Here is a 234,576-nt window from a genome sequence, read left to right as displayed (position 1 = left end):
CACCCATTGTGGGGCTTAAACTCACAACCGTGAGATTAAGAGCCACATACTCTGCTAGCTGAGCCATCAAGGCACTCTGAATTATATTACTTTTAAGTGAATTAAGAGACTCTCTCAGAGCTGGGGTTAGGACCTGTTTCCAAGACATCCATGGCTGCATAGAAGAGAGTTGGATCTCTAAACAGAATAGTATTGACAGGAAATAAAAGAAGAGAAAATGCAACTGAGTTTGACAATTAATAATAATTACTAAATACATCAAGCTTTGTGTTGCTTCTCTATACAAGAAGGAAAACTAAGGTACCATTAAAAGGATGTCTCATAGGAAGCAACACATATTTCTGTGTAGTGAGTGTGTCATGAGCCTGGGTGAGAGTGCAGATGAGAAACCAAAACTTGGAATTCACTAGAGCAGAGATCAACAAACTTTTTCTGTAAAGGATCAGATAGTAAATATTTTAGGTTTTGTGAACCTTAGGTCTCTGTCACAGCTTCTGCCTTTTTTTTCTTTTTTTAAGATTTTATTTATTTGAGAGACAGAGAGCGAGAGAGTGAGCACAAGTAGGGGGAGGGGCAAGGGGAGAGGGAGAAGCAGACTCCCTGCTGAACAGGAACACTCCCCCACCCCCACCGGCCCCAACTCAGGACTCTATTCCAGGACCCTGGGATCATGACCTGAGCTGAAGGCAGACACTTAACTGACTGAGCCACGCAGGCACCCCTTTGTAGTGTGACTCTACTTTTGTAGTGTGAAAGCAGCCATAGGCAAAAATAAATGAATGGGCATGACTTGTTCCAATAAAACCATTTTACAAACAAGCAGCTAGATCTGGCCTGAGGTTCATAGACTGCCACCTTTGTAGGAGACAAGCAACATGTGATACACGTAATTAGCTACCACCCAACATGCACATCTGTATTGTGCATTTCATGTAATTTTGGAGGGAGGAAAGCTGAGTGACTAGCAGTAACGGAGAGAAGCAGTAATACAGTATTGTACATTGGCTGCTACATGTACCCTGATATGGGAAGAAGATTTTTTTTTAAGATTTTAAGATTTTTAAAATTTATTAATGAGAAACACACACACACAGGGATCCCTGGGTGGCGCAGCGGTTTGGCGCCTGCCTTTGGCCCAGGGCGTGATCCTGGAGACCCGGGATCGAATCCCACATCAGGCTCCCGGTGCATGGAGCCTGCTTCTCCCTCTGCCTGTGTCTCTGCCTCTTCTCTCTCTCTCTGTGACTATCATAAATAAATAAAAAAAATTAAAAAAAAAAGAAAAAAACACACACACAGAGACAGAGAGACAGAGACAGGGAGAGAGAGAGAGAGAGACAGAGTGAGAGAGACAGAGACACAGGCTCCATGCAGGGAGCCTGATGCAGGACTCCATTGATCCCCGGTCTCCAGGATCACACCCTGGGCTGAAGGTGGCACTAAATCGCTGAGCCACCCGGGCTGCCCCTGAAGAAGGATGTCTTAATCGCTATTTGTTTTTCAAAGATAAACTTATAACTCTGTGCCTGATTTTCTTTACATAACCTGCTGAGAGGAATAAAGTTAGGTGCACTGCTTTCTGTAGAGAAGTACCATGTATCTTTGAGGGTTTCTCATTCTTAAACTTTCTTGGGAAGAATGCTGAGTTATCAACAATTATATTTCACTTGAGAAACAATCATCTTTTTGATCCATTGTGAATAATGCTCGATTACCCAGGATCAGGACCTGAGCCAAAGGCAGATGCTCAACCACTGAACCACTCAGGTGCCCCTGGTTATTACTTTTTAATTGTGTGTTGAGGTTAGAGGTGTCTCACCATATATTTTAATATTTAGTGCTTCAAAAGATCTTCTTATATCTAGCACTGGCTGTATATTCTGTGTTGTCCTCTTGGGAAGGAGACCCGAGTTACTAGCAAGGGTCTCTCACTTAGATTTTATATATGTATATATTATATATATTTTGTATATAATATATGTTATATAATGTATATATATAATATATAAATGGTGTGTTCATATTATTTGTTTTGGTGAAAAACAAAAATGCCTGAATTTTCAGTAATTATATCACACAGAGAAGGGAAATTCATCTCTGTGGACTCTATGTTTCCTGTAACCTGGTTGGATTGAAAAGCTGAATTACTAGTAGATTTATCTTTCCTAGAGACAAAAATTTTAAGTGTGTAAACCATACTTTTTCATATATTCTCCTTGAAGAAGTAAGTCAGTTGGGAAAGCATTTGGCTGCATTAAAAAAAAAACAAAAACAAAAACAAAAAAACACAACCAACTAGGGCAGATAGGCCAAAAGGTGTCCAGGAGAGGCAGTCTGTGGCTGGTGTAGTAACTAAAAACCATGCCCTTCTTTTTCTTCAGTCATGCCATTCTTACAATGTGATTGGCATTTTCATGCTTGCACCTCATGGTTACAAGTTGACTGATGCATCATTAGCCTCAAAACTGTGTTCCAAGGAGGGAAAAGTGAAAAGAACAAAAAACATTTCCCAACTGAGTTCATTCTTTTTTTTTAAATATATTTTTTTTAATTTTTATTTATTTATGATAGGCACACAGTGTGAGAGAGAGAGAGGCAGAGACACAGGCAGAGGGAGAAGCAGGCTCCATGCACCGGGAGCCCGACGTGGGATTCGATCCCGGGTCTCCAGGATCGCGCCCTGGGCCAAAGGCAGGCGCCAAACCACTGCGCCACCCAGAGATCCCTTTTTTTAAAAAAAAAATATATATATATTTTTAATTTTTATTTATTTATGATAGGCACACAGTGAGAGAGAGAGAGAGAGAGAGAGAGAGAGAGAGAGAGGCAGAGACACAGGAGTTCATTCTTTTTAATTAGGAAAACGGTGTTCTGAAAGCTCCACCCATAAGCACTGTATATTTATCTCTTAGTCCAGAACTGTGTCATATGGCTAGCTGCAGCTAAGAAAAAACTTGAGAAATCTGGGCACAGTGCTACCCTGAATAAAGATTTGGGTTGGTTGGTAAGGAAAATGATAATGGATACTTTATGGGCAACATGTATTGTTCACCATGATGTCCTTTCTAAAATGGTGATTGTTGGATCTAAAATCAGTGTATATAGTTCTGGTCTCTTTAGGTATGGTGTAATGGAAAAGGAGAAGATGTTGACAAGGACAATTTAAATCATGGAAAAGGAAGGGAAATGGGCTGCTGTAACCTGCAAAGGGCACTAGGTTTGGAGGTTGAAATTCTAGCCTTCTGATCTGATTCTTTTATTTTTAATAAAATATTTTATTTATTTATTCATGAGAGACACACACAGACAGGTAGAGACATAGGCAGAGAGAAGCAGGCTCCATGCAGGGAGCCCAACGTGGGGCTGGATCCCAGGACTCCAGGATCATGCCCTGGGCTAAAGGCAGATGCTCAATTGGTGAGCCACTCAGGTGTCTCCTGATCTGATTCTTTAACTTACAATCTGTGTGATATTGGTTGCATCAGCCTCTCTTAGCCTTTTTTCCCTGATGGTAAATTTGGAACAGAGTGTTAGAAAGAAAGGGAAAAATAGATACTGGGTGAGGAATTTTAAATAGTATTGGTGGTTGTATCTTGCATAGAAAAACAAGACATCTTTATGGCATATTCTTCATGTAATCTCTTTTTGAAGGGTGGTTAAATATGATTTACCAGGGGTTTCTATTTTCCAATGGGAAGTAACATTCACCTATTTAGAGTGTGTGCCTTGAGTAATATGGGGAAAGAAAGATGATTTTCCAGGTTTTTTTCCCAGTAGTTTTCCCTCTCCTGTAAGAAATATACATCTACATGGAGGAACTACTTCATGTAACATGTTGGAACATAAACTATAACCAGGTATCCTATCTCCTATGAGTCTAGTGATATTGAATATGAAACTCTTTGTCTTATGTTGTTGGTGTTCTTCAAAAATTTCATAGTTTTTTTGGTCTATTTATGTTTAGGGATGAAACTCTAGATAGATCAGGATCAGTATTCAAAGTGCCTTTCTCAGCTCAAGAAAGAATTCTGATTCTGGTGGTTTGGTCAGTCATTTATGAAGTATGTATTGAGTGCCTACTTTTTTAAAAAAGATTTTATTTATTCATGAGAGAGAGAGAGAGAGGCAGAGACACAGGCAGAGGGAGAAGCAGGCTCCATGCAGGGAGCCTGGTGTGGGACTCAATACCGGGACTCCGGGATCATGCCCTGGGCCAAAGGCAGACACTCAACCACTGAGCCATCCAGGTGTCCCATGGGTGCCTACTTCATGTCAGCTACTGTTCTGGATGTGGTTAGACAGTGTGAGTAAGAGAGAGAAGGTCCCTACCTTCATAAAGCTTATATTCTACTGAAGGAAACAGCAGATGTAGACTGAGGTGAGTAGATGGGAATATACCAACTAGATGGTCCTTCCTTTTGGATGTTCACAGACTTGAATTTATGACATTCACAATTTTCAATTTCTCAAAAATGCGAAGAGCCTGAACTTTACTTTTGTATTTTGATTAGTGGATTGGACAAATATTTACTGAGTATCTTCTCTGCCAGACACAGCTTAACACTGGGATATAATAATAACATGATATAATAATAGCTGCAGGTACTTGCATAGAGATGAACTGCATCCTTCATAGTTGCCCTTAGGTGGAATATGACCCATGTATATCTCCCTAATAATGAGCAAAAGTGGACAAGTGTGTGTATTTCAAGCCAGAATTACTCATACCAGTGAGTCTGGAGTGTAAACATTTTTTTTTAATTTTTATTTATTTATGATAGTCACAGAGAGAGAAAGAGAGAGAGGCAGAGACACAGGCAGAGGGAGAAGCAGGCTCCATGCACCGGGAGCCCGATGTGGGATTCGATCCAGGGTCTCCAGGATCGCGCTCTGGGCCAAAGGCAGGCGCCAAACCGCTGCGCCACCCAGGGATCCCTGGAGTGTAAACATTAATGAAGGTCAAGGATAGATTGGCATTGGGTCTTGGAAGAACCAGTATGACCTGAATGGCCAGGGTGTGGGGCAGTAGGTAGAAAGGAGGGAGAATATTCCAGAGGGGCAAGTCCTGGAAAAAAAAAAAAAAAAAAAAAAGATCCGGGGTCAGGAAGGGTCAAGAGATTTCAGGGGACCAATGGGGGAATTCACTTACGATACAGGAGAAAATGTGCATGCGAACAGAGTTAAGAGAGATTGCTGGGTGATGATGTCAGCATGTGGGGGCCTAGAACAGGAATTTGTCCATTATTCTTAGTAAATAGTGGATCATTCAAGATTCGTACTCAGGGTCTCCCTCTGCCTGTGTCTCTGCCTCTCTCTTTCTCTCTCTGCGTTTCTCGTGAATAAATGAATAAAATATTAAAAAAAAAAAAAAAGATTTTTACTCCGGGGCTATTTTTAGCAGGTGGACTACGCTAGGTGCCTCGCAGCGGCAGCCTCTTCCGAGTCCTACCCAGCACGCTCTCCAACACTAACGCCCCCCATCTACAGCTTTCCTGGGGGATGAAGCGGTCACCGTGCTCCGGGAAAAGGTGGTCTCTAATGGGACGTCATGCACTTGGCTGAGTTTAGAGAGAAACCAGGCCGGGATCGCCTTCTTCGGGGACCCCGGGAGCGAGACTCAGGCAGCGGAAGGCCTCGCGAGACGAGGCGCGCGGAGCCGCTGGTGACGCACTACCGGCCGCGCCACTGCTCTTCCGGCCTGGGGGCGGGGCGGTGAGCCGGTGTCCTGGGCCTGCGCGCACCTGTGGGACCGTAGTCGCCACCCCGCGGGGAGCCCCTGGACCTCACGGTGAGCGGGCGGGGCCTCGGGGAGGGGAGAGGAGTGGCTCCGGGCGCCTTCGCCTGGGGCCGCGGGCCGGAGGCTTTTGGAGGCAGCCTGCCCCCGGCCTCGTGCGGCCCCGAACTCCCAGCGGCCTCGGCACAGCGTCCGGCGCGGAGCAGGCGGCTGAGAGGACCGTGCGAATTCGCACGAGCGAATGAGCGATGACTGACTGATGGCTAGATGCATGGATGATCTAGAGCTAGGGCTCACGTTCGGAAACGAAGCCCCAGGGCTCAGAGTTCTCGGTCTGAATACCATCTCTCCCCCGTCCTCCCACCCCCTCCCCATTAATCCTGCCTGCAGCTCAGAGACCTTTTTTTTTTTTTTAGGGACCGTCATAGTAGGAACCGGCAGTAGTGTGAAGGTGGCGAGTCTCGAGTCTCTGAGTTGCAATTCCTGAGGATACAGAGGCTGTTTTCTCATCTCTAAAGTTGGACTGTCTACCGTGTCTAGTAGTCCTTGTCTTCCTTGCTTTGCAAGGCTCAGTTGACAGCATGTATGTGATAGCACGCACGGACACGTTCATGTCTTGCAACAAAATTTTACTGTGCGTTACTTGCCTAGTTGGACACAGAACCCAGGGACGGGGCTACAGAGTGAGAGACCTTGGACCTGGAACATGCTTACAGTCTAGTTAGTGCTGGGAGATATACATGTGAACAGGTTTTTGTGATTATCTAAAACATACTTAGTGCTAAGTAGGACTGTTCGAAGCAGCTGTGCTGATTGAACCTTCAGAACAACCCATTATCTGTAGTTTTTTTTTTTTTTAAGGTTTCATTTATTTATTCATAAGAGACACAAAGACAGGCAGAGGGAGAAGCAGGCACCCTGCAGGGAACCCGATGCGGGACTTGATTCTGGGACCTCAGGGTCATGCCCTGGGCTGAAGGCAGACGCTCAACCACTGAGCCACCCAGGCATCCCTTATGTGTAGTTTTTTTAATGAGGATATTGAGGTACGGAGAGAATAGGAGACGATGGAAGGACATATTGCTACTTAGTGACCCAAGGCTGCAGAAGAGAGAGATCCAGAATGCTGCTACAGCCTAGATGAGTATGTTACTTGTGGCCAACTGACAAACCCAAGAAGGGCTTCAGGGAGGAGTACATTTTGAGTGTGGTCTTATTGAAGGAATTGTTTCAAATTCTCAAAAAATCCCACCTGGCTTGCCCATAATCCTTTAGCTAATTATTGAGAGGTAAAGAGGTGGCAGGGAGGAAAAGCTTACAAAGTAAGGGGAGAGAGAGCCAGCTCCTTGTTACTTTGAACGGGATTAAGCTATTAAAAGCTCTCCTGGGACGCCTGGGTGGCCCAGGGTGTAATCCTGAAGTCCCCCGATCAAGTCCCATATCGGGCTCCCTGCCTGAAGCCTGCTTCTCCCTCTGCCTGTGTCTCTGCCTCTCTCTGTGTGTGTCTCTCATGAATAAATAAAATCTTTTTAAAAAAATTAAAAAATAAAAGCTTTCCTTTTTTTCCTTTTACCCTTCACCATAATACCCATCTCGCCCCTAACGTGGATTCTGACAGATCCTTTTATCTTCTTAAAATCACTGACAAAATCAGATTATTCTATACTAGGCATTGGTGGAAAAACCTGTACCTTCCTCTCCGGGAAATTTATAGACTAGGGGGTCAGTAAACTATGGCCTCTAGGCAAAATGTCTATCACCTGTTTTTGTTTAAAAAAAAAAAAAAAAAAGAAAAAAGTCTTACTGAAACGCAGCCAAGCTCATTTATATATTTTTATTTTTATTTATTTTTAAAGATTTTATTTATTCATGAGAGACACACACAGAGAGGCAGAGACACAGGCAGATGGAGAATCAGGTTCCTTGTAGGGAGCCCAATGTGGGACTCGATCCCCCAACTGGGATCACGCCCTGAGCTGAAGACAGACGCTCAAGCACTGAGCAATCCAGGAATCCCCCCCCCTTTTTTTTTTTTTTTACATATTATGTGTGTAGTTGTTTTCAAACTACAAAGTTGAATAGTTGTGACAGAGACCATATTGCCCCTGAAGCCTTAATTATTTATTTTCTAACCCATTACAGGAAAATTTGCAGTTTGACATAAATTGCTGACAGCTCAGATGATCCACAGTTGGAGGAGAGGGTTGTCAGCAAGATGTCTTTTCTTCTCCATAGATTTTAGTATCAAACATAATAATGCCTGACCCCTGTGGAATACTTGCCATGTGGCAGATGTCTTTATAAATGCTTTACGTGAATTAACTCGTTTGGTTAAGGATTCACAGAATGTTAAAACTGAAAGGACTCATAGATACTATCTTTTCGCCCCCATGGATATTATCTAATTTGTCAGCTTTTACAGGTAAGTAGCCTGTCATGTAGGCCCATCACATGGGCTGTGACAGAACAATTTCCTGATTTCCATTTCAATCCACTTTAATCTTACTCTGAATGAGAGGCCAATACCTTATTCACTGGATCTGGCATTTTGTTAGTTGTTACTCCTTTTGTTTCTGTTTTTTTTTTTTTTTTTTGATCATTGAAACCTGTGAGCAGGAACTACAGTTCAGTCATTTTTTTACATAATTATTTCTCTAACTTTAATACATATTTATTGTAGGGAAAGTGAAATATATAGAAGAGTATAAAGGACAAATGAAAGTAACCCATTAAATGACCTAAGGATCAGTGTGTTGACATTTTGGTGGATTTCTTCTGTCCTTTGTGCTTTTTTTTTTTTGTGTGTGTGTGTGTGTGTGTTTTGTATATGTCTGTGTATTAATAATAGTTCTTATTGAATGTTTACTTAGTACTGGTACATGTATGCATATTTTTATTTTACCATTTTGTATTCTCCAGTTTTAACATATTTTCTCATGGATATTCTTTGAAAACATGACGTTTTTAAAAGATTTTACTTATTTATTCATGAGAGACACAGAGAGAGAGGTAGAGACATAGCCATAGGGAGAAGTAGGCTTCCTGCAGGGAGCCTGATGTGGGACTCCATCCCAGGACCCCGGGATCATGACTTGAGCCCAAGGCAGATGCTCAACCACTGAGCCACCCAGGCATCCCAACATGAATTTTTTTTTAAGGGTAAGGAACTCCAAATCCTGAGAAGGAAAAAGTGTAATTCTTTCATAAAAAGGATGTCTAAAGAAGCAAATTCTCCCCTAAAACTACCTCTTGTATTAAGGGTGTGAAAGACTCAATTAAGGACATTCATTCTGTTACCTTTTTTTTTTTTTTTTAAGATTTTTTTATTTTATTTATTCATAGAGACACAGAAAGAGAGAGGCAGAGACACAGGCAGAGGGAGAATCAGGCTCCATGCAGGGAGCCTGATGTGGGACTCTATCCCAGGTCTCCAGGATCACGCCCTGGGCTGCAGGCAGCACTAAACTGCAGCGCCACCAGGGCTGCCCTCATTCTGTTACCTTAAGCTGCGAGGCTGAGGGTTAGTTTTTCAACTCACCAAAATAATCTTTTTAAGGTTTGTTCTTCCAGAACAGAGCTCTTATATTTAACAACCGTTACATCTACCTGTCACGACAAATTGTTCGAATTAGTCAGTGAAGTCCAGGTTCTTGAGACCTGTTAATATGTACGTGAGCTATTACTGTAGCAGAGTTAAAAGGTGTGCCTTTGGGAATCTTAGGTTGATACTATCAGTTTCACTTGTGAGCTAAGACAGGATCCCTGAGAATTATGTGCTGCATTTCTCTGCAGATTAATTCACTAGAAGGTTCTCCAGTGCTCATACACAAAATTTTATGAAGTTGTAAGATTCGTCTTCTTTGCCCCAGTCTCACCCTATTCCAGAGTAGTAATCATTGAGAAATAATCTTCCTCTGTAGTCATTGAGAACCAAACATTGTGATAGCATTGGGCATTTTTTTTTAAGATTTTATTTATTCATGAGAGATACACAGAGAGAGGCAGAGGGAGAAGCAGGCTCCCTGCAGAGAGCCCAATGTGGGACTTGATCTTGGGGCTCCAGAATCACGCCCTGAGCTGAAGGCAGACACTCAACCACTGAGCCACCCAGGTGCCCAGCTTTGGGCATTTTGTAGTGAACAAGACAGACAAGCCTCTTGACTTCATGACACCTAGACCAGCAGGGTGAATCTTAACCAGAATTTATATCAAAATCAAGCAGGAAGATCCATTGGGTGGCTCAGCGGTTTAGAGCCTCCCTTTGGCCCAGGCCATGATCCTGGAGTCCCGGCATTGAGTCCCACCTCAGGCTCCCTGCATGGAGCCTGCTTTTCCCTCTGCCTGTGTCTCTACCTTTCTCTCTCTGTGTCTCTTGTGAATAAATAAATAAAATATTAAAAAAAATAATCAAGCAGGCATTAAGTAATTTTTCCAAAATCAAATTTATGTAACTTTAATTTGTACCTTTTTAAAAAGCTTTTAATTTTAATTCTGGTATAGTTAACATAGTGTTATATTAGTTTCAGGTGCACAGTGTAATGATTCAACAATTCTCTACATTACCCAGTGATTACCACAAGTGTAGTCTTTAATCTCCATCACCTATTTCACCCATTTCCCAACCCCCCAGTAACCATCAGTTTGTTCTCTGTAGTTAAGAGTCTGTTTCTTGATTTATCTCTCTTTTTTTCTTTGCTTGTTTTGTTTCTTAAATTCCACATATGAGTGAAATAATATGGTATTTATCTTTCTTTGGCTTATTTCACTTAACATTATACTCACTAGCTCCATCCATGTTTTTTCAAATGGCAAGATTTCATTCTTTTTTATGGCTGAATAATATTTCATTGTGTATTTACACCACATCTACTTTATCCATTCATCTACTTACTGATGGACACAGGCTGTTTCCATAATTTTGGAATTTTGGTTATTGTAATGCTGCAATAAACATAGGGGTGCATGTATCCCTTTGGATTAGTGTATTTGAATTTTGGGGGTAAATACCCAGTAATGTGATTATCAGATGGTAGGGTAGTTCTATTTTCAATTTTTTGAGGAAACTCCACACTATTTTCTAAGTGACTATACCAGTTTGCATTCCTACCAACGGTGCTCAAGTGTTCCTTTTTCTCCACATCATCTTCAACAGTTGTTGTCTCTTATGTTTTTTATTTTGTATTATCCTGTTTTAACATACTGCATTTTCTAATGAATATTCTTTTTTCTAATGGATATTCTTTGAAAAAATGATTTTTAACAGTTACAAAATCTATCATATTAATATGCCATCAGTGTTTATTTGCTCGTTTTATAATTATAGTAACAGTAATTATAGTAATTATAGTATGTGATCTTTGTACATAAATTTCTGTGCCCATCTCTGATTGTATTTTTTCACTTTTTTTTTTTTCTCGGATTATAGAAGCTGTTTATTCCTGAAGGAAAACTTTGAAATGTTACACAAAGATACACAAAAGACCTTTTGTTACACAAAGGTCTTTTTTTTTTTTTTTTAAGATTTTATTTATTTATTCATGAGAGACACACAGAGAGGCGGAAAAACAGGCTCCATGCAGGAAGCCTGACAGGGGACTCGATCCCAGGTCTCTAGGACCACACCCCAGGCCGAAGGTGGCACTAAACCTTTGAGCCACCCAGGCTGCCCAAAGATAGGTCTTAACACAAAAGTTTACCATAATCCTGTCCTTTAGAGATGCTTATGGTTAACAATTTGATACATATTCTTAGGGATTAGAGTCTTTTTAAAAGAAAGCATATTTTAGCATACATATACAGTGTTCTGATGTACTTGAAATTTTAATATCCTGCATTTTTTTATTTATATAGAGCATAAGTATTTTTCCACATGATCACATATTTTGAAGGATTTTTATTATAGAAAGAGAGGGCACGAGCAGGGGGAGGGGCAGAATGAGAGGGAGAAGCAGACTCCTCACTGGACAGGGAGCCCTATGTAGGGCTCAATTCCAGGACCCTGAGGTCATGACCTGGGCTGAAGACAGACACTTAACTGATTGAGCCATAAGTGCCCCTCATGTTTTCTTAATTATCTTAATGTCTATATAATTTCCACCAAGTGGAAGTACTATAATTTGCTAAGCCGCAGTGTCCATTCATAGAAAGATTGTGTTTTCCAACAACATTGCAGGGTATTTTTAATTTTTTTTACAGGTAATAAAAGAATTCAGCTTTTTTCTTCTTTGGGAAGTTACTTCTTTTTTTTCTTTTTTCTTTTATTTTTTTAAGATTTTATTTATTCATGAGAGACAGAGAGAGAGAGAGAGAGAGAGAGAGAGAGGGGCAGAGACCCAGGCAGAGGAAGAAGCAGGCTCCATGAAGGGAGTCCAATGTGGTACTTGATCCCAGGTCTCTAGGATCACATCCTTGGCTGAAGGCAGCACTAAACCACTGAGCCACTGGGGCTGCCCTATATTTTCTTTTATTTTAAAATATTTTATTTATTTATTCATTAGAGACACACAGGGAGAGAGAGGCAGAGACATAGGCAGAGGGAGAATCTGGCTCCATGCAGGGAGCCTGATGTGGGACTCAGTTTTGGAACCCTGGGATCACACCCTGAGCTGAAGGCAGACACTCAGCCACTGAGCCACCCAGGTGTCCTTTTTCTTCTTCTTCTTCTTTTTTTTTTTTAATTTTATTTATTTGTTCATGAGAGACACAGAGAGAGAGACAGAGACAGAGAGGCAGAGACATAGGCAGAGGGAGAAGCAGGCTGAGAGAGAGAGAGAGGCAGAGACATAGGCAGAGGGAGAAGCAGGCTCCATGCAGGGAGCCCGACTTGGAACTCCATCCCAGATCTCCAGGATCAGGCCCTGGGCTGAAGGCGGCACTAAACCGCTGAGCTACCCGGGCTTCCCCCCCCCCCCCCGACTTTTTTAAAAAATAGGCTCCATACCCAGCACGGAGCCCAACTTGGGGCTTGAACTGAATAACCCTGAATTCAAGACCTGAGCTGAGATCAAAAGTTGGATGGTTAACCATCTGAGCCACCCAGGTGCTCTGGGAAGTTACTTATTTATGAGAAAGTTCTTCTTCTTCTTCTTTTTTTTTTTTTAAAGATATTATTTCTCCATGAGAGACAAGCAGAGAGAGAAGTAGGCTCCCTGTAGGGAGCCCAATGTGGGACTCGATCCCGGGACACCAGGATCACGCCCTGGGCTGAAGGTAGGTGCTAAACCGCTGAGCCACCCAGGGATCCCTGAGAAAGTTCTAATAGTAGAATTATAGGTCAAAGAATATAGGTATTTTATAGACATACTAATAACTTTGAGAGTCTTTTGAGACACATTGTAGGTATTGTATATACTTAGTATAATTTTCTGATTTCCTATACTCAAAAAAAGGATGATCCCAGTATTCCAAGTGCAATTCATCCTACAACTTTAAGACCTGATTGATATATATTGCCAAATTATTTCTAGAAGGATGGTACCATCTTATATTCCCACTGCTGGTGTATGAGAAGCTCTTTTCCCCCATACCTTTGCCAGTCTTGATTTGTGGCACTTTAAAGAAAATTTCCAGTTTAATATAAAAATAGATTCTTTATTGTTTTGTTTCCATTTTTTTATTACTACCAAGATGGAACTTTGTTTTGATATGGTTATTGGCCTTTTGTAATTCTTGCTCTATATGTTGTATACTTCTCATTTTTTATGAGTTCATCTTTTTTCCTTAATTATTAATAAGTCTTTTATTCATTAGGTCCATCTACTTACTCTTTGATGTGTAAATCAGAAATACTTTTTTTAGATTGATTATCATTTTATTTTATTTGTATTTTGGATATAGAATAGAGATTGTTGCTCTTCTGTGACCAGATTTATCCAGCTTTGTCCTTTTTGGTTTGTGTTGGGTATTTATTTATTTATTTATTTATTTATTTATTTATTTATTTTTGCATAATGCTTAGAAAAGTCTACCCTAACCCTTAAGTCAATTATTTCTTAATATTTTATTTTGTGGTTTCATTTTTTTATATTTAACCCTTTAACCAGATTAGATTTATTTTGGTATATGGTATAGGTAGGAATCTCAGTAAGTGTTTTTTCCAGGTAATTAAGCAACAGTTTCAACATAATTTATAAGTAATTTTTTATGACTAGAGATGCCAATTTTATCGTATATTAAAATCTTTTAGGGCAGCCTGGGTGGCTCAGCGGTTTAGTGCTGCCTTCAGCCCAGGGTGTGATCCTGGAGACCCAGGATTGAATCGGAGTTGGGCTTCCTGCATGGAGCCTCCTTCTTCCTCTGCCTGTGTCTCTGCCTCTCTCTCTTTCTGTTTCTCATTAATAAATAAATAAAATATTTTTTTTAATAAATAAAATCTTTAAACAAGCAAACAAAAATCTTTTATTTCTTTCTTTCAGGGCATTAGGAATCTCTAAAATCAAAAGTCAGGGGATTCCTGGGTGGCTCAGTGGTTTAGAGCCTGCCTTTGGCCCAGGGCGTGATCCTGGAGTCCTGGGATCAAGTCCCACGTCGGGCTACCTGCATGGAGCCTGCTTCTCCCTCTGCCTGTGCCAGCTACGTGCAGGGAGCTGGATGTGGGACTCCATCTTGGGACTCCAGGATCATGTCCTGGGCTGAAGGCAGACACTCAACCGCTGAGCCACCCAGGCATCCCTCTATTTGGATATTTAAAAACTGAATGTATCTTTATCCCCAAAGCAATGTTCCCATTCTCTAAAGGTGGCTGTCATCACTCAAGCTCCAAACCAGAAAATAATCTTGACTTCTCCCTCTCCCTCACACCATATTCATCCAGTCTCTTAGTTGATCCAGTCTCCCTAGAAGGCTGCTGAACAACCTCCCAAAGGGTCTTCCAGTCTTCACCTTACCTCTACACCTTCCACCATTCAAACACAGTTTCCTTCTTTGCTATTGCGCAGAGGAATGTGTTCCTTTTTTAAAAAAAAAAAAAAATATTTATTCATGAGAGACACAGAGAGAAAGAGGCAGAGACACAGGCAGAGGGAGAAGCAGGCTCCATGCAGGCAGCCCGATGTGGGACTCGATCCCAGGACTCCAGGATCATGCCCTGGGCTGAAGGCAGGTGCCCAACTGCTGAGCCACCCAGGGACCCTGTGTTTGTTGTTGTTGTTGTTGTTGTTGTTGTTTTTTAAACAGCAGATAGATATACTCATGTCACTTTTTCCCCAAAAAACATTTTCATATTTCTTTTGTGGATTTCTACTCACTTTAAGGTAAATTCCTTAAAATGGTCCTCAGGGTTGTATTTGATCTGGCTTTTGCTTGTCTCAGGCTTCATGTCTTACTTTTGGTGCTTAATACTTTGTCTTACTAGATCTCCTTCACTGAGCTTGATTCCTTTTGTATATTCTGTTTCATATCTCTGGTATATTCTTTTCTTTCTTCAGCTGTTTCATTCCTATTTCTCTCTTTTTCAGGGAGGCTTTTTTCTCAAACTACATTAGGTCCCCTCTGCTCTACATTACCACATCCCATATTTCCACTTTTGTAATTCCTGTAATTGTAACTACACTTTAATGTCTCTGTCCAGCTGTAATCTAAGTTCTAGTCAAGTGGGGGCATGTTTGACTGTTTATCTATAGTCTAACTCCAAGTCCACTGTAACCCCACTCTACTTCATGGTTCTCCATAGGATTGTGTAGTAGCTTCTTTCTGTGCCCCTCTTATAGAAGAGGATCAGGAAATCCCAGATAGGATCCTCTTTTTTTTTAGATAGGGGAGGAGCAGAGGGAGAGGGACAAAGAATTCTAAGCAGGCTCCACACTGGACTTGCTGTAGGGCTCGATCTCACAACCCTGAGATCATGACCTGAGCTGAAATCAAGAGTCAGATGCTTAACTGACTGAGCCTCCCAGGTGCACCCCCCCACCGGAGATAGGATCCTCTTATACCTTTAAAATTCAGCACAGAAGTGCAGATGTTGATGGGAAGTCCATAGTACCAGCATTATTATGTATTTCAGCAGACCCAGACCATTCTTAACATGCCTTCTTAGCTCTTGATTATAGGTAAAATCATCTGTCTGTCTTCTTTTTTCCTTGAAATAATGCTGCTGATTCTACCTCCCACTTTAGGCTTATATGGGGAGACATTTTTGGATGAACAGTTGCAATTTAACATATCAAGCACCAGAAACTCTTTGTACCATTTTTTGTAACTTTCTTGTAAGTAAAAAATTATTTTGCAATTTGTTTTTTATTGTTGCTTTTTTAAAAGTAAGCTCCACACCCAGTATGGACCCCAAAATGGGGGGGGGGGGCTTGAACTCATGACCTGAGATCAAACCTGAGCTGAGATCAACAATTGGATGCTTAACCAACCGAGCCATGCAGGTGCCCCCTTTTTTTTCTTTTTTAAACTGCAGCCTATAATCTTAATATTGAGCTGTGCCTGAAGAAAAACTGTTCAGTTGATCTGACATCTAGAAGAAAGGGCAAGCAGTGTATCTCTAAGTTGTACAAATAGAGCTCCCTAACTCCTGTCCAGCTCCTTGGCATATAGTGGAGATGGGTATATCAGATTTAATGTATTAGCCTTGCTATAAGGTCATTTCCCTATGCAACTTTTTTTTTTTTTTTTTAAGATTTCATGTATTTGAAAGAGAGTGCACCTGCGTGAGCAGGGGAGGAGCAGAGGGACAGGGACAAGCAGGTTCTGCACTGAGCATGGAGCCCAATGTGGGGCTCAATCCCAGGACCCCGAGATCATGACCTGAACTGAAACCAAGATGCTTAACCAACTGAGCCACCCTGGCATCCCTTCCTATCCCTTCCTATGCTACTTTTGATTCTATTAATTGGCCTTCATATAGATTGTTATATAAAGGCATGAATACTTCTGTCTACTTCATAGATATCTTTATTATTATAAATAATATTCTGATTTATCCACCAAGCGCTTTAGGATTTGCTAATGTATCGGTCTGGCTGTCACTTTTTACACAGCTGGCAAATGGAATTTGTGAAGCTACAAGGCTGGTAGCCAACCATGATTTTTGCTGATGCGGTCACATTGCTATCTAAATAGATTTTGTGTGAATTATTTGACAGTATCCCTGGGCAACAGTTCTTTGTCATTTTCCTGTTTCCTGGGACAGTGATATCCCCTTCCCCACCTTTTTTTCCCTCCTATGAGCAGGGCTCCCAGTTTTCCAACTCTGAAGTGTTTTTCAATCAAAACAGAAGATTTGTGGATGTTGAATATGCAAGGAGCTGAAGAGAGAGAGCTTGGAAGAAAGGTTTGTCCAGGTGAGTAGCAAGGAAAAACCAGTGGGAGAAACAGCAGCGCTTTGGAAGTTTACAAGAGAAACTGATTAAAGCTCAAGAAATAAAATTACCCTTTCTTTTAGGGATGTTGGGGACAGATGGTGGTGAGCATCTCTCGGGGCTAACTTTTTCCCAGTACTCATTTTGTCTCATTTCTAGCATTTGCTTTTACATTCTCCCACTGTCCGTTCTGAGTAGAAACCATCTATGTTTCCTCTCTTGACCTAATCTCAGCTTGCTATTGTTTGTCATTGTCCTTTTATTTCTACCATCTCTGGTCCCTGGCTTCCTAAGTTTCTGTAGGTGCCCATTAAATGGGATACCTTATGAATGGTGATCCCCTTACCCTCCTATAGGTCTTTTCCATGACTTGTAATTGAATGACTTTGCTCCACGTGATTTTATTGGCCCTTATTTAATTTTTTTAATTTTTTATTTATGATAGTCACACAGAATGAGAGAAAGAGGCAGAGACATAGGCAGAGGGAGAAGCAGGCTCGATGCACCGGGAGCCTGACGTGGGATTCGATCCTGGATCTCCAGGATCGCGCCCTGGGCCAAAGGCAGGCGCTAAACCGCTGCGCCACCCAGGGATCCCTATTGGCCCTTATTTATATGTCATTACTGAGACATGTCAGAATTAGGCCCCTATAACCTCACAGGCTTCCACTCTGTCCTGCACAAGAGATACTCACTCTGATGTTTTCTTTCAGATTTGATGAACAAGTCTGTTCCAGAGCAGGATGCCTTTGAAATTGATTCACCAAGGATAGGAGCAAAGAGATTACAAGAGGATGCATACCAGGATTCTATATTTGAAGAAAAACATGCATGTGGGAGCATGAAGGAAAACTCTTCTGGAGAGGTTCCTGGACCATGCCTTTTTCAAGAAGGAGGTTTTGGGGAAATAACTTTTATCCACAAGGAAGCATCTCCTGAAACAATTAGCCAAGAATATAATTTTGAGAGAAGCTTGCTTTTGACCTCTAGCTTTGTTACACATCTCAGGGTTTCTACAGAAGAGAGCCTACATCAGTGGGAGACAAGTAGCATAACTAATGAGATTTCAGACCAAAGTAAATATCCAACTCTCTCTACACAGAAAAAGTCTTGGGAATGTAACGAATGTGGAAAAACTTTTACTCAGAGCTCATCCCTTATCCAACACCAGAGGACTCATACTGGAGAGAGACCCTATGCATGTGAGGAATGTGGGAAAGCCTTTAGTCGTAGTTCCTTCCTTGTTCAGCATCAAAGAATTCACACTGGAGTAAAACCATATGGATGTGAGCAATGTGGGAAAACCTTTCGATGTCGATCATTTCTTACTCAGCATCAGAGGATACATACTGGAGAGAAACCTTATAAATGTAATGAATGTGGGAATTCCTTCCGCAATCATTCACATCTCACTGAACATCAGAGAATTCACACTGGAGAGAAACCTTATAAATGTAATAGATGTGGGAAGGCATTCAATCAGAACACACACCTCATTCATCATCAGAGGATTCACACTGGTGAGAAACCTTATTTATGCAATGAATGTGGCTCTTCTTTCCGCAAACACTCAAATCTTACACAACATCAGAGAATTCACACTGGGGAAAAGCCTCATAAATGTGATCAGTGTGGGAAAACTTTCCAAACAAAGGCAAACCTTTCTCAGCATCAGAGAATTCATACTGGAGAGAAACCCTATAAATGTAAGGAATGTGGCAAAGCCTTTTGTCAGAGCCCATCCCTTATTAAACACCAACGAATTCACACTGGAGAAAAACCCTATAAATGTAAGGAATGTGGCAAAGCTTTTACTCAAAGCACCCCACTCACTAAGCATCAGAGAATTCATACAGGGGAGAGACCCTACAAATGCAGTGAATGTGGTAAAGCCTTCATTCAGAGCATTTGCCTCATTCGGCATCAGAGAAGTCACACTGGAGAAAAACCCTATAAATGCAATGAATGTGGGAAGGGCTTTAATCAGAATACTTGCCTCACTCAGCATATGAGAATTCATACTGGAGAGAAGCCCTATAAATGTAAAGAATGTGGGAAAGCCTTTGCTCATAGCTCATCTCTTACTGAACATCATAGAACCCACACTGGTGAGAAGCTCTATAAATGTAGTGAATGTGAGAAAACTTTTCGCAAGTATGCACACCTTAGTGAACATTACAGAATTCACACTGGTGAGAAACCTTATGAATGCATTGAATGTGGAAAATTCTTCAGACATAGTTCAGTCCTTTTCAGACATCAGAAACTTCACAATGGTGAATAACCTTGGTGTTCAGGTTATGACAGCTTCTCTAGAAAGAGTGACCAGGAATCTGGCTGGGAGCAGTGGGGCAAGGAGAGTTCTTGGAGGGAAGGATGAAGGAACATCGACCATTACACTCAGAAAAATATTTCCAGTAGTGGAGGTAGGAGCTTGGAAAATGCAGAGCCTACTCCAGCTAGGCATCTGGGAATACAAGGTGGAAAGGAAATTCCTGCCTTATGGATAAATCCTTGCCACCTGCCACTCCTTTCTCTTGTGACTCTCATATCTTAAGGTACCATTTGTTAACACTAGTGTTGCCTTTACTATACTCCTGCCCCACCTTCCCAACTTGTGACCTGTGTTCTGTGGCCAGTTGGCTGGGGTATTTCCTAACATTCAGTGTGAAAGTTGCAGCGGTTCTGAGGTAGAGCTAAGCAGCCTTCAGACATCTGAGGCTGCTCTGAACATGTCATCTGTAGAAGTGTTCTCATGAAGGGGAGATGGAAATAAGGGAAAATAAAGAATCCTTATTCATTCATACAACAGATAAGGGGATATGTGGCAAGAACTGGGCTGATACATTTACAGATATGTTTGCGAAGAAGGCTTTTATCAGGGTAAGGGAGATCTTTCCTGATCCTTTCAAGCTGGAGGGCAATTTGTGGCTAAAAAGGAAGGAGAAGGTCAAGAAGAACTTCTCTTGAATGATGCTAGTTTGTGGAGTCAGATCTGCTTAGAGAGCCACAAAGAGGAAGGTCCAACCTTTGCCCAGGGGAACACACACCCAGGAGGGAAATGATGTGCTCTAGGCTGCTGGTGCTGAGGCCAGCACAGGAAGCCTGTGTTTGACCTTTCAGTTCACTTTCATATCCCAGCCCTGGACTAAGGTGTACACCTGTCTCTTACAAGTTTGGGTGGACCACTGGTTTGCAGGGTCCAGGGGAAAGAGACCCACCAGGGTTAACTATGTCCAAAAAATGTTAATTGGCGTTTAGGGAGGAGAAACCATTAGTGAAAAAAGAAGATGGCCTTTTAGGTTGGCTGGACTTGGGGCTGCTGGACCAGTCCTTAAGAGAGTATTGGTCGTTTTAGCAGGGAGAGCTGGATTTCATGTAATTATGCCATTGGTGACTATAAGCAGATTTATTACATTTCACATGTTTCTGTTTTTATCGGACTACCTTATTCTTGGATATTTACCCTTCCCTGCAGGTTAGGAGTATCTAGGGAAATACTCATGGGATAAATTTGGAAAGTGTATTAGATAGGACTACCTCTTTTTAAAATCCCTGAATAGTACAGTTTGCCACTATGATATTTTATTCTTTTTAAGAGAAAGGGCATTTCCCCCCTATTTATCTCCTTACTCTTTTTCATGTTGTTTACTGTAACTGAGAACTGAGAGATTATGTGAGGATTGCTTTTGACTATTTGTAATAATTTCAATGCCCTGAAGCTTATATAGTCTTTAAAATAATGACTGTTAAAAACAAAGTCAGTTGATTCTGGAATGGTCGGTTACTTAAAACTCAGTATTAGTTTTTTTTTTTTTTTCCCCAGAGCAGCTATCCTGTAAGCAGTGGTTTGAGATATTAATCACCATTAATGGGAGTGTGGCAGAAATATCACTCTCTTCCTCTCCAGCTATGAAGATTATATTCTCAAAACCTGCCATGGGGCAACTCATAATTGAGTAAATTAATTCCTTATGGACAAAAATAACCCTGTTAAAACTTTATGGTCATGAAAAATATTACTCAAAGAAAATATTGATGTATTTGTACTTCCTAAATGAAAATAACACTACAGAATTTATTGCTGGCACATAGTAAATGTTCAGTAAATATTTGTTGAGTTAATATATTTTAATCAAATTTTGCCCACCAGAAACTTTAGCAACTTCCTGATATGAAGATATTTATACACTACTGTCTATAAAGTCTTGAGATTAGAATTGGGAGAGTTCTTTTTGGGGGGTGGGGGAGAGTTTTCTTAAGGAAGAAATCGGAAATCTAAGGATGAAAGGTATCTTCAAGTTCTTGTTAGAGTTTCCAAAAATAAAAAAAAAATTTTAATCCTCAGGCTGAGAGTCTGATACCATTTTAACTTCCTGAGAAAACAGGAAGGAGGGATCCCTGGGTGGCACAGCGGTTTGGCGCCTGCCTTTGGCCCAGGGCGCGATCCTGGAGACCCGGGATTGAATCCCACATCGGGCTCCCGGTGCATGGAGCCTGCTTCTCCCTCTGCCTGTGTCTCTGCCTCTCTCTCTCTCTCTCTCTCTCTCTCTCTCTCTCTCTGTGACTATCATAAATTAAAAAAAAATAAAAAATAAAACAGGAAGGAAAGGAACTTGTCATCTTGTCACATGTTCTCTTATCACATGTTCTCACACTTGCAAGTATTTGCTCCTAGTTTCCTCCCAGTTGCTGGTCCAGTTGCTGGCCAGTCACATGCCCAGTCACTCCAGTCCCAAATCATGGAATTGCTCTTGGTCAGTCTTTTGCTCAGTCATCACATCCAAGCAACTACTGTATCCTGCTTCCATCTCCTAAATCTAGGAGCCATCTCCATTGCTATCACTTTAGTTCACTCCCCAGTCTATTTTCTAGACCATTTTCTTATTTTCACAATCAGTCTTACAGTTGCTTGCCCCACAAGGCTGTCTTTCACAAATTTTTCTGGATGGTATTTGTAAGACACAACTGGCAGCTCTACTGTTACCTCAAAATATCCAAGCCCCTTAAGAGATATCTGAAGCTCCTCCACTGGGCCATGCCTATGCTATCACACTCAGCTGCCTTCCCTGCATTGCATGCTGTTTCACAGTACAAATTCCTGTGATTCCACATCATTGCTGGACTCATCTTTGGCACCTTTTGCATATACTATTCCTATTGCCTCAATTTCCTTCCTTAATTCTGCTTGCCTGGAAAGCTTTTGTGTCACTTTTTTTTTTTAAAGATTTTATTTATTTATTCACGAGAGACAGAGAGAGAGGCACAGACACAGGTAGAGGGAGAAGCAGGCTCCACGTAGGGAGCCGGATGTCCAGGACCACACTCTGGGCTGAAGGCAGCAATAAAGTGGTGAGCGACCCAGGCTGCCTGATTTTGTGTCACTTGTGAATGTGCTCATGCAACATCTCCTTTGAAGCTGTCTCTGACCTCACATATTTTGTATTTCTGCATTTTGTATCTTCATTTTATTTATCATGTTGCATTGTAATGGCTTGTGTACAAACCTTTCTCTCCCCACTGAACTATCAGCTGTTAGAGCAGGAGCCATGTGATATTTGTTTATTCATCTTTGTATCCACAGTCTCTGGCACTTCCTTGCGATTAGTAAATATGTGTTGAGCTCAGTTAAAATATTGAGTCAGAGATTTCTCCATGCCTACCTGTAGGGTGTGACTTAGGTCCACAGTTGCCAGCAGAAAGGTGTGCAGAGTATGAGTATGCCACTGAAGTGTTTGCCAGGTGCAAGAATTCTGAATCTTTCCTAAAGATACAGATTGTGTCCTTATATTAAGCAGGGGGTCCCTTAAGAAAAAGTAATATTTTGTAGCAAGAAAAAAAAAAAACCCTTGTTATAAGGTTGTTTTGTTACAAATTAGCTATTTAAATGTTCCATCACAGTTTAGCAAAGTACTTACAGATATGTTGATGTCATGGTCTACAGGAAGAGGCAAATGCTTGCAGCTGTAGAAGTACAACTATGTCAGCTGGAATATCCCTGAAATAGGAAGTAGGAGTTGAATAGTGTTGCTGGTCTGGCAGGAGAGCTTTTGAGTTTAGCAATTCCAATGTGGAAGCATTTCCTGAGTTCATGGCTTTACCTGGCTCCAGATGATAAAGAACTGCAATGTGTTGCTTATTCTCAGTGTGCTGAAATTTATTCTGTGATTTCAGAAGAACATGGGATGAGGCTACATCATATCCTCAGAACAACAGTAGAGAAAACAGAAAGGTGGATGGTCTTGCCCAACGTCACATAGCTAGTAAGTGTCAAGTGGAATTTAAACTCCCATATCTTTTTTCACTTTTCCTTCAGATTTCTCTTTATTAGTCATACCTCTGTTCCATGATGCCTCTTTAGTTATAATTATTATAGAGCTGACCACATAGGACTTCAATTTTGGCCTGCTTGTGGGGATGGGAGGAGCTCATTTTAATATTTTGAAGTAATCTCTACACCAACATGGGGCTCAAACTCACAACCCAGAGATGACTAGTCACATGCTCTATCAACTGAGCCAGCCAGGCTCCCCTGGGAGCTCATTTTAGATCAAAAAGCTTTTTTTGCCTACAGACCTTCCTGTGTATAAGTGTGAGAAGTACATTGGTTTTACATTTTGATTTCACCTTTCTGCCTACATAATACAGAAGTCTAGCTTTTACCCCAGGTGGTTTTAATTTTCACTGCCCTTGAGCTCATGACCACTGCAAAGCTAAGGTCACTTTTGTGGAAAGTTTTTGGTAGCCACTCTTCCCCTGCCCACCCCCCACTCCATTTTCCACCTCATTGAAGGAAGCTTAGCCCAAATTGTATTAAGCCACAGATTCATGTTTCTGGTAAATTGCTCTATGGTACTCTACTCCAGAGTTAGTTTCTACACAGCAGAGTCTGCTGACTTAGATTCTTTGAAGCTTAAACGGGGCAAAAATGATTAGGCCTAGGCTTTCTGACCTGTGGGATGTTAGGGCTTGTGCAGGGGGCTGGGGGTGGGGGTGGCAGAGAACTTGCTATTTGATTCCAAAGAAGTGCTGAGAATGTGACACTTGGTAAAAAGTAAGATGAACTCAACATTATTGTTCCCTGGCATGTCAGCTGACAGTTCTACAAAGGATCCTCTTTTAGCTGAACAGGGTTAGTGATGGCCTTAGTCTGGGGCAGCCCAGTGATTAGGGCATCACTCCTCATTTCAGCCTCCTAAAGGTAAAACAGCCAGTCTGGAAATTTAAGCAGATAACTTCTCTATTGCATCTCATTCATTTTTTTCCAGTGTTTATTGAGTGCCCCCTATGGATTGTACAGTAGACAACTGTATTTCCCAGAGCTTGCACATCAGTAAGAATGTCTGTAAGTGTATCAGGTGCCCTGCCACCCATGCCTTCATCTCAGGAATACACTCAAGAGGAGCCTGTATGTGCAAGTATTTCCTGAGCAAGTCTCAGTAAGATATGAAGTTTTGCAGCAGAGGTGATGAGGGCCTTGAAGGCTGGCAAGGTCCCGTGAAGCCAATGCAGGTCAAAGAGGACGAGCTGGAATCTGTGGAACATGATAGGACAAACATTTTTTTTAAAAGATTATATTTATTCATGAGATACACAGAGAGAGGGAGAGAGAGGCAGAGGCACAAGCAGAAGGAGAAGCAGTCTCCATGCAGGAGCCAGACGTGGGACTCGATCCCTGGACTCCAGGATCACGCCCTGGGCTGAAGGCAGGCGCTAAACCGCTGAGCCACCCAGGGATCCCCTACTGAACTTTTTTTTAGTGCTGTAAGGTCTTAGTAGTTATATATATTAACCTCATTTAATCCTCATGGTAACCTGAAATGCGGTGTCATTATTATTTCTGTTCTATAAGTCAGGAAACAGCTACAGAGAAGTAAATAACTTGCCCAAGTTTGCACGCTGAAAATCAGGGACTTGACCTGAAAACAGAGCTCTAATGCTCTTAGGGCCAACTGTTGAACAAAGATCCTAAAGCAGAGGGAACTTGGGGTGCCTGTGAGGAGGCCAGTTTTCTGGCAGGTGAGAATGTAAGAAAAGTTGAAGCCAGCTTTGAGAAGCCCTCCAAAAGTCAGTGACACGGAAGAGTTTTTAGGAAGATAAGGCAAGTTGCAGAATGAACAGTAAAAGCGCCTTGTGGTCCAGGCCAGCAGTCTCTTTGGTTCGGTTTCCTTACTCTGGGAAGGAGCGCGGTGAGGTGGGTTTACGGCTGTTTCTGCAGCTGGGGCTCCGGTGTCGGGCTGAACCCCCAGCTCTGGGCCGGGCAGGAAGCACCGAGAGGGAGCCGCTCCCGCCTTCCTAGAGAGGAGCCCACAGGGGTCTGACCGCGGCGCGGACTGTTGACGTCACGCGGGCCCGGCGCGGCGGGCGCTGGCTGCAAGGCGCCGCCAGGTGTCGCAGGCAGCGCCGTGCGTGTCGAGTCGGCGGTGCCCAGCTGCTACGGTTTTGTCGTCGCCCCTCCCTCGGAGCCGGGGCCGGCCCGCCGCAGCGCCTCTTCCTCGCGCGGAGACCCTCGGAGGAGGGGTCGGGTGCCGCGGGGTCCTGAAGAGAGAAAGGCGAAGCCTGTTCGAGAGCCCTGTTCTGGGAATCGGGAGACCTGGGTACCGTTTGCATGTACTTCGGGGACGAAGCGAACTTCTGATTCCTCAGCTCTCTGATTTCCAGAAGCCAGTGCTGTTTCTTGCTGTGCCACTTGACAAAGTCGAGCGGGTTGAATGATTATATGCGAGAGTTATCAACTTCCTTTAAGCTTTTAATCTCCTCTCATAGCAACAAAATAGGTACCTGTGAGGACATATAGACCCGAGACTTTAACAGCAGGTACTATTGAAGGCTTTTTTCTAAAGGCTTCCCATGTATTAACTCATTCATGCATCATCACAACCCTATAAAGTCATTATTTAGTCCATATGACGTTTGAGAAATGACCTCGAAAAGGTTAAGCAACTTCCCACTATCATTTGCTCATATTTGGTAGAGCAGGATTCAAACCGAGTCCTGGCCCCGAAGTCCACGCCATACTTCGGGTTTAGCAGAGGAAGACAAATATAATCAGAGCATCAAAACAGTAGAAAGTGCTGCAGTAGAGGTATGTGAAATTCTTTGAGAACGTAAAGGAGAAAAGGCCTTGCAAAAAAAAAAATAATAATAATTACCCACCTATGAGAAGTGTAGTGGTTCACTTGTTCGTACAAGTTTAAAAAGTAGTAGTTTGTTCAGTGTCCGATAGGGGGTGCTAGTGGATTGGGATGGATTAGACTGGTCATCAGATCCCTGATTTTTTTTTTTTTTTTAATTTATGATAGTCACAGAGAGAGAGAGAGAGAGGGAGGGAGGGAGGCAGAGACACAGGCAGAGGGAGAAGCAGGCTCCATGCAGGGAGCCTGATGTGGGATTCGATCCCGGGTCTCCAGGATCACGCACTGGGCCAAACCGCTACGCCACCCAGGGATCCCAGATCCCTGACTTTTAATACACTGTTCTTTCCTCCCCATTCAGAGGGAGTTCTTAAAAGCTTTCTTCCCAGGAGGGGTCTTTAACATCTTCCAAAAGACTCCCCCTGTCCTTTCTTCTACATGCTGCCTAAATGCAGTCTTATTTTCCTGAAATTCCTCTACCTCTGATTCTGGTAAGATAACTGTAGGGGAGTTTCCTTGCTGTTGACTCAGCCTATTCTCTGACAGAGTACCTGTGCAGTTAGTATTTTTCAAATAAATGAATAACCAGCCTCAATCAAAGATGGACTGGACTTGAGGTTTTTGCTCTTTTCCCGTGTTTTTGGAATCAAGGGATTACAGAATGTTGGTACTAGTTTTCCACTTTCAATTCACAGATAAGACTGAGTGAGTGACTAGCTTTAGGTCACTGAACAAGTCAGTAGCAAAGCCCTGACTAGAATGCAGACTTCTTGACTCAGGCCAGCGTTTATTCTAATGCCCTCTACCATGGCCCCAGTTTTTGACTTTTGAAGTCAATGGCTTTTCCAGTAGGTTTGGGGAGGGGCCTTTGGATCCAACTTTCTCTTTTGTGGAGGTATTTTTACTTGAGGATAGTTCTTAGGAGGACCTGCCCCCTTTCTTTGTGCAGTGTCAGGTCTCTTGGAGGACTACCCACTTATTGATTTTGGTCATTGGTGATACTTTTTAAAAAAGACTTTTTAGGGATCCCTGGGTGGCGCAGCGGTTTGGCGCCTGCCTTTGGCCCAGGGCGCGATCCTGGAGACCCAGGATCGAATCCCACGTCGGGCTCCCGGTGCATGGAGCCTGCTTCTCCCTCTGCCTGTGTCTCTGCCTCTCTCTCTCTCTCACTGTGTGCCTATCATAAATAAAAAAAAAAAAAAATTTAAAAAAAAAAAAAAAAGACTTTTTAGAGAGTGAGCATGTGCATTTGCATGTAGGAGGAAGGGCAGAGGGAGAGGGATTGAGAGTCTTAAGGAGACTTCATGCTGAGCTTGGAACTCGATGTGGGGCTTGATTTCACCACTCTGAAATCATCACCTGAGCCAAAACCAAGAGTCAACCACTTACCCACCTGTACCACCCAGGTGCCGCATTGGTGATACTGTTCTGATTCTTCATTTAGACTTAAAATAGTTATTTGGCTAGGGATTGGCTATTCCTGGGTTCCTCTGAGTTCAGAATAGGAAGGAAGTAGGCTTACAATTTATGGGTGCTTTTTCCTCTCCCTCCATGCCTCAGATGCCTGCCCTCCCTCAAGAGAAGGCCCCAGAAGACAAACCAGTGTTGTTTGTGTTCCTAACGGCTTATCTCTGGGTAAGTGAAATCTAACTAGAGAGCCCAGGATGGGTGTGTTCATTCACAAGTGGTGGCAGAGCTATTGTGAGATGACCCACCAGTGACAACTACACCTAAACACTGCAGACTAAAAACACAGAACCACTCAGAAATGGCCCCATCTTATTAAAATCAGACTGATTATGGCCTGTTGTGGAAGCAGGCAATAGAGTAATTGTTTTGGACAGATCAGATAATATACTAATTTTATATCACATGTACTTAAACTGTAGCAAGAATAGCTAGTTACCTGGTAGCTACTCACTGAACTGGTAACTATCATGTCTTAATGGTGTAGCAGTCAGATATGGGAAAACTGGTAGTAAATTACTGGAAGACTCATCACAAAAGTGGTTTAAGTGTGTCCTCAAAGAATATGAATGGGCTCCTGACTCTGGAACAAGAGCCTAAGTAATAGCAACTTCCATTATTATGGGGCATCAGAAGGCAACATGGAGCTTGGGGATTTGTTAAATTCAGTAAGAACAGTATTGTATGAACTGGATTCTTAGGCTATAGGAACTCCATGAATAGACTGTCACTGTTTATGGCTGACGAACTCAGTTTAGTTTAATATGTAGGCATAATATATGTGTATGTGTTTGTGTACATGCATTGAGAGATGGCTAAAAGAAAAGGCTGTCAAAAAACCAAGTGTATTTTCACTAGGTGATAGGATTTCAAGTAATTTCCTTTGTGGACTGTTTTTTTAGAATGAGTATGCATTCTTTGTGTGGTAAAACAACAACAACAACACTTTCTGAGACAATAAAAATAAAGGAAATGAAAGTGTGGTTAGAGTTTTGGTTTTATGTTTAGCTGTTTAAACCACCTGGCATTAAATTTTATATACAATGTATCTGTACTGGAAGTACACAAAAAATAAAGATAGCTATGTTCAGGAAAAATATTCAATAAATTTAGCAACCAATGCAGTACAGTACTACCCAATCAGATCCGTCTCTGACTGTAAACAGTGCAGAGATACCAGTGTATACCAACTAACTCTTAGGGTAGACCCATATGTACTAACAAGAAATGATTTTGAAGACACATTCTTTAGTGTAAAAAGAAAAAAGCAATAGCACAATAGAACCTATAGAACAATTTTATCTATGTAGAGAGAATAAAATGTGTAGAAAAAAGACTGAAAGGGATGATTGGGTGACTCAATGGTTGAGCATCTGCCTTTGGCTCAGGGTGTGATCCCGGGATCTGGGATTGAGTCTCACATCGGGTTCCTTGCCGGGAGCTTGCTTCTCCCTCTGCCTGTGTCTTTGCCTCTCTTTCTGTGTGTTTCTCACGAATAGATAAAAATCTTAAAAAAAAAGACTGAAAGAATATACTCTAGAGTTAATGTTTCCTTCCTAATTAAGGAAGGAAATGGGTTGGGGCAGTCTTGGTGGCTCAGCAGTTTAGCGCCTTTGACCTGGGGCGTAATCCTGGAGACCCGGATTGAATCCTGCGTCGGGCTCCTTGCATGAAGCCTGCTTCTCCCTCTACCTGTCTCTGTGTCTCTCATGAATAAAAAAAAAAAAAATTAAAAAAAGGAAGGAAATGGGTTTGAGTAGGGTGGGATGGTGAGGAAAAAAATGACTATCCCACATCTTTCTGTATTACCTAAATATTTTAAAGTGAGGATATATTAATGTATAATTTATATTAAAAAACTAAAGTAAACAGGGGCCTTAGAGAATAAGAATGTGTCAGTGTCTCTGGCACTATTCAGGGAAGATGTTGCTGATGTGTGGCACCTAAGTATCTGCTCTCAGATTCTGTGTGCCCTTATTCAGAGCATCAGGGTTTCAAAGTCTGATGCCATTCAGATCATCTAAGTATTTCTTTTTCTCCAGTTCTAAGGAGTGTCCTCAATGACTTGTTTTTTTTTTTTTTATGATTTGGTTCTTATACAGTTTTTCTATAGTGGAGAGAATGTGTCAACCAGCTGGACATTGAGCGTATATATTTTTCACTGTAGATCAGCAAAGTGACTGTTTTCTACATCACCTTGTGAATATGATTAGTATACATCAGATTCTGAAGCATTTCATTAGTGTCAAAGGTGAGGGCCAGATTCTGGACCATCATGCTATAGTCAAGTTACTGTCCAATAGGAATCTCTTCCCCAAGGACCACCCCATCCTATTTTTCTTCAAACAAAACAATATTTTACTTTTAGTAAGCAGGGCTCTATTTTCAAACCTAAAGATCTTCCAGACGGGAGAGAGCTACAGATGCTGAATATTTTGGAGAGAGAGGTCCAAAAAGACACCCATTAAAGTGAGTGAATAGGAAGGATTAGTGTGATCGACCTAGTAGAAGTTACAACTTGGAAAGCCTTTTTTTTTTTTTTTTAATATTTAAGGGGGTACCTGGGTGACTCACTGGTTGAGCATCTGCCTTTGGCTCAAATTATGATCCTGAGATCCTGGGATTGAGTCTCACATCATGCTCCCTGTAGGGAGCCTGCTTCTTCCTCTACCTTTGTCTCTGGCTCTCCCTCCGTGTCTCTCATGAATAAATAAAATCTTTTAAAGAATTATTTATTTTTAGAAAGAGAAGGGGGGAGCAGCAGAGGAGAGGATGAGAGAGAATCTGAAGAAGACTCCCCACTGAGCACATAGAGCCCAACATGGGGCTCGATCCCAGGACCCTGAGATCATGACCTGAGCCAAAACCAAGAGTTGGATCCTTACTGAACTGAGCCATCCAGGCACACCTTTGAAATCTTAAAGAGAAATTGAGTGTCCCTAGACAATGATGTAAGCTTGTACTTTCTCAAATGGCATGAACAAGATATTGCTTACAGGCAACCTAAGAAAATATAATTACTTTTCACCTATTTTTTGAGGAGTAGAGACTGTAGGTAGGTAGTAATTTTCCCTAACATGAATTTACCCAAGATTAGTATGCTCATCCCTTTCACATCCTACTGTGTATCACTCTGGATAATCCTAAATTACCTGGATTCATTTTTTAGTATTTAAGTGTTCCACAATCACAATAGGGAATTTTATAGATTTCCCAAGACCTGTCACTACTTAATCTCTTCTCCCTAATATCTAATCTTTTCTCTAGGTCATTGTGATCCATCTCTATTATTGAGAAGAGGATAAAATCAAGATTCCACAATGCAGGTCCCTTGTTCTTCATACAGGACATTTTCCTTCATGATTTTTTTTTTTTTTCAGGCAAGAACACCAAGCCTGATGCAACAGTGTTAAATGACTTGTGGAAGCTGTGGAGTGTCAGAGAACCTGGTTGTCTGGGGTTTGCATTTGGAGAAGGTGAAGACACATGCTGAAGAAGGCGGAGGAGGCATATCCTGCAGGAATGCCCAAGAGGATAGTTCATGTACTCATATACCCAAAGCTTTCCCAGGACAGTGTTATTGTAACCATAATCATCTCTGAGAAAGCACTTTGGAAATATGATTTTGGGAGTTTCCTCTAAACCTGAAACTACTGGACAGACATTCCTTGTATTACAAGCAGCATGAGTTCCAGCCAGATTCCACTGCACATGAACCCTCAGAGTTGTAACATGTGGAAGAAACCTTCAAAGTGTAGTGAATGTGGGAAATTCTTTACTCAGAGATCATCTCTTACTCAGCATCAGAGGATTCACACGGGAGAGAAGCCCTACATATGTAGTGAGTGTGGAACTTGTTTCCGTAAACAGTCAAATCTTACTCAACATTTGAGAATTCACACAGGAGAGAAACCGTATAAATGTATCGAATGCGAGAAAGCCTTTCAAACAAAAGCAATCCTTGTTCAGCATCTGAGAATTCATACTGGAGAGAAACCCTATAAATGCATGGAATGTGGCAAAGCCTTTTGTCAGAGTCCATCCCTTATCAAACACCTGCGAATTCATACTGGAGAGAAACCGTATAAATGCATCGAATGTGGCAAAGCCTTTAGTCAAAGCATTTGCCTTACTCGTCACCAGAGAAGTCATTCTGGAGATAAACCTTATAAGTGTAACGAATGTGGGAAAGCCTTTAATCAGAGTACATGCCTCATGCAGCATCAGAGAATTCATTCAGGAGAGAAGCCTTACACATGTACTAAATGTGGTAAAGCCTTCACTCAGAACTCCTCCCTTGTTGAGCATGAGAGAACTCACACTGGAGAGAAACTTTACAAGTGTAGTGAGTGTGAAAAAACTTTCCGCAAACAAGCACACCTTAGTGAACATTACAGAATTCACACCGGAGAAAAACCTTATGAATGTGTTGAATGTGGGAAATCCTTCAGGCACAGCTCAGCGCTTGTTCGACACCAGAGACTTCATGCTGGAGAATAAAATTTGAGATATAACATTGTGGAAAGATTTGTATGAAAATGCCAATCTCCTCCCCCTCCCCAAATTCTTAGAACTTTAAGACTCAGTCTTCAGCAGGGATGAATGTTCTGTATGTTGAGCAAGACACAAAGCATCCTGAAAGTTAAGAAAACAGACTCAGAACTAGGTAGTCTTGAGTTTGATGCCTTCTCTACCACTTAATGGGTGTAAGACCAGATCCTCTCTGAGCCTGTTTTCCCTATCCTCCTCAAAAGTATAATGAGGGGAAAAAAGTATAATGTTATCTTGAGAATAAAATGGGTTGTATATAGTAAATAACTGCCATTAATTGGTTTTGAGTTATAGATGTTCCAGAAATTATATAAATCTGGCTACTGAAAACAAGCAAAGCTAAGCATTAGATTTTGGTTCTTAATGTATTTTCAAAAAAAACCATTCTTTTTATTTTTTTATTTTTTAAAGATTTATTTATTTATTCATGAGAGATACACAAAGAGAGGCAGAGACATAGGCAGAGGGAAAAGCAGGCTCTCTCTGGGGAGCCCGATGTAGGACTCAATCCCAGGACCCTGGGATCATGACCTGAGCCAAAGGCAGACAATCAACCACTGAGCCACCCAGACGTCCCCCATTTTTACTTATTATTTTTTAAAGATTTTATTTATACATGAGAGACACAGACACACAGAGAGGCAGAGACATAGGCAGAGGGAGAAGCAGGCTTCCTATGGGAAGCCCAATGTGGGACTCAATCCCAGGACCTCAGGATCACGGCTTGAGCCCAAAGTAGATGCTCAACCACTGAGCCACCCAGGTGTCCCCTGGTTTTATTTTATTATATATATATATATTTAAATATGGAACGCTTCACGAATTTGCATGTCATCCTTGCACAGGGGCCATGCTAATCTTCTCTGTATCATTCCAGTTTTAGTATATGTGCTGCCAAAGCAAGCACTGGTTTTATTTTTAAAAAACATTCTTGAAATTGGGCCATGATTTCATGCTTAATCTACAGAAACTTATTTAAACTATGTCCAGATTTAAAAAGAATACAATTTAAGACCAGTTTATTCTTGAGAAAATTCAGATTGAATTAGAGAAAAAAGGAAATTATTGGGATTTGAGCAGATCTTGTGAAGTATACTGCTGGGTACCCTGAAGAGCTTTTTTTTGATTTGATACCTCCCACTGTTGGACCTTATTTCACTTCAAGCTCTAGACCTCTCTTTCCCTGAAAAAGGAAGTCTTGGTGATACTAACTGAATAAAAACTCATGTTGCAGGACTTTTGTGTGTTGGGCAGGGGGTCAGTGAGGAGAAATTTTAGAATTATAAAGAGGGGTGGAAATAGAGGATACCATAAGCATGTTCATTAGCATGTGGCTGTACTTGCTTGGAAATTTGTGAAATGGAATAAAGAAAATGTCACTTAAAAATGGAGTTGGGAAGCCAGAGAGGGGAGTTCACATATATCACACCTTACAGCCCTTTGCAGAAACAACAGAGCCATACCTTGCATTCCTAACAAGAAGCCTACTTTACTAACCCCCAGCAGGAAGAAGGAAGGTTTTCTCCTTGCCTGGCAACAGCCTAGCCAATGAGACTGTCACAACTCAGCCAATGAAAAAGCATTCCACTTCAAGCTCCCAGTATACTCCAATGGACATTTTATCACAACTCCTCCAAATTCCTTCTTTCCTCAGTAAAAGGGCAATCCCCTCCTTGTTCTCCTGACTTGCCTATGGTTTTGTAGTAGCTTGTATATCCTGAATTGCAACTGTCTACTATTCTCAAACCCATGTTGCTGGTAAAATAACTGACTTTTATTTTTAAGGCTAATAAATTCTAGGAGCACAACACTAAAGAGGGCCTCTTAAGGGAAAAGGAGGGCAAGAGACATTGAATTCTCAAGTGTCAGCAAGTGGTACCACTGACCAACAACTTTTGGTTTATTCTTCTCATGGATCAAGTCCAGAATCCATAGCTGGTGCAGCAGCTTCTTGAGGCATGCTATCAGGATCCAAGTGCCTTGAGTCTTTCCACTGTACCACCCAGGAAAAGGGTCTGCCTTCCTTAGGGCAAAAAATGGCACCAGTACTCCTCTAAGTTTCATGTATGTGCTCTGGGATGTAGCAGGATGTAGCAAGGACAAAGTTTCATGCTTGCCAGACCTGCTTTCTTTTTCTTTTTTTTTTTTTCAGACCTGCTTTCTTATATCAAACACCTGGTAGCTTTGTTAAGCAGACTTCTATTTGTATCTCTTTTTGTTATCAACTACAATCACCATGTTATACATTAGATCCTTATTTCTATCAAGATCATTTGTATTAGATCCTCACTTGTACAAGTTCCACTTTTATCTCTAAAATTGCCAGAGCTGTTATATGGCTACCTTTAGCAGGAGCTGGGTAACTATTCTTAACTAGGCACATTATCATCCTCATTCAAAATGAGCTTCTGCTAATGTAGAAGATTCAGTAGGTGCTCTGTTTAATGACAAAATCCTCTGTAGCAATTACGTTAAGTTTCTGAATTACTGATCTGGAAAAATGCTCACACTATAATGTCATGTGAGAAGCAGGAGAGAAAACATATACAATATAATCTTAATTTTGTTTAAAAAATATAATTTACATTTACATACATACATACCCCACGTGTGGGAGTTCCAAAATGTTAATAGTAGCTATTATCTACAGAGTTAGAATCATGTCAAAGAAGTATTGATAGACAAAATTTTTATCATACTAAATTTTTTTCTGAATTCTCTGAACTTTCTATAATGAACCTTTATTATCTTTAAATAGAAAAAAAAGTCACTTTAAAAAACACCCCATAAGCTCTTGAAGACTAAGTTCAAAATATTTACACTTATGCAGTTTCATCTTCATTGTCAAAAGAAAGGAGGGAACTGTTTTTTATTTGCTTTTGTGAGTTCTTTTTAACCGAGTCCTGATTATTTATTTCATCTTCCTTTGCCTTCCTCTTTTTTGAGCTTGCTGTTAAACCTGAGTATTTTTCATCTGATGAACGCTTGACTGGTTTCCGATACATGATTCTTCCATCAACTGCAGCTGGTTCTTCATCTGCAGCAAAGACAAAGTTAAATAACTTTCTTCTCTCATTATTTTGTCTTTATTGGAGAGTCAAATGGCAAGAAAATCTCAGGTGGTTTTTATGGATGTCCTGAGTTAATTCAGTCTGGTCTTCTCCACTGCTTCTAGTTTATATACCCATAAAACATGCAGTCCTTTAATAAAAACTCACGTCCTGAAGTATTCCATCATATTGCCAGTCCCCAATTAATTACAATCAGGCTGTATTTTTAAGTATTATGAAAAGTGATTGTTTGGAACTCCAGCATTTTTACTTAAAGCAATGTAATAAATATCAGGAATAATGAAAACTATACCATGTAGCATACCACGGTTCAGGCACTGATTAAATACACTTCTGTTAGCTAATCTGTAAACCTAACCACCTTTTTTTTTTTTTTTATGATAGTCACAGAGAGAGAGAGAGAGAGGCAGAGACATAGGCAGAGGGAGAAGCAGGCTCCATGCACCGGGAGCCCGACGTGGGATTCGATCCCGTATCTCCAGGATCGCGCCCTGGGCCAAAGGCAGGCGCTAAACCGCTGCGCCACCCAGGGATCCCTTTTTTTTTTTTTTAAACAGGATGTTTTTATTTAGATTTGCACTCCTAACAACTCAGTAAGGTAGGTAACATAGTCCCCATTTTACTGATGAGTAAAATGATGAATTGCCAAGGCTCGGAGGTGAAATAACTTGTTCAAGATTACACATCTGGTGTGTGTTAAAGCCAATGTTTGAACCTAGGACTATCTCTTTCAAACATTCCATATTTATTACATAAGACAATTTCATATTCCAGGCTTCTTACATGGTTAGAAAAACCAGATTACTTCCAGACATACCTGCTTTGGCAGCTTTTATTTCTGCTTTAATTTTCATGACTTCTTCAACTGACAGGTCTCCCTTTTTTAAAACCACCACTTGGGGCTGTTCATCTTCTTTGTCACTGTGATCACCATCTTCATCTGGGAGCTGAAGCTGGGTGCTCTAGGGGAAAACACAAACACAATACGGAAGCTGCTAACCTCGAACCAAATATAACTGTTCTCTGTGAGACGCTGTGATTAATAAGTGACAAGGATAACTTTATTCACTAAATATATTTGGTAATGAATTTTCAAGTAACTCTTAAGGGCCTAACCTTGCCACATTAGGGAAGAAGTCTACTTTCCAGTTCTACTGGGCAGTGCCTGCCCGAAGGGATTAATTTCCATCTCAGCAGGACCCCAGCCTGCAGGTCCCAAAGTAGGGGGTAGGGGGCTCTGCTTCATGGACTGCCAGCATTCCCAGCCTCCTCAGGGCATGCTAAATCACACCAGTTCTCTCTGCTCTTCATCAACTGTTTTCACTTCCATCTCTTCTCAAAGTCTGACAAAAAATAAAAAATAAAAATAACACCAAAGTACAGAAAGCAGCAAGTAAAAGGCAGTCTTTATTCCACCTTTGATGACCTTTCTTCCCTTCTAATAGTTTCAGTTTGGTGGGCATCTTATCAGCTATTTTCTAATAGTATAAAAATATGGAGTATAGAAAACATTCGGTATATAAACAGGATATTGTACATATTACATCACTTGATTTCTTTTCTTTATAAAATTTCCCAAACATAAAGAAGTACAGAGAATACCAACAGAAACCATGTATTCACTATATACATGTAACAAGTGGTAACCTCTGGCCAGTTGATTCAGATTTTCAAAAAATGTCAGTTACTGGGATACCTGGGTGACTCAGTCGGTTAAGCCTCTACCTTAGGCTCCCTGTTCAGTGTGGAGTCTGCTTTTCCCTCTCCCTCTGCCCCTCCCCTCTGCTTCTGATCTCTCTCTCTCAAAAAAAAGTCAGATACCACACAAGCCCTTCTCCCTCAACTTTTTTACTCAAAAAAAAAAAAAATCTTTGTATAATACCTTCCATATTTATTAATATGGAATTATCTATTTTAAAAATCACTGCCTAGTATTTAATTGTGTATGTGGTCATCTCATGGCTTATTTGACCGGTACCCTGTAAATACAAATTTTAGTTGTTTCTAGTTTTTTCCCACTATGCTTTGTTTACTTTTTTCTACTATGCACTTGTTTTTGTTCACTTTTGTGAACTTATATGTAAGATAAATTCCTAGAAGTGGAAATGCTGGGTTGAAAGGAATGCATACCCACCACATGTTATTCAAGTAACTTTTACTCCACCTCTCAAGAGTCCTGTCTCCCCAAACAGGGCAACAAAGCCCTCATGATCTGGCCTACGAACACAGCATTATTCTGTACCACACCCACGGCCTCTGGACACCAGCCAGGTTGGAAGACTGCAGATCCACGAACATATTATATTAGCTCCTCTGCCTCCCATCTCTGAACAAGTTCCAAGTGCCTAGAAACCCCATGGCCCCTGGTCCACACCAACTTGAGCTGCCTTCTAGACTTAGATTTTTTAGAAGTACATTCCTAATGTTGCCTCATCTTCTTTCTCACACTGTGCATAGCTCATAGGGAGCATGTGCCAAACAGAGTTATCAATATTTTTCTATCTGCTCACCACTAGGTGAGCTCCTTTGAGAGACACAGAGCCTGACAAACAGCAGGGATGATACAAGGAGTATTTGTTGGTTTACTCATGAATGACTAATAAGATGAAAAATGATGAACTACCTAAAGCCCCGGTGGGGAAGTCATTTTGTCTATATCCCAAGTCTGCTCAATCATTTGACACAGTGCATTCTCTTTAATAATATCCATGTTAGTGCACAGATTACTCATTGGTTTTGCCTATTTTTTTTTCTGAAAGATTCCAATAAGTCATCACACACTAGTAAATAAGTATTTTTCACCATGGAAATGGGAAAATGAAATAAAATCATTCCTGGGGTGCCTGGCTGGCTTAGTTGATAGAGCATGTGACTCTTGATCTTGGGATTTTGAGTTCAAGCCCACAATGGGTGTAGACATTACTTAAAAATAAAATCTTAAAAGAAACAGTCAAAGAAACAGTGGCGCTCAAAGCCACTCTTGAATTAACTCTCAAGATGGTGAATAAGATAATTTAACTCAATTATGTAATTATTTCCCATGAAACTTATCTTTTTGCTAACAGATCACTAGAACAATGGTTATAATGCCAACCCAAGAGTACGGCTGGTTTCTCAACCACAGACATGGGGTATCCCTTTATGGAAAAGTCTCTTAACTAGGGAAGTCTAAATCATTGATATGAATTGGAAAGTGCCCCTCTCCCCAAGTTTGTTTGTTTGTTTATTTATTTTTTTATTTATTTATTATTTTTTAGACTTGGAGACTTGGCATTCCTTTTTTTTTTTTTTTAAAGATTTTATTTATTCATTCATGAGAGACACAGAGAGAGAGGCAGAGGCACAGGCAGAGGGAGAAGCAGGCTCCATGCAGGGAGCCTGACATGGGACTCGATCCCAGGTCTCCAGGATCATGCCCTGGGCCGAAGGCGGCGCTAAACCATTGAGCCACCCAGGCTGCCCTCTCCCCAAGTTTTAAAATAGCATTCCAAGCTAGAATCTTCAGGGTGTTAATTATTCACACATGATCATTACAAGAACCTCAAGCAAACCGTAAAATTAGGTCTCATATTCTCCCCATTGCTAAATCTATGTCTCTTTCCTCAAATCTCATCCTCTTTGTCATCATTATTGGTTTGGGTCCTGGGAAATCAGTCACTCTCTGATCATGTTATCTCTAACCAAAAACCGCTCCTTGTTGCTTACTGAATAGGCCATGTGGCCTCCCTTCAACCAGTTCCTCAATCATCTCTACACACAGTCCATGACTCACTTTTTAAAAAAATTTTATTTTTAAACAATCTCTACACCCAGTATAGGGCTCAAACCTACAACCCTGAGATCAAGAGTCACATCCTACACTGACTGAGCCAGCCAGGTGCCCCAGCGACTCACCATCTTTATACCTTTATCTACCCTTCCTTCCATCTCTACTTGCTGTCCTACCCATGCTCAAGATTCAATCTAACTATCCCTTCCTCTGTGAAGCCTTCCCTGACAATAGTCAATACAAATGGTCATCTACTACCTGGTGCCAGACACTGTGCCAGCTGCTGGGAAAACACAGAAAGATTAAGATACTAACTTGGAGAGTTTGATTTAGTGATGATGATACACAGGAGAGCAAGTCGTTGCAATGCAAAATGATGACTATAACAGATATGAACAACGTGAAGAGAAAAACAGGAAAAGCAATGCTTTGGAGGAGTTTTGAAGAGGTTCACAGAGGTAGTAACCTGTGAAGGCAGAGATGAGACAGGCAGGAAAGTTTTAAAAGAATATGGTATTTTGGAGATTCATTTCTCTGTCCTTTCAGAGCCCAGCACAATGCCTGGTCTTAGCACATACTCACTGGGTTGAGTAATTTCACATAAGTCGATCTTGTTTCCTTTACAAAGCTCTAAGTGACTTGAGGAGTGGGTATTCGTGAAAGCACTAGACACAGTGCTAAATGAATCCTCTATTTCGCCACACAACCCCTAAGCATAATAGTCTCTTCCTACTGAAAGCAGCAGGGGAGGTTCTGGTGTGAACCAATTAGCCCGAGAGCACTCAAAAGTTGATTCCCACGGATCCCCATCCCTAAACTATTCAGGTGTTTCTCTTTCCTGAAGCTCCTCTTCTATTTAGATCCAGAATATTCTTAAACATGCTTTGAGGGGTGGAGATGGGGGGGAAGCAGGCAGTAAACAACAAAGCATAAAAACAGATCCAGGGCATTCTTCCAAAGATGCTTCAGACTTTCAGGCCTAGGACATCAGGTCATTTGATCGAGTGGCTTCGGTTTCTTTTATCTGGAAAACGGGACTAAGCTACTACTCGTCTAGCGAACTCGTCTAGCGAAGGTTTTGGGATCAGCGAATAAGACAAGAGAGGAAAAGAATCTTTCTTAACCATCTACCAAGGACGAAGCGCTTTACCAGCATCAAGTCATTTTCAAGAATACAACAGCACTACGAAAAACGACAGACTCCTGGGCGTACGAGGCTGTAATTGAAGAAGACTAGCCTCGGGGCTGAGACCCACCCAGATTCGAGGCTGGGAGCAAGTGGGAGGAGGGACCTGTCAGCGCCTGGCCTCCAAGTCAAGACAGAACCCGGAAACGGCAGGGCGGCCCGGGTTTCTGAGGTCACGCGACTGGCCTGGGCTCACCTTGGTTTCCACAGTGGGCCCTTCCCTGTAGCCGACACGTTCCTTGAAGCGGGCCAGGAACGCCGGCTCGGCAGGACGCACGTACGAAACCTGGTTCCTCTTGCTCATGGCTGCTTCGGGGCAAACACAGGTTCCCGGCGCCGCCTGGAGATGGTACATTGGCGACGGCGCCTGCTTGTGACGTCACGTCGTCCCCGCCCCCGCCAGAGGCCGGGCAACATGGCGGCCTCCTTGCTGGCGTCAACGTCCGGCCCGAGCGCCAAATTCAAATTTGCGGCCATCTTGAGCGTGCAGAATCCCGGCGCGCTGCGCGGCTGAAGGTGGGATTATCCGCCGCGTTGGTCTTGGGATCAAGCTGTGAGGGCGCCATGGCGCCGGGCTGCAAAAGTAAGTAAGGCGCTCAGGCTTCCTGAGTCCCAAATATAGTAAAGGATGGGGCTCCCCGCCCGGGGTTTCCCCGCTGAGCGTGAGGGACAGCAGTGGACTGAGCGGCGCGGAGCGTCTGGGACCTCTCTCTGTCCCTCCTACAGACAGCTGTCTTTCCTTCTCTCCGTGTATTGGCCCCACAGCACGAGCCAGGCGCAGTTGTAGGCGCCTGGGCTGGGCAGTGACCCGGAGAGCCCTCCTCCAGGAGCCTGGCGCCCAGCCACCGCTGGTTTCGTCCTTCGGTCCTCCGTTCCGCCGTTTCGTCGCTGCCCTGTCCCCGCGTCCCGCCTGGGGCCGTCTGTGTGCCCTCGCCGGAGGTCCTCACCACCTTCGGCGTATTTCCACATCCCTGGCAGTCCTGAAGGGGAGAACGGATTCTGTCCCAAGCGCGTCTTCTCTAGCGGAGGAGGGCCTGCCGTAGAATCTCTTTAGATAAGCTCAGGATTAGCACAAATCCCTATTTTCTTCTCAAGGGACCTGTTCGTTTTCTTCTTGTTTTCTTGGAGAGGAGCACTGCCAATTTTCCCTTTTTTTTTTTTTTAAGATGTTATTTATTTATTCATGAGAGACACAGAGAGAGAGGCAGAGACACAGGCAGAGGGAGAAAGAAGCATGCTGTCTGCGGGAAGCCGAATGCGGGACTCGATCCAGGACGCCGGGATCACGACCTGAGAGGAAGGCAGACCCTCAACCACTGGGCCGCCCAGGCGTCCCCAATTTTTGCTTTTGATAAACCCTGTAATTTTCACTGGTTTCTTGGTCTTTTGCCTTTCCGTGTACGTGCCCCATCTCTTACATTGCCTAATCCTTTAAGGAGTCTTGTTCTTTAAAGCTGATTTTGAGCTAACACATGGATCTCCCTGAATGATACGAATGTTAATGAGGAGAGGCCTATGTTAGAAGATTGAAGAAACTGAATTTTGTTTGGGGCTTTGATGAGACTTCCAACAACGTCGGTGCTTCAAGCTGTCAGTTGTAATTGTCTTCTGATAATATATTTTTTCTTTCATTAACTTTCTAGGTCATCACATCATTCACTGCCTACTCACTGTGTTGTCTCTTTCTGTCTAAAGTGTTTCTCTCTCCCTCTCTCTCTCTTTAAATTTTATTTATTTATTCACGAGAGACACAGAGAGAGAGAGAGGCAGAGACACAGGCAGAGGGAGAAGCAGGCTCCACGCAGGGACCTCCATGTGGGACTCAATCCCTGGCCGCCAGGATCACACCCTGGGCTGAAGTCAGGCGCCCAACTGCTGAGCCACCCAGGGATCCCGGAAAGTGTTTCTCTTCTATCGCCATTTTCAGTATTCAGGGGATAGTAGCACACAAATTGGTATGTGTTTGGATTGAAATGTTCGCTAGGCTTTGTGCACAACCACAGTCTTTGTTTTGTAAATCTGGACTAAAGGAGAATTGAGGGATTGCTGGGTGGCTCAGTGGTTGAGCACCTACCTTCCCTGTGGTCCTGGGATCCAGTCCTGCATCAGGCTCCCTGCAGGGAGCCTGCTTCTCCCTCTGCCTGTGTCTTGGCCTCTCTCTGTGTCTCTCATGAATACATAAATAAAATCTTAAAAAAAAAATAAGATTTGATACCTGTGGTATAATTAGAGCATCTTGTTCACATAATGAAAAGTAACATTTATTTTATTTATTTATTTTTTTTTTACGATAGTCACACACAGAGAGAGAGAGAGGCAGAGACACAGGCAGAGGGAGAAGCAGGCTCCATGCACCGGGAGCCTGACGTGGGATTCGATCCCTGGTCTCCAGGATCGCGCCCTGGGCCAAAGGCAGGCGCCAAACCGCTGCGCCACCCAGGGATCCCGAAAGTAACATTTATATGTCGCTGTCTATTAAAATTTTTTTTTAATTTTTATTCATTTATGATAGAGAGGCAGAGACATAGGCAGAGGGAGAAGCAGGCTCCATGCACCGGGAGCCCGACGCGGGACTCGATCCCGGGTCTCCAGGATCGCGCCCTGGGCCAAAGGCAGGCGCTAAACCGCTGTGCCACCCAGGGATCCCTTTTTTTTTTGAGGATTAATATACATACAGCAAAGGCCATAAATCTTAAGATTACTATGCGATGAATTTTTACATATGAATACACTCTTGTCACTGCCACCAAGATCAAGAAATAGAATGGTTCCTATGCCCCAGAAAGTTCCTGTGTTCCTTCTTAGTTAACAACTACACTGATTTCTATCACCATTGACTAATTTTGCCTATTCTTGAACTTCATGTAAATGATAGAGTATTTATTCTTTTTGTTCTGGCTTTTTACTAAATATTATGTCTGAGCAGTTTTTTTTTTTTTTTTAATATTTATTTATTTATGAGAGAGAGAGAGGCAGAGACACAGGCAGAGGGAGAAGCAGGCTCCATGCCAGGAGCCTGACGTGGGACTCGATCCCGGGACTCCAGGATCGCACCCTGGGCCAAAGGCAGGCGTGAAACCTCTGAGCCACCCAGGGATCCCTGTCTGAGCAGTTTTATCTGTTGGCTGTAGCAGCAGTTAATTCTTTTTCATTGTTGTTTAGTGTTCCATCATGTCAGTGTGCCACAATTTGTTTATTCCTTTGATGTACATTTGGGTTTCTAGATGAGTTATTATGAATAAAGCTGCTGTAAATATTCATCATATTTTAAGGCTAGATGGATTGAGGACTTCAGAGCTAAAAGAATTTTACAGCAAATGCCTATCAAGGACCGTTGTGTCAACATTTTACAGCAGCTATGCGATAGATTTTTATACTCTTAAACCTTTGCTTAAGATACAGCATACTGAGGTGGTTAAGAGTGTGAGCTCTGGATCCTGAAGGTCTGGGTTCAAATGGCAGCATTTCTCAGTGATGGCATTGCCTCAGAACTCAACGAATCTTAATGCAGAACTATCTACCTCTGTGCAATTTTTTTGTTTTATTTCACTATTGGCTTACTAACTTAGCTTTTTTCCTTTCTTTATTAAACATTTCATTTTAGAGTAATTTTAGGTTTACAGAAAAGTTGTAACACATGTTCATCCAGTATCTTCTTAACTCGACCACCAGATGCTATATTGGATTCCCCTTCCCTGCCTTTCAGGCTTGAAACTCCAGGGAGTTGAGTTGGGGCAGTTGAAGCCACTCACTGCCTTTATTTCCCACTCACTTTACTGTGCTGTCTGTTGTTCATTGTCTGAAACTTGTTGTATGTGTTTTCCCAGTTTCCTAGTAACTTAAGACAGGCCAGTAAATGTAGTCCCTGTTACTCCATCATGGCCTTAAGTAGAAGTCTGGATCTATTTTTGGTTCATCCTTACCCCTAGGGTGTGGCCTTTCCATCTTCCCTTCGAAAGCATGGGCATTTATTAGGGCCCTGAACCCCAAATTTTGTTCCTCTCATCTGAGTCTATTCAAAACTCTGCCCAAAATCTCAGCCTCTTTGCTGCAGCTCGCAGAATCGTAATCTCTTTGAAGGAAGAAGCAGCCTCAGATGTTGTGCTCACACCTCTGGAATTGTGTTCTCTCTTGGGTTTTGGCTCTGTATTTGCTGACCGCCTTGGCAGGTCACCAGTACTGTCAGGCAGATAAGTTTTCTATACTTTTTCTGCTTTCCTGGGTGCTTACAGGCAGGAGGGTTGGCCTGAAGTAAACTCATCCTCTAGTTCTGGGCTGTCCCTAGTAAGGAAGGCCTTACTGTAATAAATTCAGTCTTATTCCAGGACAGAAAAAAAAAAAAATTTGTATCTGAGAAAGCATAAAAAATAGAAATAAGTTTAAAATATGTCTATTAGCATAAAGAAAGGTTAAAACTACAATTTAGTGTAATTTTTAAAAAATCTGCTATACTCCTGCTTAGCACCTCAACTCCTGATTTTATTACTAATGCTAACATGTGGTGGCTTGAACCTTTCAATTTTAAGTGGTTTTAAAAAAAAAAAAAGCTTATGTAAAAATGTGTTTTCTGCTGTCACCTTGAGGATTCATTGTTGTAGATGATAGTTGTCTTAGTCTGTTTGGGCTGCTCTAACAAAAATAACAAACTGGTAGCTTTTAAACAATGTTCATTTATTTCTCACAGTTCTGGAGTCTAAGAAGTCTAAGATGATGGTGGCTGCATATCCATGGATATGGTGTCTAAGTCTAAGATGATGGTGGCTGCATATCCACTTCTTCACTGAGGCTCTCTTTTTGCTATAATCTCACGTGGTGGAAGGGAAGAGCTACCTGGGGTGTCTTTTATAAGGAGCCTTATGTCAATCATGAGGGTCCTGCCTTCATGACCTAATCACTTTCCAGGCCCCCCCCCCCCATCTCCTAATACCACACCCTGAAAGTTAGGATTTCACCATACTAATTATAGGGAGATACAAACATACCATAGCAGTGATAAAGAGATTACTTAACATCATTTGTATAGAATTATTAAAGATTGGTTGACTGTTTTTAGCATGGTACATTGCCTTTTTTTTTTTACTTTTTATTTATTTTTTATTTTTGAAAGATTATTTATTTATTTGAGAGGGACAGAGAAAGAGCTGGGGCAGAGGGAAAGGGAGAAGCAGACTCCCCACTGAGCAGGGCGCCGCCTGACTCTGGGCTCTATCCAAGGACTCTGAGATCATGACCTGAGCCAAAGACAGACACTTAACAGACTGAGCCTCCCAGATGCCCAATAGTGCCCTCTTGATAAATTGAGGTGCAGGTTCCTGTTTGAACTGCCTCCTCCTAAAACTCCCAAAACCTTCTGAATATCTGCCTGACTCAAGCCTTTGTATTTTTTGCTTACATTTTCTGCTGTCTGGGTGTGTGACCCTAGCTCACATCATCTATTTTAATCTTTTTTCTCTTTCTCCAGCTCTTCGTAAGGATCAGACTTCAACTTTCCTAACAGGAAAGCCTTCCTTTTGTATTCTGGCATTCTCATTTGTTTTTATTTTTGCAGAAGATACAGAAGGACTGTTGCTTTGCTGCCAACTCTTGTAGAAACTGTGAAGAGCAGGTGGGGAATTGGGCAATCTGGTCTATTTCCCACTTCACAGACATTCATTTGCTTGAGGGAATAGCTGGAAAGGGTAGTTTCCAGAACACTTGTTCTGTGGTGAATATTTACTTTGAGCTTCTGTGCTGTGAAATGAATAGAAATAAACAATAGAAAGAATTGAAATTGTTTGTGGGGTGTTTTGTTTTTTGCTGATGTCTTAGTATTAATATATTCAAAGATATTTACTGTGTGTTCACTGTGTGTCAGGCACTGCTCTAGGCTATGTAAACAGTTAATTTGGAGGAGAAAGAGTAAACTAATATATATTATTATGGCAGTAAGTCCATAATAGGGCCAGGAAAGGGAGTTAGAGTGATAGGTGAGTAGGTGGTGAGATCAGCTGGTGTTTCCCATCATGTGAGGTTTTGGAATGCCTTATTGAGAAGACAATACTTGAGTAAATGGCCAAAGAAATGTTCCAGGGACCCTGGGTGGCTCAGTGGTTGGGTACCTACCTTCCACTCAAGTCGTGATTCTGGAATCAGGGATCGAGTCCCGCATCAGGCTCCCTGTGAGGAACCTGCTTCTCCCTCTGCCTATGTCTCTGTCTCTCTCTCTGTATCTCTCATTAATAAATAAAGTCTTGAAAGAAAGAAAGAAAGAAAGAAAGAAAGAAAGAAAGAAAGAAAGAAAGAAAGAAAGAAAGAAATATTCCAGGTAGAAGGTACAGCATGTGTAAAGGTACTGAAGTGTAACACGTTCTAGAAATTACAAGAAATCTAGTTTGGTTGTAGTGGAACAAGGAGTGTAATAGGAAATGAGTTGTGGAAGTGGTAATGGGGGGAGGCAGGGTCACTAGATCATGTAGGTTCCTATAAGCTGTTGTAAGAACTTTGCTTTTTACGCTGAGATGGACAACCACTGCAGAGTTTTGAACAGAGGAATGACTTGCTATGATACACACATATCCTTATTTATTTTAATAGCTTTTAATTTTGCTATAATTTAAATTTGCAGAAAAATTGTGAGAGTAGTACAAAGAATTCTTGTGTAATACTCTTCACTCATATTAACCACTTTCCAGTTTGCCACATATGCCGTATCCTTCTCTTTCCTTTCTCCCTCACCCTCCTGATTGTGTGTGTATACACATATTTTTTATGAACCATTTGAGAGTAAAATGGGGACATCATGTGCCTTTACCACGAAATATTTCAGTGAGTAATTTCTATGGATAGGTGTTTTCTGTTGGCTAATCACATTGCAGTGATTGAAATAAAAAATTTTTACATTGACATAGTACTGTTATCTAATACACAGTCTATATTTTACTTTTATCCAGTGTCTCAATGATTTATTTTAGTCTTTTTTCCCTAGAACCAGATTTCTCATTGCATTTAGTACTGATGTCTGACATGTTTTAACAGTTTGAATGAGATGTATGTCAGATACCATACCATCTGTATAAAGTGTAAAGTGGTTTTTAGTATATTCACAGATATGTGCAACTATCAGCATAGTCCATTAGAACATTTTCATCACCTCAAAAGAAATCTCATACCTGGGATCCCTGGGTGGCGCAGCGGTTTAGCGCCTGACTTTGGCCCAGGGCGCGATCCTGGGTCTCCAGGATCGAATCCCACGTCGGGCTCCCGGTGCATGGAGCCTGCTTCTCCCTCTGCCTGTGTCTCTGCCTCTCTCTCTCTCTCTCTCTGTGTGTGACTATCATGAATAAATAAATAAAATCTTTAAAAAAAAAAAAAAAGAAATCTCATACCTTCAGCTCTCCCCCTCCCCACCTCTCTTTCTTCCATCAGGCCTAAGTAACAACTACTCTCTCTTCTTATTCAAAGTGGGTTAGTGAAGTCTCCAGCTGTTATTGTTGAATTGTCTGTTTCTCTATACTTTTCTGTCCGTTTTCCCTTTGTATATTTTGGTGATATTGGGTGAATATATGTTTGTATCTGTATTATCATCCTGAAGGATTGACCTTCGTATCATTATAAAATGTCCCTCTTATTTATCTCTTTATCGACTTTTTTGTGTGGTTTTTAAGAATCTGTTTTGTCCAATATAGCTCCTGCAGCCTTCTTGTGGTTGCTATTTGGATGAGATGTCTTTTTCATCGTTTACTTTCAGTGTATTTTTATCTTTGAATCTAGAGTGAGTTTCCTGTAGGTAGTGTATAATTGGAGAATGTTTTCTCAAGTAGTCTGACAGTCTCTGTCTTTTAATTAGGTTATTTAATCCATTCACATGTTATTGATATAGTTGGATTTACATGTGCCGTTTTACTTTTTTTCCATGTGTCTCACAACTTTTATGTTCTGTTCTTCACTGCTTTACTGCTTTTTCTTTTTCAGATTTTTGTTTTTTTAAGCAGTTGCTCTAGGGTTTTAACATGCACATCTTATCAGAATCAGCATCAGATTTATACTAGTTTAATTCCAGTGATAATAAACATTACTCTTGGGCAGCTCCGGTGGCTCAGCGGTTTAGCGATGCCTTAAGCCTAGGGCGTGATCCTGGACACCTGGGATCGAGTCCCACGTCCAGCTCCCTGCATGGAGCCTGCTTCTCCCTCTGCCTGTGTCTCTGCCTCTCTCTCTCTCTCTGTGTCTCTCATGAATAAATAAAATCTTAAAAAGAAATAAATAAACATTACTCTTTTGTAGCTCTATTCCCTCTCACCCCCTTTATGTATTATTGTTAAACATACTGTATTTATTAATGTTATAAACCTAAGAATACATTACTGTAATTATTACTTTACCAACATTAGTCATTTCCTCAGGCCAGTATAGCTTTCCTCCTACTTACCTCGTATGTATATTTCATTCCTATATGTTGTAGACCCAACAATACATTATGTACATTTTATTTTATTTGGTTTCTTTTTTTTTAATTATTTATTTATTTATTCATGATAGTCACAGAGAGAGAGAGAGGCAGAGACACAGGCAGAGGGAGAAGCAGGCTCCATGCACCGGGAGCCCGACGTGGGACTCGATCCCGGGTCTCCAGGACCGCGCCCTGGGCCAAAGGCAGGCGCCAAACCGCTGCGCCACCCAGGGATCCCTTTTATTTGGTTTCTTAAAGCCTTTTTTTTTTTTTTTTTTAAGTAGTATCTACAACTGATGTGGGGCTAAAATTCACGACTCTGAGATCATTTCAAAGCTTTAAACGTCCATTAAAAGGGGGCGCCTCGGTGGCTCAGTTAAGCGTCTGTCTTCAGCTCAGGTCATGATCCTGGGGTCCTGGGATTGAGCCCTACATTGGACTCTCTGCTCAGTGGGGAGTCCACTACTCCCCCTCTCTCCACCCCTCCCCCTGCTCATTGTGCTTACTCCCTCATGCTGATGTTATCTGTCTCTCTCAAATAAATAAAATCTTAAAAAAATAAAAGTCAAGAGAAAAGAGGAGGAAAAAATAGGCATTTCTGTGTCTTTAATAATTGCATAATTACCTTTCCCTGGTGCTCTTTGATTTTTCATGTGGATTCAGATCACCATCTGAATGTCCCCTACTTTGAGACAGGACTCCCTTTACTACATTCTTGAAAGGTGGGTCTGCCAGCAGCAAATTCTCTCTCAGATTCCTTCTGGCTTCCTTTGTTTATGCTGAGAAGTCAGCTGTGAAGGTAAACAAAGATTTTTTTTTTCCCTTCTCTTCCATCTTCACCATGTTTACCATGATGTGTCACTTTGTGGATCTCTGTGTTTATCCTGTGTGGAATTCATTGAACTTCCTGGATGTGTACATTATTTTTCAGTGAATTTAGAAAGTTTTTGGTTATCATATCTCTGAATTTTTTTCTGCTGTTTATCTTTTCTCCTGGTCCTCCTCGTTACATGTATATTGGTGTGTTTAATGATGTCCCACCTTTTTCTGAGGCTTGCTTCACTTTCCTTTATTCTTTTTTCTGTCCTTTGGCTTATATAGTCTCTATTGATCTGTCTTGAAGCTTGTTTATTTTTTTTCTGCCAGTTCATATATACTGTTGAGTCCTTCTAGTGAATTTTTGTTTCAATTATTGTACTTTTTGAATTGTAGAGGTTCAATTTTTCAAATTAATGTCTATCTCTGTTCTCTGTTTGGTGGGACATTGTTATTATACCTTCCATTAATGCTTTAGTTAGGATTTCCTTCAGTTCTGTAAACATGTTTAAATGGTTACTTTGAGATCTCCCAACATCTGGATGTTATCATAGGCAGTTTTTGTTGCCAGCTTTTTTTTTCCTGCTTCATGGCTCATATTTTCTTGTTTCTTTGAATGCCTGGCATTTTTTTTGGTTCAATACTTAACATCTTAAAGGGTTTTTGTTTTTGTTTTGTTGTTGTTGTTTATTTATTCATGAGAGGCAGAGACACAGGCAGAGGGAAAAGCAGGCTCCATGCAGGGAGCCCAACGTGGGACTCCATCCCAGGTCTCCAGGATCACTCATGCTCTGGGCTGAAGGCGGTGCTAAACCGCTGAGCCACCTGGGCTCCTCTAGATAATAAATTATAGCAGCTTTGGATACTGATCTCTCTACCCTCTCAGGGTTGTTATTTGCTTGTTTGTTTGTTTGTTTGTTTATTTTAAGATTTTATTTATTTATTCATGAACCACGGGGCGGGGGGAGCAGAGACACAGAGGGAGAAGCAGGCTCCATGTAGGGAGCCCAACGTGGGACTCGATCCCTGGTCTCCAGGATTACGCCCTGACTGAAGGCCGTGCTAAACCACTGAGCCACCTGGGCTGCCCCTGCTTGTTTGTTTAATGACTGACTGGATCATTTTAGTGACCTCTCTTTCCCTCTCATGGCGTTAAGCCTCTGATGTTGCTCCTCAACTTTGGGTATGCTCACAGTCACCCTGATGACAGTGTTTTTGGTGGGGATCTCTCCCTGACTACACTTAGTTTTTAAACTTCAGGAATACTAGCTGATTGTGCTGTTTTGAACAGTGCCTAAAAATTGCCCTACAAATTAATCTAGTAGACTCTTCACACCCCTTTTTTGTGTAGAAAGGGGCAAAGAGAGGGAGAGAGAAAATCTTAAGCCAGCTCCATGCTCTGCTGGGGCCCTACGTGGGGCTCGGTCTCATGACCCTGAGATCATGACCTGAGCCGAAACCCAGAATTAGATGTTTAATTGACTGAGCCACCCAAGAGCCCCTGACTCTTGCCCCTTTGACAGAAGTTTCTGAGGTCTGGGTTTGATACTTGTGTTGACCCCAGTAAAGCTGCTCTCAGCTGTCTGATGCCCAGTTCTCTCCTGCAAATTAGTAGGCCAGTGGTGTTTTTTGTACCTCCTGATTGCCTCTCATACAACCTTCATTGTTCTTGAGTGTGTTATTAGGCTTGAACTTTTCTCCATGCTCTGTTGGAAATGAGGTCAGCTCCCGAGCTAAGCTAACTGCTTTGTGGTCTGTTTTCCCTGAGGCAAGATCTCTGATCCTCGGCTCTGGAGCTGGGGGTGGAGACAATGACAGTCTTCTTTCAGAGTGACACCTCTGCTCTGGTTGCTGAGTGTTTGTTGGGGAGTGAATGTGTGTGTGTATGTGCAGCCTGGCATTCCCTTGACTTACCTCTCCTAGTGGAGAACCACTTATTGCCTCATGAGCCTGACCAAGGGTAGATCAGAGTACCAGTGTTTTCAGTACACTATGTCCAAGGTACAGTCTCATTCTACAAGTGGAGGCTGGGTGGGAGAAGGGAATCCCCACCTCTCAACCATATTTTTTGGGATTTAGCTTCAGCAACAGGCAGCTGGCTGGAGGTGGAATGAGAAACTGATAACCTGTTCCTGGAAAGAAAACCCTCCAAATGGGAGCTGAGGGGAGGGGGGTTGAATGTCTGTGTTCCTGGCTGTGCTGTTTGGAGTAGTCACCAACTTGCTGAGCTGGAAAGGAGGGAGTGATCTTGGTTCAAGTACCATAGACTCTCACCTTTGTTGTGGAATTTTCATAGATCTTCTTGACTAGGTGTTTTTTCATTTGGCTGTTTACCTTTATGGCTGGTTCTAGAGAGCTTAAGTGTTTGTTGTTTTGTTTTGTTTTTTTATTTCACCAGTTTTCCTGGGCAGTGGGTCAATGGAGTTCCTCATGTGGTCATGCTGGAAGTTGATGTCTGAGTTCTTTTTTACCAAAATCATTCTCCCTTCTGGGTTGATAACAGGTGGGACTCTGGGGATGAGGGAGAGAGTAAGAGAAGCAGGGAGACTGTTGTCATAACTCAAATAAGGGGTGTTGCTGGCTTGATTCCATAGCAGTGGATTTGACCAGAAGTTGTAGGATTCTGGATGTGTTGAAGGTAGAGCCAAAGATTGGCTAACAGGTTGGATATGAAGTATGAGAAAGGGGTCAGAGCTGACTCCCAAAATTTTTGGCCTGAGCAACTAGAAGGATGGAGTTTTCTGGATGCCTGGGTGGCATGTCAGTTAAGTGTCCAGCTCTTGGTTTCAGCTCTTGGTCATGATCTTAGGGTCCTGAGATCGAGCCCTGTGTCAGGCTCCTTGGTCAGCAAGGAGTCTGTCTAAGACTTTCTCTCCCTCTCCCCTGTCCCTCCCTGCTGGTAGCTCACTCTTTCTCTCTCTCTTTCTCAAGTAAATAAATCTTAAAGAAAAAAGGAGAGAGAAAGAAAAAGAAAGATGGAATTCTCATTAATTGAGTTGGGGTGGGAGTAGGGTGATCAGGAGTTCAGTTTTGGACATTGAGACATTGACCATGGGGCATCCAATTGGAAATGTCAGGTAGGCAGTTAGGTATGAGGGTCTAGTGCTTAAAGTGGTCCAGGGAGGTTTAAATTTGAGACTCACCAACATATGCTTACATTTAAAACCATGAGCTTGGGTGTCATCACCAACCGAGTGGATGCAGATAGAATAGAAGGAAGATCGAGCCTGGGCCCTGGAGTGCCCTGATGTCAAGAGGTCAGGGAACTGAGGAGACAGGAGTTGTCAGCAACAGAAGATCAGGCTAGATAAGAATGAGATTTTTATAGTACAATTTTAAATGCCTACAGTAACTTCTTGTCTTTTTTTCTAGCTGAGTTACGCAACGTGACAAATTGTCAGTCTAACCAAACAAGGTAAGGAAAAATATCGTTGATGAGACCAAAAGAATTAGGGATATAGTATTCCTGAAACAACCATTTAGCATAGTAAGGGGTACTTGTTTCAGAATTAAGCTTGGTCCTCAGCTACCTGGAAATCTGGAAACCTCACACTTCCTCCCCAAAACTTCACCCATCCTCTCACCTTTGAGGCTAAAAGATGGAATTGGTAACCATTCTTCCTTAGGGGTGATTTATTACTGCTACTAAGAAGGAAATCAGACAAGCAGTGCCTGAAGCTCCATGGAATCAACTCCCTTTGAGCTGATTTCAAATAAAAGCTTATGAAGATGAGTATTATGAAACAAATCCGTAAAGGGTGTGAGTCATGTGAGACTCTTTTAGAAGAAGTAAATGTAAGTGGGTAGATTTGGGGCTTTGTTGGGGAAACTCAGTATGGAAACATGAGAGGCAATATGAAACTCAGATCCTTTTTTAGTTTTCCCCACTAAACTTAGGCTGGAACATTTTTTGTCTTTAGTAATGAAGGTGATGCCATCAAAGTTTTTGTGCGAATTCGTCCACTTACAGAAGGTTCTGGATCAGCTGATGGAGAGCAAAACTTATGCTTATCTGTGCTTTCCTCTACCACTCTCCGGCTACACTCCAACCCTGAGCCCAAGACCTTCACATTTGATCATGTTGCAGACATGCAAACCACTCAGGTATGATAATTTTGGAAACTCCATTTGGATAAGATTCTGTTATTTGTGAGGATTTCATTTCTGGTGTCTTTGGTTTGATTTCAGATAAGGACGCTCAAACATTTTATATAAATATTTAGATTTAATATATTTTAAAATATTTTAAACTTAATTTTATTATTTTTCTTCCTTCATCAAACTTTGTGCCAGAATGACAAACCTGCTCTTTTTTTTTTTTTTTTCCAACACTTCCTTTGCTCCTTTTCATTTGGCACCGCATCCAGGATAGGGGCAGTGAGGCCCAAAGCAAGGGCTTCTCCAGCTTCATGTCCCCCAGTCCCTGGTATGCACTGATAAAGGGCAGGGGTCCTGGAAGGCTCAGTGTCTTCATGAGTCATGCATCAGCTTTGGGACAAACTCGCTTTACTTTCATTCACCATTCAGTGATAGAGGTTAGTGGAGGTGTATTTTTCAGAGCCACTTGAATGATTGATAAGTATAGTTGAACTTCCTAGTTGAGGGGAGAGTATCTTAGTTGTGGCTGCTATAACAAAAATATGAAAAACTAAGTGGCTTAAACAGCAAACATTTATTTCTTACTGTTCTGGAGGTTGGGAATTCTAAGATCCAGGCTAGGGTACCCAGTGTCTGGTAAGGACCTGCTTCCTGGCTTGCCACAGTTACCTTCTCACTGTAGAGGGAGAGAGAAAACAAATTCTCTCTCGTCTCTTAGAATGTCAGAAAGGCACTACTCCCATCATGAGGGCTCTACCTTTTGACCTTATCTTCCAAAAGCCCCATCTCCAAATACTTTCACATTGGGGATTAGTGTTTCAACATACAAATTTTGGGAAGGACATAAATATTCAAAACATAGAAGAGAGTAACAGGTTTAAGATTACTATGATGTCAGTAGCTATTTCTAATTAAGAGCAATTTAGTTAAGATCTAGTTAGCACTATGTGTTAGAACTTTCTTTAATGAGGGAAATGTTCAGGGCAGCCCCGGTGGCGTAGCGGTTTAGCACCGCCTACAGCCTGGGGTGTGATCCTGGAGACCCGGGATCAAGTCCCACATCGGATTCCCTGCATGGAGCCTGCTTCTCCCTCTGCCTGTGTCTCTGCCTCTCTGCCTGCCTCTCTCTCTATCTCTCTGCCTCTGAATAAATAAGAAATTAAAAAAAAAATTTTTTTAAATCAGTTTAAAAAAAGGGAAATGTTCTATATCTGTGCTGTCCATTACAGTAGCCTCTAGTCACATGTGGCTACTTAAGTTTGAATTTATGAAGCTTAAATAAAATCTAAAATTTAGTTTTTCAGATACATTAACTGCATGTGGCTATTGAGCACTTGAAATGTGGCTACTGCATCTAAGGACCTGACTTTTACATTTTATTTAATTTTAATTTCTTTGAATTTAAATAGCCACATGATGGCTAATGGCTACTGTATTGGATATCATAGATCTTGATTATTCCCTTACACCCATGGGTATTTTTGGGTGAGATATCTAAATCTTTAGATCTTTTTTCGTTTAGGACATGGATGGTCAATGGAAGTATAAAGTTAGTCACATATAATTTAAAAATTTCTAGTAGGTCATCTGGGTGGCTCAGTTGGTTAAGCATCTGCCTTTGGCTCAGGTCATGATTCCAGGGTCTTGGGATCAAGAGTGCTACGTTGGGCTCTCAGCTCAGCAGGGAGCCTGATTCTCCCTCTCCCTCTCCCTACCTCTTCCGGCTATGTATTTGATACAAAGACGAGTATAATATTAGCATGCAACGTGCTGAACAAAATTCTGTGTAAATTGTAGATATAAGCTTTATTTTTTATTTCTAATTTTTTTTTAAGATTTTATTTATTTATTCATGAGAGACACAGAGAGAGAGGCAGAGACATAGGCAGAGGGAGAAGCAGGCTCCATGCAGGGAGCCTGATACGGGACTTGATCCTGGGACTCCAGGATGACGCCTTGAGCCAAAGGCAGACGTTTAACCGCTGAGCCACCCAGGTGTCCCTAGATATAAGCTTGAAATCTATAATTGTATATGAGCTTAGTGGACATAATTGTCTAATGTTTTTCATTTTAGGTATTTTAGCCTTTTTTCTATTGTGATTGTAATTTTCACATCACAAGCATTGAAAGATTTAAGCACTATTTTTATTCTGTTTTAGAATGTAGTTTAAGAAAAATGTTTTCATTTCTATGAAATGTTAAAATGGTTGGTGTTTACATTTGTAGGAGTCCGTGTTCTCAACTGTGGCCAAGGGCATTGTGGAATCTTGCATGAGCGGTTATAATGGTACCATCTTTGCATAGTAAGTTCCTGGCTATGTCCTTATACAAAGATACAATAGTAAGTGCTTCTGTTCATTTCCTATGGCTGTTGTAATCAATTACCACAAACTTAGTGGTTTGAAACAATACAAATTTATTATCTTTCAGTTCTGTATGCCTGAAGTCTGACATGAGTCTCCGGAGCTATAATAAAAGTGTTGGCAGGGCTGTGTCCCTTTCTGGAGGCTCTGGGGGAGAATTCCATTGCCTTGCCTTCTCCAGCTTTTAGAGGCAACTCAAATTGCTTGGCTACAGCTCTCTTTATCTTTGAAGCCAACAACATGCAACCCTCTGACTATTCTTCCTTAATCACTTCTCCCTCTGACAATGGCTGGGACATGTTCCCTTATTTAATTTTAATTAATTAATTAATTAATTAATTAATATTTTATTTATTCATGAGAGGCACAGAGAGAGAGAGAGGCAGAGACACAGGCAGAGGGAGAAGCAGGCTCCATGCTGGGAACCTGATGTGGTACTCAATTCTAGGTCTCCAGGATCACACCTTGGGCAGAAGGCGGCGCTGAACTGCTGAGCCACCGTGGTTGCCCATGTTCCCTAATTTTAGATATGTGTGATTAAATTGGCCCCACCTGGATAATCAAGATGGAGGGGAATTAATTAATTAATTAATTAATTAATTAATTAATTAATTAATTAATTTATGATAGTCACACAGAGAGAGAGAGAGAGGGGGGCAGAGACATAGGCAGAGGAGAAGCAGGCTCCATGCACCGGGAGCCCGACGTGGGATTCGATCCCGGGTCTCCAGGATCGCGCCCTGGGCCAAAGGCAGGTGCTAAACCACTGTGCCACCCAGGGATCCCTGATGGAGGGGATTTTAAACTCCACCTCCTGGAGAGAATTATTTGGAATTCTTCTGTGAAGAACATTTGTCTCTTCTCCCCCATTTATTTAATTCTACTTAGAGTTATAGTCCAATAAATTATTTTTATCTTATTGTTCATATTGCCTGGCCATTAGGAGCGATTTGAGGTTGGTTTCTGTGTCCCTTTGACATGTCACATGCTTTTGCTTGAGCACTTCTTTACTTTATGATGCTACAGGCTGCTCCTGGCTCATCTGTATTTTCCCTGCCCTAAGCCTAGACTCAGCCATTTTGCCAAGGAGCCCTGGTTCCTTTTTTTGGAGAATAGTATTTAGAAACTAAGATGTGGGCACTAGGTGTGTTTATTGATTGCTCATGGAGTGTCCTTACTTCTAGGTCTTCTCAGCAGACAGCTAGGTGTTATATGTGTATATACTAAGTCATATATACGGACATATCTGTAATGTTTCTGTATGCATCCATTTGTATACACATTAACATAACCATGAGTTCATGCTTATGTCTCTGACTCTAATCAGGGTTTAGAATCCACATGGGTTTGTTCTAACTTTTGTTTTTTATCTGTAACTTGCTGGCCATGAGAACCCTGGCTCCCACTTTCTATCATCCCTTTGCTTATTTGTTCAACCTCAATATACACATAAGGCACTTTCATAATTGTTATCTATATTTCCTGAGAAACAAATTTATAAACAAGTGTAGTGTTGGGACGCCTGGGTGGCTCAGCGGTTGGGCGTCTGCCTTCGGCTTGGAGCATGATCCTGGGGTCCAGGAATCAAGTCCCACATGGGGCTCCCTGCATGGAACCTGCTTCTCCCTCTGTCTGTGTCTCTGCCTCTCTCTCTCTCTGTGTCCCTCATGAATAAATAAATAAAATCTTTAAAAACAAACAAGTACAGTGTTAATGTACAGTTTGTGTGTGTTTTGCCTTACAAATTCCAGTCAAAACCTCCATTTCTAGAGTTACTTAGGTCAGCTCCTTTGCTGCCCACCACTTCAGTGCAGTTATGTCACACACTTGTAATGTAGTTAAGTGGGTTCCATCCTGGGACCGCCAACATCCTGTTTGATGTGGGTTTTTTTTTTTTTTTTAAAGACTTTATTTATTTTTTCATGAGAGACACAGAGAGATTGAGAGAAGCAGGCTCCATGCGGGGAGCCTGATGTTGGACTCAATCCTGGGACTCCAGGATCACGCCCTGGGACAAAGGCAGGTGCTCAACTGCTGAGCCATCCAGGCATCCTGTGTTTGATGTGTTTTGCTTATTTTTTAGTTTGCATTCCTGGAAGTTCACCCTTTGTGATACACAGTTAACATAGTATTTTGACAGATGCAGAGGGTCATATATTTACCACCCCAGCACTGAAGAGGACAGTTCCTTCACCTTAAAAGTTTCCCGTTTGTTCCGCTTATAACCAGCCATTCTCCTTTCGCCTAACCCCTGATATCTAGGGTACACTAATATATTTTCCATTCCTTTAGTTGTACCTTTTCCAGTGTCATAATGAAATCCTACAATATATACCCTTTTGGATCTGGCTTTTTTCTATTAGTGAAAATGCATTTAGGATGTGCCTGTGTTGTTGCATGCATCAATAACTTTTTTCCTTTTTTTATTTCTCTCAATAGTATTTTATTGTATGTATGTATCATGTCACGGTGAGATATTGGGAAAAGTTTTCAATTACCAATAATCACACCTCGGATAAACCTCATTGGCTATGATACTGCCACTGTGCAAAGCTGTATAGATGTATCATAATCTGTCTATCCATTTCCCTGTGAAAGGATATCTTAGTTGCTTCCGGGTTTTAGTGATTATGAATACATTTTTTTTTAAGATTTTATTTATACATGAGAGACATACAGAAAGAGAGGAGCAGAGACACAGGTAGAGGGAGAAGAGAAGAGAGAGAGGGGCAGAGACACAGGTAGAGGGAGAAGCAGGCTCCATGCAGGGAGCCTGACGTGGGACTTGATCCTGGGTCTCCAGGATTAGGCCCTGGGCTAAAGGTGACGCTAAACCTCTGAGCCACCCAGGCTGCCCGATTATGAATAAGTTGTTACAAATGTTTGATTATTGGTTTTTGTGTGAACATAAATTTTCAAATCGTTTGAGTAAGTGTGTAGGAATGCAATTGCTGGACCATATGGTAAGTCTGTGATTAGCCTTATGAGAAACTGCCAAATTGTTTTCCAAATGTATACTTAAAGTGAGTCATGATCCTGAATTTTTCTTTTCTTTTTTTTTTTTATCCTGAATTTCTAAATGTTGGCAGTCTTGAAATATTGCTATTGATTTAATGTTGGAATGTAACATGGAGGTCCAAAAAACATTGTGACCTTGCCGATTAATTATACAATGTGCATTTTAGTAGTATTTCAGATATATTTCACAAATAGGGATATAATTAGTGTAATTTTTTCTTTCTTAGCAGTAGCCTTTCAAATTTTATTTAGAACTAGAGCTTTTTAACAGAATGTAGTGAATTACATAAGACATTTAAGTGGCTAATCCTTTTTGTGTGCTCTTGTTGATAATTGGCTCAAGGCACAAGAAAATAAAAAACATTAAAAAGTGTAAACTTTAGGCTCATATTGCACATACATCCTTGAAAATTTGCCTTCACTTTTCAGTTCAGGGAAACTAAATATTTTCTCTTTAACGGTGAGGCAGATGCCCATTTTCTCATCTGTCTTCTCAAGAGAATAAAAGATTTTTTTCACAGAATATTTTGAGTGGTAAAGTTCAAAAATGAATTTGAAACAGCCACAGTTACCAGAGATTATATTATATTTACAACTGTTATCTTTGAAGGCTTTGCAGGCATCCTAATTATGTTTAATTTGTGACATATTCACTAAAAACTTAATGAAAGTTACTTTTGTCAGAAAAAGGTAGAAATGACAAATGCTTAGAGAGGAATGAGTGTTTGGATTATTGGTTGGGGAACGTACTTTCTGGTTTACCTAAGATAGTCCCAATTCTATGGCAATTATTGATAGTGTCCCTTTCACTCCCAAGTAGGAGACTCAAGAGTAACCATTTCTCTTTCTGAGTTACTAAAGACCTTTTTTCCTAGTTCTAAAGGGAAGAGGTATTAAATAAATAGATCAAACTAGGTGTTTTATTTGTTTTGTTTTATCTTTTGGGGCATTTAAATTTTTTTATTATTATTAATTTATGATAGAGAGAGAGAGAGGCAGAGACGCAGGCAGAGGGAGAAGCAGGCTCCATGCACCGGGAGCCTGAGTGGGATTCGATCCCAGGTCTCCAGGATCACGCCCTGGGCCAAAGGCAGGCGCCAAACCGCTGCGCCACCCAGGGATCCCTCTTTTGGGGCATTTAAACAAAAACTGAATTCAAAATTTTTTTGTGTTTGTGCTGTGAATCCAAGCTAAAGGCATTTCACACCCTGATGGACATCTATTTTTAACATAAGCATTTTTATTTTTAGTTGTTACTCTTGTTTCTTGGCATAATGGAGAAGATATGGCCTACATATAAAATCAGGCCTATAGCATGAGGAATTTTTAAATTGCTTTATTTTTTATTTTTATTTTTAAAGATTTTATTTATTTATTCATGAGAGAAACAGAGAGACACAGAGATACAGGCAGAGGAAGAAGCAGGCTCCATGCAGGGGGCCCGACTTGGGACTCATCCCAGGTCTCCAGGATCACGTCCTGGGCTGAAGGTGGTGCTAAACCGCTGAACCACCTGGGCTGCCCTGAATTGCTTTATTTTAATTTTAATTTTAACTATTTAAAGATTTTATACATTTATTCATGAGAGACACAGAGAGAGAAGCAGAGACACAGGCAGAGGGAAAAGCAGGCTCCATGCAGGGAGACTGACGTGGGACTTGATCCCGGGTCTCCAGGATCACACCCTGGACTGAAGGTGGTGCTAAACCGCTGAGCCATCTGGGGTGTCCTTGCTTTATTTTTAAACGAAGGCGTTTTAGTATCATTGTAGTATCTTTAATGGCAGAATTTAGGAAAGAAATTGGTAAATTATTTAGAATAAACTGGAAACAAAATTCAGTTGCTTCCGGTTAAATGAATTATACATGCATGGAATATAATGTATCTATTAAAAATAATGAGGTAGACTTCTATTTACTGGCTTAGAAAAATATCTGAGATAAAATTAAAGGACAAAACAGATTGCAGAGGAGTAATGAGGAGCATCATTTCAGTTTTGTAAATAAAAATGAAAACTCTGATGTCTGTGTTTGTATAATCCTGAAGCATTATGGCAGCCCGGGTGGCTCAGCAGTTTAGCGCCACCTTCAGCCCACGGCCTGATCCTGGAGACCTGGGATCGAGTCCCACGTCGGGCTCCCTGCATGGAGCCTGCTTCTCCCTCTGCCTGTGTCTCTGCTTCTCTCTCTCTCTCTCTCTCTCTCTCTCTCTCTCTCTCTGTCTCTCATGAATATATAAATAAAACCTTAAAAAAACTCCTGAAGCATTACCAGACAATTATTTTTAAAGATTTTATTTATTTAGGGATCTCTGGGTGGCGCAGCGGTTTGGCGCCTGCCTTTGGCCCAGGGCGTGATCCTGGAGACCCGGGATCGAATCCCACGTCGGGCTCCCGGTGCATGGAGCCTGCTTCTCTCTCTGCCTGTGTCTCTGCCTCTCTCTCTCTCTCTCTGTGTGTGTGACTATCGTAAATTAAAAAAAAAAAAGATTTTATCTATTTATTTGACTGCGAGTGCACAAGGAGGGGGAGTGGAAGAGGGAGAGGGAGTGGCAGGGAGATTGATGTGGGGCGTGATATCAGGACTCTGGGATCATGACCTGAGCCTAAGGTAGATGCGTAGCCCACTAAGCCACTCAGGTGCCCTGAATTACCAGATAATTAACAGTGTAGGAGAGAAAGAAAATGAATCATTCATTCACTTATGTAATATAATTTTAAAAATATTTTGTTTATTTGGGAGAGACAGAGTGAGCACAAGTAGAGAGGGAGAAGCAGACTCCCCACTAAGTGGGGACCCATGACCCAGCGTGATCCCAGAACACGGGACCATGACCTGAACCACTGTCAGATGCTTAATCAACTGAGCCACCCAAGTGCTCCATTTTTTTTTTTTTTAAGTAAGTTCTCTGCTCAACATGGGGGTTGAACTCATCACCCTGAGATCAAGAGTTGCATGCTCTACTGACAGGCAGGCTCCCCTACCTAATATAATTTTTAAAAAGAAAAATAAGATTTTTGTGGGAAAAATTTGTACACTGGTAGACCATATTAAAATAGGAGGGTAGCCTTTTAAGTTTCATGTGTAAAAATAATGTATAAAACATTTGTTTTTACAGTGGACAAACAGGCTCAGGGAAAACATTTACAATGATGGGTAAGTGAATGAAAGATTATTATTTCCTTAATTTTTTTTTTAAGATTTTATTTATTTATTCATGATAGAGAGAGAGAGAGACAGGCAGAGGAAGAAGCCTACTCCGTGCCTGGAGCCCGACACAGGACTCGATCCCGGGACTCCAGGATCACGCCTGGGCCAAAGGCAGGCGCTGAATCGCTGAGCCACCCAGGAATCCCCTTATTTCCTTAATTTACTCTTAATTTACTCTTTCTGCAATGATAGCACCTAGGCACCTAGTACATTTTGGGGGAAGGCATACTTTCTGTATACAATTCTGACCTCATAAAAGTAGGGGTATTTCCCAGGCTTCTGTTAGATTGTAAATTCTATGATAGCAAAGTCCATGTTTGCACCTATGTTCCCAGTCAATGCTCAGCACAGAGTAGATGCTCCATAGTTTTTGAATTGGATTTAATGACTTTTTATATATTTATAAATCTGTATCATTACCACCCAGATCAAGATTCCCAGTCAGTAACTACCTTACCTCCTTCCCCTGAAGTATATATTACTCTCACTTCTCTGTCATCATTAGTTTGCTTGTTTTTAAACTTCTACAAATGAGATTTTACTGTATATACTCTTTTATATCTGAGTTCTTCCTCTCAGCATTATCACCGGTGTTGTTGCATGTCATTTCTGTGTAATGTGTTATTGTATGGATATGCCACGTTTTCCACTCTAGTGCTGATAGACATTTGGACTATCTCCAGTTTTAGACCGTATGAATGAATAATGAGACCATGACCACTTTTTCTTGTATGTGTTTTGTAAAGTTCATTTCTGTTGGATACATATCCAGGAGTGGAATTGCTGAATCATAGATCCATGTGTATCAGCTTTAGTAGATAGTGTCATGATAGATATGGAAGTTCTCTGAACTCCCATCCTTTATAGGTGTTATTATCAGATGTTAAAATTTTAGCCATTCTGGAGTACGTGTAGTATTATCTTACTTTGTTTTTGTTTGCAGTTCCCTGATGTCTGTAGACAGCTGAGCACCTTTCATATATTTATTGGACATTTGAACAGCCTCTCTGTAAAAAGCCCATTCAAGCTTTTTTTCTCCCATTTAAAAAATTAGCTTGTCTTTTTCCTACTCACTTGTGGGGATTTTTTATAAAATAGGTTAACCTGTTAGCCCTTTCTGTTTATAGATAACAGATTTTTTTCTAGGTTTTTCATTTGTCTTTTCAGTTAAGGTTTTTTCTTTTGCCCAAGTTTTTTATTTTCTTGTGGTTGAATTTCGGTTGTCTTTTTTTTTTTTTTTTTTTTTATGATTTCTGAATTGTGAGTAGTAGTCAGAAAGAGTGTTACTGAGTGAAATGAGAAGGAACCGTGAGACTCTGATCTTCCAGGAAGTAGGCTCTGAGTTGGGAACATGCTCAAGAGTGTTCAAAGAACAACAACAAAAAAAAACCCATGGGACTAAAGGAGTTTCCAGAATAAGGGGCTAGTAGGGAGGGAAATTGCAGTTATACCTTGAGGCCAGGTCATGTAGGACATAGGAGATATTTGGGATTTTGTGAGTGGGATGTGAAGTCGTTGGAGTCTGGTTGTTTTTTAATTAATTAATTAATTAATTAATTTATGATAGTCACAGAGAGAGAGAGGCAGAGACACAGGCAGAGGGAGAAGCAGGCTCCATGCACCGGGAGCCCGATGTGGGATTCGATCCTGGGTCTCCAGGATCGCGCCCTGGGCCAAAGGCAGGCGCCAAACCGCTGCGCCACCCAGGGATCCCTGGTTGTTTTTTTTTTAAACTACAGGATGTGATGTATAATTAAAAGGATTACTCAAGCGGATGAATGGAATAGACTAGGAAGGGCTAGAATAGAAGTAGGATGAGGAGCTGAGGCATAGAGGAGACAGGAGATGATGAAGATAACTGTAAAGAATATGCTGAATATCTTTGTATATTATTTAATGGAAGATGTTATAAAATTATCTGCATACTCTTCTATTATTTGTCCTCTTTGTTTATTTACTTGTGGTTTTCCACCTCCTTTATATATGTATATTTTAGGTACCGTTTACAAGGGCCATTTTTTTAAAAGATTTATTTTAGAAAAAGAGTCAGTGCAGGGGTGTAGGGGAGGGGGAGAGACAAAGAATGGCAAACAGCCTTCTTGCTGAGCATGGAGCCCAATGCAGGGCTCGATCCCAGAACCCCGAGATTATGACCTGAGCTGAAACCAAGAGTCGGAGACTCATCTGACTGTGCCACCCAGATGCCCCTTCAAGTGCCATTTAAAATATTCCATGCTGTAGCACATCAAAACAGCTTTAGTGGCTTTTATGGGTCCTTCCTTCAGTCCCATTGATAGGCAAGTTCTGTTCCATTTCTCAGACTAAAATTTAACTTGTTTGGGGGTATAAAGAAGGAATTGTTTATACAATGTGTCATCTTCTGTATAAATTTCCTTTCAGTATTGCCATTTTGAAGGACTGTTATGGAATAAAGATGAATAGCTACATATGAATTTTTTTTCCTTTTCTTTAGGACCATCTGAATCTGATCATTTTTCTCATAACCTGAGAGGAGTAATCCCACGAAGTTTTGAATATTTGTTTTCCTTAATTGAGCGTGAAAAAGAGAAGGTAAAACTTGTCAAAAATTAAAGTGGTTCTGTGAAATTCTAGGTTTGAGCAGTTAGCTGCTAATAATTAGCTCATAACAGAGGGTTATAGATGATACCCTACAATGTGGATAGGCGAGTGTGGCATAGGAAAAACCTTCTCAGTTCTTAAAAAATGAAGGATTCTGAGGTTGTTGTTTTTTTGTTTGTTTTTTTAGGTATCAGATGCTCAACAGATTGAGCTATCCAGGTGCCCCATGGAATTTTTTTTTTTTTAAGGATTTTATTTATTCGTGAGAGACCCACAGAGAGAGGGAGAGAAGGAGAGAGGCAGAGACATAGGCAGAGGGAGAAGCAGGCTCTATGCCGGAAGCCTGATGTGGGACTCGATCCGGGAACTCCAGGATCACGCCCTGGGCCAAAGGCAGGTGCTAAACTGCTGAGCCATGCAGGTGTCCCAGGTTTTTAATTTTTACTAAAAATTTTTAGTTTCTAAACCTTGCATCCTCTGTGAACTCAGAATAAAAGAAGAATGTAGTACTTCTTAGGCTCTCAGATTTTTCAAGAGAGAAAGTATAAAGAAAATCTTAACTGAGGATAACAGATTCATTAAGCCCTGTCACCTACCTTCACATAGGTTCACAGTTGACTGCAGGTGTCCCTAGATCCTCAGGGTGCCCCATAGTGATAGGCCCATCCTTTGCCTCCTCAGTAGCACTTTCTACCACCTGACCATAATTTGCTTATTTCTTTTTTTTTGTTTGTTTAAATAGTGTGCTGGATTCTCTTTTTTTTAATTTTATTTTTAAAGATTTTATTTATTTATTCATGAGAGACACAGAGAGAGAGAAGCAGAGACACAGCCAGAGGGAGAAGCAGGCTCCATGAAGAGAGCCTGATGTGGGACTCGATCCTGGGACTCCAGGATCATGCCTTTGCATGCCCGAAGGCAGGCACTAAACCTCTAAGTCACCCAGGGTCCTCAATTTGCTTGTTTCATACATGGTATGACTCTGTCATCCTGGTGATGTGGGCTTCCCTCTTTTTTTTTTTTTTAAGATTTTTATTTATTTATTCATAGAGACACACAGAGAGAGAGGGAGAGACACAGGCAGAGGGAGAAAGCAGGCTCCATGCAGGGAGCCTGACATGGGACTCAATCCCGGGTCTCCAGGATCACACCCCGGGCTGCAGGCAGCGCCAAACCTCTCTGGCACTGGGGCCGCCCTTCCCTCTTTCTTTGGCTCTCAGGTTGGGCTTTCCTCATGATTGTGCTTATTTAGCTTGATGAATTCCATGTTTGCGAGCCCTTAGTGTAACATGGTCCATTCCCTGTGTACCAAGGAGAACGATATATAACATTGGCTCACCATTTGCTCCTTTGCAGAAAATATCCATCACCTTTGCTGTTAGACATGCACCTTGGGTACCAGTGAAAGTAGTTTAGCACCCTGCATTTCTGTGGTTAAAAATCCTAGAGAAAAAAAAAAAAATCCTAGAGAGCATTTTGAGATCAATATTTAGCCTTTTAAAGAATATAACCCTCGTTTCAAGTAAAACTTTCCAAGGAAGTATAGTATATGACAGATAAAAATGGAATTGCTCTTATCACAAGGAAAAAATTTGTAGCTGTACGGTGATAGGTGTTAACTAGGCGTATGGCAGTTCTTTCTCAGCATATGTATTGAATCAGTATGTTGTACACCTGAAACTAATATGATGTTGTATGTCAGTGATACCTCAGTTTAAGAAGGTGGAATTGCCCATCTCGACTGCCCACCTCCCTGTCTTGCTTCTAAGTCGCCTCTGGAGACCTAGGCCTCCTGGGATCAGTTTGGTGCTGCCTTAAGATGTAACAATGTTACATCCAGTTACCTAGAATTTTTTTTTTTTTTTTGTTACCTAGATTTTTTTTTTTTTTAAATCTTTTTTTATTTATTTATGATAGTCACAGAGAGAGAGAGAGAAAGAGAGGCAGGGACATAGGCAGAAAGAGAGCAGGCTCCATGCACCGGGAGCCCGACGTGGGATTCGATCCTGGGTCTCCAGGATCGCGCCCTGGGCCAAAGGCAGGCGCCAAACCGCTGCGCCACCCAGGGATCCCTGTTACCTAGATTTTTAACTGGCTTTTAGGTACCTTGTTTTTTGTTTTTGTTTTTGTCCCCCCCCCCCAGAGAGAGAGAGTGAGAGGCAGAGGGAGAAGCAGGCTCCATGCAGGAAGCCTGACGTGGGACTCAATCCCGGGTCTCTAGAATCACACCCTGGGCTGCAGGTGGCGCTAAACCGCTGCACCACCAGGACTGCCCAGGTACCTTGTATTGTGTAAGAGATAACGTTGTAGGAAATATACACCTTACTAGGCACATGAAAGGGTGATGCTCATAAAAGATAGGGATGAACTCATGAAAAGAGTGTGTCTAAACAAGCTTTTACTTTCCAGGCTGGAGCTGGAAAGAGTTTCCTTTGTAAATGCTCCTTTATTGAAATCTACAATGAGCAGATCTATGACCTACTGGACTCTGCATCAGCTGGTCTGTACTTACGGGAGCACATCAAGAAGGGAGTCTTTGTTGTTGGTGCAGTGGAGCAGGCAGTGACCTCAGCTGCTGAAGCCTATCAGGTACCCTACCCTGAGCAATTTGATCTATAACCAACATTGTATGCTGTGAAAAGCACCTTGATCTCAAAACAAGCAAGAATTGAACATTAAATATAATTTTACAAAGGCATGACATAGAATGTTCACGAGAAGAAAAAAGAATATGACTGTTTTATAGATTTTTCCTTAGTTAAAATAGAACTTTGAGCCTCTTGATTTTGCATTATTTTGGTGCCATTCATTCCAGTCAGGCACCCTGTAACTCACGGCTGGAGGGTAGGGACAGAGCACAGTTTGTTATTGTGGTATTTCTTCGATGGTTCTTCCTGGGAGCTGCCCCTTTGAGGAGCTTCTGGGATTGCTGCTTTTTAAACCAGCTGGCTGTTCTCTTTCATTTATTTTCTACCTTTGTTTACTTATTAGGTGTCGAAAGCCAACCTCTTTTGAGCACTCAGCTCAGAGCAAACAAACCTCTTGACAGGAATTTACGAAATACACCCATTTTATCTGGCCAGTTTTTTTTTTTTTAAAGATTTTATTTATTTATTCATGAAAGAAGCGGAGACATAGGCAGAGGGAGAAGCAGGCTCCCCGCAGGGAACCCAATTCGAGACTCGATCCCAAGATCCCAGGATCTTGACCCAAGCCAAATGCTCAAAGGCAAATGCTCAAACACTGAGCCACCCAGGTGCCCTAGCCAGTTGATTTTAAACAGTTTTTTATCATGTAATATTTGGTACATACCAAATACTGCCACATGCATTTAAATTACTAAGCTTTTTTTTTTTTTTTTTTTTTTTTTTAATTTTTATTTATTTCATGATAGTCACACACACACAGAGAGAGAGAGGCAGAGACATAGGCAGAGGGAGAAGCAGGCTCCATGCACCGGGAGCCCGATGTGGGACTCGATCCGGGGTCTCCAGAATCGCGCCCTGGGCCAAAGGCAGGCGCCAAACCGCTGCGCCACCCAGGGATCCCTAAATTACTAAGCTTAATGTTAAAATGAACTTGGACTATCTTAAGAGAACTCAAGACCCAGATGTCACCAGTACTATCCTGTGTGTCCTTCCCTACCTCATGTGGCTGGCTCCTTCCTAAATGTAAACACTATCCTGAATGTCCTGATCATTTCCTTCCACTTTTAAATCACATAACATTTGTTTTTCTGAAAATGTTGGTTTTGCCTGTTTTTGAGTTTTAATGAATTATGTGTGTTTAGCCTTCTATACCTTTTTTTTTTTAAGATTTTTATTTATTCATTCATGATAGACAGAGAGAGGCAGAGACACAGGCAGAGGGAGAAGCAGGCTCCATTCCCGGGAGCCTGATGTGGGACTCGATCCCTTTCTATATCTATCTGTCTATCTATCTATCTATCTATCTATCTATCTATCTATCTATCTATCTATCTATCTATTTAATTTATTATAGTCAGAGAGAGCGAGAGAGAGAGGCAGAGACACAGGCAGAGGGAGAAGCAAGCTCCGTGCACCGGGAGCCCGACGTGGGATTCGATCCCGGTTCTCCAGGACCGCACCCTGGGCCAAAGGCAGGCGCTAAACCGCTGTGCCACCCAGGGATCCCCCCCCCTTCTATAACCTTTTAAAACTCAACAATGTTTATGAAATTTATCCATGTTGCGTTTCACTTCATTGCTGTATAATTCATTGTATGAACATTTGTGTGTGTGTGTGTGTAAATACATATGTATATATCATAGTGTGTTTATTTAGTCTTCTAGCTTCAAACACATCTCCTGATTCAAACTTCTTAAACTGTGACTCTCATGTAAGATATAGGTTTTAGGGATCCCTGGGTGGCGCAGCGGTTTGGCGCCTGCCTTTGGCTCAGGGCGCGATCCTGGAGACCCGGGATCGAATCCCATATCGGGCTCCCGGTGCATGGAGCCTGCTTCTCCCTCTGCCTATGTCTCTGCCTCTCTCTCTGTCTCTGTGACTATCATAAATACATAAATTAAAAAAAAAAAGATATAGGTTTTACATGTGACCCAGTGTGTGTTGTGTGTGTATGTGTGTGTATGTGTACATGTGTACATACACATACTTAAATAATGTTGAGATTTTGATTGGAATTGCATTGCAGTTATAGACCAGTTTGGAGAGACTGGCATCTTTACAGTATTGAGTCTATACGTGAACATGGTATGTCTCTTCATTTATTTAGGTCTTTAATGTCTTGTAATCCAATAATTTTCACCATAAAAGTCTTACCTTTTTTTTTTTTGTTAGCTTTATTCCCAATATACCTTATATTTTTGCTCTTGTAGACGGTAATCTCTTATTTATTTATTTATCTTTATTTATTTAAAAAAATATTTATTTATTCATGAGAGACAGAGAGAGAGAGGCAGGGACACAGGCAGAGGGAGAAGTAGGCTCCATGCAAGGAGCCCGATGTGGGACTCGAACCTGGGAATCCGGGATCATGCCATGAGCCAAAGGCAGGCACTCAACTGCTGAGCCACTCAGGCGTCCCAGTAATCTCTTTTTTAAATTGTATTTTGTTTGGTGTGTATAGAAATGCAGTTAATATTTATGGAATACTTTTATATTCCACTACCTTTATGTCTAAATAAAAATCAAGAGTGTGTGTTAAATTTTTTCAGGTAATTTTTTCTACCTCAGTTGAGGCGATTGTGTGGTTTCCCTCATTTATCATGTTAACGTGATAAAATATTAGATTATATATTAGATTATATTTGTCAATATTTTATTTAGGATTTTTTGTCAGTATTTTTTTTTTAATTTTTTTTTTTTTATGATAGTTCACAGAGAGAGAGAGAGAGACAGAGAGAGAGAGAGGGAGAGGCACAGGCAGAGGGAGAAGCAGGCTCCATGCACCGGGAGCCTCACGTGGGATTCAATCCCGGGTCTCCAGGATTGCGCCCTGGGACAAAGGCAGGCGCTAAACCGCTGCGCCACCCAGGGATCCCGGATTTTTTGTCAGTATTAAAGATTGAGATCACCCTGTGATTCCGTTTTTCCTACTCTTTTTTTTTTTTTTTTTATTATCCCCTTTGTCTTTTCTGAAAGTCTGAATGATTGGAATGACTTGTTCTTAAAAATCATTCATTTCCTAAAATCATCTGGGCCTTGTGTTCTGTGAAAAGATTTCTAGCTACCAGTTAAAAATTCTGTATTAGAGTTGTGCAGGCATTTTACCTCTTCTTGGGTCAGAAGTTTCAGGAAGTTTTTAATTTTATTCCTAGAAAATTTTAGTTTCCTCTCAGTTTTCAAATATGTTGGCATTTTTTTAAAGATTTTATTTATTCATGACAGAGAGAGAGGCAGAGACATGTAGAGGGAGAAGCAGGCTCCATGCAGGGAGCCTGATGTGGGACTCGATCCTAGGACTCAAAGATCACACCCTGGGCCAAAGGCAGGCGCCAAACCACTGAGCTACCCAGGGATCCCTAAAGTTTATTTATCATGTTGATTCTTAATTGCCATGGTACCAGAATATGGCCTCATGCAATGTTCGGTCTTTAAGATTTATTGAAAAATGATTTATGAATTAATACAGTGGCCAGTTTTATAAGCATGTGCATGAGAAGAATGTATATCCTTGAATATAGGCTTTTACATTTTTACTAATTCTTTTTTTTTTGTCTATATAATCTATCAGCTTAAAATGGCTGTTGTGTCACTTGGAAGTTGTGGCAATTTTCCTTTTGCATAGGTGCTGTCTGGAGGATGGAGAAATAGACGTGTAGCATCAACATCAATGAATAGAGAGTCTTCTAGGTCTCATGCGGTCTTTACAATTACAGTAGAGTCAATGGAGAAAAGCAATGAAACTGTGAATATACGGACCTCCTTACTCAATCTGGTGGATTTAGCAGGATCTGAAAGGCAAAAAGACACCCATGCAGAAGGGATGAGGTTAAAGGTAAGAATGGAATTATGATCTTCAACTCGTGTGTAAGTTAGTTACTAGAAGTTAGTACCAAGGTAAGTGTGTGGCGGTTAGAAAGGAATGAGAAAATGCTCCCATTCTAAAGGTGTAGGAATTTTTGTTGCGGGATAAGGACATTAAACATACAATGGGATAGAACAAGTCTATCGGTAGCCAGAGTATTTGAATTCATGCCAGAAGAGATGATAGTACAAATATCTGCCAGAGTTAGAGGAAGAAGGGACTGGACTCCTTGGGGGAAGCATGGAAAAAAGTAGTTCTTGAGTTGAGTTCTCAAAGGGGGCAGGATTTGGATTGGTAGAGAGGAATAGGGACTACATGCCTGACAGGGGGGACATCTTAAGGGTCATTATGGATGCTGAGTGAGTATGACATTTGGCATTTCAGCATGGATCAATGGGATTGGGTTTGAGGTGCAAGCTGGCCCGGGTCACTGAGGACCAGGAGTGTCAGGCCAGGTTTGCACTCAACTCTCTAAACACTTGGAAACACTGAAAAGTTTTGAGTGATTTTACATAAAAGCCTTTTTTATAGAAGCTTATTCATCTGGCCCACCACTGCCAGATTCATGAGAGGAGAGCCTAGAGAAAAAGGGCAGCTGTGCTGGTTAATATTTTAGGGGGAGGGCAAGGATGTAGTCCTAGGCTAAGGGATTGGCAGTGGAACCTGAGGTTCTTGGAGTATGTATTTCTAGTGTGTATATATATACTAGCATATTATATATACATATATATGTATTGTGATCTGTGTTGTCAGTAAAATGTGTGGATACTATAGTTGAAGGTATATGAGGGCTAGGAGTAGAGTGTCGGAAACAAGGGAGGACAGTCTACTTTTTGCATGGAAAGTGAGGATTTAAGCCTCCTGATGTTTTAGGCAGTTTCAGGCAGTCTTAGGCCCATGTTTCTATTGAGACATGAAACAAAGAGAAATAACCAGTGCTTGTAATAGGACATGTGCTTGGCCAGTTCCTAGTGTTTCATGTGTATTAGCTCATTTAACCTTCCCAACATCTCTGGGAAGTAGGTACTGTTATCTTTTCTATCTTAGAGGAACAGGAGTGAAATTATCCAGGGGCACACACCTAGGAGTAGATCTGGAAGTCAAGCAGAAGTAGTCCACCTCTACAGACAGTGCTGCTTACACCTTTCTGATTTACTGACTGCTAAAATAGTGGCACTTGAATTCAGAGCATCTTGCTTGATAATATGCACTTTTTCTCTTTTTTTTTTCTGTACTCCTACCACTGCAGACTCAGTTATTGAAGTATGATAACTACAGTAAAAACGCAGTGTAACTTATTTAATCCCAATATTTTTCCCTCCCCAAACCACTTTTTTTTTTTTTTAATTTGGCAGAGTTATCCTTAATAATATTGTCCTTACTTGACTTTCTATTCAAAATTCACTGCTAGGCTTTTTTTAATTTAAAATACTAAAATGAAAGCAGTACACCTCAATTTTTGTTCTTTTTCCCCTTAGGAGGCAGGTAACATAAACCGGTCTTTGAGCTGCCTGGGCCAAGTGATTACTGCGCTTGTCGATGTGGGTAATGGGAAACAGAGGCACGTTTGCTACAGAGACTCCAAACTTACCTTCTTACTTCGGGTAAAGTAGATCATTGGCTTCCTGGGCCCTCTTTTTGGTTATGCTCACTATGGTTGGTAGTCCTGTAATCTCTCAGTCTTAGTGGTAAGAATATCCATTTTCTTTGCTTAACAAAGATCTTGTGGTTTCTCCCCTGAAAATGTGTATTATTCGTATCATTAAACAGGATTCCCTTGGAGGTAATGCCAAAACAGCCATAATCGCTAACATTCATCCTGGATCCAGGTGTTTTGGGGAAACCCTGTCAACGCTTAATTTTGCTCAAAGAGCCAAGCTGATTAAAAATAAGGTAAAATACTGAGTACAATTAAGTAAATTAGAAAAATACTCGTTTGCAGTGTCTCACTTTAATGATTGCTCTAATTATTAACACTAGCTTATATTTATTTCTCTGTGAAAACCTAACTCTAAGCAAGATTTCTGTTTCATCTTTTGTAGCTTTCTGTATTGCTCAAGTAGTTTGAGATTTAGATAAGGTCTTATTGTTGGTATTGTTTGGTTTATTTTTTCTTGAAGGCAGAGTTTTTCCTTTCTAAATTGGGTTGGAGACTAAATTTATTTACCTGTTAAACCATACTATCAGAGTTGTGTGTCTGTGTCTGTATGTGTGTGTGTGTGTGTGTGTGTGTGTGTGTGTGTGGTGGGCTTCACTATACAGTTTGATATTGACAAGCTTTGTCTTTTAAGTTGTTGATACCTCCAAGGATCCCTATTTTTCTTATATATAAGAAGCATCCTTGATATTTGTGTACACTAGTGGTCAGAAAAGTTCTTCTATAAAGGTAAATATTTGAGGCTTCTTGGACTGTATAGTGTCTGTCCTGGCTACTGAGCTCTGCCTTGGTGATGAGAAAGCAGCCGTCAACAATACGCAAACATAAGGACATGGCTGTGTTCCAGTACAGCTCTACTTATAAAAACAGATGGCAGATCATATTTGACCTATGAGCAAGAAGCTCTTTGCCAGCCCCTGGAGCAGACAGTCAGAACACCAGGGGGTCCCCTACTTCTTTTGAAAAGATTGGAGGCCACTTTGGTTCATACAAAAGAATCATAGCACCATGAATTGGCAGATTAATTTCCTCTTTCTTTCAAAGGAGTAGTTGGTCATTTCAACCCAAGTAGACTCCCCAATCATCTTAGCATTAAGAGGGAAGAGATCCATGTTGCCTCTTCTGGTTAAGTCAGAAGATTATAGATCTAGTTGTTCACTCGTTTTATTGGATTATGACCCTGTGGGTGGGGTATTAGTAATATGAGGAGGAAAAATCACTAGAACTTCTTGACCCTGTCTCTTGGGACTTACCAGAAATTTTTGGAGAGTGGAGAACTACAGGGATAATTAGTATTATGATGTCACTGACATGGCAATGATGTCAGAATGTACAGGAGTACCTTGTAATGAGACTGGCCATAAACATCAGAAGCAACTAGAAATGGGTTCTGAACACATCAAAAAGTAAAACCAGGAGGAGCCTTCTGCTAATTATTAGCAATGGTAAGCCGTTCTGCAGCCTATCAGTGGAACATGACTAGGATATCTGGGACTTGTTTAAAAATGTGCTATTTATATATCTTTCCTGATGGGAAGACCTGGCTTCAGACAAGAACCCAGGGACCTTGGGGCTGTGTCAGAGTTTTTTTCCCTCTCTAGGATTTGGGTATTTCACAACTGAATTTTTTTTTATCTGATTGGTAGTCAAATATTGGCTTTTATCACCATGTACGTTTTATGGGCCTTTTTGAACCTCTTAGAAATTGTCTTAAAGAAGTCATTTCTTTAAGATAATTTCTTCAAGGGATCCCTGGGTGGCGCAGCGGTTTGGCGCCTGCCTTTGGTCCAGGGCGCGATCCTGGAGACCCGGGATCGAATCCCACGTCGGGCTCCCGGTGCATGGAGCCTGCTTCTCCCTCTGCCTGTGTCTCTGCCTCTCTCTCTCTGTGTGACTATCATAAATAAATAAAAATTTAAAAAAAAAAAAAGATAATTTCTTCAAGAGACATGTAATTTTTAAAATTTTTATCTTTATTTTTTATTTTTTTTATTTTTTTAAATTTATTTATGATAGTCACAGAGAGAGAGAGAGAGAGAGAGAGAGACAGAGACATAGGCAGAGGGAGAAGCAGGCTCCATGCACCAGGAGCCCGACGTGGGATTTGATCCCGGGTCTCCAGGATCGCGCCCTGGGCCAAAGGCAGGCGCCAAACCGCTGCGCCACCCAGGGATCCCTTATCTTTATTTTTTAAAGATTTTATTTATTCATGAGAGACACGAAGAGAGAGGCAGAGACCTAGGTAGAGGGAGAAGCAGGCTCCATGCAGGGAGCCCAGTGTAGGACTTGATCCTGGGACTCCAGGATCACGCTCTGGGCGTGAAGGCAGACGCTCAAGCACTGAGCCACCCAGGCGTCCCAAGAGATATTTCTTTAAAATAACATCTAGTGTGGTAATAAAACAGAAATGGAGCTATCCAACCAACTCTCGTGTCCAGGAGGACTGTTAGAAAATATAGGGGTGGATTCTTTTGCAGAAGGTGTTTTCTGCTAAGCTGATGGAGCTCACGCCAGCTGTGTAGTTCTTCATACCCATACAGTGAGCCAACACGGAAGGGAAAGGATACTCCTTCCAGCCGGGAAGAGCTGTTTGCTCTTCTCCATGGGGCTAGGGCTGTCCCAAGAAGAAGGCAGTGTTAGGTGAATGTACCCAGATCCTGCTGACCCAGTGTTCCCAGACCTAAGTGGGAGCATACAAGAGGTGTGGTGAGGGGGGGAGTCCCTTGTTATAGGTAGAGAGACAGGTAAAAGAGGCTTCCTCCCTACTCTAGCACACTGTGATTCTAGGGGCCTTATGGACTGTTTGTGAGATGGTTTTGTTTAATGTTTGTCATTCCAGATCCTATAAACAAATATAAACACAAGATTGTATGACTTGAAAGTATTCTTTTAATGCTTTTTAAAAAATTCTTGAACAGGCAGTAGTAAATGAAGACACCCAAGGAAATGTGAGCCAGCTCCAAGCTGAAGTAAAGAGGCTCAAAGAACAGCTGGCTCAGCTTGCTTCAGGGCGGTTACTACCAGAAAGCTTTCTGACAAAAGGTAAGATGAATGGTGTCCTTTATCCTGAAGATGACCATGTGTGACCATGTGTGCCCTCTAATGAGGGCAGCCCGGGTGGCTCGGGTTTAGTGCCACCTTCAGCCCAGGGTGTGATCCTGAAGACCCAGGATCAAGTCCCACGTTGGGCTCCCTGTATGGAGCCTGCTCCTCCCTCTGCCTGTGTCTCTCTCTCTCTCTCTCTATCTCTATCTCTATCTCTCATAAATAAATAAATAAAAGCTTAAAAAAAAAAAAAGAACCCTCTGATGACAGGCACAATACCCACATTTCTGAACAAGTGTTTTTGTTTTATCTACGTAGGAATATGGTACAGGCATATATCAGAGATTCTGTAGGTTCAGTTCCAGATGAGTACGATAAAGCTAATAGTACAATAATGCCAGATTTTTGGTTTCCCAGTGCATATAAAAGTTATGTTTACACTATAGTGTAATACATTAAGTGTGCAGTAGCATTATGTCTAAAAACAACATGCATACTTAATTAAAAAATATTTAATTGCTAAAAATGGTAACCATCATCTGAACTTTCAGCAAATTGTAGTCTTTCTACTGGTGGAGAGTCTTGCTTCATGTTGATGGCTGCTGACTGATCGGGGTGGTGGTTGCTGAGAACTGGGTTGGCTGTAGCAGTGTCTTAAAATAAGACAACAGTAAAGTTTGCTGCATCAATTGGTTTTTCCTTTCATGAACAATTTCTCTGTAGCATGTGGTGGTGTTTTATGGCACTTTACCCATAGTAGAACGTCTTTTGAAATTAGGGTCAATCCTCTTGAATCCCGTCGCTGCTTTATCAAGTTACTTTATGTGATACCCTAAATCTTTTGTTGTTATTTCAATAATCTTCACAGCCTCTTCACCAGGAGTAGATTCTAACTTAAGAAACCGAGTTCTTTGCTCATCCATTAGAAGCAACTCCTCAGGCAGCCTAGGTGGCTCAGCGGTTTAGTGCCGCCTTCAGTCCAGGGCATGATCCTGGAGACCTGGGATCGAGTCCCACGTTGGGCTCCCTGCATGGAGCCTGCTTCTCCTCTGCCTGTGTCTCTGCCTCATTCTCTGTGTGTGTCTCTATGAATAAATAAATAAGTAAAAATCTTTTTAAAAAATAAATTATTAAAAAAAATAGAAGCAACCCCTCATCATTGGGGTGCCTGGGTGGCTCAGTCAGTTAAGCATCTGCCTTTGCTCAGGTCATGGTCCCGGGATCCTGGGATTCAGCCCTGAGTTTGGCTCTCTGCCTGACAGGAAGCCTGCTCCTCTTCCTTTTACCTACTGCTCTGCCTATTTATGTTCTCTCTCTCTCTCTCTCTCTCTGTGTCTGTCAAATAAAATATTAAAAACAAAACAAAACTCCTCATCCGTTCAAGTTTTATCATGAGATGGCAGCAATCCAGTTCCATCCTCAGGCTCCACTTTGGTTGTAGTTCTCGTGCTGTTTTCACCACACCTGCAGTTACTTCCTCTGCCGAAGTCTTGAACCCTTAACATCCTCCGTGAGGGTTGGAATCCACTTCTTCCAAACTCCTGTTCATGTTGACATTTTAGCCTCTTTCCATAAATCACTATTGTTCTTAATGGCATCTGAAATGGTAAATTGTTTCCAGATTTTAAGTTGACTTTGCCCAGATCCATCAGGAGAATAACCATCTATGCAGCTATAGCTTTATGAAATGTATTTCTTTTTATTTATTCCTGAGAGACACAGAGGCAGAGACATAGAGGGAGAAGCAAAGCTCCCTGTGGGGAGCCCTATGTGGGAACTCCATCCCAGGACTCTGGGATCACACCCTGAGCCAAAGGCAGATGCTCAATCACTGAGCCACCCAGGCGCCCCATGAAATATATTTCTTAAATAGTAAGAGTTGAAAGTCAAAATAACTCCCTTTCTTTCTTTTTTTAATTTTATCTATTCATTCATGAGAGACACGGAGAGAGAAAGAGGCAGAGACACAGGCAGAGGGAGAAGCAGGCTCCATATAGGGAGCCCTTTGTGGGACTCGATCCTGGGTCTCCAGGATCACACCCTGGGCTCAAGGAGGCTCTAAACCGCTGAGCCACCTGGGCTGCCCTCAGTTACATTTTTAATGAGCAGTAATATTTTGAAAGGAATCTTTTTCTGAGCAGTACATCTCAACAGTGGCCTTAAGATATTCAGTGAACCATGTTCAACAGATGTGCTATCATCCAGACTTTGTTGTTCCATTTCTTGGCCATAGGCAGAGCCGATTTAGCATAATTCTTTTTTTTAATTCAGTAGAATTATTTTTTTTTTAATTTAGCCTAATTATTAAGAGCCCTAGGATTTTCAGAATGGTAAATGAGTACTGGGTTCAATTTGTAGTCATCAGCTGCATTATCCCCCAACAAGAAAGTCAGCCTATCTTATGAAGCTTTGAAGCCAGGCATTGACTTCTCTCTAGCTATGAAAGTCTTGGAATGGCATCTCCCCCTATAGTATAACATGATTTCATCCACATTGAAAACCTGTTGTGTAGTGTGGCCACCTTCATGAATTATCTTCTGGATCCCTTGCTGTAGCTTCTTCATCAGCACTTGATGCTTAACCTTGTACTTTGGTGTTAGGGAGATGACTTCTTTCCTTTTTTAAATTTAAAAAAAAAGTAATTAACTAATTAATTAATTTGACTTGTTCCCTTAAACCTCATGAATCATCTTCTGCTGGCTTCAGACTTTGTTTCTGCAGCTTCCTCACCTCTCCGAGCCTTCAGAGAATTGAATAGAGTCAGGGGTCTGCTCTGGCCTAGGCTTTGGCTTAAAGGAATGTTGTGGCTGGTTTGATCTTCTATCCAGATCCTTAAAAGTTTCTCCATATCACCAATGAGTCTGTTTTGCTTTCTTATCTCATGTGCTCACTGGAATAGCACTTTTCATTTCCTTCAAGAACTTTTCCTTCACATTCACAACCTGGCTAGCTCTTTGGTGCAAGAGGCCTAGCTTTCAGCCTGTCAGGGTTTTTGGCATGTCTTCTTAACCAAGCTTAATCATTTCTAGCTTTTGGTTGAAAGTGAGAGATGTGCGATGGTTTCTTTCACTTGAACCCTTAGAAGGCTATTGTAGCTTTATCAAAGGGCCTAATTTCCATATTGCTGTGTCTCAGGGAATAGGGTGGTCTAGGAGAGGGAGAGAGATGGGAAGAGCCAGGCAGTAGAGTAATCAGAAAATACATTTATTATGTTCGCCATCTTATATGGGCGTGGTTTTGGTGCCCAAAATAATTAACGATGGAAACATCAAAGATCACTGACCATAGATTACCATAATATAATAATAATACTGAAAAAATTTGAAATGTTGCAAGAATTGCCAGAATATAACACAGAGTCACAAAGTAAACAAGTGCTATTAGGAAAATGATACCCATAGACTTGCTCAACTCAGGGTTGCTACGAACTTTCAACTGGTAAAGAAAGCAGTATTCGTAAAGCACAATAAAATGAGGGATGCCATAGTTTGTAATCAGATATGGATACCATATGTACATCATATCCCTATTTCTGTGGGATATGATAGGAAGGAGGAGTAGAAATAATTTTGAGTGATTCAATTCTCACAACTGCTAAAAAGAGATACTGTTTTCATTTAGATCCACTTCGGAGATTCTTTCATATGCAACATATGTATGTTTACCAAACAGGGTAAAAGAACTTACTTTTCTTAAAAGAATCGATAACGTAGATTGGATTGATTTGAAATATGTGATCTAGTGATGGTAGTCTGATTCTTTTTGATTGAGAGCAGTCAGAGGTTGTTTTATAGCTCAATTCTTAGTCCTAAAATTTGAGAGATAAACATTTTTTTTCTGTTTTCTTTCCTACCAAATCAATTACAGATAAGGATGAGACTAATTACATGAAGTATTTCCAAGAGGCAATGTTATTCTTTAAGAAATCCGAACAGGAAAAGAAGGTAGGAAACCAAGTTGGTATAAAGGGGATTCCAGATATTTTAGGCTTTTGCTCCATGGTGTCTTTCTGAGTGAAATGGCACAAGTAAATAAAGAGAACAAAGAAAAGCTATAGAAAATCTAATTTTGCCTTTGAGATGAAGTTTCAAGTTAGTGTTTATTGCTTGGTTTGTGGAAATTTAGGGAGGCAGAATTACTTTTCACATTTAACCAAATTGTGAATTTCTTAAGTCTCTGGTAGAAAAAGTTACTCAATTAGAAGACCTCACCCTCAAAAAAGAAAAATTTATTCAATCTAATAAAATGATTGTGAAATTCCGAGAGGATCAAATAATGCGCCTGGAGAAGCTCCACAAGGAATCCCGGGGAAGTTTTCTGCCTGCAGAGCAGGATCGCTTGTTGTCGGAATTAAGGGACGAGATCCAAACTCTTCGGGAACAAGTGAGTATATGACATTAGCAGTATTTCTAAGGAGGAGGGAGATCCGGGACACCTGGGTGGTTCAGCAGTTTAGCGCCTGCCTTTGCCCCAGGGCGTGATCCTGGAGACCTGGGATCGAGTCCCACATCAGGCTCCCTGTGTGGAGCCTGCTTCTCCCTCTACCTGTGTCTCTGCCTCTATGTCTTTCATGAATAAATAAATCTTTAAAAAAAAGGGAGATCCGAGGCATATATAAGCTTGTCACCAAATTCATGTGAGTTAATACAGCAGAAAGCATTTTGAATGAATTCAGCTGACCGTATGATTGCACAACTTCTTTGCCCCAAATGACGGGGGATGGGAGGAGCTGTGAGATACTGTATTAGCACTCCATCCCCCAAGCAAGTGTCCCTTGTCTGTTGTCCCAGTGGGCAATTGTGGTTGTCTGAATCAGCAATCTCTGTACATAGGGGCCCTTTGAATTCCTTGATGCTGGTTTTCCTTTTCCCTGGGGAAGATGAGTAGTTAATACAGGTACGTCATTAAAAAACACACAACACACACACACACACACACACACACACAAAGAAAACCTGTTTCTGGCTTTTGTAGCCTTCTGAGACGTTTTAATGCATTTTCAGTCTAATATGGATATTTTTACTTTTATTCGTTTTTAACACAAAAGACAACTTACCATACATACTTTTCTGCTGTTCTTCTTTTCACTTAATATATCTTGGAGGGTGTTTCAACCTGGTCAATAGAGCGTTTCATCATTTGTTACAGTGTGTTAATGTCAGCAGCCCCTGTTGCATGAAGAGGGTACACCTTTACACTTCTCTTTTTCGAACCCATGCCTAGGTGAAAGTTCTGAGGCACAGACCCAAACATGGGATAATGGCATCATAAGCTATGCACATACTGAGTGTGGTCAAAAATGCCAGGTTGTTTTCCACAGGCCTTGCAGCCGACCACTGCAACAGTGCATGCAGCATTCCTAATGTTTCCCAATGGCTTTGCAGAAAGACTGGTTATTATGGAAATGTCTGTAAGTCTTAATTCTTCTGTGTCACAGATTGAGCACCACCCCAGAGTTGCCAAGTATGCTATGGAAAACCATTCCCTTAGAGAGGAGAATAGAAGATTGAGATTATTAGAGCCTGTGAAAAGAGCCCAAGAAATGGATGCCCAGACCATTGCTGTACTAGAGAAAGCTTTCTCCGAACTATCTGGCACAGAGAAAAGAGGTAAGGGTAAGAAATGATTGTTGTCTGCATGCCTTCTAGGGGCAAGGGGTCTGTTTGAAAGGGCATTTATATTGCCTTGTAGGTAAGGTTTTGTTTTAGCCTCTAGACCTGGTGTGGTGCTAATTTCTTATATACATACTTACGCTTTTAAGTTAACAAAAGGCATTTTTTAAAAACTTTTTCTCATAAGTTTCGTAGTAGTGAATTGGGCTAATAGACATATCAACGAAATACCTCTTCTGGTTCTGTTCTGTTGATGAAAGATTGACTCAGGGCGCCCGCCATGGGGAATGGGGCTGCCGGCCGCGTAGGGGCCATGCCGGCCGGGCTCCGGGCCTGCCCAGCATCAACACCGGGATGGTGAACCTGGTGGCGATGGTGTGGTTGTGATGGTGTGGTGCCGGTTCCTCCAGAAGAGGTGGGTGCTCGCCCTGGTCTTTGGGCTCTCGCTTGTCTACTTCCTCCGCAGCACCTTCAAGCAGAAGAAAAGAGCAGTAAGAAATTGGAATCTCCTCCAGGTTCAAGACCACGACCAGCCCATTCTGTGGAAGGTGCATTTTCACCTGGGGAACAGCAGTCGGCCTGGCAACCAGTGCCGGAACTCCATTCAAGGGAAGCACCTCATCACAGATGAGCTAGGATACGTTTGTGAAAGGAAGGATTTGCTGGTGAACCGCTGCTGTAATGTCAACGCCCCTGGCATGAAGCAGTACCGCTGTGATGGCTGCTTGCCCCATGGCTGCTGTGGTGCCTATGACTACTGTGTGTCCTGCTGCCTGCAGCCCAGCAAGCGACTTCTCCTGGAGCGCTTCCTCAACCGCGCAGCTGTGGCATTCCAGAACCTCTTCATGGCTGTTGAAGATCACTTTGAATTGTGTCTGGCCAAATGCAGGACCTCATCCCAGAGCATGCAGCATGAGAATATCTATAGGGACCCCATAGCCAAGTACTGCTATGGAGAGAGCCCTCCTGAGCTCTTCCCCACGTGACAGGCACAGCAGACAACACACGGATGACCAGGTGCCACAGGAGAACTTGTGGCCTGAAGCCACCCTCCAGCGTTCTCTAGTCTGCATAGAAGAGATCCCTCACACAGAAGCCTTGGCTTTGACCGCTTCTTGTGCTGTACTCTTTGGCCTCAGTCACCACTGGGCTCTACCTTGTGGAACTATTCTGTGAAGGAGCTTGGAAACACTAATGCATCACATACAAGAACAAACTACAGGCGAGCCTGTGGAGTTGCTGGTGCTCTGGGGCACTTCTACCGTTGCAAACTCCTCGAGTCCTTCACTGTAAATTTACTTATTGGATTTCTTTGGAGTAGTAGGAGCATGATAATCATATAGAAAGATATCTTGCCTTAATAGTCAAATATATTCAAGGAAATTGTTGTTTTCTTGTGTTCCTGGGTTTCCTGAGTGAAGTCATCCCTTTACCCTGATAAAATGTTTGGCCTTTTTTGTTTTTTTTGGCCTTTTTGAACATGTATTCATGTTGTTTTGGGTTTTGTTTTAAAAGTTCCTTCAGGAGTGGGCCCTGGACACTATATTCTGACATCTAAAATTGTCAACACTCAAAGATACTATTCCATTCTTGCCCTCTACCAGCCACCTTGCAGGTGGCACCAGCTGCCCACAGGTTTTCTCATCATGGTATTTGTGCTTGCATTCCCTGTGTGTGAGCATCCTCTGAATCAGAAATTCCAACTCCCTGTTCCAGAAGATTTTCTCATTTCCAATGCCACTGTTGAAACGATTGTGGTCTGCTCAGCCATGGTACCCTGGGAGCCTCCTCCCTTCTGTCATGGAAACCTGCTGTTAGGGTAATTCCTAGGTGAAGAGACACCTAATAACTGGCTGTTATTTATATGGTTATTATAAATAACTGTTATGTTATTATTATGCTATTAGTCATCCTTCATTGCTTTCAGCTTTGAGACATAGAACAGGTTCAGACCTTCAGTTTCCTTATGACTTGTGAAGAAGGCGGCCCAATTTTCCGTCAAGGTGCTGCTGTAAGTGAGTCACTCCTACCCTCAGTGGGGCGAGCCCGTGAATGCTAGCTGGGCATGCCAGTTGTGGGTCCACATGTTCAACACTGAATCTCTCAGGCTCAAGGTCAAGAGTATTTGGTCCTCTGATCAAGACATTCTGCCCCTCAAGTACTATTTGCTTTCAGGAGACATGGACACACAGCTCTTTCCTGGAACAAGCCCCTTACTGGGGATCCCTGGGTGGTGCAGCGGTTTGGCGCCTGCCTTTGGCCCAGGGCGCGATCCTGGAGACCCGGGATCGAATCCCACGTCGGGCTCCCGGTGCATGGAGCCTGCTTCTCCCTCTGCCTATGTCTCTGCCTCTCTCTCTTTCTCTCTCTGTGACTATCATAAATAAATAAAAATTAAAAAAAAAAAAAAAAAAAACAAAAAACAAGCCCCTTACTAATCCTGGGATCAGGCCAGGTCTTTTTCATTTTTTTTTTTTAAATTTTTTTTTTAATTTTTATTTATTTATGATAGTCACACAGAGAGAGAGAGAGAGGCAGAGACACAGGCAGAGGGAGAAACAGGCTCCATGCACCAGGAGCCTGATGTGGGATTCGATCCCGGGTCTCCAGGATCGGGCCCTGGGCCAAAGGCAGGCGCCAAACCGCTGCGCCACCCAGGGATCCCCTCTTTTTCATTTTTTGATTGTTCAAGCTCTTGACCTTGGAACCGGGTACTAGTTTTACAATCCACTTTTGACATTTTTTTCAGTAGGGTTTTTTCTTTGAACCATGTTTGCCTTCCAGTATGTTTCTGCAGTATATAGCAGTAATTCCCCATGATTTTCTCCTATTACTTTTTAAATCTTTCTTCCCAAAGGTGTTTGTCTTCCTTAAATAAGCCTCCTTAGAGGGCTGTCTGGCAATTGTTTTTTTAATGTTTTTTTCCCAAAAAATCTATTTAGTTTGCATTGGACTTTTGGGATTCTATGTGCATTCACGGTGCTAAATCAAACTTCGTATGTGAAAGAAATGTGCGTGTCTGGATGTTTTACCATCTCATTCTTTTTGGTAATTTGAGTCTGGTGTGTGTCTGTCTCATGTGAGTTGTCACTGGTATCAGCCTCTCCTTGGAGCTTATTTGAACTTTTGAGCAATGTAACAGATTTAATGTGAAAATGGCTTTATTTAAAAAAAAAAAAAAAGATTGACTTAGATATTTTTAATTTTTATTTTTATTTCTTTTTTTTAAATTTTTATTTATTTATGATAGTCACACAGAGAGAGAGAGAGAAAGAGAGAGAGAGAGAGAGGCAGAGACATAGGCAGAGGGAGAAGCAGGCTCCATGCACTGGGAGCCTGACATGGGATTCGATCCCGGGTCTCCAAGATCGCGCCCTGGGCCAAAGGCAGGCGCTAAACCGCTGCGCCACCCAGGGATCCCTAATTTTTATTAAATGAAATTTTCCTATTTTAAGTATTTGTAATGAAAATGCTAGCCTAATCAACATGGATGAAGATGGAGATGTTTATCTGCTAGCAAAGTAAGGTTTGTTCAATGTGAGAGGCATCTGAAGGTCAGACTCCTGATCCCAGCTTGATACTTGCATCATGGAGTTGTGGGTGCCAGTTATACACTGGCCACCATACACTGTTAGTTCTGTGTTATTTCCATCTGCTTTTACTCTGTGAAAAGTGATTTAGTTGGTGCCGAATCTCACGTATAGGCTGGGCAGCTCCTGGTGTTAATGCTCTGGGATTTGGCAACAGAATCTATGTTCGCCCCACTCTCAGAGTGAATATTTTCATGGCCTGTTTTCTTCTCTCTTTTTAAGATTTTATTCATTCATTCATGAGAGACACAGGGAGAGAGAGAGAGGCAGAGACACAGGCAGAGGGAGAAGCAGGCCCCATGCAGGGAGCCTGATGTGGGACTCGATCCCAGGTCCCCAGGATCATGCCCTGGACTAAGGCGGCGCTAAACCACTGTGCCACCCGGGCTGCCCAATATTTTCATGGACTTTTATCAGATTTCTGTCTCAGCCTTTGTCATTTCAGATCGAAATTGAGAACATTCTAATCTCATTCTGCACTCGTAACGAAGCCTGTTTGTGTCTATTTTAAATTTTCATTTTGCAAGTCTTCTTCCATTCTGTTATGACTGATTAAAAGAATAAAACATGGGTTGTGGAGAGATTGATTTTAGATGCAAAGTTAAGATGAGGTTTGTGTATTATTTCAGCCATTTTTCACTACAGGGCTCTGTATTTTGTTGGCCATTTTGACCTCAAATAATTCCTTGACATACTACCTTTGAAAGATACTAATGGTCATTTCTTGATCCTACCATCTTCTAAATGAAGATCATTTTCTAAACAACTTTTATGTGATGTTTTCCCACAGTAGAACTCTCTCCTGTATATCCAGTTTTCTAAGCAATCCCTGAACATATTCCCCACCAGTTAGAGGATACCGATCTCTTTCAACCTGCTGCCTTTGCTGTTTGGTTCCTTTCCAGAGTAATTATTGACTGTTAACATTAGCTGTCAGCATGAATTTCGGCAGTATTCACCTGTTGACCGTTGCACCAGCATGATGTGTGTTGTACTCCATGGTTTGCTCTTTCTCCTGATGGAAAAGGTGTTGCCTTCAATATGCCCCTACATCCTGGGGCTTCCCCACTTCTCAGAAACAACTTCTGGCACTATCTGACACACTGTGTTGGGTCTTTCTTTGTGTCCTGTTGAGCCTCAGGTTCTTGATTTTTAGGGTCCACTCTCTAACCCATCTCTCATTTTTCCTTCTTTGCTTAAAAATTGATACCTGGCAGAGAACTTAGAAAATGTGTTCTGTTATTTCTTTCAAAGACCGAGTTGTTTCCTTCTTACCAGGTCAACAAGGATTTTCTCCTAAAACTCCAAAGGAGCCATGTTCGTTAGTGAACACTGAGAAGTTGAAAGCACAACTCTTGCAAATTCAGACAGAACTGAATAATTCAAAGCAAGAATATGAAGAATTCAAAGAACTAACAAGGTAAAGTGTAAATGCACATTCATGCTTTCCTGTTTGAGTAACTTTAGTGTTGATTCATTTTAGCATTTAACATCAATTTAATTGAGCATTTTCCATTAAATACTAATTCTCCTATAGCAACTAACTTGTTTTGACATGAAGAGAAAGCTCCTTAATAAATTTAATGAACCTAGATGATACAGATATTTTCACTGATAACCGGGCTGCCCTAGTTACCAAATTTAAATCAACGTTGTTAAGAATTAAATCAGGACAGCCCGGGTGGCTCAGTGGTTTAGCGCCACCTTCGGCCCAAAGCGTGATCCTGGGGACCCGGGATCGAGTCCCACGTCAGGCTCCCTGCATGGAGTCTGCTTCTCCGTCTGCCCGTGTCTCTGCCTCTCTCTCTGTATCTTTCATGAATAAATAAATAAATAAATAAATAAATAAATCTTTAAAAAAAAAAAGGAGTTAAATCAGGTGGGATGCCTGGGTTGCTCAGTGGTTTCAGGGTCTGCCTTTGGCTCAGGGCATGATCCCGGAGTCCTAGGGAGTCCTGCATTGGGCTCCCTGCATGGAACCTGCTTCTCCCTCTGCCTGTGTCTCTGCCTCCCTCTGTCTCTGTGTCTCTCATGAATAAATAAAATCTTAAAAAAAAAATAGTACTTTTAGGAATTACAGGTTTGTTAATATTATTTATGCTCCTTTTGTAGAAAAAAATATAAGCTTCATTCAGAGTATAACTAAGGTTAATGCTATCCTAAAGTATAAAAAAGTGTTTATTTTATTTATTTTAAAGAGAGGCAGAGAGCGCACATGAGAGTAAAGGGCACATGGGAGTTGGGGCAGAGGGAGCGGGAAAGAGAATCCCAAGCAGACTTCCTGCTGAGCGTGGAATCAGATGCAGGGCTCAACCTCATGACTCTGAGATCATGACCTGAGGTGAAACCAGCAGTCAGACACTAAACTGAGCCACCTAGGTGCCCTAAAAGTGTTTATTTTGAGACTAGTATATCAGGTGTGGTATCACATGAACTATTTGGGCTTTTGAGTTGGAGCTCTACCTTTTTTTTTTTTTTAATATTTTATTTGTTTATTCATGAGAGACAGAGAGAGAGGCAGAGACACAGGCAGAGGGAGAAGCAGGCTCCATGCAGGGAGTCTGACATGGGACTCGATCCCGGGTCCCCGGGATCAGGCCGTGGGCTGAAGGCAGCACTAAACCGCTGAGCCACCTGGGCTACCCAGAGCTCTACCATTTATTAGTCAACATAGCCATATTTTACCCAACTAGAAATTGAGGGTAATAATCTGAGAATATCTCAGATTTAGAGAGGTAAGTATCAAGTTATATAAGAATATAAACTGTACTTTACAAGGACATTACTTATTATCTGAAATACTCAATTTTTAAATATTGCTTAGGAAAAAGCAGCTAGAATTGGAATCAGAGCTTCAATCTCTGCAAAAAGCAAACCTTAATCTTGAAAACCTTTTGGAAGCAACAAAAGCCTGCAAGCGGCAAGAAGTTTCTCACCTAAATAAAATTCATGCTGAAACACTTAAGGTAGGTGGTCTGAAGCAATTCTTTAATCCTAATGAGTTTGATCTCATTTTCTTAATAATGGAGTGAGACTGCACAGATGATCCCCAGATATGCTAGACTCCTTTGCAAGACAATCAACCCCAGAGTGACTGATCCAGCTGTTCTGATGTCTGCCTCCAGTGGTCCAGTGGTGGGATGTTGTGGGAAAGAAAGCATTTGGAATCAGACCTGGGTTCAGATTTAACCTGTCACTATCCTTAGGCAGGGTTTCCTCATTTCTGAGCTTCATATTTATGGTCTCCAAAGTGGGGATGAGGAGGATGTGATTGTAAGTTTTTTAGAGCACTAAGTGAGATAATAGAGTGGTGGCACCTGGTGGATCTTGACAGCTGTTGATGTAATGTACCATGTGCTCCCAGTTAGTGGTGGAAGAATAGAAATCCTAAGGACAAAGACCACTAAAGGATCTAAGATAAAACTAGTAATAACAAGAGGGCTTTTATCCTAAACAACCATTGCCCTCATTTAAAAAAAAAAAAAAAAGTGTGAATATCTGAGAATGAGGAGAACCCAGGGAAAGCAAAAGATTAAGAAGGTGGTGTTGCTGATGCTGGTGATTGAGCTTTTGTACCAGATTCTGTGAAGGCTAAAAATATCTTTCCTTATACAGCTTAAACTTAATAATAGTTGTTTATTTCTAATGGTTATTTTTAGAAGTGATATTTTTGATGTCACTTAATAGGAGACCTTTTTTTTTTTTTTTTTTAAGATTTTATTTATTTAGGGCAGCCCGGTGGCTCAGCGGTTTGGCGCCGCCTGCAGCCCAGGGCATGATCCTGGAGACCCGGGATCGAGTCCCACATAGGGCTCCCTGAATGGAGCCTGCTTCTCCCTCTGCCTGTGTGTCTCTGCCAATCTCTCTCTCTCTCTCTCTCTCTCTCTCTCTCTCTCTCTCTCATGAATAAATAAATAAAATCTTTTTAAAAAATTTTTTAAAAAATCTCTCTTGCTCTCTCTGAATGAATAAATAAATAAATCTTTTAAAAAAAAAGATTTTATTTATTTATTCATGAGAGAGAGAGAGAGAGAGAGATTGGCAGAGACACACAGGCAGAGGGAGAAGCAGGCTCCATTCAGGGAGCCCTATGTGGGACTCGATCCCGGGTCTCCAGGATCATGCCCTGGGCTGCAGGCGGCGCCAAACCGCTGAGCCACCCGGGCTGCCCTAGGAGACCGTTTTTAAAAGAAATTTTATTCATTTGTTTGAGTAGACAACTCACATGATGGGAGTTTTTAAAGGTATAAAGAGTATACATTGACAAGTCTCTGTCCATCTTCTGTCCTTCCTGCCGACTAGCCAAGCCCCTTTTTGGAGACAGTCACTATCAGCAAGTCTTTTGGGGTTTTATTTTTCACCTTTTGATTTTTTCCTTTTTTTAAAATTTTTCATTGAAGTACGGTTGGTATACAATATTATTTTAGTTTCAGGTATACAATATAGTGATTAGATAGTTTTTTATATTATCCTATACATTATGCAGTGCTTACCCAATTAACTGTAGTCATCATCTGTCACCGTACAGGTTATTACAGTATTATTGACTCTAATCCCTATGCTGTATGTCACATCTCTGTGGCTTATTTATTTTATAACTTGGAGTTTGTGCCCCTTTACCCATCTCACCCATCCCCCCAACCTCTTCCCTTCTGGCAACCACCAGTTTGTTCTCTGTATTTATGAGGAGTCTGTTTCTGATTTGTTTTGTTTTTTAGATTCCACATATAAGTGAAATCATGTAGTGTTTGTCTTTTTCTGACTGATTTATTTCACGTAGCGAGCTACCCTCTGGGTCCATCCATGGTATCACCAATGGCAAGGTCTCATTCTTTTTTACGGCTGAGTAATATACAAGTGTATATACGTATGGGGATGTGTATGTGCATATATATATATATATATATCACATCTTTATGCATTTATCTATTGATGGACACTTGAGTTGCTTATATATCTTAGATATTGTAAATAATATTGCACAAAATGTAGGAGTGCATGTATCTCTTCAAATTAGTGTTTCCATTTTCTTTGGGTTAATACCCAGTAGAAGAATTTTGCTGGACCATATTATAGTTCTATTTTAATTTTTTTGAGGAACCTCCATATTGTTTTCCACACTAACTGTACCATTTACATTCTCACCAGTAGTGTAGAAGCGTTTCCTTTTCTCCACATCCTTGCCAACATTTACTGTTTCTTGTCTTTTTGATACTGGCCATTCTGATAGATGAGGTGGGGTGATATCTCATTGTGGTTTTGATTTGCATTTCTCCAATGATGAGGGATATTGAGCAATTTTCTCATGTGTCTATTAGGCATTTGGATGTCTTTAGAAAAATGTTCAGGTCCTCTGTGCCTTTTTTTCTTTTTTTTTAAATTTTTATTTATTTATGATAGTCACAGAGAGAGAGAGAGAGAGAGAGAGAGAGAGAGAGGCAGAGACACAGGCAGAGGAGAAGCAGGCTCCATGCACCGGGAGCCTGACGTGGGATTCGATTCTGGGTCTTCAGGATTGCGCCCTGGGCCAAAGGCAGGCGCCAAACTGCTGCGCCACCCAGGGATCCCTTTTTTTAAAGATTTTATTTATTTATTTGTGAGAGACAAAGAGAGGCAGAGGGAGAAACAGGCTCCATGCAGGAAGCCTAACGTGGGACTCAATCGTGGGTCTCCAGGACCACACCCTGGGCTGAAGGCGGCACTAAACCGCTGAGCAACCCAGGCTGCTCACCTCTGTGCCTTTTTAATTGGATTATTTGTGGTTTTTTAGCATTAACTTATATGAATTCTCTATATGTTTTAGATATTAAACTCTTATTAGATATATCATTACAGGTATCTTCTCCCATTCAGTAGGTTGCCTTTTTTATTTTGTTGATGGTTTCCTTATCTTTTTCTTTTTCTGGGTACAGCATACTTTAATTGATGGTACATGACAAGGTAGGACTCCCCAAGACCTTCTCCTTCAGGGAGTCTGGGGTGGAAACTGGGTAAAGTTCAGGAGATTCTCATTGTGTTGGGTGAGTTGGGGCAAGGACTCCCCAGTAGCTAAGGGCCTCTCTTTCTCTTGCTCTTCCTGGGGCTGGTGGTCTGGAGGGCTCTTCTTGGAGGCAGCATGGACTGTATGGTCCATCACTCAGTTGCTGTCGCTAAATTCATTGTCATAGCAGGAAACGAGCTTGACAAAGTGGTTATTGAGGGCAATGCCAGCCCCAGCATCAAAGATGGAAGAGTGGATGTCATTGTTAGAGTTGCTGGGCAAACCTGGTCCTCAGTAGGGCCTAGGATGCCTTTGAGTGGGCCTTCCTATGCCTATGTCACCACCACCTTCTTGATGTCATTTTATTTGGCAGCTTTCTCCAGGTAATTGGTCAGATCCATGACTGACACGTTGAGGGTGGGGACACAGAAGACCATGCTTGTGAGCTTCCCATTCAGCTTGGATGACTTTCCTACAGCCTTGGCAGCACCAGTAGAAGCTAGGATGATGTTCTAGGAAGCCCCTCAGCTGTCATTCATGCCACAGCTTGCTAGAAGGGCTGTCCACGGTAGTCTTGGTAGCCATGATTGCATAGACTATGGTCATGAATCCCTCCACCATGCCAAAGTTGTCATAGATGACCTTGGCCACAGGGGCCAAACAATTGGTGGTACAGGAGGCATTGCTGATAATTTTGAAGGAACTGCCATATTTCTCATGGTTCATGCCTGCCACAACATGGGGGCATCAGAAAGGGCAGAGATGATGACCAGCCCCCCTCTGCCCCACCCTTCAAGTGAGCCCTAGGCTTCTCTATGGTAAATGAAGACCCCAGTGGACTCCACAACATACTTAGCACCAGCATCATCTCATTTAATGTTGATAGGATCTTGCTCCTGGAAGTTGGAGATGGGCTTTCCATTGATGACAGTTTCCTGTTCCTTGGTTGTGCTGTGGAATTTGCTGTGGGTGGAATCATACTGTAGACCATGTTGTTGAGGTCAATGAAAGGGTCATTAATGGTGACATTGTCTACTTTCCCAGGGTTAAAAGCAGCCCTGGTGACCAGGCGCCCAGTACACCTAATCTGTTTAGTCTGACCTTCACCACCGTGTCTCTGGGATGTGGCTGGCACTACACCAGATGTGGCTGTCTGTCAAATGGGGAGGAACAGAGAGCCTCTTTTATGTACTTTTAAAGACCCAACCAACCTCAAGGTCATCAGCATATTCTACTTTTTTCACTACTTTTGTAATTTTCTCTTTACTTTGAGATGTTAAATCCATCTGCTATTTTATTTTTGAATGGTATTACATAGGGATTTAACTTTTTTTAAGTTTCTAAGGAATTTATTTTTTAATAAATTTATTTTTTATTGGTGTTCAATTTGTCAACATACAGAATAACACCCAGTGCTCATCCCGTCAAGTGCCCACCTCAGTCCCCGCCACCCAGTCACTCCCACCTCCCCTTTTACCACCCCTTGTTCGTTTCCCAGAGTTAGGAGTCTTTCATGTTCTGTCTCCCTTTCTGGTATGTCCCACTTATTTTTTCTCCTTTCCCCTTTATTCCCTTTCACTATTTTTCATATTCCCCAAATGAATGAGTCAGGGATTTAACTTTTATTAGTCCTTGTTTTTCTCACTAATTTGAACTTTACACATATAAATCATTGTTTTTCTATGTATTTTCTTCCTGTATTCTATTTGACTATTCATATGCTAACCACCGATTTAAGGACTATACCCTTATAATGTATTTTTATGTGGGTCAGGGAAGTCTTCCTAATTTGTTCTCTTTTTAATTGTCTTTCCTTACACTTATATTCTTTGTATGAAGTTTGGAATCGGCTTAACAAGTTTCAGTTTTAAAAATCTAACTAGAATTTTGCTTGAGACCACATTGAATTGATTTGTTTCTATTTAGGCATTTCTCACCTGCCTCTCAAGTATACTCTTTCTTTTGATGATTAGAATTTCAATTTTATCCTCTCTGTTCACACAGTAACTAAATACTTTTGCTATTTTGTTCATGCGTACTAATACTGTTTCATAATCACATTTTGCTGTAGATTATGACTACGCCAACCAAGGCTTATCAACTTTGGTCTCGAACAGTACCAAAATTAAGCCCTGAAGTGGGGAGCTTTGGCCCTATGTGCACTCAGAATTCAAGTGAGTTAGATGATAATATCTTGAATGAGCCAATTCCACCTGACATGAATGAACAAGCTTTTGAGGCCATTTCTGAAGAGCTTAGAATGGTGCAGGTAATGTTTGGTTTCAGAAAACACGAGTAATTAGACATTAAAAACAAACTTCCTTTACCGTTTTAACTCTGTAATGTATAGTGTTCAAACCTGTATACTATTAAAATTGTATTTCTTTAAATATGGATGTGTGAAAACTCCTCTGACTTTGAAATCCGCCTGCTTCTGCTCTTTTTGATTTGCTCTTCAGTATTTAGCAAGGCCCCCTCTGTAGTCTCCTGGGGCTTTGGTTCTCTCATATGTGAAGCAACTGGTCTCCTTGCCACCAGCTTCAAGTTCCAGGTCTGGTTTATGTGACACAGTACTATATCTGCTAAAGAAAATTAAAATGATTGAAAGAATCTTATTATAGATCAAATTTCAGGCAGTTTTTGGTATATTTGAAAGAACCTGTGAAATGTGCTTATCTCAGAATTCTGGTGATTTATTTTTTTTTTAATGTTTTTCTGCTGTCTAGTAAAATTTAGAGTGAGCCACACCACCCTCAAATTCCAGACTTTTGCCCTTTCCAAGGCATAGAGGCCATTCTGGTAAAGTCACTCACATGCGGCCCTGGGAAAACTTCTTAGAAGTCTCAAGATGGTTCTGTGATTGAATCCACTTAATTTTAACCACCTTTTCCCTTGTATTTCAAACTATTTAATTAAAAGGACCACAGGAGTAATTCTGAGACACCAGAAGTCATTAGTGTCGTCTTTTGAAATTGTTTTCTGGCTCCCAACTGGCCTCTGATATCTTTGTGCATATAAGGTTTTGAATTTTATTTTTTGTTTTTCTAATGCCGAAGAGACAGTGGAATGTTGAGGGTTCCATTAAAAAGAATTTTTGGCAACAGAAGTTTTTGTGTTGCTGTAGGAACAGATGAATGCCCTTCAAGTGAAGTTGGATGAAGAAGAGCATAAAAACCTCAGGCTTCAACAGCACATTGACAAACTGGAACATCACTCTATACAAACGCAGGAGGTAAGACCAGGAGTGTGGCCCCAGAAAATAACGTGAAACAAAGCCACAAAGTGAAAGGATTATGAGAAGAAAATACCTTCGCAAAGCCTCTGTCAAGGCTTATTTGAGTTGTATTTATTGTGTTACTTCACATACTGCTCTGATTGTGACACACACACCCCTAGTCTGAATTCTAGCACACTTTGTCGATAGTGCCAAGAGGTCTCTTGTGCTGTTAGTTCGGAACAAAGTAGGATGGATGGACAGTCCAGGTGCTTGCAGTGATCTTTCCCTTTGTTGAACATCCTCACTGTAGCTCATGGGAACAACCAATTTTATTCTCTCAGAGACCTTAAACTAGATGTTTAAAACAGAAACAAGGTACTAATTTATAGTATATCTTAGTACACCAATATTCCTTTTCCAATAAACTTATCTTTTTCTCAAAGCTTTTCTCATCAGAAAGAACTGACTGGACCAGACAGCAGCAAGAGCATCTCTCACAATTGAATGTCCTTGAAAAGCAGCTTCAGGACACTCAAACTAAGAATGACTGTGAGTTTGAACAACTGGGAGCTTTGTCATCTGAATACTGTTAACTCAGTGTCTTTTGACTCTTGTGAATAAATCTGCCCTATATTTTGGGTTTTTCAAAATTTTAAATTAGATGACCAAACTAGAGTCTGCACGACAGTGATAAGTAACAGTAATATGTCATAATTGGATAATTTGCTCCAGGACTGCTCACAAACAAGTGATTGAACTGTTTGCTGAAAGTTTTAATATGGCTTTGAAAACAAATTGTCTTTAAATCATATGATGAATAATGTTTTGATAGTGACAAAATAAAGCATAAATTAGGTATTTGTATATATCCATAGTTGGGAGTATCACTTAATTCCCAGTTTTTTTCAGTTTATTTCTCCTTTCATCAAAGTGTTTGCAGCAGTTTATAATAAAGCTAAAAGACAGCCATTGTGTTTTCTTTGACCAAAGAGTTACCTAATTTAGTTGTAGTTTCCTTAGAAGACCAGAAGCATTTAACCCATTTTGGAAAGTTCTGGTATATTACCAAGGAGTTTTCAATAAGTAAGATTAGATCGCTTAAAATGTGCTTAGTCTCTTGATTTCTGTCCCTTATATTAAATTTTCATGCACATGCTACAGGAGAAATGTAGAAGAGTCAAATGGCCTGCAGATCAGAGACAGATGTTAAGTCTCCTTTTTTTGTAGAAATACATCAAAAATCTTAAGCAAAGGGGAGGAAGAAAATAATCTGAGTGCCCCTAGGTACCAACCGGTTGGTTGTTTAACATTTTTTTTTTTGGTTGTTTATCATCTTAAAATTGTTATCTTTACTTTTTTGCTGTTTGTGTGAAGATATCCCTCAAACTTACTTTGTTAAAAAAAAAAATTTATATAAAGAAACCTGTTGAGAGTTTATTTTCTTTCTTTTTTAGTTTTGAAAAGTGAGGTGCATGACCTGCGTGTAGTTCTTCATTCTGCAGACAAGGAGCTGTCTTCCATGAAACTGGAGTATAGTTCGTTCAGAGAGAGTCAGGAGAAAGAACTGAGTAGCCTTTCTGATCGACATGCGCACACACAGCTTCAACTGGACAGTGTCAGGTAGAGTTGTTCTGTTATGACGTCCCGTTGCTCGTTGGCCTGCAGCCTGGGCCTGCTCGCTGTGCAAGTGCTATAAACCATACCCAAACTAGTTAAACAAAAAGGTAAATTATTGGCTCACAATACTGGGGAGACCTAGAGGTGATTTTGGTTTCAGGAACAAACTAGATTGAGTTTCAGAAGATATCATCAGTGCATGTTCTCTCTGTCTCTGTGTCTCTGCCTGTATCTGTCTGTCTTTCTGTGTCTCTCTCTCTGTCTCTCTCTCTCTGTCTCTCTAAGTCCCTGCTATTTTTCCCTCAGTATGTTGCCATTACTCTGTCCTACTTTTGAGAGCCTTCCTTTATGTGACAGGGAACAGATTGCCTCAGACAGCTCCATGTTCTGCCTCTTAGCATAACGATCCCTACAATGACCTCTCTCCCAGAAGCCGTGTATCAGTCCCAGGGAAAATCCAAATCAGCCTTTCGGGAGTCATCTGCTTACCTTTGGGCCAATTACTCATCAAGAGTTTGAGATGGCATGGGCCCAACATAGTACCTTTCCAGAGGAAAAGGTGTGCTCTTACTAGAAGGGACACACAGTATGAGACTGACCAAATCAGCAGTTGTCACTATTGTCCATGGTAACTCACCTGAAGCCGGTGGGAGTTAGTGCTAGTACTCTTGAAACAAAGGAATGATAGACAGAAGTTGTTTTTACTATTCTTGCTAATTTCAACCTGTTGTAAAACCATTTTGTGGTGTCAATGCCAACTTGTGGGTCCATGGCAATAACTTAATAATAGACATCTGGCATGTGATACGGTGAGTGTCAGAGACGTTGCAAAGGTTTAAATCTGCAATTTGTATGTGTTTTCCCCATATGTAAGGAATTAAAATAGAGGAAGAAAACCTGAGGTCTGCAGACCAAATCCATACAAACAGGTTTTTACTGGGCCTGCCCAGTATGATTTGAAAAAGCTTAGCAAAGCATTCTCAAAATTGAAAGCTTTCTTATAAAAATCTGTCTTTTAGCGTCCTCTGAAAATCCCATCTCTGCCATGTGAATGACTCTTTTCCCATGAGACAGGGGTGTGTGCAGAGTCCACATGCCCTCCACTGCCCCTACACACTGTCCCCAGCACCAAGGCTCCAGCCAGTTGCCATTTGTCATCCCTGGTGCGCTGTTGTTTTTTCTTACAGCTGGCATCTGTTTTCAACATCTTAGTCACTGATTAGAATCTTGGCTCTGTTGTAAATTAATTTTGTGTGATTTTTTTGAAAAGGTCACTTCAACTAATCTCATTGGGTTTTAACATCCTGATGTTCATGTCAGTTCAACTAGATCTAAAATGTTAAGAATCCCCACAATATTTGACTATATGCTTAATTAAATTCTGTCTTAGAAATAGCGAGCATATTTCCTTTTTTTTTTTTTAAAGATTAATTAATGTATTTATTCATGAGAGACACAGATGCAGAGACATAGACAGAGAGAGAAGCAGGCTCCATGCAGGGAGCCCCATGTGGAGCTCGATCCCGGGACTCCACGATCACACTCTGGGCATGAAGGCAGAAGCTCAACCGCTGAGCCACCCAGGTGTCCTTATTTCCTTGCTTTTTAAATTAGATACAACTTAATTTTTCTCAGTGTCTCAGGTTTAACACTGAGGGCATCACTCTCTGGGCTGCTTGTACTCCATGGCCTTCCAGGCAATGAAGAGGCCCCTGCATGAAATAGCACAACACTGCTGTGTGTTTCTTGAATCATTTGGCTACTTTATATATACAGTTTATATCATAAATACATCCCCCCTTGTTCCCGTCTCTTGTCTGTATGTCTGTCTTTAGCAGCTGATTTATACTGCTTTGAAATTTGCTGCTTCTGCCCTGCTTCAGTTAGTAAAGCAGATCAATCCCCATCTAATGACCTGTGTATAAGCTGGGACATCTGTTTTGGATGGTGCCAGAGTCAGGTTCATTGTTTATAAGTTCTTGGCCAAGCTCTGGATGTTTGGGTGTGTCATAAAATGTGTGGAGAGGAATGAGGGGATGAGAACCTAAAAAGCAGGAAATAATAATTATATGAATTATGAGATGGTTTTGTCTGAGGGAGTTTACTCTCTTGATCAAATTAAAGCCCCATTTGCCATCTTAAAACTTTCCTAGAGTTCAGAGAATATGTGATGATGAATGGATAGAGGTGAGCTACCACCAAAACTAAGTTAAGGCCAGTCCCTAACTTACATGAGAGAGGTTTAGGTCTGGCACCCCCTAAAACGAATCCATGACCCTAACTGCCCATCAGTTGCGCACATGCAGTTGAGACCATGGAAGGAAGAATGAGGAGGTAGGCGGCTATAGGCTTACATGCCCACCTTGTCTTTTCCATCCCTATCACACTGCTCTGTGGTCCAGTGTGTCTTCTATGTTTGTGCATTGTGGGCATTCCACACAAGTTCATGAGGAGCTTTATGTCAGTCAAGGCTTCTGTAAGTTGGGAATGGTCTGTATGTAGATGGGAGAAGTGGAACTGCCGATAATCTGACTAGCAGAACTACATTTAATGTTTATATTTACCATTGTAAAAATGTTTTCCTGATAAAGATTAGAAAAGGAAAAGCTTCTTGAGAGCAAAGCCTGCCTACAGGATTCCTATGACAACTTACAAGAAGTAATGAAGTTTGAAATTGACCAACTTTCAAAAAACCTACAAAACTGCAAAAAAGAAAATGAAACTCTGAAATCTGATCTGAATGTAAGTTAAGAAGGGTATTGCTTATTGATGAATTTGTCCTGGATGTGTGATTGTTCCCTGGAGCACAGGGCAAAGTCTGTTTTGACCTCTCCCTAACTTCCTGTATTGGCCCATCATGCCTGCTGACATAGAAGGTACTTGATGTGTTTGTTGATTACACGTTGCTAGTAACCATTACTTAAAATCTGATGTGACGTTGTCTTTTAGAATTTGGTGGAGCTTTTTGAGGCAGAAAAAGAACGCAATAACAAATTATTATTACAATTTGAAGAAGATAAAGAGAACAGTTCTAAGTGAGTGCTATTTATCTTTTCTGTTAGTTGACTAGAATATCATTTACTACCATATTAACTTGAGCTACTTTTTTATTGCTGATACCCTGTAAAGTTATTTTTTTTAAGCATTTTAAAATAAGTACCAGATTCTTTTCTGTAAGAATGTAGAGAAACTTAATTTTTCAAAAGCATTTGATAAGCAGCTGTGGTACTTTTGAAACAAATTGCAGTTGGTAGTGATCAGAACCCAGGGCATTCTCTAAATAAATCACAGTAATTTTATAACTGGAAGGTGGGGAACTGATTTTTATTTCTGTCTCTACTGTTCTTTTTCTAGCTGTTCTGTTTCTCTCTTGGTCTCTTCACATGAATGCCATTGTCTTTCTTCTTGCTCTCTCCAAATTCTTTCCCTTAGTGATCTCTGTCAGTCACTTGGCCTCAGCCAACAGGATGCTCATTACTCTAGTGAGAAGAAATTGTATTTATTTTTTTTTTAATTTTTTATTTATTTATGATAGGCACACAGAGAGAGAGAGAGGCAGAGACACAGGCAGAGGGAGAAGCAGGCTCCATGCACCGGGAGCCCGACGTGGGATTCGATCCGGGGTCTCCAGGATCGCGCCCTGGGCCAAAGGCAGGCGCTAAACCGCTGCGCCACCCAGGGATCCCAGTATTTATTTATTCAACAGATGCTTGTAGAGTTCTTAGTATGACTCAGATTGTCTTCTGGGCCTGGGGATACAGGGGTGAATACATCTAGTGGGCATACATCCTAGTTTGGAAGCAGTTAACATTTAGTCATTTGTTCATATACTAGGTGATATCCAACAAGCCAAGCACTATTCTGGTAAATGCCAGAACATTTATTTAGAAGTAAGACAGTGAACAAAATATCCCCATCCCCATGAGTTTCACATTCTAGCACACAGAGATAGGTAATAAACAAATGCTTATGTCAGCCAGTCCTAAGTGCTCTGAAGAAAAAGAAAGTCGTAGCCCAAAGATGGGATCTCCTTAAATAATTGTTGAAGAAACAGGTAGATATCGGACTCCTCCTGGAATGCAATGCCTGACACCATGTGTGTGCTGCACAGAGTTCTGTTGCAGTTCATTGACTCTTTTCTGTACAAACACACTTAATTCCTGTTTCTATTGGAAGAAGTTGTGAATAAAAAAATCATTCTTTTCTTCCAGAGAAATCTTAGAAGTTCTTGAGGTTGTGCGTCAGGAGAAACAGAAAGAGATGGCCAAGTGTGAGCAGCAGGTGAGTGACCTCTGCTCTAATTTTAGAGTTTGAGATCTGTAACTTCTGTTCCTGATGTTGGAATAGGTGTATTAGAAACACGGTTTTAGCAGTCAGGTGTCAGAAATTGGTAGTAAAAAGAAGGACTTGTTGGTTGGTTGTATTATTTTTGAACTCTTGCTTTCCTAACTCCTAGATGGCTAGTCATACTTTCTTGGTGGTCCCTTGTTGGAAACCCACAGCATCATCATTGCCTGTTAACCCAGCTTCTCCTTTTCAAGTTTTAAGCTAGAGAGCGTTGTGTAATGTGAAAAGCAGATTTCACCTCCCCCCTTTTTTTTCTATATGTGTGTGTGATTTAATTTTTTTCTCAAAATACTTCTTTTTCCCCATAGATGGCAAAAGTACTGAAACTGGAAGAGAGTTTATATGCTGCAGAAAAAGTAATCCATTCTCTGGAGAAGTCTAGAGATGCTGACAAGGTTGGTAGAGGCCAAAGCTGCATCCTTTGGCATTTTCTTTAGAAGTGATCCTTTAACGCTCTAGTTCCTGCTCCCACGGTGACTGGTAACTGATATTTCTAGAGATGCTTAAGCCTTGTTCATCTTCCGAGGTTGCCAGAGAAGGAGGTCTTCTTTTCTTTCTTTTTTTTTTTTTTAAAGGAGGTCTTCAATTTAAGTTAATACTCTATGTAACTACAGGGGCAAACTGTTGTCATTTCTGTTGGCATTGTTTCTAAAACATCCTGTCAGTTTAACTAGGATACTGTTAGTAGGACCTTTTCTTGTTGGCTCTGAATCCTGTAATACAAACTGTCAAAACCCTGCTATTGACTTTCACCAGAATAGTAAACAAAATATGTATGTCCAAGTGTAAAATTCAGTATAAATTCCTTAGGGGCAGCCCCAGTGGCTCAGCGGTTTGACACTGCCTTCAGCCCAGGGTATGATCTGGAGACCCGAGATCGAGTCCCACATCAGGCTCCCTGCATGGAGCCTGCTTCTCCCTCTGCCTGTGTCTCTGCCCCTCTCTCTCTCTCTCTCTCTCTCTCTCTCTCTCTCTCTCTGTCTCTCATGAATAAATAAATAAAATCTTAAAAAAAGAAAAAATTCTTTATATGCCTACCCCTAATTCATTCAGAAAAACCAAAACAGATGTTTCAATAAAAGAGTATAAAACCATTAAAATATAAATTGATAATAATGTGACATCTTTTGCTAAATAAAATTGACTTCTCTTACTGTCATTAGGAAAGACAAACTTTGTTGTTTAAAAGTGATCTCCTCCTAGGGCGCCTGGGTGGCTCAAGTCAGTTAAGCATATGTGTTCAGCTCAGGTCATGATTTCAGGGTCCTGGAATTGAGCCCTGTATTGGCCTCCCTGCTCAGTGGGGAATCTGCTTCTCTCTCTACTCCTCTCCCTGCTTTTTTTTTTTTCCCCTCCAATAAAATCTTAAAATTAAATAAAAATGATATCTTGCTTAATGCCATTGAATATGAAGATATTGTTTCTGTCCTTGTCAGGAAGTTGTAGCTGACCTCATGAGCCAGATCCAGGAGCTAAGAACATCAGTCTGTGAGAAAACAGAAACCATAGACACCCTGAAGCAAGAACTGAAGGACATAAGTGTAAGTTGTCACTGACAAGATAGCACATTTGAGCACAAGATGCACTTCACAGATTCCTCAAGAGTTTATTAACAAATGCTCCACCAGAAAAAAAGATTTCTGTGGTCATAACAGTATGCAAATATTAGTACCACAGGTTTCTGGATTTGCAGAACTTACAGAGAGCCTTGAATATGCTCATGTGCAGTGTGTGCCTCTGGGAGGTGGTATAGGCTGTGGCACTACTCAGACCACCTGGGCCTAGGAACAGTGTTCTGTGTTCACCCTTTGATCAGAAACGGACTGGTTGTGGTCTGTGATAGTAAAGGGTATGTAGTGTTCCTTAACTGCTTCAAGAAGAAACCTTGACAGATTTTGATTAAGTTCAGAGACATTTGTTACATAGTGAGTTTTTGCATTATTGGACTTCATGGTCCCAGTAACTACTTTCCCTTGTAAGTATCTAAGTGGAATGTTGGTGCTTCCTCCTCACCTCCGATCAGGGTGAAGGCTTTTGTCCACATTCCCCATTCCTCTGCTACAAAGGAAGCTTGCTGTTCTCCACATTTGTTGCTAAAGACATCTCCTGATAAAAGTGCGATAATATGGGATGCCTGGCGGGCTCCGTCAGTTGAGGGTATGACTCTTGATCTCATGGTCATGGTTCGAGCTCCACGCTGGGTGTAGGGATTACCAAAAAAAACAAAACCAGAAACCTTGATTGATATGTTTTCACTGGTACCTATGGGACTTTTTGACATCTCTTCACCATTTGGACATTTACTCTTTCATTCCTTCATCCAACAAATACTTACTAAAAGATTTGTGGTAATATCATCACCTCAGAGCTCAAACTCCTTGTTCTTTTGACCTAAAAATAAACATAGTAGGGGCACCTGGGGGGCTTAGTCCGTTAATCGTATGCCTTCGTTCAGGTCATGATCCCAGAGTCCCTGGGATCGAGTGCTGCATCCAGCTCTCTGCTCAATGGGGAGTCAGCTTGCCTCTCTTTCTGCTCCTCCCCCTGTTGTACTCTCTGTCTCTCCCTCAAATAAATAAGTAAAATTAAAAAAAAAAAAATTAAACACAGTAAAGGAGACCACGCTTATATCATAATTTTGTTTTCTGCAGTGCAAATACAACTCTGCTTTGGCTGACAAGGATGAGAGCAAAGTGTTGATTAAGCAACAGGAAGTGGAGATTCGGGATCTGAAAGAAGCCCTTAGACTGAGAATACTCTCTGAGGACATAGAGGTAGACTTTAACACATCCTGACACTTGTTTTTCCCCTTGTTGATGTTTATATGTGTATGTGTGTGGGGAGGTTATTAATGAAGAAATAGAGGGCTTTTTAAAGGAATAAGTCAAGGGCAGCCCCGGTGGCACAGCGGTTTAGTGCTGCCTGCAGCCAGGGGTATGATCCTGCAGACCCGGGATCGAGTCCTGCGTCGGGCTCCCTGCATGCTTCTCCCTCTGCCTGTCTGTCTCTTTCTCTGTCTCTATGAATGAATGAATGAATAAAAAAATAAATCTTTGAAAAAATAAAAGAATAAGTCATAGAGCCATTTTCCCTAGAATAGTTAGGCCATTAATAGGTAACATTAAAATTGTTATATTTTGGGATGCCTGAGTGCCTCAGCGGTTGAGTATCTGCTTTTGGCTCGGGGTGTGATCCTGGAGTCCTGGGATCAAGTCCCACATCGGCCTCCCTGCATGGAGCCTGATTCTCCCTCTGCCTGTGTGTGTCTCTCTCTGTCTCTCATGAATAAAGAAATAAAATCTTTAAAAAAGAAAAAAATTATTCTATTTTATCCAGTTGATTGATTTTCATTGTGCTAACACCTTGTAAGTTCCTATAACTGACCCTCTTCCTGAAAGGGACCAGAGTGGAAGCTGTGTTTACTTGGTAGAGTGAAGCAGGGAGCAAAGAAAGAGCAGGTTAACAGTTTAACCTCAGGGTTGCCTCTTGTGTCTTAGCTAATGTAGGTTTTCAGGTTTTTTGTTGTAAATTTATCTTTTTTAATATTTAAGGGTACTGTCACAAGGTTCAAATTATGTAAAGCAGTATACATTCCCTCATGTATCCTTTCAGAGATATTTTAGACAAATCTCATATACATTTTGTTTTCTTTTTCTCACACAGATGGTAAACACACTAACTATACTGCTCTGTGGTTGCTTTAGAAATAAAGTTTTCTTGCTAAACTATGCTACCCATGAAACAAACTCAGCAAATACCTATTGAGCCCGTCTACCATACATCCTTGCCTGACTTGGCATTTGTGAATGGAGGAATGATTGAAGCACTGTTACTTACCTCAAAATATGCCATCTAGCTTAAGAATTAGATGTATTTTGATGTAATCAATGGCCTGAGAGCACGGGAAGGGGAGGAAAAGATTGATTGAGGCTGGAGAATTCCAGAGTGCTTCCCAGAGGAGGTAGGATTTGTACAAGACTTTGATGGGGGAGGGAAGCTCGGCAGCTGTGGGTGTTTGGGGGGTGGAGCAGTCCCTATCAAGGCTGGAGCTGAGGGAGTCTGTGTCATGGAAGGTCTCGAGAAGCATTGGCTGTATCTTTCAGGAAGCCAGGGCAATAGAGACTTTAGCTCAGGCCAAAGATGATGAGGCCCAGTCCAAAAGTGCTGGTGGGGATATAGGACGAGCTAGAACTGAGCAGTGCATCCAAGTACCACTGACAGTTGCTGTTGTCTGTAGGATGTGTACTGTGGATGCAGGAGCAGTCAGAGTAGGCACCAAGGGCTCCAGCCATAATGACCACAGATGTTTCTGTGTACCCCTGAGATGGACAAATAGAGGTCTGGGGGAAAATTAGTGGAGTAACTTTTACACACACTAGTTTTGAGCTTTTGAGAACCTGTGGGGATAGATATCCAAGGCCCATATTACCCAGTAATTTGTATTTATATTCTCCTGTATCCCAGGAGGGACTTGAAGCTGTTAACATATATACTATGGAAGGAGATTAAAACAGACAAGTAAAATCCAGGTCAAAGGAAGATAAGACAAGTAGTAGGCTGTTAAGGGCACAGGCTGTGGAGTTGGACTGCTTGGGAGTCTGAGTCCTGGCTCTGTGACCCTGTGAAAGTTCTTTTTCCCTCTGTGCCTCATTTGTCACGTCTCTGGAGCAGAGATAATAATACTGCCTTGTGCGTAAGAGGAGAAGATGAAATGAGGTAGTACATGGAAAGTGCTTAAGACACTGCCTGGCACCTTGTAAGTGCTCAGTCCACGGGAGCTGGCAATATTTTTTGGAGGCTTGTTGAAAAGTTCTACACAGTGTCAACTAACTATACTCTGATTAAAAAAAAAAAAAAAAATATGGGTACCTGCTGTCTCCCTTAAGCATGTGCCTTTGGCTCAGGTCATGGTCTCCAGGTCCTGGAATTGACCAGGCGTCAGGCTCCCTGCTCAGTGGGAAGCCTGCTTCTCCTTCTTCTCCCTGCTGCTCCCCCTGCTTGTGTGCTCTTTCTGTGTCAAATAAATAAGTAAAATCTAGAAAAAAGGAATTAAAATGAAAAGTTAGCACACAAAAGCCACACCCTGAGGTCTTGTACAGAGTATAAAATAGGACTAAAAATTCAGCTGGGTGCTGCCTGTGGCCAGAGGGCAAAGGGAAGTCTCGCTGTGTGAGTGGGAGTGGCTGAAAGATCCATGTTCAATATAATTTTCCTAAAAGCTCTTCTTTACTCCCTTTGTCTCCTTATATCTTTCTTTCTCTTCCCTTCTTGAAAAAAAAAAGTATGACTCTGCATATTGAAGTATTTTAGATTCAAGTGGAATTCACCCCACAGTAGGTTCACATCCCCTTTTTCCTCATCTCTCAGATTTGTTAGCTAACGTATTTACAACTGAGGACAAAGGGGTCCTTGCCTTGTTCTGTACAAGAGCCCGGAAGACTCAAGAAAGACAGACACATCCTAGTGGTAATTGGACACAGGAAGGTACATGAGTAGCTCCCCCAGGGAGAATAGAGTGGCCCAAAAACCTTGCTAAAGTCAAAGAAACGCAAGTTAAAAATGGAGCTACTTCTTGATCTTATGGCTGGTAAATATTAAGATCCAAGGAAGATATTCAGAGAAGGATGATTACTCACACTTCTGGTGAAGTTTTAAGTCCAGCCTTTAGGGAGGTGGTCTGGCAATGTACGGCTTTCATTTTTTTGCATAAGCTTTGAGTTTGTACTTTTAGGAATTAGCCTAAGGAACTAATCTAGATGTGAGAATATAACACATATAATAATGAAAAATTCAAATCAGCCAAAATATTCAGTGATGGGTTAAATTGTAGTGCATTCATAAGATGAAATCAAGCCTACCCAATGAAAAATGATAGGGTAAAGGAAGGAATATGTGGAAAAGTGTGGTGCATCAAGCATGTCTATATGTGTGCATGTATCACATTTTTCCACAGTACTCTTACATATATTATTGTACGTGACATGTACATGTTACATATGCATAGTATTCTCTATAAAATACTGTACATATTAACTTATGTGTAGTTATAGAAGTTTACATATATATACACATACCTACGTGTATATACATATATACATACACATTTGGAAAGTTATGGTAAGCAGATTCTGCTCTAACTTGGTAGGGATCGCATGCTGTGTACATAGGAACTATGCAACCCATAGGACTCCTAATTCTTCTGCCACTCTCCAGCAAGCTACTTTGCTGAAACTCTGATGGCCTATGACACTGTAGCAGTGTCTAGTGACTGCCTGGCTCCTCCCCAAGCTGGCTGAGGGCCACTCATCTTTACAGCTGTTTACCTTCCAACATATAAAGGACTAGAGTCAGTTGGTCAGATAGCATCTAAGCTAGAAACCTGTGTCTAGAGTCCTCCTCAGGGAAGAGCAATCAACTTTGAGATCCTGGGGGTGAGGGGAAAGGTTCAATGTTAGGGGGAAAGGGGTGGAATGGAGTTAAACCGCAATAGGGATACCTGTATGAGTTTCCTGTGATGTTTCTTTTTTGACCTGTCCGCTTCAATATTAACTGCTTGGTTTGCTTTGGAATGAATTAGCACATTAGCAAAAAAATACATAAATTTTAAAAAATGAAAAGTAAAAGTTCTGCCTTAAAACATTCTTAACCTTTCAGGATGGCACATAGTGGTGATTTACAAATCCTTAGTGGAGTCCACAGTTAAGAGGAATCTTCCTTTTTGGGGGTTGTCTCCTGACAGAGGGATATGCTCTGCGAGGACCTGGCCCATGCCACTGAGCAGCTGAATATGCTCACCGAAGCGTCAAAGAAGCACTCAGAGCTGCTGCAGTCTGCCCAGGAGGAGATGACCAGGAAGGAGGCCCTGATCCAAGAGCTTAAGCATGAGGTGAGGTCCAGGGCCTTAGCTCATTCTCTCCGTATACAGAAAGAGGGGGCCATCGGGCACTTAGGTGGTCCCAGCAGCGCAGCGGGCTCTGAATGACTCGGTTGCTTATGTGGGTTCTGCTTTGCGTGGCTGCCTTTCTGCCAAGCCTTAGCACCCCCAACATGTGCCCTCAAGTCTGACCCCTGGGGCAAGGTTATGGCTGACTTTTATTCTCTTGTTGGCTGTTTTTGTTTTTTTTTGGTTTTTTTACATTTTATTTTTTTCAAATGACCCTTTGATGACCTGTGAAGCTTAAAAAAGTCTTCAAAAACCATAAATTAAGTCTGGGAAAGAGCGGGAGACAAGAGGGTCATAGCAGCAACCACAGTCCACAGACGTCAATGGCAGCTGCAGGGTTTACAGCCATAAACATTGCTATGGTTTAGGTTGGTTTTAATACCTTACTGCTTTTCAAATTATTAATGAAGTCTGAAAAAATGAAATCTTTATCTTCCTACCTTGGGCAGCTTGTCTGTTCTAACAGGACCATGGGTCCCATATGATTTTCTAACTTAACATTTTACCTCTGTTAACTTTCCCAGTTGAACCAGAAGAAGGAGGAAGTAGAACAGAAAAAGAATGAATATAACTTCAAAATGAGACAGCTCGAATATGTGATGGATTCTGCTGCCGAGTATCCCCAGGTACTTATCAGAAAGAGTGTATTGCAGGAAGACTGAAGTTTCGTGGGTGATAAAAGTTTGGAAATTACAAAGACCGTAGCTTCGTTTTTTTGTTTTGTTTTGTTTTTGTTTGTTTGTTTGTTTTCCTTAAGTACTGGTGTTTTATTTGTTTTTCTTGGACAGGAATTAGAACAACAAGCTAAACAGCTGAGTGTTTTGTGTGCTTGGCATATACATTTACAACGAAATCTTTATAAAATGTCACTTGAATATTTGGATGAAACCTAATTTTATTTTAGAGCCCTAAAACACCACCTCATTTTCAAACACATTTGGCAAAACTCCTGGAAACACAAGAACAAGAGATAGAAGATGGAAGAGCCTCTAAGATTTCTCTGCAACACCTTGTAACAAAGCTAAATGAAGACCGGGAAGTCAAAAATGCTGAAATCCTCAGAATAAAGGTAACTGGATGATTTTTTTTTCCATAAACTTAATCTTTTAAAATAAACAGTATCCAAAATAAATAAGTAAAATAATATCTTTCACGGTTACTGACAATACAAAAATTCAACAGATGGAACTAAAGGATACACAAGAAAGCCTTCCTCCCCCTGCTGACTCCAAACTACCTAGATGCCTGTCCCTGAAGGCCCCCACTGTAGCCAGTTTCCCATATAGCCAAATCTGTTAGCATTGGCTCCCCGCCTGTTTGCTTTTTATGATGGTATCATACCCGGGCTGTACCAGCTACTCTGATCACAGAGCTGCCTGTCTTAGACCATTGCCAGTTTCAGAGCTAAGGTATGGTCTCTCACTACAGTTTTAAGTTTGTATTTTCCTTATTAGGAATAAGGTAGAGCATCTTTGTTTTATCTGTTTCTCTGACCTATATCCTCTGCACATCTTTCTATTGTTGGACTTTTCCTTAAAGATTTGTAAGTATAAAAAAAAAAAAAAAGATTTGTAAGTATTCTTTAGATATTAGATCTGCTTCTGTCTGTGGTAGTTAAAAAATACTCTTCTCTTGTTTTCTGCTCCTTTAAACTTCTTCTGTTTTTTTGTTTTACCCAGTGACTTGGGGAGTACAGTGATTGTATGCAGGGAGTGTGTTTAGAGGAGTATTGAGGGCCAGGAGGTGTGGGGAGGAGTGCCTTGGTGGGTGGTGTGTTGGTGTGGAGGGGTGTGGGTGGAACAGATAGGATGCTTCCTGGAAAATTGCATTTAGCCTGTGAGATCACTGCTCTGTAGTGAATTTCTGTTTAGCAACAAAATTAGCTGACTGCAACTAAGTTACAGAAAGTACCTGAAGACAGCATCTCTCTTAAGCTTTGTTCCTCATGGAGATCATTCCTTATTTTTTTATTTAGGGCAGCTCTCAGTATGCCGCCATCCCAAGAATGTGGCTGTTACCCAGAGTTGGCATGATTTTAATACTCAGAAGAAATTGGGTCAGGTTAAAAGAAATCAAACAATGGAGACTCCTGGGTGGGTTCAGTGGTTAAGCTCCGGGCATGATCTTGGGATCCGGGATCGAGTCCTGCATCAAGCTCCCTGCATGGAGCTTGCTTCTCCCTCTATGTCTCTAGTGCTGTCTCTGTGTCTCATGAATAAATAAATAAACCTTTTTTTTTTTAAGATTTATTTATTCATGATAGAGACAGAGAGAGAGAGGCAAAGACACAAGCAGAGGGAGAAGCAGGCTCCATGCCGGGAGCCCGACACGGGACTCGATCCTGGGACTCCAGGATCGCGCCCTGGGCCAAAGGCAGGTGCCAAACCGCTGAGCCACCCAGGGATCCCAAAATAAATAAATCTTTAAAAAAAATAAAGATTTAAAAAAAAAAAAAGAAATCAAACAATGGACAAGTAGGAGTAAATGAGAAAGGACACTCCTTGCAGACAAGTATTTACTTCTTCCAGATAGTTTTAAATGTTCATGATTTTTGCATTAGAGTTCATGTAAGGATTTTGAATGATGGGCTATGACACATAAATTGTACACTGCATGCAACAGTGATTTGACAGTCCATCCATTATGCTCTCTGCTCACCACAAGGGTAGCTACCATTTGTCACCAACGTTATTACAGTGTTATTGACAGTATATTCCCTACATCAATTTTTTTATCATAATTTATTAAATAGAATCAAATAGAACATTTATCAAAGTAGAGACTTTTGAAAATCTTTTCTCATAAATGGACTTTAATGAATTATGTGATATCAATAAGAGACTTTTTTTTTTTTTACCATGCTGTGGATTTGAAAATAAGTGACAGTTTTAGACCCCCAAGCGCTTGTCATACTTTTTATCCAGTGATAACCAGTGCAGTGTTCTGTACATAGCAGGAGCTTAAGATATGAATGTGTGTCTCATTTGTGGCATTGGGGAGCAAAATAATGCCTACTACAACACGCCTCTTGAAAAGATATGATTCAATGTCTCATTAGGAGCAGTTGTGTGAAATGGATAACCTACGTAAGGAAGCTGAGCAGTTGAGAGAGAGAAACTGGCTCCTGCAAAGTCAGCTGGATGATATTGAAAGAAAAAAGGACAACAGGTAAGAAAGAGCGACCAGAACTCTGTGGGCTAAATCTTGGCCTGTCTGGGTGTAGTTAGATGAAAGCGGTTGAAATTGGTTTCACAGCATGCACAGTTTTTATTGCTAGTTCAGGGGATGCTCCGTCAGTTGCTTTTAAGTCAAGTCTGATGAGCGGGGGCTGCTTTTTCCAGAGTGCCAGAATAAGGCTTTCATGCTCTTGCCTACTCTGTTAACCTCTGTGTTGTTGTAGGCTATTGAAATGAATTTCAGACACGTAAAACATTTGCACCAAACTGTCTTACTGCTATTTTAAGAAAAGAGGCATGGGGTGGCAGAGCAAAGACCTCGATAAGACAAGGTTTGAGAGGTCCAACAAGAGAGGTCCAGCAGAAAAAGGGAGAATTTCCTACCAGTTGGTTTTGCTTCATGACCCACGGTCTAGGAAATGCTCTTGCGCAGGAAGGAGCCTTAAGAGAAGCGTTACCTTGCGTTGAAAGTCCTGTGATTTTGGACAGTTTTTAACTTCTAGTATTTCAGTTTCCTTAGCCATAAAATGAGGAGAATGATGGCTCTCTCACAAGGTGTTTTTTTTTTTTTTTTTTTTTAATTTATTTATGATAGTCACACAGAGAGAGAGAGAAAGGCAGAGACACAGGCAGAGGGAGAAGCAGGCTCCATGCACCAGGAGCCTGATGTGGGATTCGATCCCGGGTCTCCAGGATCAGGCCCTGGGCCAAAGGCAGGCGCCAAACCGCTGCGCCACCCAGGGATCCCCTCACAAGGTGTTTTAAAGACCAAAACTAACATGGATAAAATGTTGGTTATAGCACTTGGCCTGAGGGGTGTCACTCTCAACACATGGCAGATATTAGATATACAAGGTAGTTATGATCCTGCCCTTCTGTGAACTTTCTGAGTGAGGGATTTGAGATGAGGGTGGCCTGGAAAATTAGGTGGCAAACTGAACTGAAGCACAGGGGGTCTCCATTTAGGATAGAGGCCCTTACTGAACCCAACTTCCCAGAATAGGGGTACCTGCTGTTCCTATTGTTGCCAGCAGGTCTTGAGCAGATGCTCTCCCCTCCTGCAGCTCCCCTTCCCTGTCCAGAAGCAACCCTGAGATGCACTGTCCAAAACCTAACCAGTACAACAGATACTTGAAGATGGTAATGGTGGCTGTGCTCACAGCCTATTCTTAAATGCTTCAAGTTTCAGTCAGCACTAGAAATGCTCATCCTAGTAGCACTGCGCCTTCCAGCTGATTCCAATGTGGGTAGCCCGCAGTCTGCCCACCTACTTTCCACATGTTCCACCTTCATGTAAAGAAAAGCACTGTACTTGGAACACTTGTCTTTTATCAAGAGCTAGTTTGAGCGTGGAAAATAGAATGTTTCTAGCTCATTTGTAAAATCACAATGAAAAGTACTCTTTCATAGCCACATGTCCCTTATGAGGAGCCATACAGAACCTCCTTCCTAAAAGATCAGAGTGGGAGAAAGCTGTGACTCAGGGGTCAGATCCAGCCCACAGCATGTCTGGTGAAGAAAGTTTTACGGGAGCATAGTCACGTCCCTTATTTAAAGATTGCATTGGCATTATAGCAGCCAAGTGGACTAACTGTGACAGACACCCCATAGCTCCCAAAGCCTAAAATATTTTGTCTGGTTCTTATCAGAAAAAAACTTACCCACTTTTGGATTAGAACATAGAAAAAAAAAAAAAAGAACATAGAAAACACTTCTCTAATGGTTTCAAGCATTTTCCTCACTGAGGTCTCATTACCATTTCTGTCTAGGCTGCCAGATTCATTAAGTGAAAGAAACTACTGGAGCTTCTATTTTCCTTCAAGAAACGATCTTTTGCTCATCAGTGAGAGATATTTCTAGAGGAGCCTGTGGCATTCAGGCAGGTTCTGCTTGGGGGTTGTCCCCCTGGTGTAGGGGCTACCTACAGAAACTCAATTCAGGATCCTATCCTGGTCAAGCTCGCAGAGATAGACTCCCATTAATCAGATTTGTGATACTGAGGCATCATCCAGAATGTGATTTCCTTTATTTAGAGGAATGTTCCTTTGCCATGAAGAGTTTTATATCTGGTGCTCAAGCAATCCCTTTCCTGGTGTCAGCATACATGGGACAGCAGAGTGCCATCAGAAAATTGCCCGCTGACCCTGGATCCAAGCAGAGGGGGCATTGGGGCTCCATGTGTTAGGCTGGCCTAAGGAACCCTCCCCATTCCAGAGATGCCCCCTCCCAGCTGAGCACCAGGCTTCTGAACTGCCTGTGTCTCAGCACCCTTTTGCTCACATTTGATCTTCATATGGTACCACTCTTGGCTAAATTTCTACTTTATTTCCCACCAAGCCTTGACTGGATTTCCCAGCTCTGTTCATCTCATTTTTGTATGGGAGGCATCCTGAATTCAGGGGAGATGCCTGATTTCATCCCCTTATATCAGTCACATTTGTGAACTGTGCAAATTACTTTGATGACCTAATCACCAGAGTTAGCTTTTCATTGCCTAACTTGGCAATTGCTGCCTATGACACATAGGAAATTGATATTTGAATATGCCTAACTGAGTCTCCCCATTCTCCGTTTCGCATCTCTGTAGTGAACAGAATCATCCAGATCATCAACAGCTGAAGAATGAACAAGAAGAAATGATCAAAGAAAGACTTGCTAAAGTACATTTTTTTTTAATATAATAGTTGTGTTTCCTGTCTGAGAAATGCATTTGTGGTTATATGTTTTAGAAACCATTTGACTTTGGAAATTTCTGTCCCTTCTGTATCCCTACTATTAGTTTGATATTTACCATCAGTATTTAGACCTTGCTGGTAATTATAAGTGAATTTGTCTTCATGTTTCAGTGGTCACCCTTCTGCTGGCACCCTCACACAGAGTTGTCCATTTATTATTTTATTTTATTTTATTTTATTTTATTTTTTTAATTATTTATTTATTTATTCATGAGACACACAGAGAAAGGCAGAGACACAGGCAGAGGGAGAAGCAGGCTCCATGCAGGGAGCCCGACGTGGGACTCGATCCCGGGTCTCCAGGATCATGCCCTGGGCTGAAGGCGGCATTAAACCACTGAGCCACCCAGGGATCCCCAAGTTGTCCATTTAGAATAGAAGCAGGTAGGGGCAGCCCGGGTGGCTCAGCGGTTTAGCTCTGCCTTCAGCCCGGGGTGTGATCCTGGAGACTTGGGATTGAGTCCCATGTCGGGCTCCCTGCATGGAGCCTGCTTCTCCCCCTGCCTGTGTCTCTGCTTCTGTGTGTGTGTGTGTGTGTGTGTGTGTGTGTGTGATGAATAAATAAATAAAATATTAAAAATATAAAAAGAATAGAAGCAGGTATAGGTTGCCCATGGGAGCCCTCACAGGGCCTGGCATGTGAAGTCTTGAAGACAGGCACCCCCTTTAGGAGTGCACCATTGAAACTATGGAAGAGGATGTTGGTTTAATTGATCTCATTACCATGAGGGAGAATGGATTGCTGGCTCTTAATCTTTTTCTTAGCAGTGGCAAAAACTTAAGCCATCTTTTTCTTTTTATCTTATTACAGAATAAATTAGTTGAAGAAATGTTGAAAATGAAAGCAAAGTAAGTGCACTATTTTGTAATCCAAGTTCTTATAGGCCTTTTCTTTCTTCTCCTCTAAGGGAAGAAATACTATATCCACAAGGTAAGTTAACTCCTTTCCTTTCTCTGGTCTCTTCTGATTTAAAACCTTGAGGCCCACCTGAGACCCATAAATCAATACTCTTGATTGCCTCTGATATACACACACACAGACACACATATTTTGTGGAAGTTCGATTCAATTTGCCAACACACAGTATAACACCCAGTGCTCATCCCGTCAAGTGTCCTCCTCAGTGCCTGTCACCCAGTCACCCCATCCCCCCGCCCGCCTCCCCTTCCACTTCCCCTTGTTCGTTTCCCAGAGTTAGGAGTCTCTCATGTTTTGTCACCCTCTCTAATTTTTCCCACTCATTTTTCCTCCTTTCCTTTCACTATTTCTTATATTCCCTGTATGAGTGAAACCATATAATAATAGTCCCTCTCTGATTGAATGCCTCTGGTCTTGACTTGGGTCTCTTTACATGTGTTCTGTAAACAGGATTCTAATTCATTCATCTAGTTGTTTGTTTTTTTTTTTTCATCTTGTTTTCATATTAATTTGTATTAACTTACAAACTGCCTCATTCTTGGATGAGCAAGATATACTGTGTTTTCTCTCAGGTTCAAAATAAGCAAACTGGTTGGTATTAACAAATAAACATTAGAAAGATGGTGCACTCTGAATAGATATTCATCTGGAACAGAGGGTCCTCAAACATTTTCACTTGTTAATTCTGAAAAGACTTCTGAAACACCATAGACCCTCATGCACATTTTTGGAGTTGACTTTATGTCTAAAATTTCTCATTGAAATTTTACATTGAAGCAAAGAGTAGAAGTTCCCACATACTGAACGTATGCCATTTAGGAAGAAAGTTCTTGGTGTCAGGATGGCCAAATGGACTAAAGTACCAGACCTGAGTCTGCTTGTGGCTGGGATTTCCCTGCTTGTGGCTGGGATTTCTGGTCTCTGCATGGAGATGTGGGTTTGAATCCCACTTCTGACATATCCCCACTTTCGTTCTGGCAATTGTCTTCTGAAAACTCTCACCTTGAACTGGCCACTGAGATAAAGCTCTGGTGGTGTTCTCTTAAAAGTATCCAACTTACTTGATACTTTCTACCCATTGAACAATACAGGAACAAATTCCCACACCTAAAATTATACATTGTTCCTTTTGCCTTTCAAATTATGTTCCATACTTACACAGAATTATAACCTAATTTTATATATGTCTGGGAAATTTTTGCTGATTTGCCCTATCATGGAACTTGGCAACAAAAATATGTATACGAATGGGAAATAATTTGTAAAAGTTTCTTGTATCATAAAAGTAATTTGTATTCATATGGCTGGCTCTAGTGCTATATTTTTTCTGGATTGAGTTTTCATTACAGTGTCCTTGATTTATTATAAGTTTTTATAAATTATCATACATAGTAAAACTTAAGTGGAAATGCATCTCCCAGTGCATTTTATCTTAATGCTTTTGCTTCAATTACTCATTATTCTGTTATACTTAATTCTGGAATGAGACATTATTCAGTAGCACTTTTTTTCCTGCTTTTTGTTTTTATACCTATAAGTGCTGAGAAATCTTACTCACATAGTAAGTAAATGGCAACAGAAGGAATTTTGTTAGAGTCCTGTCATGCAGTTATTTGAACTCCATCCAAGTTAGTATGTCCAAAATTACATTGTGATCTGTCATCAAAAATTCTTTTTAATGACCAGCTGACGAAGATCACCTATCTTGTAAAAGATTTATTACCTGCTCATTTGCTTTATAGCATCAGAGTATAGATAGGGAACAGAGCTTGTTCCGTACTTTGATCTACAAACAAGCAGTTTAGGGACTGGCTCCTAGATAGGTGTCGTAGAGCTGGGATAAAAATGTGGATTACTTACAGGCTCTATGAGAATGCAGCTATCTGATTTTTGTTGAATTACAGCAATTTTAGAAATAATAGCCATTTTAAACTTTCTAACAAAAAGAATAAAAGCTAAGTTGGCATGTAATTTATTTCATAGTCTAGTAACCAAGAGTCTCCAGTGCTACTGTCCCTAGAAGATACAAGACCTCACACTGTGGGCAAGTGAAGCACACACAAGAAAGTGGCATACCCAGTTTTATTGGTTCCAACCTACAGCAGTGATTTTCACCATAATATTATCTATTTGTGTATGTGAAGATGCTTTTAAAAAGCAGGAGATGTTTAATTTCATATTACAAGAGGTCTGGAAGTGCATTGATGACTCAATGATGCCATCAGGGACCCATATCCTTCCCATTCTGCTTTAGGCAGTCTTGCTTGTGGCCTCTTGGCCATAAGATGGCTGCCATAGCCCCAAATGTCATAAATAAGAGGATCACAGTTTGTGGTGAGGTGAGTTCAAAAGGGCTTTTTCTTTTGTCAGGGGAAAAGAACTCCTAGTAGCCCCCAAGAATCAGCCTGTGCTTTGTGGCCAGAATTAACACACCTCTGGCAAGCTGAGGAAACCAGGATCTGGCAGCAAGGTGGAGAAATCATGCTTAGTATAGACTAGTTTTTTTTTGTTTTTGTTTTTGCTTTACCAACCCTCTAGAACTGGGTGTGCTTCTCCTTTTTGTCCTTTTCCCTCAAAATGAGTTTGTTTGTTTTTTTTTTCCAAAATGAGTTTTTATAAGCAGAAAAGCAGCAAGGGAATGGCTGTTGGATAAGCAGCAGCAAGGTTTGTCATGTCCCAGAACCTTTTCATCAAACTAAAGCAAAGTACCCAAGACAACAGAACAGCTCCAAATGAATTAGAACATCAGTGCCCTCCTCCCCACACTGTTCTGAGGTTCCATGGAATGTAGTCTGAAAACACTGCTCCTGAAATTAGTTTGCCTTAAGTGGTATATGAAATTCTGAGTATGGTGTCATTAAATAATCCTTCTATTCCAGATGCTGTAAAATATCTTTCTTAAATTACATTTGCTCCAAAGTTCCAATTCTCAATTTTTATTATTTAAAAAATGTTTTGACAGGTTTTCCAAAATGAAAGTCTTGGATAAAATAACAAAAGAAGCTTATCTGCATCCCTTGCTCTCTCCCTCTGCCGTCAGTAGGGGAGGGCTGAATACTAGTGACGCTTTCAAATCAAAATTCTGGGCTTGGGTAAAAAATGTCTCATTTGAATATTGTGGTAATTATGTTCCTTTGGAATTCCAGAAAGCGATATTTGTTGTTACAGCCTAGAAGAAGTCCAGAGTGCTCTTCAGAACCAAGAGATGGACTGCCTTAGGATGGCTGAGGAAGTTGAACGAACCAGAACTTTGGAATCCAAAGCGTTCCAAGAAAAGGAGCAACTGAGATCAAAGCTAGAAGAAGTGTATGAAGAAAAGGAGAGAATATTCCAGGTGCATTTGTGTGTTGGTTCTTTTGTCATGTACATAGGCCATGTCTGCGATTGGGTGTCCGGTGGTTCAGAGTTGCTCTGGCATGTACAGGGATGTATGGCCCCCAAAGCCAGGAGCCTGGGCTCTCTCACGCCCCATGCTCTTGGACGGGAGGAAATGATGTTATTGTAAAAGGAAAATTAAGAGCAACTCATTTTCCCCTCCCTGCACTGATTTGCCTGCAGGAGATGGAAATGTTAAGGAAGCAGGTGGAGTGTCTTGCTGAGGAAAATGGGAAGTTGGTCGGTCACCAGAACCTACACCAGAAGATTCAGTACGTGGTGCGGCTGAAGAAGGAGAACGTCCGGCTTGCTGAGGTAAGCTCTGGACCTAGTGTTCTAGGTAAACTCAGTCTGGTTTTAGAATGATTGTTTCATTAAAGTTTAATTATCGAGTCACTTAATGCTTTCTTCAGGGAACTCCTTACTGAATTAAAAAAAAAAAAAATCAGTCATCATTATTCCGAGCGTAATTCAGTCCTTTGTCATGCTTTTGTATAGCAGATTCTTGTTTAATGTTACACGTAGTTTACAAATTGAAAATTGTGGTCTTAATTTGAAATATAACTTAATGAGTACAGAGAATAACTTCCTGTAAGCATTAGAGCCTTAATATTTTTTTTTTATTTTTTATTTCTCAGGAGACAGAAAAGTTGCGTGCTGAAAATGTATTTTTAAAAGAAAAAAAAAAGGAATGAATCATAAAGATCTTGGTCATCACCTTTTTGGAGACTTTCTTTCCTCTTGCAAAAGTAAGCCCTACCCTGCGCATCTAATAGCTGAATTAAGGAGCATAAGTACTAACTCCATACGTGACACTGGGGGCTGAACCCCAAGTTTCTGATGAACGTTCTGAACCAAACTCACCCTGTAACAGTCGGCAGTCTACTATTTTGAAGTTACCACCCCACTTCAAAGCTTTAAATCAATTGTAAATACTGGGAAAACCTTTTGCCTTTTTAAAATAAAAGCCGGTAGCTAAGGTTGACAGTGGATGTTGGCCAGGTTATGTTTTTTCCTTAGATACTACCTACTATAATCTCCTTTGCGTCTTATGTCAGAAGCTCTAACAATATGAGGTGATTTCATAACATGACTGATTCCGTAGCACGTGCGAAAGGCACACATGTTAATATAGATTATTTTTGTATTCTTGCATTTTTCAAAATTAATAAAATTCCTTGAAAATAAAGTTTAATAAAGTGATTTAATTGTTCACTTGAGAGAGCCAAATGAAAGACTTGTTTATTCAGCATCCACTTCATGAGCACCTCTTACCAGTCATCTGTGAACAAAGAAAACAAAGCCTCCTGCCCTCAAGGAACTTCTCTGTGTTGACATTTTATTCCTTCTCTTTGTGAATCCTTTTCCTTTGTGTGGATGCGCCACATTTGAGGGCCATCTGAGCTATTGGCAATTTGGAGTTATTTTGAATAATGCTGCTGTAAACACTTGTGCACCAGTCTTGGGGACTGTGTTTCCTATGTCTTGAGTAGAAACCTAGGAGTAGAATTGCCAGTAAGCTTGTGTTTAACTCTTGAAGATCCTGCCTCACTTCCAGATGTGCTGTTGGGCTTCACCATCCCTGTTCCCCCCAGCAGGGGGTTCGGTTTCTCCAGATCCTCCTCAGCTCCTGTGACTGTCAGGTGTTTTACCGTAGCCATCCCCATAATGGCTTATCACTTACGTTCTCCTAATGCCTAAGGATACTGAGCATTGCTTACACATGACAGGACACTATACCTGGCAATCCGAAAGAGGCAAACTGACATGCTACGGTGTGGATGGACCTCCCTCAACACAGAAAATGAAAGAAGCCAGACCCCAAAGACCACATATTGTATGATTCCACATATGTGAAGTGTCCAGAAAGGGCAAAATTATGGAGAGATAGAAAGCAAATCATTGGTTGCTTGTGCCTGGGGGTGGGAGTGAGTGACCATATGGGTGTAATGGGAGCTTTTTAATGTGGTAGAAATGTTTTGGTTTGTGGTGTCCCTTACACACATTTAGCTCTATGAATTTACTAAAAACTAAAATGTATTCAAAATGGTTTCATTTGATGGATTGTAGATTATACCTCAAAAAAATAGAGGAAAGACAATTTTAAAAAGTAATGCAGGGTGGGGCACCTGGGTGGCTCAGTGGTTGAGCATCTGCCTTCGGCTCAGGGTGTGATCCTGGAGTCCTGGGATGGAGTCCTGCATCGGGCTCCCTGCAGGGAGCCTGCTTCTCTCTCTGCCTGTGTCTCTGCCTCTTGCTCTCTCTCTGTGTCTCTCATGAATAAATCAATAAAATCTTAAAAAAAAAAAAAGTAATGCAGAATTGAGTTCTCAAGGAGTAATAAATAAATCCCTAAGAGCCAGAAACAAAAAAGGAACTAAAAATCACACTCTAGGGGGCACCTGGCAGCCCTGATGGTGGAGTATGGGACTCTTGGTCCTGGGATCAAGTCCTGCATCCAGCTCCTCACAGCAACTCGGCTTCTCCCACTGCCTGTCTCTGCCTGAGGCTGGTACTAAAGAGACTGGGGTCTTACCCACCTGTGGGAGTGTCTGGGACCTGCCAGAACAAAGGACCATGAGCTGGGGAGGCTAGAGACATATTCTCTCACAGTTTCTGGAGGCTAGAAGTCCAGAATCAAGGTGTTGGCAAGGCCATTCTCTCTGAGGGCCCTGGGGAGCAACTGTTCGAGGTGTTTCTCTTAGCTTGCGGCACTGACAGCAGACCTTGGCGCTCCTTGGCTAAAGAGAGACACATACCTCCGTGGTCACACGGCCTCCTAGAAGGACACTAGTCGCGGTAGGGCTCACGCTAATCGTATCTGCAGTTGGCTCCCTTTCTGAGTAAGGTCACATTCACTGGTGTGGAGGATTAAGATAAATCTATCTTTTCTGGGGAGGACATAATTCAGCCTATAAAGAGCCGTTGTCAGGCTATCCATGCTTTAATTTGAGCCACGAAACCACCCTGTGAGAGAGGTCGTTAAGGAAGGACTTCAAAAACTTTCCAAATGGAAAGAAAATGCTGCTCGACAGTTCAGGGTGAAATCAAACTAAAAGAGAAAGACCCATACAGACCATGTAAACTACTTTCTAACGTGTGCTACATATAAAACTGCATAGACGGAAAGTACTCTAATAATGATTTTCCTGGAGAGTGGGAACAGTCCTTCATACACTCCCAGCACTAAACTTTGAAAGACGTGTACTGCGTTTTACAAAAAAATATTTTAAGCAAAAATAAATAAAATAAAATAGATTTTCAGCATTTAAGTGCATAGGAAATGAGAAGGAGCATGAGTCCTGGCCTTGGGAGCGGACTAAACCCTACCCGCCTCCTGGCTGAGCACAGAGGTCTCCGGCGCCCTCTGCTGGGGCGGCTTTCCCCTTCGCGGATCCCCAAACTGGAGGATGCAGGTGAATCCCCCGCCGGGCTTGTTGGAATGCAAGATTCTGATCAAGGGGTGTTGGGCAGAGTCTGGGCTTCGGCACTGCAAACAAACTCCCGGAGGAAAAGGATGCGGGGGCACACTCAGTGGCAAGGACTGCAACTGCCGAGTCCCGGGCAGTTTTAATTGTGCAGCGGCGACCACAGGGGCGCGGCCCCGGACTCACACGCCAGCCGCAGACGTCTCCCCGGGAAACCTAAGCCCCCCCGCCCCTCGGAGGCCCCGGAGCTCGGCCCCGCCCCTCGGAGGCCCTCGCCGCCCCCGGATTGGCCTCCCTGCTCACGTGGGCTCCGCGTCACGTGAGGCCGCCGCCCAATCGCGGCGCGCGCCCTGCCCTGCTGGTGGGGGGGGCGCCGCGCCCTGGAGAGACGGCGGCGGGCGCTATGGCCGAGAGGCCGCAGCCCCGGGGCGGTGCGGTGTGCCCCGCCGCCTACCCCGACGCCGCCGCGGAGTTCCCCCCGCACCTCCAGGCCGGCGCGATGCGGCGCCGCTTCTGGGGCGTGTTCAACTGCATGTGCGCCGGCGCGTTCGGGGCGCTGGCCGCCGCCTCCGCCAAGCTGGCCTTCGGCAGCGAGGTCGAGCCCGGGGCGCCGCTGCGGCCAGCGGGCGGGGGGGGGGGCGGAGGGGCGCTGCGGGCGGGGGCGGGGGCGGGGACGCAGGGCGAAGCCTCACGCCCGCAGGTCTGGTCGCCCCGGCCGCCGCGGTCAGCAGAGGCGGGCGGGCGTCCCTCCCTTGTAAGGCCCGCGAGTCGTCGCCCGGTGTAGGCGGCAGGAGACCCGAATCTCCTCCGACCGGGGCCTGCCGTCCGCCCTCGCGTCTGCCCTCCGTGGGGCTGGTCCGCTCCCCTACACCCACCCTGCCTCTCACTGTAAGCCCCTCTGCCCCAACCTTCCCCTCCACGTGACTCCAGGTGGGCAGCCTGGTGCCCATCTCTCTGCCCCCTAATTAACGAGGGTTTTGAGCGGCATACCCTGCTGCCGCATCGTTGGTGTTTTGGGGCACAGAGGCGGAAGAGAGGACGGGGAAGCACTGTGGGTATCTCCCCCGCGCCCCCACCGGCATCCTTGCTGAGGACTGAGCTGCCGCCGCGTCTGCTGCAGTGCACCGCTGCCCCTCTCCTCGCCAGTCCTAGGCCCGCGTCTGCACCTGCGCCCCGCGTTAGGTTTGACCTGGACCGTGGACAGACTGGGTCTTTGGGGGTCGCCTATTTAGGGCTGATCCAATGAGGACCGCCTTGCTTGACCTTAGTGCCCTGTTGGGTATAAACTCTTCAAGTGGTCCAAAGGAAGATGAGAGACTGAACCATGAGGTTTCCTAGTCTTCTTTTGTGCACCAGGCCTTCCTGACTATATAAGCAGGCTGCCATCGGTGCATGCAATGCCTTCGTGAAAATTCTACAAAGACACCCTTTAAGACACTACTCAACAGTTACAAGAAATGAGTATGAGGGGCTCCTGGTTGGCTCAGTCAGAGCATGCACCTCTTGGTCTCAGGGTTGTGACTTTGATCCCCACGTTGGGTGTAGAGATTACTTTAAAAATAAAATATTTATTCATGAGAGCCACAGAGAGAGAGAAAGAGAGGCAGAGATATAGGCAGAGGGAAAAGAGGCTCCTGTGGGGAGCCTGGTGCGGAACTCGATCCCAGGACCTGGGGATTGCGTCCTGAGTGGAAAGCAGACGCTCAACTCAACCACTGAGCCACCCAGGTGTCCCTAAAATAAATTAAAAAAAAAAAGAGTATGATATTTAGATGACCCCAAAGAAGGCAGCTATGTCTGCAGGCAGTTTTCTAATTCAAAACCAAGTAAGGGGTCTGCATATTCTTTGCGCAGGAGGCTTAAGATCCTCTTCTCTCCAGGCTTTCACTTTAAAAAAAAAAAAGAAAGAAAGAAAGAAAGAAAAAGGCTGCAAGTACTCTGATGTCTGGGATCACTAGCCAAGTAGAGGGTGTTTTCCCTAAGTAGTGCTGTGTCCTGGTTGAAAGCATGGAGTCACTGCCTGGGTTTGAATCCTGATGGCTCCCACCAGCTTTAGGCAAGTTACTAATGTCTTAGGTTCTTTTCTCTGTAAAGTGGAGTTAAGGGAATAAACGAGAATGCACTTAAAACACTTGGCACAGCACCTGGCACAGAGTTAAAGTCCAAGAATGCCTAGCAGCAGGCAGCCCCGGGGGGGCTCAACGGTTTAACGCCACCTTCAGCCCACAGCATGATCCTGGAGACCCCAGATCAAGTTCCCCATCGGGCTCCCTGCATGCAGCCTGCTTCTCCCTCTGCCTGTGTCTCTGCCTCTCTCTCTCTCTCTCTCTAATGAATAAATAAAATCTTTAAAAAAAGAAAAAGAAAAAAAGAATGCCTAGTGGGACTGGCCTGAGTGTCCTGTAGCCTGCACAGAATGGGGGAAGCACGGCCGGTTATGCTTTACCCCATCCCCAGAAGTGAGGGCTCCCCCCTTGGTTTACTTATGCTACGTACTAGCAACTGCTTGGCCCTCTGGCACTGATCTTGGACACCAGTGAGTGGTACTCAGAACTCAGTACTGGTTATGGATTAGCTTTTCACTCTGCCCAAGGGCACATGGACGCCTAAGTCTCAGTTTATTTCTGCTGTAAAAAGAGTGTGCAGAGCACAGAATTTAGTGAAGTCCTGTGCAGGAAAGCTCTGAGGACCGCCCACCCAGGCTGTGGTGGGATCCGGCTGCTGATCGGGACCCTCGGTGTGCTGGGAGGGGGGCTGCAGTGACACTTTCTTCCGCAGGTGAACGTGGGCTTCCGCATCTTAGGCATTATCGTGATGGCGACCACCAATTCTCTCATGTGGACGTTCTTTAGCCGCGGCCTCAGTTTCTCCATGTCTTCGGCCATTGCATCTGTCACGGTGACTTTTTCAAACATCCTCAGCTCGGTGAGTAACCTGAGGGTGCGGTCCCCCTGTCCCACACCTGGGTCCTGGGGGGAGGGCGGCTCTGGGGGAGTTAGGGAGCTCCCGCCCTCCCAGACAGGACTAAAGGCAGGAACTGAAGCAGAGATTGGGCTGTAGCTTGACCCCTGCAGGCTGCTCCTCTAATCTCAAAGTAGCTGGGAATGACATCCGGCTGTAAAAGTCTACATGCTTGCTGCCCTTCCAGGGTGCAGCTCTCATCCTGTGGTCTCTGCAGCCTCCGTGCAAGCTGACTCCTAGGGTGGACACCCTTTCCTCTGATAGCCTGATGTCAGCCCTGCCATTGAGGGAGGGAGGACCTGGCAGGCCGCTTTGGGTCAGCCAACACCAGGCACCAGCTGTGGGCTGGGCGTGAGGGCCCGGCCTCTGCTACTCTTCCCTGTGCCCTTTGCTTGGGGCCAGGGCTATGAGGAAGCCCCCCCCACACACACACACAGGTAAGTCGTAAATGAATAGTGACTTGCAGAAGGTGACAGCTGGGTTTCCAGCTCCAGTCCTTTCCCCCTGCCCCAGGATGGCAGGCAGCCCCCGGGGGAGTGAGGAGGTGCCTACTCGCTGAGGTCGAGTCCGGCGGGCACGTGTCTGCGTGGCCTCACAGTGGTCTCTGTCCACAGGCCTTCCTGGGCTTTGTGTTGTATGGAGAGTGCCAGAAGGTCCTGTGGTGGGGAGGCGTGTTCCTCATCCTCTGCGGCCTCAGCCTGATCCACAGGAAGCTGCCACCCAGCGAGAAGGCCCCTACACACAAGCAGCAGTAGCAACAGGGGCCCAACGACCCAATGGGAGAGAGTGTGGCCAGGTGCGTGGGGACCGCTTCCCAGGTGGTCTGGGTGCAGCCTCCTGACCATCGGCCAGAGGGAGATGCTCCTGAGGGAAACGGGCCTCTGACCTTGAGGGCGGCCAGCCATGGCTTCTGAGAGGAGAAAGGACAAGCGTGGTCAAGTCCTGCCTGAGGCCTTCTCGAGACACCTGCATGCTGCTTTGGATCCTCACACCCTGGGCCTGCCCTGTGGCCCTTGGCAGACGCTGGAGACCCTGGGCCTGGCGTGCTGGGTGTGTAGACTGGAGACCACACTACCTGTAGTCCCGTGGCCGAACAAAGGCCCGTCATGGGACATTGGGATCAGCTCTCAGTGGAGCCTTCTGACAACTCCTGACACCGATGTACAGGATACCTGTGTCTTGCTTCTGCAGTTTGGCAAGGGAAGGGAAACTGGATTAATAAATCCTTTTTTTTCTTCTTTTTTTAAAATAGCAGGTACAGCATCTTTATGCTTCCCTACTTTTTTTTTTTCCTTTCCTAATTTTTTGGAGTGAGAGGGAGCAGCCCAAGTGATCTGTAGTTCTTGGAATGGAGTTAATACCTGCCCTCACCCCTTCCCGCTCCCCAGGCCTGGGGCTCAGCTGCTCTCCTACCTCCCAAGCTCCAGCACATGGTTCTGTCCTGATGGCACCCAGGCTGGCGCTCTTCAGATTCAGCAGGGTCTGTCCATTTTCTTGGTACTCGAGGAGGAGAGCTTGACCTCACTGTGGGGACCTAGTTTTGTTTTACTCTTGAGGAAAGGAAAGCGGCCCAGGCTGCTCCCACCCCCTCATTTCCCCTGGAGGCCTGTCTGCCCTTGGGTTTTCTCAGATCTCTGTGACTTTTTTGTATCTTACACAGTGTGAATGTAATTCCTAGTTCAAAATGGTCTGTGTGCTGCCTGCCCGTTCCCTTGTGTGGAGCTTCAAGTGTGATGCTCACCTCCAGTTCTCTGAGGGGAGGGTGGGGGGCTCCCCTGGGTGTCTCAGTACCCGCTCAGCTCTCCCAAGGCTGACCGCCTCTGTGTCTTCTTCAGACATTCTATGCAATAGAGGAGAACTTGGCAACCAGTAGTCAGTGGAGCGGATGGTTGGGGCCGACGGGGTAGGGGGCCAGGGCCGTGTCCAGGGTGGCCCCTCCTCCCTGCCCTAAGTAGCACCTGCTCCTCTGTTACTCATGGCACAGCTGACAGATGAGCTTCTGAAAACTGTTCCATGGTTCCTACTGATTGGGATCTGGCCTTAGCTCACCTCCCCAGTTTCTCTCTTACTGCCTCCTTAATAGCCCCTCACCCACCATGCTGGAGTTACCCCAAACACCTGCATCTTAATAGTTCTCAAGTCTAGTATTTCCAGTCCTGCCTCTGTGCTTGGTGTACTTTTTGCAAGAATAGGAAAGCCCATCCTAAAATTCATGGGAATCCTCAAGGGGTGCCTGAAGAGCCATAACAGTCTTTAGAAAGAACAGTGTCAGAGGACTTACACATCCTGAGTCCAAAACTTACTGCAAAGATACATAGTGAAAACAGTATATAGTACTGACCTAGAGATATGAACCAGGGGTACGGCATAGAGAACCTAAGCCCTCTGAGAAGGGTGTCAAGACCATTCAGCAGGAAAGGGCAGTTCTTTTCAACAGTTGGTGCCAGAGAAACTGGATATATGTATCCAAAAGAATGAAGTTGGACCCTTACCTTTCACCATATAGAAAACAAACTTGGGACACCTGGGTGGCTCACTGGTTGAGTGTCTGCCTTCAGTTCAGGGCGTGATGCCGGGGTCCAGGGATCAAGTCGCACATCGGGCTCCGTGAGGGGAGCCTGCTTCTCCCTCTGCCTGGGTCTCTGCCTTTCTCCTTCTGTGTCTCTCATGAATAAATAAATAAAATCTTTAAAAAAAAAAAAAAAGACAAACTCAAAATCACAGACCTAAAATTTTAAGAACTGAAACTATGAGCTCTTAGAAGAAAACAGAGTAAAAGCTTCACAACATTGAATTTGGCAATGAGTTTTTGACATCTAAAGCACAGGCAGCAAAAGAGAAATAAATTGGATCTTATCAAAATTAAGAATTTTTGTGAATCAAAGGACACCATCAAGAGAGTACGGGACGCCTGGGTGTCTCAGTGGTTGAGCATCTATCTGCCTTTGGCTCAGGGCATGATCCTGTGGTCCCAGGTTGGAGTCCCAGGTCAGGCTCCCTGCATGGAGCCTGCTTCTCCCTCTGTCTGTGTCTCTCCCTCTTTCTCTGTCTCATGAATAAGTAAATAAAATCTTTAAAAAAAAAAAGTGAGTACCATAACCTAAGAATTGGAGATATTTGCAAATCATATATCTGAAAAAGGATTAATATCCAGAATATATAAAGAATTTCTACAATTCAACAACAAAAAATTCAACTTAAAAACAGGTAAAGGACACGAACAGACATTTCTCCGAAGAAGATATACAATGTGAAGAGAACATTAAGTAAGTATGTGAAAGATGCTCAGCATCACTAGTCATTAGGGAAATGCAAATCTAAACCACAGTGATGGGCGCCTGGTAGCTCAGTCGGTGAAGCATATGCCTTCAGTTAAGGTCATGACCTTGGGATCCTAGGATCGAGCCCCACTTGGGCTCTCTGCTCAGCAGGGAGCCTGCTTCTCTCTCTACCTCTGCTGCTTCCCCTGCATGTGCTCTCTCTGTGTCAAATAAATAAATAAAATATTTTTTTAAAAAAGCTCTGTGAGCTCCACAACAAGATAGCACCTCAAACCTATTAGGATGGTTACTATAAAAACAACAATGCAAAACAAACCACAGAAAATGACAAGTATTGGTGAGAGTGGAGAAACTGGAACCCTTGTGCATTGCTGGTTGGACTGTAAAATGGTACAGCCACTGGGGAAGATAGTTTGGCAGTTTCACAAAAAGCTGAATAATTATATGATTCTAGCAATTCCTGCTCTAGGTATATACCCCAAAGAATTGAAAGCAGAGACTCAAACAGATACTTGGATACCAGTGTTCATAGCAACATTATTTACAATAACCAGAAGGTGGAAACAAATGTCCCAACAGCAGAAGGATAGATAAACAACATGTAGCATATACATACAACAGATTATTCAGCCTTAAAAAGGAATGAAGATCTAACACACAGGCTACAAACAAAGATGAATCTTTTTTCTTTTTTTAAAGATTTTATTTCTTAGAGAGAAAGTGAGCACAGAGGGAGAAGCAGACTGAGCAGAGATCGATGCAGGGCTCGATCACAGGCCCGAGACTGAGACCTGCGCTGAAGGCAGATGCTTAACTGACTGGGCCACCCAGGCACCCCAAGAAAGAGGAACCTTGAAAACATTTTGCTTGGGGATCCCTGGGTGGCTCAGCGGTTTAGCGCCTGCCTTTGGCCTAGGGCATCCTCCTGGAGTCCTGGGATCGAGTCCCACATCTGGCTCCCTGCATGGAGCCTGCTTCTCCCTCTGCCTGTGTCTGCCTCTCATGAATAAATAAAATTTAAAAAAAAATAAAACTGGTCAATTTTATGTCATGTGTGTTCGTCCACAATTGAAAACAAAACAAAACAGAAAGGAGAGAATGGCAGGAAGAGGGATTGGACACAGTTAGTGGTGAAGACTCCTGCCACGAGTTTTTCTGTGAAGGGGCAATGGGTGGCAGAGAAGACAGGGACAAGAGAGGGTGTTTTGTTTTGTTTTATTTTGGGTTGTGAGAGAAGAAATAGCATATTTATGTAGGCTAACGGCAGTGAACTATCAGCAGAGATACAGAAGGTGCAAGGAAGGGGACTGTTTTGAGCACTGAGCATAAGCTGGAGCCCCTGAGCCACAGTCTGGTGCACAAGTGAGGGTCGGCTTTCGCCGGGGATGCAGACATCTAACTCTCACAGAGGTCAGGAGGTCCGTGTGTGCGCAGAGCCAGGTAAGGCAGCTGGATGTGGTGGGAGGGACTCATAGAAGTTCTTTTCTCAACATTCCTCAAACTTTAAATCATGAAGAAAAGACAGTACACCTCAAAAGAAAATTGGGAAAAGCACGCGAGTTGATCATTCAAAGAAGAAGAGGAAGCTCAAACAGCTCATGAACATTTAAAAAACTTCAGTTTCACCGTGATAGGGAAATGCGTATTAAGACCACAGTGAGGAGAGAAGCAGCAGGCCTGCCAACGGCTGAAAATACTTGCGCAACATCTGTCCGATAAAGAACGCGTCTCCAGAAGATGTCCCACCAGTGTTGGGGTGTTGGTGGGAGCAGGTTGGTGCTGCTGGGCTTGCCCAGGTGATATCACGGCTTGCCTTGCGGTGGCCTGGTGTGCTGTGCTGCTGATGCTGCATTCGCTTGAGCAGCACTGCATTTGTTTTCCCAGCACCTTTAGGGTGTCAGGACATTCCAAGGACCCAGGCCATGGTGGGTGGTGTGGTCAAAGGTTCACAGAAGAGAGATCGTGCAATTCACAATGTTGAGGCCCCTGGTTGGCACTTAGAGCAAAATAAAGGCGTGACATGGGTCCCTACGTCATGCCTTTTGTACCCAATAAATTCCAGAAAGGGCAGAGATGAAACTGTAAGGCAGAAAAGAAAATGGTGGCAGTGTGAAAAATAATCTTGGAGTGAAGATATTTCCCCTAGAAACAAAGGGAAAGATAGAAAAATTGACTACATAGAAGTTAAAAAATGTGTAGCAGGACTCGGAATGAATAAGCAGAAGCTGTTCTGAAGTATAAAATGAGTTCCTGTGGATCAGAAGAAAATGACCCACATCCCAAAAGATGAGTGGACAGTATTAGGTAGCTGAGAGTAGTCTAGGAAATGATGCTCAGTCTTCCTTGTAATGGGGGTGATAATGAAATAAAATCAAAACAGCAATGAGATTGCCCCCCCCCTTTTTTATTCTTATCAGACTCGCCATGATGAAAAGTTTAGTAAGCAGGGTTTTGTTGGCTGGTTGGCTGGTTTTTAAAGACTTCTTCCCATCTTTCTATATGAGTCACTGATGCAGTCTCTGGAAGGCTCTTTGGCAACACTTACTGAAACTCAAGATGCACATACCTTGTGACACAGCAGCTCGACTTTGGAAGATGTGTGTTCCAAATATCGTCACCCACAAATGCAAAGACATCAGTGCAAGGAAGTTTTGTAGCATACAAGAAGATTTGGAACAATCTCCACGCCCACTCAGAGGCAGTAGTGACCATTGAAAAGAAGAGAACTACTAGGGTGGTTAAGAAATAAATTCCAGGGTATGTTTTAGAGGGGGAAAGAAAAGAGCAAGGTACAGAATCAGTATGTTGAAAGCTCCGTGAGTAAGTAAATATGGTAGAGAAAACTGGAAAGATACTTCATAGTCGTTGTCTCTGGAGAGAGGGTCTGAGGGTCTGCGGTGGGAGAGTCGTAATTTTTACAGTGGGTATTTATTACTCTCCATCCCGTTTGGAATCTTACTGGTTTCCTAAATAAGAGAAGTCACGTCTTTCATCTATTCTGGAAAGTTCTCAGCATCATCACTTTGATGCAACTGTTCCCTTATGCTTGATTTTCTCCTCCCAGAAGTCCTATTGTATGTATTTTGGGCTTTTTTTTTTTTAAGATTTTATTTATTCATGAGAGACAAAGAGCAGGAGAGAGAGGCAGAGACACAGGCAGAGGAGAAGCAGGCTCCACGCAGGGAGCCCGACGTGGGACTCGATCCCGGGACTCCAGGATCACGCCCTGGGCCGAAGGCGGTGCGAAACTGCTGGGCCACCCGGGCTGCCCTGTTTTCGAGTTTTAAAAATAGAGCTTTACAGGAGGATGTATTTCGGCCCCGCCTGGGAGAGAGCCCCTTGGCTGCTTCTCCGACGGAGGTGTGGGGTCTCCTCACATGTGGCGGGGAGACTACAGTCCGAAGGCTCTCCATGCCCTCTGGCCTCGACGTAACCAGCACCTACTGGGTGCTGGCAGCCAGCTGCCGGGCACAGAGGGCCGGGACTCACTGCCCCTGACTGCAGGGCCTGCACAGCAGCCGGGGCACAGGCACCGTCCTCCCATAAGTATTTACTGAGCACCCAATATGTGACCTAGTGTCACGCACACGGCAAATACCTGTTGGGTCCCTACTGCATACGGGGAGCCACACAGGCTCCGGGCCCCTGCTCTCCTACACTGGCCTGTTCTAACGGGGGCAGCAGGAGCACGAGGTAATCTCAGACAGGGGCTCAGGGGCTCAAGAGCCCGGAGCCAGAGGGTCCCCTGGCCGGAGAGGCAGCAGCGGGTCAGGTGGGGCAGAGCAGTGGGGCCGGGAGGGCTTCCCTGGGGCCTGGCCTCCCTGCCGAGACCCCCGACCCAGGCAGTAGTCACCAGGTAAAGATGCCTGAGAGAGCAGGGCTCCTGGCCGGGGACACGGAGAGTGCAAGGGCCCCCAGGGAGGTGACGCCGGCCACCTGGCCTCCCGGTGGTGTCCTCTGAGGGCCAGAGACCTGGTCGTTGCTGGGGGATGTGGAAGGAGAGTGGGCCGGCTGGAGATGCCCCACGGAGGGCCACATGCAGGAAACAGAAAGGGGTTGGGTTTGATTCCAGGAGAAGCAGGGGGTCCCTTAAGTTGTGACATAACCTAATCAATAGTTTTCATTTCTTTGGTAAAGATTTTATTTTTAAGCAATCTCTCGAAATCACAACCCTGAGATCAAGAGTCACACGCTCAACCGACTGAGCTGGCCAGGGCCCAGAACCAGTGTTTCTTCTTCTTTCTTTTTTTTTTTTTAATATTTTATGTATCTATTCAGGAGAGACACAGAGAAAGAGGCAGAGACACAGGCAGAGGGAGAAGCAGGCTCCATCCAGGAAGCCTGATGTGGGACTCGATCCTGGGTCTCCAGGACCACGCCCTTGGCCAAAGGCGACGCTTAACTGCTGAGCCACCCAGGTGTCCCAGAACCAATGGTTTTAAACAGGGACTCCGAGGGGCGCTGGGTGGCTCAGTCGGTTAAGCCTCTGCCTTCGGCTCAGGTCATGATTCCAGGGTCCTGGGATCGAGCCCCATGTAGGGCTCTCCACTCAGTGGGGAGCCTGCTTCTCCCTCTGCACCCCCACCTTACTCATGTTCTCTCTTTCTCTCTCAAATAAATAAGTAAAACCCTTAAAAATTTGAAAAATAAGAAATAAATAAAAAGGGCCTCTAATAGCTGGCAGGGTTGGCAGTGGCGTCTGCCGCTTCCAGATGGGAGAAACAGGTGAAGCTGGTTGCCCCGGATTGCCTGGAAGACATCACAAGGCAGATGGGGACATGTGACATGCGTGGAGGCCTGCTTCCCTTGTGGGGGGACCGAGGAGGGCATGGAGAGCAGGGGGACGGGAGGTCTGCTGGCCCTGGAGCAGGAGGCAGCTGGCAGGGGAAAGGCTGCAGGGCTCGGGGGCTGGGCCTGGGGCCCCAGGAGCCAGGGGGCAGGTGAGGAGCCACACGATGCTGATGCTGCCTTGTACTCGCCCCCAGCGGCTCGGCGCATTTCAGGCTCTTTACCCGAGCCGGGCTCTGAACCACAGCGCTGTGCCGGGTCACCCCGTCACCCCGTCACCCCATCAAAGTCGTCAAGGAAACACACGTTTGCCCATAATTGTTCTGAGCGCAGGTTTTCAAGTCGGATCTGAGTTCCGAACCCAGCCTCTCCTGGACGCTTCCCGGCCCAGCCTCGGCCTCCGGGCTGCCAGTGGTCCCACGGTCCTCCTCCCCCCTGCCGCTGGGGCCTCGGGCTGGGTGAGCAGACAGTCCGCCCGGGGTGCTCCTGGGTGCAGGACTGGGGCCCTGTCCTCCCAGGAACTCCGCTTGCCCAGAGCAGAAAGTTCTCAGGCAGCTGGGTCTCAGGTCCCCTCTCCGCTCTTACAGGTTATTGGAGACCCCGGTCAGCCGGTGGTTAGGACGTTTCTATCTGCAAATGATTACCATTTCGGAAACTTGAACTGAGAAGTTTAAAAAATATTTATTTTATTCTGAATGAAGAATCCTACATTCTCCACACGTTACATAGATAACATATTTTTGTGGAAAAGAGCTATATTTTTGGAAGCCTAAAATGTGGGGAAGAGAGTGCCATTGTTTTGCATTTCTGTAAATCTCAATGTCTGCCTTAGTAGAAATCAGCCGGATTTCCCCAGTTGCTTCTGTATTCAATTGTTGAGATGCATTTTGTTGTTGTTGTTGTTGAAATAAATTAAGAAAATGTGCCTGCAGCCAGATACATAGATGAAAAAGGCAGGCATATTTCCTTTTTTTGTTTAAGATTTTATTTTAAAAAATATTTTATTTATTTATTCATGAGAGACACAGAGAGAAAGAGAGAGGTAGAGACACAGGCAGAGGGAGAAGCCGGCCCCATGCAGGGAACCCGACGTGGGACTCGATCCCGGGTCTCCAGGATCGCGCCCTGGGCCAAAGGCAGGCGCTGAACCGCTGAGCCACCCAGGGATCCCAATATTTCCCTAGGCTCTTCAGATGATGGTGGATGTCCTTGTTTGAGTCTATACTCGTGCGCTTCAAGTGGTAGTTTCTTCACGTTGACGGGAGTGTGGACTCTGAAACTGCATCACCGAGCTTGTCCTGGACCCTATGAGGGGATCACAGCAGAGAGGCGAAGAGCGTCTTGGGATTATCGTGCAGATACTTGCAGACCTCTGGACTCCCAGGGGCTCCCAGCCACACTGAGAACGCTGTCCCGGGGCCCACCCAGACTGTAGCCGTATGGTCGTGTTTGCACGTGGGTGGTAGGCAGACGTGTGTTCATCGCTGGGTAAGTCTGAAATGCTCCCTGTGCTGGGCGGCTCTGAGCGTGTGCCTGGCACACAGGGGACACTCTGTGAATGGCGGGGGGCTCCTGATCCCTCATGGCCCACCTGCTCATCCCAAGTTAGTGGCTGGTAGCATTACCACAGGGCCCCCACCCTGACCTCTGGGGTCCAGGCACAGAGCCCACCATGTCCATGGAAAAGCATGCCTGCTTCTTCCCCTTTGCCCCCATGCTGGCACCTTCTGGCCTGGGAGAAAGAAAGAAACACTGAGGAAGCCTGGGCCATGGGCAGACAGAGCCGGCGACCGGAGGCCCTGGTGCTCAGGGGTGCAGGTGGACTTGAATGCACCTGGCCACTTCCTTTCAAGCTCTGTGATTCTGGGCAAGACTCTGACCCCTCCGGGTTTCCATCGTCTCATTTTCAGGGGTTATTATGAGGATTCAGTAGCACATAACCAGTACCCAGTGCAATGCTTGGCACGGCCAGGGCCTGCTGGAAGGCTGTTCCCAGGGGAGTCTCGCTGGTGTTGGAGTTTGGGGCGCAGTGGGGGGAGCCACTGCCCATTCTGGAGATAAGGAAACCAGCCCAGAGAGATGGGGCCGGGAGCCCAAGGCTGCACAGTAATGTGGTGCAGTGCTCCCTCCTGACATCCACCAAGCTGTGAGCCAAGCAGGGGCAACCAGAACTCCCAGGTGTCGCAAGGGTCACATCCAAGTTTAGGTGATGAAAGATGAGGTCCCATGTTTGGGAATCTCAGAAACGCAGCTGGCTTTAGGAGGTCCTCCGCTGGAGGCCTGCGACCTTCCCCTCTCCGGCGCCCTGTTACTATTTCTCCTTCACCGCTAGAGATACGTGGCCCTCTGTGGGCCTGCTGGTCCACTAGGAATCCATGACCCCCGGGGGGGCTGCTGGCCAGGGCTGTCTAACTAGGGCTCCGACGTCGGGCAGGGAAACCTGATGGGGCAGTTAGAGTATTCGTTACCTGCTGCTGTGCCACATATTACCCCCCCACCACCATGCAGTGCTTTCAAACCACAACCGTGTGTCTGTGTCATCTGCAGCCAGGGCAGCCAGCTAGCATCACCCAGGGCAGAGGCCGCAGGCCCCTTGTAACCTCAGAGGTGACATCCCATCGCTTTTCCTCCATTCTTAATTTTATTTCTTAATATTTTATTTGTCTGAGAGAGTGAGAGAGAGAGAGAGAGAGCACAAGCAAGGGGAGCAGCAGGCAGAGGGAGAAGCAAGCTCCCTGCTAAGCAAGGAGCCTGATGCAGGACTTGATCCCAAGGCCCCGAGATCATGACCTGAGCCCAAGGCAGCCGCTCAACCAACTGAGCCTCCCAGGTGCCTCCTGCATTCTCTTTTTAGAAGCGAGTCACCAGGTCCGGCACACACTCTAGGAGAGGGGGTTCCACAAGGCACGAGGTGTGCATCACTGCCCAGCACACCTGGAAGAGGAATTTGCTTTGTTCCACAGGAATGAGAATCGTCCTTTGGGATTTTTGCAACTGTGAGTAGCCTTGGGGCTCGGCATCACTCCACCTTCCCTTTCCCGAATTACTCTATAGCCAGCATGGGTGGGTCCCGAAGGCACGAGGCACCAAAAGGCTGGGGCCACGAGGCAGGACAGGAGGACAGGAGGACAGGAGGACACTGCAGCCCGGAGCAGAGAGGCGGCAGGGCCCAGAGCTAAGAGTCTCTATGTCCCTCTTCAGCCAGACCCTTCGCCTCTTTTCCATGTATTTGCGTTCCTTCTGGCCGCTCCAGGGCCTGGGGGTGGCCTTTGCTCTCTCTGATGGATGAGGTCGCTAGAGGCCCGGGCCACACTGTCTTTTGCGACTCCTTATAAATTAAAACTGAACAGCGTCCAAAACAGGCCTTGGAAATCGTGACATATTGTAAAGCCCCAATCTAACATACTGCTGTCTTTACTGTTCAGGTTACAGGGGGTGTGACTGTCTTTCACCAGGCCTGATGGAGTTTGCAAAGAACCATCCTGTGCCAGCCAGGAGGGGGGGCGGGCTGGGGGTGGAACCCAGGCCACCGGTTCAGAGATTTGTGACAAGTGTCATCTTTATCCCGTACCTGCCTCTACAGCCTTTTATAGAAATCACATCAAAAGTCTAAATTAGGGCCCTTTGCTAATTTATTTTTACATGATTTACAAGCGCTTGTTGTAAGTGCTTTAAAAGAGGAATTTAAGGGGCTTTGCCCTTTCTCTGGTTTCAATAAAGTGGAAGGATTGTCCAGCTGGGGCTCGTCAGAGGTTGAGAGATGCAGGCCACTCCCAATTAATTCCAAAGCAGGAGATGCCCCAAACAGGCCTAAACATATCGTCTGCGAAACAACCCCAAAGGTAGGTGTTCTAACGCTCCCATTTCACAGAAGAGAAACAGAGGCCCAGACAGGTGGGCGTCCGTCCCAGGCCACATGGTGGGTAGGTGCCCTGGGCCCTCTGTGCTCCCTGCCTGTCTAGACAGGCCATGGCCTCCGTGTGTTCTGCTATGCACCGGGGATGTGGCCGGGCCGGGCTGGGCTGGCACCACCTTGTTCCACTGGGTGTGGACACGGATGCCTCCCCCTCCCCCCCTCCCGGTGCTACGTGTGTGTCAGATGAACGTGCAGGACGTGCTCGCTGGGAATTGGTCAGGGAGCTCCCAGAGGGGCAGGCCCAGACCTGCACCCCCCATCCCGTGCCGGGGCAGCCCCTCAGCCCGTGCTGGGTGTTCTCCAGGCCCCTGACCACAGGTAGGCAGGACACCAGGGATGAGAGGGGAAAGGCCCCCTGGCCCCCAGTCGCTGCTTGCCCCCCGCCCCCCACATCATTTCTGGGCCGAGAGCCTGGGGGAGCCCAGCACCCAGAGGCCACGATTCAGATGGTGACACGAGAACCTCAGCGAGGACGTGTGCCTGAGCGATGGGCGACACCAGAGACGCTGGGCTGGTAGGGGCAGCCTCCGCCCCCACCTCCCTCTCCCAGGAATCTTCTAGCAGGAGCCCAGTTGCCAGACCCCCCAACCCCAAGACTCCACAGTGGGGACTCTCCAACCTTTCAGAAACTGGTCCAAGCCGCAGGCAGGTGTCCATTGCTCCTGAAATCCAGTATTTTTCAAAACGTGGCCCTGGACCCTCTGCACTGGATTCAGCTGGGGGTGCGTGTAAAAGCAGTCCTGGACTGGCACCCTGGCCCCTAGCTAGGGGTGCCCCTAGGGCCATCTACATTTAGGGGCCACACCTCCCTCTGTAGGAAGGCCTCACTTGGGAACCACAGGGGATGGGACCCTTGGCTGGTTTATGAATTTGCTGGATCTGCTGCGTCAGTTCCGTCTTCTCCACCCCAGCTCTCGAGGCCAAGCAAGTCCCAGGTTCCCCAAGACCCTTCTGTCCTCTCCATCCCCTGCTCCCCAGCAATCAAGCTGCCTTTGGGGCTTCCTGACCAAGAGGCACCCCACTTGGAGCTCCGGCCCTCCCGCCTCGCCCAACACCTCATCTTGCCAGCGCTGGTGGCCCCAAGACACCCCAGGCCTGGAGACAGGCTCCTGGCAGGGACACAGGCTGCCCAGCTCGGGAGGGGTGGCTTCCCAGGCTCAGAAGCCTCAGGCAGGCCCAGGGGAGAGAGACCCTGCGGCCAGCAGCCCCCCTTCCCTCGAGGGGGGTCGGTTCCCCAGGAGGCCGTCTTCCGGAGGGGGTGCCTCCTCCTGGCAGCTCCTGGCGCTGAAAGCCCTGCTTTGTTAACTGAAGCCTCTGCTTCTGGTTCGGCCCTCCAGAGACTTGCTCAAATGATCAATATGCTTTTAATTAAACTCTGACTGCTTCGCGAGGACTGCGTGGTCCCCTGGGTCCTGTTTTTCTTTTTTAAAGCAGCTCCAGCGGCGGATCACGTGGGCCCTTGAGGAGCCATCTGATCCTCGGAACTTCCCAGGTCAAGGGCCTCTCCGGAGGGATCCGCTACCTCACTGGGCCTTGGGCCGCACTCAGGACGCTGGCGGGGGAGGGGAAGGAGGGCGGGGGGAGCTTCTCAAAGGCTTTAACCCCAGGGACGAGCTTTGGCAGAGGCCTGGGTTGAGTGGGCGTTATTCTAGGTGTGATTGGCATGACATTCAAGGGCAGTGGCCTGGCTTTAGTCAAAATCCTGGGCACCTGGGTGGCTCAGATGGTTAAGCATCTGCCTTTGGCTCAGGTCATGATCCCAGGATCTTGGGATCCAGTCCCGCCTCAGACTCCCTGCTCAGTAGGGAGCCTGCTTCCTCCCTCTGCCTCTCCCCTCTGCTCTTAGTCTGTCTCTCTCAAATAAAATTAAAAAGTCAACCCCCTCAATCCCGCCCCAAATGCCCACCTCCCTGGCCTGTGGAGGCCGAGAAAATTAAGGCCATTCCACTTTAAGTTCGGTGTTAGCACAAGTGCAGCCATCCCAGGCCCCTGGGAATAAGAGCTGAAATTTACATTACTTCAGTTACAGGAAGAAAACAGTTTACAGCTTAATGTCCTAGAAAGTCCCATATTAGAATGAGAACAGAGCTCAATGCCCTTGAAAGCCCCATATCAGAATGTAAACAGAACTTGAGAAATTCCTCCACCCCTTCTGAAAATCCCCTAGACCAGCCTATAAAAAAACCCAGCTTTGGGCAGCCCCGGTGGTGCAGCGGTTTAGCTGCTGCCTGCAGCCTGGGGTGTGATCCTGGAGACCCTGGATCGAGTCCCGCATCGGGCTCCCTGCATGGAGCCTACTTCTCCCTCTGCCTCTCTCTTCGCTCTCTCTGAATGAATAAATAAATCTTTAACAAAACCCAGCTTTAACCCACTTCGGGGTCCAAGTCCTGCTCCGCTGTGTCGGGTATACTGTAAATAACCCCTCGTGTGTTTGCATCGGTGTCGGCTCCTTGGTGGTTTCTCGGATACGTGATCTTGGGCGCAACAGGCCTACGGGAGGTGTGCAATAAGTGCTCTGATGAAGTGAAAGGTGAGTTTTCCATCTGCTGGAAACACCCGCTGGAGATGACCCGGAGAGGTCTGGTTAGTTACTCTCCACCCACATCCTGGACGTTGGCTTGTCCTTCTCCACCCGTGGGGACAGAGGTGCCCCTGAGGTGACTAAGCCCAAGGACCCTGCTGCCCAGGGGTCTGGACTGGGATTTCTTGCTGAAGACAGGAGACTCCAGCCACTGAAGTCAAGCAAAGAGCTTTTTATTCAGAGCCCGGAGGTGGAGTGTGCGCCCAGCCTCCCTCCCCGCAGCCCTCCTTGGGTTTTGACAGCGGTTACAGTCCAGTGTGAGGCAAGCACAGTGTTATGCTGTCGCCGTGCAGTGAGGACAGGAAGCTCAGGGTTGGACGGGGCCCCAGAACCCGGTGGGCTGCGCTGAGCTATGGTGCGAGATGAGCCTGCTGTGCGGGGGGCCCTGAGCAGGAGCGTCAGCCCCCCTCCGACCAGGGCCCGAAATCCATGGAGACGGACATTGCCAGTGGTGACCCTAACTCTACGTGTGCGGCCTCCTCGGGGCCTCCAGGGGCGACACTGCTTCCCCCCGCGTGTGGAGTCTTTGGTATTCGGTCGCCGTGCTGCACCCCTCTGAGCCCCCCTGCCTCCCGGCTGCCTCCTGGGTTAGGACAACAAACCACAGGCCTCTGTGATCAGAGAACGGCTCTCCCAGAGGGGCCAGTGGCCGCGTCCTGCCCAGACTGCGAGTCCACAGGCTCGGAGCCGACCAGCCCTCCTGCTCGTCATGAATAAATATTAAAGCTGATATAGGGACGCCTGGGTGGCTCAGCGGTTGAGTGTCTGCCTTTGGCCCAGGGCGTGATCCCAGTCCCGGGATCGAGTCCCACATGGGGTTCCCTGCATGGAGCCTGCTTCTCCCTCTGCCTGTGTCTCTGCCTCTCTCCTTCTCTTTCATGAATAGATAAATAAAATCTTAAAAAAAAAAAAAAAAGCTGATATGGACCAAGATGGGCCTATGGCCTGGCTGCTCTGTCCCTGTTAGAGCCTCACCATCAGCCCCTCGTGGGATGTCCTCCGGGGGCTCTGAGCAGGGCTTAGCACAGGTGGCTCTGTGAACACTGGCCCCGCTGAGTAGTTAACCCTGGGGTTCAACTAGCCTCATCCTGGCAGTGTGTGTGTGTGTATGTGTCTTTTTGGCTCGTCAATCTGTAGTCCCCGGCCACCACCCATCCTCTCAGAGAAACACAACAGGCCCTATCTTGTGAGAAGTGGCTTAAAACACAGGCCAGATTTCTGGTCGGTTCTACTGCCCACGTGGGTTGTGAGACTCTCTCCAGAGGGAAAGTTAATTAAGCTATGGGGTGGGGGCGGGGGGGTGCTCAGAAGGTCCCCAGCAGCTCTAAATAGGTCCTCTCCCCCATCCCTACCTGTGAATGGACAGACCTGGAGCCACCAGGCAGGACGGCTCCAAGCTCTCCGACTCAGTGACAGTTCTCGTATCCCTGGGACGGGATGGGAGCTCAGCTTTGGCACCACTGCCACGACACAGTTACGGTCATAACTCGCCTTTTGAGCCTGGGCACGTCCCGCATGTATGCGTGTGTCCAGCCCAGTGAAGGGCCTCCTCAAGCCAAGCCTGACCCTCAGGTCTGACCTTGCCGGTGGCTGTGGCAGCCGTGCCCCTGTCCTAGGTTAGACAAGCCTTCCCGGGGAGCAGCCAGGATCCTGAGACCTTTCCAGGCTGGTCTCTTCTGATGTCACTGTCCCAGCCCGGGGTCCCCGCAGCCAGCCCTGCTCTGTCCTTCCATCATAACATCATGGCCTTCGTTCTCCAAAGCCAGGAGCTAGGGCCCCAACCTCCCCAAGAGAAGACAGACATCCCAAGAAAGGCCAAAGGCAAGTTCTTTCCTGCCCCCGGGCTACCCCGTTTGGAGCTTCCTTTGCTGGCAAGGCTGTGCCAGATGCCGAGGACGCCCGGTCTTGGAGGGACGTCCAGGCCCGCTCTGGGCAGACCCTTCCTGATGGATTCCAAGTCTCGTCCTCTCGTCACCCCTAGTCCATCCCCCCAAGACCCGGCCCGACCCGGGGAGAGGACGAGGCGGTGCAGGGGATGGCAGTGGCAGCGGGCGGTCTGCGGGCGACAGTGGGGTGCAGGGGTGCGTCCAGGTTGCCTGCGGCTTTCGGGTGACGGGCTCCCCCCACGGCAGCCTCACTCATCTATCACCTCCACGGAGTCCTCGTCCTTCCTCTCCTCCGACTGCTCCTCCGTGGTCTCTGTGTTGTCCGTGTCGGACAGCGAGGCCGCCTGCCGCACCCAGGCCCTGTCACTGAGAGGCTCGGGGTCGCACGGTCCGGAGAAGGGGTTGAACCAGTTCGGGGAGAAGTCCCCGCCGAAGGTCTCCTTCACCGACTTCCAGCTGCCCCTGCGCTCCCTGGGCTGGTGCTTTCGTTTGAGGCGCTCGATGCCCTGGAGGGACAACGGGATGAAGAGGGTCAGTGGGGTTTGGGCTGCGCACCCCCTGGCACACCCCCAGCCGGCAGAGCTCGGGGCCCAGGGGGCGGGTGAGGTGAGGGGTGGGGGAGCCGGGACACAGCCAGCCTGGGCCAGGTCAGGGCTCCGGGGCCCCCGAGGGCTGGAGGGGCACAGTGGGGAGTGGCGGGGAGCGGCACAGCAAGCGGGGCCTTCATGGGGGTCTGGCCCGTGTCCCCCCCGCTGGGGACCCCAGGCCTCTGCCCTTTTCCCCTGCTGCTGCCGGGGTTCCCCAGCCTCACTAAGTCAGGCCAGGCTGCCAAGGGGTCCCGGGTTGGGGAGTAACATCGCAGCTGCCCTGAAAGCACTGAGAAGACGAACCCGCCCCCCTCCGGGCTTCTGGGTCATGCCCCCCAGCAGGTGCAGCAGACTTAGCACGAAGAAGGGGTGCGGGCGGTAGGGGGGAGCACGGGGTACAAACAACACCGGGGCCAAGGAAGCAGATCGCGTGCACAGCCAGTGCCAGCATGCGGCGGGCAGCCGGGGGCGCACAGGGTCGGGGAGGCCTGGGTGGGTGTCAGGCCCCGCTCGGGGGGGCAGACTGCCCTGTGGCTCCTCCCAAGCTGCCCACTCACCTGCCTCTGGGCGTCGGCCGCCAGGCCACAGAAAGGGTGTGGGAGGGGGAGAGGCCCACGGGAGTTAGAGGCACAGCCGGGTCAGCTCTCCAGGCCACAGCACCCTCCACAAAGGCTTTTAGCCCCACTGGGGCCTGTTCCGGAAGCCAAGGGACATTGCTGTGGGTTTGCCCGGCACGGGCACTGCTCATTCACACGACCCATTCCACCTCAGAACGATCTCTGAGGACCTTGTCCTAGGTTTTCTCTTCTTTTCCACACAAGAGCCTTACATAACTGGTATGATCCCTTCTGTTATGCAGAGAGAGAAACTGAGGCACACACACCAACTGAGGTCTGCCCCGTCCTCCGGGCCAGGTCGTCTCCAGCACTGTTTCTTCCCCCTCCATCTCAGAGATTTATGTTTCTTGGCTCTTGAAAAAATTGTAGGAGTCAAGAATCTGATCTCAAAGTACGTCCCTTGTGAGGTACTAATTACGAAGGGCAAACCAGCGTGGGAGCTTCGCAGGCATCGCCTTAGCCAGCTCGGAAGTAACATCGCCGATAATGAGATGCGTTAACATCGCACGACCTCAGGATATGACGCACCCAGGACACCACCTCAGTGGTTTTCCTGCCAGAAACGCGTAATCTAGGTCTAATTGCCAGAAAACAGCAAACGCAAATTGAAGGGTAGACACTCTACTGAATACCTGGCCTCTGATCTTCAAAAGGGTCAGAGTCTGATGAACACACTTTGGAACCGGACAGAGGTGGAGGTGGCACGGCCTTACGTCCGGACTCCATGCCACCGAACGGCACGCACCAAAGTGGTGGATTTTATGTTATGTAAATTTCAGCTCAATTCTTAAAAAAGATTTTATTTATTTATTCACGAGAGGCACACAGAGAGGCAGAGACATAAGCAGAGGGAGAAGCAGGCTCCTCACATGGAGCCTGATGCGGGACTCGATCCTAGCACCTTGGGATCATACCCTGAGCCAAAGGCAAATGCTCAACCGCTGAGCCACCCAGGTGCCCTTCATCTTACTTTATTTTTTTTTTAAAGGGGGTCAAATTCATGAAAGGCAAAGAAGGACTGGGCAGCACTGCAGATTGGAGCAGACTACAGAGACGTGACAAGCGACACAATGAGACAGAGGAGGGTCTCGGGGGGCAACCGGACAAGTCTGAATAAAGAAGGTAGACCCGTTAATGGTATCGTATTGATAAGTTCCCAGGTTATGTTTTGTGGCCATATAAAATGTTTACATTTAGAAAGACCGATGGAGGGGGGATATAGGAGCGCTCTGTGCTATTTTTGCCGCTTCTCTGTAAGTCAGAAGTTATTTCACAGTGAAAGATGAAAAAAATAATCTGAGACACAAAAATGTGAGCGATACGGTCTTGAACACCGAGTTACAAGGTGACAAGCTGGAAACAATCAAAATGCCCACAGTGACAGCTAAGTCAGCGATCCTACAAACCGAACCACAACACAGCTATGACAAATGGTGTCCACAGTTTTACACGGCACCGGAAAATCCTGTCCAACGGTGTCAAAGGAAGACAGCATAGTTAGTTGCACACGACATCATGGGACCCGAGATTACCTCTGGGGAGGGATTTGGGATGATTCGTATTTATATCTGTGGACTTCCCGTACGTTCCAAGCTTTCACCACTTTTGAGCGGGTGTTACTGTCGTAATCAGAACAGAGGAGCCGTTTCAGGAAACAGACCTTGCTGACAACTTTTGCGGGAGCCTCATGTACTTAGGTCAAGAGCACCGGATGCTGTGCTGCCCACAGACTGGCCCCTCGCCAGGCGCCCCCTACTTAGCAGAAGCAGCGGTGGCCAACTGAGGGGACTTGCTTTGGGGATCCTGCATTCCCTTCCTGGGCAACCCTTAGCAGCCTGTCAAGAGAGGCATTTTAAGAACATGATTTTGGGGAAGCAGGACATCATGAGGAGGCAGGACAGGCCACAGAGGGGACACCCAGAAATGGCAGACTGTATCCACATGGACAGGGCTCACTCAGAGCCATGATTGTGGGGTCCTCGCACCGCCCTGAGAGGAGGCGGGCGTTGGTACTGACACTTGGAAGATGAGAAAACAGAGGGTCTGAGAGGCCACTGCTGTAGCCAAAACTTGTCCTGCTGGTCGTCAGAACTGGGGCGAGAACCAGTGCCTCCCCTCTGCCCAGTGCGTTTTCAATCCTCCTACAAATTCTCCCTCTACCCGTGCGGATCACAAAGGCAGAGGGAAGCCAGAGCCTGCACGATTGCTGTGTCCATGCCAGTGGCGTGTGCCCAGTGAGCACTCTGGGCCTCTTCATCAACTTCTTCACCAAGCTCGTAAGAACATTCTGGAAGGAGCCCGTCCCGTTCACCAGATAAAGTTCCTGAGCAGAGAGGTGGACAAACATCCAGGTGTATCAACTCTGAGTCTGGACAGAAGCAAATGTTCCGAATGCATCTGAGGCATAAGAGAGGCCTGAGAGTCTGAACCCGCAGGTTCAGGAGGATCCAGTGGGGTTCGTTTCTCCTGGTAGGACTCAATTTTGAGTTTCGTGTGGATTTAAAGACGTGCTGAAGGCAACGTTCTTGAGCAGGAGGTTTGTGGCGGCAGCAGTAATACCCACTTCAGGCCCAGGCTAATGAGAATGGTTGATTCCTGGGTAGGGGGCAGTGGCTGGAACCAACGTCTCTTGTAGGGTGTGTGTGACGGGGGCTTTGGGGCCCCTGTGCCAGGGTGGCACAGGAGCTGTGATCTGCAAACGAACCCACCGAAGTCCCTAAATGAACATACTAGGACTAAGGTGTCCGAGGGAGCACAGGCTTTGTAAGGGCTCGGCTGAGACCCTCGGAGCAAGAGCTGATTGCCCCCATCCCCCCACTCCGCTCCCCACATCACTGGAGGGAGATTTGGAGAGGCTGCCACCCACGTCACCTGCCCTCCTCCTTAGAGGGCCAGAGAACACTCTCGTAGCTTTTTACTACAACCCACAAAGGGCGATACTTGTCTGTGCAAACTGGCACCGCCCCCCACAAAGTTCCATGAAACCATAGTTACTCTACAATTGCGGCGCATTTTTATTTATGTACTTTTTTAAAAAGGCCACATCATACCAACAAGCGTCTCACTAATCGTGAACTGTTGTGAGTGGTTTGGGAAGCAGAGGTCTAGCAGAGCTAAGTGGGCTGAAGCCACGCCGTGCGCCAGACGCCACCCTCACGCTGCCGGTCACGACGCCCCTTTAATCCTCGCTCAGCCTCGTGATTTAGATGAACCTCCCTGGTTTGACACATGAAGTCGTGGAGGCTTAAGTCAGCCGGGGCCCAAAGTCACACACACAACGAAGCAGCCGAGCAGGGACTTGAACCAGAGCCTGGGAGAAGCCAGGGCCTAAGTGCCGGGTCGCCGGGCTGTGTAACCTCAGCAGGAGGGGACTCAGGGCATCCTTGCGTCCGGAGTGGGTGCCACCCAGGGGCTTCTGCAAACTCCTGTGTGTGCGGATGGACCCGGGGCCACTCCGACTTCTAGGGTACCCACGGGGGGTCATGCCACCGAGGACTTCCTCCTGAGGGAGAAGGTGGGAAAATGAAGTCTCCGTGTGGGGAGGGCAGAGCGGCCAGCAGCTTGTATCCGTGTCACCGTGAAGCCTTTAATCCGGTGAACCCCTTGGTGCAGAGCCCAGGTGGACAGACTGAACTGTGCAGGCAGATGGACAGACAGACTAATGGTCCGGCTCCCCCTTCACACGAACAGACCTTTCTTGTTTGCTCAGCGTTCATTTGTTGGGGAGGCTGTGGGTTGTGGGGGAAGGGGGGCGCCCAGTCCACACACCGGCAGCACCATGTGGGAGACCCCTGCACACCCCGTGGGGCTCCAGGCCTTGAGAGACGGCGTGTCAGTCACCTGGGACTACTGGGCGCGCCCCGAGAGTTTGGGGTTGGGCTGGTCCGCCGTGGGCCCGAGGCCGGGCCTAACAAGTCCCTCGGTGATGCTGACGCTGCTGCTCCGGGGACCCCTCGGAGGGGCGCTGCCTCTGGGGGAGAGGGATTCCAGCAGAACCGTCCTCTCTTCACACTTCTTTGGTATTTAAGGGCCCCTCCTACGTTGAGACCCCTGGCTGCTCACCCTTTGGGCGATGCACCTATAAGCCACGAGGGGGGAGGAGCTGAAGGGCCATTGCCCGGCTGGGGGAGCCCAACGCAGCCTCCCCAAGCCCAGGGTTTCTGCGCGATGCCCCCCTGACACAGGTGGTCCAGAAACACTTCCTAATCCGCCTCATCTGAAAGATCCCTGAAACAGGACGGTGGACGGGGCCTTTCTCAGCAGCCGAGGCACGGTGAATGGAAGCTGGTCACTCCAGGTGGCTCACTTGGTTCTCCAGAAACAAAGTATTTCAGAGAGGGATCAGTGTGACTAGCAGGAGACGGGAACACGCAATGCTACCCACGCTCACTCTGTGGGGCATGAGGTCCCCAAGCCCGGGCACATGGGCAGAGGTTTGCTGGGATGGGGGCCTTTTGCATGTTCAGCACAGTTGCTGGGAGCCCCTGCCTGAGGCCGACAGGCCGGCAGGCCGGCAGGAGTCACCTGATCCAGCTCCCTGTGTCACCTTCCTTTTTAAAAATTTTTTTTGTCACCTTCCTCTTTATCCCCCCTCCCCCCACTCTCCAGGGACCCATCTTTGGAAGACGGAGGCCGCTGTAGGCTCACTTCCCAGGCGCACACCTTCAGGGCTGCAGACAAAAGCTGGGGCCGCCCCGGTGCAGAGACACGTCCTCTCTCCCCAGCTCTCCCCAGCTGTGTATGAAGCCGGTTTCTTCCCGTGTGGACGCCAGGCCTGGAACCAATCACTTTACTGCAAAGACAGCCACATCCCTAGTCACTGAACTCCAGGCAAAATGCTTTCCATTTCAATGGAAGTGATCTAGGAAAGCCTCGGGGATCTTGGGGTATTCCTATCTTCCGAGGGCCTGAAGAGCTGGGGAGCATGCCTCCTTTCAGCCAAAGGGCTCCCTGAAAGCCCAGAGGTGGAATCACGCAGGAGGTCGAGAGCAACCTTTTTTCTCTGGGAAGGATATGCATAGTATGCGCGGGTTTACACGATGAGTTTCTATTTTTAGGACTTACCCAAAAAAGAAATCAATACATTTTCAAAACTCTCTACTGCACTCCTCAGAAATTCCACGGGAAAAAGAACCAAACTGGGTCACTTAAAAAAAAAACAAAACACAAAACCTTGGAGTGTTTGGAGGGCATCCAAATACTTAAAAAATATTCCCCTGGCAGGACCAGAGGGCAGCGCTGCCTCCCAAGGGATGGATCCCTGACGGGCGGGAGCGGGCCAGAGCCTGCGAAAACTGTTCTAAAGTCACTGTACGGCCACTGTGGCCTTTACATACCTCAGTGAACTGTTAAAAAGGAAAACAAAAACCAAAAAACCTATGGGAAACACACAGTATTAAAAAAATAAACCAACACTTCGGGGGTGCCTGGGTGGTTCAGTCGGTTAAGCGCCTGCCTTCAGCTCAGGTTGGGATCCCGGGGTCCTGGGATCGAGCCCACATGGGGCTCCCGGCTCAGCAGGGGGTGTTTCTCCCTCTGCCCCCTGCTCGTGCTGCCTCTCAGATAAATAAAAATACAATCTTAAAAAAGTAAAAACCACTTGAGGTCTCAGGCTAGACTTAGGGCATGAAGAGCCCGGTCTCAAGAGGCGAGGCGAGCCTCAGGAAGGGTTGTGGAGTTTTCTGGTTACACGGGAGGGATGAGAAGGAGCGCCTCAAAGCACTGGAACGTTCTAGCGACTTCCTCTGGCTCCACGCGGCTTTCTGCTGGGTGGGGAGAGGGAAAGGGACCCCCCCCCCGTGGCCGGTGCTAGAGTCCACGCTGCGGACTTGAAGGCTTTTCTGTAGCCCAGAGCTCCCGAGGGGGTTTCAGGCAGCAGAATCCCTGAAGCAGAGGCGGGGGTGGGGGGCAGGCTCGGTCGAGGGCATGTGGCTGATGCGTCCTTTAAAATCAACACAACTGGGAATCCCTGGGTGGCTCAGCGGTTTGGCGCCTGCCTTTGGCCCAGGGTGTGATACTGGGGTCGTGGGATCAAGTCCCACATCGGGCTCCCTGCATGGAGCCTGCTTCTACCTCTGCCTGTCTCTGCCTCTCTCTGCGTGTCTTTCATGAATAAATAAAAAATAAATAAATAAAATCAACACAACTGACGCCTCGGTCAAGAGGAGGAACGGAAATAAATGTCCTTTAAGGGCAGCGGAGCAAGGGCCCTACCACCACACGCTCGCCTCGCCCGGACCCTCGGCTCTCCCCGAGGGTAGTGCTGTGAGAGAGCACGGCTCAAGGACAGGTTTTGGAAAAGTTTTATTGCATTTTGTTTCCATGTGGAAGCACGGACAGAATCGAAAAGAGGCAGCATGTTCCACGTACTGTTCATGGAGAATCACATGGCTAGATGAATTTCCTCCATCCTGCACTGAGCTTCACAAACCTTCCCCACCCACCCGCAGCACAAGCTAAAAAAGGAGGTTTGTGGTGATCATTTAAAAAACTCAAATCCACGTGTACAAATTCACAGATGCTCAGCACTCCGAGGTCTGTGATGTCTGCATCCCTGTCCGTCTCCTCATCTCCCCACTCTCTTCAGGCCTCGTGCCTCCAAATGGCAAGGCCACTCAGTCCCCACGCTGCCCATTCCCGTGAGCGGGACGGCCACCTGCCAGCTTGCAGAGGCCTGCGGGCCGCGATGTCCACCTTACATCCCGGTCAGCCCTGGGCCAGATGACGGCCTCCCAGGTTAAAATACAGATAAGACATGGCTACGTGCACATTTAGGTGTCTAAAACATCAGAAAGGGCACCCACTTTGGAGATTTACAAAATGGGGCAGAGGGGGGTGATGATGGGCTGTGCGCCTTGGGGGCTGTGGTTGTGTCACTCAGCATTAATGCAGCTGACTGGCCACCTTACTGGGAGAGGGAGAGAGAGGGGGAGTGAGGGGGGGGAGAGGGCAGGAGGAGATGGAGGGGGAGGGGTGCTAAGAGTAAGCAGACAAAGAAAACCTGAAATAGCGTGTTTTTTTTTTTTTTTCTCCTTTTGACTGTGTAAGGCATTTTGAGCTGGAAAAACTCTCTCCTTCATACTGTTCCAAATAATCAGCGGGAATATAACTGGTGATTCAGAATACAAATAAGACCCCTTTGATCCCACCCCACCCTCCAGAAGTCACTCTACACACCCAAGCCCATGGAGTACAAGGAGGCAAACTGTGTCCACATGGGGGATGAGGCCACTTAGGGCTCTGGCCCTGGTCCCGTCCCTCTTGGTCACAAGGTGGTAAGCATCTGTCTTCGGTGACGCTTTAAGTCCCATTGGGGCGCCTGCCACTGCCTCCTGGGCAGCGGGAGGTCACGGCCCCCCTGCCTCTCCCAGGCATCCCTAACCAGGCGTCCAGGCCGGTCCATCCACGCACCGGCCAACGGCTCCCTGTTAGTAGAGGCGGGCCGGGAGACAGCACCCTCCACGTTAGTCAGGCCAGACAGACAGCAGAGAGGAAATCAGAGGCCAGAGGAGTGATTTTAAAAAAGGAAAAAAAAGAAGAGCAGCTTCGGTCACCAAAAAATAGATAGGATGATCTTTTAAAAATAAAACATGGGGACATTTTTTTTTTCTCTGCAATGCTCAGCCATTTTACTGGAGACATTAAAAAAAAAAGTTTTAGAGTAGTTGGTTTGCTTTTTCTCGATTTAAACATTCGTGAGAACGGACAGGACGGTAGTGCTGTGATGTGGTTTGTGTCTGAGTGGCAATGCTGGTCAGGGTCCTTCAGACCACATACTGGTACGGGTCTGCCTTCCCTTGGTCTGGCGTGGCAAAGGGGCTGGCCCAGCCTAGAGAGAAGGGGTGGCCAAAAACGGCTTTCATGTTCATCCATTTTGTTTTTTTAGCCCATCTTCTCTCTTCCTTTTTCAATTGTTCTATTCCCTGAAAACAAGAACAATCATACTTTCAGTCAAGCACTTTATTGCTGTGGATTTTGGGGACGAATGTCCGTTAGCTTGAGATGAATGGAGTAAATGCTTCCTTGTCAAGCCACAGAGCTACCTATATGATACATGTTTCTTCTCTTTCTCTCATAAAAAGTGTCAAAGGAAAAAAAAGCGTGGTTTTTTGTTTTGTTTTGTTTTTGTTTTTTGGTGGTAGTAGCGGTGGGGTGGGCACATATTTACAGGTCCCTCCAGGGAGGGAAAAGTGAGCAAATCCACAGGCTGCAGAGCCAGGATTCCTGGGCATGCTGATCCAGTGTGTTTCACTAAGTGGAGGAGCACGTCTACCCAGACTGGGCTCTGCGGAGGCGCTTCCGGCCTGGTGCTGGGCCCGGCTGTGTGCAGGAATGCTGTGAAGGCTTGGATGCAAGAAGCCTCAGGGCTGGCAGGGGCTCGTGATCATGACAGCTAATGTTGGCCTTCGATTTGGGTTGGTTCAAGTCTGGCACTACTATGACCACTTTGCAGACAAAAAAAAAAAAGGAACAAATCAAATGACTGCTCTGGCATTGTTAGTCTTACCAGTCCGGGAGGTCAAAGAAGCACCCTGCTTAGCGGGGCTGGCGAGGCCAACCTGAGGAGGCCAGACAGGAGTAGGAGACCGTGGGTGAGGGGAGAAGCCACCACAGAGGAGGAAGGAAAGGGATTAGTATAGGTTAGAGGGGCTGCCTGGACAGACAGCCAGCCCCAGGCATGGCAAAGGGTCTTCCGGTGCTCCTCAGGGAAGAAGCAGGAGCAGAGGCCATCTTGGTAGTTGTCCACAGGCTGGACTACTCCCCCACTAAGCCTCACGGGAAAAGTAAGCTAGGGAGGAAGCCAGTTCCCTCCCTTCGCCCCTCTTCTGATGGAGCTGGTCAGTGGGCAGGGCCTGAGGATGTGGTGCTGCCCAGAGGAACAGGAGGGAAGCAGCCTGGCAGGAGCCTGGCTGAGGATCTGTCTGCCGTGGTCTCTGGTGAGGAGGAGGAGGAGCAGGGAGGAGCCGGAGGGGCCAGCCTAAATGGAGTCTCTGTTCACGGAGAGGGAGCGGGGAGGGTCCAGGCGGAGGGTCCATGCGCTTTCCCAAGACAAGCCCTTCCTTCTTTTCTGCTTTCCTTTCCAACACAATTCCCTTTAGGAATGGCCTTGAAGGGGGAGGACAGCTAGGACAGGGCTGTGTGAGTTTTCCTTCTGGCTCCCTGAGCCCAAGGCCTGTGTGGCCTGGCCGTATGCAACAGTGGGCGGGGCCAGACGGTCACCCATGGGTTCCCTGCGGGTCTTAGGCAGAGAAGCTGGTCACATTTACCACTTGGGCACATAGCCAGATCTACACCATTGGCTACTATTGTTACAGAAACTCTTACAATGATGTTACTTCTTAAAAAAGGTATAAAAGTTGCTGAGAGCCCCCCCAACATTCGAAACCATCGGGAATTTCCCTGGATCCAAAAGATGGCGCCTTGCTGCTGAGAAGCGCCAAACCCCTGATTTTCCACACCCCCAGGGAAGGGCCTGGGGGGCAGTGGCAAGGAGTCTGTCTTCCTACGAGCCTCCATCTGAGACTAAGTAATCTGCAGGCCCGAAGCCGTCCCACAGAGCCCCTGGATGACTGAGATTTGCCACCTGAGGGGGACCTTGGGAAGCCAGGACCTCATGCCTCTGCTCCCCAAACTAAGTGCTACCTCTTCCTCTTGGGGCTCCTCACCTGGAACCCAAAGCCAAAAAGAAGAAATGCCCACATCACAGCAATGGATTGACCACCTTGAGGCTTTTGGACACTTAGGGCAGCCAGACAATGGTGGTGGCAGTGGCACCAGGGGAGTGGGCTCCAGTCCTCCCAGCCAGCAGCCTCGAAGTCTACAGAGAAGGAATTGTGGGTATGGGTAAGGGTGGGGGTGGGGGGAAGGCAATGGATGAGAACCAGAGCTGGGCCAAGCGGAGGGATCTAGTGGCCAGGTGAGGGCTTGATGCCCACAGCTCGGGGCTGCCTCCTGATTCTGCCCTCTGGACCTACTCATGCGGCCACCTCCTTTAGGACGTTGACCCTGCCCATTTCAGCTGGATTAAGGCACCCTTTGTTCATCATCCTCTCTCCAGGCCTCTAGTCCTTGGAGGGGAAGGGAAGGGTGTCCCTGTGCCCGGTAGAGTGCCTAACATGGCAGTGCGCAGAAGATAGAACCATAATGGGAGGATGGAAGGACTTTTGGCAAAGGGCACCCTTCACCAAGGCTGCTAGGCCCCATTCCTGCTGTGACCTGCTGGGCCTGCCCCAAGGGAAGACTCAAGTATGTGCGTGGGTGTGGGCCTGTGTGTGTGTGTGTGTGTGTGTGTGTAAGATCCAGTGTCACTATAATGGAGGCCTGCGCCCTGCACACCTCACACCTGGCCCTGGTCACAGGTCTGGCCTGCACACACCCCTCCCAGCAACACCTGCCCCAGGGCCTCCCCCCAAGCCCAGGAGTGGATGGGGTGGGCAGGCTGCCCACGTACCGTTTCATCTGTACAGATGGAGTGCACTTGGGTCCCAAACATCACTGATGTGAAAATGAGGAAGAGCAGCCCCTCGAAGCACAGGAGGATGAGGAGGATCACTGTGGTAGGTGGCGAGAACGAGCTGCACTCTGAAAGGAAAGGGACACGTGAGACTTGGGGCTGCTGGCCGCTGCCCACTGCATGCCACTCAATGCCCCCAGCCCCGCATGGCCTGGCACCTCCCGGGTGCCACACGTGTCTGGTGTCTAGGCCCAGACGGCCACTGTCCTGCCCCACACCTGGTTGCACAGCTTGCCCTCGGGCAGGTTCTCCAAGGGCCAGGCCCCTCCTGGGGCTTCCCCTCCTCACACCTGTTATCCCTTGCTCTTTTCTCAGCCAGCATCTGTATCCTGGTGCCAAGCACAGTGTCAGGCACATGGAAGGCCCCAGAAAGGCCTCAGGTCTGAGGCATGAAGACAGGGAGACCCTCCTCTCCACAAAGAGCACAACATGGTTGCACAGGTAGAGGTGCCTCGGTGTGGTTCTGGTTTGGCCATGAATTTTCTGGACATTCCTACACCTCTGTCTGCTTCTGGGTGACAGGAAGGGGCCAGGTCCAGAGAATCGCTCAGGGGTTTTGGGATTCGAAGTTTATGAGGGGGCAGTTCAGCTGCTGGCCTTGGGCCTGAGCTGGGGGTGAAATAAGCCCCAGGGGAAATGCCCTTCCCAGGAACATTTGGATCACAAGATGGTCAGTCCAACCGGAGAGCTGTAGGACCCAGAGCAGGTGCTCTCCCTCTCCTGGCCTCTCTGGGCCCAGGCTGCCGGGGGTGTGACCTGATACAAGTCCCTGTCCACGCCCAGGCCTCTGCCCCCTCCTCAGTAGAGCAGGGAGGCTGGACGAAATGGGTGGTTCTGTTTTAAGCAGCAGAAACCTCCGTCTGGGCCAAGTCTAAATCAGAAGCACCTCCAAATGGAGAGCAAAGCAGAGGTGCTGTGGGTGATGGTGGGGGAGGGCAGAGGGACTGCCTGGGGGAATGTGGACAACACTGGGAGATGGGGGTCCCAGCTGATGATACTCACTACCCTAGGACCCTGGACCCCACTGATGGCCACCTCGACCCATTAGTCCGGTTGTGCATGTTTCTCATTGCCCCAGTTCTCGGGCCCCTTGCCCTGGTTGGAGGGGTCTGATTGGGGGGGGGGGGGTTGGGCTTCACTGGGCTTTGGGAACTTGGAACCTGGGGGTTCAGTGCTCTCCTGAGCAGCCCTACATGGGGGGTGGTGGTGAGGACAATCTCATCCAAATGCCTTTATCACCTCACGCCTCCCTTGGGACTTAATGCCTGTAAATGCCTTCCCTTCTGGGTTCCTTGCTGGCAGGGCCTGGTGGGGCCAGCTCGGGAGGTTCTGGGTATGGCAGCTGCCTTCCTGGGTGCTGGGCAGGGTGGGCAGGATGAGGGTTCCACAGTCAGGCAGCCACAGCAGGGTGAGGATCCTGGAGCCAACTCCCCACCATGGGCTCTTGCTAAGAAGCCCCCACTAATATTGTCTCGCCCCTGCATCCTTCCCACCCCACACGCCATGGAATCGCATTTGTTCCCGTCCTTGCGTGCTGACTGCCTTGCTCACCACACCTCCAGCCCCAGAAGGCCGGGACTTTGGCTCCCTGCTGGACTATCAGACTTGGAGTAGTGCCTGGTAACAAAGGAATGTGGGCACAAGGCCGGGGCTCTCTGAACTTTAGTTCTCCCTTACGTTGGGTGGCATGGTTGAGAACACGCGAGAACATCTGCACAGGTCATCCCGGGGCCCCGCATGTGCACATGGCAGGTGCCCACTGGAAAGAGGCGCCTTGCTCCTTCTGTCCTCACCTTGGCTGCCCCGGGGCCGGGCAGGAGGCGGAGCCCAGCACCATGGCGTGCTCTCCACCCTCACACAGCTACACATACCCTTCTCCTCCTCGACTGGCCCTGGGAACTATGTAAATGGAGTTGGGGAGGCAGGAGCCAGAGCCCAGGAGTGTAGAACTACCCCTCTACCCTTCTTCAAACCTCAAGTCAAAGTGCCCTGATTCTGGGGACACCCCCTCCCCTTCTTACACAAGCTGGATGTGAGGCTGAGCAGTGATGGTGGTTAACTGTCACAATGGGCCAACCTCAGGCTTCCACCTTGGGGACTGTCCTGGCCTAGCTGCTACAGGAACTGGGTGCCTCATGCCTCTTCCATCAGGAATCCCAACTGATGACAATCAAGAGCATTCAGGGAGGAGCCTGGGCACTGGGGTCATCCAGGCAGGGCTGGAAAAGCTGGCTCCAGACTAGGGCTTGAATAACAGCCCTCTTCTTAGATATGTAAGCTTGGGGACTTGTTAGACCCCTGGGACCCCCAGCTTTTGTCATCTACTAAGTGGGAGCATCCCTCCTGCCCCCCACAGACTTGTTGTAAGGTTGAAATAAGGAACTGCTCAAAAAGCCCTGTGCACTGCAGCTGGCTCTTAATGGGCATGAATGAAATGGTCCCTGCTGGCCATGCTCTGAAGACAAGAGACACTCCGCCTCATAGATGGTCCAGGTCACTCTTATCACTGTTAACCTGACAGTGGCAGGTGGGGGGAATGATGGGGTTGATAAAATGTCCTTGTCAGACTCCACTGTTAAGTTGCCAAGGCCACATCTGGAGTTGGAGCGGAGCGCCTAGCGGGATGCATGTACCTTGAGAATGTTCACCAAGGAATGTGCTGGTGCCCTGCCCAGTTATGCAGAATGGTCTGGGCCAGACCCTCCTGCCCCCTACTCTTCTCCATACTATCCGCCTACTAGAGTTTCCTCCTCTGGCTGGTTCTAGAACTGCAGGAGTCACAAAAACTGGGAGACACGGTGACACAGGCTGAACTGCTGTCACCCGCAAAATTCATATGTGGAAGACCCAACCCCCAGGTGATTTTATATGGAGATGGGGCCTTTGGGAGGTAGTGAGGATTAGGTTGAGGTCAGGAGGATGGGGCCCCCAGGATGGGATTAGTGCCTAAACAAGAAGACGCCCCAGAGAGCTTGCTTTTGTTCTCTGCCATGTGAGCACACGAGGGGAAGGTGGCTGTCTGCCAGCCAGGCAGAGAGTCTACCCAAGGAACAAAATCTCCTGGCACCGTGATCGTGGACCTCCCAGTCTCCAGAACTGTGAGAGATTGGAATGCCAGCCACCTAGCCTGTGGCACTTTGTCATGGCAGCCCAAGCTGAGACTCATGGGGTTCAATTCCCCCCGCCCACCCCCCCCAGGTGAGGCCAGGCCAGACGGGCCAGGGGACGGGGCCAGCCTCTTCACATCCAGAGGGGAGCTAAAGATCCCGTCCTTCCCACGGGCTCACCAGTTCTGGAGGACAAGAACAGCAAGATAGTGCCCAAGAAGACAGTACATATAGGAAGGGCACAATTCTAAAAGATGGTGAAATGAAAAAGAGTGATTTTCATTCAAAGCCTGATGCTTCCGCTCCAGGCGTTTGTCTCACAGACTGTGTGTGTCAGAGATCTTGCCCAGCATGTGGCCTCTCAATTCCTCCAGCATCTACTTCTCTCTTATTTTTATTCTTGTTTAAAATCATAAAACTGCATTCATTTTTCACAGCAGCTATTTTTTTCCCCTCAGGATTTGTGTGGCCTTCTGGTTGGGGTTCCTTGCTCAGTGCCTGTGCACTGAAATGGATACCACTACAGCAGGGAGAGCTGCTCTATCACCTTAATGTAGATCGGTAATTAAGCAGTTAAGAAACCATCACACACACACAAAAATCAAAAGTTCAGAATGGATTTCTGTGAGACTGGAATGAAATGACTTTTGATTAAAGTGCCTCTTCTTTTTTTTTTTCCTTCTAAAGTAGATTCCACACCCAGCATGGAGCACAATGTGGGGCTTGAATTCATGACACCTGAGCTGAGATCAAGAGATGCCCAACCGACTAAGCCACCCAGGTGCCCCTAAAGTGCCTCTTCCTAAAGACAAGGAGACAAAGGTTCTCTCCATGGCAGGGCTCCCGTGCCCTGGGACGTGCTTCCTGTGGGGGCCTGCATTTCCCCTGGGGACCCTCAGGCTAGAGGGTCTGTCCCACTCACTACTTTACCTGTGGAACTGACTTTAAGGGGCTGCTTTTTTTCATGAAGAGAGAGTCGGGCCTCTGCTGTCCCTTCCCTGGTCAGTCCGTAGGCTTGCAGCAGATCTAATAAAATGGGGTTGGCCCCTGGCACCATGACACAAACCAAGAGCCCGCCCTGCTTGGGTCGCACACCGCCCCTTGGAGCAGGGAGGCAGGCTCCGGCACATACTCACTTGTCCAGTCTTCTTCAAAGCAATGCAGAAAATGGAATCCCACCATGATGAGGGCGTGCAAGGAAATGAGAGCTATGTACATCTGAAACAGGAAAGCAGTGCAGACGCCATTGTTGTGAGAACCTTCTGACCGTACAGGCTCCCGGGACAGGGGCGCTCAGAACCTCCCGTTCCGGAACACTCTGGCTGAGGGCTGACCAGGAGAGAGCCAGAGAGGCACCTGGTGATTCCTCTACTGGTCTCCCATCCCAGTTCTGGGACTGGGGTGAGCAGCACTTACTAGTAGTATGTGGAATAAGATAGAAGCCAGCGCCTGTCGCCAGGCGTGACCTGGGCCCTAGGTGGGCCAGGGTGCTCCAGGCCTGTGGCTTCCCTTCACTTGAAAAGTCTGGGTGCTGACTGCCAAGGGCTCTTGCAGCCCTTGTGCTAAATATTCTCTTTATCTACTCACAGGGAGGGCTTGCAATCACCACCCAAATGGGCTTCTGTAGCTACTTAGACTGGACTCTTGGGAGGGGAGCCCAGTACAAGGCCCTTGCTTATAACCAATCAACTTGAGCCAGTTTTCTAGAAGCTCAAGTGGAGGGCATAGGAACAGGCAGGAGTGCTCTGGGAGGAAGGCAGAGGAAGGCCAGGCTATATTCCGCACAGCAGCAAAAAACACTGTGAGTGCCGAGAATTTCCAAAGGACCACAGCACCCCATGGCTCCGCGGAGGTGGGGCGCGATTCGGAAGCTGACTTACTGTAAACAGGACGAAGTACTTCTGGTTGTTCTCGCCAACACAGTTATTGACCCACGGACAGTGGTGGTCCATCTTCCGAATACACCGCTTGCAAACGCTGAAAGGGCCCACAAGGCAGACCTTTAGGGGTGTCCTCACAGCAGCAGGGGCCCGAGGAGAGCAGAGAACCCACCCCCTAGCTCTACTCCGTGCACGGGGCCTCCTGGGCACTACCTGCTGTCCCACTGGGCGTGTTGCAAGGGGCCTGGAAGGTGGGTCAGGACCCCCATGGTCACACTTATTCCAAACAGGGGATAGTCCTATGTCAACGAGGCCCCTTCACGTTTAACATGAAACAGGGTGGAACTGAGGGGCTGAGCAAGAGGCTGCTCTCCGGTGCTAACGGAGAGCTGTGAATCCGGTTTACTGACAGGATGGAGCGAAGAAGCAGTTTCCACAACGTGACAGTCCGAGATAGGATACAGAAAACAGTTGCTCCCAACATCCCCCGAAGACCCAAAACCCAAGGGCTGGGCACTAGCAGGGAGGGTGTGGCTGACCGCAGAGGGCGCCGGAATAGGCAAAGCAGAAGGCAAAGCGGGCTCAAGTGCAGGATGTCTAGGTCGACGGGAAGTGCCCCTCAAGAACCTTCCAGCTCTAAGATAACAACCTCTTAGCTGCAGAAGCAGAATATATTTGAGCGTAAGTGTTGATCAGAAATGCCATTAATTTGCAAATTACTAACTTGTAATTGGGCTCATATTGGGACTGAGACTGTTTCAAGTTTATTGGTTACCAAACACCCTCCTCGCCCCTTTTTTGGAAGAAATAATCTGAAACAGGAATACAGGCTCACAGGGCCTTGAAAGCACCTACCCCCAAAACTCAGGTTTAGAAACACTCCTTTGCCAATAGATGGGCTCGCCAGAAATTGGTCCTTTCTCAATTTGCTAACATAGGCTCCTTGACATTATTTTGAGGTTGTTATCTGCTCAGAACAGTTTAAAATACTATAAATAGAAGCTTGGAAAGAATACAATTAGGAACTTTTCTTTTTTGGAAGCCCCTTAGTTCACACTAGCTTTTCTTTCCATCCGTTTCCACAACTAACTTTACTTTGGGTTCTTAATTTTTTAAAAAAATATTTTATTTATTTATTAGAGACACACACACAGAGAGAGGGGCAGAGACAGGCAGAAGGAGAAGCAGACTCCGTGTGGGGAGCCTGATGTGGGACTCGATCCCGGGTCTCCAGGATCACATCACGTCCTGGGCTGAAGGCGGCGCTAAACCACTGAGCCACCAGGGCTGCCCTACCTTGGGTTCTTAATTAAGTGCACTGTGGGCCATGACAGGTGGATGCTGGTGGAAGGACTATGTCGCATTCACACGTGGTGAGCTCACACTCACTGAGCTCTGGCGACTGTCAGGGCAGGGAAAGCACAGGAGGAGCTCTTCTGGGAATGGAGTTTAGGTGCTCCCCAGACTGCAGGCCAGGAAGCACAGACCACTCTGAATGAGAGCCCCATGGCGAGGCCATGGCTGACTTGGGGCTGTGGGCTCATCCACACCCCAAGGAGGACCTGTGACCTTTTCTGAGCATGGCGTGAGCTTTGGTGGCAAGGTAGGCTTGGGTCTGAGCTACCTTGGTCAGACTGACCAAACTTGGAGCTTCAAGTTCCCCACTCACAGGAACTAAGTGTTGGAAGCACAAGGTGAGAACTGATCACGGGGGCCTGGCCAATCTTCACCTCGTTCTTCTCCACAACTTCGAAGGTCCTCACTAGCATAGGGGGAACGAGCACATCTTAGAGATGCTGGCCCAGCTCTATAATCTTCCTGGGAGCCAGAAGGACAGGGGAAGAAAGAGGCATGAAAGGGACACGGAGGGATATAAAGAGAAAGTCAGGTACCCATCTCTCTCTGTATGCATGTTACCAATTAAAACTACATATGAATATGCATACTACAGATTTCAGTTGATAACACTTGTTCCCAGGATAGAATTTTAAGAGTACAGACAAGTAGACAGTGAAGACTGAGCTGCTCCCTCCACCAGGCCCCACATTCCCTCTGCAGAGTCACCTTGCATGTCCTTTCTCAGCTCTGGGGTCTTAGCTCCCTCCCAATCTAGGGACCATACTCCAAGGGTCACTCCTTTCCTGCTCTGGGCTCCTGACTGGTTTCTCTTCCACCTGTGCTTCTTCCTGCAAGGGGGTTCTAAGTGGGTGCTCTAAAGCAGTGTTTGGTCAGCAGCACAGATGTGCCAAGTGGCCTGACATCCTCTAAAGGCTGCCCAAGTTTCAACAAGCTCTTAAGCAAATCCATCCTGTGCTCTCCTCTCAGCCTCTAAAGAGACCCAGTGGGCACCCCAGGAAGTGAGTTTCACAATGGGCTACGTGTCACTGGGCGGCCATGCCAGAACACTCCTCTTCCTCCTCCAAGGAGCAGCAGGGACAAGCAAGCACAGCTGCTGAGAGCTGTAGAAGCCGGCTCAGAGTGCCAGGCTCTGAGCTACCGGCCTGCAAAGACATGGAACGCCCAGGTGGTCCTCCCCGCAGCGTGTGGAGCTGTTCAGAAGCAGGCTGTGGGGTCAGGCGAGGGTGCATGTGGGTGGGGGGTCCATCCATGAACGTGGCGAGAGGTCCTGACCAGGGGCTGTCTCGCCTACGGCTTACAAAACGACCAGCTGCAACGGTTCTGCATTTGAGACCTGGAGTACACCAGAGGTGAGGCCAGCCCCGCAGCCCATCCAGCTGCCTCACCTTGGGCACCAACGGTCACGAGGAAGAAAAGCTGTGGGCCTCCCACGACCCCCAGATACCCTGGTGGGGAATCCGTCACCTCAGAGCCAGCCCTTTTCCTGTTCCACGCGACTACGTGGGCAGGATGGCTCTGCGGTCCCCTCCCCAGACACAGGAGCTGAGGGCGCTTTCCCCACTCTTGCCACTGGGGAGAACCTCTCCTCTCTGACCTCCTTCCGCTCCTTCCTGAGTGCGCTGGCCCTCTTCTGGGACTCTTCTCGGGCACCACTTGCTGCCCCTCGTGTGAGAGCTGTGGGCTGGTAAGCTCCTGGGGCCACGGGCACCGGGGGCCTGGTAGTATGTCCTAAGCCTGCGGGAACAGTCGCTGCACAGCCCTAAGGTCTTCAATGTAGGCGTCTGTTGATGTCCCTGACTTTGGGGTTTCCCAAACCCTTTCTGTGTTTTTTAATCAATGTTCTAGAAGAGGGCAGTGCCTCTCCTTCCCTCTTCCTCCAGGTTCCCTGCCATTTTTCAGGCCCGGAAGCACTTCCTTCAAAAGCTTGGTGGATTCCAACAAGCTCATCGGCTCACAGGCGCTTGGGCCTGTGGCTCTTAGCCCCCAAAGGAGCTGGCTGAGGCCCTGGGCCAAGCCGGGGTGATGGCCCACCACGGAAACATAGCTGTATCTGTGAGGGCCTGTGTATCTCCTTACAGAGCACTTACCAAACAGTATCAGGGTGGGAAAGTGCATTGGCCCCACCTGAGTGGGAAGCTCCAGGGTCAGGGCCATGTCTAATCCACCACTACAGCCCAGGGCCAAGCCCAGGACCTCCTTTGCAGAGAAAGAGGCAGCCTGGGAAGTGGCTCCACCACATCAGATTGGGAGGCCCAGCAGGGCAAGAGAAAAAGGCACAGCAAGAGGACACCAAGTGGACCATACTCTGTACACAGATTTTCATCCCACACCTCCTTCACTGTGATTAACAAATTATAAGCAAAAAAGCACCTACCACATCTTGGTCCCAGCTCAGCAACAATTCTGGGTAAGGAAGTCCAGTGTAGCAGTAAGAACACTGCTCTTAGATCCCCATGTTGGGCCCTGGGCAGAGAAACTTAGCTTCTCTGAATCGCTCTCTGCAGAATTAGTCCTGATCTCTCAAGGTTAGAGATGATGCAGGTGAAATGCTTTAAAAATACTGCTAGCGCTATATAAATTTTATCGGTGGTAACAACCATGAGAGAGACAAAGTGAGAATCTAGCAGGGACCCTAAGCACCCCATGACCATCTCAGCCTCAGTGTGTATGTGTGTGTGAGGGGTGGGGAGTGTGGAGGGGTGTGAGGCTTTTCCAGGGTCATGGTTTCCACCTCCTTGTGCAAGAGGAACCTAGTGCATAAGCCTTGCTGTCTTAATTAGCAAGAATAGCTCCCTCTACAGGGTTTCCACATTCCTCCATGGTTCTCAATGCCAGGACAAAAGCAGCCCGGAGTTCCAGAGTGTCTCTTGGTGGAAAGAGGATCCATCCACACACCAACCACCAGGCTGGAAAGAACATCTACCCATCCAGGGTCAACATCTACCCATCCAGGGTCAGGGAGTGTCTGTGGTACCCATCAGAACTCAGGGAATGGGGATAGTTTTAAATTCCATGGGACTCTGTTGGGAGGACAAGATCCAAAGAGAAAAAAAAAAAAAAAAAAAAAAAAGATCCAAAGAGCCAGGTGCGTGCTCATGCACGCAGACATGCACCTTCGCCCCAGAAGGGAGACAGACACTGACGCTCTCAAGCCTGGCAGCAGGCCCCTTGGCTCCAGCAGTCACAAACCTAGCTCTGTTTGGCATGCTGGGGATCGGCTTATCCCAAACCATGGGTTCCCAGATGGCCTGGGTCGCCACGAGCCCTCACAGAGGAGCAGTTGTCAGCACACACTTCCTGATGCAGGAGCAGGCGACACACAGACATCCTCACTCAACTGCATCTGAATCAGCAGCTCTTGTTTTGCTGAAGCTGATTTGTTTACTAGCATTCAAGAATACCTCCCTCGGATCATCCTGGGGAGAGAGGCGAGGAGGAGGCGGTGAGCAAAATGCCAGGCAGTGGAGGCAGCCCGGGGTTCAGGGAGGAAAGAGAAAGAACCACTGTGGTGACCAGAAAGTTGTTTCCTGCAAAGCTCGCACCTCCCTGTTGCTGATCCAGCCTATAAACCCATCTCGCCCTGCCACATGCACACACTTCTACAAACCAGTGGCTTCTGCTGGGGGAGCCAGCTGACTCATATAGTTATTCATGTCTAACCCTCACAACAAGCTGCCAAGCAACAACTCCCTTCGCAGAGGACAGCGCAGAGCTCAGAGGGAGCCTGCTCCACGTCTCACAGCGTGGTGGGAGCACTGGTGGACTCTGAGCGCTGACCTCTCCAACTCTGAGTGAAGTGGGAGCCTGCTCCACCACACTGGGCTGCCCGGAGTTGGGGCCTCTTTACTCAGGGGATGACAACGTCTCGGGTGGCAGAAAAGGCAAGACAGGTGCCTCCACCTCAGGCACAAGCAAGCCTTGAGTTTGTCTGTAACACAGATCTCAGAGGTAAACTGACCCCATGGTGGGCTCTGTGCAGAGAAACTCCGCTTCTCCAAACTGCTGGACACCTCATGGGAGACAGCAATCAGCACAGGCTCTGTCCAAGCTGCTCAGCCCTCACTCTCACTAGAGGCCAACAAGTTGAGGGGGTCACCACCTTTCTCTCTCTCTCTCTCTCTCTCTGATAGCAAGACATACATATAATTACATCAGGCCACACAGGTCACCCCCAAACTGGAGTTCTAGTGGGAAGAGCCCTGGAAAGGAGCACACACACTGGGCCCCAAGTCTGTCTGTGGAAATCACTAGCTGTGAGCTCCTCCCACTACCCACTCCCCCACCAGCCTGAGAGAAGGACCAAGTAACATGTTTGTCTTTCTGTAATGTAGCGTTTAAAATTCCCTTGTAATAAAATGCAGTTTTTAGCTAGATGTCTTCTTGTTGAGAAGACTCACAACAATGAAGAAATCTGAAAACCAAAGGGAAAAACCACCACAGATGAGATGAGGAAATGGCTTTTTTTGGCCGGACTCTACAACTGTCACAACCTCCAGTTTTGTTTTAAAGAAACATCTTCATTCAGGCACAGTCCCTTCATTTCCCTCTGAAAGTTAAGGGAATAGGGCCCACCTCTTAAATGGGTCAAGTACTGAACACTCTGAACGATTTTCCAAAGCTCTCTTGTGACCTAAAGTAATAAAACTGTGAGGCAGAAAGAGCAGGAACCCCCTTAATTTTACAGATATGGAAAAAGAGCCGGAGACAATCAAGGGCCTGGCAGGGTCCTTCGTCAGGTGTGGGAGATTCAAGTCTTAGGACAGGTGTCCTGAGCCGGAACCAAATGCCCTCTCCAATCTAAGTGAGCTCCCCGGGGGTCGGGATGGGGGGATAGTCACAGCAGCCACTCCGTGCCCAGAACAGGGGAAATTCAGAAGTCCTGTTGCTGATGGCACCCGAGTGAGAAGCAGGTGCGGGAGCATGTGAGAGGTGAGAGAAGGGAGGAAGCAAGCTGGGGGTACATGTGGGGGGCGATGAGGAGTGGGGACACATGTGTACCTGCAGTGGTGGGCTCGGTCGGGCTTGATGCTGCAGCATTTGGGACACTTGTACACCACCTGTCCAGGCTTCAGCTGTAAACTCTCGATGAATTCTTTAGTGGCATTTCCTTTGGGTACTGCCCCCTGTCAGAAAGAAGAAAGGTGTCAGGGCGGGGCAAGGAGTTCCAGCAGTTCTGACACTGCAGTAGAGACGGTCACTTGGAAGCAGTAACTGTACACATGGCCAGGACATTTTCACCCCAACAACGTATGTGTTCTGAATTATGCCAATACTGATGGACACTTAATGACAGAATTTTCCTGAAGAAAGTAAATGATTTTTCTGAAGTGAACAGTTACATTGTTCCTGATGATTTTTTAGAAGATTATTTATTTGAGAGAGTGAGAGAAAGACAGGGAGAGACCACGAGTGGGGGTAGGGGCAGAAGGAGAAGCAGGCTCCCTGATGAGTTGGGGAGCCCGACTCAGGGCTTGATCCCAGGACCCTGGGATCATGACCTGAGCTGATGGCAGATGCTTAGTCAACTGAGCCACCCAGGCACCCCATGTTCCTGATGATTTGCTAGCTAGTCAAATAGTTTTCATTGAGTCCATTCTTTGCTATGTAAATACTACAGTGAGGATTTGACTCACAGATTACTTTTTGGTTTGCATTAAAATTTCCCAGTAATAGGGATCCCTGGGTGGCGCAGCGGTTTGGCGCCTGCCTTTGGCCCAGGGCACGATCCTGGAGACCCGGGATCGAATCCCACATCGGGCTCCCGGTGCATGGAGCCTGCTTCTCCCTCTGCCTGTGTCTCTGCCTCTCTCTCTCTCTCTGTAACTATCATAAATAAAAAAATTAAAAAAAAAAAGGTTTTAAAAAAATTTCCCAGTAATAGCTTTGGCCTTTTCGAATTATTTTTTGGCAGGCATCACACCCAACAGTTCAGTTTTCCCAGGTCAAACTTTGCAGCTCTCAATGTTAGTGGCTACTGTTTAAACTAGAATCGAGTTTTATTTACGTTTTTTTTTTTTTTTAACCAATCCTATTGTTATGAAGCATTGGTAATCTATATTCGGTTCTCATAAATCCAAAAGCAACTGGGAGGGACACTGGGTGGCTCGGTGGTTGAGCATCTGCCTTTGGCTCAGGTAGTGATCCTAGGGTCCTGGGATCGAGTCCCGCATCAGGCTCCCCTCGGGGATCCTGCTTCTTCCTCTGCCTACATCTTTGCCTCTCTCTCTCTGTGTCTCTAATGAATAAATAAAGAAAATCTTAAAAAAAAAAAAACCCAAAAAAACAAGTGACTGGATACTGCTGCCCTCAGATTTGACTTGCCTCTCGACTAGAACTCCAACTCGCTATCCCATCCTTTTCTTATGCTTGTGGATACTTTTGTGATTTGTTTTATCTGTCAACACCTTTGGGTGGCAGACCCAAAGTGCCACCAGAGTCTACTGGGGCTGTGTGCCCGTCTGAGCAGAAGGAAAACAGGCCATGCTCAGGCCTAAGCCAGGTCCCAATAATTGATCTTCAGCAGGCGCCTACTGGGTACTTAGCCTGTGCTCTGGTGCACACTGCTATGGATTCAGGAACCAAATGAGGTCTCTGTCTCAGGAGGCTCCTGGTCTTTTGGAGGCTAACAACAATTCTAGAAGACAACTGTGTTGCAGGAGCACAGAAGAGCCACTGCCAACTAGCCAGGGGAACCAGAGAAGTTTCAAGAGGTTAGGGTTGTTTTTGTGTTTTTAAAGTAGGCTCCATGCTCAGTGTGGAGCCCAATGTGGGGCTTGAACTCAAGACCCCAAGATCAAGACCTGAGCTGAGACCAAGAGTCAGATGCTTAACTGACTGAGCCTCTCAGGTGCCCCTGAAGAGGTGAGGTTTACAGGTGGTCCTGAGGCATGCAGAGAGGTTTGCAAGGTGGACCTGAGAGAGAAAAGTGATTCTGGCCAGCAGAGGGGCATAGGTAGAGACATAAAAGTGAGAGTGAGCACAGGACATCTGGGGCACGGTGAGAAAATCAGCATGGCAGAGCCCAGGGTATGCAGTGTCAGCAGAAACGCTGGATAGAAGGGCAGGGGCCAGCTTGAGAGAAAATGCCTAAAGGCTGGGACAGGATTTTTCTTCATAGGCCACCCAGAGCCATCAGGTAACATCTTTAGGATGAGAACTCAGTTGCCTGTATGTGTGGATCAGATCAGAAGTGGGAGAGAAGAGAAGCCAAAGACCAGTGAGGAGGTTACTGCCGATGGCCCAGTAAGCAAACAATCAGCTAATGAGGCTGAAGGAGAAGTGGGGAGGAAATTCAGATCTAAACTAAAGGTGTAGGGAACCAGATTTATCCTGTGGTAGTAGAGAGGGTATGAGACGGGAGGAGATGAACAAGCTCCACGTAGAGCAGCTGGTCAATGGCAGCATCTTTCACCACTTAAGAGCACAGGAGAAGCAAGGTCTGGGGAAGAGCTGATAGGCTCACTATTGGATACGGGAAGTCTGAAGCGCCTGGGGGACCCCCAGGAGAAGGCATTCAGGAAGGAGGTTGGGAATATGGGCCCAAGAAACAGGAGAGAAGAATGGTCAGTGGCATAGCAGTAAGGGCTAAGAGGCTGGCTTGAAAGTTGGCTGGCCCTGCTTTAAATCTGGGTTCTACATTTGTGGGGTTTTGTTTTTTTGGTCTTTTTAAAAAGATTTCATTTATTTGAGAGAGAGAAAGAGAGAGAGAACAAGCAGGCAGAGAGGGGGAAGCAGATGCCCCACCAAGTTGGGAGCCTGATGTAGGGCTGGATCCTAGGACCCCGCCCTGGGATCATGACCCATGCCGAAGGCAGATGCTTAATTGGTTGAGCCACCCAGGAGCCCCTGGGTTCTACGTTGGTAAGTGGAGTGCCCATTGAAAAGTTGCCTCTCTGTATCTTACTTAGTTCCCTAACCGGTGAGCCAGGACCCATTTTATCCAGTTCTCAGCATCACTGTGAGGATTAAACTAGACATAGATGCAGACAACTCATAGAAAGGGCTCAGATGATGCTCCCCACAGAGACAGTGCTCAGCACACGGCAGTGCAGCAAACTGAATGTTTCGTCTCCCCCAAATTCATAGGCTGAGGTCCTAACCCACCGTGTGTGGTATTCAGAGGTGGGGGCCTCTGTGAGGTGATTAGGTTATGGGGTTAGCACCTTACAACAAGCCCTCAGAGAGCTCCCTTACCCTTTCTACCATGTGAGGACACAACGAGAAAATGCCCATCTATGAACTAGGAAGTGAGCCCTCCCCAGACACTGAAGCTACCAGGACGCTGATCTCGGACGTCCCAGACTCCACAGCCAGGCTGTACCCTTGGTCATGCGCAGGAGGCAACAGAGCAGCTTTAACAAGCTACGGATGGGGATCCCTGGGTGGCACAGCGGTTTGGCACCTGCCTTTGGCCCAGGGCGCGATCCTGGAGACCCGGGATCGAATCCCACGTCGGGCTCCCGGTGCATGGAGCCTGCTTCTCCCTCTGCCTGTGTCTCTGCCTCTCTCTCTCTCTCTCTGTGACTATCATAAAAAAAAAAAAAAAAAAAAAAAAAAAACAACAAAAAAAAAACAAGCTACGGATGCCTAGACTCTGATGTGGTGCTGCTACCATGCAAGAACCATCAGTGGTGGGGCCCAGATACCTGCATTAAAAAAAAACAAAACAAAAAACAAAACTCTCAGCAGGGCTGAGAACTTCTATATTATTGGACCAGGAGCTCCGTGACTAGGTCTACCTTGTTCAGCACCAGAGCCCCTGGCCTGGAAAAGGTTTATTGGTTTCCAGCACGGGGTGAAAAGCGCAGTGAAAGCAAGTGGAACAAGCAAGAAGGGAGGAGAGTGTGCCAGCCTGGGGGCTTCCAGCAGCATGGCCCGGCTCCCTATCAAGAACTGGGCCAACACTGAGTCAAATCATATTATGGGATGGGCCTGCTCCACGCCCTCCATCCAAGGTCTGGGCGACTCCAGGCCCCACTCATCGGTGGGTAGCCACAAGATGCCACCATCAGGGAAACTGATGTAACGGCTGAATAACAGAAGCTGGGACACGCCCAAGTCCCGGAGGGGCCTGAGGTGAGGGACTGTGGTCTACTAGGGTGGGTAAAAGGGGGAGTTCAGGGCTGACAGAGCATTCCTGGTCTCCTTAGAGCAGGGGTCATGGCTTCTAGCAGGCCAAGGGAGGGGGTCCCAGGGTAGAAGGGGTGAAAACTGGGTGTCAGAACCCTTCTCACAAAGGAGAAATTCTAGGATGCAAAGAGCTACTGAAGAAATAGTAAGAATTTGAAATGCCACAACCGGACATCACTCTTGTCTCACGTACAAAGGAAAAACCCTGAGGAACACCACTGTCCCAAGGAGATAAAGCAATGGGGCTGACTTTTCCTAAATGAAGGCCCCGGTTGTTTTTCACCCTCTACATCCGTTTTTAAGGTCCCAGCCACCAGAGCTTGCTGGAAACCTAGGAAGGCCCCACATAAAGGGCTACAAGAGGGAACCCCAATAGTGCCAAGGGCATCGGAGCTCTCATTTGGTACCCTCATTATCACCTGCTATTCCAGACCACGAGGGGAACCTAACAGTGCGGCCTTTTAAAAGTCTGTCCCTCCAGCAGCACCGCATGTACATAAACCCCAGGAAAGGCTCATTTCCTTCCCAGCGAGTCTCCATCTGCCTAGGGAGTCCATCTCGCAGAGCCAGAGACCAGCCGGGCCAGTCCCTGAGACTGACCAGCCTGTGACACAGGCCCTTCCCAAGCCTCTGGCTCAGAGGTCTCTTGTCTCTTTCTTTTTTTTAAAAAAAGAATATTCTCTTCTGTGCTTATCTCCACAGATTTCAGAATTTCCTGTTATTAGTTCATGGTAAGGAGTTTTGTTCTGTACAATTCTGGACAGACGGCAGGGAGTCGGAAGGCCTGCTGAGACATTTCTGCCAGTGTTGTCACACTGGCGTTAACTGAGAACCGCCTACTCCTCATTCTTACACATCTCACAGGGATGTCTTGAAGCTTCCATGCTACTGCAGCCCGGGAGACCACAGCGTACCGATTATTTTTTTCTCATTTCCACAATAATACTTGTTCATGATTTAAAAAAATAGAGAGAGAGAGAGAGAGAGAGAGAGGAGAAAATTGAAAAGGAAAACCCACCCTTTGATTTCACCACCCATAGATCTGTACAATTAACATTTCGGTGTATATCCTTCCAGTCTTTTCTCTGTGCACTTGGCAAGCTAAAAACACTGAAGAATTTATAGGTCCGTCATGCTCATATGTTTCTAAAATATGTATTTGGCCCTGTAGTGGCATCTGTTTAAATCTGGAGTAGGGAGGTGTGATACGTTTCTATCAACCATTCCCCTCAGGGGTTAGCCCAAACTTCCAGTACCTTCCTTGACCCCTACCCACTTCCTTTCCTATTTCAGAAAAAACTGAGGCTGCCAGGATGGGCCACCAGCTTGGAGGATGAGGATCCCAGCTAATCCTGGTCTTCAGGGGCTGCAGACTTTTACATCAAAGCTTCTCCCCTGTGTTGTGCCCACACTCCAGGCTCTCCCTTGCAGCGAAGGTTCTCAAGTTTGTGCGTACTTCTGTCTCTGCTACCTCTCTCTTACCCTAGAGTTCACTGCTCTCTGGCACCCAACGTCCACACCAGGAACACCTCTCACCAGGTCACTGTACAACTTCCTGTGACCAAACCCGAAGATTGATTCTATGCCCTCATCTCCCTCGAATCTCCTGTGACCACCAGTCCCTCCTGTCACTCTCTCCTGAGGCTGCTCTGCTCCCTCTGGGTGTCCTCCTGCCTCTGGGGCTGGGCCACTTGCCCTCCCTTAGGGTGCTGCCCACCCAGGGCCCTAGGGTTTCTCAGGGATCCCCATACTGGTCCTCTCTCCTCATTCTGCTTCTCCCTACCCCTGCCAGTCCTCCCTGTCACACCCAGTGGTGATGCTCAATTGGCAGCTCCAACTCAGAACTCTTTTCGAGCTGTAGACATCTCCACCTGGTTGTTCAAGACGCATTAAAGCCAAAGAAAACCAGACCCCCAAATTCACCATGCTAGAACTGAATCTGTTCCTTTTGCCAGTCTACCCCTCCCATTCTCCCATTCTCCCTTCTCTGGCCTGTGGTTCATCCGTTTACTGTGCATTCAGGGTAGAAATCCGGCAGTCATCCCCAGCACTCTGAACCCTCTACCCCACATACTGGCTCCAAACTGTGCCTCAAATCCCACGTTCTCCCCTCCATGCTGCCATCATGGCCTTCATTCTGGTCCATCCTCACCTCCCCCAGATGTTAGAGCATCTCCTGCCTCTGCCCATCCTCCTTAACTATTTCCCAGAGTAAACTTTCTAAAACGGAATCTGGCCATATTATTCTCCCTGTCTGGATGCCTTCACAGGCTTTGCAGAGCCTTCACAAGGCCCAGCATCCAAGCGTCCACACAGGGCTACCACAACCCAGGCCTGGACCATTGATCCAGTGCCCCCTGGTATCCCACCGCCAGCAGTCCCACTCTGTGGACTACCTGCAGTTTCCAAAGGCACTGTGCTTTCCAAGTCTTCCTCTTGTGCTTCTAGGGACCCTGCGTCGGCACGTCCGTCCAGCCTGTCAGATACCTGCTTGCCTCTTGCCCTGGAACCAAACCCACTCAGAGGGATCACCTCCTCTGCCTTCTTCCTCACAGCCCCCAGGCGGCACCCAAGGCAGAAGCCATCACTTGGCCTTTGCTGCCCCGGCCTGTTTTTATTTGTCTTAGAACACCTATCATTTAAGTACATGGCTATAAATTTCTGGAGGACAGCAACAATGTCTTTCAACCTGCATTGCCCAGGGCCTGGCACAGAGCATGTATTCAATAAACCCAAGCTGAAGGATAATGATGATACAACAGACATTTATTGAGTGCTCCTATGCCAGGCACAATTCCAAGAGCTTTACTGTATTTTCTCAGTTAATTCTACCAATGAACCTGTGAGGTGGAGACTCTATTGTTCCCCATTTTACAGATGAGGTAACTAAAGCAGAGAAATCAGGCAATGTCCCAAGATTATATGGCTAACAGGAAGCAGAACCAGGATTCGGACCCTGGCAGTTTGAGTCCAGAACTCTTGTCTCTACCAGAAGGCAACTTAAGTATTTACCAGATGTTGCTGTTAAGTGACTTGAAGAGGCTTTTTAAAATTGCCTTGATGCTATAATATCATTATCCTGCCAACAACTGCACACGAACATTAAGACTGAGACAGGCCTGTTTCAATAAGTACTTAGGATAACAACAGTGTAAAAAGGACACAATGGAAAAGCACCAGAGAAGTTTCCGGAGAAATACCAACAAGTCCAAGGACTCAACATCCCCATGCATTTTAAGCAACAAGGATGAAACCTGTTTAAAGTGTTTCAGGGGCCCTGGGATTGAGGCATGAGTGCACCTGATGTCCAGGCAGAAACTCTCCCTCGATTAGTTCTGCCAGGAACAGACTAGCCCCAGGCCTGTATCACAGGCCACCTGTCTCCTCCACAAAAAGGTGGGAGGTAGGTAATCCCCAAATGGGTCACTTTCCTCTCTCTGGAGCCAGAAGGATTTTTCAGTCAGAGTTTCTAAGTTGTTTAGTAGCAGGTACGAGAAGTTGCCTGGCATGAAGAAGGTAGCAGCCTGCTCAAATGACCCTCGAGGAAACTGACCTGACCTGGGGAATGGGTCAGTACTTCTGGCTGCACCCAGCACTGGCTTATTAACCAGCATGGTGTGAGAGGGCCCAGTAGAACTGCCGTCATGCTGCCATGCTACTGGCCCAAATGCTGCCATGCTACTGGCACCTACTCTGTACACAGTGTGTAATCAATAAGGTCACTGAGAGAGGCTCCAGAAGGGAATAGCAAGTGAACATGGATGAGTTTTGGCAGCTGAAACTGAAATCAGTGGCCTCCAATGGTCTAGGACATCATGTGAAGTCTCTTTATAGTGAGGTGTTCACAAGATGGGACTCAAAAAGAGGGAGGAGCAGGCTGACAGATGTAAATTCTTTTCCTTGGGGATCCCTGGGTGGCGCAGCGGTTTGGCGCCTGCCTTTGGCCCAAGGCGCGATCCTGGAGACCCGGGATCGAATTCCACGTCGGGCTCCCAGTGCATGGAGCCTGCTTCTCCCTCTGCCTGTGTCTCTGCCTCTCTCTCTGTATGACTATCGTAAATAAATAAATAAAAAAAATTAAAAAAAAAATAAATTCTTTTCCTTAACAATGTGGTTAAATTGATTTATATGCCTCCTGTCAAATATCAGATTTGGGATCATTTACCATGAGGTTATTAATTGATTAGTTAATAAATGATCAGAAGGGTTTACAGATTATTGCAATTGTGCACCACTTGGCTTTGAGATTCCTGGCAGCCAGGGCAAAAAGAGACAAACTATGCCTCTTAGCTTAAGAGGCTTCCAAGAGACATACATTGTTCCAGATCCAAAATTTCTCTTATTTATTTATTTTTTAAAAGATTTTACTTATTTATTTGACAGAGAGAGCACAAGCAAGGGGAGCAGCAGGCAGAGGGAGAGGGAGAAGGAAGCTTCCTGCTACACAAGGGGCCTGATGTGGGGCTTGATCCCAGGACTCTGGAATCATGACCTGAGCCGAAGGCAGACGCTTAACCCACTGAGCCACCCAGGTGTCTCCCAGACCTAATTTTAAAGGGACTCCTTCAGGATTCCTGAGGAAGCCCACAGGATGAAGAATTAAAATGTGTCTGCAAAGGGAAAGGAAAAAATGGCGATGCTGGGGGTGGGGTGGGGAGGGAGACATGTACCAAGATAAGAGTCTCCAATTCTGGTTTGTTTTCAAGAGGCTGCCTCCTCCGGGCTCTCAGAGCCCCTCTAGATCTCTGAAGTGTTTCAGGAACACAGAAAGCTCCTTGATACCACACACCGTCAGAGTGAGTGAGGAGAGGGCGCCTAAGACCAAATACTGGTCTGACTTGGGGTGCTGCCCGTGCCATGCTGCCTCTAGGCCAGGCCCCTGGTCAAGTGAGGCCCCTTTGGCCTCTTTCTCACTCCTTCTAGGCCTATCTCCCTCCTTCACACCACTTCCTACGGGAGCTTCACCTCCAACAGGGCTCCTCACACATTTTTGAGCGATTTCCCTCTTCCCTTTTCTGCTTGAGCTCTGCATGGACCCGTTTCCTACGGGACAGGAACGAGAGGAGGAACGGGGTTCCTATGGGACCAGTTGGAGGAGATGACTACTAACTGGTCCAGAAAGCTTTGGGCGGTCGCAATTGTTCCAATTGTACAACCGAGGTAAGAATTTCGACACTCGAAGTGGTCTATAATGGTTTGGGGCAGACTAAGAGATACTTTTTTTTTAATATAACCTAGTAATACTAACAAACTCAAATGATAAACAATGCCTACATTGTTATACATTGTTTATAACCTGTGGAGATAGTTTTTTTCTGAAGAGCTATATAAGCAAAGTGAAAGACCAAGATACAAAACATTATAATCCTGTTAAGGAGCTCCTTAGGGCCGTGCAGTGACCCCTTTCTAAAAACACACTGCATTGTTAATAAGGAGCCCCTAATTGATGTGTTTTCAGTGTGAGATAGAGGCTGCCTATGCTGCCCCGGGGCCTCCCACCCCTCTCTAGACACACTGCATTTTGCAGGAGATGTCATGTGCAGGGAGAGAGGAGAAAGGCAGGTGGCTGAAGAGCCTAAGGTGGGTCATGCCTTCGGGATATGTTTGAAATGCTTCCCTTATTAATGGTAGATGTTAGGTTTTGGGGCCCAGTTTTCTTTGGGGCCACCAGCAAAACACTGATGAAAAGCTGACTGGCGTGTGGGGTATGGTCTACAGTTCTTACTCATTTGGGAGTAGAAGCCATGAGAATCATTGGCTCCTGCATCCAAGTGCAAGGGGCTAGCCTGAGGAGATCCCCAGAGAGGAGGCCACAGGAGTCATGTGGGATAAAAGGACGCATACATGTGAGAGCAGCTGGAATGCCAGGCCAAAAACCCTCCTGCCGCCCTCCTCTCAACATGCAGTTCCCTGACTCATGTGCCTTCTAGACACCGGTGACCTCACCTGAAGCTGTCTGATCCTGACCCTCCACCAGCCCTAAACCTGGCTATCTCCTGCCCACCTGGCATTTCTGCTTACATGTGATATAGACACACCTGTCCAGAACAGAAGCCTTGATTTCTCTCCAAAATCTGTTCTCCTTGATTCTCCCATTTAATAAATGGCATCAGCAATCCCCTGGAGGCTCCAGCTAAACACTCTGGAAGGCATACTCTCTAGTCCCTCTCCATTCTGTCCACCCTTCTGAAGAGTGGTTCTTCACCCCGATACCCAGGGCTCTATCCCAAACCAATCAGAGCAGAACCTCTGGGGGTGGGGCCAAGGCACTCCTACTTCTTCATAGCTCTCTAAGGGGTTCTCATGTGCAGCTAGGTTTGAGAATTAGTGGCTTAAAATGTACTTCTGGCTATCCAGTTTCTCTGCTCCCACTTTGGTCTAAACCACCAACCATGTCATGTGTGGGCCACTGTCATCCCTCTAGTACTCCCAGGTCTCTGCCCCACCTTGAACCCCCCCATTACAAGCACAAGGCACTATGGTTTCCCACAGCATTAGAGTAAAGAGCAAAGTTCTTGTGAGGCCCCTAGGGCCCTGCACAATCTGGCTTCTGAGGTCCTATTTACATCTCCCAGCTCCTCTTGCCCTTACTCACCACACAGCCATCACTCTGGTTTTAGTCCTTTCCTCAAACACACCAAACACATGCCTCCCTGTGGGCCTTTGCACCTATTCTCTCCTCTTCCTGGAAGGCTCTGCCCTCAGGGCTTCATTTGCCTGACTCATAGCTACGTGCCATTTAGGTCTCAGCTCAAATGCACCACTCAGAGGCCTTCTTAGACTCCCTGGAGCTGAAGCTTGCCCCCTGCCCCCCCAAAAAATCACCACTACATCATCCTGATTGCACTCTTTCATTGTCTTTAAAACACTCATCAGTGTTCACCTTCTGTGCTCACGTATTCACTGCCTGACCCCCTCTCTACATGAGGATGTGAGCTCCAAGAAGGCGGGAATTTTTGGTCTGTCTTGATCATGGCTGTATCCATTGTTCAGAAAGGACCTCCCACATAGTAGGCACTCAATGAGCAAGTCCTTTACTTTATTCCATTCATCAGTGCCCGCAGGGCCCTTCCTCCTTGCTGCCAGGGTGATTCCTATAAAATGACAACTAGATCTTGCCATTCTTTATTCAAAATCCCCAGGGGCTCTCCACAGCCCCTTGTCATCCAACTGCTCCTCTGCTACGTTGGCACTCTGCCCACACCGCCAACCCAAACCCACTCTCCTCCTAAGTTCCCACCGTCCCACAGGGCTCCTGGGTGCCTCAAGGAGACACATGCCTGCATTCCTGTGCCTTCGTGCACGCTGCCCTCTTCCTGGCACGCCGTCAGTGTCTTCCTGCCCTACCACTCTACGCTTCTCTTTCAAGAATTGGCCGGAGTGCCACCGAGCAGCAGCCATCATTCTCTAGCCTGGTTAGCGTCCCCCTTGTTTTTCCACAGCAACCCGTGTTTCCTCTGCCAAAGGCTTTTGTCGCATGGGGCTGGCCTCCTCTGTCTCCTCTGGGCAGAGGGCACTTCGCCTGTAACCGTGTACAGGTTTCCACTGCTTTCCTTTTTTTATTTTTTTATTTTATTTTATTTTATTTTATTTATTTTATTATTTTATTTTATTTTATTTTATATTTTATTATTTTATTTTATTTTATATTTTATTTTATTATTTTATTTTATTTCATTTTATTTTATTTAGTCACACACACAGAGAGAGAGAGAGAGGCAGAGACACAGGCAGAGGGACAAACAGGCTCCATGCACCGGGAGCCCGATGTGGGATTCGATCCTGCGTCTCCAGGATCGCGCCCTGGGCCAAAGGCAGGCGCTAAACCGCTGCGCCACCCAGGGATCCCTCCACTGCTTTCCTGAGTTTGTGTTCTGTCACTTTGCTTTTTTCAAATTTTTCAAAAATTTAAAAAAGATTTTATTTATCCATTCATGAGAGAGACAGAGAGACAGAGAGACAGAGACACAGGCAGAGGGAGGAGCAGGCTCCATGTAGGGAGCCCGATGTGGGACTGGATCCCAGGTCCCCAGGATCACGCTCCGGGACAAAGGCAGGTGCTAAACTGCTGAGTCACCCAGGGATCCCTGTCACTTTGCTTTTTATGAAAGACCTGCTTAGTACCTGTTTTTGCCAACTGAGAGAAATCAGAAGAGGAAGTTTGCTTTTACAAAATGGTAACTGCTTCCATGCTTTATGCCATTTCACGGAAGGTTTCACAGGAACACCACTTTCAGATGGTGGGGTAGACCCATGCGGCACATCCCTCAGGTGCCAGCTGGTCCATGACCCTGTCAATGGTGCTAGCACGTGCAGAAGAGGTGCTATCCGGACTTGCTGCTGATGTGTGACTGAGCCGGGAAAGGGGCTCTCCCTGGGGCGGTTAATGATCCACCGCTGGAACTAGTGGAAGTGGAGGCCCTGGAGGAGGCAACCTAGCCCAGGACCCAGAGTCTCTATCTGGCTTTCCCTGGGGCTCTGTTTTGCTGTGTGGCCAGTGTCAATGCCAGCAGCAGAGCTTTCCCCTTTCTTAATTTAAACACACTTGTCCTACGCACTCAAACAATCAAGCTGCAGGAGGTCTTTATCGAATCATGCACTCTCACTTTTCCCATACGAGATAATGAACAGGAAGGAGGATTTAATGCCAGGGTACACGACATTCAACAGCCACTTGTACAGCTTGGTATATTTAGCTAAGTCATTGGCTAGAACGCCACTGCTTTACCCGCAGATATTCACCAAAGGGCACTTGCTGCCGCCTGAAACAGGCTTGTCCAGCTTTTCAGGAAAAGATGAGCCTCGCCCAAACAAAGTGAAGGTCATTTCCGTGTAGGTTCCTGGAATTGGATATGGCTTAAATTTCAAGAGCACCTAGCTGCAGTCCTGTATCCACTGGGAAGCCCTGCCCTGACCCAAGCCTCCAGCATGCTTTCCACTCTGATGATCTGTCCCCCATCTCCATGGTTGCCTGACCCTGCCTTTCTAACTAGAGGCTAGGTTTCCCCCAAACCAAACTCTTCCTGTAGTAGGCTCTGTTAACATATACGCCAATGTATGTATAGACTCATTCAACCAAGATAGACAGTGTCTCCTCGGGAGGGGTAGGGGGGTGGGGAGGGAGGCGAGTTCCTTTTCCACCCCAGCCCTGGCCCTCCTGTTCTCCATGCTCCCAAGGTCTGGGGGAACATGCAGGCTGTGGCCATGCCAGGGCCAGAGGAGGAGAGTGTGGGCTGGTTAAAACGAGCCCAGACATACTCACGGGGTCCGTCAGCATGGCCCGGCAGTGAGAAGCCAGGGCCAAGAAGGCCAGCAGGTTGAACACGATTCCGTTGATGATGCTGTACACATAGTCTCGGGATGGAATCAGCATGACAAAGAGGACCACAAATTCCGCATAGAGGACCAGAAACCAGGTGACAATGGCACAGGCAATGCCACAGCCGTCACGGATAAACCACATGGTTCCCACAGGACTGGGGTGGGGTGGTGGGACACACTTCTCCGGCTGGAGGTATTCTGGCTTCCGCTCAATGTCTCGGAAGTGGTGGGTGGGGATAAGCATCATAAGCTATTCTGTCCATACTGGCATCTGGAAGAAAGAAGAAAGGACCCAGGAAATTGGTGGTGTCTTGTTATCAAGGAGACTTGACAAAATTACCTTTCTAAAGTGAGCCATGAGTATCTATGTGTGAACTTCCTGCAGAAAAGCTGCCTAAACCTTCTGTTCCTTTAAAATGTGAGTTCTTGGGGTACCTGTGTGGCTCGGCCCATAGGTGTCTGCCTTCGGCTTAGGTCGTGATCTTGAGGTCCTGAGATGGAGCCTCACGGGCTCCCTGCTCAGTGAGGAGTCTGCTTCTCCCTATCCTTCTGCCCACCTCCGCCTCCTGCTTGTGCCTGCTGTCCCAATAAATAAAAAATATCTTTCAAAAAATGAAGTAATATAAAATGTGAGTTCTTGGGACACCTGGCTCGGTCAGTTGGTAGAGCACGTGACCCTTGATCCTGAGGTCATGAGTTCAAGCCCCACGATGGGTACAGAGTTTACTTAAAAAACAAACAAACAAACAAAAAAAACAGGTTTGTTAATTCTGTGGCTAAAACAGTAGATTTTCTAGGAATCAGACTCCCTCTGTACTGCCCTCTTTGTGGGCGATGGGGTCAAGTGGAGAATGTTGGATGATGTGTCCAAAGATGTTTTTGCACCACCTGGCTGTGGGGCTTCGTGAACCTTCGTGTCCTCACCTGAGGAGACACCCCCCTTTCAGCCCCAGCCTCCTCCTCCCAGAGTTGGTGAGGCTCGAGGGAGTCAGAGGTGCTTGTGATGAACGCTGTAGACTGTAACAGCCCACACACCATGGACTCCAGACTCATTCTCTCTAGGAAAGACATCCATTCCTTCTGAAACAAGTACTGAGCAACATGCCCCTTCTTCCTAACAGCTGCAGCCCGTATCTCTGGAGACCGCAATGAAATAACTCAGGATCGATAATAAAGTCTATCTGTCCACAGCACGTTCCACAAGATGCAGAAAGTACAGATTCCCCTCCTCTGATTCCCCTTATCTTACTCAGCGGCCTGTTGCATCACCAGACCAGATTCTCAGTCAGAAACAGTGCCGGCGCAGGCTAGCTCCAGATGGAGGTACCATGGAGAGACCACCAAAGCAGTCTACAGCACAGCCAGTGACATCTCAGGCTTCTGAGAGCTTCAGTCACTTTGTAGCAGAGGAAATTATTCCTAAGCACCACTGGCTATGCATGTTTTCTGAAGACGGGCTCTAAAGGGCACGGGCAAACCTTCAATGGTTGTGTTGGGCTTTCCTTACCCTTTTGCCTTCTTCCTCCCCTCCAACAGAGAAAGAGCATCTGAACTGAATATGCTATAGTCATGACAAGTAAGGACATGTCCAAAAAGCTGAATGGGCAGAGCAGTAACAGCTACTCAAAATGACAGACATTCTAGAGTCAAGAGTTGCAAAGGCTAATGATGGAAGAATAAGGCCAGGGGCTCCCCTTCCCAGGGTGGCAGATAATTAATAGCTGAAAGGCAGTTAGATGCATACCATGTACTTGTCCAGAGAAATGTTGACTCAATAAATAGAGTGACTATCACATGCTGGGTACACTGTGCTGGGAGCTGAGGGACGGGAAGTCATGGCGTATGGAATAACCATCCCAAGTAGAGTAAAAGCAGTAGTTCCCGACAGGCCATCAGCCAGAATCTTGGCATAAAGCAACCTTGTGCTCTCCACAAGACAATGGTAATCGGTGCTGCCAGTTACAACCTACAGGCATTAAAGATGCAAGGATACCCTCTGAGGCAGTCCTTTCTTAGAATGGAATATTTTGTAAAAATTAAAAATTATATTGGGGAAGAATATTTAATCATATTGAAGTATATTTATTATATATTATCAAATAATGAAAGCAAATTAAAGACAAAATGTAAAATATCCTATGTTGATGGGGGAAAAAGTATATGTGCGCCTAAAATAAAAAAGAGGGGGAAGCCAAAAAAAAAAAAAAAAAAAGAAGAAAAGCTCACCATTTTGACAAGCATTCTCTTGATTCTTCCTGCTGCCATACAGATTTGTAGGTACTTAGGCTCTAAATGCATAAGGTTTTACTGGACCACAGCCATGCCACTCGAATACATATTGTCTGTCTGCTTTTATGTTACGATGGCACAGCTGAGAGGTTGTGATGAGGCTGTACGACCAGCAAGCCTAAAGTACGTATGCTTTTTTTTTAAGATTTTATTTTATTATTTATTTATTTATTTATTTATTTATTTATTTATTTATTTATTTATTTATTTACAATAGTCATACAGAGAGAGAGAGAGGCAGAGACACAGGCAGAGGGAGAAGCAGGCTCCATGCACCGGGAGCCTGACGTGGGACCCGATCCCGTGTCTCCAGGATTGCGCCCTGGGCCAAAGGCAGGCGCCAAACCACTGCGCCACCCAGGGATCCCGTCCCACTCATTATTGATTGTACACATGGTAACAACTTGGCTAGAGTGATGCTTTGCATATGTGGTTTGCGGAGGAATAGACCCTTCCGTGTAAGTAAATTTCCCAGTAACTGTGACTTGTTCTTGAGCAGATACACATTTTAACCATTAAGATGGTTAAGATGGAAAAGAAAAATAAAAAATGGAAGTGAAATAAAAACCAGACCAAAAAAAAGAGACTATAGCTGTTTCTGTCTTAAGTACAATAACCATCCATTTCTTTGGAATGATGCACAGTTATTACTGGGAACGTCAGTTACTGGAGTGTGTCAGGTCATGATGTCCTCGGAGGTCATGGGGATTCACTGGGCTCTCGGCCTCACACCAACTGGCTTGTTGAGACTACTAGAATTCTAATTCCAATATTTCCTTTGTATGGTTGTCTTTCTCTTCCGTTCCTGGCTACTGTCATTTTAGTGTCTACAGTTACCAATTTCCCCGACAAATTCTCCATTTATGACTGCTAATTGGCTGTAGGCTGGAAAACAAATAAATCTACATCATGTTAGGTTTATTTGTAAAAGAAGGGTATTTATTTTAGATTATAGGCCTTTAGGGACCAGCTGCTATGCTCTCCTGCCATACAGTTCTGCAGGTTGGAAGCCCTGTCTTTTATTAGCCCAGGGCCTGGCATGTAGTAGCCGCTGACGGTGTGTGTTCATTACACAAATGCTTGAGTTTAGTAAAATGCCCGAGCTTTGTGACCCCAGGTCCCCCTCTGGAGGCCCTGTCTGCTTCCTTTCAGGGGTGTGGCCATATCCTAGATGGTGGATGATGTACCAAGTAGGACTCTGAAGTAAGTGGACTGTGACTCTTATTTAAGTAACCAGAATATTCCATCCCTCAAACAATGTTGGACGGAAGAGTGTATAGAGGAGCTCTGTTTTCCCACTGCCCCTCACTGGTGAGGGAGAATCTATGATCTGGGCAAGCACTCAGACAAGGCATACCTGGCAAGATTCAGACACCAAGTACTGAACTGAAGTTCACATTCCACCCCACACTTTAGAGTTTCAAAATACCCTGTTCAAAACCAATCAAGGCATACCACTATTTCAAATTTATTTAAGCCCAAGGCCCGAGCAATGGAAGTAGCTTTCCAATAAGGATTTGTTCCTTAAATTAGCCACCTGGAAATCTGAGAAATATGAGGAAAACTCCACCTCGAACAAATTATGCACATTCCCTTCACACTGCCCCTAATGACAACAACAGCAGGAAAGGCAAATGTTGACCTCTTTTCCTTTCCTATTTTGAATTAGAGAAACTCCAATCCTTGGGGTTGAGGAGTGGCTCTTTGCCCATGACCTACTCCGCACGAGTCCTTGCTCGTGACCACTGGGCAGAACTGCTTGCTTAGGCCAAGCTGTGTACATAAGGAAGCTGGTGGGTCCCAGGGCCTTTATTCCTGCCCACCAGCTCATACCCTCAGAGGGGTGGTCTCCTCTAGTCCTCCTCCACCACATCTCTTTCATTCCATTCTTTTGCCCTATCGATCCTCTCAATTCTCCTGCCCCCCCCCTTTTTTTAAAGATTTTATTTATATATTCATGAGAGGCACACAGAGAGAGGCAGAAACACAGGCAGAAGGAGAAGCAGGTTCCAGGCAGGGAGCCCGATGTGGGACTGGATGCGGGGCCTCCAGGATCATGCCCTGGGCTGAAGGTGGCACTAAATTGCTGAGCCACTGGGGCTGCCCAATTATCCTGCATTTAATTCAATTCAAAAAACATATTGACGGAGCAGCCATTAAATATAAGGAACTGTGTAGGGGGTTCACACACAAGGGATCATGAGGACAATAATTTGTGTGTGCTGCCCAGTTCGGGTCCTGCCATTCCCCTCTCCCAGTTCCCAATCTGCTAAGACTAGCTTTGTTCTACTAACCTGCAAGTCCTATTTTGTTTAGCGTTGGAACCAGGTACCTGGCATGAATATATGCTCAGATCGTTATTTCTTGAGTGGATGGATGCAGAGACTGATCTACCTCACGATGACCCTAACACATAGGTTTCTAATGAACAGCACAACGGAGAAGCAAATCGTACCTGCTCCCTGCAAATAAACAAAGCCCAGAAGTGGGATAAATAGACTTTTTCATGGCCAGGGAATCCAAAGGGAGGGGATCTGAGCAGGGCGTGGAGCCAGGTGAAGTGTTCTGCTCTGAAAAAGGCAAGGACAGTGGTGATGCAGGTTGTGGGGCTGGATGTCCTGGGCTGTGTGCCTGCGTGTGTGCATACGTGGGCTGTGTTGGGCATAGGAGGTGGGGGCGCTAAGTGGAAATGAAGCTTTAAAGGTAGGGTTGTTACGTAGGCTATGTTTTACAAGGCCTTGAGCTTTAAGATGAGTTGGGAGTTCACCCTGGAGGTATTGGTGAGGCACCCCAGGCTCTAAGGAAAGCTATAAGGAATGTATTCGTGCTATAACAATGCTGCTCTGGCACTGACAGGCAAGACAAGATGAGGCAGACAGGAGGGCTCGGGGTCTATCAGAGGCCAATGAGCCCAGAGAGGCACTGAGGGAACAGGTCAGAGTTCCAGTTGGGTGGAATAGGATTTTCTGCTCCTCTTCCATCTTGTTTCCAAAGAAAGATCAAAAACAATGATCATTTGGCAATTTTAATCATAGTAACCTGTGTTGTATTTTTTTGGCCAATGGTTCTGGAACATTAAAAAGAGTTGGCTTTTCCATATGTTAATAATCCATGCCCAAAATAATTATTCTTCTACCTGGCAAAGGAGCACTCTGATGCCCGGAAAGGTGAAAGGACTAAGCCTTGGGGGTAAGGAAGTCGTAGGAGGATTCACAGTGCCAGAGTAGTTCTGGAGCTCCCAGGAGTGAGTGATCCAGATGATAAGGAAGACGCAGAGTCATGTCAGAATGACCTTCTGAGCTCTGTGATATCTGAGTATGTGGGAATTCTAAGGAAATCATCTAGTCTTCCTTCTTAAGAGTTTCAGAAGCAAAAAACTGAGAAATGACTGAAAGGAGTGATAATTTTCTAAAACAAAAGCAAAACCAAAAACCCCCTACATCTGGCCCAGAGAACTGCCTCCAGATCTATAACTCACATGCTTCATTATACCTGACCACAAATGGGTCCTTCCACTAACCCAGAGAGGCAGACACAAATATATTTAGTGAAATGCAGTCTGGGGCTCTACAAACCCCAGAGTTTGGGGTACAGGGTTGGCTCTGGGGTATGAACTCATGACTCAATTTCCATGCTGCCTATCCATGGCTGAGCAACACAAATGGGTTTGAAGGGTGATGCTACGGCCAAGATCACAGGTCCCATATCAAATTGTGGCCTATCTACATGCTGGCCAGGCTGGATGCCTAGCCAAGTGTTGACAATTAGTGATGGCAAGAGTCCAGATATAGTGCCTGTAGTTATCATTTGTTGAATGAGGGGGAAATCCTCATAAATCCATCACCTGCCCTAAGAAAACTGACCCAAAGCCCAGGCTTTATGCGCAAATGTCAAAGCCACGACCTTCACATAAAACATATAAGTTCTGTATTGGATATACTGGAGCCCCCACTGCCTTCTCTATCCGGCAAGTGTCCTCAGGAACCGCAGATCCTCTCAGATTGCCAACTTCACCAGCTTTCATGAGATAAGATCCTGCCCCAAGTCACGGATTAGTTCAGCTAGATCTAAAATCCTTAGAAGCATCTCAAAGTACTTTGTGAAGATTACTTTCCTAAGACACCACACCCACTCACATTCTCACATCCACACATGCATTCATGCACAGCACAGAAGGTTTTGGGGACTGTACAGATTAAAGTAGCATTAACACATCCAACCACTAAGGCCTGTATGAAATACATAGACTGGCTGAATAAACTCAAATCAGATGTAATTATTTACCCTTGGCTTAGAGACAAAGGTCATCCAAATACTCAAAAAAAATTTTTTTAAGGACTAAACTTTCTGGCTCCCTACTAGTAGGAACTATGCAGTTGACACTCCATTTCATCAACTCCTTAGCTAACGTCACGAACATCAGCAAGGCAGTAGAAACCCTTAAATCAGAGGCGTTTAACTTAGGTCAACATTTGTTTCAGATGATAGTTAACATTTTAATAATTCTAGTATTCTGCCGAATTGTTGTTGCGGGGGTGGGGGAGAGGGGCTAGTCTGGTATCCTCTTGAACTTGCCCTAAACACTGAATTCTCACCTAAACGAAATTTTACTACATTAAAGAACTCAATCTATCCCTACAAAATCACTTAGAAGGTCCCTGAAAGAAGGCAGCATTTTTTCTGGTACTTCTATCATCTTTCTCAATTGAAATTCATCTTAACGAGTACATCAATAACCTTCGATGGTTTAAATCCTCCTGTCTCAAGAATATGGTGTTTGCCTCTTTTAGAACTTCTCATATTTCAGAGTGATAGGACTTAAAAGCATTCAAAAGCCAGCCCTACAACTTCAAAGATGAATGAATGGTCCAGGTCCTAGACACTTTAGAAAGGTATCTGAGGAAGTAGAAAACTAAGTTATCTAAGCTACAATTCTCTTAATTTGTGAAGGATCTAAAAGGCTTGTTAATTTTATACCCATTTTTAGATGGCTCTCAGAAAAACAAAGAATGAACCATGAATTCCTATGTTTGGAATTTCATTAAAAAAACCAGAATGAGGGCAGCCCCAGGTGGCTCAGCGGTTTAGTGCTGCCTTCAGCCCACGGCGTGATCCTGGAGACCCAGGATCGAGTCCCACATCAGGCTCCCTGCATGGAGCCTGCTTCTCCCTCTGCCTGTGTCTCTGCCTCTCTCTCTCTCTCTTTCTCTCTGTCTCTCATGAATAAATAAATAAAATCTTTAAAAAAAAAACAAAAAACAAAAAACAGAATGAGTCACTAAACTTTTTTTCCCAAAAGGTAAGGGTGTGGTTCAAAAGAAAGGTGCCTTATCACCTGCATCACAACCTGCCAGCCAAGGAAAGCGTAGAGGCAGGCAGAACGCCCTGGCCTGTTCTGGAAGATCGTCACCAACAAGTCTACATGATTTCTCCCTCTGCAGGAGATCTGCTTCTCCAACTCTGCCTGTGTCTCTGCGCCTCTCTCTCTCTCTGTGTATCTCATGAATAAATAAATAAAATCTTAAAAAAAATAAAATAAAACATCACATTCCCAAACTGAACCCTATAGGTGTTGAAGTTGACCGAGAAAATCAGGGAGGGGTTGGTAAGTTTAATTTACCTTCTTGCCTCCTAACTGGTCACCTTCTTATAAAACAGACTCATGTGCACACTCAGATTTCTAACAGTAGGCTTTCATTTCAGAACAAAGTCTGGGATTTGGACAGCTCACGGACCCTAACACTTCTCTCACTTACCACAATGGACTATTGTACTACACCTGGCCAGGTCACCTCCTGACTTCTAAATCCACCGAAGAAAATACATACCCACATAGAGGATGCCATAATTTATGTCATAAACAACTGGAGATTAGTAGAAACTATGTTCATCTGGGTAACACGGTCTACTCCCCCCCCTTTTTTAAAGGATTTATTTATTTATTTATTAGAGAGAGAGAGAGAGAGAGAGAGAGAGAGGCAGAGACACAGGAGGAGGGAGAAGCAGGCTCCACCCCAGGAGTCTGACGCGGGACTGGATCCCGGGACTCAAGGATCGCGCCCTGGGCCAAAGGTAGGTGCTAAACCGCTGAGCCACCCAGGGATCCCCTACTTTCCCCTTTTATAGGTGTGCTTTATGATATGTTATAACAAGAAGGAAAATGAATGAGACTTTAAAACAAGACCGTGCATTAAGATTCACTGGTTAAAAAAAAAAAAAAAAGGTTCATTGGTTAAAAAAAAAAAAAGATCGGGATCCCTGGGTGGCGCAGCGGTTTGGCGCCTGCCTTTGGCCCAGGGCACGATCCTGGAGACCTGGGATCGAATCCCACATCAGGCTCCCGGTGCATGGAGCCTGCTTCTCCCTCTGCCTGTGTCTCTGCCTCTCTCTCTCTCTCCCTGTGTGACTATCATAAATAAATAAAAAAAAATTAAAAAAAAAAAAGATCACAATGTGAGTCAGAATTTTGGAGCTGGAAGGAGCCTTAAAGACCACCTATTAGGGACGCCTTGGTAGCTCAGCGGTTGAGCACCTGCCTTCGGCCCAGGGCATGATCCTGGAGTCCTGGGATCGAGTCCCACATCGGGCTCCCTGCATGGAGCCTGCTTCTCTCTCTGCCTGTGTCTCTGCCTCTCTCTCTTCTCTCTCTCCTTCTGCGTGTCTCTCATGAATAAATAAATAAAATCTTAAAAAGAAAAAAAGACCACCTCACCTATTAGATTTTAGCCAAACTCCCTCTTTTTCATAGATGAGGACATCAAAGTCCATTTGAGATTTTGTCTAAAACAGAAGTTTTAGGGCACCGACATGAACCAAATGCCTAGGATGATTGAGGACTTAGCTGAAGCACCTCGTTGTAACTCTTACAACAACCCAGCACCTTAACCTCCTTATACCTCAACTCGATGAGGTACATTAGTCTTGGGTGATATTCCCAAGGTCATACAAAGTGAGGGAGTGGTAAGGCCAGGATTCAAAACCAGCTCTGCCTGCAACCATAGCCTGAGCACAGCACATGACTTTCTTTTCTTTCTTTCCCAGAGGGGGGAGGAGAGGGATGACCAAGCAGGAAACACGAGTTCTTCTTCCTACTCCCTTACATACTTGATGGGACCTGAGGAAAAGTCACTTTAACTTCACTTTGATGGCTTCATCTCTAAAGTGAGTGGGAAGGACTCAATCTCTAAGCTTTGTGACTCCTCTTGAAAAAATCCAAGAAATGGACTCTAAACAGACTTTGCTTCTACTAACTCCCGGAAGCCTACTGTACCCATTCTTTAAATAAAAAAAATAATAAATAAATAAATAAATAAATAAATATATATATATATATATATATATATATATATATATATATATACTTTTTCTTTCTCCTCTGAGCCGTTGGACTGAGTTCTAGCAGCTGTCTCTCCAGCTCTTCAACAGATCATGACACCCAACAGACCACCTTACACATGCTGGCCCTTGAACACATGGCCTTTCAGAGAGACACTGCAAGGATGACCTGACCTCTTCCAAACTCTCGTCCAGCTTGTTCTATAGAGGAGTAAAGAAATGAAACCCAAGGAATGAGCTGCGGTTCCATAGAATGTTGAGAGAGGTGACTAACTTCCCCTCTCGGTTTAATGGATCCTATTTGCCACTGGCTCCTGCTGCCATCACTTTGCATGAACTCTTCCTTCCAGAAGTCTGACACCCAGCAACAAAAATCCTTCCAAAGGCAATAATGGATCACCAACCCAGCTACCTTCAATACTGCTTGTATGTGAACCCTTGCTAATCAGGGGCTCTGGTCTCATCTGACACTGAACTGCCTTCTGGCCTCTGTCAGGGTAGGTTCCATCTGGGCATTCCTTCCGGGATGTCTATTACCTGCTAGGCACTGGGGCTGCACGCTAGACGCATCTCATTCTGTACGATCTTCACATCTACTCTACTGTGTAGATATAAATGCTGGCTTTCCCGTCCCTTTTGAGAGGAAATTGATGCATGGAGAGATTTGCCTAAATTCATACTTCTGAGAAGCAGTGGGACAGGGTTACACTCCCCAGCCTACTCTCATTACAGGGCCTGCTTTTTATTCTTCACTACAACCATTAATTTTGCCCAGTAACTAGAAAAAAAGGGAATGGTGTGCTGGTGCTTCCACCATGATCTTGGGTTACTTACCATTTGGCTCTCATGCCCACACATGGTTATATGGAGATGGCACTAGTGGATGGGCCACATGTGGTGGTGTTCACAGGCCACAGGCCTGACCTTAAGCATTCTGTCCTCTAAGGTGGGGCCCTGGCTGAACACCAGCCAACATTTGATCTTGTCTTAACCTAGGAAGCAGGAGGGATGTGAAGCTTCGGCTAGGACAGTCACCCTAGGACTGAATGCCTAAAATCTGCCTCTGTTGGGGAATGCTTCTTGTAGGGCTGAGTTCTAGCGTGCTGCTTTTTCGCAGAGAAAGCCCACCCATGCTAGGCAGAAGACCAGCCAGCAAAGTGTCCCACCTGAGAGTGCTGAAAATGGCACTTGACCCCACATTGTGCCATGTGCAGACATGCAGCCACTGTGACATCACCCAGGCAAGAGTTGAACTTTTTTAGGGACTAAGAGCAAAAGCCCTTGGAGGGATCTGAGAGAAGAGCAAGGGGAAAGAAAGAGAACCAGTTCCTCCAAAGGTACCAGGCATAAGAAGGGAAGCCATTTAGCTTCAGATTCCTGCTGATGCCACTTATCCCTGGCACCAGTAAGTGCCACGCAAGAGTGGAGCTTTGGAAAGAGCTTGGGACCAAGGAACTAGGCTGTCCATGTCCACAGCCCCGCCTACCAGGCAACAGGCTCTCTGAAATCTATTTGAGGACTTTGAAGACAGATGGGAGCCTAGTGCTAAGTGAATGCAGACTGGGTTTGGAGTCAGGAGGCCACAGTTATACTCCTACTCCTGTGGCTCACTACTTCCTGATTTCTGGCAAGACAGTTGCCCTCCCTGGGCCTCAGTGTCCTCATCTATAAAACGGAGGACTGAGCTGAATGCTAAGATCCCTTGCAGGGTTGAGATTCTGCTTCTTTTGTTCTCATGAACAAATTCAGTATTTTCTTTGTTAATTTCTTGGATTTTTTATATGTTTACCAAAAGTGTCCCTTAACTTCCTTTCCCCGTTCTTTGTTCATATACAGGAGGAAATCCTCCAATAATGTTAGCCATTTTCCTGAGCATGCTCAGTGTTTCAATCAATTACCATTTCCTTTTGTTAATTCACTTAATTTTTTTTTTCAGAGTGAAAAAAACCACTATGAAGATGCATCAAATATTACAAAGTGGTAAAAAAGAGACATCTTTAAAGTGAAGCAGGACCATTTTTTATTGTTTAAATATATGTATATCCACATCGGTTCTGAGCTTTACCATCTGGTAAGATATATGTTTTGGGTAAAATGAGGCTCAGAACGTTTAACTGACTTGCTCAAAATTGCAAAAAATGATCTGTGGCTAAGCCCAGATTGCTGGAATAGACACCTAGTAGTCTTTGCACCAATAGATCATTATCTTCCTAATCATCTTGCCTTTCTAGATTTTCTGCTGCTACTTCTTGGTTTAGAAATGTACACTTTGTAGCAAAGTCAAAAGTTATTGCAACAGAACTGTGGCTAGAATTGCATTTGTCCCACTAGGCTTATTTTTCTTTTTTTTTTAATTTTTTTAAATTTTTATTTATTTATTTATGATAGTCACACACAGAGAGAGGAAGAGGCAGAGACACAGGCAGAGGGAGAAGCAGGCTCCATGCACCGGGAGCCCGATGTGGGATTCAATCCCGGGTCTCCAGGATCGCGCCCTGGGCCAAAGGCAGGCGCCAAACCGCTGCGCCACCCAGGGATCCCCTAGGCTTATTTTTCTAAGGTGAGGTATCTATCTCATCCAAAGGGATTCTGTCCCCACAGACCCTGACCAGGAGAAATTCATGTCTCAGGTAACCTAGAAAAATCAGAGTTCAACTGCCAAATTTCTACATACCAGGAAGGTTACAATTTGGAGGAGATTATGAAAAGATGGGAGTCTTCCTGGTATTCTCTGGCATTTCTTGGATGGATAATTGAATTAGGTGGGGCATGGAACTGGAGCCTTCTTACCTTTACAGTCAAGAGCCAGGAATAACCTGGTCATTTGTCTCTGGAAATCTGCTTCCAAAGAGGAAAGCAAAGGATTAAAAACATGCAAAAACAGAAAGAAACTCGAGGGTGCATGGCCTCTGCTTCTTTTTTTCTCCCCCAGCAGGTCAATATCCAGACTTCGCTCTTCCATTTCTATTTGGATTTCTGTGGCTGTGAGCATGTGTATGTGTGTTTAACTATTTCCAGATTTGCCAATCAGAATCAGTGACCCCCCTTTGTTCACACATGCCCTAGTGAAGAGACATGAGCACCCTGCTACCCTTTCAAAATGAAACACACATGAAAACCGTTCCTCTAAATGCGAATAAGCTTAACCCGCATAGTTCTATCAATTTTTCTACCACTGTAATTACAAGTTGTAATTTCTAGAAAAGCAAGACAGCCACAGACCTGCCGGCCTGACTGGACAGGTTATTTATACCGAGTCTTTCTTCAAACAAGGCACAGGGAGGACAAGTCAAAATATTTAAAGGAAACAGATCTGTAGGGAAAACAGTCGTTTGCTTCTGCTTTTCTGCCGTGCTGGGCTAATTGTGAAAATGCAAAGGTAAAGGCCTAGCACTTGGCTATCTCTCTGAGACTGGAAAGATGTTCCCTGGCTGGGCTTTTAAGAGCTCTCTGCCAACTTCAGCACCACGGACTCAGCATTGCCCCAAGCTCTTTTCTAACCAGCTTTTATTGCTTTAATTAACCAAGGTTAGGTGGCACACGGTTTACTCCACCTCTGTAATGTCATTGTTGCCTGCTAGTGGCTGGCGGCAGCTCCTTACCTCTCGCCCTTGATGCCTGGCCTGCACAATTAGCACCTTATTATAGGTTGGCCTCCCGTCTAATTACCACACTGGCTCAATTGGGCACTTTATTCCTTGTCTTGTTTATGCGCTAGTTTGAGTGCCTGGGCTCCCCAGCTACAGTAAATCCTCAACTCCTTTTAGGTAGGTGTGCTTTCAGCTTCCCATCTCTGGGTCCACAAGAACACGAGACACTCACAGGCATTCAAACAAATACTTCCGGTTTGAAGAGCTTCTAGATATCTATTCTGGGAGTAAGACATAGCTGGAATCTGGATCTCTGTGCCTAGGTCCACCATCCGTTCCAGATCCATTGGCCTTCTCTGTTGCTGAGGGCTCTTCTTAGCTACTCTGAGTCAGGTTCTATTTGGCCTACATGTAATCTTTTCCCTTATCTAAAAGGGTTGGCTGAAACAGACATAGGAGCATCCCCTCAGCACCACGTTCAACACTCCTTTAGAGTAAGGATTCAAGAGATGTGAATTTATGCTTGAATAGACTCCCTGCTTTGGGAATAAAAAACGAACTACAGCTTACAGGGCAGCTACCAATTCCATAACAAAGACTTCCTTCACCAAATACTCTGGCAAATGAAGTGGAGTCTGGTGAGGAGTCTGCACAAAGGGACTTTAGGAGTGCAAGTATGGGAGCTAGATTGCCTGGTCTTAAATCCCAGCTCTGGCACTTTCTTTCTAGTCTGTGACCTGTGACCTTGACAATCAACCTCTCCACCTCAGTTTCCCAATCTGTAAAATACGAATAACAGTACTTGCCTCATGGGCTCTTGTGAGGACTAAATCAATTAAGCTTTGGAAAGTGCTTTAGAACAGAGCTTGGCCTGTAATGAGCACATGTCAGTCAGTGTTAAATAAAATTAATAAAGTACAGAGATTCAGAATGGATGTACCTACAAAACAATATGCTTCCCCACCCCATGAAGACCCTCACAGTGATGGAAAAATATGCTGGTTTTATAGACTAAGGTGTTGTCCTTGGCTTTTTGATTTTTCTGGCTAACATGCATTCTTTGACTTGCTTCAATAAACCAAAAAAGAACTCTGAATTTATGAGTTTTAAAAATGTCTAATGCATTACCACAAAAACATGATAAAAAATATTCCACCAGTTTTGAAATATAATGGTTAAGGTGTCATTGTTTTAGTAGAGAATCTAAAATAAACATTCTGCTGTTTACACCTCTCAGACCCACTTTGCCTAACATATCAGACATCATTCACAATAGTATTTCACAGTATTATTTAACAAATATACCAACTTTTCTCCAGCAAGGAACCTTTAGTCAATTGATCAATAGTCAATTGTCAGGGGAATGGTTCAAATTTTCGTTCCATATTTTGAAGACACATTGAAAGATTTTCATGAAAGATGATTCTGTGGTATCCAACTCAGACTCTTCTGTCTTTTCTGATCTGTCCATTTGCTGCCACTTTTTAAATCCTCAATCCTCTTACATATCCTAGCCGCTAAAATTCCATGTTCAGGGTCTCCACTTTCTGGGCAATCTCTAGAACAAAATATCGTTTCTAACATCAGCAGTCCCTTGTTGTCTCATCATAAAGCTCCTCACACAGAAACCAGGTGCCCAACCACACAAAGATGCCTATGTGCCACAACAGGTGGGGCACCTGTGCTGTTATTCAGAAGGAAACCCTTCTGGCTTCATCTCTCAGTTTCCCTGGAGGGCAAAGTCTAACCCTGTAGGCTGTCAGGTGACCTATAAGAGAACTATGTAGAGATACACAAAACAACTGATGTCCAGTCTACTAAGAAGCGATCATTTATTTTGGAACTCAGCAGTTCACAGCTTAAGAATATAGGCAGGTACTTCTCTCCTGTACCCCCCTCTGATCCACCTTCCCCATTCCACTGTGCTCGTGGGTGCCATCATTGTAGTTCTTAACCGTGTTCTGCGGTTATGTTGACCCTAGAGCCTTACCCTCTGCCTGGAGAGCTTCTCTGGGCAGAAGTTGTGTTTTATTTGTTCTAGCATTTCAAAGCTGGCGCAAAGCCATCCACAGTAAGCTCTCAATAGTTACCTGCGAAACGGTATTGAAGCTACAAGCTGGGAAATACATTCTTTAGAGGATCGAGCTCTCAAGGGTTACTGCATTTTCACTTTTAAGAACAGGGAGGCTCCTTAAAAAGAGGGACATTTGGAAGAGTCATCAGATCCCCTTGCCTCAATCACTCAGGGTTAACCTTCCCTCATTTATCACATGGCCTCTTTAAAATCCGTACCATACCCTACCTTGCCTCACCTTAATGGGCTCCTTCAGTGACCCTATATTCACCTTGCAGGTATCCCTTCTGGATACCCAAGGCCCATACTCCCACTTGGCCACCGCCAGGACTGGCTTCCTTCTTTTCGGGGCAGCTGTCTACAGCTCCCAGCGACCACACTCTCAAGCGGAAGCTTCCAGCCATCACCGGGAAGCGCTGGCGATGCCTGGGTACTGTGCCCCTCACCGGTGCCAGTTGCCAAGACTCGAACCCCCGTCCTCTCTTTGAGACAATCAATGCTCCAGCGACCACCTGGGGCAAGGGGATCCTGCAAGGTTTGGGGTCAGCGTCTGGTCAGCCCCGGGGAGAGGCGGCAGGGGTGGAATCCTTGGAGGGGAGTGAGGACGCTTCGGGGCTAGTGGGCACTCACTGCCAGCCCGGACCCTTCCTACCGAGAACGAAGTAAAGAGGGCTTCATCACCTCTTCTTTTCAATCACCCTGGGGACTAGGGAAATGCAAGACGGAGGGCGGGGGGGAGAGCAAGGAGACAGCCCCTCAGGCCAATCACGACGTCCGCCTCCCCTCGCTCGGGGTCGGTCTCTCTTTCAGGTCTCTCTCTGTCTCTGTCTCTTTCTTTCGCGCGCGCACACGCACACGCACACACACACTCTGCTACTTCAACTCCAGCTCTGAGCAAACTGCGACGCGCGCCTCTCCCGCTGCAAGTCCTAAGCTCCGGCCCCGGCCCGCGCCTCTGGCCTCACCCCAGCCTTTTCACTCAACCCCGGTCCTCCCTCTCTCAACTGACCGTGAAGCCGGAGGCAGTTCCCCAGTCCCGGGCCCCCGGTGGGGCTCCAGCCGCCGCCGCCGTCGCCTCCCCCTGCAGCCCCCGACCCGGGACCCGGCCTCGGGCTGCAGCGATGGCTCCCCGGCACGAGGCGCCGCGGCTTCCTGGACTCGTCCAGACACGGGGCGGCGCGCAGGAGAAGCCCATCGAGCTGCCGGCGGTGGCGGCAGCAGCAGCGGCGGCTGCAGGAGCGGCCGTGGCGCAGGCTGATGACACACGGGCGCGCGGGGCGGGGGGGGGGCGTGGTCGGCGCGGGGGCGACGCGGGCCGATGACGTGTGGCGAGCGGGGCGGCTCGGCAGCATGGCGTCGGTAGCGCTGAGCGAGGCGGAGAAGGTGTACATCGTGCACGGCGTCCAGGTAGCTACGCCACGGCGCCGACCACCGCGTCCCCCAGGCGCTGCGGGTGGCGCTGCGGGTGGCGCCGCGGGTGGCGCCGCGCCCTAGGCCCGCTCGGAAGGAGGCGGCCGGGCGGCGTTTCCCGTGTGGCCGCACAGCACGGCGGCCGGCGTTCGCAGCCCGAAGCCGGCGACGCGGGCGTGAATAGGACCCCACGGCGCGGGGCAGCCCTCGACTGTGCGCGCCTGCAGCGACCCGCGGCTACAGGGTTCCGAACCTGGGTGGGGCGGCGCGCCCCGGGGCCTGTGTTAGCGAGGGAGCCCGGCCCCTGGGGCCGCCTCTTCAGCCTTCGCGCGTCGCCTCGCTGGGCTGAGCCTCGCTTTTCCGTGCTGGGGAACGGGGGTTGGCGGTGGGCTGGTGGCCCGCTGTTCCCTACCTCGTGGTTGGGAACCGCAGGGAGAGAGGACACTGATGTGAGGGCGCTTTGAAAATGCACATTTCCTTACAAATAAAGGGAAAAGATCCGTAGAAAGCGGCCCTATACCGGTGGCACTTAGTTCTACGGTGCAGAAGTAAAGATTCAGAGGCAGCTGTAACTGTTCAGATCTCCCGTGGTCTTCAGCCCCTAGACTTGACCACACCGGAGCAAGACTTGGAGGATGTCGGGTCGTAATGAACTCCCAAGGGAAGCCGTGTGTGTGTCCTTGTCTGTACTCTACCCAGGTTAGAGACCGTCCCAGACCTCTTGGTGAAGTCTAACCGGCATTCTGTTCTTGCCCTTAGAAACCTAATCATTTTGTGTCTTTCTTTCGCTTTTATTTATTTTTATTTTTTAAGAAGATGTTATTTGTTTGTTCGTGAGAGGCAGAGACACAGGCAGAGGGAGAAGCAGGCTCCTCGCAGGGAGCCGGATGCGGGACTCGATCCCAGGACCCCAGAATCACACCCTGAGCCAAAGGCAGACGCTCAACCCACTGAGCCACCCAGGTGCCCCTCTTTTCTTTCGCTTTTGGTCCAGTATGGTCAAATTCAGCTTCCCTTTCCATCAGCCGTTTATTCTTTTATTATTTCAAAGATGAATAAGTACTAGAAAAGGCAAAGTAACATATATGCAAAGGGAGTGGTAGAGTTAGTAGAAGTCAAAGGAGTTCTACAATATTGGGGCCTGTGATGCTCTGAAGGCTTCCCTAAGAGGTGGAATTGCTCCCTTTAATCCATGTCACGTCTCCCTCCTGTATGTTTTCAGGACTCTGTGTTCATTCATTCAACCTAGAATTAAGCTGGACTCACAGATAGGAAGGAGCCTGCCTACTTATATGGAGCTCCCATGCTAGAAGGAAGAGACAGAAATTACAGATCTGTATATGTGTTTGTATGTAAAATTGTACTGATAGCTGTGAAGGAGAAAAATCAGGGACCTGATCTAGTCCAGTAAGTCAGGGGAGACTTCCCTAGGGAAGTAGCATTTGAGATGAGCTCTCAGCGTACTTAAGAACTAGGTAGGCTTGAGCCTTCCTGGAGGCAGAGATGCTGAATCCACAGGCTCTCAGGTGGAGGAAGTGTGGAGCCACAGGGGTGGGCTGGGGGTAGTGGTGGGAGATCAGGTTGCAGAGGTGGAAGCCATCAGGATGAAGATCCTTCATCATGGATCTTGGGAGGTAATTGTTATTTGGTACCTTTAAAACCTAGCCAGTGTCCAGCACTTAGTAGGTACTCAATGACATTGATTAAGGTAGGTCTTAAAAGGGAGGTGACTTGGACACTTTTCATTTTTAAAGCTAAACCTCTGTTTTACCAGTACCATGAACATATTAGGGCCACAGTGTTGGTAAATGCTCTGCTCTGTGTATCATGGAGCCATGCAGAGTAACTGACTTGAAATAAATCTCTTCGTAAGGACTATTAATGTTGACCACAAATTTGCTCTATTTATGGAGGAGGGAAATAGGATTTACACTCTCTGAATGAAGGTCAGAATGCAGGTGATTGAGCTTCCCATGGGATCTCCACTAACTCCGTTCTAAAATCACTTCAACCTTTGTTGTTGGTCTTCGAGTGCCGGCATGTCACCTTATGTAGTACCTACCCATAGGTTTAGGGCATCCTGTTCTTGCCTGTATGTATAGACCTACTTGTGTTTTTTTTGGTTTGTTTTACTTTTCACCTTTTGTCCAGTCTGGTCAGTTTTAGCTTCTGTCATCCCTTCCCTTTCAGCCTTTGGTTTCTTTATTATTTCAGGGGTATTTCAGCTTGGTTTGGTGGTAGGTAGAAGCAGTTGATATTAACCTCATAATATGTGTTGAGGACTCAGTTGCTGGTAATGGAAACCAACAAACTGGCTCAAGCAAAAAAAGTATGTGTTAGAAGGTTACAAGTGTTACTCTAGGAGTTCAGGATCATCTTCAGGCTTTCCCTTGCTCATTGCTGCTGCTTTTTACACCTTTGCTTATTCCTTTTTTTTTTTTTTAAGATTTTATTTGTTTACTCATGAGAGACACACAGAGAGAGGCACAGACATAGGCAGATGGAAAAGTAGGCTCCCTGTGGGGAGCCTGATGCAGGACTCAATCCGCGGACCCCAGGACCAGGACCTGAGCCAAAGGCAGACGCTCAACCACTGAGCCACCCAGACGTCACACACCTTTGCTTGTTTTTGCCTCTCTTCTCACCTTCTGTTTCTCAGGCCATGTGGTAGGAACAATGTAGTTACCTCTCAGCTCCTGGGATTACAGTTCTGTAAAAGAAGCCATCCCTTCTAGTTCAAACAGCATGTTTCCAGGGAGAAAAATCTCTTTGCTTCAACTTGAGTCAGGTGAAAGGATGGACAGAATCATTAGGCTCAAAAATGGCCCCTGGGAGGATGGGACACACTTGAAAGAAAGGCATTTATGAACAAGAAGGGTGAATCATATCAAGTCCTGGCAGACTATGGGATCCCATTCAGATAATTCAAAAGACTTTTATCATGCAACTTTTTAGAGTGGTATGGGTGAGTGTCAGGGAACCAACAGGAGATACTGAGAAGCCCAAAGACTGGCAACCATGGGGAGTAGTTAGCCCTAGGCTGAAGGGGCCAAAGGAGGCAGCGGTATTACCAGATGCCAATGATAGCTAGAACTGTGGAGAAAGAGCTGCTCAACAGAAATTGTAGGCTTGGGCAGATGAAAGCAGTGTCAGAAATGTGACCCCAGTTAGGAATGGTAGGGCTGGGTAACGGGGGAGCAGTGTCTCATCTCCTTTTGGACCTTTCTCATTGGCCAAACCCAACCACAAGCCAGTAAAGGGAGCCCAGGCGATGCATTTTGGAAGGAGTTAACCTGACTCACCGATGAAGCCAGAGAAGGATAGAGAATGGATCTGAGGCAGCCCGGGTGGCTCAGAGGTTTAGGGCCGCCTTCAGCCTCTGAGGCAGCCCGGGTGGCTCAGAGGTTTAGGGCCACCTTCAGCCCAGGGCATGATCCTGGAGTCCCGGGATCAAGTCCCACGTCAGGTTCCCTGCATGGAGCTTGCTTCTCCCTCTGCCTGTGTCTCTGCCTCTCTCTCTTTCTCTCTGTGTGTCTCTCATGAATAAATAAATAAAATCTTTATTTTGTTTTAAATAAAATCTTTAAAAGAAAAAAAAAGAGAATGGATCTGAGGGAGTGGGACAGGATAAATGGAAAGGTTGATCAATCAGAATTCTTAGTATATGATTGGATTGGTTTCCCTGTCACCCTTAGAAGGCTGAGATGTCCCACTCTTGTTAGGTATATATTATATTATAATTTTTATGTCATTGAATCTTTGAAACTGGCTTGAAGGTAAACATTATTATCTCTACATTGCAGACAAAGAACTGAGCTCAGACAGGGTAAGTCACTTGTCCAAGGTCACACAGAGAGTGCGTAATGGAGCGGGGACAGAAATCCAAATCTGTCTGATTGCAGAGCCCGTCCTCGACTTTCATGCTGCTTTCCTACTGCAGTGAAAGCCATTGTCTTATGGTCCTTAAATAGAGATCCCAAAGCAAAGGCCAAAGAGAATCCCCTTTTCTACTTCTCTTTCTTTCTCTTTCCATCTGGAAGCCTATGAGCAAATAGGAAAGAGGAAGGGAAATTCTGGATACCACCACCATCACCACCACTGCCCCCCTTCCTCCCCAAACCATTTTCGAGACTTTATTTTTTTATTTTTTATTTTTCATTTTCGAGACTTTAAATAGTGCATGGTATATACTGTATTGTTAACCCAGGGATTGGAGCCTGGGAATGGACATTTTCATAAAGTGTTGGGAGATTTTTTTTTTTTTTAAGATTTTATTTATTTATTCATGAGAGACATACACAGAGAGTGGCAGAAACACAGGCAGAAGGAGAAGCAGGCTCCATGCAGGGAGCTCAATGTGCGACTCGATCCTGGGCCCCCAGGATCACACCCTGGGCTGAAGGCGGCGCTAAACCGCTGGGCCACTGGGACTGCCCAGTGTTGGGAGATTTTGATGCCACCAGCAGACGCTGGCTTACGGGCAGACCACTGGCCTGGCCCAGCTGAGAGTCTGCTTTGGAGTCTCTGCTTCTGCCTACTTGGGGTCCTATGGTCTCCCACTGTGAACCAGACTGAGCTCCTTTCCCAGCTACACCATTCACTGTGAGGGATTTTACCTGAGTTTCCCATCTAGCTCTCTCTGGTAAAATGAGACTGTATCCATCTGGGGGGCAGAATGGGCTCGTGAGGAATGACATAATGAGGAAATATAGAGCACTTGGCATGTGATCAACCCTAAAGAGATGTTGTCTCCTTGTCAAGTTTGTTTTTTCCATCAGAAGTATGGCTTTGTGCTGAACCATGCATATTATATTCCCAGCCTTCACAAGTGACCGCCAACAGCCTGTGGCTGTTGAGGACCAGAGATTATTAAATTATCTCAAGAAAAAGGGGATTTGTGGCAAGGGCTAGAAAGTCCCAAGGCTGCTCCAGGGTATTGCATCTCATGGGCTCCGCAGTGAATCACGTGGTTTGTGTGACTGCTTGTCTTTCTGTCTATGGTGACACATCCACTTCTCCTGAAGTATATCTCTTTGCAGCGTTTGCCACCCAACTTCCCTTCATCTTGGTAAATCTGTCTCCACTGCTTGCCCCCCACCAACCCCCATACCTTTCTTCTATGTGGCCTCTCCAGCCTCCCTCCAACCTGACCGGTCAGTTCTTCTTTCACTTCCTTCTCTAGTATTTTCCAGGTCAGAGATCAGATTCCAAGGAGAAAGGCAGTTTCATGCCAGAGAAGCTGGTTGCTCTCTGGATTGTATGCTTGGGCTTGTGTACCTACCACTGGCTCTGGCTGTTGGAGGTAGGCAGTGACTGAGTCATGTGGCTTCAGTGGAGCTGGACGCGCACTAGGCTTTCCAGAGGTCTGCTTAATGGTGCTGTGGCCATGACCTGGATATTAAACTGGCCTTCATAAGTTCAGCTCAGACCCTGGCAGTGGATTAGCCCCACCAAGAGGCTTCCCCCTTGAGGCCTTATCAAAGCCATTTTATGGAATTTTTCCTGGCAATTGAAGGGAGGGTAGCTGAGCTCACAGTTTCGGTTTCTTTTCTGTGGCTCTAGCTTTCATCGTAAGCTCTGTTAGCAGAACAGTGCAAAAGAGCGGGAATGGGGCTGAGATTGGAGTTGTAGCTATAAAACCAAGTAGTCTATACTCAGCCGTTCAACCTGGCCATGCAGAGCTGGAGTGAGCCCCCAGGACTCTTGATTTTGAGCCCTGTGCCCTTTCCATTTGCAAGCCCATGGCACAAATAGCCTGCACCCCAGCAGTTTGCAAGGTGAACAGAATCACATCCTTGAAAGGAAATGCAGACACTTGGAAGATGAATGAGGATTGACATCTGGTTTTCCCTTCTGTGACTTGGGCCAGGGTCTGTAGAACTTTATTTGATGTGGTCCTTCTCCTAACTGGAGTTGCATTCTAGTAGGTGAAGCATCCTAGTCTACGTTCTGTAGCAGGTGTGAGGTGTTGGACACATCAGAGAGAGGTAATGGAGGGTTAGCATCACTGCCAAGGCCAGGGTCTAAATTCTCCCAAGTGTGTTATGTTAATAGAGCCAACTTGTTAGCTTCCTTTAATGAGTGATAGGACTGGGTTACTTCCACTCTGCCACAGGCACCTCAGTGACCTACCTCATTGATAAGCTCTCTGTAGGGTTGTTTTCGAGGATTCAGTGAGCTGATCCTAGCCCCAGAAGCAGAAAGAAACTGTGCAGGGGGTACTTCTGTGTGCTGCACTGTGCTGAGGGTCCCCTAAATGATTCCTGGCTTTTGGATTCTTCTATATTTCTATGAGGTGGAGTGATTCCTGCTTTCTAGACAAAGAGATGGACTCCAAGCTGTTGAGAAACTAACTTGCACAAGGGCACAAAGCTGGTATGTGACAGGAGAGATTTATGTAGAGGATGGGGGCACCTGGGTGGCTCAGTCGGTTGAGCGTCCAAATCTTGGTTTTGGCTCAGGTTGTGATCTTGGGGTTGTGAGATGGAGCCCCACATCAGGCTCCATGCTCAGGGGGGAGTCTGCTTGGGATTCTCTCTCTCTTCCTCTGCCCCTCTCACAAGCATGCTCTCTCTCTCTTAAATAAATAAATCTTAAAAAAAAAAAAAAAGATTGCATTCGCAATGCATGGTGTTGTCCATCACTTGTTGACATCTCTTGATTTTTTGGATGGAGCTTTCACTGCAGGGCAGCCCCTGTTTAAATGTTCACACATGGATTCATTCCTTTGCTTCTGAGTACTACTGGTAAATAAACATTTTGGTAGGATGTCTGGCTCTGAGCCAGACCAAGCAGGTTTGGGTAATTTTTAAGCCTTTTATGAGGAAAGCTGGATTGAAAAAAAAAAATTCTGAGTGCAGTGATTCATGGACTAATTTGTTGTGTTTTTTGTTTTGTTTTGATTTTGGTTTTGGTTTTCCTCCCATTCTCTTGGGTGCTTTTTTTCTATGAAAAAAAAAATACATACTCTGCATCCTTGGAAAGGGAAATTTGTAGATTTTTCTCTCTTACTTGTCACCTGAGGCTTTCCCAGTGAGCCTTTGCCAGGGAGCAGAGAGTGATTTTAATGGCCTGTTTTTTTTTTTTTTTTTTTTTTACCCCTCCCAGCCCCCTCTTGGAACAAGGGGGTTATCACTACAAAGGGTTGTGACTAGATCTTTCCAGATAAGTGGTATTTTAAAGCTGTGGTCGGAAGCCCTGTTACCTCATGGCCTCCTTGCATTCAGAATTGTTTTCTCCATCATTAGGACCAACTGGTGGAGCCAGCCGTTCACCCTTTGAGGGAGGCCTGCACTGTCTCCTGTTGCACAGTGAGAATGCAGGGAACCATGTGGAATTCTGGCTTGGAATTAAAGTGCTCCTTACTGGCTATGTGACCTGAGCCCAGACATTTAGAGTCTTTCAACCTCTTTCCTCATTTGTAAAGAGGAACAACAACAACAACAAAAAGCTATCTTACAGGGTTATTTTGAGAGTAAATGTGTCAACTGTGTAGCATTCCTAGCACATTATCCCAAGTAAAGTAATTGCAGGTTAGACAGTAGCTGCTATTTGTTTTTGCAAATAATTGTGGCTGTTGTAACTTATAGATCTGTAGAATTAGAAAAGTACCTTTAAGGCCTTCTAATTCAACGTCCATCTTTCAACAAAGGAGGAAACTAGTCTGAGCATTTTGTCCTCGGTCAAGCAGCTAGGTATGGCAGGACCAGGCCTGGAGCCCATGACTAATACTCCTAGTGATTGCTCACACATACACCTGACCTGCGACTCAGGCAGGAGGTCTTTGTAAATGCTATTTCTGGGCCCTGTTTTCACATTCCTCACAGGGCACTACTGGGGGATGGGGCATCAGAGATTGACCTAGGAAGAAGCCTTTCCTATTCTATGGGTGAGTTGTTAAAGAGATAGTTACATAGTTTGGGGATCCTCCAGTGAAGAGAGATCACTTTATGGAGTTCGCCCTTGGAGTTCATTTCCTAGACTTGAAATTCTGTTGCTTTTCAAGTACAGATCTCCCCAGACTCAAGATGGGGACTGCCTTCAGGGAGGGGATGGCCTGGGGATTGGATGAGCGGAAAAGAGACTTCAAGCTGATTTGTAATGTTTATTTTCTCTGCATTAACAGGAGTTGGGATGGGGAAGAGTAGGAACAGAGGAGAAGGTTGGAGCTGGGCAAATGATGTGCTTTGCTGGATTTCAGTATCTCAAAATCAAAAGTCAGTCATATATGCAGTGAGCCAGGCAGTTTAAAGATACATTTGTGACACATAGCTTAGAACTGTGTTTTTAAACATTTTGAGGAGCATTAACCCCTTTGAGAATCTGATGAAGCTGAGTCTTTTTCTGAAAGAAAAAAATGCTTTGAAAAAATGTTTACAAAGAATGAGGAAGATCTCCATGAGCTGATGTGTAGTGATTTCCTGCATATGTATTCTTAAGTGTTAAAAAAAAAAAAAAGGCAGAAGTAGTAGCAAAGTATAAAACAGTATCTCTAGTATGCTTCTCTTCATGTAAGAAAGAAGTGGGTATAAAAAATATTCACATATCTGCTCAGTTATGCAAAGGAAGTACGGGAACGATGAACCAGCAATTAAACAGACTGCCTGGGGTGGCTGGGAAAGAGCTAGAAAGAAAGAGGGCATGTAAATAGGGCTGTGGGAAGAGTGGCCTTTCCCTGAGCACACCTTTTCTGATAACTTTGACCAAGAGTCATGGCGATAAGTCCACATACCCAAAAAGTAAATAAATGATTAAAAGTAGCCACACTGGAGCACTGACAGCACTAGAACCTCACAGGGGTGCAGAGGAATAGAAGAGCCAAACTGAAGATTGGGGAAGACACCAGGAAACAGGGTTCCAGATGGGACTGTAAGGCTAAAGACAAAAGAACTGGACCCAAGTACTGTCCTCCATTAGTAAATTTGTTTCTCAAGATTTCACAAATACATAAATACATTGTGGATAATGAGAGCCAGGTTTCTCCCTTTCTGAGAAAGAAGTTACAAATAGGAGGAGGAAGGTTAGAACCAACTTAACAGTGTGAACACATGGCCTTGTAATAGTTATGGGGATATAATAGGTGCGTAGATATAATTGTTACGTGGATGGACATAGAAAGAAGTACAGCTGTGTGGGTTAGCGTACATCAGTGTTACCTAGTTCCCTTTGCAGAGAAGTTCTGGAAGCAATGATATCCCAGTGGCAATGAACTTACTTAGCAATCAGATCCTGGATTTTAAAGCACTGTTCTTCAATGAAAGGAATCATGACTCCTCAGAAGAAGGGCTAATCCCAGGGCTGGGGCAGGGAAAAATTCAAGAGGCTGGAACATCTTGTCAGAAGTAAAGATGTTCTCAAAAAAGGTTGCGGGCATGTCAAAAGAATGTAGGAACCAACCCAAAGGAACTCCCAGTGGCCAGATCTGGAACACTTTGAGCAGCAGGATAAATAATGACAGTATTGGATTATAACTATAGCATAAAACAGAGATCTGTGAGTTATATTGGTATAAGTAACTAATGGAAGAAGTAAATAAAAGGGGACAAGGGATACGCAGCATCGTAGACCACTCTGAAATCTATCTTCTGCAGCAGGAGTGACAAACTTTTCCGTGAAGGGCTAGATAAGATTTGGGGCTTTCAGGTTATAAGATCTGCGTCACAATCATTCAACTCTGCCGTTGAGTGTGAAAGCAGCTAGATTGCCTCAAGGAACAGGCGTGGCTGTGTTCCAGGAAAACATTTCAGAGAAGCAGGTGGCCCTCGGGCCTAAGTGTGCTGTCCCTATTCTAGAGAATGCCTGGCTTAGAAGATAATGGCTAGTTATTTTTGTCCGCAGAGTGGATTTTGTTGAGTTTGGGGGGCAGGAGGGCTACAGCTGAGACAGTTGTACCCGTAACTCTGACAATACATACTTCCTGGTGCAATTTTGGAATGGCAGATTTGGAAAGAGGCAGCTTATTTTGTCTCTTGTTCAGATTTTGTCTGTTTTGTGTGCCTTTTCGGTATAGGGGGGATGTAGTATGGACTTTGCACTTTGCCATGCCTGGGTGGAAGCCCACCTTTGGTCTCACCAGCTGTGGGACCTCAGATACACTGCTTTACATTTCTGAGTCTTCATTTCCTCCTGTGTAAAATAGTAATGTTGTTCCTAGCTACAAGGATAGAATTTTGCATGATTCACTGAGAACGGGATGCTATAATGCCTAGTTCTCCTGGGAGAAATGGCATGAATGAGTTTAGTAATCTGTTGGTGGTTTGGTTGTGGTTGTATTACAGTTGTGGTTCTTGCACTTTAGGAAGACCTCCGTGTGGATGGCCGTGGCTGTGAGGACTACCGATGTGTTGAAGTAGAAACTGATGTGGTGTCTAACACCAGTGGGTCAGCCAGGGTCAAACTAGTAAGTACTGTGGCTATAGTTCATGCCCATGGGGAGGATCGGCAGGCCCTAGAGAGCCAGCTGCAGGCTCCTCTGGGCTTTGGGAGGCATATTTTTCTAGGGAACCCAAGACCCAAGCCAAACTCTGGGAGGGTGTCTGTCTAGGTCTGAAGGACCCTTTACCTTTTCAAAGGGCCACTTCCCAAGTTCCTTTGCGCTGCTCCTAAAATGGTCCCCCGGGGGCATAGTCTGTGAGAGAAGGGAGGTGGTTGGGTATCTGGCTACTTGCCCTGAGTGAGGACCCTTCTTGCGTGTCTCTGCAGGGTCACACAGACATCTTGGTGGGAGTGAAAGCAGAAATGGGGACGCCAAAGCTGGAGAAACCAAATGAAGGCTACTTGGAGTTCTTTGTTGACTGGTCAGTACTATGTATATATGTATGTTTGTTTTTTAAGTAGGCTCCACACTGGGTGTGGAGCTCAACATGAGGTTTGAACTCATGACCCTGAGATCAAGACCTGAGCTGATGGGATCCCTGGGTGGCGCAGTGGTTTGGCGCCTGCCTGCCTTTGGCCCAGGGCGTGATCCTGGAGACCCGGGATCGAATCCCACATCGGGCTCCCAGTGCATGGAGCCTGCTTCTCCCTCTGCCTGTGTCTCTGCCTCTCTCTCTCTCTCACTGTGTGCCTATCCTAAATAAATAAAAATTAAAAAAAAAAAAAAAAGACCTGAGCTGAGACCAAGAGTTGGACACTTTTTTTTTTCCATTTGCAACTATTTATTTCTGAAACACATTATGATAGTCACCATTAATTAATTGCCTACCACATAGCAGGCAATGTGATGAATGTTTTACATACATTATTTTTAATAAGAGTTGGACGCTTAACTGAGCCACCCAGGTGCCCCTATGCATATGCTTTTAAAGAAAAATGATTTATTTTATTTTTTAAAAAGATTTTTTTGTTATTTGAGAGAGGGAGAGAGCACAAACATGAGCCAGGGGTGGGGAGGGAGAGAGAGAATGCTCAAGCAGATGCCCCACTGAATGTGGAGCTTGTTACAGAGCCTGAGTTCTGCGGGGAGTCTGCTTGATTTCACCTCCTGCAGCTCTGAGATCATGACCTGAGCCGAAATCAAGAGTCAGATGTATAACCAGCTGAGCCACCTAGGTGCTCCTAAAGAAAAACAATTTGAAAGAAGATTGAGAGACTGGACCTCTGGTTTCCTGTTGAGCCCATTTTTATTTTGTATTCAGTCATCATTCCTGCAGCCAGTAGGTATTTCCTGCATTCCTTCTAGGTGTTGGGCACTGGGATATGTGGAAGAAAGCCTTGGCTCAAGTCCTGCCCTTGTGTAGTCACCTAGCCTATGCTGGGCCTCATTGTCCTTGTCAGAGAGGAGGGCATTGCCGGGCATCCCAGCACATGGTGGTCCTGAGAGTAGCAAAATGGTGGTTTTTGTGGTGCTTCAAAAAATATAAAATGTAGATAATAAGGGTCATTTGGTCTAAATGCCATGTTTCTCTTCCTGCTCTAGTTTTGCAGAAAACTTTTCATGACTTGCTTGGCAAAGAAAGGATAAGGGCCAGCCAAACCACCCAACAGATGGAGGGAGTGGCAGTGAGGCAGGCAGTGTGGGTGCTGGGAAGAGCCAGGACTCTGCACTTTCTGCAGCCAGCCAGTCTTCTCTGGCCAGCTATGTGACCTCAGGCTAGTTACTTAGTCTCTCTGTGCCTGAATTTCTTTATCTAAAAAATAGGATAATGATACTGTTGCAATGATGAAGAAAGGAAATGAGGAAGACAGAGTGAGCACCACCACAATAACTGGCTCCCAGCGGGTTTAAAGGAAGCACCCCCAGCCCTTGCCTCCCCTTTTTCAGGCTCAGGGCTCTTTCCTGGGTTGCTGGCCCAGTCCCATCTTCTGTCTATAACTTTGCTTCTAACTAGGTGGTGACAGCAGGCTTTCTTAAGGTGGGTAAGGATCTCTATTAGCTCATGCTAGGTGCAGCTATATAATACTGATTCTGTATGGGAGTCCCCAAGACCCCCATATTTGGAGATTTGCTAGAGGGACCCACAGGACTCAGCATATAGTTGTACTCATGGCTGAGATTTATTATAGCAACGGAAATGCAGCAACATGCGTGTGATGATTCTGTCCAAGAAAGCCCATTAGAGAGTTGGCACCTGAGATTTTTATTGGGGCTGGTCACATGGGCACCCTCTCCTTAACACATACCAAATTCCAGAATCTTAGAAAGAAAGCACATATTCACCTTACCATATTATTTGCACAAATAGTCTAGTCACAATGGACCACAGTTCACTGTTGACTGGGAACGCTCTGATTGTCAAGTTCCCAGATGTTACCTGAGGGCCCACCTTACAAGCAGGCCCTTCAGAGGTAGCAGCCTTGGGCCTGCTGTGTGCACCTTTTCAGGATAGGTGCTAACCCCCGTTTATATAGTGAGTTAGAGTCTTTCAGACTCAAAGTTTGGTCCTTGGAGTGCCTGGGTCGCTCAGTTAGTTAAATGTCGACTCTTGATTTCAGTTCAGGTCGTGATCTCAGGGTCGTGGGATTGAGTGACATGTTGGGCTCCATAGTGGGTATGAGCCTGCTTAAGATCTTGTCACCCACTCTACACACATGCCCACTCAATAAATAAAATAAAAAGAAGTTGGTCCTCACAACATTGCTATGAGAGAGACGACCAGTGGAGTTGAGGGTGGGTAGGTGAAATTCCCCAGGGTCATAGAGCTGGAAATGCCAGCTTAGGCTTCTTCCTGTCTAAGTCTTTGCTTGTTCTACTTCATGCAGTCTGCAGAAGCCAGCTTTCCAGGGGTATTGTGCTCAGAGTTCTGAGAATGTATCTGCATTTAGCTTTCCCGCCAGTTTCCTTCCAGCACATTCCTACAGCCTGCCCTGCAAGACGCCCCCAGGCAATCTCCTCTCCTGGTTGGACCTGGCTGCTCTCACCAGTCTGAGTCATCCAATGGGACTGGCCCATCCTTTAAGTTTCTGTGACCTTGTTCAGGCCTCCAACTTATCCCATTGCTCTTGGTGGCAGAAAAATGCCTCTTTTGGCCTTGATCTGCCTAATTCAGTGCAGTAAATGGTCACTGAGGGACAGGCAAAGAACTGTAATTTGTTTTCCTTTTTCACCTCTTTGTTATCTTCTACCTCCTTCACTTAGGCAAACCACAGATAGCCCAACCACACCTAAGGGAAGGTGTTGCCCTCAGATGCTTGGTATAGGGGACACAGTTCATTGTGGCTCTGTGTCTGAACATGACTCCAGTTAGCCTGCTGCTCTTGTTCCTTTCTTATCCCAGCTGTAAAGGGAGGGTGTTTCCAGGATGGGAGGAGGCCAAGATCTGGCTTCTAGGAGTAGCCCTCCTGGCCATACACGGCTGCCTGCTCCTCTCTTTTGTCCCTTTTTAAGTCTCAGGAGACCTCCAGCAGGCCCAGAAGCTCCAGTTCCCAAGGAGTTCTGACTCTTTCAAAATGGATAATCGTAAGGTGGCATGCCTTAGTGTCTTCAAGTGGCTCGGTTAATGTGATCAGTCTAGCAGGTAGAACTGATGTAGTTTTTGAATATGTATAGGGGAGGTTTGGTGGGGTGAGATCTGGAGCTGATGGCCAAGAAAGAATTCTTAAGATGTCTTTCGTACAGAATGGTGGTTTTATTAATGCCGGGGGACAGGACCCATGGGCAGAAAGAGCTGCTGCTGCTGCCAGCTGCCCTCTGCTGCCCCTGGATTGTGATTCATTATATACTTTGAGGTTGGGGAAAGTAAAGATAAGGGAAATTCCAAGAGGATCTTCATATGCTAAAGAAGATTCACCAAATACTGGAGGCCTTGCTATTGTCAAACTAAGGTTGCTTTTCCCACTAGCAAGGCATTAACATTAAGACATTTAGGAGCTTCCTGGAGGAACCTTATACTCTGCCTTCCTCAAATATTTGTCAATGGGCTGTGGGTTGTATGGACATTTAATTTTATCTTTGTCTACATTTCCTTCTGCCTTTGTTTACCACATCGGAATCACCATGAGAGATTCACAGAATCTTGTATTCCTACAGAGGAGGGAGATGTTGATTTACCAGGCACTGCTGGCTGCCACCTTTATTGGAACCTCATCTGAGTCTTCAAAGAGCAACTCTGAATTGCACAAACAAACCCTTTTATTCTCATCCAGTGAACAGGAAGGGCTTCTGGACCTTTATGGCTATGCCCAGCACTAAGGGGGCTACCTTCCAACCCCTCTGCTAGAGAACCCAACGCAATCACCCACCCATAGGCTGAAGCAGAGGTGGTATTCAGCTGGAGGACAGTAGTCGGGTGGTGTGGGGTTGTCAGTTTGAGCCCAATGTGACTTAGCAGTAACTTCCAGAGTTTAATCATTTACATTCCCAGTGATTAGAGAGGTCTCAGAAAATGAACTGCTTTTCTGCTAACTCATTCTACTTCACTGTCTCTAGGAATAATACTTGTCACCTGAGCTAGACGTTGCCTCCCACCCCTATAATATTCCCTGTGTCTTGGGAGTGCTGCTCTTTGGGGCAGGTACCCAGCTGCGCTGACCCTGGCCCCGATTCCGGTGGAGTAGTAAAGACTTGGGGTTCCTGAGCACTGCCCCAGAGATGCCTGGCAGCACACACAACTCAAACTGGGAACAAACTGGGACCTTCTAATTCCTGTCTCCTGTCTTTGGTTTGTTAGCTGTAACTTGAGAACAGGCTGTTTTAAATAAGAACTTTGAAACTTTGGGAAAATATGGTTTCCATCTGAGGCCCAGAGGAGGGTTAAGAATTTAGGGAGCTGGTATGTCACTCTGGGCTACCACTAGGTGGCGGTCCATCTAGTCTCTTTGTAGCTCAGACACCATGTTGATGGGGGGTATCAGGAGGAATGGTTTAGCCTCTTCTAGAGGCTTCGGGGCTTTTCATTGGGGCAGTTGAGAACATTTTTCATTCATAGACTTTTCACTGTGCCCAGCAGTTGCCACTTCCCTGTGGGATCTTAACTACTTTTCATTGTAATCACTCGTATTTATCACTCATATTGAACTAGAAGCTTCCAGCCCTGAATTGATAAATGGAGCCATTTGATCTCTGTTCCTCACTGCTTAGTGCTGCTTAAAGGGGATACTGTTAGTGCCTAGTGGGCTGGGGTGGTGGGGGATAAAGCAACAAGCAACCTGCAAAAGTCAGTTGAAGCTAGCTATACTCTGGAAGTCTTCAGAACTAATTAACTCTTACAGAAATTTCAATCAAGGGCTTACAATGAAAAGCTCAAAGTGTGCGACTGTCCCTGTTCCCACTCAGAGGGAAGCTTTTGCAGGTTCAGGAATGAGCACCTGTACACCTAGGGGAATGGGAAGAATTGGGGCATGCTGCAGGGCTAGATGACTGACCAGTGGTCTGGTAAGGCCCAGAGTTAGCCTGCCCCACAGACCCACTGAGTCATTTTTTTCTGCCATAGTCCTGACCTGATTTGGCTGTAAGACTCCAAGGATTTGCAGGCTAGATTGATCACAGAGGAAACAATGGGTCTAGTGTGTGAAGTCCTGTCCCAGGTAGACATGGCCTTGATCTCACCCTATCCTAGTTAAACCGGAGAAGTCCCAAGCCGGGAGGAGCAGAGTAGAGGTGATGAGTCAGGAGGGGTGGAGAACTGGGAGGGGCAGCGTTCCCAGGATTTTTACTAGTTTATCTGCTCAGTAAGCAGTTTCCCCACAGCCCCAGAAGAGGGGTTGGGTCATACTTTATGAGGGATCTGAATTGGTTTTGGCAGTTGTAGATACAGAAAGAACTTGGTTTTATGTCCCCAGTGTATACTCTGCTACTGAAAGAATGTACTGTGATATCTCTGAGCAGGGGCCAGGTTTTATCATCCTGTGTGCACGTTCTCTCTTTCTAAACTTTGCACTTAATAGAGAAGCTTTTTATGTAGGACTCCTTTGGTCTGCATTCTTGACTACAGTATTTGTGGTCTAGTAAGAAGTCCCAGGACCAGAGCATCCATTCATTACCTTGACTCACATTAGGCTATATAAGCCAGACATGCCACATAACACATTCGGTGAGAGTCCACTGCTGCCTAACAGGTAAGGGCCGGGCTGCCTGGGTTGGAATTTTAGCTCCGCAGTCACTAATTGTGTGAGCTTGGACAAATTATATAACCTTCCTGAGACTCAGTTCCGTTTTCTCTAAAATGGGCTCAGAAATAGTGCCTACCTCAGAGGGTTGTTGTGAGTATTGAGTGAGCTAGTATATTTAAGATGCTAAAAGTGGCTTCAAGCACATAGTAAACATTCAAAAGAGCTGTTAAAGTTTTTCTCCTTGTAAAATGAGAAAGTTGGACCATGTGAAGTCTCCTCGTTCTCCCCTAGGTCAGAACCCACTTGTGAGATATTTCACTAACAGTTTGTTTTCAGATGTGAGTTAATAAAATGCCTTTAGATGGGCTAGAAAGTTTGTCAGAGTCCCCATCACTGCCTGTTAATCACTGGTAGCTCTTTGTTCAGAGCATGTGCTTATCTGGCTGGGCCCCTGTGGGCGTTTGGTTTCTTGTCCTCCGACATGGTCTCTGAGGTCCTTTTCCAGGTCTGCATCTCTCTCTCCACCTCTACCAAGAAGTGTCCTTGTGGTAGGAGCATCCCTAGTGATGGGTGGGGGGGAACCCTCAGTTCTCTATCCCAACCCTACTCTTCATCCTTTGTTAGAATATGGGGTCTCTGACTTTTTTCATGTTACCTGAAGTTTTGTGCCCCTACCCCCTCCCAGCCCTGACAATTTCCTTCCATTTTTCCAGCCTCCTCCCCAGAGACACTCCAAGGCTTAGGCACCATCCAGAAACAAGACCTTTACACGGTCTCATGAACCTCTAAACCTCCCTCTCTGCCTGGCTACCAGCTATGCTGAAAAAATAGTGTGTTTAAAGAGAAAACCTTTAGAATAGGAAAAATTCCCACTTTAAATTAGTTCAGTGTCAAAAAACCCCCAGTGGGGCATGGTTTTGTGCGTAGATTAATTTAGGCAGTTGGACCTGAGAAGTTCTATAAGCCATCCCCTAGGGCTGTAAAAGAGCAAATATATCATCCCCGAGTAATTAATTAGTGCCCCCCCCAGGAGGGTGTGGCCCGCAGCAGTCAGGAAAAAGTACACTTTGTAAGCATAAGCACCTCTGGCTGGATTTGTCTACTCAGATCTATATAGATGTGTTTTTAAACACTTAAAAGATCTTAATATTGATTACTTAGTGCATAAATTATAAACAGCTTTTGTTTTGCTGGCTGTGCAAAATTATTGATCCTTGGTAACTTGATTATTTCACCACAAATGAGCTGCTTTTCATGGCTCAGTGCCTGAGTCCCACAGAAGCAGTGAGGGAACACTGAGGCTGCTGTAGGGGTGAAGTTTCTCTTAGGGATTTTAAGTTGGGGCTCTTCTGGCTCATAGTGCTAAGGGAAGGCTATATAACTAGAGAAGCAAAGTTACTATATAGTGGACACTCTTGATTATCTCAGGGGCCATCCTTATACCTATGGTAGGATGACATAAGGGGTATTTAAATATATTAGGTGAGATTTCTTTCAGCATTACACAGGGGTGGGCATAGCCTAGAGCCTTCCCATGGGTTTTGCTTTGCGTGGAATCCCCCTACCTGTCTGCAGCCTGACCGACATGTGCTCACATTTGGGTTTGAGGTTTCCTGCAACCCCCAGCACTGGTTGACATCCTCCCCAGCCCCACTGCTGCTGTTTAATCCCTGTCATGAAGTTCTCCCTGATTTTGGGACATTGCCAACTTAGGGCCTTCATCTGCCTTTTGCTCAGGTTCTCCATCTCCAGTGCCTAGTGTAGAGCTGGTACCTTCTGGGTGGGTGAGTGCATGGACCAGAAAGCTTCAGTATGTGATTTTGTAGAGAACATTGTGAAACAGCTGGTGTCTTACCTTTCTGGACCTTATTCATTACAGTAACATGATTACTGGACTGTTAACTTATGTCAGATGTATTGAGGGTTTTTATTAAGCCAAAATCCTCAAGAATTTCCCATTAAATGGGAATGTTGTGGGATCCCTGGGTGGCTTAGCGGTTTGGCGCCTGCCTTTGGCCCAGGGTGTGATCCTGGAGTCCCAGGATTGAGTCCCAGGATCGAGTTCTGCGTCGGGCTCCTTGTGTAAAGTCTACTTCTCCCTCTGCCTGTGTCTCTGCCTCTCTCTCTCTCTGTGTGTCTCTCATGAATAAATAAATAAAATCTTAAAATAAATAAATAAATAAATAAATAAATAAATAAATAAATAAATAAATAGGAATGTTGCTTAGGGCAGCAAATGTTGATAACTGTTCCTTCTTTGTTGAGATAATTGGGCATAAGATTCAAGAAGCCAGGGGTACCTGCCTTTGGCTTGGGTTGTGATACTGGGGTCCACATTGCATTAGGCTCCCTGCTCAGTGGGGAGCCTGCTCTCCCCCCACCCCGTCTCTCCCCCTGCTTATGCTCTTTCAAATAAATAAATAAAATAAAAAAAAAAAGATTCAAGAGGCCAAATGGAAAAGGTTTTCCTCTTGAAAAAACAGCAAATAAAGTAAAAGAAATAATCTGATATTTAATCAGCCAGTAGCTTTTCTCTCTCATTTCACTTTCCTGCTATTCAGTACAGTGATAGCTAAAGTGTGTAATAGAACTAGCATACCGTCATACAGATCTTCTAAATCATTCTGGGAAGGTCACTGTGCTTACGGTGTGGTTTTGGTTTTGAGAGTTTCGGGGTGCATTTTAAGGCTATGCAAACCCAGGATGGTGTACATAATTTGATCCCTTTATAACCAGACTGCTTGACTCCCTAGGCCTCCTGACTTCCTGGGCCCGCCCGAGGGAAGTATTCCACTCTCCAGAGAGTTCGTTATTGCTGCCAAGGTTCGCTTAACTATTGTTCTCTTGTTTCTCTTTGGATAAAGATGGCTTCTGTTAGAAGTGGGGGGTGGGGGAACCCCCATCATGTACACTGACAAATCCAGGGCACAGTGCTTACTGATCTGGCTCACTGCGCGTGTCTGGAGGGTGGACGAGTAGCATCCTTGCCTACTGCAGTGACTTTCCCTATAGCACTGACCCTTCCATCTTTCCACAGGGAGACTGGAACAAAGCCTTGTGCCTTCACTCTTTGTATTTGAAAAGACTCACTCACCTTATCTGTTGCCTCTCTATGTAGTTCAGCCAATGCTACCCCTGAGTTTGAAGGCCGAGGAGGTGATGACCTTGGCACAGAGATTGCTAACACCCTCTACCGGATATTTAACAACAAGAGCAGCGTTGACCTGAAGTCCCTCTGCATTAGTCCCCGGGAGCATTGCTGGATTCTCTATGTGGACGTGCTGGTACGTATCACGTTGCTGTACTGGCCACACTGTCTGCCTCTGCTGGAGGCCAGTTGGCCTACTTTCCTGCTGGTGCTTTTTCCCTCTTCAAGTGGATGAAGTTCCTTCAACTTTCAGCTTCCAGGGGAAGATTAGACTGAAAAAACATGATGTCCTATAATAAATTTTTATTTATTTTTATTTTTATTTTTTTTCTATAATAAATTTTTTAAAATTAAATACAATGCACATACCATAGCATACATATAATACCGTCCTATAGCAAAAATCACAAAACAGTCCTATCATGGTAGCACCTAAAATTACCCACTGGGTTTGTCAGGGAAGGAAAGAAAAATAAAAAACAAGAGATGCTCTCAAGATGGTATCAGATGGAGGTGACGGGCAGAAGTTAGACAAGTTGGTGTATTCTACTTGGAATGCGGATGAGCTTTTTTTTAAAAAAAAAGATTTATTTATTTGAGAGAAAAAGTGCACACGGTGTGCAGTGGGGAGGGGCAGAGGAAGAAGGAGAGAGAAACTAGCCGACTCCATGCTGAGTCCCGAGCCCTCTGTGGACTCAGATCTCACAGAAGCATGACCTGAGATCATGACCTGTGCTAAAACCGAGAGTCGGAGGCTTAACTGACTACACCCCAAGGATGAACTCTTTATTTATTTATTTTTTTTACTTTATTTTTTTTATTTTTTATTTATTTATGATAGGCACACAGTGAGAGAGAGAGGCAGAGACATAGGCAGAGGGAGAAGCAGGCTCCATGCACCGGGAGCCCGACATGGGATTCGATCCTGGGTCTCCAGGATCGCGCCCTGGGCCAAAGGCAGGCGCTAAACCGCTACGCCACCCAGGGATCCCAGATGAACTCTGTATATGCATTTTCATGTAGACCCTTTGGCTCTTTCATGAGCAGGCACTGCTATCTTCCCCACTTACAGGTGAGGGAACTGAGGCTCGGAGAGGTACAGTGACCAGCCCAAGAAGTCTCAGCTTATGAGTAGTGGTATCGGGGTCAAAGCTGCGTCTGTTTAATGCCAGTGCCTGCTCTTGATCTCAGTAAGCCATCGTCCTTTGAAAGCACGCTGTAGCCCACCCGCTTTGTGTCCCTGGCTTCCTGGGGGAGGACTCTGAGACCCTGCCTCCTCCTCTGATTCTGCTCCTACAGGAGTCTCTCTGGTCCAGTCTGCCATTTCCTTCCTGGTGTCTTCCCTCCCAGATGCTCTGCAGCCTGCTTCTGGGCACTGGACAGTAATTTCTCATACTGCTGGCACTAAATTCGCCACTTGTTCATGTAAGGACAGACTCTTGTTGGATCTATTTTATTCCTTTTAGTTAAGTTTTATGAACCTGGAGATTAGTGACTACATCTTCTACTTTAGATTGAAGTCACAAGGCTAAACCATTGACCTAACAGATCCTTTAATGATTCTAAAGATAAAGCAGATTTTGTGGACTGAGAGTGAACTTGGTTATGAGGAGCAACCTGGCTTGTCTCTAAATGTTGGCCCTGTATTAAACAGGGCAGGACTTTCCAGATCCTTTTTCTTTTTCTTTTTTTTAAGATTTATTTATTTGACAGAGAGACATACAGAGAGAGAGAAAGAGAGAGAGTGCACAAGCAGGGAGAGCAGCAGGCAGAGGGAGAAGCAGACTCCCTGATGAGCAGGGAATCCGACATGGGGCTCAATCCCAGGACCCCGGGATCACAACCCGAGCCGAAGGCAGACCCTAACCGACTAAGCCACCCGGGTGCCCCTCCAGATCCTTTTAAATTAATTTGATAATGGATGAAGTACAACTAGCCAAAAGATAGCAGTGGTGATCATTGTCCAGCAGGTCAGGGTTGTTAGCAGTGGTGATCATTGTCCAGCAGGTCAGGGTTGTTCTGGATGCTGGCCCTAGTGGGTAAAAATAATGAAATGACAAAGTCCGTTTGCTTTTCCTCACCTCCAATAAGTGGGATGTACCTTTTCATGCAGTTCTACCAAGCAGTTAATTTTTTAAGTCCTGGTTTTGAGGAGGCAGGAACTGGCAACCTGCAATCCCTACTGAATAAGAGGCAGGTTTCTTAGCTACCTGGGGATGTACAGCCCCACTGTGTGAATTGTAAGGTTCTACCCTGTGTCTGAAGAACATTGTATCTTTTCCTTTCTCCCAAAAAAGCTGAAGACACAAGGGTTGTCGTGCATGGCACTTGTCCTCTGGTGATCCTGCTTTTGTTTCCTTGTCTGTATTTGTGCACACTCGTGGTTTTGTAGGAGGCTGGCCCAGTGAGGGTCCTGATGTGTGGTTTAGTCAAGAGGCCTGTTCTCTCAGTGTAGGCTTTTATAAAAAGGCTGAAGATTGGGACGTTGTCTCAGCTTAGCACCAGTGCCCTCCCTCCATGGGCAGAAGACAGATGGTAAGCAGGTGTCTGAATGGTACACTGTGTCCCTGTCATCTGCAGACCTTTCTTTTAAGACTCCTTGCATTTGGATTTCTTCTCTAGTATTTTTTCCTCAAGGCTCTATTTGTTTTGGAAATAAGACATAAACTTTTGGAATGTTGTCATCCTCAGAAAAGTTTTCTGAGGGCTACTTGGGTGGCTCAGTGGTTGAGCGTCTCTTTGGCTAAGGTCGTGATCCTGGGGTCTTGGGATTGAGTCCTACATTGGACTCCCTGCATGGAATCTGCTTCTTCCTCTGTCTCTACCTCTCTCTGTGTGTCTCTCATGAACAAATAAAATCTTTTTAAAAAAAGAAAAAAGTTTTCTAAAAGCCAGTGTTTGTTTTCAGCCTTGATGGGGATGTGCTTTGTGCATGCAAGTTGGAGGTTTTGTTTTGGGACTAAGTTTTTATCTTACATCTAAAAATATATGGAATACATTGAGTCCATGTTTGAAGCAAGATGGTAGATATCCAGTCTTGTTACAGGAATTAAAAAAAAAAAAAAAAGAATGAATCTCAGTTTATTTTTTACCAGCTGGTCTGGATAGTCCTTAAGCAGAGCACATCTTTCAAACAAATAGTCACTGGGCAACTGTCCTTGTTTTCATGCTTTTATTATAGGTACATTTACTATTCTAGTCAGATGTTCCCCCTATTTCCAGTATTATTATTATTATTTTTTTTTTTACCTCATTTGGCTTATTTTATGAGAGTAGAAATGTAACTTCCTGGAAATGTCACCCTTCTTTGCTCTTCGTACTTCTTTTTCTTTTAATATTTTATTTATTTATTCATGAGAGACACAGAGAGAGAGAGGCAGACGCAGGCAGAAGGAGAAGCAGGCTCCATGCAGGGAGCCCGATGTGGGACTTGATCCTGGAACCCGGATCACACCCTGGACCAAAGGCGGGCGCCAAATGGCTGAGCCACCCAGGTGTCCCGCTCTTCATACTTTAGTGTCATGGTTTTTACTCTGTGTGGGATACCTGTTAGGACTTTGTCACACTGACAGTGTGTAGGCGACCTTTGGTGGGGAGATCAGTCATAAGGCTGTCATGTGATGATCCCTGGGAGTAGTGATGAGGGACTGGCACATGGTCCATGGAGCTGGGCCTGGGGAGGACAGAGAGAGTGGGGGAGTGACTGCAGCACCTGGCAGCTGGCTGTGTGTTGTGCCAGGAGGCACCCAGCCTGAGTGTCTGAGAGGATGGTGAGAGGAAGTCCGGGAGAGCAGGTGTTTTGTGGGGAGACATGTTTTCTCCTTGTGCTTCCTAGCAGTGTGTTTTGGAGGTTTGCCTTATGAAAAGAAAGCCCTCATCCCCAGAAGGCCAACAGAATAAGTTGTGTTGTTCCCCTAAAAGAACATTCTAGGGGATCCCTGGGTGGCTCAGTGCTTGCCTTTGGCCCAGGACATGGTCTTGGGGTCCCGGGATTGGGTCCCGCGTCAGGCTCCTTGCACAGGGCCTGCTTCTCCCTCTCCCTGTGTCTCTGCCTCTCTCTCTCTCTCTCTCTCTCTCTCTCTCTCTGTGTGTGTGTCTCCTGAATAAATAAATAGAATTTAAAAACAACAACAACAAAAAACCAACATTCTAGAATCTGTGCACCTGACAGGGAACAGTGTGTTTATGATTGTGTGTATCCTTCTCTTCTCCAGTTCTCCTCCTTTCCCACCTATGTTACAGGAGGGATTTTTGCCCTGGAGAGGGCAGACACCCATGTCCTGCTCCAGGACCACAGCCCAGGCCCTCTGTAACACAAGTCATCCCGCACCTCCTGTTCTCCCCTGGCTTGTCTGGGCCTATTCTCAGATGCGCTCAGGCTGCTTTGGGTGTCCACGTTGCACCCACTGTCCCCTGCTTCCTGGTTGTACCACTGTGTATAGCAGGAAGATTCCTGCTAGGCTGCACCTGCTTGGCAGCAAGAGAGGAGACTAGGGTCTTTGAGCCCATTAAGTGCTGGGAATGGTGAGGACATGATCTCATTTAGTCCTTGCAGTCATCCCATAGAGAAGCAAAGCTTTGCTCTACTGAGGGAGAACCTGAAGCTCAGAGGGCACATGGCCAGCAAGTGGCAGACCCACACTGCCGGACCTGGGTTACCCCATTGTATGGCGCACCAAGAGGAGCCTGAGTGGGCACATCTGAGGCCTGGAGTGAGCTCGTCCTTTGCACCCCAGGGAGGAAGGTAGGCCAGCTGGCACCTGCCCTTTGGGCAGATCGGGTTTAGCATTCTGCCCTCTTGATTTCCTCTCTTGCTGATAAGCCAGAATGTTGAAAATCAAACTTTGTAGCAGGCCACCGTGTCATGAGCAGGAGGGCTTCTGTGCCCCTAGCTGCCAAGAAAGGGGGGGGGGTGATGTGTTCTCCAGGGTCCCTTCCTGCAGGGAGACCAGACCCCCAGCTGCTAGAGCAGATGTCAGCATTTCCCTTGGACCTTCTTTGCATGAAGCAGGCACTGTGGGACAGCAAAGTGTGAGACAGTGGTCTTCAGCCCTGGCTAATCATCAGGACCATCTCAAGTCTGGAGTAAAATGCACACACCAGAATGTCACTGTGCATGTTTCATAAGCTCCCCAGGTGATTCTGATGCACAGCCAGGGTTAGAGACCTCAGCTGTCAGCGATGCAGATGGAAAACGTGCAGCACACTTCCTCAGAAAGTCTGTGAAGATGGCAACGGGGAAACGAAGGCACAAGCCAGTATTCTTTAGAAGCACTCAGCTCATGCTTACTGTGTGCTAGACACACTTCTAAGGGCTTTACATATATGAACTCATTCAGCCCATGTAACAATTCTGTGAGATGGTTGTGATTTTTACCCTCTGTGAGGCAGAGAGAGGTCAAGTAGCAGCCAGCTGACCAGCAAAGACAGAAATCCTAGCAGTCTGACTCAGGAGTCCAGCCGGAGCTCTTTGCTGTGTGGCAGTCTGTGTCTGAATCACGTGGAGAAGAGGTAGTCCCCTGCTAGGCCAGTGAGCTGCAGTTACAAAGTCGGGTGGTAACATGGGCTGGGGGTGCAGGTGGGGGTGGGGGTGTCCTGTTTTAATGAGCATAATTCTGCCGTGCTGTGGGAACAGCGGCGTCTGCATAAAGAGCAGTTAGAGATGAATGTGATGTGTGAAGGACACACCAGGTATGATTGTCAATTCTGAGTGGAATTTGGAAGGCCCAGGCTTAGGCTGCCTGCTTTCTGTAAGTACCCACAAGGCTGTTTCTTCATGGCAGTCCTTCTGCTGGGCCCTGACGAGAAAGGACTGGACAAACTTGACAGGGTCCAGCCCTCAGGAGAGGAGATAGACTCTAAGCAAAAGCATAAGAGACTAACTACATGACTTTTCTTTCTACATGTGACTGATTCTCCTTCCTTTCTTGGGGTCACCTAGTTGGCTTTGTTCCATAGCCTCAGATCAAGGCATCACTGAAATGAGGACAGAAGGATGTGTCACCTTCCACTTAGTATCAGGCTCTGACCTTTCCTGCTGAATGAGCATGCATAAGCACAGTCCATGCTATTGCTCATGGGCAAGAACTTGGTTTTTAGTCTACCGAACGTGCAGCATGGTGTTTGGTCCATGTTCGAGCATTGGCTATGCGTTGTTAATTACAAATAGGAGGTAACCACAGTCATAACTGTGAGCCTGGTTGCAGCTGCAGCATCAGTGGCCACCCTGACTTAACCTGTTTGGAGGCCAAGTTTATGTCAGCACAGGGGAGAGTCATGCTTGCGGTGCAGTAAGGAGCCATCTGGGACCAAATAAACATGATCATTTCCTCCTTGAATGCAGATCCAACTGGCTAGGGGGCCAGTTAGAGGTCACCCACCACAGGTGGGGGCCTGAGTGGTAGACCCATAGCCCGGACCAGTGGTGACCTCACTTGTGGCGCCTAGGCCAGCACAGCTGCCAAGGTGTCTCTTGCAATGAGGGTGAATGCACCAAGCGTCCTCCAGGACAGCTTCCACATGTTCTTCTCTTTGTTTTGTGAGCACTTTGTCAGTGTTTCGTAGGAACCGGTATCCTTTAACTGAGATGGTACTTAGAGCAAGAAGTGACGTTTGCTTTTCCTCCCTGCTTCACTTCCTGCCTCCCTTAGCTGCTGGAATGTGGTGGGAATTTGTTCGACACCATCTGCATTGCCGTGAAGGCTGCTCTCTTCAACACAAGGTAAGTCTTCCTGGGAACAGCCCCGCACAGAGCCTGAGCAGACACTTATGATGAAACACTTGGGACAGGTGAAGCTCTCAGCACGGGAAGGTAATGAGGGGCTTTAGCATGAAACATGGTGGCACTTCATGGTAAGCTCCAGGTGCGTATATTTCTCTATTTGTTCTTTATGTTATTTTCATAAGTAACCATGTCTCATGTAGAAAAATACTAGGGAACCACAGAGAAGCAAAAAGAGTGGAAAGCAACCACAGATTAACTGTGAGATTATTGGATAAAACTGCTCAGGAGCATGAGTTTTGCCTGTTGTGTAGCCTGCTAGATCCCCAGCACCGTGAGCAATGCCTGACATGTAGTAAATGCTCACATATTCCTTGACTGGACACAGGAATGTTCTGAAAGCAGGACAGCAGCCTACTCTTGGGTTTAAGAGCAGGAAATGGTTCTGCCACTGTGGTTCAGCTTCCCAGCCAGCTGTGTGCAAGGGACATGGCATTAAGCAGTTTAGGAGCTGGCATTTCCTCTGACTGATCATACAGACTTCTCCTCTTCCTTTTTTTTTTTTTTTTTTTTAAGATTTTATTTATTTATTCATGAGAGACAGAGAGAGAGAGGCAGAGAAGCAGGCTCCATGCGGGGAGTCTGACGTGGGACTTGATCCCAGGTCTCCAGGATCACACCCTGGGCTGAAGGCGGCACTAAACTGCTGAGCCACTCGGGCTGCCCGACATCTCCTCTTCCATGCACCAACTTCTTGAAAGAAAGTTGGCAGCATTTGAAAATAAATATGTGGGGCAGTCTGGATGGCTCAGCGGTTTAGCACCGCCGTCAGCCCAGGGCATGATCCTGGGGACCCAAGATCGAGTTCTGTGTCAGGCTTCCTGCATGGAGCCTGCTTCTCCCTCTGCCTGTGTCTCTGCCTCTCTCTCTCTCTCTGTCTCTCATGAATAAATACATTAAAAAAATATTTTAGGGCAGCCCCGGTGGCGCAGCGGTTTAGCGCCGCCTGCAGCCCAGGGTGTGATCCTGGAGACCCTGGATCGAGTCCCACGTCAGGCTCTCTGCATGGAGCCTGCTTCTCCCTCTGCCTGTGTCTCTGCCTCTCATTCTCTCTCTGTGTCTCTCTCTTTTTTTTTTTTTTTAATTTTTATTTATTTATGATAGAGAGAGAGAGAGAGGCAGAGACATAGGCAGAGGGAGAAGCAGGCTCCATGCACCGGGAGCCTGACGTGGGATTCGATCCGGGTCTCCAGGATTGCGCCCTGGGCCAAAGGCAGGCGCCAAACCGCTGTGCCTCCCAGGGCTCCCTTTCTCTGTGTCTCTATGAATAAATAAATAAAATCTTAAAAAAAAAAAATCTTTTAAAAAAAGAAAAAAAATATGTGGGCCAGGGTTTTCATGCCATAAGAGAGCTTACATTAAGGGAATGGGGGTCCTAGAGTATAGAACATGAAAATTAGAGACTTCTAGGGCATAGTCTAAGGAATTAATTGGATAAATGAGCAAGGGTATTATTCTAGGGTGTTCATTGCAGCTTCTTTGTAATGGTAAGAAGTTAGGAACAGCCTGAGTATCCTAACACAGGGGATTGAACTCTGCCCAGCAGCCTATTTAGGGGTTTGTTAATACAGAAAACCAGACACTAACCATGATCCTCTCATCTCATTTGTTTTGTTATATTTTACTTTCGGCAGTTCTTATGAATATGTCTGGATGGTTGGATAGATAGATATGTATATCCCCAAATGGGCATTGCGATGATTTTCTAGTGCTCCTATTATAGGTGACTTAATATTTATCTATATTTTAGAGGTCTTATATGGTAAATTTAGACTACCTGTGTTATTCAAAGGGAAGTTAAATAAATTTAAGTCCGACATTGCAGGATGGAATATTTGCTGAGAATGAAAGCTGTATAAGTCCCCCACCCTGAGCAATGCCACTAGACTTGGGGCTGAGATCAGTCAGGAGGTGGGCCTAGCACTCGTGTCCACAGTGGGGCCCAAGCACCTATGCCATTGCAGCAGCCTGTGCTGGGGTTCTATTGGAGAAGAAAGGAAGTTGCCATCTGTTGTGCCTTGAGCTTCAGAAATCACTACCCATCTGCCAGCTGGTTTCCATGGGCACTAGGAAAAGGAAAGAGTAGAACCAGAAGGCTGTTTAGCTGTGGGGGAAGTGTTGGGCAAACTGTACATCAGGATAGTGAAACCCAGCTGCTCAGGTTGGGGAGGACACCTGTTGTAGGCATAGCCATAAGTCTCCTCCCCAGAACAAGAACAGCCCTACTGTAGCAAGGGATGTGGCTATGTGAGGTATTGGGTCCTGGTACATGGAAAGACGTTTTGGAGAATCCATGTTATTTAGAAGAGGAAAGGCCATTCTCAGTCCTTCAGCTGAACCAGGTTGGGGCCAAAGTATTAGGAAGATGTGTGTCTGTGTGTGTGTGTGTGTGTTTGCACACACTCATTTTTTAACGTACCAATCAGAATTCAAACTGGTTACCTGACTTGCTCAAATAGAATGTTACTTGATACTTAACACCTTAGGTGCCCCTGACATGGAGGCTTTGAGCTAGGGCAGACCCTAGCAGGACCCCTTGGTTCCTGCAGACATTCCCTGGCTGCAGCTCATCTGCTGTGGATGTGGCCTTGTGTAGGGACAGCCAGCAGGGCTAGACTCATAGAGGGCTTTTGTTAGAGGAGCAAGGCAAAGCACCAACACTGTTTCCATTACGTAGCTGAAAGGACCATCTCTTCCTTCCTGACTCCTGTATCCCAGATGGGGATGGACGGACTCTACGGGTTAAATGTGTTTTCCAGAACCCAGCTCAAGAAACAGAATGTTGCCAGCCCTACCCCCCCAGAAGCACTCTCACCATCCACCCCCATGCAATCATTACAGCCACTGAGGATAACCATTGTCCAACAGTAGAATGGTTTTGTACTTGATATAAATGAAATTACACAGTGAGTTCTCTTTTGTGTCTGCTTCATTCACTGAGCATTATGTTTTGAGACATCTGTATTGTGGCCTGTAGTCATAGTTTGATTTATGCTGCATGGTGGCCCATTGTGTGACTGTGCCACAATTTATCCATTCTACTGTGGATGAGCATCTGGGTAGTTTCCAGGTTTTGGCTGTTCCAAACATGAACATTTTTGTATTTTTCTTGCGCATATTTACCCACTTCTGCTGGATACGAGTGAAAATTTTGGATCATGAGACATGGCTATGTTTGGTTTTAGTAGGTACTGCAAAACAGTTTTCTAAAGTGCTTTTACTAGATGGTACTCTCACCAGCATTGTATAAGCGTTCCGGGTTGCTTCACATCTTTGCCAACTCAAGTTTTTTTGGGGGGCAGAAGGGGGTTTATCTTTTTAGTATCTGCCATTTTGGCATATGTCCTAGTATCATATTGTAGTTTTAATTTGTATTTCCTTGATGAATTTTTAAGTTGAATACCTCTTTGTGTGTTTGTTGGCTACTTGAGTAGCCTCTTTTATGAAGTCTCTGTTCAAGTCTGTCTTTTTGCCTATTTTTCTGTTAGGTTGTTAGTCTTTTATATTTGGTAGGAATTTTTTTTTTTTTTTACCTGCAGTAGGAATTTTTTACATAATATGTCAGCTCCTATGTATGCACACATACACACACACACACGCACATTTGCAAATATTTCTCCATTCTGGAATATCTTTTCAACTTTTTTTTTTCTTTTTTAGATTTTTTATTTATTCATTTGAGGGAGACAGAGCAAGTGAGAGCATGAGCAGGGAGCCCAACATGGGGCTCAGTCCCAGGACCCTGAGATCATGACCTGAGCCAAAGACAGAGGCTTAACCAACCAAGCCACCCAGGCACCCCATCTTTTTAACTTCTAAATGATGTCTTTTGACAAACAGAAGTTCATATATATTTTTTTTTTATTTCAAAACATTGTATAGAAAGAGGGCCATTGAGAAAATGATTTATTCTGCCTAGAGGTGATTATGCTCTTCTGAAAGTAGTACATCAGCCTGAGGTGGAAAGATTGTTTTCATTTCTAATATCCATTTAATCCAGATGAAAAACAATAAGTGCAGCTTGTGTTCAGAGGGTCTGGCCAGTGAAATGACACAGATCATGTTTATCCCTTTTAGACCACACTGGAGAAGTCCCCAAGGGGGAACTTCTCCACTAGCTTATATAGCTCTTTCCAGAATAAAGAAACGTTAGCTATTAATGTTTTCTTAGGCCTCAGGCTTTTTCATCAGTCTTCAGCAGCACTTTCTAATACCTTCCAGAACGTGGTCTTCACTTACATGAGTCTAAATATGTTAATTTTGACAAATGTGTATCTAAATATGGAGCAGATGGACACATTGATGGTATTTATGGGCAGAGAGTTCTCAGCGGTTGCCTTATGGTGACCCATGCTTTATTTTCATCATTGCTTTATCTTCATCATCTGTTCACCTGCCAGCATGTTGAAAGTGGAAAGGTTGGTCAATCTCAGAGAAAATACAAACACACCTACATTATTCTTCTTTGGTTTTCTAGTTTCTCTGCCCTTGCATAGGCAGGTGCTATTATGCTAGCCATGGTGTGGAGCAAACGCTGCTGTGGGGGCTAGAAGGCCTGCATTTAGTCTTGGTTCTAACTATCATTAGTGCTATGACCTTGAACAAATAATTAAATCTCATTCATTAAATGAGTCCCTCCTTGTGTAAGATAGTGTGTTAGACTCTAAGGATGGGGAAATGAGTACAATATTGACCATAATTTCATTTGTCTTATTCTGTCTTTGGGGGAACATAACTGAATAACAGACAATTAAAATGTCCAGCTCTATTTCATTCCTTTTTTTTTTCTTCAGTGAAATAATAAACACAAAAGTATCCCAGTAAACTCTAGAGGATTTTCCAAATATATGATGTTATTTTATTGTAGCTTATTCTATAGGCACACATAATTTTCTGTATTCAGAATACCTTCAATACAAAGGCTTCAAATGTCAAAGGTTTCTGGTTAACAAATTTCTACATGGAAGTAACAAGATAAAGACCAAAAAGAATCTCATGTAATAACAGATCACATTCACTAACAAGTCCCTTATTTCCCCTGTGTAATTTTAGTATGAAGGGATTCACTTTTAGGTTAAGATTCTTTGCTTTGTTCACAGATGGCACAATATAAAAATCTGTGCAGTAGATTTCTTCAACATGATTGAATCTATTGTTTTTTTTTTCCCCTTGTGGTAAGCCCTTTTTGTGGTCTGTTCAAGAAATCTTTGTCTACTCCAAGGTCATGAAGATGTTTTTAATTTTTCTTCTAGGAGCTATATTTTATCTTTCCTCTTTCTCTGTAGTCTATTTGGTATGGATTTTGTTTATGGTGTGAGATAGGGATCATTTTTTTTTTCTCCATGTGCATATCTGATTGACCAAGGATCATGTTTAAAAGTCCTCCTTTCTTCAGTGCTCTGCAGGATTGCCTGTGCACTTTTCACAGAGATGGTAGAGATGAGAATGATAAAGTACAGGTGGGGTGTGACTTTATCTTGTAAGATGCAGGAATTCTGACTCCTATTCTCAGTCTCAAGAAAAAGAAGTTCTCTTTCTCCTCACAGTAATTGGGAACTTTAATTGTGCTTCTGCTCCTAGGATACCAAGAGTTCGTGTTTTAGAGGATGAAGAGGGGTCCAAGGACATTGAACTCTCAGATGACCCTTATGACTGCATCCGGCTAAGTGTGGAGAATGTCCCTTGCATTGTCACCCTGTGCAAGGTATGTGGTTGTATCTGATGGTTTTTGAATTCCTTGTGGGTCTCCTTCAATCCCAACCCATTAAGCTTATTTAATAGGTTGAGAAGTTTTAGTGTCACAAACCATGTAGAAGTAGCTTTAATCTAAATCTAGTAATTTGGTTATATTAGAAACCACTATATGAAAAAAAGAAAAAAGAAACCACTACATGAGCAGCTCTTTCTTTTTCTTTTTTAAATTGGAAGCTATGATGGAGTCCCAGGAGTACAGGAGTGAGTTCATAGTAATAGTAGCCAGAATTTCTTAAGTTCCTCCATACCAGGCATTTCACTAAAACAGCCTGTGTGCGCATTTCCCTTAATTTCCTCAATTCTATGGGGTCTAGGCTGGGTGAATAATAATAGGGAGATTGAAAGCTGAACACTGTCCCCTCTTTAGGCCCCAGCGTCCACATCTATGAAATGAGGGGTTGGAGCAGGATCTGGGTATCTATTATGTCAAGTGTGTTTTTGTTTTTTAAGATTTTATTTATTCATGAGACACACAGAGAGAGAGAGAGAGAGAGAAAGGCAGAGACATAGGCAGAGGGAGAAGCAGGCTGCATACAGGGAGCCTGATGTGGGACTCGATTCTGGGTCTCCAGGATCATGCCCTGGGCTGAAGGCGGTGCTAAACCACTGAGCCACCCAGGCTGCCCAAGTGTGGTTTTTACATTAGCGCAGAGGCCTGTGGAGCCTAACCTGTGGCTGATGCTGTTGTGTACTGAGGCCTGTTTTGGCTGAGACTATCCCTGATTCCACACAGGATTCATATAAAAATAGGACTGAATGAGTCACGTTTAATTCCCCTGAAATCACTTCATGAACCTGGAGTATGGGGAAGCATTGGGAGTGACCAAAGCTACCTACACTTGACTCATTATTGAGCGTGCCTCTGGCTTGCACCCTCTTGATTCATCTTTGTCATCGGTGAAACATCATGTGGCTTCACATGCCAGTTTCTCCCCGCGCCCCTCTGTTGGAGACTCTTAGTAGCTTTTGACTTAGATGATCTCTGAATTATGGCTCTCACCCCACCCCCATCCCATATTATTTTCTCATGCTTTTGTAATTTTGCTTCCACAGTGGTCTGTGATAGAATTGTTGAGCATTGCTTTAGGTGTTTTCCATATGAGTACAATCTAAAATAAAATCTTGAATGGCAGTTCTTCGCTGGTGTAGATATTCCTTCACAAAGGTATCAAAGATGGGGTTCTGGGATGTGTATTACCCATTTTTGTACTCTGCCGCCCTGACTTTGCAGATTGGCTATCGGCATGTAGTGGATGCTACTCTTCAGGAGGAGGCCTGCTCTTTGGCCAGCTTGTTGGTGTCTGTGACCAGCAAGGGAGTCGTAACATGCATGAGGAAAGTGGGAAAGGGCAGCCTGGACCCAGAGAGCATCTTCGAGATGATGGAGGTGAGGCTCTGACTCTGAGGCAAGTGTAGGCACCTGACCAGGAGTGCTTGCTGGATCTTGCCCCCTTGACTGCACCATGGGAATTCTCCCTTTGCACCCTTGACCCTAGACTTAGAGCTTGGAGAATAGCTGGTATAAGTTGGTTGTCTACTAACTTAGCCAAGGGTGGAGGTGGTGAGGGCCCTGGACCGGGAGGTAAGGAACCTGTCAGTAATTGTTCCTTGTCCTCTCCCTCTCTGATCTCACACTTCCATGTCTCTGGATGAAAGTGTTGCGCTGATAATATAGAGTCGCTTGTAACTCCAAAATCCTTGGCTTTTGTGATCTGATGAGGGAACTGGATTCCTGCCTGACTGCTTCCTGTCCTTTGAAGGGAATGAGTAAAGGTGGAGCCAGGGGCTGAAGGATGGCCATCTCCGCACTTCTTCATAGGTCTAGAAGTGTTCAAATGGAGACAAATGTGAAATCCTTCCAGCTGCCTCAGGGTGGATCACTCCCCACAGGTCTCAGGCTGTTTGGCCACACCGACTATTAGGGTGCTTTCCAGCTTAGTGCTGATTGGTTGATGTGTGTGTGTGTTCCTTACTGGCCTGAAAGCTCCCCCGTGGCAGGGACCACCTGTGTCTTCCCAGACTCATCTTCCCCCACATCCACCTTGACTTTCCAGAAGTCTTCGAAGACCCGGACACAGCCCTGCTGAATTACCGGGGACAGAGTCAGCTGGACCCAGGTTTTTTGCTTTGGGTAACCACAGTTCACCCTCTTCCTTCATTCTTAGAAATAGTGACTTTTCACTGAAGACGCTAAGCATTTAATGTCCGTTTTCTCTTCTTATCGTCTTACTTGAAAGCAAAACTGGGCAGTGTATATGGTGTCAAGAACTCAGGCATGAAGATGTACTGCCCCACTGTACGTCCTGGCCCTGGGCCACAGCTTGCTCCATCTCAGAGTGTGGCAGCAGTAGTGGTGCCTGCCACGAGCGTGTTGTGAGGAGCCAGTGAGGGTGTGGAGGTGAAGCATATGGCACAGTGTGGGCCTGCCCGGAGTACTCAGGAAACGTCTCTGAGTGCTCTCTTCAGCTCCCTGAGCTCATGTGTCTGTAGCCGTGCGTGGCAGTGGTATTCTTCATGGCCGGTTGGTTATTTGGTTAGTTGTTTTTTTTTTTTTAAATAAAAACACTTAAAATACTTTATAAGTTCTGCCAAAGGCTTCTCTAGAGAACTGGCTTGTCTTAGAAGGAGCTCTTTCCCCACCCCCTGGAGAATTTTATGAGAATTCCAGTGTGTAAAACAACAAAAGTGATAAGTAATAGCGAAAATTTATTGTGTGCTTACTGTGTGTCTGGTACCCTGTTTTTAGTGCTTTAAATGTATTATGTCATTGAGTCTTCAGCCATCCTTTGAGGCAACTACTATTGTTATCCTTAATTTTATAGACATGGAAATTGAGATGTGTAGCAGATGAAGTAACTTGCCTATGGGGTTCCCAGCTCATAAATGCTGGTGCTAGGATTCAAACCCAGACGGTGTGCTTCCAGAACCGTCCCCCCACCCCCTGCAGCCACACTGAGCTATTTTCACCTTATACACCAGGTCTGCTGTAGCTGCTGTGGTCAGAGCTCCATCTGGTGAGCCGAGCTGCATCCTCCTCTGTGGCTCCATGAATGAGGTCTACAGACCCTGCTCAGGGGGACCATAGCCCCATGGCCCTGTGTCACTGCTCTGGCCTCATAGGGATGCAGCGATCCAGAAGTGACTTGCGATGCTTAAAACATTGGGATGGCTATGCAGGCCACTTTCCCAAACTCTACCATCACATTCAGACCTCCCAAGTCCTGATGTCCTGTCTCATCCCCTCTTATCCTCACTCCCCACTTTCATTTATATGAACAGTCAGTACCCTTATCTGATTGACATTTTTTCTTTCTCTTGTGTTACAGTAAAATAAATCTTTCCACCGTCACTTTGGCCCTTCAGCCTGACTTTGCATTTCATACCATTGATCATTTCCCACTTTTAGACTGAGATATTTTCGTATAAGTTTCCAATAATATCTGGAGTCTCATCCTGTGTTACACTTAGGGTCTGGGGATAGGGTCCCTGTAACTAAAAGATTGGGGCGGGGGTCTAGGCCTGGAGGTCTTCCTTGCCTGACATTGCGGAGAATGGAACCAATGGCACAGTTGAATTAAAACTGCTATGGAGGGATCCCTGGGTGGTACAGTGGTTTGGCGCCTGCCTTTGGCCCTGGGCACGATCCTGGAGACCTGGGATCGAATCCCACGCCGGGCTCCCGGTGCATGGAGCCTGCTTCTCCCTCTGCCTATGTCTCTGCCTCTCTCTCTGTGTGTGTGACTATCATAAATAAATAAAAATTAAAAAAAAAAAAACTGCTATGGAAACATAGAAGACTCGATGACATGGAGACTTGTTGGTTCATCATAGTCTTAAAATGGTCTGTGAGCTCAGAATAACAGTTTCATAAAGAAAGATTTTTTTTTTAAAGATTTTATTTTATTTATTCATGAGAGACACAGAGAGAGAGGCAGAGACACAGGCAGAGGAGAAGCAGGCTCCATGCAGGGAGCCCGACGCGGGACTCGATCCCAGGTCTCCAGGATCACGCCCTGGGCTGCAGGCAGCGCTAAACCGCTGCGCCACCGGGGCTGCCCAAGAAAGATTTTTTATATATTAGTTTTGTTTTCAAGTGTTTCCATGTGGCTCCTGTGTCAGGCTAATTAGGAACTCTGTGGGTCGTCTGACCTCTTGACATGTCTCAGTTCCAACATTCTGTTCCTTTAGCATCTCTGCATGGCAGCAACGCCTAAGACCTGATCCCGGTGTCAGCTCAGTCCCATCTGAGCTGCTCTGTGTAGAGATTTGGTGGCAGGTGAATGAGAACCTGCTTGTTCAGACGTGTCCCCAGACCGTCTATTCCTTCATTAGACAGACTCTTGATTCCCCGTGGCCTCCCTCTGCCTTCTTACTACAGTACAGTGGGACTTGGCAGTACCAGGACCAGATTTGTGTTTTGTTTTTTTGTTTTTTTTGTTTTTTTTTCCCAGGACCAGATTTGGTTGACTGTTTTGCTGCTTGTTGTAATGGCAGCAGGAGTGCTAAGCGTGAGCTAATGGCTGAGGCTGCCTTTGCTGCTTCCTGCTGGCTGCCTGGGGGTGGCATTTTTTTTTCTTTGTTTTTATTTTTAGTATGAGAGTTTTCCAGAATGTATCTGTTATGTTGTTGTTGGGGGTTTGTTTTTGTATTGATATGATCCATTAAATAAAAGCCCTGTAAGGCAGATGGAATGTGTACAGTTGGGAATGGCTAGCAGGCATAGAGGGAAGCTTCCCTGGCCAGTGTGTATGCCTCACCAGTGGGTATATGCCTTCTTTTGTCCTACAGACTGGCAAGCGAGTGGGCAAGGTGCTGCATGCCTCCCTGCAGAGCGTCCTACACAAGGAGGAAAGCCTGGGGCCCAAGAGACAGAAAGTTGGATTCCTGGGGTGACTTGCACATCAACACAAATGTGGGGTGTTTGTTATTTTGCTTTCCTCTTAAGCCGCAGTTTGTATATATTTTTCTTATCTATTATGAATTTGAGCTGCCATTTGTACCTGTAAAATTAAAGTATATTTTCTAGTTTGGTTTGGTACGGCTCGAGTTCTTCAGCAATAATTCAAGGTGCCATTTTGTGACCCCCTGTAAAGTCTGGCCCTGGTCTAATGAATGATAACCAAATCCAGAGATCTGCTCCCAAGGAGATTTCTCTGGCCATGCCTCTCCAGTGAGACTCATTTATCTCCTGCTATAGGAATTCAAAACAGGGATCCCTGGGTGGCGCAGTGGTTTGGTGCCTGCCTTTGGCTCAGGGTGCGATCCTGGAGACCCGGGATCGAATCCCACGTCGGGCTCCCGGTGCATGGAGCCTGCTTCTCCCTCTGCCTGTGTCTCTGCCTCTCTCTCTCTCTCTCTCTCTCTCTCTCTCTCTGTGACTATTGTAAATAAATAATAAAAAAATAAAATAAAATAAAAAGGAATTCAAAACAACAACAAAAATACTAGAATAAAGACCTACCAGAAAGTTTAAAGGAAATGCCTATGATATATAATGTTTCTCCTGTGGAGCTTTCAAAATAAACACATACACACACACACACATGTACACATGCACACGGTTCATTCTCTTTGTGGATTTGGTGCTTCTGGGAGAGGACAAAGGAGGCACATGCCCCAGGTACACACCCATGGCTTCTACCTGGCTGGTGAAGCTACCTGAGTCCTGGGGAAGCCAGTTCTTGCTTCCTGCCCTCCAAGAAATCCACAATGAGCTCCCTAGGGTCCAGGGTTTTAGCGGCTATGTTGGTCCTTAGCTAAATGTCCTTATCACTCTTGTTTTGAAATTGCTCAATATTTTATAACCACTCCCTGGTGTTTTCATAAGATTTCCTTGTTTTATCAGCACGAAGAAGGCTGCTTTAGAGATGTTGTCATTTGATTACTCAGCCTGCCTTCATACTCTGGGGACGGAAGGGAAGGCCATTCTTAATGGCCCCACAAGGCTACTTATAAGCCTGTATTCTACTCACAGCACAGTGTGTTGGAATTCAGTCTGTTTACAGGTTGAGCAATCTTTAGTTTTTTCCAAACTCCCCAATCAATCTTAAAAAGCCCTGGGGAAGGAGCTGATTCATGAAGGGTGAGTATTTCAGCCATAGCATTTGCTCTCTGTGTTTCAGTGAGACAAATGGGGTGAGGAGTTAGGAATTTATTGCCTAATGGAAGGAACATAATGTGAGCTAAAGCCCTTGAAGCCTGGTTCCAGAGGTCCTGGCATGGACACCTTCTACTGGCATGGTGAGGTCCATCCTTGTAGAGAGAAACAGCTGCCTTGGCTCAGACTTGGAGCTGCTGCCCTCTTGAGAACACAACCTAGGTTTTCATTTTAAAAAAAAATGTTTTTCCAGTGATTTTTCCCTCCAGGCGCTGTGACAGTGCTCTGACAAGGCAGCAATTAGTCTGTTACTCCTCCCCTGTTCCTGGCTGACTGCCTGTGATGGAACAGTGACAGTGGTCAAGATGCAGCTAGTTTTCAGTCAAGTTCAGAAGCTTCAGTCCTGATGATTAAAGATATCAGATAGATGAGTCTTTGCCAGGCTAAGCAGTTATAGTGAAAATGGGACAAGAAATAAGTTAGCATCTGTCTCTGCCACAACCTTTCCTAGGCCACCCCTGTGTGTGAGAGGCACACATCACATGTGATATGGAACCCCCAGTGAGCAAGGTCTGTCCAGGAGAGGCATTTATTGGAAATGTGTGATAATTGCAGCTCTCAGAATAAGGAAAGAGACTTGGAAAAATACAGTCCTGGAGAGACCCAGTGCTTCATCCAGCAGAAGCAAGCAGGGCTGTTGTTAGTGGCCATTAAATAAACATCAAGGAATGCAAGGTTACAGAATATTCAGATTGGTTCTATTGTTTTTGTGACTTCTCGATCTCCCAAATCATGTCAATTGAAGCCTGCAAAATACATCAGTTTAGAATATTAGCCCACTCAGCCTTGAAGTATGCGCAGCCCCAAAGTGCTGGGGACTTAACCGCCTCCCAAGGCAACCCACAGCCACTAGGGGGCAGCAACCGGTGGAGAAATGCTCCGGTTGATCCTTGGGTGGACAGTTCTGAGAGCTCTTTTGAAACATTCAACAAGCCACGCCGCCGAGCCACGCTGGTGGTGCTCATGACTGTGGTAAACCCTTTCCTTCCTGGTTTACCCTCCTCAGTCCTTCCCTCCTGTTCCCTGTTGGGACCACCTCCCAGATAAACTGCCAAACACAAGCCCTTGTCTCAGGCGTTGCCTTGGGGAGTGACTCCGACTAAGCCTTTGGTACTAGAAGTGGCGTTGAAAAGCAGACCCTCCATATGTGTCTTGAAAACTAGAGCAGTCTTGGCAGATGGCAGCAAAGGCCCTGTGGGTGGTGGCAGGTGCGTCGGCGATAAGGTAGGCCATCCTGTAGTTGTCGGCGTTACCAAGTCTGGCCTCTGGTGGGTTGGGATGAGGTCCAGGGGAGAAAGTGTTGGGTTGTGAAAGAATGCTCTACCCCATGGAAGCATGGAGTCAGAGGTAATTATAAGAGTTGTTTAGTTGAACTGGCTTCTATTAACTATGGAAAGGCATTTAAAAAAAAAAATGAAAGGCTCATCGGCTATCAACTTGTGGTGTGTTCTGAAAACCAGAGGGCCTTCACGGTGCAGTTTAAAGAGACGAGCCTGCAGCTGCTGGGTAGAATGTGCTGACATTCACATTTTGTGCAAGAGCTTCAAAGCCATGAAGGAGATAAGCTGCCTTCTGGGCTGGCTTTCCTTGCCAAAGTCAGGGCTTTTGTCAGGACAGGAAAGGAGTTGGACCTGGGTTAAAGACAGGATCTTCATCCCTAGTAATGTCCTGGATGCTTTGAGCAGCCAGCCACCATCCCCTAGCTGCGAGAGTGCAGCTGTTTCCTGAGTCTTTTTCCATGCAGACTATACGTGAGGCAGATGTCTCAGGAGATGGTATTTGTTAACCTCTGTCCCACCTCCCCTCGTTTCCAGACCAATGATTAGGGTCCTATGACAGCCCAGCCTGAATAGGGGATTATAGTCTCTGCTGTGGGAAGAAATAGATTACTCACTGAAATAATTTCAAGACCTGGTTTAGCATATACCAGCGAAATAGCAGCAGGGGTGGCTCTTGAGGGTACTGGACCAGGGCCGTGGCTAAAAAGGAGTTTAATGTCCTGGTAAGGAGGTCCGGGTTGTTCCTAATTCGCTGCTGGGATAGTCCCCTGGAGTTGAGACCTGGTGATCACCGGACCAAATGAGGAGGAGATACCAGAACTGAGCACACGGAAAAAGCTACGACTCTTCTCAGAGATCCCTAGGAGACAGGAGGTCCCAGAGCAAACTGTTGCTCCTCCCATCGGAGAGACCAACAAACAAATACAGAGAGCCACAACTTACTGGGAAACCAGGGAAGAGAAACCTGGACTATAACTGGCAAATTGCTGGTGGTTTGGTGTAGATGGCTCTGAGAGTTAAAAACTCCAGGGGGACCCAGTCACCAAGGACCCCCATACTTTTGTGAGTTTTATCTCCAGGAGCTCAACCTGCTTCTCAGTTTCCGAGAAAAATCCTCTCATGCTTCTAGCAGGTGGTGGTGGAGGGGTGGGGAGAGGAGGGGAGGGATGATTTTGCAGTATAGCCGAGCACTCTGTTCTTCATAAGGCCTGCCCTCAGGAGAAACTGCTTAACCAGAGCCTAACTGACTTGGAGGAAGGGAAATACCCAACTCAAGCCCAGTCTAGCCATCCTGTCCCACCTAGGGGTATGAGTGTGTGGCAGAGGGCGTCCGAGTTGCGGAGCTGAGAAGCAGTGTGAGGTTTACAGTCCAGGGGCATAGGTACACTAAAAGACAAACCTGGCCATACCATGAATCACTTCCCTTCCTCCACACCTCATTGGCACATTACTAAAGGCCCATTTAC

General features: G+C 45.4%; 8 protein-coding genes, 1 long non-coding RNA gene, 1 other non-coding gene and 1 pseudogene across 22 annotated transcripts; 6 read left to right on the top strand and 5 right to left on the bottom strand.

The window, feature by feature from the left end:
- Positions 1-5,710: 5,710 nt before the first annotated feature.
- Positions 5,711-21,517, top strand: ZNF502 (zinc finger protein 502). Of its 7 annotated transcripts, none has more exons than XM_055343473.1 (5): positions 5,711-5,788; positions 6,151-6,317; positions 12,838-12,943; positions 16,910-17,019; positions 17,751-21,517. In XM_055343473.1, exons 4-5 carry the CDS (start codon positions 16,965-16,967, stop codon positions 19,319-19,321), a joined length of 1,626 nt encoding a protein of 541 aa, XP_055199448.1. In that variant the 5' UTR covers positions 5,711-5,788; positions 6,151-6,317; positions 12,838-12,943; positions 16,910-16,964; the 3' UTR covers positions 19,322-21,517. The 7 variants fall into 7 exon arrangements, with proteins under 7 accessions (XP_055199448.1, XP_055199445.1, XP_055199443.1 ...); XM_055343470.1 differs by having other exon boundaries at positions 7,877-12,943; XM_055343468.1 differs by lacking the exon at positions 12,838-12,943.
- A 2,773-nt stretch (positions 21,518-24,290) lies between these two features.
- On the bottom strand, positions 24,291-25,762 carry LOC129521724 (uncharacterized). Its single transcript, XR_008666856.1, has 2 exons — positions 25,211-25,762; positions 24,291-24,571 (listed from the first exon to the last, which is right to left on the bottom strand). It is a non-coding gene; the product is annotated as an uncharacterized LOC129521724 (long non-coding RNA).
- A 5,546-nt stretch (positions 25,763-31,308) lies between these two features.
- Positions 31,309-32,538, top strand: ZNF501 (zinc finger protein 501). Its single transcript, XM_055343474.1, has one exon. The coding sequence runs from the start codon at positions 31,323-31,325 to the stop codon at positions 32,136-32,138; it is 816 nt and encodes a 271-aa protein (XP_055199449.1). The 5' UTR covers positions 31,309-31,322; the 3' UTR covers positions 32,139-32,538.
- Positions 32,539-32,639: 101 nt separating this feature from the next.
- On the bottom strand, positions 32,640-40,569 carry KIAA1143 (KIAA1143 ortholog). Its single transcript, XM_055343476.1, has 3 exons — positions 40,412-40,569; positions 36,078-36,222; positions 32,640-35,226 (listed from the first exon to the last, which is right to left on the bottom strand). Exons 1-3 carry the CDS (start codon positions 40,517-40,519, stop codon positions 35,012-35,014), a joined length of 468 nt encoding a protein of 155 aa, XP_055199451.1. The 5' UTR covers positions 40,520-40,569; the 3' UTR covers positions 32,640-35,011.
- LOC129522630 (U6 spliceosomal RNA) lies at positions 32,990-33,096 on the bottom strand. Its single transcript, XR_008666930.1, has one exon. It is a non-coding gene; the product is annotated as a U6 spliceosomal RNA (small nuclear RNA).
- A 143-nt stretch (positions 40,570-40,712) lies between the features above and the next one.
- Positions 40,713-118,670, top strand: KIF15 (kinesin family member 15). 3 transcript variants are annotated; one of them, XM_055344602.1, is made up of 35 exons: positions 40,713-40,798; positions 52,832-52,874; positions 53,380-53,563; positions 55,784-55,860; positions 62,056-62,093; positions 64,621-64,718; positions 67,137-67,316; positions 70,998-71,207; positions 72,716-72,841; positions 73,008-73,130; positions 75,813-75,936; positions 79,807-79,883; positions 80,113-80,322; positions 81,377-81,548; positions 86,420-86,561; positions 87,966-88,107; positions 93,193-93,390; positions 94,246-94,353; positions 94,782-94,887; positions 95,793-95,958; positions 98,547-98,697; positions 98,905-98,990; positions 100,167-100,236; positions 100,611-100,697; positions 101,739-101,843; positions 102,954-103,076; positions 107,042-107,188; positions 107,770-107,871; positions 108,150-108,314; positions 110,304-110,413; positions 113,009-113,081; positions 113,968-114,005; positions 117,244-117,409; positions 117,634-117,765; positions 118,089-118,670. In XM_055344602.1, exons 1-35 carry the CDS (start codon positions 40,780-40,782, stop codon positions 118,143-118,145), a joined length of 4,155 nt encoding a protein of 1,384 aa, XP_055200577.1. In that variant the 5' UTR covers positions 40,713-40,779; the 3' UTR covers positions 118,146-118,670. The 3 variants fall into 3 exon arrangements, with proteins under 3 accessions (XP_055200577.1, XP_055200579.1, XP_055200578.1); XM_055344604.1 differs by lacking the exon at positions 40,713-40,798 and adding an exon at positions 41,593-41,613; XM_055344603.1 differs by lacking the exons at positions 40,713-40,798; positions 52,832-52,874; positions 62,056-62,093 and having other exon boundaries at positions 53,485-53,563.
- Positions 58,392-58,475, bottom strand: LOC129522618 (U4 spliceosomal RNA; annotated as a pseudogene).
- On the top strand, positions 81,938-82,582 carry LOC129522383 (SREBP regulating gene protein-like). Its single transcript, XM_055344605.1, has one exon. The coding sequence runs from the start codon at positions 81,938-81,940 to the stop codon at positions 82,535-82,537; it is 600 nt and encodes a 199-aa protein (XP_055200580.1). The 3' UTR covers positions 82,538-82,582.
- Positions 118,671-121,256: 2,586 nt separating the features above from the next.
- On the top strand, positions 121,257-125,091 carry TMEM42 (transmembrane protein 42). Its single transcript, XM_055342666.1, has 3 exons — positions 121,257-121,473; positions 123,657-123,803; positions 124,454-125,091. Exons 1-3 carry the CDS (start codon positions 121,282-121,284, stop codon positions 124,592-124,594), a joined length of 480 nt encoding a protein of 159 aa, XP_055198641.1. The 5' UTR covers positions 121,257-121,281; the 3' UTR covers positions 124,595-125,091.
- Positions 125,092-138,562: 13,471 nt separating this feature from the next.
- On the bottom strand, positions 138,563-193,236 carry ZDHHC3 (zinc finger DHHC-type palmitoyltransferase 3). 4 transcript variants are annotated; one of them, XM_055343670.1, is made up of 8 exons: positions 193,102-193,236; positions 176,746-177,075; positions 163,353-163,477; positions 156,996-157,092; positions 156,252-156,333; positions 156,046-156,141; positions 151,946-152,076; positions 138,563-140,797 (listed from the first exon to the last, which is right to left on the bottom strand). In XM_055343670.1, the coding sequence occupies exons 2-8, from the start codon at positions 177,049-177,051 to the stop codon at positions 140,540-140,542; spliced, it is 1,095 nt and encodes a 364-aa protein (XP_055199645.1). In that variant the 5' UTR covers positions 177,052-177,075; positions 193,102-193,236; the 3' UTR covers positions 138,563-140,539. The 4 variants fall into 4 exon arrangements, with proteins under 4 accessions (XP_055199645.1, XP_055199646.1, XP_055199647.1 ...); XM_055343672.1 differs by lacking the exons at positions 138,563-140,797; positions 193,102-193,236 and adding an exon at positions 147,782-149,417; XM_055343671.1 differs by lacking the exons at positions 156,046-156,141; positions 193,102-193,236.
- Positions 193,237-193,397: 161 nt separating this feature from the next.
- Positions 193,398-230,703, top strand: EXOSC7 (exosome component 7). 2 transcript variants are annotated; one of them, XM_055343441.1, is made up of 9 exons: positions 194,326-194,465; positions 203,800-203,901; positions 204,204-204,298; positions 212,744-212,813; positions 213,109-213,274; positions 219,789-219,859; positions 225,500-225,623; positions 226,905-227,060; positions 230,462-230,703. In XM_055343441.1, the coding sequence occupies exons 3-9, from the start codon at positions 204,268-204,270 to the stop codon at positions 230,564-230,566; spliced, it is 723 nt and encodes a 240-aa protein (XP_055199416.1). In that variant the 5' UTR covers positions 194,326-194,465; positions 203,800-203,901; positions 204,204-204,267; the 3' UTR covers positions 230,567-230,703. The 2 variants fall into 2 exon arrangements, with proteins under 2 accessions (XP_055199415.1, XP_055199416.1); XM_055343440.1 differs by lacking the exons at positions 194,326-194,465; positions 212,744-212,813 and adding an exon at positions 193,398-193,499.
- The last annotated feature ends 3,873 nt before the right edge of the window (positions 230,704-234,576 follow it).

The sequence above is a fragment of the Nyctereutes procyonoides genome, unplaced genomic scaffold (assembly GCF_905146905.1).
Source record: "Nyctereutes procyonoides isolate TBG_1078 unplaced genomic scaffold, NYPRO_anot_genome, whole genome shotgun sequence".
Classification (NCBI taxonomy): Eukaryota; Metazoa; Chordata; class Mammalia; order Carnivora; family Canidae; genus Nyctereutes; species Nyctereutes procyonoides.
Note: the sequence above shows the minus strand (reverse complement) of the source record. Positions and strands in the feature narration are given on the sequence as shown.

What these genes read in the sequence shown, in the direction of transcription:
- TMEM42 (XM_055342666.1), top strand. Translation starts at nt 121,282, where the DNA reads ATGGCCGAGAGGCCGCAGCCCCGGGGCGGTGCGGTGTGCCCCGCCGCC. An exon ending in AGCTGGCCTTCGGCAGCGAG is followed by an intron (nt 121,474 to 123,656) that starts GTCGAGCCCGGG and finishes TTTCTTCCGCAG; the next exon opens with GTGAACGTGGGCTTCCGCAT. An exon ending in TTTCAAACATCCTCAGCTCG is followed by an intron (nt 123,804 to 124,453) that starts GTGAGTAACCTG and finishes CTCTGTCCACAG; the next exon opens with GCCTTCCTGGGCTTTGTGTT.
- ZNF502 (XM_055343467.1), top strand. Translation starts at nt 16,902, where the DNA reads ATGAGCAGGGCTCCCAGTTTTCCAACTCTGAAGTGTTTTTCAATCAAA. An exon ending in TGGAAGAAAGGTTTGTCCAG is followed by an intron (nt 17,020 to 17,750) that starts GTGAGTAGCAAG and finishes GTTTTCTTTCAG; the next exon opens with ATTTGATGAACAAGTCTGTT.
- EXOSC7 (XM_055343440.1), top strand. Translation starts at nt 193,443, where the DNA reads ATGGCGTCGGTAGCGCTGAGCGAGGCGGAGAAGGTGTACATCGTGCAC. An exon ending in TTGGAGTTCTTTGTTGACTG is followed by an intron (nt 204,299 to 213,108) that starts GTCAGTACTATG and finishes CTCTCTATGTAG; the next exon opens with TTCAGCCAATGCTACCCCTG. An exon ending in GCATTGTCACCCTGTGCAAG is followed by an intron (nt 225,624 to 226,904) that starts GTATGTGGTTGT and finishes CTGACTTTGCAG; the next exon opens with ATTGGCTATCGGCATGTAGT.
- LOC129522383 (XM_055344605.1), top strand. Translation starts at nt 81,938, where the DNA reads ATGGTGTGGTGCCGGTTCCTCCAGAAGAGGTGGGTGCTCGCCCTGGTC.
- ZNF501 (XM_055343474.1), top strand. Translation starts at nt 31,323, where the DNA reads ATGAGTTCCAGCCAGATTCCACTGCACATGAACCCTCAGAGTTGTAAC.
- ZDHHC3 (XM_055343670.1), bottom strand. Translation starts at nt 177,051, where the DNA reads ATGATGCTTATCCCCACCCACCACTTCCGAGACATTGAGCGGAAGCCA. An exon ending in AGTACTTCGTCCTGTTTACA is followed by an intron (nt 156,334 to 156,995) that starts GTAAGTCAGCTT and finishes TTCCTGTTTCAG; the next exon opens with ATGTACATAGCTCTCATTTC. An exon ending in CTTTGAAGAAGACTGGACAA is followed by an intron (nt 156,142 to 156,251) that starts GTGAGTATGTGC and finishes CCATTTTATTAG; the next exon opens with ATCTGCTGCAAGCCTACGGA.
- KIF15 (XM_055344602.1), top strand. An exon ending in TCCAAGAGCTTAAGCATGAG is followed by an intron (nt 107,189 to 107,769) that starts GTGAGGTCCAGG and finishes TAACTTTCCCAG; the next exon opens with TTGAACCAGAAGAAGGAGGA. An exon ending in ATGTTGAAAATGAAAGCAAA is followed by an intron (nt 114,006 to 117,243) that starts GTAAGTGCACTA and finishes TTGTTGTTACAG; the next exon opens with CCTAGAAGAAGTCCAGAGTG.
- KIAA1143 (XM_055343476.1), bottom strand. Translation starts at nt 40,519, where the DNA reads ATGAGCAAGAGGAACCAGGTTTCGTACGTGCGTCCTGCCGAGCCGGCG. An exon ending in GGCCCACTGTGGAAACCAAG is followed by an intron (nt 36,223 to 40,411) that starts GTGAGCCCAGGC and finishes GTTTTCCCCTAG; the next exon opens with AGCACCCAGCTTCAGCTCCC. An exon ending in AATAAAAGCTGCCAAAGCAG is followed by an intron (nt 35,227 to 36,077) that starts GTATGTCTGGAA and finishes TCTTTGCTGCAG; the next exon opens with ATGAAGAACCAGCTGCAGTT.